Source organism: Saimiri boliviensis, chromosome 1, assembly GCF_048565385.1.
Source record: "Saimiri boliviensis isolate mSaiBol1 chromosome 1, mSaiBol1.pri, whole genome shotgun sequence".
Taxonomy (NCBI): Eukaryota; Metazoa; Chordata; class Mammalia; order Primates; family Cebidae; genus Saimiri; species Saimiri boliviensis.
This window is the reverse complement of record NC_133449.1, coordinates 105,720,234-106,008,591: the sequence shown is the minus strand read 5'-3', so window position 1 is coordinate 106,008,591 and position 288,358 is coordinate 105,720,234. Positions and strand designations below refer to the sequence as shown.

Below are 288,358 nucleotides of genomic sequence, written 5' to 3'. Positions count from 1 at the left end.
TAGGTAAGATCCCAAGGCCCCAGAGTTAGGAGTGGCAAAAGATGCTGGAAAACAAAGATAAAACTTCAGGAAGGAAATTAAACTGTATACTTAGGGCTGATGCCTGCTCTCCAGCCCGGGAGCCTTGTTTTAGAATCAGAAAGTACTGGAGAATATCATTTAAGACCCTTTGATAAGGAAGGTAGAAAAATTCACTTACACCTAGATGGCAGCTGACCCATGAGAAACTCCTCCTTAATACCACTTTCAACATGTTTTCCTTGAAAATGTTGTTTATTTCTAGCAGAAGTCCTGGGGAGGAGAGCTCTTTTAACTCTTGAATTTTAATTAAAGTTCTTGTTTAAAGAACTTTTCAATACTTTACAATCATTTTCCCTCAACACATTTGTATCAAAACTCTTTGTTTTTGTCAAACAACAAAAACAAACACTGGCTAGCTTTTTTTTTTCTTAAGAAAAAGAATTTATTGCAAGGACACGGGGTCACTCACAGATTCAAAGGTGAAATCAAAAATGTATTATGCTTTCAGAAGGACCGGAACTCCCGGGACTGTCAACACACAGCTTATCCTTCTAGAATGTTGAGAGACAGATGGATGTGGCTTCACCCACCTCCCACAACAGGCAACTTTGGGTAGAATGATTGACAGGACATCCCAACCACATCAAAGGAAAAGGAGGAAATTCAGTTCCTCTAAAGGGGATAATCACACTTCTGTTTTGGCAATTTATCATTTATGTGTCCTTTCTATGTAAGAAAAGTACTCAAACATACCTTTTAGTCAAACTCCCAGACTGCTTGGGAAAGTTGGGCATTCTATTGAAATAACAGCAGAGAGAACTGGGAAGGAGGGATTTTTTTTTAAATCATATTCCATCTTAATACAGCCTCTGGATTAGATGCTGATTAATTTGGCACTAAAGGCTGCTGTTAATCAGTTGCATGTCAGCCATCATTTCTAGTGACATTTAAATTATAAAGCATGATGGGATTAACTGTACTTTTGCAAATAACCTCTTTATAAAAGTACAAGTAATCCTGACGCGCACTGCAGAGGTATCAGCACCCCCTGTTTCACTCATCGTGATTCTCGGGATTATGACAAGGCTTGGCTTGAGCTGATGGATTCAGACCGATTGTGTTTCACAAGGTGTTTTGAGTTTGGAAGTCATTCTCAGAGACTTGGGACTTCCTAAGCCAGTTTCCAGAATGACAGCCAAGCACTTCCTTAGATTCACACCTGGCAGGATCATGGCTCAACCTGAGGAAGGTGCTTGTTTCTTTGCCTCAAAAGAGTGATCAGGTGATCTGCACCCATAGCGGCTCCCTGGCCCCAGGACCCCTAGAGGGCAAGAGACCATCTTAGAGCACTGACTTCCTCCCACTGTCTAGAATGTCCCACATGATCTGCTCATCCAGTGGAGGTAACCAGACAGGGAGAAAACAGGCGGAGAGGGAACGAATCACTGGGTTCCTAAGGCATTCCAACAACTGCTTTCGGATTTTCTGGGGGCTCCTGCCTTGTTATAGAGACATCTTTTTAAAACTTGTAAAATACTGGGAAAAAAATTAAGTAGAAAGCCAAAAATACCCCCAATCCTACAACCCAGGAATAACCGTTCACATTTTCAAAGACTTGTTTAGGCATATGGGGTGAACATGCAGGGGTGTTCCTCCATGTTGTCTTCAATACTTTTTCTGAGACAAATAGAGAATAAACATCTAAATGTATATGCATAATTAGGGTCATGCTGTATGCATAATTTTGCATCCTGCATTTTCTTTTTTTTTTTTTTTTTGAGACAGTTTTGCTCTGTCGCCCAGGCTGTAGTGTAGTGACCCTACCTCACTCACTGCAACCTCCGCCTCCCAGGTTCAAGCAATCCTTCCCTTTCGGCCTCCCAAGTAGCTGGGATTACAAGCATGTGCCACCATACCTAGCTAATTTGTATTTGGCTAATTTATCTAGCTAATTTGTATTTTTGGTAGAGATGGGGTTTCACCATATTGGCCAGGCTGGTCTCCAACACCTGACCTCAAGTGATCCGTCCTCCTCAGCCTCCCAAAGTGCTGGGATTAATTAAAATGGCCCAGTTTTATGTTACATTTAAAAGGCTGCCATTGTTCCCACCCCCAGTGCACTTAGTGAGTACTCAAATTCTCATTAAGTAAGGCAGGTGGTTTCAGTTTTGCTAGGATGCTCCAGTAACAGGAAACTCACTACCCGTTGAGTCAGGTAGTTCCACGTTTGGGTATCACAAACATTTGACGGTTCTTCCTTATATCAAAACAGAATTTGCTGCTATAGAATGGCTACATACTTGGGACATGCATAACTAGCTAATTCCTTTTCCATGGATTCTTTAAACCAGTTCAGATATTTCTCTACTCCCTCTCCTCCTTCCTCCCTCCAGGCTAGTGAACTCCAGTCATTTGAGTTTCCTTCCAAGGCCTGGATGTCAGGGCTCCTCCTCATCAGAGATCCTTTCCTCTGGTACTCCCCCGCTCCCCAACTAGCTGCCTGCATCTCTTTTCAAGAGAGGCCCAGCCTTTGCAGGGTGGCTCCCTCACTCTTGCTGCAGCTCACAAGTATTTGGGAAAATGAGTCCTAATTCTTCAATAACTAACATGGTATAGACAAGCCACAGCCACTCCCCAAGGACAGTAGTCACACCAGGATGGCTCACCCAGCTCTGCAGGCAGCTGTCCTGTTTCTTGACCCTGATCCAACCCTCATTGGCTGTGTGACTTTGAGCACGTGTCTGAACCTTTCTGGGCCACCAAGGATGCAGGAAAGATGAAGTGAGATGACAATGCCCATGCAGCTTCTTTAAGGCGTAGGGGCAGGGTTTACATTTGATGCTGTGCAGCCTACCCTACCTGGCAATGAATTTATCACCTGGGCAACTTCAAGGGAATGTGTAGAAAACAGAACACACATGGCCCCTTGAGATCCCACAGTGGCAAACTTTCTGGTCCCAGGGAGTATGCGAGGCCAGATTTCTGAGTGAAGTATCCCCATGGCTTCCAATGTGCCGATAGTTTGCTGTACAGTGGGGAAGAGTGTGATGGAGAGATGACCAGGCAGGACTGGGATGCTCAGACCTGCATATCCACAGCATCCCTACTGAGGACATGGGCAGAAAGTCAGATCTGCCCAATAAGTGTGCAAGCTTCAGGCCTGGCTGGTTCCAGGTTACCCACTCGGCTCTGCTACTGATGAGCGGAGAGTCTGTGCAGAGTCCCACCCATACACCCTTTTCAAAAGGGAGCTCCTAGGCCTGGGATCTCAACACCTGGGATTAGCTCTGGAATAGGGACAAATGAGAGTTTCGAAACAAGAACAAAGCAGAAAAGAGAAAACAGGCTCTGGTTTAGCACTCCAAAGTAAATGGCATTTCTACATACTGCTGCAGTTTGGCCAGATATTAACAGATTTGTAAATTTTGATTAAAACGTAATTTGGGAGGAGGAATGAATGAGTAGGTGGAAGCCCTCTGGGACCTCTGATCATAGATTTTACTGTTCCCACCAATTCCAGTTCCAATCCAGCATCGGATGATAACAGCCATAAAAGAGGCAGCTCTGAGGGAGAGCTAGAGGACTGCCCTCTGGACAGTCATCAGGACCACAGCTCAGGTGACATCAGGGACAAACATGTCAGGAAAGAGGACAGCTGTGTAAACTTCATTAACTCAGAGGCTCTGGATGGAGCTCATGAGATGTCAGTAAGCAAAGGTGTTGAAATGTCTTTTGAACACTATTTCAAGCATTGATTTTCATTTTCTCCCCCTGCTGCTTTTGTAGCTGTTATTGCTTCTGAGATGCCTGTTTCACGATTGTCTGTGCTCCACCGGGGAAACCAAAGTCCAAGAGATATGTGTTGCATGTCTCAACACATCCAGCTCTACAGGTACCCACAGGCCACTCTGTCCCGGCACAGGGCCTCTCCCCACCCTGCCCATTGGACAAACTCCTATTCATCCTTTGAGACCCATTTCATGGGAGTTGAAATCACCAAGAAACGGGAGTCATTCGGCCCTGGTAGTTCTCCCTCCCACAGCCCCGGTCCCATTGCTTTTCTCTCTTAAATCCTTCCCCTCTCCCTCCATCCCAGGGTCCTTCTGATAGTCCTGCCTGTGTCATCTCTCCCCAGAATATAGTCAACTCTGTGTGACAAATACTGGACCAAGGATGTCATAGGACAGCTGCATTTCATGCTCCCAGAAGCCCTATGCACCTCACTTTAGAGATGAGTAAACTGAAGCTGATGTGCAGGGGTGCTGATCTATGACTAGCTTGCCCCCGAACCTGCGACAGTTTGCTCCGCCCTGTGGGCCTCTGTTGTCTCATGTACAAAATGGGGAGTCTGGATAAAATTGCCTTTAAGATTCCATGTAGTTCAAACATTTTATGCCTTGTGGTTTCTTGCTTAAAAAAAAAAAAATGCCACTAGTGGGATTGTGTTTTTAGTTTTATATTTGAAACTAGGAAGGTTTTTCAGAGAAATATTGATCAGATGGACTACAGCATGAGATCGTGAAGGGCCCAGCGGGAAATTTGTGAAGGGAGTGGTGTTATCTAACTGACAGAGGAGAGAACACAAGAGTGGAGAGGAATGGTCAGCTTCCCTCCAAGGAAGAGCCACGCAGAAGCAGTGTGCCCCTCCTCTCTCTCCAGAACAAAAACGGAGCCAATCTCACGAAGTTTTCAAGAGGCAGCTGTCAACTGAATTTACAAAACAACTTTCTACATCTGTATTCCCGAGGGAAAAAAAGCCACAGGCCTTAGAAATGAAAAGACCCAGGATGCAAATGGCTCTGTGACTTGCTGAGACCATCTATTTGAATGTCCTAAGCTAAGCCTCAATTTTTTCATCTGTTAAGTGGGGATAAAACCTACCTCAGAGGATTGTGGTGAGGGTTAAAATAAATAATATTTGCAGTGTTTAGCACAGTGCTGGACTTAGAACTAGTTGCAGTTATTATTATCATCATGATTAGAGTTAACATTGTTACCATCAGGTTTTTTTGTCATCTTCTCACTGAGGCAGGCATTCCTTCTTCCAGGGGGAGGTTGGAAGTTACCCCTTCCCAGGCAAAGCCTCTTTGGTGACATCAAACATGACCTCTGAACAGACCACAGAACACTATTGAACAGCATGGGCAGACCTCCTTAGCAAAAGCTGGATCCACTCTAAGCCTTGATTCATGCCATGAATCACCCAAACAATTCACCAGTTTCTTGAAATTCATGACTTGAAGGAATGCCAGCATCTCACTCCTGATCCTGGAGGCGGCCTTATGGCTTCCCCTCCTAGAAGTGTCAATAAGTAGACAACACAACCTTCTCTGAAAGGCATGGAAAGGTCTATTGACATGGTGCCCAAATGTGTCCTGAGTTCTTGGGGACAGAGAAGCCAGGAGAGCAGACGCAGGGGAGGAAGGATGTTTATTCACTTGCACAGCATGCAACTTCTACAGAGGGCTGGGGCAGCAGCGCATGGAGACAGAAGCCTGGATGAGCTCGGAAAAGCAACTGCCCCATAAAACAGAACAAAGGAGCCAGGTGAACCTACACATCCCAAATCATCCTCAGGACTGATTTCCTTAATTCTGAAGTATCAAAAATCAAAGCTTCTTTTCTGGTTGATCTAAGAGCCCTCAGATAGTGGTTCTTTTCTTGAAGGGGAGAAATGAAGCTGAAAACTTGTTTTGTTCTCTCCTGCTAAAGCCCATACTTTCTAGTGTTCAGGAGCCCCAAAGTTCATTTTCTTTTAAAAATCTTTAGAAAGTAAAATTTGTTGTACGGGCAGGTGATGACACACACTTGACAGATGGGTAAAAGCTTCTTTTGCCCTGGGCGCTCCTATTAATGTGCCAGGATATCTAAATTCCTGAAAAAACAACTCTCCTTCTGCCTTTAAAAAAAAAAAAATACTTGAGCAGTGTGATTCAGACTTTATATTGTTTGAAACCAGTCTGTTTCCTGAACAAAGATCTAGGTTTGGGAATCCATGGACACCATGACTAGAGAAGTGCTTGGATTTTTCCTTTTGAAAGTCTCAGTCAAGAGCTGAGCTTTGCCACGAGGCCAGTTAGTTCTCAGTCCCAGCTGCACATCAGTATCACTCAGGCAGCTCTAAAAATACAAATCCGGCCGGGCACGGCGGCTCACGCCTGTAATCCCAGCATTTTGGGAGGCCGAGGCGAGCAGATTGCCTGAGGTTGAGAGTTTGAGACCAGATTGACTAACATGGAGAAACCCCATCTCTACTAAAAATACAAAATTAGCCAGGCATGGTGGTACATGCCTGTAATCCTAGCTACTCGGGAGGCTGAGGCAGGAAAATCACTTGAACCCTGGAGGCAGAAGTTACAGTGAGCCAAGATCGTGCCGTTGCACTCCAGCCTGGGCAACAAGAAGGAAACTTTGTCTCAAAAAAAAACAACAACAACAAAAAAAAAACAGTTCCAGACTCTACCCTAAGCAATTAAACTGTAGACTCTGGGCAAGCAATGCAGTGCAGGTAAATTAACCAGACCCTCACTTCCCTGGTCCAAGCTGTCTGGTAGGAATAGATACTCATCCTCCCTGGACCTCACCTTCCCCATCCGTCTAATGGGAGAGGCAATATGCCACTCTCCTAGGGCTGCTGCAAAGATTATAGGGGTTAGTTCATGTGAAATTCTCACCTAGTACATGCTTGGCCCTTCCTAAGACTAAATGGGTGCTGGGTGCAGGGTGCTGGGTGCTGGCATTTGGCTGTGGGCAACTTCCTGATATCCTTGCATAGGCAGGAAGCTGTCTCGCCATGGGCAGTATGAATCAGAAATCCCTGTTCCCAGTCTAGTGTCCTCATCTGTGAAATACAATAATAATAATAGCATCTACCCCAGAAAGTCATTGTGAAGAGTCAATGATGTAAGTCATGTAATGTTTAGCACAATGCACAATATACACACAATATATATTAGCTCTCACTAGTGAAAAAAGTGACACATAACTTGGAGGAGCTATCCTATAAAATACAGATTCATGCCCCCATTATGGAGATAATAGGTTAAGTGACTTGCTAAAGGTCACCAACTGAAAAGCAGAATACCCAAGATTTGAACTTCAGATTGTCTTTCTCCAAAGTCTATATTTCTCTCTCTTCATCAATTGCCATTATGATAGTACCTTGATAGTATTATGACGGTACCTTCTTCAGTGAGAGCTGAAGTCCTTACCCTGGCATTTAAGGCCCTTAAAGTTGCCCTTCCATCAGGCATTTCCAATCTTATCTCCACTTGCAACCACTGTTCCTTCCATGTCCACTGCGCATTCTCACCTTTGGACCTCAAGTCATACACCTACTTGGTCCTAAATCTTTCCTCTCTTCCATGGCCCAGTTCAGATGCCTCTTCCTCGTCCCCACAATCTGCCTGCTGGCAGTGCTCCCTGCCCTGCTGAGGCCCAGGAGCACTTGGTCAATTTTCTTAGTACATCTGATATTGTCGAATCTTGATGGCAAGGCATCTCGGTCCTGCCAGACTGTGGGCTCTTAGGAGCTAGAATTTGTCCTTATCATCTCTGTCCTGGCTGCAACTCTTACTAACTCAATCCCATGCCTTCCATTTTTAAATAGGGTAGGGTTGGGGAGACAGGTTTGTCATAAATCAATCCATCTGACTAATACGGGATGTCATAGACTCCCTTCACATTATTAATTGTCAACAAGGGTTGGCTGTGAAGTGTTTGGCAAACTGCCCATGATGAGTTTTTGACAGTCAGTCATGTTGGAAATTTGGGGTGGCAGATGGGTGTGGTTAGCAGCATATGGCTTGAAGTGTAGTTTTGGTGTTTATGTATTTTTATAAACTATGACTTTATATTTATGCATCGAGAAGGGAAAGAATTCAAAATTACATTGTGCATTTCAGGGAGTTGCATTAATGTTCTTCAAGAACAAGCAACTTTCAGGTTGTAGAGAGAACCCTGGAGAGGGAGCTGGGATCACTGGATATTAGTCCCACCTCTGGTACCACCTGTGACGACCACCAGCCAGTGAATTCCTCTCTCACGGGATGTATTTGATGTGTGGTCTATGTCCAATGTTCTAGGATCACTGAATGCCAAGTGAGTGGCATTTGTAGGCTCTGGTATTTATTCTTCAGGACCATGAGAGAGTGAAAAAGTTTTGAATGTTCTTGCCCCTGGAACGGCTTTGGGCAGTGGCCAGGGGCCTGGACCTGAGGGATTGCGTCTCTGTTTTCTGGATTCATCTGACAGATGCACAGATTCTAAACTGTCTTTGCAATAAGGAAAGCACTCCTCTCATGAGATCTAGGTTTTAGGGAAATAGATTGGGTTCTATTTGCTTTGTAGAAACACATCCTGGCCCTCACCATCTTTTAAACTCCCAGGGCAATTCCTAAATCTGGGTTCTTAGAGATTGGTCCATCCAACTCTCTCCTTTCATAGATGGGGAGAGTGAGGCCCAGAAGGAGGACATGACTTGCCCAAGACTGTAAAGGACAATAGGGTAGAGCTGGGACCAGAAGCCTGTTCTCCTGGATCATGGATTACCTTACCACACACAGCATGCTGTGCAACATAACTGCGGAAGCATGGCTGCGGCTGGGGAGAGATCCTGCCCCCTTCTGGAAGGGGATGGCTGGATACTTGGACCACCTGCACTTTTGCAAGCCCCTTAAAGTCAGAGATCAGAGCTGGAGGGACATTGAAGAATGTGTCATCCTGCCTTCCCCATCCTGGGAGGAGTACATGGTGAGCCAGGGGCAGGAAAAGATGATGGGAGCAAGGCACATTTTTTCCAAAGGTCAATGGATTCAACACAGGTAAGTTACAGTTGACTTTTCTATTTTAAGCAAACATGTATCAGGGAAAACTGCAGAATCTACTTGAATGATGAATGAAGTTGTCTACTGCCTCCTTCTCCTGGTGCTCTGAGAAACCAGTGCTACTCTCCTCTGTCCTGAGAGGACACTAATTGTTAGGGGCTGAGTGTTTGTGTCTCCCCTAAATCCATATGTTGAAATCTTAACCCTCAATATGAGAGTATTTGGAGGCGGAGTCTTTGGGAGGTGAGTAGAGTTAGGTGAGGTCATGAGGGTAGAGGAGGTGACATGGGATATTTTTCTCTGCTTTCCTCCACATGAGGACACAAAAAGAAAGCAGCCATCTGCAGACTAGGAGGCAGGCCCCTACCAGACACCAGCTCTGCTGGCACCTTGATCTTGAACTTCCCAGCCTCCAGAACTATAAGAAATTAATGTTGATAGTGTAAACTACCCAATTCGGTATTTTTGTTACAGCAGCCTGAGCTCTGATATTAATCTTGCACAACCTCTTCATTTTACAGACAAGTAGACTGAAATCCAGAGAGGGTAAATGACCTTTTCAAGGCTCACAAGAACCAAGACTTTCTACTGAATCATGATCAGCTCCTCTGACTTCCTGTCCCACACCTGTTGTAAAGGCTCGGGAAATTCTCCACCCTCATGCAGCTAGAAGCCTAGAGCCACTCCACACATCTTCCAAGGCACTGGAATGCTCACAGTCAGGAGGACTTGAAAGATTTCCTGTTTTTAAAAAGCTGAAATGGAAAAGTGCTGTCATTTTCTTTAAATACATTCTTTTGAATAAAACATCTATTCTTGATGCCAGCAGCAAGCTTCGAAACATGTTCAAGATGACATGATTGATAACAAGAAGGCTTTTTCAAGATGTTTCTAATTTCATCTTCCTGGTTAAAGAATGCGAACTTTCTAACATGATGTATGGCCTAATAAGAGGTGTGCATGAACTGAAGTTATTTATTTATGCTTCCATTTTTGACAGATGAATATTAACTACTGAGAAAATTGTAAAGCCAATTAGTAAAAGCTGAATAATGTCCATATGAGAATGTATGACTAGAAACACACATTGCTTCTCATCCAAACAACTGAGCAGTAGATGTGCTCTGCTGTCCTCTGGGAAGCTGTGGCCTGGCTAGGACATGGTGGCTTCTCTCCCTCCCAGGTGCCCCCAGGTTGGCCTTGATGAAGTCTAATTCCAGAGCAGATTATGGAATCCCCAAGGGAGAGTGGTTCTTGCCACTCTGCATGTGGGACCTGCAGAAAAAGTGCATTTTTGCCAATCCTGTTGCTTTCTCTAACTACCCAGCTGGCAGACCTCCAGGACTGAGGGAAGATAAAGAAGAAATGGGAGATGCAGAACTCTGAAGACTGCCTGCACTGGCTCCATTCTCTTCTGTGTCTTAGAGGGAATCTGTTGCAAGGGAACCAGGGTTAACCAACCTCCCAATCCCTCACTCCCTCATCTCCTAGATATCATCTTGCTCTTAATGCTGATATTGCTCCCAGGAGCTGGGTAAAGCCACAGACAAAAGCCAATTTGGAAGCAAGTCACATATTCAAAAATATTTATCGAACATCTACTATGTGCCAGGCACCAGAAATGGAAAACAGACACACTCCCTGCTCTCATGGGGCTTCCATGCCAGAGGGCAATGTGTCAAGGCCCCTGTGGGGACCCAGGAGAAAGCTCACACCCTGAGACAGTGCCGGATACCCCTCTACCGTTTGGTCTCATTGCTGAAGCTGAGAAAGGGAAGTGAAGGGGCTGACAGCAGCTTCCAAAATTAACAAGAAGTTAATTTACCCAACACATGCTGCAAATGTTGTGTTATGCTTCTAGAAATGAAGAACAAACAACCTGAGATTTCACTTGGAGGCTGTAAATTATTCTTTCCCCCAGCACCCTGGGCACCAATCTGTCACCTTGCATTTTTTAGCCCATTGCTAATTTTTAATAATTTCTTGACAACTACTTGCTTCATATTACAACCACGCTACCACTGTGCAATTTAAGAAAGTAATAAATGCCCTTTAAAGTTAGAAGTCACTCTCCCCAATACCCTACACTCACTCCTCACCCTGCATATTTAGCCAATGATCAGATCTGCCTAAAAAACAACCTATAAGTTTCTCCAATTACAAATAACTTAATTTTAAAAGAAAAGGTCCTTTTCCAACTGAAACTCCCAATTACAATAAAAAGCTAGCAGGGCTCCCATTTTCTTCTGTCCCTTGACTCCACTTTCCTTGTCTGTGAGCCTTGCTAAACTGAGTGATTGGATTTTTCCTTAAGGGCCCCCCTCCCACTTTCTGAAGATTCCAAGAAGCAGCAGAAATCACATCTAGGGTTGTAGAATCCTAACATATCTGAGTTAGGAGGAACCTTGGGGATATTCACATTCTAACCCTTCACTTTTCCGCTTTTCCAAAGGAGGGAACTGCCTAAGTCCACGCAGCCATTATGTCCGCGCTGGGAAGCCCATTCTTCTGGCTGCTAGATCGCTTCCACCTGACCACTGCCACTTCACATCTGGGTTTTCCCACCTCCTGCCCCCGCTCCCCTTATCATCCTGGGATTTCACATCCTAAATAAACTGTACACATCTCCAAGAGCTCTTTGGGAATCCAGGTGCTTGTGTGCAATGAATAACCTCATCAATTACAGAGGAGACGGTCATGTGTGCGATTGTGTATGGAATGCTCTTCCCACTTCTAGAATAAAATTTTTGATGTCATTGGTACTCTATTCTTCCAAAATAAAGTACATAAAGTTTCTATTTCTCCCAAAGCATAAGTACCAAGTTTGAAAAGTTATAAACTCTTTTTCATGACCAAATTGATTACCTTCCCTATTCCTAACAAAACGCAAGAGGTCCAAGTGTTTCATTTCAGCCCAAGAAATCCATCATTAAGTTTAATGCAAACATTGTTCTTCATTACTCAGCTGGATCTTCTTTGAAATGGATTTCATTGTAATACACTTTGGACAGACCTGCAGAATCATATTAAAACCATAAACTATGTAGAAATACACGTGCTGGCAGGCATGGGAAATAAGTTGGGCACTTGGAAAAGTTATTATCATGCTCCAAATTTAGTGTCCCAGTGTCTAACTGCAACTCATGTTAACTATCAGGCTGTCGAGGCATCTTTATTTCTGGTCAGGAAAATGAAGCTGTCTCCTGTCACGTTGGACAGTCTGGGTATATAACTTATATCACAGACAACAAAAAATGTAATTTTATATGTTCCTGTACCCACCATTTTAGTACAAAAGGACTTCAAACTCGAATTAATATACTTGTTCAGCACGCCACTTTTGAAAACAGCAGAGCAGCAAATGAAGAACATTGCATGATACAAGCAACTTGTCTTGCTATGTTTTTTTTAGTTAAGACAGAAGGAGAGAAAAAGAGCGGATATTTATCACTCTAATCCATTTCCTGAAGTCTGAAGAATTCTCCCTTTCATCATTATAATGTGGTAATTAGATCCATAAACATGCAATTAGCTGGCAAGGGGATGTTTTTATTTGTCCTGGAATTTGCAAAGAAATTTGCCACCCCAACTCAAATTCTTGGTACGTGGGGGATCTTCTTGGTTTGGGTTTTCACGATGCAGTAACTAAGGCAATAGGGCTATAATGGCAATGCCCCTCCTACCCTGATTCTTCACTCCTTCATCTTGATGTCAACTTTACACCCCTAAAAATATCTGCCGTCAGCTGGTCCCACCTTTCCCTTCTTTTCTCTCTTGACCACAAACTCCACGAGTGTTTGTGCCACGCTCACCTCCATCCCACCCCATTCTCCATTGACTTCTCTGTCTTTGAGGCTTCACAGCTTCCTCTCCTGCCTCCTCCAAAACTCCCTCACCCTCAATTGCACATGCTCCTGAGTCCCCCATCTTAAAGTGAGCACAGTCTCTTGACCCCATGCTCTCCTCCTCTCCCTGCTCCTGTCTTCTCATCACTGTGGAGTCACTCTCACTCCAGTTCCCATCCTTCTCTTTCCCATTCTAACATCCTGCTCCACAGTTGCTAATGTGCTTCTGCACCACCTGCACCACCACCAAAACTGCTCCTTCTAATGCTACCCTGGAGCCTCCTCCTCCGCTCAGATTTAGACATTGGCATGCCCCTGTCCAAGGATTCAGCCCTCAGACCTGCTAGCCGTTAACATACTCCCTCAGTCCTCACCACTCTCGAGCCTGCAGACCCTACAGATTCCACTATAGCACATGCAACTCTGCTCAAGGTCCTTTTCTGGTCACTGGAACCATGCTCAGCTCACATGGGCAGACCAGAAGTGCCAGGAAGTTGGTACCTCCCAGAAGCAGCTCTCAATCAATAATGGACAGTATTTGGTGGATAAATACCCCAGTTCCCTCATCCCCTCTTGGAGATAATCTTGAAGCCTGTTCTAGAGTGTCTACCAGAGTTTTCATGCTGGTTTGAACCCCACTGTGGTTATTTAATGCTCTCATGGTCAGGGATATTATGGTTGAAAGAAACAGACCAATTTCAGCTGGTTCAAGGGATAAGATCCAGGCTGGAGACGTGAACCTGGGAGGTCTTGGCATACTGACACATGAGGGAAGAAGCAGCAATATACAAGTAACACACTTCGCGTCTCACAGGGTGGCTGTGAGGGGTGAAACCAACACCTCACCCCACCATGCTCGGCACTGTGCTAGGCCACAAACTGAAAACTTGGTAAATAGGAATGTTCTCACTTGCATAAGTGAATGCAAGAATGCATTTGTAGAATCATAGGATTTTGGATAGATCTGCCAGCTCAAAAGCCTTAATTTGCAGGTGGAAAAACTAAGACTAAGACAAAGGAATTGACTTGCCCAGCATTGCCCCCCCCACACACCATCCTGTTAAAGATTGTTTCCTTAAGATTTACAGACCCAGCAATAAAGGAGAAAGGTGAAGTTTAACTGCCCCTTGATATTCAATTAGACTGTTAGGAGTTACCAATAAACCTTCTAAAGGCCAAAGCCAATGAGCTGGCTTTCATTTGATTTTGTAACTGCCTTCTATATCTAGTACTGCCAGCCACACCCCTGACTGAAACTCTCCTAATTCAGCTGATTTTCTAGCAAGAAAGAAAAGGAGGAATTAAAAAGAAAAGGGGCAGAAGGGAAAGTGACCTAGGACGGATTCCCTGGAAGCAGAGCCTGGGGCAGGATTTAGGTACACTGAGGCAGTGAGGAAAGGCTCTTGGGAAGGAGCAGTGAGAGAAGGACAGGGCAGGGAAGGGAGGGAGCTGAGCAAGGGTGCAACCTCAAGCAGAAGCTAGCGGACCCCACGGGAAGCTCTGGAGCAGGGGCAAGGGGACCCTCCATGTGTGCCCCTGTTGGTTAGCAGGTGGTTCAGGCAGCCAGAGCCAGGAGAAGCAGAGTCATCAGGGTTGGAATGAATTCTTATCATTTTATGTTGCTATAGCATTATAAAGCCTTAACTTTCTCAGACCAGAAGCAGGGTTCAGTCACCCAGGACACATTCTAATTCTCCGCCTCCTCCCAGTTCCTCAAGGGGATGGATCCAGATATTTGCCCTATACAACCACCTCGTGGTGACCACCTCCCTAGAAGATAGCTAAACACTACCTCCATGCCTTGCCCCACTGACCCTCACACCCTGTGTGAACTTCACACACGGCCCTGGTATGGCATAGTGGTGACCCCATGGAACTCATGCTTGCTTGCCCTAAACCCACCAGTTAGAATACCTTACAGGGTCCAGCAAGGTGGCTCATGTCTTCAATCCCAATACCTTGGGAAGCCTAGGCAGGAGGATCTCTTGAGGCCAGAAGTTTGAGACCAACCTGGGCCACATAGCAAGACCCCATCAGTACAAAATATTTAAAAATTCAATCCCATTACTGGGTATATATCCAAAGGATTATAAATCATTCTACTACAAGGACACATGCACACGAATGTTCATTGCAGCACTGTTTACAATAGCAAAGACCTGGAACCAACCCAAATGCCCAACGATGATAGACTGGATAGGGAAAATGTGGTACATATACACCATGGAATATTATGCAGCCATCAAAAACGATGAGTTCACGTCCTTTGTAGGGACATGGATGAACCTGGAAACCATTATTCTCAGCAAACTGACACAAGAGCAGAAAATCAAACACCGTATATTCTCGCTCATAGGCGGGTGTTGAACAATGAGAACACATGGACACAGGGAGGGGAGCACTACACACTGGGATCCGTTGGGGGGAAATGGGGGAGGGGCGGAGGGGTGGGGAGGTGGGAAGAGATAGCATGGGGAGAAATGACAGATACAGGTGAGGGGACGGAAGGAAGCAAAGCACACTGCCATGTGTGTACCTATGCAACAATCTTGCATGTTCATCACATGTACCCCAAAACCTAAAATGCAATAAAAAAAAAAAAAAGAAAAAAAAAAAAGAAAGGAAGGAAGAAAAAGAAAAAAAAAAATTAGCTGGGTGTGACGGTGTGTATCTGTAGCCCCAGTTACTCAGGAAGCTGAGATAAGCAGGAGGATTGCTTGAGCCCAGGAGTTTGAGGTTTCAGTGAACTACGATCACTCCAGCTTGGGCAACAGAGTGACACCATGTCTCTAAAACATAAAAATATTTTTTAATTTTTTAAAAGCACACCCTGCAAGAAATCTGCTTGGGTATCACCCTAGACACCAGTAAAAGCTTTGGCCCACAGATCCCTTTAACCTTCTCTTACTCTGCCGGGAGGTGAGGAGCAGCTAGAATTCACCCCCGTCCTTGCAGGTTTCCTGAGCATTCCCGCAGCACAACCTTCCCCTCGGCCAGAATCAGGGCAGAAGGACTGGAGGTCAGAAAAAAACAGTCTGTTTGACTGGCTTTGAGTTTCTGGATATTTGCAAGTCAGGTAGCCTGGGTATTCATAAGTGATGCGGTTGCGGACCTACAGAAAGATGTGCAGACCTGAAGGGTGAGTCCAGCGGGAGGAACAATACCTGAACCCCCAGGGCTCTGCATGGTGCCAGCGGAGGGGAGTGTCACCCACTCTGCTTCCCATTTGCCCTGTGACTTTAGACAAATCCCCACCCCCATCCTGGTCCCTGTGCCATCATCTTCCCATCTACAACAGGAGGGGTGTGAGCTGGGTGATCCTCAAGGAGTAGCCCTTCTGTAATGTTGGGTGGCTCTAGATTCCCGATCAGGCCTGTAGCCAGCAAGGCTGACCCTGGGAGACATTCAGGGCTTAGACAACCAGAGCCAACAGCTCAGAGAGAGCAAATCCCAGCGCCCCCCAAGCACAGGCAAGAGAGGCAAGACAGGAATGCACTATCCAAATATTTGAAGTGTCTAAAAATAGGCCAAAGCAGTCTTCAAAATACATATTTCGCGTGCATCCCAAACCCACAAAATGCATAGCTCAGAATCCTGAACCACCAGAAACTGAATGAAAGTGCAACCCTTATATGAATACAATGACAGAAACAGGAGCAAGACTCTCAAGCAGCCTGTTTCCATCAGAAAACACATAAACAGGTTCCTAGGGGAGTAAGAGGATTGAAAAGGGTCAGGGGCTCTGGAATCTTCTCAATGACAGCACTGCCCAAGAATCTCCCAAAACTCCCTCTCAACTGCCTGGGAAGAGAGAGCCCCTTTAACCAGAGTAGAGTGATTTCTATGTGTTATTTGCATTATGGGCATTCACAGTAACCCCCTGTGGCAGGCTGAGGAAGCTGGACTCTAAGAAAGTCACTTGTTCAAGGCCAGGAAGCTACAATGTGGCTGAGATAGGATTCAAAATCAGGACTGTGGAACACCAAACCCCAAGCTCTTTGCCCCTAGGCAAACTATGACAATGAATTTGGATGATGTTGCCTACAGTAGGCCAACCTAGGTCATTGATAGAAAGTTCCAGAGGTTCTGGGCACATGCCTAATTATTACGATGGTCACTGTAAAAGGAAATTATAGTGCTGATCCAAAAACACAAATGCTCAGAGTTCCATCAAGTCTAAAACAGGAATGGAAAGGCCAAGTATGGCATAGGTTTATCTTTCAGGCATTTCCAAGGCCAAGGATAGACACTGGCTTGCTCTCAGGAAGAACTCTGTGTTGGCCAGAGATGAAGGTAGAATGCGCCGTCCCAGAGGTCGTGAGCCTCCCCTCTCAAGACGTGTTTAAGCAGTAGGTCTTTCCGAAACACAGACTTGACAGCATCAGCTTCCTCCTTTGTGTTTCGGGCCTTCCCAGTCTGGCCTCTACCTGCTCCCCAGCCTCACACACACCCCTTTACCACTGGCCTCTTCTGTACACACCAGAACTTCTCACCAAGTGCAGGCCTCTCTTCATCCACTCTGCCCTTCTGATGAAATGTCCATGTGCCCTTTCCACACCTACAGCCTCCAACCCGTTTGTAAGGATCTACTCCAATGCCTCTCCTCCAGCCAATACCAAGCAGGCTTGGGGACATTTCTTCAGCGCTCCCATGTCGTCAACCATGTATTTGCCTCTTTCCCCATCATTCTTTGGTCATCAGCTACTAGCTATGACTTTGTTCTTCCCAGGAACAAGCACCATGCTTGCTTGCTCCTGGTAGACCTCCATTAATACGTTTTCCATGAAAGTAACTGGCTCATGTGGTTTCACCTTTTTTTTTTTTTTTTTTTTTGAGACAGAATCTCACACTCTTGCTCATGCTGGAGTGCAGTGGCGCTATCTTGGCTCATTGCAACCTCTGCCTCCCAGTTTCAAACAATTCTCCTGCTTCAGCCTCTTTAGTAGCTAGGATTACAGGCATATGCCGCCACTCCTGGCTAATTTTTCTTTATTTTTAGTAGAGACAGGGTTTCACCACATTGGCCAGACTTGTCTTGAACTGCTAATCTCAGGTAATCCATCTGCCTCAGCCTCCCACAGTGTTGGGATTACAGGTGTGAGCCACTGCACCCAGCCAGATTGCACTCTTAAGCCAAGCTTGATGCCTTCCCATCTTCCCAGAGAGGAAAGTCACATACAGGTATGTTCATATATATGTATGTATGCACATGGATGTACAGCACAGTGAGCACCCTGCTCCAGCCACCCTGAAAGCTCCAGGCTAGAAGGGGGAAAGCTCCCCACTCTGCCAGGAAGCTTATGGTTGATAGCTAATCAGGTCATCTTTGAAGTTAAGACCATAATGATTTAAAAAAAAAAAAACTCAAGGAAGAAATAATCAGGAAGCTCAACAGAGGCATCTGGGCTCAGAAATCGCAAAAGTCAGTGATATTTTTAAAATAAGAATACTTTCCAGATCCTCAAGGGACACACCAAGGACCTCTGGTATCTAACCATTTGCACCGCCTCCCTCGTCAAGATTAAAATGCTTCCTCCTCAGCCTCTCTGAATCTCTGCTGTTCGCACACTGAAGATAATCCTCTGGCATGCGGCTGTGTGGGCCAGATGGTTAGCAATTCTTCAGACAGGATACAGTTCCGAAGAATGGGAATGTGGAGGGCTGGCTGTAGGTGGAGAATCCATTAACGGACAATAGCAACAGGCCCCTCTCTTCCAAGAAATTGTGCTGGAGAGCTGCCCAGTCCCCCCAAGACAAACCAAGTTTGGTCAAACATCTCCCATCAAGTCATCCCATGGAAACCCCAGTGAGCTTTGACAGGGACAGGGGACACCATCAAGGATGACCTTCAGTGGACACCAACGGTTCAATAATAATTAAAGCTCTATTGGTTGCAGATGGCCTTCACACATGCCCTTCCACCCCTGCCCTTTCATTTAGTCCTCCAGTATGCGGTGAAGGAGATGATACTGGTTTCTCCCTATTACATACGGATCTGAGTCCCAAGGAGGGGGAACGACCTTCCCAGACTGCATGCCCTGTATTTTCTAACCCAGAGCTCTCCATGCAGTCTCTGAAGAGTTCCACCAATGGCACCCTTTTCTTCCCTACCTACAATACCCAGTTCAGAGCCGCTGCAGAGTAAGAATTCAGTAAATGTTTAACCAGGCTCTATTCAACACAGCTCCTGGTATTGATGCCAATGAGTTTTAGGGGTCACAGGAGAAGGCATTCAGATGGGGAGAGACAGCCCCATTTCTCGTCCTGCACAAGTATTTGAATATCTCATGAACAGAGCCAACTGCATTCTCTTGGCCTCAGAATGATCCACCCTGAAGATCACACAGCTGCCAAGCGGTAGCAGCAGGTTTTGAATCCAGGCAGTCTGACTTCATAGCACCCACATCACCTCCCCAAGGTAGTCTGACTTCATGCCCGTCCCACCCCTCCCTGCACCAATGTTCTTCACTGTCCCTTTTTACCCCTTTCAGTTCTCTCTCTCTCAGCTTTTAGGCATTTTCATCTTGCTGTTCATCTCCACTAAAGCAGTGGGTTTTTCAGTGTAGGGTTGAGTAACTTTACATCTGTCACTTATACCTTAATATAAGTGAGTGTGAGTCAAAACATTAGCTCATTTTGACTAATCAGGGGTACCTGGGTTTCCAGTCGTCTTTCTCCCTAGTAAAGGGATCCAGAGGTTACCAAGCAGGTGGTTATTCAGTGCATGGTCCCTTCTCTATGATTTCACCCAGGTGGCCCCGCACAGGAAGGTTCCTGGTGAATCTGGCTGAGAGCAAGTGGAAGGGAGTTTTCACCAGGGCTGCCTCCAGGAAGGGCAGTTTTCAAATCCTTCTGTGCAGAGATCATTGGAAGTTGCCTGGAAGTTCACACAGCAAGAAGCACAGACAGCCAACTCTTTGCAGAGAAATAGATGGGGGAAGTTCAGGCCTAGGACAAGCTGATCCCAAAGAGGAATTGCACAGCTGCAATCTGGTCCCCGATCTGTGCAACCAGCCACCCACATCCCAACTCTTCCATTCTGCGGGAGGAGGGTTCCTGCAAGCTTCAATCACGCTGTTCAACCAAAAGTTCTTTCATGAAGGACTGCATAAGCTCCTCTGTTTCTTTTCTTCTCCCTCTTCACATTACAAAGCAGAGGGCCATTTATCACCCATTGTCTCGCTATGTCAGGGTCACGCACATGTATCTGTCAGGATAGGCCAGGTGGCGCTGCTGTAACAGCTGACCCCTGCTCTCAGTGGCTCACTCCAACCAAAAGATTTATCTATCACTTGTTCCATGTGCTCCAGGCTGGAATTCTACCACCACAGTCACTGTGGCAGGAAAAGGGAAGGTAACAAATCACACGCTAGGCCCTAAAGCTTCTAGGCAGAGAGACACACATCCTCCTTTCGTTTCATTGACCCCAAGCAAGTCAGAGGCCAAAACTAACTTCAACAGGGCAGACAGGTGCAATCCTTCCATTTACCCAGAAGCAAACATGAAATGGTGAATAGGACAAATGACCACCATACCAAAATAGTAAAAACAGTAACAGTGATCAAATATTAAAAGAAGCTAACAGTTAACTGGCATTTACCATACACCAGGCATTGGGCTAAGTGCCTTATAGCCATTATTTTGATTAATGCTCATGACTAGATAGAAGTTGCTATTTGCCCAGTTTTACAGATGAGGAAAGAGAGGCCCTGAATTCAAGGGACTTGCCCAAGGTCTTATCACTGGTACATGATGGATCTGGGACTCATACTCAGCACTCTTAAGGCTTCAAGGACCGTGATTTTAATCACCTATAACCTGTTTCTTTCAATAGTCAGACACATTGTTTTCTTTGTCCTATCCCCAAGTCATATAGTTCCATTGGATTCAGCAGGTAGCCTCCAGGTGAAACAGATTTAAATTTGTCTATCCTCTAACCAGCCAGCCCACGGCAGCCAGTAGTGTAACTGTTATCTCACGTAATTCTCAAAATGCACCTGACAGGTAGGTCTCACTCTCTCCATTTTGCAGATGAGTACTTGAGAGACACAGCTAAACAGAGCAGCATTTTCCTTCCAGGTCTGGCTGACTGTGAGGTTTCTGATGACCAAGGAAGACGTCCTCATGGGGAAGTCAGCCAAGTGTGTGTTCAACTGGAAAGGGATGGCCAGGGACGGGGATTTCCTGAGCCCAGATAAATATGAACACACTTCTTGACACTGGCTCCTTCCTTTCCTTTCCCAGAGCAAGATGGAGTGGGCCTTATACCTAGCGGCCTCTGACAGATTAACAAAAGCTTCCACTAAAGACTATTCCCCATGGGGAGACCTCTAGGAGTCCCCTTGGGGAGACAAATTGTTAACTCATGAAATTGAAAGCACATGGCTTTGGGGCTCAGTGCAGATATCATCATCTCCAGCACTTGAAAGCTGTGTGACTTCGAGTGAGTCACTTAACCCCTCTGAGCTCTGATTTCCACAAAATGAGAGTTGGGCTGGATTTTCCTGAGGGTTTCATCCCTGGTCACATTTCAGAAATGAATGATTCTCTGCTGAACTCAAGCAAAAGCCTTGAGACAAAAAAAAAAAAAAAAAAGGTGAGTGGAAGAGTGATGAGCGAATGAGACCCCACAGGAAAGTGGATGGCACTTAAAAGTGATGAGTGATCGCTATGTGCTGGGAGCAGTGCTGAGCGCTTACTGCATACGATTCCCCCTCCCACCCTCTGAGAAGAGCTCTTGTCACCACTATTCATGAGGGGGGAAGCAATAGAGGCAGGACTGGTTTGAAGCCTGCAAAGACCCAAATGTGTGTGTTGGGACATTCACAGCAGATACCCCAGCATGGTTATACAGGAACAACAGTGAAAGGCTCTTTTTCCTACCTCTGTTTGATTTTTATTACAATTACAAAAATAGCACAAATTCATACCAAATCCAAACAATACAGAAAAGAACAAAATATAAGTGAACTTCCCATCCCCTCCCTGCCAATTCTCCTCCAAACAGTGGTAAACTCTATTTACGTTTTCATGCACTTCCTTCCAAATTTTTTCTGTTTCCACATAGAATTTTACAAGGTAGGAATTATTCATCAAACATTTATTTATGGCCAGGAGTGGTAGTTCATGCCTGTAATCCCAGCACTTTGGAAGGCCAAGGTGGGAGGATCACTTGGACTCAGAAGTTTAAGACCAGCCTGGGTAACACAGTGAGACCCTGTCACTACAAAAAAGAAAAACTTTAGCTGGGCATAGTGGCATGCACCTGTGATTCCAGCTACTGGGGGGCTGAGTTGGGAGGATTATTTGATTACCCAGGAAGTGGAGGCTGTAATGAGTTGTGATCGCACTATTGCACTCCAGCCTGAGAAACAGGGGAAGACCCTAACAAAATAATAATAATAATAACCACAGGCCGGGCACGCTGGCAGGAGGTCAGGAGTTTGAGATCAGCCTAGCCAATATGGTGAAACCTCGTCTGTACTGAAAAAAGTTAATAAATACAAAAATTAGCCAGGAGTGATGGTGCGGGCTTGTAGTCTCAGCTACTTGGGAGGCTGAGGCAGGAAAATTGCTTGAACCCAGGAGGCGGAAGTTGCAGTGAGCCGAGATCACATCAGTGCACTCCAGCCTGGGTGACCGGGTGAAATTCCATCCCCCAAACAACAACAAACACCATTAATTTATGATCTGCTGACGATAGTTAATAATAAGAGCCACAATTATAGAGCACCTCCTGGGGTCAGGCAGCTTCTGTACGAAGTACAGAGGATACTGCTGTGGACAGAACATGTGGCCCCTGCTCTGGGGATACCAAGAATGCCCTGCAATTTACTTTCTCCCTGCATAGCAATGCACCACGGATCATCTTCCCAAACACCACCTACAGACATATCAGACTTTTTAATGAAAATACGTGGCATTTTATAAGTATACTGTTCTTGATTCAACCAACGTTTTATTGATAAATATTTTGTACCAGCAAAAATTTTTTGCTGGTACAAAAAAACCCATTCATATCTGTATCTTTAATGCACTCACACTAGCATTCATATGAACTTTACAGATTCCTCATAAGCAAAAAATTTTTCTGGGCAATGCCAAAGTACTATCCAAAAAGAAAATAGGGCCAATTTACTCTTCCACTGATAGCCTACAAAATTGTCATTTTTCAACAGCCTTGACAGCACTGGGTGTTATTGATCTTTTGGATTTTGCCAATCAATTGGGAAAAATCCAGTTTTGTTTTAATGTTAATAGTTGTTTAATACCAGGCTCAGTCTTCTCATGGCGAGAAGCGAGGAGGTGAGGTTTCAAAGTGGAGATGACAGATTTCAAGCAGGATCTGTGGGCACACCCTACCCCCTTGGTACTAGGCAGAAAAACTGGGCGTAGGTTCTTTCTTTCCTTCTCTACAGAGCTGAACTCTCAATAGAAATGGCACATCCTGACCTTGAAAATTCCTCTTGAGTCATCTGTTTTGATTTCCCATTAATGGGCACATTATCTGCTAATCAGGATAAATGGCTCCACCCAGAGTAGAAAGGAAAACACAACTGGAAGGAGAATCAGGTCCAGACAGAGGTGCTCATCGCGACCAAGGGCTGGTGCTGCTGACCTGTGGCTTCCATCTCCTAATGCCTATGAACCCCAAAACCAGTTCCCTGGGTCCCCAAAGGACCCACACATCAAAGGTGCAGCTGGCACTTCTGTTTCCCCAATACACCGGCAGCTATGCCAACACTGCCTTGTTGGTGCTTGATCAATAGCTACTAGAATGGCCTGATTACTCACAAGTGTTAATAACACCGGGAATTCACAAATGGTGGCTTGGCCTCTGAAAAGAACCATCCTCTCCAAGGGATAGCCTGAGGTCCTGCTCAGAAGAGAAGGCAAATCAGTGTTGACAGGAATACTTTTAACAACTAAAGCAATAGGGGCCAGGGTGAGGAGGGAGTCTGGAGCAAGTGAAACTGGAAGTGGGACGAGGAAATGGGGAAGATTTAGACAAAAGGAGCAGGCATGCTAGGCAGGGGAAGACCATGGCAAAGAAAAAATTCTTACAATAGTGCCAGGCCCTGGCCAGTATGACATTGTGGTATGCCAGAGCCATCTCCCACCACTCAAGGAGAACCATTTTCAAATATCCAAAATGTTACCAGCCCAAACTGCAGACACCTTGAAATCAAAGCAATCACGAAACTCTATAAATCAGAACTTTTGTTTTTCAGCCAGTTTACATGACTGTAGATAAAGCACTCATTATAGGAAGCCACGAAAGGGTTTCAGCAGAAGCATGTGATCAGATTTGCCCTTGCAAAGGGGTCACCCTGGGCCAGTGTGGGGAATGGACAGCTGGGGACAGGAGGAACACAGGAACACAGCAAGGAGACCCCTACTGTTGCCCGGGTGAGGGGTGATGGGGGCCAGGACTGAGGAGCAATGTGAAAAGGAATGAAGGGATCAGATTCTACTGAAGATTAGAACTGAGGACCTGGTGGCTGCTGGGATGTGGGACATGGGAGATGGAAGCAACTGAAGCCAGTTGAGCTGAAAATAAGGAAAAGCCTTTCTCAACCTGGGCCGATGCCCAGCCTTCTCCACCTGCGCCCCCACTGCTCCAAAGAGAAAGATCTTCGGAGTTGTTTCTAGAAGAATCCTAGGGGCTGGTCTGGTGCAGGCTGGCCAGAAAAGGGAGAGATCCTTACCCCTAGCCTCAAGGGAAGCACTTGCCCCTGGTCCCCCTCCTCTACCATCTCTTCTTCCTTCTTCTCCCTTCCTGCTTTCCTCCTTCTCACTCTGCTAACAAAACCCTTATGAATTTGAGGCGTAAATATTCACATGGCCCCAGCCAGCAGCAAATAGCTGCCTCTCACGACTGGTCCAGCCCAGCATCTGCATCTCTGCTGGGAACCCTGAGCCCCACTGACACAAATGCTCAAGGTTTATGATCAGCACCTGCCTTTAAATCTTCGCCAGATATATCCCTGAAATACTCCTCTCCCTGTGCTGTCTGCCTTAGGGCATAAAATATGGGAAAGTTTAGAGAAAAGGAGTAGGCTGGCTGGAGAGAGAGAGCACTGGACTCTAGTCAGACTGGCCTGGAGAAGAAGCTTGGCTCTGTCCCTGCAGCCCCTCAGAGCTTCAGCGTCCGTATCTGGAAGGCAGGGCTGCATGCCCCAGCTCAGATGGTCTTTGTGGGAATAGAATGAGGAGTGGAGGGACGGGTCTGCACTTAGACTCCCCGGCAACAGTGGGTTCTCACTCTGTGTAGCTGGGGAAAAGAAAGTGGATTCTGGAGACACACGGGCCTGGAGTCTGGTGAGTTCTCTCCTGCTGGCTCTGTGCTGCCATAATCACACCAGACCAGTCAGATTCAACTTTTGTATAACAAAGTTGTGAGTTGTTTTTCAGTTGCCATGGACTCCCAAGTTGAAGGTCACGTAACCTTCAACTTCTGAGCATGCCCAGGAACCAAGTGTGCAGCCACAGGTAGAACCTAAGTGCTCAGACCAAGGAGCGGGGACTAAACTGAGAAGTGGACACCACATGGCAGGATCTGGAATCCAATCAGATCAAGCCCTGGTGCCAATCAGATCAACCCCGTGGCAGGATCCAGTCAGACCATGTCTCCTGGCATCACCTCATTGCAAGATCCGATCAGATTACCCCTTATTGCCCTGTGCCTGTAAAACTGCCACAGCCCCCAGCTTGAGGAGATAAAATTTGAGCTTTTCCTCCTGTCTCCTTGCCAGTCCAGTCTACTTACAATAAAGCTTTTGTTTTCTCAAAAGCTGGTACCATAATGTTGGCTTCTTTGCACACTGGGCATAGATTACTAGATAATACTGTGTGCCTCTGGGCCATTTACCTAACCTCTCTGGACTTCAATCTCCACTTTTACGTTATTATCTTGGATTGGCCAACTAGCCTCTATGCCTCAATGGCCTTATTGGTAAAATGAGGCAATGCTGTCTGCTCACTGCAGAGTTTAGGTGAGACGCAGACTCACATAAAACTGCTTTGAAAAGACCTCACACTGCATAAATGCAAAGTATGAAGAAAAGTATTTTAAATATTTTGGCTGAAGGAGGAAGAGTCTATGAGACATAGACAATGTTCCTTGCTGCTGTTTCCAACCCCAGACAGCTAACACTTGCAAAGCTCATCACATCGGATCCTGAACACATATCAGTTGAATCACAACTGGGTGCCAGGCATTTTGCCAGCCAAGAGCTACCTAAGACATGAATGCAGGGTCCCCGGAGCTAAGAGGGCCCCACGTCTTCATGGGCCGCACAGACAAGTCAACAGGTTATGCCAAGCATCCCCAAACTACGGCCCACGGGCCTCATGTGGCCCCGTGAGGCCATTTATCCCCCCCCTCCCACGGTACTTCAGGAAGGGGCACCTCTTTCATTGGTGGTCAGTGAGAGGAGCACAGTATGTGGCGGCCCTCCAATGGTCTGAGGGACAGTGGACTGGCCCCCTGTATAAAAAGTCTGGGACGCCTGGGTTATGCCAACCAGCAAGTTGGCCAGAAGACAGACCTGGCTGCCTTAGGAGCACAGAGAAGGACAACTATCCAGGAATGACTGAGCTAGTGATTTGCACACTGGGAGAAGCTGGCATTCCAGGCAGAAGGAACAGATATGTGCCCTGGTTTGGGACTCCCAGGCAGGAAGTTGGGCGTGAGTGAATATTTGGGAAGCGATTTCAAGAAACTGCCAAGAGACTGGAAACAAGGAAGAAGGAAAGGATGAATGAGTGGGTCACTATAGGGGGTCCTGGATTGTGTGCTGGACACAATCCCCATTGGGACTCTAAAATCTGCATAGGGCATACATCAGAATTCTCACATCGAGGCTCTCAGAAGCCAGATATTTATTCTCCAATTTATCTTCCTCATTGGTTGAGGGTGGATCCTGAGGCATCTCCCACCTCCACCCCGGCACAGAATCCTCCTGAGACCAGAGAAAGACCTCAGGCAGAGAGGTGCTGGTTCTTTGAGGCCTGAAACCATATGAGATACAGGAATTGTCTATCAAAGATGTAGGTGCCTTGGGGTAGACCATGAGAATCAGGTGGGTGTTGACAGTGGCTATTGTGACAATAGGCGATAGGCAGAGCAGTGAGTGATCCCTTCGGGGAATTCCAAGCTAGACCCAAGGATGGAGGGGATGAGAGAAGAGAAAGCATGTTAGAGATTGCAGAAGGTTTTGCTTAACGCATTAAGGAGTCTGGACTCTCTCCTAGAAGTATTTGGGAGCCATAGGAGAAATTAGAGGGAGAGAGTGGCAGGGTCAGATTGGTTATTTATACAGACCACTCTGCTGCCTTCTGGGAAACAGATTGCAACCGGAAAGACTGTAAGCACCAGACCAGTGTGGGAGGGAGAAGGAGAATGTTTGAATAATTAAATCCAGGAGGATGAAACATTTTCCCCATCATCCATTCCCTGTACCTGAATGAAGATCTCTCTAGCCCCTTGCTCCTGGTTCCCATGCCCCAAACTCAGCCCCACCCTTTTGTGGTCAGAGCCCACATCAGGGTCCCTAAGCTGACTCTGGGTCAACCAAGCAGCAGCCTTCCCTGTGCCAGCTCACTCGTGATGCCATTCTTACACCTAGGGTCCTGCCTCAGTTTCCCTGACCAGACTCCAGCTCCTAAGTAGTACAAGAGCTCATCACTGACCCCTACCTCCAAGCCTGGTCCTAATGCCTGGTCAACCTCTTACCACACTCTGTCCAAGGAGCTGTGTTCTTCTAGAAATAGGAATGAGGTCCTTCCTCATTCGCATCCGTGCCCCAGGACTTGGTGTGCCCCTCGCCTGCAGCTGAGGGGACATTTTGAAGTCTGCATTTCAGGCTAAGGTCCAGGCCCTTGGCTTGTGTTATCTCCCCTCAAAGCTCTTCAAAAGGGACTTGGGGAAGGGGGGGATTACCCAAAGGAAGGCTCAAGGTGCCAAGAGGAGAGGTGAGCTGGTCACAGGTGTAGGTGAGGTTCCTGCTCTGTTCTAGGTACTTCTACTGCCCCAAACCAGAAGCGTAGTAAGCCCCCACTCCCGAGAATGCTTCTAGGCAAGGAGCTCTGCTGCAAAGAGCTTGGACTATTTCTTGGGGTCACCAGCATTAGCAATCTCAGCCCCTCTCAAATGCCAGGTGCTGTGACACCTTAAAAAGCTGAGGCTCCCACTTTTGTCCCTTTTCACATGCAGTCACAAAGTGCTGTGTGCTTTGTGTGTGGCCAGCCAGAGTTGCAACAAGAAGAACCAGCCTGGCAAAGGCGGATTTAGGGGGCTGACCTGACCAATGATGTCACACTAGCTGGGAGCCCCTCTCCGGCCTCCATCCAACCCCGGCCTTGACAGTCAGATCAGGGTCCCCGCACCTGCCCAGAGCCCCACACCCTCCTCCCCTCCCTGACAGCTCTTGCAGACAGACATGATCCCAGAGCCTTCCTGTGTGTCCCGAGAACCCCCCTCTCAGCTGGGGAAAGCAGCCTTGTCATGCCTTTTCTTTCTTACCATAAAAGTCTTGCCTTTATTTTTATTCTTTAATAAGGTTACAGCAGGACTGGGGGAGGAGGATTTTGGCCTCAGGCTACATCTGCCCTTCATTTAAAACACCTCGACTCCCACAAGGATGGAAAACAAGTCTCTGAGCTTCTCTTTTATAGTCTTCATTAGATCCAAATCCAGAGTTATTTTTGCCAACAGATTGTATCAGCCTGGAGCCCAGTCGCCTCCAGAAACAGACCCTCTTGCTTAAAAAGCAAAACTTACCCACTGCACCCAAACCACCCCATCTCCTGCCCATCCCAGCCACCCCCCCACCCCCTGCCAGGAGCAGCCCCAACTTACACACACCATTTGAGAAACCTTGCTCTCATCTGGAAGTTTCAGGACTCCTGCTCTGCTCCAAAACTCCACATTGTGCACACTTTCTTAATTCTCACGGAGGCATGCAGTTTCAGATTAGAAAATATTTTATTTTCCACTACAACTACATGGAAAGGAAGTTTACAGGTTTTTATTACACTGGGTCATTTGACATAGAGCTTTGGACAAAGGCAATGCATGTTTGGGGAAAACCCTGTCATAGCAGAACGAGAGAGAACGTAAGACGACCTCGACTCAGCCACGCAGAGGGAGCGCTTCCTCCCCTCTCCTGACGCCCCTGCACCTTGACAGTCTTCTGCTGGATTAATTTACTGGGCTGGGCCCAGACTCCAGGGCCAGACCTGCCTGCCTGAGAGGCAAAGCTAAAAACAGCTCCGGCCTCCGAGAGGGAACAGCTGATGTCTAATTGCTCAGCTCGCTCCTGTCCTTCCTGCAAGGAAATCAAAGGCTCACTTTGATTTGGAGAGGAGGATGAAAGAAGGCTGTTTGCAGGTGTTGAGACAAAGTCATCCAGGCAACTGTGGGGAAAATGGCTCTCCACACATCACTAACACAGGTGCACCTCCCTTTTCCAGGGGGTCCACACAGCCAGCAGAGAAGGAGCTTGTGGGCACAGTCAGGGGTATTGCTTGTTTTTGCAGCCCAGAAGCCAAGTGGGGTGTTATTAATCCAGCCCCATGTCCGGGTCACACAGGAGCCCTGGTCATAGCTGTGAGGTTTCTTTTTTTTTTTTTTTTTTTGAGACGGAGTTTCGCTCTTGTTACCCAGGCTGGAGTGCAATGGCACGATCTCGGCTCACCGCAACTTCCGCCTCCTGGGTTCAGGCAATTCTCCTGCCTCAGCCTCCTGAGTAGCTGGGATTACAGGCACGTGCCACCATGCCCAGCTAATTTTTTGTATCTTTAGTAGAGACGGGGTTTCACCATGTTGACCAGGATGGTCTCGATCTCTTGACCTCATGATCCACCCGCCTCAGCCTCCCAAAGTGCTGGGATTACAGGCTTGAGCCACAGTGCCCGGCTTGTGAGGTTTCTTGTTGTGAAAGAAAGTTAGGATGGCTAATGGAGTTCCTTAAACGCTTTGTATATTTTATTTGGGCCAGGATGGGAGGAGTAAGCATTCATCGTGTACATGTCTCCAGATATTCATTCATCTCTGCGTTCCCTCAGCCTACATTTATTATTAATAATAATAGCTACCACTTAGTGGGCTTCCATTGCCTGCCAGGTGCTGTGCTAAGCACTTTACAGTATCTGATTCAAGCCTCACAGCTTCCCAGTAAGACAGGCATTATCATCCCCATTTTACTGATAATGAAACAGGCTCAGGAGGGTACAGTGACCTGCCCCAAAGTCCATGGCCTTTAAGAGCAGGGATTCAAAGCCAGACCTGTCTTGACTCCAATGTCTAAGGTGTTAACCTCGAGGGTCTCCTGCCTCCCTGTGGGGGTCTCTATGCCTGCCCTGGGGCTGGGTGCTAGCATTCATGTTTGATGAATGAATTGTTTCTGGAATTACATATTATAGGTCCTGCTAGGTCTCTGGATGTAATCGGTTTCATCCCAAAACATGCACAGTTAAGAACAGCCTACAGACTGGCCTGCAACCCAGCCAGTGATTCTCTGCCCAGTCACTCACTGGGTCATCATGTCTGCACAGGCTGGATGACGGAACATTATTGCTGCCTTCCTGGATCCCAAGGTCCAGCAGTTGAACAGATAAAAACCCTTCGTGATTGTGAAATGGGAGAGTTCACTGGCTCACCCTCACAGGATATGCAACATGGGTGTGGCTCTCTGTTCGACCACTGCGAGCTCAAACCCCTTACTGGAGGGGTGGCATGCAGATCGGCAGGTGCAAGAGCCAGAATGAGCACTTTGTGCTCGGGGTGGGTGTCTGCAACTCCCAAAGCCTAAGTGGGCATATTACATTGCCTCTTTTAGCTTTGCCATCCACAAATGACTTAAGTGTTAACCCACTCAGTGCCCCCTTGGTCCCCAGGTCCTTGTCCAGCATCCAGGAAGAATCAGGTTATGCACGAACTTGAAGAATGAATACAGGGGTTTTACTGAGTGGTAGAGGTAGCTCTCAGTGGATGGATGGGGAGCTGGAAGGGGGATGGACTGGGAAAATGATCTTTCCCTGGAGTTTGCCCATCCAGCGGCCAATCTCCTCTCTGATAGTTCCCAACCAAACTTTTCTTGGTGTTTAGACTCTCATTTTCTTCTCTCCTCTGCCACACCATTCTGCCATTTGTCTGCTCATCTCCTCTGGAGTCTGGGGTTTGGGGTTTATATGAGTATAGGATGGGGGGCGTGGCAGGCCAAAAGGCAACTTTCTGAGCACAAAAACAGAAATGCCTATTCTCATTTAGGCCCATGGGTTTCCAGGCTTAAGGGTGGGATCTTTGCCTGGGAACCACCCTCTTCTATTTAGTATTTTCCTGTCTCCTGTCCCTATCAATAGGGTTGATGAAGGTGAGCCAAGAAGAGGGGAAAGGTTTCACGTGGAGACATCTGAGCTGGAGTACGTGGGTCCCTGAAATCACATAGCAGACCACATGGGGGAAGGGCACCTCTGGCAGAAGGAGGAGCTTGTGCACAGGATGGCACAGGGTACTCCAAAAGGCATGTTCCTACAGCAGAGGGTGTGAGAGCTCATGGGGAGGAAGCAGGAGGTGACAACGGGAAGGAAGTCTGGTGCAAGCCTCAGCCTAGATAGGGTGTCCTATCATACGGGCAGTCAGGGATAGCAGCCAGGCCCCAGGCCTGGTTCAGCCCCACTCCGGGGCTCTACATCCAGAGAGGATGTGGATTCAGAAAAAGGCAATTGCACTAAGTGGCATGGCCCACACCTCAGGAGTCAGGTCCTGATTCAAACCTGGCCCCAGGAAAGACATTTCAGAAACATTAGGAGCAGCAACATTACAACTTCCCCAGTCTCTTCCCACGAAGTCCAGCTCCCTCCCAACCCAGCCCTGTGACTGCCCTCTTCCTGGAGAGAAGGCTGAGAGGAGGAGAGGGAAATTGTCGTAAACCTTATCAAGGGAGACAAACTTGCCCTTGATTCTGCCAGTTCTTATCGCATCCTCTGACGTTCCAAATAGGCCATGGCCAGACTCATTGGTGCCTGCAACCAATGTCAAGAATCCTGAATTCTGGACACAACCCACATGTAAAGTCCAACAGGCTTCCCTTGCCTGTTAGCCCTGGCCTTAGCCTTAACCTCACCTAAATCTCTGCTCCTGGGCTCACAGCTCCAAGGCCTGAGACCAGGTGGGGCCAAAACAGGACCAGGACTACAAAATATTGCAATGGGTAGAGGGTTTCCTTGAAGAAACTTTATTGAGACATCCACAATAGATCTCTCACACTAAGGCAAACATCCTCAGGCCAACCTTTCTCCTAACATTATACAATGTCCCCCACAAACCTCTTTCTTCTGTATCTAACTCAAGGGCTCCAGAAGGACACTGTCTACCTATAAAAGGCTCAGACACAAGTGCAAGATCCACAAGTGGTCAGAACAAGAAAATAAGGCAAACACCAAAATTCCAGAAGACCTCATAAATCTGACTGCAAAGTTTCTAAGACAAATTGGGATTCGGGCAATGACTGCAGGAGATGATGGCTTCTCCATAACAAGGAAGCAGGTCAGCACCTACCCCAGGAACAAAGGGAGGGGCAGTAGGGCACTGGGTCCAGAGATGGCCCTGGTGTCAGAACACCACCCTTGAGCAGAGGCTGGGAGGGGCTCTCCATGTTTCTGTCTGGGTGACGTTAGCAGGCCAGTGCTCCTTCAGTATCTGAGGTCCACTCAGGGATTTGGGTCCAGGTCTCCTCTTTCATCAGAAACAGGGCTAAAAATCACTTCTTCAACAGCTTCTGGGATACTGAAGTCACACAGCTCAGGATTCAGGACCTTGGGGTGGACCCCTAGGGAAAGCGGGCTGGCTTCATTCTCTTAGGTCAATGGTTTTCAAACTGTGCTCCAGAGATTCCCTAAAGTACCCACCCCCGCACCCCACCAGACAAGCTGAAGGAAAGCAGAGCTGACAACTCTCATCTCAGCCTTGGACCCCTTCCCTTCACTTTTCTGCATTGTACACATTGAGTGTGTCTGCAGGGGATTTTTGTTTCAAAACTGGATTCTATTACCTTAAAACTAGTTGGAAATCATTTCAGATTTTCAAAGTAAAACAATGAGCTGTTTCTGGCTCTTGGGCATTAGGGCTTCATAAGTGAATTTCCACTTTTACTTTTTTTTTTTAAGTGTTGAAGGCTGGGCCATCAGGCCAGCTCTACAGACTGTTGCAAACCCAGTACTGGGCTCTGCAGGCTGTTTTATGCTCTGCAGGCTGTTTTACGGTCATGTGGTTATTTGCGTGCAGAACACTAGGGCTTGGCAATAATGGCTCAGCTCTCCCGAGGTACAGAGGACTTGTGAACCGGGAGACATTTCTAATACTATGTGTGTGTGCATGTATATGCAGGCATGCAAACAAATATGTAGAGTGATGTCTGTATGAAGTTAGTACTTTAGGAGTACTTTTTTTGAATTCCCCCTATCCCTGCATGTTTCTAGTCTGTTCCCTTAGTTCCAGCTCTCTACATTCCAGGAACTTGCTTTCACAAGTCACAGAGCCAATAATTCTGGTTTGGGAAAAAACGGGAAGTTTCCCTGATCCATTGTCCTTGAAGGCTCCCAAGGCAGAACTAGGGCCACCTAGAAAGTTAAGGAGAGATCAAACACACCTCAGTGGAAGAAAGACCCTCATGACAATAAGAGCTGTTAGGGAAACAAGGGCAAGCACAGTTCATCTGCAGAGGTGAAACCTGACTACTCCTGGCTCCTGATCCAGTGCCCCACTCCATCTTCCATGCCTGCTGAAAAGCCATAACAGACTTCAGGCCATGCTGCTACCAGAGTTTGGTGAAGAGAAGCAACAACGGGTTTAAGGAGCCCCAAGTCTTTTAGGTGAGGTCTGCCTCTCTAGCTCAGACAGCGAGGGTCAAGAGGGCAGGGGCCAGACTCCCCCAGAAGGCAGAGGAACTGAAAGGGGAAGCCTACCAGCCATGAGATGCCAGAGTAAGATGGGTCCCCCTATTTCGCTATCTTGATACCTGATGTCGAAGAAACATATTAGCAAAGAGAACCATGCCCTGGCTCCTCACTGGGCCCTCAGCACAATCCAGAGGCAGCCACTGGCTCTCCAAGAGCATCAGCCTTCAAGGAAAAATCCGATGAAGGAGAGAAGGTATGAATTTTGGCAGCACTGCTGTTGTATGTGTATGTGTCTGTGTTTTCCAAAACACATGGGGTAAACAAGCCAGAATAAAAATAGACAGCAGCAAAGAAACGGGAGTGGAGCTGCCTCGCTGCAGGTGTGAGTGACTGTACTGCTGATTGCTTCTTGGAAAGCAGTTCCCAGGAGGGACCGATCAGACAGAGGAGTGGGGCTGAGGCAAAGGCAAAAGGTGTCCCCCAACCTGGGGCATAACATCAGACAGCACAGCTTGGATTTCACAGTTCCCCAGTGCAGACTGTAGTCTCCTTTTCCTCATGGGCTAGTGGGGTAGATCCCACAGGCCTTTTTGATTTCTGGTCTAGAGGCCCTTTGTTAAATCAGATACTACAGAACAAGCAGTGGAATGAGACATCTTTCCCAAACAGAGGTCCTGAGGGGCTATTGCCTGGATCAAGGTCAATGTCACCTCAATCCTGGGAGAAATCATTAGGCAAGATGGATTCCAAGCAAGCATGATCTCCTTCATTCACCAAGCCAGAAAACCCTCGTGGAAAGGAAGTAAACGGAGCCATTCACCCATCCATTAAATGTTTGCCAAGGGTTTGCCATGCTATGCATCTGTGCTAGAGCTGGGAGATATACTGAGACCAAGACACCCAGCCCTTGCCCTTATGGAGGAGAGGGAGGATACCAGATCATTGGGTGTTGGCTCCATTATCTAGATTGAGGTTCTAAAGAAGAAACACCCTTGGGAGGGGAAAAGGCTGGGCTTTGTCATGGACACCCTGAGCCTGAAGGCCAGACTGGTCAATGAGCCTTTGGGTTTTGGAGTCTGGAGCAGAGCAAAGCATTGAAGCAGAAAGGACTATGAGAGCCAGAAGTGTAGGTGGTAAGGATGCCATGGAGCAGATGAGCGCCCCCTGTGGGCAGTGCGGAGAATGAACCAGAGAAACACCAACATTAGTAGGATAAAAACATGAAAAAAATAAAGAGTCAGAGAAGGAGTATCCAAAGAGCCAGAGGAAACCAGAGGGAGTTCTGAGCAGGAGGGAAGACTCATCTGAGTCCACTGGTGCCAGGAGGTCAAGTGAGATAAAGACTCACTGGAGATCTTAATGAGGAAAATGCCCGTGTCTCCTTAAGGATAATAGCCAACTTCTAGTGGACTAAGGGGTGAGCAGGTGAGGCCAGTGCAATATGCAAAGGCAGCCAGAGGCAACAGGCCGTAGGTAGAAGAAGAGGAAGCGGGGTCGAGAAAAGCTATGTTTGGTTTTGAGAGTGGCAGGAGGCAGCCAAATGCCTAGGCAGATAGGGGTGGGTCCCCAGTAAAACCCCACCTCCAAGCCGAAGACAGTTTAAAGCCTGAAAGCCAAGCTCCTCAGACCGGATTGAGAACTTGTCTTCCTGTTTGCATACTCTCCTCAGATTGGTCTCCACCCTTCACCTGTTTTACATATACCTACCCTTTCCTAATTGTGATTTCTACGTGTCATGCCCACCTTTGGGTGGTGTCTTCTCTTTCACCTTTTTTGCATACTCACAAACCAATCAGCATGTGTTCCCCATTCTGAGTCCATAAAAGGCCCTGGACCCAGCCACATGGTGAACTTTCTCACCTTTGGGTAGGGGAACCAGCCCTGTATATCCTCTCCTCTGAAAGCTGTTTTCATCACTTTATAAAATTTTTCTCCGCCCTCCTCATCCTTCAACGTCCAGTGTATCCTCATTCTTCTTGGTTGCAGGGCAAGAGTTTGGGAAATGCCAAATGTAGGTACAAGATATAATACAGATGAGCCATGCCAGCATGGCCAAGTGAGGCCTGGGTGGGTCATCACCAGCCAGGAATCCCAGCTTACAAAGTGATTAAGAAGAAAAATCCTGTATCAATTTTACTGGAATGGAAAGACTGGGCACAGCTCAAGGCTGTTGGGAGTGAGGGGATAAGCTAAGAAGAAAGAAGGGCCCAGAAGGGAATAGGCTGCTAAACCCAGGCAGGCAGGAATGTGGCAGTGAGCCCAAGTAGACTTGTCCACAGTGGGCCATTCATCCTACGTTGGAAAGGGTGAAAGAGGATATTGCTGGGGAAGCCTTATGGGTCTGTAGGGTGTTCTCATTTGATATCAGGAGGCGATTCTCACAGAGACCTAGAACAGATGAGGAAATAGACTTTAAGAGGCTAGATGATCTGCCCGCCTTCACAGAGCCAGTGAGTGACCATGCCAAAATTCAAACCCAGATCTACCTGACTCCAAAATCCACGCTCTCAATACCACGTACCTAGCAAGAGGAATAAAAGTAGCATATTTCCCCTCTGGATCCTTCTCTTGAAGTTTCCTTTTCAAAGGTAGCTCTTGTTGGGGGAGAAGAGGGAGGCCAGCTGTATCACTCTGCTCTGGCTCCGAGGAGGGTATCAACCTGGGGAATTAGCACAGCTTTTACCACTTCCTACGACAGGCCTGCCATTTGCGGGGCCTTCCTCTTCAAAGGATAAAACAATTCAAAAACAGGAGACTTGCGGGGGAGAGCAATGAATCTCCAGGGCCCTGCTAATTAAAAAGCCCGTATTACATTACTTCCTCAAGGACTCATCTTCTAATTTTTAGGATTATGGTACATTGATTAATTTATACAAGTTTTTAATCCCTCTGTGCTTAATGAAGTCCAGGAACATGGGAACCGGAGCATAATTGAGCTTCATATTATTTTATTAGAGAGAATTATGGCTCAACCTGTGGTGAAGAAGTTTGTGAGGGTGGGGAGGCGGCACCCAAGCTATTAACCCATTGCTTTCCAAATGCCAGCAGGAACATTCCTTTGGGGCAGACACAGAGGGAACTAATCTTTCTAAGCCACTCTTCTGCAGTTGCTGGTTGCCGGAAGGAAAGTGCCATCTTTGTCATGGGATGCAGTGCCCTTCCCCACCCTGGCATAGCCACCCTCCTGTACCTGCTGCCCCAGCTACCACACTCCCAGTACCCATTCCCATCAGGCTGCCCCCACACCCATCCATGTGTTCTCTGTGCCCCCTAATGCCCTGCACTGATTCAGGTTCATCCCTTGATTCCGGTTCAAGCACAATCTCCTCTGGGCGCTTCCCTGGACCACTTCTTTGCCGAGCAAAATTCATCTCTCCTTCATTTGTAGCAAAAGGCCCTAAATCATCCAGGATCCCAGATTTTTCAAAATCAGGGGAAATTGGGCTAAAAGACCATCTGACATCTATGTCTCAATCTTGGTAGCTCCCACTCCAAGGTAACTTAACTACTTACCTTGATATGACACAAAGGCCAAAACACTTCATGATAAAGTGATGAAGGAGGGGGTGAACAGACTGGGGGAGACCTCCTCCCCAGTGCCCATCACCCAGGCTGTGCAAAAGGCCTAAACAAGGGCCCAGGCGACTGGGGCTCCATCCCAGGCTCTGCCTCTAGGTCTCTGTGCAGCCCTGGATGACTTCTCTTCTCTAGATCTCAATTTCCTCAGCTGAGAACTCAGGCAGAGGACCTCACTCTTGCCCCTAGGAATTCTCACATTAGAGAATTCCGGGACTTCCCACAAATCATCAGGCCCTGGCCCACCCAGGGCTCCAGGATTTAGGTGCCGCACACTCTGGAGGCCACAACTGGAGTTGCAGGAGAAGGCTGCCAGTTTTCCTGAGTCTGGAAGATTCCAGAATAAATCCTTCACCCCAGAGGGCTGGCCCAGCTCTGGCTCCTAAGGAAGTAGGTCTCAGAAGCTGAGTTCTATTTTGATTCTTGCCTCCTCCATCAACTCATCCTTGCTAAAAAAAAAAAAAAAAAAAAAAAAAAAAAAAAAAAAATTCAAAGTTCTCTGTCTCTCCGTCTTCATCTGCTTGGGCCATCATAACCAACAAGTACAGACAGGATGGCTTAAACAACAGAAACTTATTTTCCCACAGTTTTGGAAGCTTGAAGTCCAAGATCAGGGTGCCAGTATGTCTGCTTTCTAGTGGGGGCCCTCTTCCTGGGGTATAGACCACCTTCGCACTGAGTCCTCACATGAGGAAAAAGAACAAACTCTCTTGTACCTCTTCTTAGAAAGACAATAATCCTATCACGAAGACCCCACCCTCGTGGCCTCATCTAAACCTAATTACCTCCAAAAGGCCCTGTCTCCAAATACCATCACACTAGGGGTGAGGGCTTCAACATATGAGCTGAATTGCTAAGAACACAGTTCAGTTCACAGGCACTCTCTCCTCTCTATGGAATAAAAGGAATACCCATGTTAGAAAAAAAGAAAAATCCAGCTTCAAAACAAGTAAAGGGAATGTTCTTGAGCTCTCGGCGCCACTACAGTCACAACCCAAGAGTAGCTCACTATTCATAAGGGAGAATGAGACTGAGGATGGTGCTCTGGGCTCTCTCTCAACCCTTCTCCAAGCAAGGGCTGTGGCTCCCATAAAAATGCTTCCTTCAGAGAAGTCTTTTCCAAGGGAACAGATTGGTGCCTAAAATTGTTCTGCCATGGGATAGTAAGACAAGGGATTTTTGTGCTTAAGAAAGAATCTAAATCCTAGCCTATGCTTCAGCATCATATAATTCAGTGCTTCTGTTTTGCAGATGAAGAAACTGAGGCCCAAAGAAAGAGAAGAGAAGCTGTGCAGAAGGAATCAACAGGGGCTCCTAACACCCAAGCCCCAGGCCCAACTCCAAATTCCTGACGCCTTCCCTTCAGAAAATGCTCTAAATAGGGACCATGAAAGAAATCTGGCCTCCAACCATGGCATCCGGTATGAAGCACTGAGTCCTAAGTGAAGCAGGAAGTGCCCAGCAAAGGGCTGGAGGGAGCATTTGCCCAGATGACCAGCTTTCCACTGGGGGTTCAAAACCCCATCCCCCAGGGCTCACAAACACATCCTAGCATTTTTATTCATTATGGTGATAAAACTGTCTGCTTCAATTTTATTCTTTAAAAAACAATAAACACAAATATCAGTGGAAATGCTTTCCCTTTAAATAGGAATGGTTCAAGAGCCTTCCAGGGCTGGCCAAGGGCATCTATGAAGAGGTCAGCAGAGGTCAGCTGGGAGTGGGTCTGAAACATCAGATTTTTCCCTATAGGATGTGGGTATACGTGAGGAACACAAAAGTTTGCTAATTCACCAGCAGACCATCTCCACCAGAAGTAGAAATTGCATCCATCTGAACAAAATGCTAAAGGAACTCATCAAGATGTCTTCACAACTCCAAAAGTCATTTTCTAAAGACAAAATAGAGTAACTGTCTGTCCAACTGACATTGTATTTATTAAAAATAAAGACCAGCTGCCGCCTGTGGTATGTTATTAGTGAAGATAGGCTTGCAAATAGTAGCCTGAAACCCTCTCTCATGTCATTTGGAAACAAAAAGCTAAATTTACTGTAAAAAACAGTTTTAATTTTAAGCAAAATTTTAGGCATCTCAAACATCAGGGCATAAAAACCATGTATATCTATTTCTGCAGCTGTAATATATAGTCAAATTTTGGGTCATATTATGTATATATTTCATCCCAAACCCAAACATGATGGCAAATGTCAATTTTTAATCTATTTGCCAGCAAATCCTCCTTTTTCGTACTTCTTGAAGTATCACTTGTCATTACTTAACTGGCAAAAGGTCAAAATTTGCCTGTTTCTATATCATGAATGTTATTTATAATTTTATTTTAAAGGTTTTTAAAATTTCAGGTTTTAATAGTATGTGATTTAATACCATTTCTTACCTAAAAGTCACATTTTAGCCTTTACCATATAAAAACATCATTTTTAAAAGTCACTTGAAAATTCTTAAGTGGGGGGGTTGTGACAATTTTTTACTACGAATAAAAATCTTCAAGCCAACAAATGTTGGGAAGTGTAGGTCTAGATGAATTTACTTCCAATCATCTCCTAGTGAAATGACAAAGTCAGTGCTCAAACTGCCTCAAAGTTCTCCAGGACCCAGGATGCACAGGCATGGATTGCAAATAGCAGATGACAGTGAAGTCAACTGTTGTCCATTGTGTGAGTTCTGCCCAGCGAACTCAGAAGACCTCAATGAGAGAAAAAGGCAACACCTAGGGAGTCTGGGCCCCAGAACTCTGGCCGGAGATGTCAACCTTTGAGTACCTTTGTCTATGACTTCACTACATCTCCAGAACACTCACCTGCCTGGCTGGTGAAAGCCCAGACTGGTGGTGTCTTAAAAGCACCAAAAACTCAGACTTGACTACTACACATCTGTGAATCTTTCCTAGGGAAATTATCAAATGCAGACAAAGCCTTAACTGCAAATATAGATCTTGCAGGGATTTCATAATAAAAAATATTGAATACCTACACATCCAAAACCAAGGGATTAAAACCAGCCCAACTTACCCATAGAACTAATGTTTACTGTTTTGGGATAAACATAAAGATTGACCATCCTGATCTTAAAGCTTCAAACTTGCCTTCGTCTCATCTGAGTTCCTTTCTGAGGAAACTGACCCTCAGGCATCCCAGATAGTATCAAGAAACCGAAACTTACCAAATCATCTCAACTGAACAAAGAAGGACCAGACCCCTCATTCAGTATGATTGCCTCCTAACCCTTCCCTAATTCCTGTTTTCCCTCATGTAGTTACGTTTCTTCACTGCTATATAAACCCCTAATTTTAGTCAGTTGGAGAAACAGATTTGAGACTTAATCTCCCATTCTCCTGGTTGGCATCACCCAAATAAAAAGCATTCTTTCCTAGTAATTACTTGTCTCAGTGACTGGCTTTCTGTGCAGTAAGCAACAGAACCTAGACCAAACCCTGGCATTTCAGTAACAGGATCATTTAAGTACATTGTTGGTGCAGATAGTCAATGGAATAGAAAGAAGTTCACAAAGTATAAGCCATGTGCATGCCATTCACACAGTCAGTTACAGAACCCAACAGCCTGTTAACGTCTTGTTCATAAATGTTTGTTTTATAAGGTAAAACGCATAGGGCATGACATTTTGAAAGGGTGGCTTCAAAGTTCCATATTAATTTTGACATGGTAATTCAGAGCACACACTGCCACTTATCGTTGTGACCTTGGCAAGTTACTTAAACTTTCAGCATTCAAGTCCCCTCATCTGTAAAATGAAGATAATATAAGCAGCGTTGTTATAAGAATTAAATGAGATTAAAATACATAAAATGGATAGGAAAAGGCTTAGTTTCTGCTGCTATGAATGCTTCCTTATGGCATTATCAGCATTATTATCCTGCCTTGACCTCATTTGTAAAGATAACTAGATTTTTTGCAGCCTATACTGTGAACAGGAGTTATCTCTGGTTGTGAGACTTAGGACAATTTTCAGTTTCTAACCTATGCTTTTCAGGAATTTTCTATTTTTTAAAAACAATGAATACATTTACTTTAAAGAAAAAAAATAATTTTAAATAAGAAAAAAAGTAAGTTCCCCCCAGAGAAAGCTCCTAGTCCCATCTGATCTGAGGGAAACCTAGTACCTAACTTAGCACTTTGGTTTCTCAATTCAAAGGACACTTAATCAGGTGTCTTCCATGTTCTGGGAACTGGGGGTACCTTCACGCAAAAGAAATACAGCACTCAGCCATTATAATAAACAAATTTCCCTAGCACTTCCACATGCAAAATACCTATGTTTTTTCTTTTTAAACTAGGTAAGGAAGAGAGAAAAATATTGGTGAGCGGGGTGTGTGTGTGTGTGTGTGTGTGTGTGTGTGTGTGTGTGTGTGTGTAACATAAGCCAGACATTACTCCTTGCAGCAGCAATTAAGAATTAAGAATATCCTAAGGCCTTGTCAATGGACTGGGTGTGTTATTTTTAAGCTCCAAAGACATTGAGCTCCTAATTAGTACCCTCATCAAAGCCTGCACCCCACAGTTGGAGGCAGTCCAGGCTCTTAAGCATGCCTGTAATCAGTTTCCATACATGAAGTGGAAACATGACAATCCCAACCATCTCTGCAAAAGAATACTTAAAAGAAACCCAGTAATCGTGGGGGGCTGTAGCTCCGTGCTATAGCTTTTAATTACCAGCATTTCATTATGGAACCACAACCAGCTATTTTGATATTCATTCTTCCTGGGAAAACAACTGTCCTTATTAGGGTGGGGCTAAGTGGTGTCCATAAGCCAGAAATCTGGAGGCCTGGGTTTCAGTACAGCTCTGCCACTTGCTCTGTGGACAAATAACTCATTTATGATAATCACAATAACTAAGTTGTATTGACCCATATTATGCATAAGGTACTGTACTCAACACTTGCCCAAATTTTCATTTAACCCTCATAACAATCTTATGAGGAACATACAATTAAGAGAATGACACATTTTGCAAACAAGAAAACTGAGGCACAGAAAAGTGACAAACTTTGCCCAAGGTTGCCCAGCCAATTGAACTGGAGTTGAACTCCTGGCTCTCCAGGTCTGTAAAACAAATTCAAAATTTTGCTTTTTCTACAAGTAGTGAGGTCCCCAACCCCAGAAGCAATAAGAGACCAAGGCTCGGCTCTCAGAACAGCTACGGGAAACATTCTTTCCATGTGCAGTGGCCTCTAAAGTTTGCTCTGACACTGTGACTCTAATTCTAGATATACCAACCAATCATGAGGGCAATGACTTCTGACAAAAGTGTAAACATTTAGAAGAGAGAAGAAAAGATCTCATTTACTGTGAAGGGAAAAAAAGAAAGAACTGTGATGGCAGCAGAAATGAGCAAACCCTCTCCAATGCAGAAAGCTCTGAAAGAAATATGATTAAATTTTGTGCTTCCTGCCACACCCCCCCTTTCCTTCAATGGCCTTTTACAAGTACCAGTTTCTGGAAAAAATAGCAAAGGAATTCAAAGAGGGCAAATATTAAATGTAATTCAGTGGCATATTGCAGTAACCTAAAAGGGAAGAAAGAACTAATCTTCTCTGCGCTTTGTTATTGGAGTGTGTGCTTTTGAAGGAAATGTAAGCTGTGCCCTCCTCTCTTCAGACATTTGGGGTTAGGAAAGGTTGCTGGGTTCTTTACGGGCAAGGTTTTCATGTTCACAAAGAGCAACATGAAGCAGAAATGACTCCTGATTTTCAAATAAGGACATGGCCTTAGGACCAAAAATTTACCTGAAGTCCAAGGACTTGGATGCCAAGCCATCGCACTGTCCACTCCACGGTGGTGCTGAGATTGGCTGAGGAGTCAGGGGACAGCCTCCAGGGGTGCAGCTCCTTCATCTGGGAGAGGCCAGCATCCACTCCATCCTGGTCATCCTCAAATGCATCTTGGCTTCCTTAATCGCTATACCCAGCTGACAACTTGTGTGAACAAATGGGAGAACATGGTCCCAGGAAGTTATAACAGGAAACAGTCACAGAAAGTTCCATCTGCTTCTTGCCTCCTGATCTTCTGGGAGTAAAGGAGACAAAAAAAGGAAGGATCATGTGATGAGGAGACTCTCATCCCTGGGAGCCCTGAGCTGTGTTTCATGAGTTTGGACAGGGAAGGGATTTAAATGGACACATGGAGTTTGGACAGTGGACATGGAGTTTGGATATTTCATTCCATAAAATGACATGAAAACCATCTCCTCTATGGGGATCTCTTTTGCATTATTTTAAAATATATTATGCAATATTTAAGATACAAAAAAAATATACGGAAATACTACAACTATCACTCATGTACCTACTATACTATTTAAGAAATCAAACCTGGCCAGACATGGTGGCACACATCTGCAGTCACAGCTATTCAGGAGGTTGAGACAGGAAGATTGCCTGAGCCCAGGAGTTCAAGGCTGCAGTGAGCTGTTATCATGCCACTGCTTTCCAGCCTGAGTGACAGAGCAAGAGCCTGCTCAAAGAGGAAAGAAAGAAAGAAAGAAAGAAAGAAAGAAAGAAAGAAAGAAAGAAAGAAAGAAAGAAAGAAAGAAAGAAAGAAAGAAAGAAAGAAAGAAAGAAAGAAAGAAAGAAAGAAAGGAAGGAAAAGAAAAGAAAGAAAGAAAAAGGAAAAATGAAAAGAGAGAGGAAGGAAGGGAAGAGGAAAAAGAAAAGAATGAGGAGGGAGGGAGGAAGGGAGGGAGGAAAGGCAGGCAGGCAGGCAGGCAGGCAGACAGGCAGACAGACAGGCTTACAAATAGAGTTAAAGTCCCCAGGTCCCCCTCCCCAGTTGTATGTCCAACCTTGCCTTCACCTCCAAGATGTAACTTCTACCCTAAATTGGCTCTTTATCATTCTCATGCATTTCTTTATATTTTACTTTATTTATACATTTATGCCTCAAGCAATATTTGGTAAATTTTTTTTTGCATGTTTTAAAAACTTTATGTAAATGGTATTGTCATAGACTCAGTGGCTTATAAACAACAGAAATTTATTTCTCACAGTTCTGGAGGCTAGAAGTCCAAAATCAGAATGCCAATATTGTCAGGTTCTGGTGAGGTCCCTGTTCAGCTTGCATACTGCTGATTGCTACATGTATCCTCACATGGTAGGAAAAGAGCAAAAAAGCATGCTCTCATGACTCTTATAAGGACACTAACCCCATTCATAAAGGCTCCACCCTCATGATCTCATCTAATCCTGATTACTTCCCAAAGGCCCCACCTCCTAATACCATCCCATTGCAGAATGGTGGTGTTTCAACATGTAAACTTGGGAGAAATGAAAACATTCAGTCCACAACAAATGTCATACATATAATTTCTTCTGCAACCTATTTTTTCACTCAACTTCCTATTGGTGGGATCCGTCCATGTTGATATAAGTCACTCTAGTGGATTCATTCTCATTTCTGTAGAGTGGAAGTTGGCCCCTGGGCCAAATCCAGCTGGCTACCTGTTTTTGTAAATAACATTATTGAAACACATCCATGTACATTCATTTAAGTATTTATGGCTGTTTTCATGCTACAATGGTAGCAGTTGAGTGTCTGTGGCAGAGACTGTATGGCCTGCAAAGCCTAAAATATTCATAATTATATTTATGGAAAAGGTTTGGCAGCCCCTGCTGTAGAGTATTCCATTATGACTATTACCTAGCTAATTTATTCCTTCTCCCATTGATGGGCACATAGGCTGTTTCCATTTGAGGCTATTACAAACCGTGGTTGTGAAACCGTGCACATGCATGTGAATTCATGTAAGAGTTCCTCTAGGGTTTATATCTAAAGGTGTTTATGTATGCTCAATTCTTCTGGAAATTTGAAAACATTTCTTTTTATTAATTTACCATTTTATTGATTTACCATTACAACAGCAATGTAGGATAGTTCTGTAGTATCAAATTCTCGATTATATTTAGTACTGTTGCTTTTTTTCTTTTGCTAGTTCTGTGAGCATGAAATCCACTCTTCTTATAGTTTTTATTTTCATTTTTCCTGATTACTCATGGGTTTGAGCAGTATTTGTTTCTTAGCCATTTGTATTGCTGCCCATTCATGTCTTCTGCCTGCTTTTCCATGATATTTGTCTTTTTCTACTTGGTTTATTGCTGATTTTTCCGTATTTTGGCCTGGATCCTTTGTTGGCAACATTATTCCAAGTTTCTCCTCCTAGTCTTATTGGTGCTTCACTTTTAATGATATCTTTTGATAACAGGTTGAAAATAAATGTTCATTAATAAAATTATTGATCATGACACCAATAAGGCAAGTGTCAGAGATACTGTTGACCCAGATCCACTTTAGTACTAGTATTTTTATACTTTTAATTTTTGACAATTGAATGAATGAAAACAGTATCTCATTGAGCCTTAATTTGCATTTCCCAGATCTCTGATTACAGTAAACTCCGTGTATTTATTGACTTTCTATATAATCTTATGCTCAAAATGTTGATCCATGCCTTTTACCTATTTTAATTTAGTTGTTTGTAATTTTCTTTTTGATTCATAAAAATTAATTTATATTTTTGACAAAAATCCTCTTTAGGCTGTGCATATTGCAGATACATGCCTCCAGTTTATAACTCATCTTTTCACTTTCTTTAAGAACAAAAGTTCTTAATTTTAATAAAGTCAAACTTACCAATAATCAGTGCTTTTTTTTCTTTCTCATTAACAAATATTTTCCTACCCTTAAGAATACTGAAGACAAAACTCTTACATGTATGCAACAGAAGACCATACAAAATTCTCACAACAGTATAGTTTATAAAAGTAAATATCCTGTAAACAACCAAGTGCCCATCCCTGGGAAGGCAGACAAGCAAACTGTGCTATATTCACACATGGACTATTCACACATGGACTATTATACAAGAGCCAAACAAATCTACTACAGTGAGACACAATAATATGGAAAGAAAACTCAGCAGTATAATACAAAGTGAATAAAGTAATTCCCAGAAGATTAACAATAGTTTGATACCCAGCTGGGCACAGTGGCTCACACCTGTAATCCCAGCACTTTGGGAGGCTGAGGTGGGCAGATCATGAGGTCAAGAGATGAAGATCATCCTAGCCAACATTGTGAAACCCTGTCTCTACTAAAAATACAAAAATTAGCTGGGCATTGTGATACGCACCTGTAGTCCCAGTTATTTGAGAGGCTGAGGCAAGAGAATCACTTGAACCAGGAAGCAGTGACTGCAGTGAGCCGAGATCATGCCACTGCACTCCAGCCTGGTGACAGAGCAAGTCTGCCTCAAAAAACAAAAAAAGTTTGATATCCATTTTATAAAGTTAAAAACAACTAAATTAAAAACATACACTTTAAACAAAACTTATTTGGAATAAAACCATGTGAAAAGAAAATGATTCAGAGTAACAGTTTCCTTGTGGTGTGGAAGCAAAGAGACAGGGGTCAGGGAGGCCATACTTTTAGAAGCAGGTTACTGTCTCGAGGCCCTGGTTTTGTTTTAGGTGATGGGTTCGTAGGTACTTATTGCATTATTAGCAATAGCTAAGTATAACAAATACAAGCCAGGAAAAATGGTGAAAGTATGCCCAAACCAAGAATTATAATTAATCCAATTAAGTCCACCCAAGATAATATTTTTTTTCCTATGCTGAGGTCATAGGATACCTCATAAATTTTTATCTAAAGGTTTTAAAGCTTTGCTTTTTTTGTTATTAGAAGTCTAATTTACCTGAAATTTATTTTTGTGTGTGAATTAGCAATCTGATTATTTCCATATGTATAATTAATTGTTCCCTGGCCATTTGTTGATCTGCTGTCATCGCTGTCACTAGGTTTGTGTAGGTGTGTGCTTGGCTTCTTTTTTCTGTTTTATTCATCTATTTGTCTAGTTCCACAAAAATACAATTTCTTAATTAGCATAGCTTTATAACAAGTCTTGGTGCCTGACAGAGTGAACCCCCACCTTATACTGCTTCAAAAGTGCCCTTGATATTCTTAGCCCTTGGTTATTCTAGATCCAATTTAGAATAAGTCTATAAAGTTCCACACATACTTTGTTAAAATTTGTATTGGAATTGTATTGAACTTGTAACCTAACTTGGAAAGGACCAACATCTTTGCAATATTGAATCTACATATCCTAGAACATGGTATATCTGTTTATTTAGATTTTCTTTAAGTGTTATAATTTTCTTTCATAAAAGTCATACACAGCTTTCATTATACTTATCTGTAAGCGTGTTAGATTTATGCTGCCATTGTCGTGTTTTTAACATCTTCTTGTGTACAGAATATAACTTATTTTGTATATTGATATTATATCCGACAAACAATAAACTCTATTATTAATTCTAATTATCTTTAGAGTCTCTCAGGTTTTCCACATGGGCAATCATAACTGTCCAGGAAAATGGCAATTTTTCTTCTTCTTTCCAATCCTTATACCTCCTATTTCATGTTTTCTCACTGAATGAGACCATGGCTAAGACCTCCAATATCATATTGAAAAGAAAAGGTCAGAATAGACAGCCTTCTTAATTTTAAGAAAGATGTGTTTTACCCATTACACATGAGATGTTGATAAGGTTTTGACATGTTTACTTTGTCAGGTTGAAGAAGTTCCCCATCCCTAGGAGTACAGAAGGTAGCATGCTCATATGTCCCAGTTTGCCAAGTTTACACATCCTGGCATAATTAATAATGCTCCCTCATCCTCACAAAGATTCTTATTTGGACAATTAATTATATGTTCCCTCCAATAGACAGGTGATGTTAGACAGCAATGCTAGGGAGATAATTTGACCATTTGACTACAAGATGAATAAGGGGAACTTGGAGGTTTCTGTCAGTGAAGAGATTCGAGAATCTTCTCTGCTAAACTGGGAAATTTCCAACCTCAAGTAACAAAGCAATAACTACCTACTCTTTCCCTCTGCAAATGCATGAGGAAAAATGCCCCAGAGACAGTCCCAATATTGCACAATTTGCCGTAAGAGAAATAAGAAACACGCACAAAATGAAGTAATTATCTTATCAAAAAGCAGCACGATTGGTAATCTGAGAATGATGCCAACAACAACTTGGCCTGTCACATGCTCTGTTTTGTCACTTACATCCCCAATATAAATGCAAAAATGCGAAAACCAGGGGCAAGATTGAATGACAATGGATCCATTCTGAAGCTGGGCATGAGCCACTTATTGAAGACATAAATTATAGGGCTGTCACCATCACCCTTCCTATTTGTAAATAAATGTTGTCATCTAATTGTACAAGACTTTGAGATTGCTTAACAAATTTCTCTGAAGAAGGCCTCAGCAGCAGCTTGGATTCCCTGGATGCTCAGATTCTATCTGTCCACTTTGGTCATCTCTCTGCATGTGGCTCTTTTGGTTTTGCATGACAGATACTGTTACACCATTTTCAGCCTTTCTTGGCGATAGGGCAACAATAGTTTGGTGTGTTTCTTGGCTGATTCCATTAAAGAATCATTAAGAATGAGTGATGAAGAGAAGCAGGCTCTGAAAAAAAACAGGAGGGAAGGGAGGGTCCTCCTTGATGCAAGTATGGATCACTAAGCAGAATGTCCAAGGATGAGGGCTTTACAGCAGAAAAACCCTTCTTTTCCTCTTGATCATGCTGGAAAAAAGAAGTAACACAAAAAAAAGAGCGACGGTTGGGGACAAAGTTGGGGGTTCCTGGGATGCCTAGTGGGTGTCTTTCTGAGTCTGTGGATGCCATATTTGCCATGGTGTGTATCAGAAACTTCTGGAATGAAGTGACAAGTAAGAAGGACAAAGCTGCAAACACTGGGGAGTCCCATCTCATGCATTTTTTTCATTCATTCATTTAACTATCAGCTATGAAGTATGGACTTAGCTTGGATTCCCCCAGAAGCAGATCCTCAGATAAGAATTCAAATGCCAGCAGTTTATTTGGAAGGCAAAGAAAACACCTTAAGAGGAGAAGAAAAGCCAAGAAAGAGAAGGCAGACAAGGAGTGTGTTATCACATTCATCTGTGGTCTGAGAGGCAGCATAGAGCCAGGGCTTTAGACTCATGCCTTCAGAGCTGGGAGGGAGCTGGAGCATTGACAAACTCAGTCAATGGTAGAATACTGCTTTCCCAAGGGTGTAATTCTGCTCCTTCTGGTCCTCCACTCAGGGGGCAAAGTATTTAATAGATTTCAGCTACCTGAGAAATTCCTCAAGCAAAGAAAGGTAGAAACTAGCTATTGGAAAGCAGAGCAAGTGGCCTTAAAATGGTGAGTGTTGGAGGATATGAGCAGGATACCAGCTCTTGCTGTGTCCCCCAAATAGTGCTCTATGCCCTCACTAGAACCATAAACAAGTCAGAAATGGTCCCTGGCCATGTGAAGTTTGCTGGAGGCCACACATCCCCACGCCTCTTCCCTTTCTTCCCAGGACAGACGGGCCTTGAGACCCCATAAGCCCATGCTTTGGTGTTCATCCATGGTCATCTCTGCCTTCTCTGTGTCCTTGCTGCCCTTTGCTTTGCCTTCATCGCCATTATTCCCTCTCTCAGTTCCTCTGACCCAGGTTCTGAAATGTCTCCTTTTACCCCATCCACATTATCTGATAATAACAACAAGGATGATCAATGCCCTTTATTGAGCACATACTGTATGCTAGCCACTAGGTTAAGTGACGTGTGGATATTACCTCATTTAAATCTCCAAAATAATCACGGCCTCATGTTTACACTCCAAACCCTGTTCCTGCTTTATTCTACCTGTCAGGTGGAGCCTTCTTGAGAAGCACTACAACTTAAAATTAAATGCAAGTTGTCTACAAACCTCTGGCCACCACGTTTGGTCAACTTCTCACTCCTATACCTAGGTTAGTCCTGCACTGCTTGCTCGGGCTTCATAGCCATGACTTGCCCAGGCCTGCCCACCACTGTCCCCATGATCTCCTGCAGGTGAAGTTTTAACATGTCCCAGCAGCCCCATTCTGCTCCATTCCAGTAACAAACCCCATTTCTCAAGGGTAAACCATGATCAGCATCCACCCAAGTTAAGAGTCAGAGAATAGAAAAGAAAGCTTCTGCAGTCATTCTTAGTTGCTTTAGACAAATGTCAAATTTTGCCCTCGTCTCCTCTATCCTCCTATCTTTGCAGCCTCCTCCTAAAAACAGGAAATTAGATTAAATAAGTAGTTTTCAAACTCTACTCCAATGGGCCATGATTCCACTTTTCGTGGATTATTAATACATTACCCTGTCTCTGATGACAATGTTTTCATGGCGCTCTCCAGACACAGTGTCCTGACAATAAAGGAGTGATTTGCATGGTTGGGATCTAGGCACAGTAGCAAGGTTGTGGGAGAATATTGCAGGGGAGGGATGGCACATTTGGCTGCCCCTTTGTGTCTTGGTGCATCAGAAGAACTCGGATTCAAAGCCTGAGAAATTCAGGCCACAAAGAGTCAGTGACAACAAAAAGAAAGATAATCACTCTTTGTTGGGAATAAAAGGAAAGCAGCAAAGGCAGACGACCTGCTTATCTTGCATTCTGGCAGAACTGCAGACCACCAACTCAGATACTTCAAAAGACCCCTGGCTCAGCTCCCCAACCCCTCCCCTGGGGCCTCTGCAGAGAGAACATCATAATACATCGCCTCATTTTCTCCTGCACTTTTGATGTCAAAGTGTGGTCTGGTTAATTAGATGTTAGTGGGGGCCGGGGGCACTGGAATCCAAACTCAATAAATTTCATTTCTGAAAGACAAAGAGGTCAAGTGCATATTAAACTTGAGTGCTCAGGGAGTTCTGCTGGGGCATTTATTCAGTCGGGCTCATTGCAGTTTAGGCAGAGAGAACTCCAGGCAGCTCTTGGAGCCTGGCTGGGTGCGGAGGCAAGCGTGGAAGTGTGCCCATCTTATATTGTGGAGGAAGAGAGGGGGGAAAAGTCATTCAAATGTTTTCAACATAAATAGCTCAGTCCTGCAGTCAGAATTTGAAATTTCTGCCAATATCCAACTCCTTTCATGAGACTAGCTCAGTAAACAGCCTGGCCCTTAGTTTCACCTCCTGCTGAAATCAAACCCACCAAGTTGGCTGTCTTGTGGGGGAGGTTGGCACTGGAAAGAGCCCATTCCAGCCTCTTGGAGCCCACTGGACTGGAGGCTGCCTCTCACCTCTGTTCTTTCTAGCATTATCTCAGAGCCACGGCTTCTTTCAACCGTGCTTCACCTCCTGGTTGCCTTGGCCTGAACAGCAAAAGGAGCATGCACACACCACTCCGCAGCTCTGGCTGCTGGCTCCATGGCTGCAAGAAAATCAATATCCACCAACCATTCCTATGGCAAGGCCTGGAATAGTGCAGGCCTGAAGCCAGACAGCCCAAGGTCAAATCCTTGTTCCTCCCCATCTCAAGTTGATTCTTCAGGCATTTTACTTAGACTTTCTCATCTCAGTTCATGAGTGAGCACAGCCTGCTGCCTTTGCAAGGTTAGCATTTGGCCAACCTTGTAAAATGAAACGGGTGGCTTTCTCAGGAATATTTGACTTAGGTATAAGTTTGTAATAAAGCATGCAGAGTTCAAGGCTGAACTCTTAGGGGTGCATTTCGAAATATCCCTCTCGTTTTGTTTTTGTTTTCTTCTTAGTGTGTTTTGATTAGAGAACAAAGGTGTTAGTCAGGTATGAGGTGTTCACATATAGGAAATTACTTACTTGGAAACTTAATTACATTTGGAGGCCATTTAATAGGACGGATTCCCTTTATTTGGACAGCCTGAATCTTCTTAGTCATGACTTGAGAATGTGATCACCTAAGTGTTGCTTTATCCTGAAAACTTAACCAAACCACCACAGCCATCTCTCCAAACAAACGAAACGTCATGTTGAGACACTACAGTTTGAAGATCCCTAAAACCCCCTGTTTAAGATTCCTTGTCTGGCAAAATTCACTGTTGTCTGCTGCAGGGCTGGGTGGGTGGTAACACAGTCTAATTGTGGTTCTTCTTTTCTATTTCTGCAGCACAAAGTCACTCTGCTGCAATTGTTTCTTATCATTGCACCCCAGGTTTCCACAAACAGCCTCTGTTTTGATAGAGGCCTATTTTTTCTAACCCTGCCATGAAGCAGTCTATTGTGTTGGAAAGAGTTCAGCTGAACTTACAAGCCCAGATTTAAGGACTGCATGTACCATTTTTAAAAAATCAGAGACCCAGCATGGAAAATCTCTAAAAGCTATTTCTAGTGTGTGACTGCCCAATATTCTAAACTAAGAACTTGAGGAAGCCAATGATCAAATTGGTGGCTCCCATCTGCCTACTTTTTGCTTCCTAAAAATAATTTCCCAGGAGCCTCAGAGCTGTGGTTGAGAAGGAGGCAAGATAATCAGTCATTAGGGAGATTCCTGGTCAAAGAAATTCTTTCTTCACCAAGCTGGGGGTGCCAGCCCCCTGCAGAAGCAGGGCCAACCGGCATCCTAGGACTCAGAAATATGGGTGGCATGAAGATGGTGCAAGCTCAAAGAACCCCTTTCCCATGCAAATTGGCACCCCATCGGGATATTACTTTATACCTATTACAGCTATTAACAAAAAGGCAAAATATAGTAAGTGTTAGAGGGAGGTAGAGAAAAAGGAATCACCTTACATCGTTGGTGGGAATGTGGAATGCCACAGCCATTATGGAGAATACTATTAAGTTTTCTCAAAAATTTTAAAATAGCACTACCCAGCAATCTTTCTTCTGGGTATACATCTAAAGCATATGAAATTACTATGTGGAAGGGATATCTGCACTGTTATGTTCAATACAACATTATTCACAATAACCAAGACATAGAATCAACCTGTGTTCATCAATGGATGAATGGATAAAGAAATTGTGGTATGTGTATATATATATATATATATATATATATATATATATATATATACATACATATATAATGGAATACTACACAGCCTTTAAAAAGGAGGAAATCCAGTCATTTGTGATAACATGCATGAACCTGGAGGATATTATGTTAAGTAAATAAGCCAGTCATGGAAAAACAAATACCCCATGATTTCACTTGTATGTGAAGTCAACCTCAAAGAAACAGAGTAAAACAGTGGTTACCAGGGACTGTGAGATGGTGAAACTGGGGAGATGGTGGTCAAAAGACACACAATTTTACTTAGACAGGAGAAATAAGTTCAAGAGAATTGATGTCCTTACATTTTGGTGACTAGAATAACAATATATTTTATATTTAAAAATTACTGAGAGTAAATTTTAAGTGTTCTCAAGACAATAACTGATCAATATGTGAGATAATACATATGTTAAGCAGCTTGATTGGGCCATTCATCATGTATACATATCTACATACATCAAGACATCATGTAATACACCATAAAAATACTCAATTTTTACTTGTCAATTAAAAATAAATACATAAATAAAAGATTCCCCTTTCCAATACAATCTCAGGATTTTCATTGACAGCCCAGTGGATAGCACCTAGAAAGAGCCACAGGTGAGCTCCACATTGCCCTACCTCTAGAAAGAAAATCAATTTCTTTAGGAAGCTATTCAAGCAGAAAGAAAATGACACCAGATGAAATCTCAGATCTGCATGAAAGAATTATGATCATTATGTGGCTAAATATAAAAGACCTTTTTCATATTACTTAATTTCTCTAAAAGGTAATTTATTCCCTAAAAAAAACTAACACTCTGTTGCAGAGAATGTAACATATGTAAAGCAAAATGTATTTTTAAAAGTAGAATAAAGAATGAGAAAGTTAGGCAGAAGTATACTACTGGAAGTTTCTTAAATCATTCAACAGGTGATAATTTTGTAAGTGATAGAATACTAACAAAAAAGCTTACATACAGGAAAGGAGGAGAAAAGTGAACAAACAACAAAGGTGACAAATGGAAAACAAATAGAAAGATGGTGGGTTTAAACCCAGTCATACAAATAACCATGTTAAATGTAAAGGCAGAGATTGTCAGATTCGATTTTTTTAAGTAAAATCCACTTATATGATGTTTACAAGAGATTCGCTTTAAATATAAAGAAAAAATGACAAAAGCATGAGAAAATGTATACCATGCAACAACATAAATTTAACAATACCAGGAATGAAAGAGAAGACATTACCACATACATGACAAGAATTAAAAGGCAAGAAGTATTCTAAACAAATGTATGCTACTAAATTTAATAACTTAATGAAATTGACAAATTTCTTGAAAAAATACAAATTACCAAAACTTATCCAAGAAGAAATAGATAATGTAAACAGCCATATATCTAAATTAAAAATTAAATTTATTATCAAATACTTTTCCCATACACACACACACACACACACACACACACACACACACACACAAAACCTCTTAGTCCAGATAGCTTCACTGTTGAATTAGTTAAAACACATAAGAACAACATAATGCCAAGTACTCGTAAACTCTTTTGGAAAACAGAAAACACTTCCAAACACATTTTATGGGGCAAGGCTGCTATGATACCAAAATTACACCAAAAGCATTAGAAGAAAAGAAAATCCCAATCCACATTCCCCATGAACACAGACACAAAAATACTTAATAAAATGTTAGCAAATTGAACACTTTAAGATGTACATATAATTTTTAAAAGACTATATATCATAATAAATAGAGTTTATTCCAGGATTATAAATATCAATCAATGTAATTCAGAATAGTAACAGATTAAAGAGAAACAGCTTATAAGTGTCTCAACAGATACACAAAAAGTGTTTGACAAAATCTAATACTTACGATAAAGATTCTCAGCAAATTTAGTGTAGCAATGAACTTTTTTCAACCGAATACAGGTTAGCAATAGAAAACTTACAATTAACATTATACTTAATGGTGAATGACTGAATACGTTCTCCTGCGCTCAAGAACACAGCCAGGATGCCTATTCTCACCACTTCAGCACTTTACTGGATGCCCTAACTAGTACATCCAAGCAAGGAAAAGAAATAAGAGATATGCAGGTTGGGGGGAGAAAAGAAGCAAATTATATGTATTTTCAGGTAATGTAAACATATCTAGATAATCCTAAAGAAGCTACAAAAAAGATAGAACTCAAAAGTAAAAAGCTGAAACCTAGCACAGGTGCAAGGCTCAATACACAACAATAAATCATATTCCCATACACCAGCCACGAAAAAAATTAGAAATTATAATTATACTATCAAAAAACATGAAATAAGGATAAATTTAACAAAATATGTACAAGAATTGTAAATGAAACTTCAATGAAAAAAGTTAAAGGCACAAATAAGTAGAGAAATACCTCACGTTCATGGACAGAAAAACTCACTGTGGTAAACACGGCACCTTTTCCCAAAGTGCTCCACCCACTTGTGCCCAGTAGCTGCGTAAGTCAAAAACTGGAACCGACCCAAATGTCCATTCATAGGAGGATGGAAACTCAAGCTGTGATATATACATACAAGGGAATACTACTCAGTAATAAAAAGGAACAAACTACTGACAAATCAGCAATGTGGATGAATATCAAAAACATTGTATTGTGCAGAAGCAGCTACACGCAGAGGAGTACACACTGTATGGTTCCATTTTTAGGAATTTCTAGAACAGGAAAAGCTAACGTATGGTGAAAGAAATGAGAATAGTGGTTGTTTCTGGGAGAGCGGGTGGCTGGGATTGCCTGGAAGGAGCACTAATCCTAGCTTTCCAGGATGATGGACATGTCCTATATCTTGGTAGGGGTGTGGACCACATGGGGATAAGCATTTGTCAAGACTGATCGAACCATACAGGTACGGTATGACTATGCATGCCCATCCTGAAATGAGCATTCACTATGTAAATTACACTTTTTTTTTTTTTAGTTTTTTAAATGTATTTCACCACTACCATTTAAATGTGTTTTAAATGTTTCACCACTACCTTTAAAGCAACACGGAAAATTAACAGTGGCCCCAATGTCATTCTTCCCCTTGTATTGCCCTCACCTCCCAGATAATGAAGGTTAACAGCCTGATGTATGTCTTTCCACACTCCTCTACTAGCTAAGACTCAGAGAGTCATAAATCATATCCACAGGTATGGCACATGTTTGTTTGGTTTTTGCTTTTTTTGTTTTTTTGAAACAGAGTCTTGCTCATGGAGTGCAATGGCACAGTCTCAGCTCACTGCAGCCTCTGCCTCCCAGGTTCAAGCAATTCTCCTGCCTCAGCCTCCTAGGTAGCGGGATTACAGGCACCCACCAACACGCCCAGCTAATTTTTTGTATTTTAGTAGAGATGGGGTTTCACCATGTTGGCCGGGCTGATCTTGAACTCTTGACCTCAGGTTATCTGCATACCTTGGCCTCCCTAAATGCTGGGATTACACACGTGAGCCACCGCACCCAGCCTGTTTGTTTTTAATGAGAGTTTCCTATCCTTGTGTTTCTGCTACTTGCTCCTGTCACCTAACCACATTCCAGGTCAGAAAACATAAGTCATAGCTGCATAATATTCCATTGTATGGACTAACCACAATTTGTCAATCTGTTTGTCTACAACACACACACACACACACACACACACACACACACACATTGGTGATGAGCTGTCAGACTCTCCCCACTTTTTGTCATTATAAACAATGCTTCAAGAACTTCCTTAATCATATAACTAATCTTCCTAGTGCTTGTGTTTCTGTAGGAGAATGTCCCAAAGAGAGATTGCTGAACAACAAAGACAAGTGTGTTATTTGTTTTAATAGATATTGCAGATTACATTCCAAAGAGGTTGTAGAAATCTCATTTAGTGCTCAATCTGATATATTTTAAGTTTCTGCAGACTGGCTTCAGAAATGGAAATAAATTATGAACACAGCATAATAATCATTTAGGCAATTCATCTAGGCTTTGAAGGAAAAAAATCCAGCAACATATCTAAGCCCACAAATAATCAAGTTATCCTATCAAAATATATCCTGAGAAGCAGGAGAGTATGATCTTGAGATAGCTCACCCTAAGGGACTGTCCAAGCCTGCCATACATCATCACTGTGACCTTGAACAAGTTACCTAACCTGTTTATACCTGAGTTTCCTCATAAATAAAGTCACAAATATTAATAGTGGCTATATTATGAAAGGCTAAATAAAGATAATGTGAAGAATCCACTACACGGAATGTGGAAAGTTTCTGATACTGAGGAAGTGCTCTTCATAAATTACTATTTGGGCAAGTTGCTTAACCTCTCTGGGTGTCCTTTTCCTTATCTGTAAAATGGGGAAAATAACACCATCTGTCTCACAGGGCACATACAGTGATTATTGGAATAACGCTCCTCTCATATTAAGTGTTCAGCAAAATCAGCTAACATCACTGTTAAAATACAATACTAACATAAAGGAACTAGGTTTATGGGGCTGCAGAGACCTAAACTTGGTGTCATGTGGTATAGATGGCAGAAACAACCTTCCAAAATTCAAGGGAAAGCTAAGTTTCTGCCAGGCCTATTGATGACATTGAATTCTTGGAAGGCCACGCAAATCTTCCAGAATGGAGAAAGAAATCAATAGGTACCCTCAGGAAGATTTGTTTCCCTCCATGGCAAATTATGCACATTTATCTCTTCCTGGTGTTGAGTGGCTCTAAGCATTTGAAGCATCTCTAGCAACTGCATTGGCTGCTCACCCAAGCAGTGGACTTCCTCCTTCCAGGGTGCTCCCGCAGCTGTGCCCTTCTTGAGGGACATGTGCTCAGGTAAAAACATTGGCAACCAAGGCTACCAGATGGCTCAGTGTGCAGGTGACCTGGAGTGTTGAGAAAGTCAGTCAATGGAGTCACCTTCACTGACTAAGCACTCACTGTGCCCAAGAACCGAGGCTCTGGGCTGAAAGTGGGGATATTCAGAATTACTACAGAGTCCCTCCCCTGGGTGATGCAGCCTAGGGACCCCCAGTGGCCCACGTGCATCAGGGACTACCAATCAGTAGATGGCACCTGCATTGTCAGTTTGAAAGTTTTCAACTCTCAGTTTGTGAAATTAACTCAATTGCGGATTTCACCTACTTAAAAAAAGAAAGAAAAAAAAGCCCTAAATCCAGTTGATCATACATATCATTAGTACACTGACTGGTTTGTCAAAATTCCCAATTCATTTGTCCTCTTCCATTTTTTCTTCCAAAATATTATAGCTAAAAATTAAATAAAAACATTGTGAAAAAAAAAAAGCCCTAAATCAAGTCAACAACTGTATTTAGGAAAAGCGAGCATACGCAAGCCCATTTTTAATCTCTTCACCAGAATCAAACACATAAGTTTGGTTTTGATTTACTAAAGGCTCCTCATGGTGCTCTTATCTGAAGGGTAAATGCCATCTCTTACCTTAGGAACAAAAGTCTCAGCCCAGGAAGTCAACTAAACTGATGGCCGTTGACAATAACCTAGCACCTGGTAGATGAGAGGTATAGAGACATCTGCCAGCTACTGAGTTCAGGGAAAGAACCTGCAGCTGTGCAGGGCTGCAGACACTCGCGTTTGTCTATGTACCCCAAGGTGACCAGATCCCATTAGGGTCTTCACACAGGCCCAACTCCTGCAACACTAACTCCGCTAGGAAATAGATTGTACCCACCACCAGGACACCCATGGCTCCTCCCAGAGCACCTTGGTCTCACTATCAAGGGACCAAGGAAATCCAATTTGTGGCTGGAAAGTAATGTGTGGAATTTGAACAAAAGATGATGGCGACTCTTGGAAGATATTAGATCTAGCTATGAATAGGCTCATGAATGCTTCCAGGTCCACACATCTTGTGTGCAAATCTCCCCAGACTGACAAGGAGAGGGCCAGGTCCACTGATGGGAATCCGCATGTTTCATCCTTAGAGACAGATTTATGCCCATGTCTGGGCCCCCCTCACAGGACCAATCTGCTCTCCATACAAGGGATAGTCTCTAACAGGGGATGGCCTACTTAAAACATACTCACCCACACTGGGAGGACCCAGAAGACATAACTTTCCCTAATACTTTGTTAAACCAACTTGTAAAGGGAGCCCAGCATTCTTGAAGAGCTCCATGACTGCTGCTCCCTCTAAGCTGGGCCTTTCAGTGAGAACCACAGCCATTCAATTAGAAAACTTAAATGCAATAGGAATACAGATGGTTCCCAACTTACAATAGTTCAGCTTAGGATTTTTGGACTTTACAATGGAAGAAAAGTGATATGGGTCATGGCCTAGATTATCTGACTAAAGGCTCATGGAACACAGTGGATTGCTTATTGATTAGAGGCTTAATGATTAAAAGAGATGTTTAATCCCCATCTCTGCCCTCCACCACCCCCATCTTCTCATCCCCCACACTCACTGTCAGATGATCTTTTGGAAATGTAATGACTCACCTGCTTAAACAACTTCCCTAGTTTAACAAGATTATAGGGTAAAATCCAAATGTCTTAACATAGAATTCAAGACATTGCTGAGTCAACCTCATCTCCCAAGAATCCCTACCTCATAACCTCTGCCCGGTCTCCTGGAGGATGCCTCTGTATCTCCAAAAACCAAATTCCCCCACCTGGTATCACCTTCTCCATCTTTTCTACAGTTAAAGTTCTATTCAGTCTTCAAACCCAAACATCACCTCATCTATAAATTTTTCTACAACATTTTTCAGAGTTCCTGCTGGGCACAGTTGATCATGCCTATAATCCCAGCACTTTGGGAGGCTGAGGCAGGTGGATCACCTGAGGTCAGGCGTTTGAGACCAGCCTGCCAACATGTTGAAACCACATCTCTACTAAAAGTTAGCAGGGCATGGTGGCACACACCTGTAATCCCAGCTACTCAGGAGGCTGAGGCAGGAGAATTGCTTGAACCCAGGAGACGAAGATTGTAATGAGCTGAGATCATGCCATTGCACTCCAGCATGGGTGACAAGAGGAAAACTTTGTCTAAAAAAAACCACGTTTTTCAGAGTTGCATTTTGTATTTCTTATATATTATATTGCAATTTCTTGTTCTTCTAACTGTTTTCTATTTATCTCTTATTCCATCTTCCTGAACAATGCCTGGCATACAGTAATTGTTGGTAAACATTGGAGAGTGGGAAGAGGAGATGTTAGTTGAATGAATGACTAGAAAACAGAAAAGGTCAGATATTGAATAAGAAGATAAAAATGATTGACAGACAAGATAGATGATAGATAGATAGATAGATTGATTGATTGATTGATTGATAGAGTGATAGAGCAAATCTCTAGGACTTTGGTACTCTTTCTCTCCCCTCCAAATGACTCATACATTCTACTTTCTAGAAAGGAAAAAAAATGTTATTTTTGTCTCAGGTAAAAATCGGTAGGATTTTGGGCAAAAGAAATAGGGTACAGATGATAGATAACCCAATTTATTTTCCCTGAGTGCAACCTACTTTGGTAAATCTTAATTTGCAAGGAAACTTCTGAAGACCAAAGACCTTAGAGAAAGCTAAAACCAGTCTTCTAAACACAGGGGAGGATTTCACAACTGCAGCCAGCATTTTCCTACAAAAGCTCCTCATACCCTGCACACTGCATTTCAGGGACAAATTGACCAGGAGCCTTCAAATATTTATTGAGGTTTATGCCAAGCCACACTTAATGCCTACCAGCTCTGGCCAAGCCCTGTGATGTCAAGGCTGCAAATTGAATTAGGCTCATATATTTGTGTGCCATTTCTTGCCTGCTACTTCTGAGACATGCCCTAGAAATTAACCTTTTAGTGCCCAGAGACTATGCAGATATCCTCAATGACATGTTTCCATTCCTACAGAAGACCAATTAAATTGCTAGTATTTATCACAGCAATTTTGGTGTCTGTTTGCCAGACACCCTGTTGAGTGTGTTACATGTATTATCATTTTTGGGCCTCACAACAGCTTCACAGGGAAAGTGCCAGTGTTGATATTTCCCATTTGGATGATGGCACCAAAACACACAGCGGTTAGGTAATGGAGGCAAGGCACACAGCTGCTTAGCAGTGAAGCTGAGCTTCCAATCCAGGCAGCACTGCACTATACTCAGGAACCAAAATGATTGCAAGCATTTTTTTCTCATAGGACTAAATTAAATTACTTTCATTTTCTACCATATAAAAAGGTAACCCATAAATCTGTTTATTTTTCCTAACATGCCCCTAATGACAGATCTTCAATGATCTAGGCAATCAAAGAAAGAAAAAGTGGATTTTGGAGGTCCTCTGTTGGATACACAACATTCCCTCCCCCAGCCCACCACACACCTCCAACCCCAACCTTAACCTGACTTCATGGAAAAGAGAGATCCTTGCCCGTCATGTTTAAGAAAGACTCATGGTCCAAAAGTTAAACACAGATTTACCATATGGTCCAGCAATTCCACTCCTGCATACATATCCAGTGGAGATGAAAACATATATCTGCCCACAAAAAAAAAGGGATACACAAATGTTCATAGCAGCATTATTCATAATAGCCAAAATATGGAACAACCCAAATGTCCATTAACTTATGCATAGGTCAACAAAAGGTGGTATATTAATGCAATTGAATCACAACCACATAAATGAACGTACCGATTTATTCATTTATATGAATGAGTGAAATTTTACAAGGATGAACCTTGAAATCATTGTGCTAAGTGAAAGAAAGCAACACAAAAGATCACATTGTATGATTCCATTCATACAAAATGTCCAGAATAGACAAATCCACAGAGATGGAAAGGGGAATTACAGTTGCTAGGGACGGGGCCAGGGAACAGGAAGTGACTACTAACGCATACAGGGTTTCCTTTTGGGGTGATGAAAACGTTCTGGAATTAGATTGTGGTAATGGCTTCAAAACTTTGTGAATTACACACTTTAAAAGGATGAATTTTATGGTATGTGAATTATATCGTAACTTTTAAAAATTTCTTAAAAGATTAGCAACTGCATAAGCAATTTCACATGCCCTGAAACTGTGAGAGATTCTGTGTGAAAGAAATTTGACAGATGCTTTTCTAAATTTGAAAACATTCCTAAAAATGTGTGCATAACCAATAAAGAGTAGCAAAGCTAAAAGAAACCATTCTAAAAAATCCATCATAAATATACTTCAATCAATCATGCTAGAGGAAGCACTGAATTATCCTTTTCTAGATGGAAAATCATTATAAATTTGTTGTCATATGAAGAGGCAATGACAGTATACAACCAAAGATTCTAAGAGAAAAATCTGAGAGATGTGTCAAGAAAATAATTAAATTATCTTGTTTTTCTGAATTTGTATGTTCATTGTATTTATCAGTTTTTTTAAATGAGTGATTTGTTAGACTCTTCTTACTCTTAATTTGAAACTCACTTTCATAACTAAAAAATTGTTAGAGGGCAAGGAGAGTGTTTGGAAGTGACATCATACCCATGTGAACATGGTCTCTCCTGTATGGCTTCCTGTCTCTTTTCCTCATTCCCCTTTCTCCATCAGGGTAGCAGACTCAGGTGCCACCGCAGACAGAGAGCTGGGCTAGGCAGCCTGGGACAGCCCCCTCCAGAAATGAGGCTCTCTCTCCTGTCCTGAGGCTCTCAAACCTTCTCTGCCAGGGATCCTGGGTGCAGTCTCATTTTCAACAAGTTGGCCCTGCTGAGGCCTGGGTCTTCTCTTAAGGCACACAAATAGAGCAGAGTAATCTGAGGTCCCTGGCATCTACTTAAATTATCCAGAGTCCTTCACAGTGTCTAGCCTGGTGCACCAGAAATCTGCTTTAGTTTTGTTGTTGTTGTTATTGTTGTTTTTGAGATGGAGTCTCGCTCTGTTGCCCAGGCTGGAGTGCAATGGTGCAATCTCGGCTCACTGCCACCTCCAGCTTCTGGATTCAAGCAATTCTCCTGCCTCAGCCTCTTGAGTAGCTGGGATTACAGGCAGCCACCATCATGCCCGACTAATTTATGTATTTTTGTAGAGATGGGGTTTCACCACATTGGCCAGGCTGGTCTTGACTTCTGACCTTAGGTGATCCACCCACCTTGGCCTCCCAAAGTGCTGGGATTACAGGCCTGAGCCACCACACCTGGCGTGCTTTAGTTCTCAGAGTTCAATCTCCTATTAACAACATAACTACTTTGCTCCTTATTTTTTATTGACTTGGGCAAAGACTTCTCCCCTGGACATCATATAAAAGAGGATTGTTAGTGATCAGGGTTCAGGGCTTCCTGGGTCCTCTGACTGTGACAAAATCTCAGACTTGGCACAACTCGTTACTCTCTGAAGAAACGAAGTATGATCCAGGATGTGGAGACGGGACCTGGGTAGATGGGTCACTGGAAGGATGAAGACTTAACCTCAGTGCAGCAGATGAGTGAGTCTAGAGGAGAGAATGATGTGGCTGTAAAGATGGGAAGTGAAGCGTGGGAGTTGCTGAGCAGATCCTGTAAGTCCTCGAATGCCAGGAATGCCACCTCCCAAGAATTAGGGGCTTCATATTTTAACAACATCCTGAGCACCCCGAACGAATGGCCCCAGCCAGCAATGCTAAAACCATCAGTGGAATCTAATTTCAGTTCTTCTCCCTGTCCCCCTCCTTATGACCTCATCCCAAAGACTGCAAGACAGACAACTGTGGAGAGATGGATGTCGGGGAATAAATGTCATTGACCCCATTAATTCCCCAGGTCACTTTGCAGATTTCCTGTGTTCTGACATAAATGGTTTGTGCTGTGCTCATAGTAATGACCATCAAACCTTAGCATTTGCTTAACATTTTACAATTTTTATGAACTAATTGGCTCCTTAGAGCTCCATGAAGTAAGTACAACGGTGTAATTGTAACAATTCTACAGATAAGACAACTGAGACCTGGAGAAGGTCTAGTAAATTGTCTGTTTCTCTAATGTGAATGAAAATCCTCCAAGACTGGGAGTCAGAGTAATCTGGCCTGCAGTTTTTTGTGGAGGCTCTTTATACACAGAAGGTATGTGAACCCTGAAGAAAGGCCACCACCATCCCCACCTGTCCTTCGGACAATGGCAGATGAATATTTTACATAGCATTGATCTTCAGGACTTCTAAATCATAGAGCTCCCTCCTTTAAGAACTGTGAACTTTATAAAAACCTGTCACTGTTCAGCCCCCCTCTCAGGCAATAGAGAAAATTCATCTCGCTTTCCGGCCTCAGTCACAGCTCACCTTGAAAGGATAGAGAGCAACAACACAGAATCCGAGTGCATTGGCTCAAGTCTGTGGTCCCAGCACTTTGGGAGGCTGGGGCAGGAAGATCACTTGAGCCCAGGAGTTTGAGATCAGCCTGGGCAACATAATGAGATCCTATTTCTACAAAAAATAAAAAATTAACCAGGTCTGGTAGCACGCACCTGTAGTCCCAGCTACTCCAGAGGCTGAGGTGGAAGGATTGCTTGAGTCTGGGAGGCAGAGGCTGCAGTGAGCACTCCAGCCTGGGCGACAGAGTGAGACCAAAAAAAAAAAAAAAAAAACATAAAATAAAGAAGACTGCTGCACAGAAAACTCAGTTGAAAGCTTCTGCACACTAAGTGACAACAGAGCGACACATTCCCAACATCCAGCCAGTGGCCAGAACCGGGCCTCTGACTAGGAGGAGCCCATGTTCTTTCTCCAGCCCTGTGTGAGCTGGGGATGTTCCACTGGGCTCCCCGATCCTCTGCTGCAGCCATGTCCAAGCACCTGCCAGCCGGGAGGCCCTGCAGAGACCCATCCTGGTTGAATCAGAAAAAGAGTCATATCCGAGTAAGAGGACAGGGTAGGGAGAGGGGTCCACAGACGTGTGAGTCATCCAGAACCAGAGCAGAGACACATGCAGGGCAGCAAGCTCTGAACCCCTGACAGAGGCAGGACAAAAGGATGCTGTCCCCCAAAGTAGGCCTCAAAAATAGTTCCTCCACAGGCCTGTCCCTCAAGACCATCTCCTTTGGAATTTATCAATTCAATTAACTGAATACATCAGGTTGGGGAAGGTTATGGACTATCAATTGTTCATAACTTAGTAGAAGTTGTTTCATTGCATTGCCTCCCTCTCTCTCTCATTCCTCCCTAATCTCTGTCTATCTAATTCAGGGGTGTCCAACTTTTTGGCTTCCCTGGACCACATCGGAGAAAGAAGAATTGTCTTGGGCCACACATCAAACACACCAACATTAATGATAGCTGATGAGCTAAAAAAAGAATCGCAAACCAATCTCACAATGTTTTCAGAAAGTTTATGAATTTGTGTTGGCCCACATTCAAAGCTGTCTTGGGCCACATACAGTTTATAGTCTGTGGGTAAGACAAGCTTAATCTAATGTATTTATCTATCTATGTGATTCATGCTGGCTGTGAGCAGCCCAGTACCCACAGGTGTAGCATTAAAAGGTAACACAAGCCTGTAGGTAAATTTCAGCCACAACTGAAGCAGGGTAGAGATGCTTTAATAATCTATTATTCACCCACCTCTCCCTGCCTCTTTCTATCCATTTGTCCACTCACTTGTGCATCAGTTATTAATAATTCCAACTTTGTGCCAGGGCCTTTGGATTAGTTTGGTCCCCTTTCCCAGGAATCTCATGATCTGCAGGGAAAGACAGATACATGAACAATACAGGTTGACAAGCACCTCAGTAGGGACACAGAGTGTCACAGAGGGCTTCTGAGAGGACGATTTGGGTGAACAGGGCCCTAAGAGATAAGTAGAAGTTGACCAGGAGGACAATGTCATAAAGGACATTCCAGGTGGATGGAACCACAGATGAAAAGCCAGAAGGTCTGGGAAGATCAGGGCCAAGTCCAAAGTTCACCCTGGGAGGAATTCTCTTTTATTGCTGATTTGAGATAATAACTAAACAAGTTTCCCACATTTTCCAGTCATAGGTTCTGTTTAGGGTTGACTTATTTAAAGTTAGAATGGTGCGCCGGGCGCGGTGGCTCAAGCCTGTAATCCCAGCACTTTGGGAGGCCGAGGCGGGTGGATCACGAGGTCGAGAGATCGAGACCATCCTGGTCAACATGGTGAAACCCCGTCTCTACCAAAAATACAAAAAATTAGCTGGGCATGGTGGTGCGTGCCTGTAATCCCAGCTACTCAGGAGGCTGAGGCAGGAGAATTGCCTGAACCCAGGAGGCGGAGGTTGCGGTGAGCCGAGATCGCGCCATTGCACTCCAGCCTGGGTAACAAGGGCGAAACTCCGTCTCAAAAAAAAATAAATAAATAAATAAAGTTAGAATGGTAATGGTAAGAGAAAGAAAAAGCAGATGGAACAAAGTCCCAGGAGTGGTAATAAGTCAGTCAAGTTCTGGTAATATCGAGTTAGCAAGCCAAGCTGATGTGGTTAATTCAAGCAGTCCTCCTACCCTGTAAAGAAGATGAAAAACGATGCCAAGCCTGTGGCTCAGCAGGGGAGAGGCCTTCCAAAAATGAAGTATTACATTGCTGACATATTAGATTTTTTTTCCAGGGCCCATTTAGTAGGGAGGGGCACTGTCCCCCAAATCCAGACCACAGAAATATTTCCCACATTCACTCCATCATATAGAACTTTCTCAAAGTTAAGAAACTCTATTTTTAAAAAATGATAAAAACTCCGGAAAATATTACGAGCTACCATTTGTTTGTATCTTTGAATACGTTTTTTAAATCAGACTGCTTTTCTAGCTTAGGCACCGCTTTTAGATTAACCATAACAAAAAACTGTGAGTTTGAATGGGACGAGGGAGATAGGAATAATGAGAAAGAGATCCCTGGCAGAGTCCAGAGTACAGAGATGCAAATCAAAAAGTGATCGCAGCAGCCCTCAACTGATTCAAGGTTTATTTATCCAAGGATGAAGCCTGGGAAAAAAAACCACACACACATATCGCGGGAGCATCTGTGACCTCTGCTTTTTCCAAAGGGGGTTTGGGAAGCTTCAGTCTTTAAAGGGGTAAGATAAGCAGGAAGCGGGGAAAGAGAGGGAGGACAGTCAGTGAGGAGATGGCTACATTCTTCTGAGGCTCTGCTAAGCCTGCCCCACTCCCACCCCACCCCGCCCGTAAATCTACATTTTACATGTGGAAAGGAGTACAGGAAAAGAAAAAGTCAATTCTGCATTGTCTCCTGCTTAGTAAATCTGTGTTTTATATAAGATAAACATTTAAAAAGAGGGAGTAGAGGCAATGAGGCTGACATGGGATTATGAAATGACAACTCTGTGTTTAAGAGCAAAAGGAAGACGATATTGGGGTCTGTCCCCAAGCTTAACCTCCCCTTTAGTATATAGTAAATTTCGGATCCCGAGTTTGGTTTTAGTTGTTGTTTTCACAGAAATTAGGAAAAGCTTGGAGTCAGCAACTAGCACCCAGTCTCTTGGTCCAGGCAAGAGGAAGATGGGAGAGTGCCAAGGGCAATTTGCACACTCTGCACCCCCTAGGGTTTCAGTTCTGGGAGTTGAAATCGGTGCCACAACTTAGGATCCTCAAGCCGTGAAATGCCTAGGTCTGAAAGAAACAGCTGCTGGATAGGATCATCATCATCAACAACATCGATCACAGAGTTTTAGCACTTCCTGTAGCTGAACAATGCTAATTACTTCACATGCATAGTCTCAATCTCCACACCAACCTGGGAGGGAGATGTTATAATCTTCATTTTACATATACAAACTCTGAGACTTGGGGAAGTCTCGAGCCCTGGACCACACAGCTTTGAGAAGCAGAGCTGAGCTCTAGTCTGGTCTGCTTTTCTTGTGTAACTGAAGTACAGATTCTGTGGCTTGCCACTTGCAGGTACAATTAGCAAGAGCAAGGTGTGGTATAAAGTAAGTGATTTTTTTATTCCAAGGCCAACTTAGGGGAAGAAGTACAGGTTACACTATGAAGCATCTGCTTTTACTCACCTTTGAGCTATTTCCTTTTTGCGGGACTCAGACAGAGTGGGCACATATGCAGACTGGCATAATCAGCATACAGTAAATATATGAATGATTGGCAAGGGCACTGGAAGGATAATGGCCTCAACCCTATCTGTATCAAAAACATAATGATTTGTATTATTGGAGAGGTTGTACTAATTGCCCAGGGCTGCTGTAACGAAGTGGTTTAAGGCAACAGAAATGCATGGTTTCACCGTTCTGGAGGCTGGAAGTCCAAAATCAAGGTGTTGGCAGGGCCCTGCTCTTTCTAACAAGTCTAAGAAGAATCTGGTGTTTGCCAGCAATACCTCGCAATCCCTGGCTTGTAGATGCATCACTCACATGACCTGAGCACACGTCTGTCTCTGTGTTCAAATTATTCCTTTTATAGGAACACCAGTCATATTGGATTAGGGACCACCCCAATTACCTCATTTTGACTTGAGTACCCTGTAAAGAGCCCAGTTCCAAATAAGGTCACTATCTGAAATATGAGGGTTAGAACTTCTGGATGTTTTTAGGGGGACGTAATTCAACCTATAACACACCTCAACTGCTAATGTTCCGAGTTCAACCTTGATTCATCCATCGCCTGCTATTGGCTCCCACCTAACCCTGCTCTGAGAATACTGCTGTCCTAATGCCTCCCCAGGGCTGGAGATTGTCTGGATCTGTGGTTGGAACAGCCCGTCCCTAACCCTGAACCTCAACCCATCCAAGCTCATTTCTATTGTGCTCTCCGTAGATTTCAATGAGGTGGGAAGAGACCTCTCTACAGGCAACTCGCCAATGTCACTTTTGTTCCCACTTGTTAACAGCATCTGGCAGCTCGGCACTAAAAGCCCAGTGCCTCTCTGTCATAATCAATGTTTTGTCCGCTGCTTCCGGTTGGGCAATTTACATGCAGCTGCGGACAGTCAGCCATTTCCCCAAAAGTTATTGTGTGCCTAAGAAGAAAAACTTGAGTCTTTTTAATTAACCACCATCTCTCAACATGGAAGCCAAAAGCAAGCATATTCACTTTGCCTCACTTCACCCACAGATGTTCCCCTGAGGTAGGGGGGCTGGGGGAATCATAATGATATGGTAGAATTTGTATTACATTTCTAAGTACTTTTCCATCCACAGTGTTTTGGAAATAAGCAGCAGGGGGCAGGGAATCCCCACTGGGCTGATGGGGAAACTGAGGCCAACCTTTGTGATGAACTAATTGGTATGTGGTCTCTTGGGCCAGGTATCATTCTATCTTGTCTCCTCTCTCCCATTCACAAGGTCAAGAGAAACATTATTTAAACAAATGCTGAGCAAGGATGACGTCTAACAACCAGAATGGTCCCTGTTCTTCCAACCACATTGAGCTTTCATTTGGAGGAAAGCACTAAGTTTCCTTGCGCCCCCAAACTTTATGCTGGCTGTTCCTGCTACCTAGAAGGTAGCTCCCTTCGGTATTCTTCCTTCAAGTTTTGGCTCATGAGTCAGAACCCCCAGGGGGCATTTCTGAATGCTCCCATCACACACTCTCATAGAACCTTACACTTCAAACATGTAGCACAACTGAAATTAGTTGATTTGTTGTGTGATTATATTTAACAACATCTTTCCTGGGAGACCAAGAGCAGGAACCAAGATGTCTTGTTCATTCATATTTCTCAATGTCCTTATCCTCCTAGAACTGAGCTTGGGAAGTGGCTCAATGAATATCTGTCAAATGCATAAATGAACGAACATCATCTCCTCCATCCACCCCCTGCCCCCAACTGAACTACCCCTTCCTCTGCACCATGCCCCTATCCCCTAGCACTTTGTTGATAACTAGTATAACGAAGGTGACAACACCTTGAAGCAAAAAGTTGCAACATTCACGTGATACATAATCCATGTACTGAAAAAAATGCTTGAAAGTGGAGCCAGCAGAAAGTTCATGACACAGATGTGTTGCAATTTGTCACATGTTAATTTGGGGTGTAATTATTTTTATTTGTCTCCTCTTCCAGATCCTCCTTGAGGATGGTGACCCTGTCTTACTCCTTCAGGACATAGCACAGACAAATGTTTGTGAAATGAATGAACTAATGAATGAATAAACACACCCAGTAGTTACAGCAGAAAATATTTCACAATGCTAGCAAACATTGCCCAATAAATTCCCTTGGTAAAATAGAGGCGCTTCTGTTTTAATATCAGAATTTTTTTAATAAGAGACCGCCTGCAAACCTGTTAGAATAATTTTCTACTCCATTTTCCATGAAGACTTTCTCACAGCCTTACAAATGTGGGACTCTCTTGTGCTGTATTTTCATTCTGATCAATCTCAAAGCATAATCAGCATACGAAACCCAGAACTCACACTGGAAGTAGAAATATGCACCCTCTGAGGACTTAAACATTATTCCTGGCCAAAACTGCTTCACATATTTAGGAACAGACACAGTAGCCAAAAGTAGAGCTAACACTGGGTCATGGAAAGAAGAGAAACTTTGAAGTCAGATTGACCTGGCTCTTCCAGGGGCCAATGCTTCTCCAACTTTATTAAATATAGAATCATAGTGGGGGTCAGAAGGGTGAGGCATCTTGTTAGTATGCAGATTCTGACTGTCTAGGACTAAAGGGCCTGGTATTCTGCATTTCCAGTAAGCTCCCATGTGATGCTATGCTGCTGGCCATGGACCGTGGGCCACCCTTTAGAGCGTATAGCTCAATTTACCCAAACATAAGGTGAGGCTGGCAACCCAACTCCTTTAAGAGGCTGTACTGACAGGCTGTAGTGACATTGAATTGTAAACACCTCAGCCTGATTGCCTCTCCCTCCCACCTTTGGTGGGGTAAAAGTTCAAGTTAACAAATACTGGAAAGAACCTTTGAGGTACATTATAGCCTCACCTCTTTTCCAGAGTGGTAGATGTAATGGAAAGGTCTTCTGGTGCAGGTAACTAGCCTTCCTCCTGGAAACCTCCAAGCTCCAGAAGCAGCAAGGAGTCTCTTTAGGGTAAGTGACATAATTCTGTTCCATTCCCACTGGTCATTGCAGCTCTCTTAACCATTATATGTTCAATAGGAGATATTGCCTACACTAAAATATGACAAACGAGTGAACAGATACACAAGCCGAAAAATGCAAAAACAAAAACAGGCAATCAAGCTTAATTCAAGTCTTATTATTTTATGTGTATAGCATCCTTGAGCTTGAGACTTTGCATTGTGTTTTATAGTGTGCGGACAATCAATGCTGGCATTTCTAAAGGGAGAAAGCAGAGAAAAAGAAAAACCAGGACTTGACTGTGAATGAGGTTTTGGGATAACAACAGGTTCCTTGGCTGGCCATTCATGACCATCCATGATGTGATCTCCACCTGATTCTCTGGCCTTCCCCTCACCACAGCCTCATCCCACCATGCTCAGTTCATGCCACGCTGCTTCCTGGTCCTAAACAATCTGTCTCCCTGCCCTACCTCAAGGCGTTTGCACACGCTATTCCTGCCACTTTCAATGTACTACCTTACTTGTCTGGGATATAAACACTGGTCCATCTTTCAAGACCTCACAGGTCAAGTCCTTCCTGACCCCTCCCCAACCTGAAATGACCTCTCTCTGCTCTGGCCTGCCCCCTCAGATTGCCACCACTTGTACTTATTTATAATCTGTTTCTGTGTCTGTTTCTGGCTCCTATACTGAGTTCACCCAAGTAGTGACCATGCCCTGTTTATCTGTATGTGCAGAGATCATACCTCTATCTTAGCAGATCTTAGTCTTTCATTTTTTCTTTCTGAGACAGGGTCTCACTCTGTCTCCCAGGCCGGAATGCAGTGGCATGATCATGGCTCACTGCACCCTTGACCTCCTGGGCTCAAGTGATCCTCCCACCTCAGCCTCCCAAGTAGCTGAGATCAGAGACATGTGCCACCACACCTGATTAATTTTTTTTACGTTCTGGGATATATGTGCAGAACTTACAGGTTTGTTGCATAGGTGTATATGTGTGCCATGGTGGTTTGCCACACCTATCAACCCTTCATCTAGGTTTTAAGCCCCACATGCTAGGTTATTTGTCGTAATGCTCTCCTCTCCCTTGCCACCAACCCTCTGACAGGCCCTGGTATGTGATTTTTCTTTTTTTTTTTTTTTTTTTTGTAAGGACAGGATTTCACCACGTTGACCAGGATGGTCTTGAGCTCCTGGGCTCAAGCAGTTTTTCCGCCTCAACTCCCAAAGTTCTGGGATTATAGGCATTAGCCACTGTACCCAGCTTTAGTCTTTTTTGAATGAATGAATCTATCCTTGTGGCAACACTATATCCATGCCTAACTCTATCCCCTGATCACATGAAATTGCTTTTTCTTTATGCTGATATGTCTATTTCCCCATTAAACCATGAGTTCCTTGAGTAAATAGAGAATTTACTGATTATACTATGTTGTTAATTCCCTTGAGGACAGGTCCTGGACCCTACATCGTCAGTACCTGTTGACCCCCAAATATTTGTTTAATGAATATGAGTTGCTTTGGATCAAAGGCCAATAAGCCACTATCACAATACAAAGAATAAATGCATGGTGATAAAGATTTTTTGAGGCTGTCAAGTGCATGTGTTGATTTATGGAACAAATTAACACAACAGCATCAACACTTCCAGCCCTGCCGAATGAGTTTCAGCAATTACGTGTACCCAAGGCAGGGCACAGCTGCTTGCGAGACACGACATGAGAGAGGTCTCCCTTGGTTTGCTCAAAGGTCTTCAAGATATTTTTAGTCGACAAACAACCATGTGTCACTCATCAGGCATCCCATTAAACCAAATTGTACAACTTGTTAGACAGTCTCTCATATTAATTGTGAAGGCTTTGTATGTGACTTCAATCCTCCTGGGTGCTAAGCCTACCCCAAAGCCAGAGGCAGGATGTAAATAGGCTTGAAAAAGCCTGACCTCATGGCTTCTCTTACCACCCACAGTCTTAGCCCACCCATGTCAGTGCAATTTTGCACCAACTTCCACAGGGAATTAACAACATGATATAATCAGTAAATTATCTATTTAAAAACTCCTGAAAATATCTAATGGTATAGGAGATAGCTAAGCTCTCCTACCACCAAGTATATTTAGAAGTTTTATCAAAAGAGACTATATAGTACACATTAAATGTTGTATGTGTGTGACGCATACAGACACTGATTGTTCTGAGCCTCCAGCAATCCCGCAAATATGCCATCTCTGAGCCAGTGGGAAGAGGCTTTGGAAAGGGAGCTATGGCATTTTAAAGCAAATCTAACAGGTGCCTGGGGATTCTGGAAGGTCCCTGCATGAGCTGGCAGGCTGACTTCCTGGTACCCAAGGCTGAAGCATGGTGAAAACGTATCTTGCAATGAGGCTTGCCTTGTCACAGAGTCAGCCCTCAGATGTGAGAGAGGGGCAGAAAGTCGCTCGTGACCTTTCCAACGCAGTGGCTCCCTCACCTCAACTGCCCCGTCTCCCAAGCTCTCCACAGGAATGGACTCTCCCTTCTGCCTTCTGGAAGTAAATACTTTTAAATAGATCACTTAATTTTATATATGCAAAAACTAGTAAAATATGTGGGGAAAAATATACAGTGGAAAGCAGAAGCACATTCAAAATATCCACAGCAATTATAACGCATCTAAAAATACATTTCACAAGACAAATACAAGCGCTTTCTATGAAACTGTACTAAAAGGCATTTTCAAAAGACCTAAAATGAGAGATTATATTCTTGGATGTGAAGACACACACTGTGTATTTCTTTACTCTTCCCCAGATTAATTCATAAGTATGACGCTACTTCAATCTGAATCCCAATGGTTATTATTTTCACTGAACAAACTGATCATTAAGGTCACTTGGAAAACAAATGTGCAAGAATAGTGAAGATGCATAAATACAATACAGAAGGGAACTTGAGAGCGAGTTTCAGATACTGAAATTTATATTAATCTGAGATAATTAAAAAGATTTAGTAAGGATGGGGTTAGGGTACAGCAACATCTTTCTGGCTATTTCATAGCCCATAGAGGAATAAGACATGGAGACCAAAGGGACCAGGAGGCCAAGCAGGAAGTCAGAAGGAGCAGCCGGATGGGGACCTGGGATTTACAGTGCAGCTGCTGCTAGGTCTGCTTTGCTGAGTGCTATCAAATGCCTCTCAGCCCATTAACATATGTGACAGGAAAAAAATATACATATGTATATACACACACACACACACACACACACACACATATATATATATATATATAAAAGTATCCACAAATACTTCTTGCCCCTCATCTTTAATGAAAACAAAAAGTATGGTACCAGCAAAGAAACAGACATAAATCAGTATAACAGAAGGGAGTACCAAAAAAAAAAAACTGTTACATATGAAAACTCAGTGAGTGGAACGTGGCTTTTCACATCAATAGGGAATAAATAGACTATTTAATAAAGAGCATTGAAAAATTCAGCACCAACTTCCGTAGGGTATTAACAACACAGTATAATCAGTAAATTATCTATTTAAGAACCCCCGAAGGCCTGGACTTTCAAGATGGCCGCCTAAGAACAGCTCAGGACTTCAGCTCCCAGTGAAAGTGCAGAGGGTGAGTGGACGCCGCATTTCCAGACGAACTCTTATTGCCCACAGACCAGGAGATACCCAGGCAGAGGGGTCGCCAGCGTCGCAGTCCCAGCCGGTGCGGCTGTTTTGGCCCCCGCGGGGCTGATTCCGCCCGCGCGGCTGCTGTGACCACTCCCTGTTGCTGCGGTTCTCCGTACAAAAGCCACTGGTCTGGGAGCCCTCTTAGCTGGCGAGCAGAGCCTTGAGACGGCAGAATAGCCCATTCATCTGAAATAGCGAGTCAGGCCAGGAGATTCCTAGGCAAAAAATCCGCCAGGAGCCGGCGCCGCGGTTCGAGCCGACTCCGTGAGTCGCAGCACGGGAGATCCCGGCGCCTTTTCAACAAGCGACCGGAACGCGGGGTCCTTCAACTTAAAAGAAAAGACTCTGAGTCAGGGAGCCAGGTGATCAGGTTCGGTTGGTCCCACCCCTCCACCCCCAACAACAAGGAAAACAAAAACAGTAATTGGAAACCCTCTGGGTTGAGCCCTTCAAACCAAGCACAGCTGAACCGGGACGGTCCGGCTCCGTGGGGGAGGGGCTTCCGCCATTACTGAGACTCTCCACCGCTATGGAGGCCGGCTGCCGTTGCCGAGGCAACCCGCCGTTGCCGAGGCAACCTGCCACAACAGAGAGAGTCCGCCATAACAGAGGCGGGGCCACCATTGCCCAGACAGTTCTAACTACGCCCATATAAAAAGGACTACAGGGAAGAGCTCAGGGCAGCTGGGCGGAGCCCACAGCAGCTCAGCAAAGCCCCTGCGGGCAGGCAGAGGCTAGGCGTGCTGCTAGCTGGGCGGGTCCGACCTGAAAAAAAAAAATCAAAAAAAGGCAGTAGTGCAACGGAAACTCATAAAGCTCCAACTCCCTGGGACAGAGACAGACAACAGGTGGATAAACCCACAAAAATGGGTAGAAACCAGCGTAAAAAGGATGAAAACTCCCGAAACCAGAACACCTCTCCTCCTAAAAGTGATCACAACTCCTCACCAGCAAGGGAACCAGACCGGATGGAGAAGGAGGGTGATGAAATGACAGAATCAGACTTCAGAAGATGGGTAGTAAGAAACTACAATGAGCTAAAAGAACATGTTCTAACCCATCGCAAAGAAAATAGGAACCTTGAAAAAAGATTGGACGAACTGCTGACGAGAATGGACAGCATAGAGAGGAGAATAAGTGAATTGATGGAGCTGAAAAACGCAACACGAGAACTTCGTGAAGCATGCACAAGCTTCAACAGCCGAATTGACCAAGCAGAAGAAAGGATATCAGAGGTCGAAGACCAACTCAATGAAATAAAAAGAGAAGGCAAGAACAGAGAAAAAAGCGCAAAAAGGAATGAACAAAATCTTCAAGAAATGTGGGACTATGTGAAAAGACCTAATCTACGTCTGATAGGTGTACCTGAATGTGATGAAGAGAATGAATCCAAGCTGGAAAATACTCTTCAGGATATTATCCAGGAAAACTTCCCCAACCTAGCAAGGCAGACCAATATTCAAATCCAGGAAATACAGAGAACACCACAGAGATATTCCTCAAGAAGAGCAACCCCAAGGCACATAATCGTCAGATTCACCAGGGTTGAAATGAAAGAGAAAATGCTAAGGGCAGCCAGAGAGAAAGGTCGGGTTACCCACAAAGGGAAGCCCATTAGACTCACAGCAGATCTCTCAGCAGAAACCCTACAAGCCAGAAGAGACTGGGGGCCAATATTCAACATCCTTAAAGAAAAGAACTTTCAACCCAGAATTTCACATCAAGCCAAACTCAGCTTCATAAGTGAAGGAAAAATAAAATCCTTTGTGAACAAGCAAGCACTCAGAGATTTCATCACCACCAAACCTGCTCTACAAGAACTCCTGAAAGAGGCTCTACACATATAAAGGAACAACCAGTACCAGCCACTCCAAAAACACACCAAATGGTAAAAAAGCAGCAACACAATCAAGAATCTGCATCAACTAACCAACAAAACAGCCAGGTAGCATCAAAATGACAGCATCAAATTCACACATAACAATACTATCCCTAAATGTCAATGGACTAAATGCCCCAATCAAAAGACACAGACTGGCAAATTGGATAAAAAGCCAAAACCCATCAGTGTGCTGTATCCAGGAAACCCATCTTACATGCAAGGATACACAAAGGCTCAAAATAAAGGGATGGAGGAAGATCTACCAAGCAAATGGAGAGCAAAAAAAGGCAGGAGTTGCAATTCTCATCTCTGATAAAATAGACTTTAAAGCAACAAAGATCAAAAGAGACAAAGAAGGACATTACATAATGGTAAAAGGATCACTGCAACAAGAAGAGCTAACGATCCTAAATATATATGCACCCAATACAGGAGCACCCAGATACATAAGGCAAGTTCTTAATGACTTACAAAGAGACTTAGACTCCCACACAATAATAGTGGGAGACTTTAACACCCCATTGTCAATATTAGACAGATCAACCAGACAGAAAATCAACAAGGATATCCAGGACCTGAACACAGACCTGGAACGAGCAAACCTAATAGACATTTACAGAACTCTCCACCCCAAATCCACAGAATATACATTCTTCTCAGCACCACATCACACCTACTCTAAAATTGACCACATAATTGGCAATAAATCACTCCTCAGCAAATGCAAAAGAACAGAAATCATAACAAACAGTCTCTCAGACCACAGTGCAATCGAGTTAGAACTCAGAATGCAGAAACTAAGTCAGAACCGCACAGCTTCATGGAAACTGAACAACTTGCTCTTGAATGTTGACTGGATAAACAACGAAATGAAGGCAGAAATAAAGATGTTCTTCGAAACCAATGAGAATGAAGACACAACATACCAGAATCTCTGGGACACATTTAAAGCAGTCTCTAGAGGAAAATATATAGCAATGAGTGCCCACTTGAGAAGAAAGGAGAGATCTAAAATTGACACCCTATCATCAAAATTGAAAGAGCTAGAGGAGCAAGATCAAAAAAACTCAAAACCTAGCAGAAGACAGGAAATAACTAAGATCAGAGCAGAACTGAAGGAAATAGAGACACAAAAAACTCTTCAAAAAATCAATAAATCCAGGAGCTGGTTTTTTGAAAAGATCAACAAAATAGACAGACCACTAGCCAGATTAATAAAAAAGAAAAGAGAGAATAACCAAATTGATGCAATAAAAAACGATAAAGGGGATATCACCACAGATTCCACAGAAATCCAAACCATCATCAGAGATTATTACAAACAACTCTATGCACATAAACTAGTAAACCTGGAAGAAATGGATAAATTCCTGGACACCTGCAACCTCCCAAGCCTAAACCTGGAAGAAGCCGAAACCCTGAATAGACCAATAACATGGTCTGAAGTCGAGGCAGCAATAAAGAGCCTACCACCCAAAAAAAGCCCAGGTCCAGATGGGTTCACAGCTGAATTCTACCAGACATACAAGGAGGAGCTGATACCATTCCTTCTGAAACTATTCCAGACAATCCAAAAAGAGGGAATCCTTCCCAAATCATTTTACGAGACAAACATCATCCTGATACCAAAACCCGGCAGAGACTCAACAAGAAAAGAAAATTTCAGGCCAATATCCATGATGAACATAGATGCAAAAATCTTCAATAAAATACTGGCAAACCGATTGCAACAGCATATCAAAAAGCTCATCCACCATGATCAAGTAGGATTCATCCCGGGGATGCAAGGCTGGTTCAACATACGCAAGTCCATAAACGTAATTCACCACATAAACAGAACCAAAGACAAAAACCACATGATTATCTCGATTGATGCAGAGAAGGCTTTTGACAAAATTCAACAACCCTTTATGCTAAAAACCCTCAATAAACTAGGTATTGACGGAACGTATCTCAAAACAATAAAAGCTATTTACGACAAACCAACAGCCAATATCATACTGAATGGGCAAAAACTGGAAGCATTCCCGTTGAAATCTGGCACTAGACAAGGATGCCCTCTCTCACCACTCCTATTCAATATAGTACTGGAAGTTCTAGCCAGAGCAATCAGGCAAGAAAAAGAAATAAAGGGTATCCAAATTGGAAAGGAGGAAATCAAATTGTCTCTATTTGCAGATGACATGATTGTATATCTGGAAGACCCCATCATCTCAGCCCAAAATCTCCTGAAACTGATAAACAACTTCAGCAAAGTCTCAGGATATAAAATCAACGTGCAAAAATCACAAGCATTCCTATACACCAGTAATAGACTTCAAGAGAGCCAAATCAAGAACGAACTGCCATTCACAATTGCTACAAAGAGAATAAAGTACCTAGGAATACAACTAACAAGGAACGTAAAGGACCTCTTCAAGGAGAACTACAAGCCATTGCTCAACGAAATAAGAGAGGATACAAACAGATGGAGAAACATTCCATGTTCATGGTTAGGAAGAATCAACATCGTGAAAATGGCCATACTGCCCAAAGTAATTTACAGATTCAATGCTATTCCCATCAAGCTACCAATGACCTTCTTCACAGAACTGGAAAAAAACACCTTAAACTTCATATGGAACCAAAAGAGAGCCCGCATAGCCAAGTCAATTCTAAGCAAAAAGAACAAAGCGGGAGGCATCACACTACCGGACTTCAAACTATACTACAAGGCTACAGTAATCAAAACAGCATGGTACTGGTACCAAAACAGAGATATAGACCAATGGAACAGAACAGAGGCCTCACAGGAAATACAACATACCCACAACCATCTGATCTTCGACAAACCTGACAAAAACAAGCAATGGGGAAAGGACTCCCTGTTTAATAAATGGTGTTGGGAAAACGGGCTAGCCATGTGCAGAAAGCAGAAACAGGACCCCTTCCTGACACCTTACACCAAAATTAACTCCAGATGGATTAAAGACTTAAACATCAGACCTAATACCATAAAAACCTTAGAAGAAAATCTAGGCAAAACCATTCAGGACATAGGTGTAGGCAAGGACTTCATGACCAAAACGCCAAAAGCGATGGCAACAAAAGCCAAAATAGACAAATGGGACCTAATCAAACTCCACAGCTTCTGCACGGCAAAAGAAACAGTCAGTAGAGTGAATCGGCAACCAACAGAATGGGAAAAAATTTTTGCAGTCTACCCATCTGACAAGGGGCTGATATCCAGAATTTACAAAGAACTAAAACAGATCTACAAGAAAAAAACAAACAAGCCCATTCAAAAATGGGCAAAGGATATGAACAGATACTTTACAAAAGAAGACATACAGGAGGCCAACAAACATATGAAAAAATGCTCATCATCACTGGTCATCAGAGAAATGCAAATCAAAACCACATTGAGATACCATCTCACACCAGTTAGAATGGCGATCATTAAAAAATCGGGAAACAACAGATGCTGGAGAGGATGTGGAGAAATAGGAACACTTTTACACTGTTGGTGGGAATGTAAATTAATTCAACCATTGTGGAAGACAGTGTGGCGATTCCTCAAGGACCTAAAAATAGAAATCCCATTTGACCCAGCAATCCCATTACTGGGTATATATCCAAAGGATTATAAATCATTCTACTACAAGGACACGTGCACACGAATGTTCATTGCAGCACTGTTTACAATAGCAAAGACCTGGAACCAACCCAAATGCCCAACGATGATAGACTGGATAGGGAAAATGTGGTACATATACACCATGGAATATTATGCAGCCATCAAAAACGATGAGTTCACGTCCTTTATAGGGACATGGATGAACCTGGAAACCATCATTCTCAGCAAACTGACACAAGAGCAGAAAATCAAACACCGTATATTCTCGCTCATAGGCGGGTGTTGAACAATGAGAACACATGGACACAGGGAGGGGAGCACTACACACTGGGGTCTGTTGGGGGGAAATGGGGGAGGGGCGGGGGGTGGGGAGGTGGGAAGAGATAGCATGGGGAGAAATGACAGATACAGGTGAGGGGACGGAAGGCAGCAAAGCACACTGCCATGTGTGTACCTATGCAACAATCTTGCATGTTCATCACATGTACCCCAAAACCTAAAATGCAATTAAAAAAAAAAAAAAGAACCCCCGAAAATATCTAATGGTACAGGAAATATCTAAGCTCTCCTGCCACAAAGTATATTAAGAAGTTTTATCAAAAGGGACTATATAGTACACGTTAAAAGTTAATGTAGAACTTTTGGAAAGAGATAATTAATAGATACAAACATACATATCACAGATTACTATCTCACTCCACACATAAAAACAAAATTTCAGTGGCTTAAAAATACAGCTGTAAAATCACTAGAAAGAAATGTAGAATTATTATTAAGACTTGAGGTGAAGAAGGCCTTTTTTACCTTTAAGTTTTTTTTTTTAATGTCACAGAAAACCCAGAAGTCATTAAAAAGGGGACAGGAATTGACACATTTGGCTACGTAAAAACTTAAACCTTCTACCAGCCGGGGAAACACAGCAAAACCCTGTCTCTACTAAAAATACAAAAATTAGCCAGGCGTAGTTACACATGCCTGTAGTTCCAGCTACTCAGGAGGCTGGGATGGGAAGATTGCTTGATCCCAGGAGGCAGAGGGTGCAGTGAGCCGAGATTGTGCCACTGCACTCCAGTCACCCTGTCTGAAAAATAAAAAAAAACCTTAAACCTTTCCATGTGAAAGTAGTGCCAGATAAAGGCAATATATTTGCAACCAGAAAAGGATAAATATAGCTATAATATTGAAAATGCCTACAAATAAACAATGAAAAGAAAAGCACTCAACTTTAAATGATCAAATTTCAAGTAGGCAATTCACAAAAGAAAAAGAAGTAGCCTATAAATTTGTTAAAAGATTCTCAATCTCTTTAGTAATTAAAAATATATATACCAAAGCAGTATTTTCCCTACAGGACTGAAAACTTGGTGAAGGTGTGGAAACATAGTCCTCTTGTCCATTAATAGTGGAAGCTGAAATTGATGCAACACTTTTGAAATACAATCATCTAATATTTACTGAAGAACTTAGTCCTCAACCCTGCATTTTATTTCTAAGACTTTCTCATTTGAAAATGTTCCCTCCTATCCTCAGAAATACAGTGCTACATGATTTGCAAATAGTGTAAATGAGGAGCATTTTTTTCTTGAATCAATTGTGTAACATTATATCATATTCTTCAGCCCGTAGAAAGAATTAAATCTAAGTAAAATGATATGAACAGATGTCCATAATATGAATACATACTGCCTGACACTTCCCATTTAAATTCAAGACTGTGGGCCTGCTGCATAACCGCTTGTATATTGCATCCATATCTTCTTTCTTCCACACGAAAAATAATGGTTCTCAAGACACAAGAGATGATAGAATTTTAATATCTCATAATTATTCATTTGATTCATCCCACATTACATACATAACAATTTCAGAGTAACAACATTAATGCAACCATCACCAATGTGATTTCTGAAAGTCAAAAAGAAGTTGTTTCTGCATTTGATCTTATTCTTCTCCCATTTTTATGTATTTACACCATCAGAGCATTTAGCAACCACAGACTATTCTCTGACCCTTAAAAAAATAATGACCAGGTGCGGTGGCTCACCCCTGTAATCCCAATACTTTGGGAGGCTGAGGTGGGCAGATCACCTGAGGTCGGGAGTCCAAAACCAGCCTGACCAACATGGAGAAGCCCCATCTCTACTAAAAATACAAAATTAGCCGGATGTGGTGGCACATGCCTATAGTCCCAGCTACTCAGGAGGCTGAGGCAGGAGAATCGCTTGAACCCAGGAGGTAGAGGTTTCAGTAAGCCGAGATCGTGCCACTGCACTCCAGCTTAGGCAAGAAGAGCAAAACTTCATCTCAAAGGAAAAACATTGTTAGTTCTGCAAATAACTATATTTAATGCTTACTAGTAATTCTCATGTTCCTGTCTTTCTAGTTGTTTGGGTGATCTGAAGTTCATTTGCCAATGGATTTCTCTTTAAAGACTCAAAAGCACTATATTTCTTGAGTTCTTGCATGCAATTAGTCGGTTCCCTTTTATACTTGAATGTCAGTGTTCATGGACATAAAATCCTTGGCTTACACATTTTTTCCTCAAGTATATTTAATAGGTTACTCCTGTTTCTTATGTAATGAAGCATCACTTCCTAAAACTGTCATGGCAATCTCATTTTGTTTCCCTTTAAAATTACTGGTTCCTTGGACCTAGATGCCCACAGGAATTTTTTTTCTTTATGGTTCAGTAATTTTACCAGAATATGTCTTGGAATTGGTTTACTTCCATATCTTAAGACTAGAGTATGCTCTTTCAATATGGAGTTTTAAAATCATATTTCATTTCAGGAAAGTTTTTTCGTTTTATAGTTTTGGTATTTATCCTATTCTTTGGCTTTGGTTTTCTTCTTCAGGGACTCCTATCTACATGTTGGGTTTTCTTTGCTTATCTTTAATATCTGCCTCTTTCTCTTGAGTTCTTTTTTCTATTTGCATTTATCTTTCATTTTTAATTTTTTTTTCCTTTTCACCTCTATTTCAATTAAGACATTTACCATGTTTATATTCTTTTCAGTTCCTTCCAGTTTAGTCTTTATTTTTTATGTGTAATTCTTTCTTGAGTTCTATCACTTGGATTCTGAGCTTTTCTCATTCTGATTTTTGGCATTCTTTCAAACATTGTATTATAATGTGTCATACATTTGAAATAGAAGGTCACACTTTTGTTCTGTTTTGTGGCTTTTTTTGTCTGCAGAAATGCTATTCTGCTCCTTATTCTCTTGCTCTCTTACAACAACTTTTGATTGGCTTTGGTCTTGATTCTTTCCTATGGCTCATTTTCATGTAAAACTCATTTTCCTGAACTTCTAGGAGGCATTGTTTGGATGTCAGGAACACTGACTTCACAGGCCTCCTCCTTCTGTTGTTTTTGTCTGGTCAAAAATATGTGGCTTGCTCTGGGAGATTTCCTGGCCCTGTTTACTCCTCCCACTCTTATCTGGACTTTATCTTTGTCTCTACCATCCCTGTCTGGCTCAGTTTTGATTCCACAATCAACAGTTTCTCATGCGGTTGGGAGCCGCGCCTGGAAGGGGTTCTTGGGTTGTCAGTTTTAAGAGCCCACCAGGGGCTTCCCTTGCATGCTCCCTCTATGGGCTTCAGCAAAATCTCTCACAGGATTGGCTAGATTCTCTAATTTCCCTGCTGTCTGCAGTCAATATTGGCTAATTTGGGGTTCCTTTGACAAACTCAGGTTTGTCAAAGACTCCATTTCTTCCTGCTGCTTCTACTCACACAGATGCAGATCATGCGGCTGTCAGTGATTCCTCTTCTCCACCGTTTTGGGATTTGTGAAGATACCTTAGTAGTGAGCGAACTTTGTTACAAATGTTGCCCAAGTACCTTTGGTTTTGTTCTCTAATTGCTTCGTCTGGTTTTTGAGGCATAAGGAGATTCAAAAACTATGCTGCTGACATTGATGGTTTTTTCATTTGGGTTTGTTTTTGTTTTTCCCTGTAGCCTTTCTACACTCATGTTTAAAAAAAAAAAACAAACAAACAAATTGGCCAGGCACAGTGGCTCACGCCTGTGATCCCAGCACTTTGGGAGGTCAAGACAGGTGGATCACTTGAGCTAGGGAGTTCAAGACCAGCCTGGCCAACATGGTAAAACTCTGTCTCTGCTAACAACACAAAAATTAGCCAGGTGTGGTGGCACATGCCTGCGATTCCAGCAACTCAGGAGAAGGAAACACAAGAATTGCTTGAACCCAGGAGGCAGACGTTGCAATGAGCCAAGATCATACCTCTGCATTCCAGCCTGGATGAGAGTAGGACTCCATCTCAAAGAAAAAAAAAATTTTAACTTCGTTTATTTATTTTAGAGACAGTCTCACTCTGTCACCCAGGTTGGAGTACAGTGGTGCAATTATAGCTCACTGAAACCTCAAATGCCTTGTGGACTCAAGTAATCCTCCCACCTCAGCCTTCCAAGTAGCCAGAACCAAAGGTGTAAGCTACCATGGCCATTGATTTTTTTTTCTTTTTTTGGAGATGGGGTCTTACTATGTTGCCCAGGCTAGTCCCAAACTCCTGACCTCAAGCCATCCTCACAGGCATGAGCCACTGCACACAGTCAACACTGACTTTTCACTGTGTGAGCTTTTGTAGTCTGAGTTCTTCACCACAATGAAGCATTACTTTTTAAAATTTATGTCTCGGTTGATACATCACTTCTTCAGGAACACTATCCCTGATCTCCCCTACTCTAATACCAGATATCAATATTGTAACCCTCGGTGTCATGGTCATAGCTCTTTGCAGCCTGTCTTCACTTCGCTGCTCTCAGTTTATCATTATAAAAGTGTGTGATTATTTTACAGCTGAGGAGACTGAGAGCTTGAGAAGCAGAGGTAATTTTCCCGAAGAAATGAAGCTGCTGGAAGTTAGAAAATTTGTCCAGATCTTTTCAACACCAGGGCCTTGCCTTCCTATGGGTGGCATTGTCCTACAAGAGCCAGAGGTGATTCTCCAAAGACTGCAGCGGGCAGATACCAATGTGAGGGCAATATGCACAGTACAGCCAGAGGCTGCAGAAAAAAATGTTTCCTTAGCTGAAAACCAGGATACGTGTGCTTGGAATGGAGGTCCGTGGGGTTCAGCATGGAAGCAAATCTATCTTATACAGGAGGCAGTAATATACAATGGGTAAGTACACAGCCTGTGGAGCAGGGACACCTGGGTTCAAACTCTGGCTCTGCAACTTACTAGAGCTTGAGAAAATTATCCATCTGCTCTGTCTGTGCCTCAGCTTTCTCATCTACAGAATGCAGAGAATGAGTGTTATTTCATAGTTACTTTGCAGATCCATTAAGTTAATTTACATAAATCACTTAGAACATTGCCTGGCATGTAAGTGCCCAACAATTTCAGCTACCATTATTACAAAAGGATGGGGGTGGGGTGGGGAGAGGCTCAGAGTCTTCTGAGACTGGGGCTCTGTTTGGTTTTATTTTTCCCTTTAACTGCATCCTCTATGCAAATGGCTCCTGTTACTGAGCCCCCATCTGGTCATATGATCAGAGAGCCCCCCAGTCTGGTCATATGATCCAGGCCAATCAGGGATGAGAGGTTGGCTAAGGAATCAGCATTCAGAAAAACTAGTTCCTTTTAGCCTTTGATAGACTCTCATTGGGTTTTTCTGGATTTCCCCCAGCCTAAGTCCACACCTTGAAGCTTCTGATAAAATTTTAAAATTCCTCCTCATCTCACCTCAGATAGGAAAAGGTTTGTCTTTTCAGGGGACAATCAAGTTTGTCCACTTCAGAGTATCTTGATGGCCAACATCAAAGGCAGCATCAGCCCAGCCAGCAATGATGGGAAATTTTCAGTATTGAGGCTATGAGAACAGGTGAGAGGTCCTCACTCACTCAGGAAAATGTCAGAACAATCCAGCATCTTACTCACTCTATAGCCCATGACTTAGCGGCATCTCTCATGAGGGTATGGAGAGTTCATAGAACCTCGTTTCCAAGTGCTGCATTTTAACAGAAAACACCTTACCTTTAACCAAAGAAATGACTTTCTAATGGTGAGATCTCAGGCACTATGGCAGATAGATGAAGCGATGGTTGTCAGTAACCTCCAGATGCTCTTCAACTAGAGCTCAGGTCACCAAGACAGAGTGAGGATGGGGTGTGTTCTTGGCAGTAATCTCAGCAGAGAGAGAGTGGAGGTCGCATATGAGAGTGCTGGGGCTGGATAACTTGTGCGGGAGTGAAGACCCAGGAGCCTCAAGTGCTGAGACTAGCAGACATCACTGACCATTCCAGAAAAAGCAAAAAATGCCCAGAAGATGGGAAAAATCGGTAAATGACGTAAAGAAAAAACCAAGATCTGGTGGGAGCTACCTGCTACCTTCTGTAGTTGCAAACACCAAAGAGGCAGGAGACTGATGGACAAGGATAAGGTGGAGCATTCGCTTCTGGGTGTCAATAACCCACAGGGAAACATCAGGCAGCCATAATTATCTTCCTAGGGGGCAGGAGAGTGGGGTGAGAAACTTAGGAATGGACAGACCCTGGAGGGAAGGGGCTCTGTAGTAGACAGCATAATGTCTCAGTGAGATACTGAGCACTGATGCCTGAAAGAGTGTCAACAGCTGTGTGCCCCAGCCTACCAAGAATGTTATTATCCAACGTTGAAGATGAATCAACTCAGACGCAAAGAGGCCAAGCAACATGGCAAGGATCCCACAATGACACATCAGTGGGCAGCAAATTCAAATGCACATCCTGTTGCTCCAAAGCCTTTGTTCCTCGCAACTGGACCAGGATCTAACTCCTGACTCTGTCACCACCTTGCTGTGTGACCTTGTTCTGATGGCTTAGCCTCTCTGAATCCAAAACTCCTCATCTCAGAAACAGAGGTGATTCCTTCAAGGCATATGGGTTTTATTTCTAGTGTGTTGCCTGGTGCCTAGAAAGCTTTGGTCTGTCTGTGCCAACTTCCCACCATCCATCATCCACTGCCATCTGCACATAATCTTTCAAGCAACTATTAATCTGCTGCCATCCTCCATCTTACCTGCCTCATTCTCTTCATTAAATCTATAGAAACTGTCTCCTAGAAAGAGTTATATAGCATTCGTGGGAAGTACATGGGGAAAGATTACAGTTTCATCAATGAATTCCAATAACTTTGACTTCCCTCCATGACATTTCAGAGCAGCCAAAAAAATATGCTTTTCCTAGAGAGTCAACTGACATTTGGAGAATTATGTTTTCTGTCTTATGGCAAGGAAATAATCCATCTAACCCTTAAACATCTGTCAATAAACCCAGCAGGAGATCAACTGAGAGGTCAACCCTCCAATGGTCTCCAAGGCCTTGTCTGGAAGAACTCAGGGAGACCTGGCTGTGTGGGAGGAGGTGAAGGAGAGAACGGGTCTCAGGGGTGCTATCACCTGTGCTTTCTCATCCTGGCTTCAAGAGTCAGATTTTCTGAGATGTTCTGACTCTATCTTTGCATTTCACAGATGGGGAAACTGAGGCCCAGAGAAGTGAAGCGACTTGTCCAAGTAACTGCTAAGCCTGAAACTTGTACTCCTAGTCCAGGACACCCCTGTCCTTAGGGAACTGGGGATTACCCAATGATCCAAAAGAACTCCAGGCTCCATCAATTGCTAGCAGGATGCTGGGTCCTCAGCAAGTCTATTTAGCCTTAGTTTCCTGATGTGGTAAAATGGAAATGACAAAGTCAGCCTCATGGGATTAAAAGAAGTGAGGATGTGAACAGCCTGGCACAAATTTTTGCCAATAGTTGGCACTCAAATAGGGTTCTATTCCTTTTTTGGGGGGGGCGGGGGGGAAGAGACAGGGTGTCGCTATGTTGCCCAGGCTGGTCTTGAACTCCCGGCTTCAAGCAATCCTCCTGCCTCAGCCTCCTGAGAAGCTAGGATTACAGGCACATGCCACAGCACCCAGAAAATATGTTTTACTTCTTGTAGGATGGGATCTCTCTTTGTTTCCCAGGCTGGTCTTGAACTCCTGGCTTCAGGCAATTCTCCCTCCTTGGCCTCTGAAAGTGCTGGGATTACAGGCATGAGCCACTGTGCCTGGCCCTTTCCTCTTCTTGTCTAGAAGCAGACCTTAGCACAAGGATTTAAATGCAAGTTATTTATTTGAGAAATGATCCCAAGAAGCCCCAGTTGGGGAGTGGGGAAGTTGACAGGAAGGAGAGAAAGCCCATGCAGAGAACATTAATAACTAGGGCACACTCTGGGCTCCTCAACCCAATCCCTCTGGCGATCTCTGTAAGACAGTGTGGAGCCCTCCTTTACCCCTTGCTGAGGACGAGGAAGCTAATTTAGCTGTTTCCTAACTCTCATCCTTTGCTGGCTGAGTTGAGGGCTACTCCTAGGACCTCACTCAACTCCCCAGCACTTGCTGTCTGCCCTGAGCACCAGCTGAGCAAGCCCGAGAAAGCCCGAGAAAGCCCGAGAAAGCCCGAGAAAGCCCGAGAAAGCCCGAGAAAGCCCGAGAAAGCCCGAGAAAGCCCTGAGAAGGGAAGTCACAGGTGCTTGCCACTGGTAGCCATCTACCTGCATGAGAACAATGAGCGCCCATGGAAAACCAGCACTACCCTGGGAGCAGCCACCACGGTCCAGCCCTTGCACCACTCAGATCCAATGGTGCTCCAAATTAAGCTCACACTCTTCCGTCACTGGATTTTCAATGTGACAGCAGGTTACAGTTTCTTGTATACATAAATAAGCAAACAACTTTAGAACAAAGGGAATCATCCCACCTCAGCCTGCACCTGCCACTGTGCCCGGCTAATTATTATTATTATTATTATTTTTGTAATCTGGGTCTCACTATGTTGCCCAGGCTGGTCTTGAGCTCCTGAGCTCAAGTAATCCTCCTATCTCAGCCTCCCCAACTGTTAGGATTATATATGTGAGCTACCATACCTGGTCCAGTGTTGTTCTTTATGCAAAGAAAGGTGAGGCACCCAGGCTGGATTCCTTGATTATTCAAACAAATTTAGAACAGTTCCTGCTGAGACAGTTGGTCCTTAGGTTATCATTAATATTAATCACTGGCCAGGCATGGTGGCTCATGCCTGTAAACCCAGCACTCTGGGAGGCCAAGGCAAGAGGATCACTTGAGGTCAGGAGTTCGAGACCAGCTTGGCCAACATGGTGAAACCCTGTCTCTATTAAAAACACAAAAATTAGCCAGGCATGTTGGCGGGCACATGTAATCCCAGATACATAGGAAGCTGAGGCAGGAGAATCGCTTGAACCCAGAAGGCAGAGGTTGCAGTGAGCTGAGATCGTGCCATTACATTTCAGCCTGGGTGACAGAGTGACTCCTTCTCAAAAAAATTTAAAAATAAAACATATATATCTAGGCTAAATTGAATCCTCCTTAAAATTCATATGTTGAAGTCTTAACCCCCAGTACCTCAGAATGTGACTTATTTGGAGACAGAGCAATGAAAGAAATGATCAAAGTAAAATGAGCTCAGTTAGGGTGAATCCTAATCCAATACGACTGATATATTTATAAAAAGAGTCCTTTTGGACACATACAGGCATAGAGAAAAGACCTTGTGAAGACACAGAGACAAGATGGCCATCGACAAGCCTTTAGAAGAAGCCAACCATGCCAACACCTTGATCTTGGACTTATACCTTCCAGAACTGTAGACAATGTGTCTATTGTTTAAGCCCCTAGTCTATAGTAATTTGTTATGGCAGCCCTGGAAAGCTAATACAATCCTCTACTACCCTTTCTAGATTCCCCCGGGCAGTTCTATTAGTTTAGGCTCTTGCCACTCCATTCCTCAGAGTCTGAGTTCCAGGTGCCATGCCCTAATACCATGCCTGTCACTGCTCATTCATGACTAACTCCAGGATTGCTGGCACCAAGAGAGGCCCCAGGGCATCCCCTGAATTCTAGACATGCTCTTTCCTGGCCCAGCTGTGTAGCAACCCTACCTCCTTGGGATATCCATTGTGATAACTAATCATTACCCCCACCAGTATTTTAACTTCTTTCTCTGACTGCAGGTGCACCAGCACAGAGGAGCACAATGTGACCAGGAAAAGGCTGTGATTTTTAGAGGAACCCTTGCTGTATTCCCTGGGAACCAGGGCTTCAGTGCAGTAGAGCCTAAAGTAACAAGGACAGAAAACGCAAATCCCCGAGTCCCAGGGAGTGATGATGACAGGACCCCCTCCCGCATCCAGTTCTTGTTCGCACTCCAGGTTGCCATATCACCCCATAATTGGATCCAACCACCTTCTATTAAGTGGGTCTCACAGGTCTTGTGCCAGTGACTGAGGGCAGTCCTAAGAGCCATCAACCTCCCCTTTTTCTCCTAGCATCTCATGGATGGAGTTCAAGGAGCAAGTCAACAGCCTGAGCTATCATCTGAACCAGACCGGTATTTGGCACACAAAGTAAAGTATGTGCTAAAAACACAAATGTAGGGGTGGTAGGTGCCTGATGACAGACTAATGTGCTTTAACAGAGAACGGCCCCCACCCTTCATCCCCTGGGAAGCTCTGACTCATCCATCAAGACCTGCCCCTGCCATCGGCTCCTCCCTGCAGCTTCTCCTGACCTGGAACACTGAAGAGGGACAGCCACACACCTACCGCAAGGGCAACAAATGATTATGCAGGACCGACTGTTCTGTCCAAAGTGCTATGTGCACGTGATCCCCCTCAGTCTGTGTGAGCCCACCTTAGGTGAGGAAACTGACTTGGGGAGGTTAAGGAACTTGCCCGAGGTAACTTAGCCCATAGTGGCAGCTCCGAGGTTGGAACAAACTCTCCTTCCTTCCAGAGCCCCTGCTCCTCACCTGAGAAGTGACCAAGAGGTAAGCCTCAAATAGAGGGCTGGAGAAGAAGGGAACCAACCCACACTTTTTTTTTAAGAGACAGGGTCTTGCTCTGTCGCCCAGGCTGGAGGGCAGTGGCACAACCATGGTCACTGCAGCCTTAACCTCCTGGGGTCAAACAATCCTCCCACCTCAGCCTCTCAAGTAGCTGAGACCACAGGCACACGCCAGTGCACCGAGGTAAATTTTAATTTCTTTTTAAGAAATAGGGTCTCACTATGTTGCCCAGGCTTATCTCAAAATCCTGGGCTCAAGCAATTCTTCTGCCTCACCTTCCAAAATATTAGCATGACAGGTGTGAACTACCATGCCCAGTCTAGTGTGGTGTTTTTTTTTTTTTTTTCTTTGTTTTGTTATAAGATGGAGTCTCACTCTGTTGCCCAGGTTGGAGTACAGTGGCATGATCTTGGCTCACTGCAACCTCTGCCTCCCGGGTTCAAGCAATTCTCCTGCCTTAGCCTCCCAAGTAGCTGGGACTACAGGTGCAGAACACCACATCCAGATAATTTTTATATTTTTAGTAGAAACAGGGTTTCACCATGTTAGCCAGGATGGTCTCAAACTCCTGACCTTGTGATCTGCCCACCTCAGCTTCCCAAAGTGCTGGGATTATAGGGGTGAGCCACCAAACCTCGTCCAGTGTGGTTCTTTTTTATTTATTTATTTATTTGGAGACAGTCTCGCTCTGTCACCAGGCACCATGCTGTAGTGCAGTGGCACAATCTTGGCTCATACAACCTCCACCTCCTGGGTTCAAGCAATTCTCCTGTCTCAGCCTCCCAAGTAGCTGGGACTACAGGCACGCTCCACCACCCCCAGCTAATTTTTGTATTTTTAGTAGAGACAGGGTTTCACCATGTTGGCCAGGATGGTCTTGATCTCTTAACCTCATGATCCACCCACCTCGGCCTCCCAAAGTGCTGGGATTACAGGCTTGAGCCATCCATCGCATCCAGCCCAGTGTAGTTCTTTATACAAAGAAAGGCAAGGTGCCCAGGCTGGAATCCACGGTCATGTGCCTTCTCCCTTCCCACCCTTGTGCTGGTGCCCCGTCCCCACTCGCTGCACCCATTGTACTTGCTATTCCCACCAAAACACATATTCAGTTTGTCTGAACAATTGAGTTAATATTGTTAGGGGTGGAGGAAGAAGCAGGCGAGAACAGGCCTGCACACCCCTTGACCCAAAGCCCACCCCATCCCTGCCCAAGGAGCCCTGCTTGAGAAACCAGCTTTAAGAAATCTGGTTCTGAAGTCTGGCTGAGACGTGTAGCCAAAATATCCCACGAATGTCCTACTTTTCAGTGTGTAAAGTTAAAAGAAGATTTTAGGAAACAGGTGTGTTTACTCTGAACCCAAAACAGCATTTGGTTTCCTTTTTTATCTCTATCTTTAAGACAGTCACAGCCAGGAAGGCTACTGGGTGGCATTTACAATTATGAGCAGGTTGATGCAGTATCATCTGCCAAGGTGCCGCATTGAGGAACAAAAAGGAGCTGTTTGGGGGTGACAGGATGTCATGGGCCCCATGCCATTCCCCAGTCGTTGTGGGGCAGGGCTGCAGGAGCCCTTTGAGAACACAGAACATTCTTTCTGCACAGCGTGTGGCCTCTGCTCTGTCTCCCCTTGGATAAAAGGATAGAAATGCTTTCCATTGATGCTGACATTCAGCCTTGTTTCATGGTTTCTATAGAACCCATTGCTTAACTGTCTTGTGACCAAAATTAAAGAGAGACAAGGCTTAAGGGGCACCTAGATGTGTATCCCCCATGTCTAGGATAATGGAGCTGGCATTGCAGTGAGATCATTGTGCTTTGTACTGAGTAAAGACAGGGCTCTGGGCCTGGAAGCTTTGACTGAGAAGGGGTAGGTGGGGTGGTCTACATCTGCCCCCAGTTGGTTTCCAGAGGTGTAGGGCTGAAAAGGAGAGAGCGCAATGCGACAGAGCTCTAGACGCAGCCAAGGGGAATGAGCATCAGTGGAGGGTGCCTGTTTGCAAGCCCTTTGAACAAGGGTGTAATGGGTGGAGACTGGGTTTGTGATTCCCGCAGACCTGGTGGAAGCCCCTGTCTGCCACTTAATGGTTGCACAACCTTACATACGGGACTTCCCTTCTCTGAACTTCTGTTTTCTCATCTGTAAACTGGGGATGACAATACCCATCTCACAGGATCAGTATGTGTCTTAGGTCGGCTTCCCCAGAAGCAGACCCTGAGATGAGAATTTAGATCAAACTGATGTTGTAGGAAGTTTCCCAAGAAAACCAGCAAGGTAGAGGGAAAAGGGAATCGGAATCAGGCAAAGATGCTGTATCAAGGTTTTTGTGTGGCCTGTGGACCTGCAGTGACCACCACAACAGTAGGAGTTTGTTGGAAACCCAGAATTTGGGGGTCTATCCTAGACCTACTAAATCAGAATCTGCCAAGAATCAGAATCTAACAAGATCCCCAGGGGTTTGGAAAACACTGGTGCAGGACAAGCCTCAGAGACGCATGCTGGTGGGTGGCGGCATTAATTCCCAGACAGCTCAGGGTCCCCACCCTGGCTGCCTGAGGGCAGCCCTTTGCTGGGGGACCCAAGTGCTGGCTGTTGGAAACAAAAGCACAGAAGCAGGTGCTCAGAAAATGGTGACTCTCAGTTGAGGGCCCAGGCCAGGGAACTGACAACATGTGCTACCATCCACCACTGAAGGGAGCTGATCAAAGCCCTCGCCTCCCTTTGGACTTCAGTTCCCATTGGTTTCCTGCTCTTTCTTCCTCCTAACCTAGCTGCCTTCCTTCCCTCCCTTCATTCCTTCAAAGTCAGACAGAGCCCAGCTGAGAGCCTCTTGCTCCTCCTGCTGCAGATGACCGGGTCACCTTTCATGGTCTTGCCAAGAAGAGCCCTGCCCAAAACCTTATTTCCTCGTCTGAGTCTCACATCTGTTGACTTGTCCCTTCTCTCTCAGTGCCCCTAGGCTGTCTGTTCTGCCTACCTACCCGCCAGCCTGGGGAGGGAAGCCCAGCATAGAGGTTCCAGGAAGAAAGCTGCTGGGGTTTGGCAGGCGGGAAGTTGTGGGTGGATCCTCGTTAGTGTATCATTTAGTTTGGGGCCCTGGCACCCTCCCGGCCACCTATGCTGATGTCACCCAGCCTGGTCCCAGATGTGACCTGAGCCCAGAGTGAGGTGCATGGAGCACAGATGTCCCTTCAGTGCCACCCAGCAGGGGCACCGATGCCAGCCCCACAACTGTGGGTCACATCACCACCTGCTCCTCCCTCTCTCCTAGCAAGCCCAGGCCTCTCGCCCCTCATTCCTACCTCAGTTTCCCTACCTTTCACGCTATTTCCCCCAGAGACTGAAGGCCTGCTGAGGCTCAGCCTGCTGGCCCTGGGCCTGAGATCTTCACCCTGCCCACTCTAGCCTGGATCGTATTCCTCCCACAGAACTCATCCCCTGGACGTGGTCTGAAACATCCTGCTGCACGGCCCCCAACCCCACTGCACAGATGCCAGTGATACACTCTTCCTTTTGCATGACCCTGGCTGGGGTTCCACCCCAGAGGGAACTAAACTAACTGCTCAGTGGTTTCTCCTGCCTTGGTGCCATCTGGACATGGCTTCCTCTGCCTTACAGGTCATGGAAGCCTATGAAACTCCAAAGTAACTGGCAAGGCCAGCTTTATGGGCATGGGACTGACCTGCACTTGGTTTAATATTCCACTATCACCACCTTATCATTCTTAATCATTTTTAAACATGAGTTTCCTCCCTCCAGGCCCTTCCAATTTTCCTTCTTCCCGCTACCTCTTTCAACCCTCCCCGCCCCTTCATGCCCTGCGCTAACTAAAGGCCCAATAGATAGTGACCTATTTTTAGCTAGGAGACTGAAGGTGTCATGAATCAAGAACGGCCCAGGTTGGGGCTGGGCACAGTGCTCACACCTGTAAACCTAGCACTTTGGAAGGCCAAGGCAGGTGGATCACATGAGGTCAGGAGTTCGAGACCTCCCTGGTCAACATGGTGAAACCCCATCACTACTAAAAATGCAAAAATTAGCCAGGCTTGATAGTGGGCACCTGTAATCCCAGCTACTCAGGAGGCTGAGGTGGTAGAAGTGCTTGAAACCAAGAGGCAGAGGCTGGGGTGAGCCAGGATCGCACCTCTGCACTCCAGCCTGGCGACAGAGCAAGACTTCCGTCTCAAAAAAAAGAATGACCCAAGTTGGGCAGAGGAATCCACTCTGATGCCTTTAAGCTCCATCTAGAATCCTGTTTGTCAGAACAAATTATGGGATTGTGAGTCTATATTTTCACCCCATAATTTTCCTTTTTAATACCCCCATTCAGACAGTGAGCCCAGGTTTCTAATTCTAACATCAAAGAGTAGGGTCTGAGAGAGTTAAAAAGAGGTCCTCAGAGCCAGGCATGGTGGCAGCACCTGTAATCCCAGCTGCTCAGAGGCTGAGGCAGGAGAATCACTTGAACCTGGGAGGTGAAGCTTGCGGTGAGCCGAGATTGCACCACTCATTCCAGCTGGGCATCACAGCGAGACTCCAAAGGATTTGGGAGTGGAGGCAGGGAGCCCTACATTCTGCCCCCAGGCTGGCCAGGCCCCTGTGCCTGGGATTTATGTACTCTATACCGATGCCTGATATATTAATTTGTTTTCATACTGCTATAAAGAACTCCCTGAAATGGTAATTTATAAAGAAAAGAGGTTTGACTCACAGTTTAGCATGGCTGGGGAGGCCTCAGGAAACTCACAATCATGGTGGAAGGTGAAGGGGAAGCAAGACACCCGCCTCAGTAGGAGGCAGGAAAGAGCAGTGCCAAGTGAAGGGGGAAGAACCCCTTATAAACCCATCAGATCTCGTGAGAACTCATTCACTATCGTGAGAATAGCATAAGGGAAACTGCTGCCATGATTCAATTACCTCCACCTGGTCTCTCCCTTGACACATGAGAATTATGAGGATTACAATTCAAGATGAGATGTGGGTGGGGATGCAAAGCCTCACCCACCTGGGCAATCAGGTTAAGATGCAGGGACTCTGTCACCATCAAGAAAGGAAGTCGTGAGCAACCTGAGGTTCTCAGCCGTGTTCACAGCTGCACTATTGCAGCCAGAGACAGAGTTCCCAGCCCTGGCTATAGAGAATCACCTGGGAGCTTTCAATTATCCTGATTCCTTTTGTGTATGAGGAGGTCCAGGCATGGAGACGTCTTAAAAGCTCCCTGAATGGCTCCAAATTTGAGCAACACTGATCCAGGTGTAGTGTTGGAGGCAGAATCAGCATCCTGGCGCTCGGCTCTCCACCAGCACAACTGGGCCCACCTAGCCAGGCAATGAAGCTGGGTCTTGCCCACTATGAACCAAGAGGCAAGCTCGCCCAAGGTCAGCAGCCCAGGGCACAGCCAGGGCCCTGGGTGTTCTCCAGCCAGCTCCTCTGTTCTGCTCTCTGGCTCTGTTGGGATCCTGAGTCTTAGCCTGCCTTGCCCCTAGCTCTGGTCTCTCAATCCCCTGCTCTATCCACTTCCTTCTAGAATAGCTACAGTGAGCAGAAGGAAACTGTTCATTATATTGACACACGGCAGGATGATCTCGTATAAAAATCAACTCAAACGGGAGTGTGCAAAGGCCTGATCCCACCACCCCAACCTCATTCCAACTGTTATCCCCACCTGGAAGTTAGTTCACAGGGTCTTTGAGGGTTTCAGATCTCTACATAATCATGGATTGTGAATGGAAGAGCCCAGAGGGTAGAGCAGAAGTTCTGAATTCAAGTCCTGGCTCTGTCACTTCCCAGCTGGCCCTGTCAGTCACTTCCCAGCTGTCCGCATAGACCCAGATCACAAGTAAGAAGATGCTGTGAAGATGCTGCTGCTTTTGTCTGTGCACCATTCATTCCTCGCTGCACTCCCCCACCCCACATGTGGCTTTGACGGGGCTACAGGTCAAGGACTCCGCTCTCCCAGACAGGAGGTAGACACCTGGCCCAAATGAGGCCATTCAAACTCACAATCCCAGGAATTTCTGTCTTGAACAGTACAACCCAATAATTTCAAACAAACAAACAAACCATTTAGCCCCTTTATCCCAATGGAGACAGCCTGAGGTCTGCTGGCTAAGTTCTCAGAGGTCCTATGACTTTGCCCTTTCAGGGAAATTGCTTTCTTTTTTTTCTTTTTTTCTTTTTTTTTTTTTTTTATGAGTTCTCTCACCTATCTCCTCCCAACAAATTCTTTTTTAGTTTAAGTTAACTAGAGTCAGAATCTGCTGCTTACAGCTAAGGAATCCTAACTAACATAACATGTCTTAGCAGCCTCACTTCACAGATGAAAGAACTGAGGCCCAGAAGAGGTCAGGCTAGATGTAAGGTTCTATATCCACTTAGTGCTAGAGTCAGAGCTTTAATGAGATTGCCTAACCCACACCTGTGCATCAGACTTGTCTCAACAACAGACATTGGCAAGAAAGTGTTGGAGAAATCATTTCTCTGCAAAGAAATAAATGCAAGAAGGCACCCAAACTGAAAGCACCAATACCATTCTCTTGGGTTCAACACAGAGCCCCAACCACCCTAACCAAGCAGTACAAAGACACCAACAGAATGAAGAGAAAAAAAAAAAACCCTTAAACCTCTGTGCTTAGGACTGAACTTTCAGACAATCTGACACATAACCCATAAAGAGGGAACCACAAAAGTGGAGATGTTCCCTTTTTTTAATTTTTAAGGAATATTTGTGACAATTGTATATAGTTTCCAAGGTTAATGGCATCTCCATTCACAATAATGAAAGTTTCATTTATCTACATATTAGTGTCCTGAAGCTAGCTTAATTTACATAATCATAAGTTGCATTTCAACTGTCCTCAGCAGCTAGTTCCTCATTTGATGAAAACGTAAATGGTAATTTTATTTAGGTTCAATTGCATAAATACTGCATTTATGCAGCATCAGGAAATAGCATTTTAATCTAACCAGCAAGTTGGGCTCATTACAACAAAATTAGAATATTGGTTAAAACATCAAGTTGGTTCCCTGAATGTCTTTGAAGGCCCTGATCATTGTTGTGTTATTACTCAGTTGGTTTTAATTGTATTTGCTCAAAACTGGAAAAGGCTAAGTCCTCAGGATGAAAATGTTCATTAGACTCCGGGTGGCCTGGAAGGTGCAGGTAGCCAGTGGGCCCCAAGATTCCAAGAGAGCACCAGGAAGAGGAGGTCCCAAGTGGACTGAGACCTGGGAAGGAAACTATTCATTATTTTTGTTTTGGTAGGTATTTCTTTTTTTGAGACAGGGTCTGGCTCTGTTACCCAGGCTGGAGCACAGTGGTGCGATTTCAGCTCACTGCAACCTCCACCTCTGGGGCTCAAGCCATTCTCCCACCTCAGCTTCCCAAGTAGCTGGGACTACAGGTACATACCACCACACCCGACTAATTTTTGTATTAACACTTTTGGTAGAGGTGGGGTTCTGCCACGTTACCCAGACTGATCTCAAACTCCTAGGCTCAAGTGATCTTCCCACCTCAGCCTCCCAAAGTGCTGGGATTACAGACATGTGCAACTCGCCCAGCCAATTTTGACACAAGTTAATTCACTGGAAGTTAATTCACTGGGTCTTTGTGAGTTTGAGATCTCCTGTGGATCACCAGTTTCTTCCACAATGCCAGGATCTTAGCAAGGTACAGGGAAGCACCCCAGATATAAATAAAATGTTTCCCTGTGTTCACAGGCAGGAAATAAGATGCACAAACTGCTTTGAGACAAGGAAGAGGGAGCAGAAAGACCCTTCCTCTACAAAGGCTCTGGGAGGTGAGCCAGCCTGGCCTGGCAGAGGGGGACACTGAGGCTCAGAAGGGTGAAGCCACGTGCTCAAGTTCACTGGCTTATGCAGAGGTCAAGATGCAAGTCAGCAGAGACCAGAAGAGATTCTTAAATGTTCACTGGGAATGTTGCACTCAGGTTCGCAGGGAGGCAAAGGGGAAGGCAGAGTGCAAAGCGGCAGTGGATTCCCTGCGACATCACCCTCGGCCACAGCTGCTGCAGGAAGCACCAGCCCACACACCAGTACCTGCAGCTCCCACCACAGCTGAGGGCTTCTGCACTGTTCTCCAAAAGACACGTGAAAGGTAAAGTGAGAACGGCACATCTCACCGGCAATACCTGCAGAGCCAGCTTCATTCACACCATCTCTGGGCTTCACGGACACACGACACATTTCTTGCTAATCAAAGCTCTGTCTGATGCCCACATTCTGCACACTGGAGGTCACAGCTGTCTGACCTGTAGCTGGGAGCAGACAGAGACTGTGTTATAAAGAAAATGGGCAGATTGGGTTGTTAAGTGCAAGGAATTAGGTGTTTTCGGCTATTCCCAGCATTTGTTCACACAAAGTAGAAGCAGTGGCTAAGACAAGAGATTTGTCCCAGCAGAGAGCAGGCCAGGGTGGGAAGAGGTGATGCGTTTATTTCCAGTGACTCCTGGCAGGGAGTCAAGCTCTTTAAAAGAGAATTCTCAGACACTGCAGTTCTCTGTAGACAAGAGAGGGGACAGAGGGCCAGTGAACGCAACACGACCAATTTATAGGATGGAGTGATCCTACAATGGCCCGCAAAGCTCCCCAGCTCCTCCACACACGTGTCACATGGGTGCGATTCTTTTCATCTTTCACAGTGCTTTTGTGACATGTAGCACGCCCAGGACAAATGTGCCTTGTTATGACAGTGCTCTGAAAGGCAGCCTTTGTTAAACCTGAATCTCTCGGGGACCTTGTTAAAACTGCAGAGGTCAAACCCCACCCAAGCCCCTCTGAGTCTCCTCTTGGTTAACAAGCACCCCAGGCAGCTCTGGGGGACCCTGATGAGAACACAGCTCTTTATCTCTTATGACCTTCCCAGGAGCCAAGACTCTGGACCCCAACCAAATTCCTAGTCAGCTTCATGGAGGAATGCATCTGTAATCCCTCCCAAGGGCAGTTTAAACTCTCGACTTTAAGATAACAGCACAAACATTTGACCGAGGCCACGTTCTATGAGAACACTTTGCTATAATTTACTCTCTAGAACTTACAGGCAAATATTTGTTGAAGGAGTGATCCAGGGAACTCAGTGATTTCTGATCCCCAGCTTTTCCATTCTGAGGACTGGCCATGACCTTACCCAGGATAGCTGAGGAGATTGCCCTCGAAGATGCCCTGCCTGCATATCCCTTTGTGTGCTGCATTGTTCTGGAGACAAACCCTGCACTGGGATGTCTGTTTCTTGTTCCTGGTCTCCTGGATCCTGAGAATTTGCACATCAATTGCTTAAGCCAGGCTTCAGGGACCTCCTAGTCACTGTCAGGTGGCTTTGGGTCAAGCCACTTTCCTCTGCATGTGAATATATGTTCCCCCTGGTACAGCCAATGGCCTCCTGGGTACCATGGCCCAGGGCTGTGCTATCTTAACTCTGGAGCCCAAACTGAAGCACATGGAGGCTGTGATACCTCCTGTGTGACACCATTCAACATGCTCCGCTAGAAATAATTCAGGGCTGATGTTAAGGTAGTGAGCTTCCTGTCACTGGAGAGATCCAAGCAGAAGTTGATCTACCATAGATCAGGAGTGGCAGCAGTCTGTCACTAACAGCCATCAACTGAGGCACTGGACCTCTGGACCACTGAGGTCCTTCCAACTCCAGCTGTGTTTGATGCTGTGAATTTATTTTCTTTCTTTTTTTTTTTTAAGACAGAATCTCCCTCTGTTGCCCAGGTTGGAGTGCAGTGGCACGATCTCAACTCACTCCACCTCCCAGAGAATCAGGTGGGAGTCCGCTCCTAAGTTGCTGGACATTTATTCTGAGTGATCCTCCCACCTTGGCCTCCTGAGTAGCTGGCATTACAGGCGTTTGCTGCCACACCCAGATAAAGTTGTGTATTTTTTGTAGAGATGGGGTTTCATCATGTTGGCCAGGCTGGTCCTGAACTCCTGACCTCAGGTGATCTGCCTGCCTCAGCCTCCCAAAGTGCTGGGATTATAGGCATAAGCCACCATGCCCAGCCCAATTCTGTGAATTTCAAATATGGCTTCCACCACTGTGTCATTAAAAACATCCAAATTCTGCCCACACAGCTCTCTAACAATCAGACAGGTTTTGCACAAAGTTGTAAAATACAATTTAAGTATCTCCTAAGTGTCAGAATCATGAGAAAGAAAAACAAATTAATCAACAAAGAATCCTGCTTGAACAGTTTTCCAGCCAGCTTGTGTCTGTCACCAAACCACAGGTGAAATGCTAATAAAATCCAGCTTACATCAACAGCATAATAATTTAAAGATGGCCTATTTTTCCAAAGAAACACATATATATTTCCAGACATGGCCTTTTTAATGAGTATAAACTTTTTAAAAAGAAAATTATTAGAAGATAGCAAAAGTCTGCTGGAGAATAAAACGTGGCAGAGTCACTGCTGAATGGCAGAGAAAATTATCCAGGAGGCCCATCAGCGGGGGCAAAAGCTGTCTTCTTCAGGTAATCTAGCAAGACGAATGCAGCAGGAGGGATCCTCAGAGAAGAGGCAACTAGCAAGACAACAGTAATGAAGTCATTTCACCTTTCTAGCCTAATTTGAAGAGACGAGGCAGTAGGACCCTGCACCAGCTTTGCATACTGAGTGTGAATTGCAGCAGGAGAATCAACGTGTGGGCTGAGCCCATCATAATCAGAATACACGACCGGCAGCCTAGGAGCTGACTCCCACCTGCCCGTGAGCCTCAGCATTGCACTGGACCATGTGACTTGCCTTTCTCAAGCCCAAAGCCTCTTTCTGCACTTCCGTGCTTTTGCACATCTTCTCTCTGCTCCTTCTCTCCTTATCCACCTCAACCTTGTTCCAAACCCAGATTCAAAAACCACCTCCTCCAGGCTGTCTTCCCTGATCTGCTCTGTAATGTTAAATACTCCTTCCTGTGGGCCCACGAGCCTTCAAACCCTGTATTCTGCCCATCATTACCCATCGTATTGGCACATTTCTCACTCTACAGTGTATTTCCTGCTTCCTAGACAGACTCTCCCACTAGACTGGAAGCTCTTTGAGGGCAGGGGCCGTGTTGTAGACATCGTTGTCACCCTGGTGTAGAGCACAGAATTCAACAGCCACTAGATGCCAATAAAGGCTTATGGAAGAAAGGTAGAGCCGAGGTGGAAGGCATCACCTTAGAAAGCCATTGACCCAAATGTTTAGGCCACAAAATCTCCTTGAAAAGTCTTTACTAAGATGGAGATGTAAAAGGATATAACCAAACCAGTGATTGTCTGAAAATTCCAGAGATTTGGATATTGTGCTCATGACCTGAAAGGCATGGCCCCTCCGATGGTATCTGGGGTTAAGCTTTGAAGTCAGGAAAGATCAGACTCGGCCCAGCTAGCCACCTTGCTGGGTAGTCTTAGGCAAGTTACATAATGTCTCTGAGCCTATTTCCTCAACAAACATGCAGAGATAACTGCCCTGTAGGGTTGTTGAAAGGTTGTAATGAAATAAAGTCAAGTGGAAGTGTCAGACACCACGATTCTCAATAAGTGTCATGCTCTTCCTCCGCTACGGTCTGAATGCTTTTGTGTCCCCAAAACTTCATATGTTGAAAACTAGTCATCAGTGTGATGGTAGTGGGAGGTGGGGTTGTTTGGAGTTGATTAGGTCAAAGGCCAACTCCTCATGAATGGGATTGGTGCCCATATAAGAGAAGCCCCAGGCCAGGCATGGTGGCTCAAGTCTGTAATCCCAGCACTTTGGGAGGTCAAGGCGGATGAATCACCTAAGGTCAGGAATTCAAGATCAGCCTGGCCAACATAGTGAAACCCCATCTCTACTACAAATACAAAAATTAGCTAGGCATGATGGCAGCTGCCTGTAATTCCAGCTACTCAGGAGGCAAAGGCAGGAGAATCGCTTGAACCTGGGAAGTGGAGGTTGCAGTGAGCTGAGATCTCACCACTGTACTCCAGCCTGGGCAACAGAGTCTCAGAAAAAAAAAAAAAAAGCCCCTTTCACCATGTGAGGAGGACCCAGCAAGCAGACACTATCTATGAGCCAGTAATAAATTTCTAGCTACCTAGCTTATGGTACGTTGTTATAACAGAACAGACTAAGACACCCTTCTTGTAGAAGACCTGCTGGGAGATTTTAGACCACATGACACCTTGATCTTTCCACCTGTGAAATAGGCAGGCATGCTCTCAACCTAGGAATAAGCTTATATAGAAAGACAATTAATATTTATAACAAACTCCATTTATTCAAACTCTTGTATAAGTATGAAATAGTCATCCCATTCTTCCTAAACAATGTAGGAATTACCTCATTTCTAAGAGGATTAAGGGATTGTCATCCATTAAAGACATGCTATTAGCAGAGCGAATGGTTGCCCGTGAAAGAGGCATGTCTCCCCAGTGAGGGGGGATGAGTCTGTACTCTGCTCCCTACGGCTCAGCGGTCCTCCTAGCTTTGTGCATTCCTCCCAAGATGTGCTGGAAGACATATAATCCCTACTGCAACATTTTGAGGCTGGTAGTATAATCCATATTTTGCTGATGAGAAAACCGAGGCTCAGAAAGGCTTTCTGAGTTCAAATCGAGTGCCCTCTGCCCATCCTTGCCCAAGATGCTGCAGGAGAAATGGTTGGTTGCATTGCAGAGAAGATGGCACCAGGTGACTGCTAAGGTGTCTTCCAGGTGTGATGTTCTCCAGGGCTAGAAGAAGAATAGCAGGGGCTGAGAATTACTGGAGCAGACATCCCTCTTCACTTCTCAAGAGGGGAAAGAGGAGGTACCTGAAGTAGAAATTGTGGCTGTTGGAAACATAATAGCACTCAAAATCAGATTCATGACATACCCTCTATAGATATCTGCCACGATGTAAAAGTGTCAGTGTTTTTGTCCACAAAGGGAAAAAAAACTCAACTATGATCATGTCCTTGGGAGACAATTCTCAAGGGTCTTTCAGGGTTAGAGCTGGGTAGCCACGCATCCCAAACTGCCTAGGACAGTACAAGTTATGCAAACTGCCCCAAAATAATGGTTAATCATTCCACAACACTTCAAAAGTATCCCGATGTATGTGGTCATCCCATAATCAAAATATGGGGACACATTAGAATCACCTGGGAGTTTTGTAAGCATCTTGATTAAATCAGAACTCATGGGGGTAAGATCCAGGCATTTGTGGCAGGGATTTTTTTTTAAGCATGGGTTTTAATGAGCAGCCAAGGTTGAAGGCTGCTGTCCTCAATAGAATACATGAGCCTCCTTGATGAGCAAAAGGGCATCAGGTCCCTGGATAGCAGTTTGCTTGGCTGGGAGGGTGGGGACCCCATCTAGTCCTGCAGGGGACTTGGGGCAGCAGAGGAAGAAGCAAGAGGTTGGTCTGGCAGATGCCTTCCGTGGCCCCACCATGCTCACTGGTTCTTCTCCTGCTTGTGTTCACTTACCTCCATGCTTCAGGAAGGGGCTGGAGGCTCCTGACAGCTCATGCCAGGTGCCAGCTTGGCAGTGAGCAGGTAATTAGTGCTCATCGTGCTCCCAGAGAAAAGCAGTGAAGGAAGTCGCCTGTTTCACCTTGAAGCAAAGAAGGAGAACCCAGAGAAACAGATTTTTCCACCCATTTTGGAGAGGTTCTGCCAGAGAATTCCATTGAGGTGTGTAGAGTCAGGCCACCGGCACAGATCAGCCCCAGAGCCCAGGACAAAATCATGTCCTGTGCAGGGTTTCTTGAACAGATTGTCTCCAAATGTTGCATCTCTCCTAATTAATGCTTCGAGGTAAGTCTCTGGCCTATCGTTGCACACCAGGGAGTTTCTTGGGAAGAGAAGGGCCTGCCATCTCCTTGTCCCAGCTACAAAGAGAACAGCCTATCCCCAGGGAGCTCCCTTGGGTCTTGAATCACTTTTGCAGCTCTGGCATTTATGCTTCTGACCAAAAAGCATTTGCAAGAGGAGAAAATGAAGGTGGAGGTTTGAGAAAGGTTTTTCTTCCTAAGAGGGGCAGCAAACATCACTATAGCTAGACCTGAGTGGTGTTGGTAGCTCCCAGATATATTCTAAGTACTTCCTATATTATACCTGTCAGTATTTTTCAAGCTATGCTCCTGAAAACCTCTTCCATGATGTATTAGGAAAACTTATTCTATAAAATGCTATTTAAGAAATGTCAATATACATGGAAAAACATTGTCATTTGTGGACTTAACAATCACAGTTTCACAGTTTTGACTTATGAGTAAGAAAGATATTGGCAGGATATTGGCAAAGATATTGGCAAGATATGGCTAAATACCCCCAAGAGAGTCATAACAATTTACACTACCACCAATGTCATACTCATAAACACCTCTCACTATCTTGGCATTTTATAACTTTTTAATATTTGCCACCCAGAAAAAATAAAAAAGATTATTTCCATGTTCTGCAGGGGGTTTCTGGTTTTTTTTTTTCTGTTGTTGTTGTTTTGAGAGGGGGTCTGGTACAATCTCGGCTTACTGCAACCTCCACCTTCTGGATTCAAGCAATTCTCCTATCTCAGCCTCCAGAGTAGTTGGGATTACAGGCACCTGCCACCATGCCTGGTTAATTTTTGTATTTTTAGTAAAGACAGGGTTTCACCATGTTGGCCAGGCTGGTCTCAAGCTCCTGACCTCAAGTGATCCACCTGCCTTGGCCTCCTCAAGTGCTGGGATTATAGGTCTGAGCCACTGCACCCAGCCTATCTCCTTGTTTTTTTAAATTTATGTTTCTTACTAATGAGACTGAGTAAATTTTCATATGCTTAAGAAGCAGTTTTACTTCCTTTTCTGTGGACTTTTTGTATTCTTTGTCTACTTTTCTTATTGGTTTGTAGGAACTCTATATATTAGAGAAACCATCCTTCCTCTGTGACATAACCTGCAAACATCTTTCCAATTTGATGTTTGTTTTTTTTATTTCATTCATGATGCATTTAGCTAACTCCATTTTAATGTTATTGAATTTATTAATATTTTCTTTTGTGATTTCTGACTTTTAAATCATACTTTAGAAAGCCTTGTAAGGAAAAGATCTTTCTTTCTTTCTTTCTTTCTTTCTTTCTTTCTTTCTTTCTTTCTTTCTTTTTTTTTTCTGAGACAGAGTCTTGCTCTGTCACCCAGGCCGGAGTGCAGTGGTGAGATCTTGGCTCACTGCAACCTCCACCTCCCGGGTTCAAGCGATTCTCTTGCCTCAGCTTCCCGAGTAGCTGGGACTACAGGCACATGCCACCATGCCCAGCTAATTTTTGTATTTTTAGTAGAGATGGAGTTTCATCATGTTGACCAGGATGGTCTCTATCTGTTGACCTCATGATCCATCTGCCTCAGCCTCCCAAAGTGCTGGAATTACAGGTGTGAGCCACTGTACCCAACCCATTATTTCTTTAGGATGATATTTTAAGGGGACTGAGCCAGGCCAGAAACCATTCAGTAGGAAAATATTCAATGACAACCACCACTTCACTGTCTTTCTGCATGTGAAGATCATGGTATGCTAAGAGAAAGATGAGAAAACAGGTCATCTATTTTCAAGGAGGGTACACAATAGAGCTTCCCACCTGAGGAACTTTTTTCCATAAGATGTCTGTATTAGTCCATTCTTACACTGCTATTAAGAAATACCTGAGACTGGGTAATTCATAAAGACAAGAGGTTTTAATTAGCTCACGGTTCCACAGGCTATATAGGAAACATGACTGGGGAGTCCTCAGGAAACTTACAGTCATGGTGGAAGGTGAAGGGGAAACAGGCACATCTTCACATGGCTAGAGCAGGAGGAAGATAGAACGTGGGGAAATGCTACACACTTTTAAACAACCTGACATCATGATAATTCACTCACTATCACGAGAACAGCACCAAAGGGAAAATTCACCCCATGATCCAATCACCTCCCATCACGTTCCACCTCCAACACTGGGGATTACAATTTGACATGTGATTTGGGTGGGGACACAGACCCAAACCATATAAATGTCATAATCTAGAAGCCCAGCTCCTGTGTAATCAAATCCCTCTGCTTCTTGAGGTTCTGTTTATTTCTGAGCCATTCCAATAATTCTTCTAAGATTATGGGGATCTCTTCCCATTAATCCAGCAACTTCCATGTCAGTTGGAATCTCCCAGCAAACTTCAATCTGGCAATAATTGCATGAAACAAATGAGTCTGGCTGGGTCAAAATATAGCAGGTCAAGTTTCTCTAGGGAATTCGATGGGATTTCTTTCGTGGACATTTAGATTTTTTCAGTTCTAGGGATTTCATTGCTCTCCTGTGCCCACCAAATCCTGCCTCACTAATTCCTGCCATGTTGGCCCTGTCCCTACAACAGGGCTTTCACCTCTGTTTTCAATTTGGTCTCCATATGTAGCTCTAGACATGGATGCCTGCTCTGAACCCCAGCATGGCAGTACAAAGCACGTTCACAGTACACTGGTTACCACTTCAGCTCACTGCATCTTGGGCTGCATTTTCACTACTATCCTGAGTCAGATGAGACAGAATGCTCATACACACAAATTATATGATGCAGGTCTATTAATTACAAATACACAAAAAGCCAAAGATTCATGACAAGCCAGTTCCCCAAGGCTCAGGGGAGCTTCCCAGGGCAGATGGAGTCTCATCTGGGCACGCCCCACTTGTACTGTAGCTGAGGGACCCCAGAAAGAAGCCCTCCCTGGTGTGACCCACCACTGGGAGATCTATGAGTCACTGGGCTAAAGCACTGAAGGACATCTGAGGGGCTGAAGGCTGTTCCAGCCAACTCCTCCTTATCAGAAGACACTGCATCTACCTTATTCTTGACAGCTGCAAGTGAGAATGGCAGAAGAACCTGGTCAGTCCACGGCCACCCAGAAACTGTCCTGCAAGCATCTGGTAACCTGATATCATTCCTGCTCCTGTCCACACTTCCCTAAAAACCCTACCTTGTGCCCTGAGCCAGTTCAGACTCTAGGTCAGAGAAAAGCGATCCTGGAGATGCATTAAAAGAAAGCCATATTCAGGAACAAGTATCTGCCCAATGGACTTGGTCTACAAGGGAAGGGACTCAGAATTTGTCAAAAGCAAATGGGTATGGATTGGGGTGAGACAGAGTTAAGTACAGGTCTTCCCTTGACCAGTTGTGTGGTCTTGGGCAAGCTATTTGGCCTCTCTGGCCTCAGTTTCTGTAACTGTAAAATAGGGTTGAGAGTAGCACTGACTTCCTAGTATTGTGATAAAGATGGAAAGGCATGCAAGTGCAAGCACTGGGTCCTGTGCTCAACACAGAGTAAATGCCAGAGTCCACACGTGTGGGGCTGGAGCATGGGGCTATATGGTCTTATCACACACCCCTGTGTGGGCACACGTGCAGATGCTGCAGAATCAGAAGGAACAGGATAGGCATGAGTCTGGTAGTGACAACTGAACCCAGCACCTCCTCTGAGCATCCAACCAGAGACTCACAGGAATAGAAGCCTGACTTTGCCCACATCACCAGCCTTCTAGGTCCCCAAAGCCTTGGGCTCCACCCTGGAACCCCAGCACAGTGACTGGGCATCCCGAAGCTTTCGTACGTCCTGCAAACAGAGCTAGTCCCATTTTTCAGTCTTCCTCACCTGGTCTCCAGGGCACTTCCTTGATTTTCTGTCCCCGCCCCTCAAAACACCCTAGCCATTCCTGAAGTTTGCATAGAGGAAAGAAACACCTCCCCAAGTCAGTCCTGAGTTTAAGATCACATCATTCCTAAATCAGAATACTTATAGCCTGAGAAATCATTTATTTGTGCAGGAGGAAGTCAGAGCTCAGAGTAGGAATGACTTGCCCAATGTCAACCACAAGTTGGCTGTCAAGACAAAACCAGAGCATTCACATGCCGACCTCCTGCCCAGTACTCTCCGCCAAACGGCTGTGGATCCCAGACCAACTGTCTCCCACTTTTGGGGGAGAGTCTCCTGGTAAGAACTCTGCTTTTTCACTCTATCTGGGATGAAAATAGAACAGACTGACTTTGTAATGTCATCAAATATTAAGCTTGATTTTCCCAGCTACTGACATCCAAATTGCCAGCAAGCTTGAAAGCCCCAGTGGAACCCGTTGGCTGTGCTAAAAGAATCAGGGGCTTGCCGCTGGGGAAGGGAAGCAGCCCCTTCTCAATGGCAGGAGGAGATGGGCTGGAGGAAGTGGGGCCTGCAAAGCTCAGTGACCACTAGGGAGCCAGGGACAGGGCAACAGTGGATAAAGACAGATGGGGGTAAGGGTCTTCCATTAAAATTTTAAACCACAGGCACTCCATGACCAGGCATACTTGAAATGCCATCCCTGGGAGATGGAAGCCAAGAGGCTGTTAAGGTTATTGTGTGAAGTTGCCAAAAATAAAAGACATAATGCATCACTTGTCCTTTGGACGTTTTTTGAAAGGAAAGTTATCCATGACAGGGAACACATTGTGCAAATGGGGGCAGGGAAATCAAGCAGAATTTTCTCAGCAGTTTTCCTGAGAGTAACACCAAAGCCTCATCATATTTGAGAGGTAGAGTTAGAAAAATCATTAGAGTTAGAGACATGGGTGCCAGAGTTAGAAAATTCTGGATTTGGTCTCTGGCTTCATAACTTTTTTCACTGAGTAGGTCCATTAACCTCTCTGAACCTTGGTGGCCCCACTTGTAAAATGAGGCTAATAACACCACCCTCAAAGGGCTGTTTTGAGGATTAAATGAGTTGCATGACCAGGCACTCCATTTTGATTATTGGCTCATGCCTATAATCCCAGCACTTTGGGAGGCCAAGGCAGGAGGATCAGTTGAGGCCAGGAGTTCAAGACCACCCTGGGTAACATAGGGAGATACCATCTCTAAAGAAAAAAAAATAGCTGGGCATGGTGGTACATGCCCATAGCCCCAGCTATTCAGGAGGCTGAGGTGAGAGGGTCGCTTGAGCCCAGGAGTTCAAGGCTGCAGTGAGCTAAGATGGTGCCACTGCACTCCAGTCTGGGCAACAAGGTCAAGGGCAAAATCCTGTCTCAAATAAATACATGGGGTACATTGTAAAGAACCTTGAGGGAAACTTATCCCAAGTAGAGTCTTAGAAAAATAGAGAGATGGTCTATTTTCGAGTTTAAAATTAACTTTATGGTTTAAATAATGACTTAATTTTTCATATGGGAAAACTGAGTCCCACATGAAAAAGTGACTTCCCCATGGCCACCGACAGCAGAATTGAATTCAAGTCTTTTGATTCTCTGGAAATGGGCTTTCTCATATCAAGGAACACCTCCTCCCCAACATCTCCTCCCTTCTTATCCCCAAAGCTCAGCATCTCTTAGATATTCAGTATGAGGTATGGGAGTGCAGGAGAGAAGACAGACTGTGTGTTACTGTTTATGACGCTCAGCCTTTCAAGGCAAGGCTCATATCTAACCCTGCAAAGTAGATGATCCCTGTGCAACTTTCCTAAGAAATCTGAGTCCTATGAGAGTTAGCATAGCAGGGAGAGAGAAAGAAGGACAGAAAGACTCTTAGAACCAATCGCAGCAATGGCCAGGTACAGTGGCTCCCACCTATAATCCCAGCACTTTGGGAGGCCGAGGTGGGCAGATCACTTGAGGTCACAAGTTCGAGACCAGCCTAGCCAAATGATAAAACCCTATCTACTAAAAATACAAAAAAATAACCAGATGTGGTGGCACATGCCTGTAATCCCAGCTACTTGGGAGGCTGAGACAGGAGAATTGCTTGAACCCAGGAGGCAGAGGTTGCAGTGAGCCAAGATCGTGTCACTACACTCCAGGCTGGGTGACAGAACAAGACATCATCCAAAAAAAAAAAAAGAAGCAAGACTCCATCTCAAAAAAATGAACCAATCACAGCAAGATAAAGGAGCTTTTCTCTGATGCAGTTTTCAAACAATTGCAGAAGGAGAGAAGTCATGAACAGCTATGGCTGAATGTGTGGAACCAATGAGGGAGAAGATGAATGCTGTGATGCAAAGTTGTAGAAGAGTCCATGTGAACACACACCACGCATGTGCAAAAGGGAACAGGGACCCTAGCAGGACTACAGACCACAGGATGATGGAGGCGTCATCTTGAGTTAAATTAAAGTGCTCAGGCTTTTGTTTCTTCCTATCATCTATCTTGTTGGGAGTTTTCTGATCTTTGCATTGTCAAGTGCAAGTATAATTTAAGTAGCTGTTTTCATGCCCTTTTGTGTAGATCTGGGATGTTTCAAACCATTAAAATATTTTCTCCTCTAAGAAGTTGGAGGATGGAGTGAAACCATGTGCCCCTCACATCCACCTGCAGGTAATGCTGATTTTACTACAACCACAGGCTCTGATCCCACATGTGTGAGGCACTTACCAGCGAGCATTCAGGGAAGATGCTTGGCCTCAGGCACATGCATTCTAGCTGGAAGGCAAAGGTGAGATTGTGCACAAGTAAGAAATAAAGAGATGGTACTTAGAAAATCATGGAATGAGGGGAAAGGGAAAGAATCTGGACATAGATAAATTCAGTTCTCCAGCCTGTCAAATGGAGACACTGAGTGGACCAGAGAAGAGAAATGACTTGGCCAAGGTCACACAGCCAGTTCAGGGTGCAGTGAAGACTAAAACCTGTCCTTTTGACAAGCACCCTGTCTGCTTATGCTACTCTCTTCTTCTTCTTGTTGGTGACAGGAAGGAACTGAGAATGTTTCATCCATCTTCTTGTGCAGACAAGACCCTCCTCCTGAGCCCAGATAGACCCCTCAATCAGAAAAAAACCAAATCACGCCTGTAATCACAACACTTTGGTAGGCCAAGACAGGCAGCTCGCTTGAGACCAGGAGTTTGAGACCAGCCTGGGCAACATGGTAAAACACCATCCCTACTAAAAATACAAAAATTCACTGGGCATGGTGGCCCCCTCCGGTAGTCACAGCTGCTCTGGAGGCTGAGGTGAGAGGATGGCCTGAGCCTGGGGAGGAGGTGAGCCACGATCATGCCACTCCACTCCAGCCTGGGTGACAGAGAGACCTTGTCTCAAAGAAAAAAAAAAGAAGAACCAGAAGCTGCAACTGGGTTGCTCTTTGGTCTTGCCTTTCACTGTGTGCAAAACCCTGTGCTATTCATTCTACCTCTCCTGGTCTCTGTTACTTCAACTGAACACCTAGGAGTTCACTGCTTGGCCACAGTATGGACAGAATAATAAGAGTTGCCATCTGTAGAGTGTGGGTCACCAGGCTGTCCAGTCCAAAGCACGCTATCCATGCTGGACTCGCCTTTACTGTGTGTTAGAAGTTGAACTCAATGCTTGTATTAAGTATGAACAAGGCTTTCCATCCTTACTACACTATAAAGATGGCGCTACTCTTACCCTCATTCTAAAGTTATAGAAACTGAGGCCCATAGAGTCCAAATAGACTCCCTAAGACCTGCAACTGGTAAAGGGCAGACCCATACTTAATCCTGCCTCACCCTACCCTACCATACCCACTGCTGTTAACAAATTTATCATCCTCTCCCCAATGCCATCCTATTCATTCATCATCATGACTCACATGTTAACCCCATTTCCCAGTTAAGGATACAAAGCTCAGAGATTAAGTAACTCACTCAAGAATGGAAAGCTAATGCCAGACACAAATGGGCTCATGCAAACATTGGTGTGACTCAGAGTCTTTGTTTTGAAGATACCTGCCAATGTCACTATGTTTAAATGCCGTGGTTGACTTCTAGTTGGAAGTGGAGGGGGCGCATGCATCAGTGAAGGTCTGAGCCTGGAGATGAGCATGGGATCCTAGAGCATGAGCTGGAAGGTGAAAATCAGGATTTGAGGACTATGGTGCACAACTCAGTAATGTTTGGAACAGGCATAGTGTTAAGTGATACAAGTTTGGTGGCACACATGACAAGATTAAAAGATTCCAAATGATGCTCAGTAAGTCACTGCCACCCTGTCCCAGAAACATTGTGACCTGGTTGCATCGTGTCTATTAAATTGCCGAATTAAGGATACTGCCCCAGGGGGTTGCCTTTCAGCCCTATAAGGCTGATGCTGTCCAACTCACCTTATATATCCATGAGTTGAGGCTCTTCAATGTCCCAATAAACACAGATGTTCTTGTAACATGGCTTCGTGGCTCTTACCTTTTACCTTCAAACAGCTGATCACCCCACACCTGGTCTGCTGGACATTTGCCATGATAATATCTATTGACAGATACCAAAAAAAATAAATTTTGATAGACTGGAAAAAGAAAATATGGCATATATACACCATGAAAAACTAAGCGGCCATAAAAAAGGATGAGTTCATGCCCTTTGCAGGGACATGAATGAAGCTGGAAACCATCATTCTCAGCAAACTGACACAAGAACAGAACACCAAACACCATATGTTCTCACTCATAAGTGGGTGTTGAACAATGAGAACACAGACACAGGGAGGGGAACATCACACACTGGGGTCTGTTGGGTGATAGCCAACAGGGGAGGGATAGCAAGGGGTGGGGGGATTGGGGAGGGATTACTTTAGGAGAAATACCTAATGTAGGTGTTGGGAGGATGGAGACAGCAAACCACCATGGCATGTGTATACCTATGTAACAATCTTGCACGATCTGTACATGTACCCCAGAACTTAAAGTATAATTTAAAAAAAAGAAAAAAGAATCGACAAACTTCTTGATTAGACTGATTAATAAATAAAGGAGATACAAATTACCAACATTAAGATTCAAAGAGAAACATCATGCGACATACAAAAAATTAGAAGGACAAAAAAAGCGTATTATGAACAACTTTATGCCTGCACCTTTGATAGTACATGTGGAAATGGACAAATCTCTTAAAAGATACAAACTAATAAAACTTACTCCAGAATAAATAATGTAAATAAATAGTTCATTAATTATTAAAGCAATTGAACTAGAAGCTAAAAGTGTACACCCCCCAAAAAAAAATAAACTAGCACATTGAATCAAAATGGTATGGTGAAGCTGAAGGCATTTCTGGTACACTGCGTCCAAGCACACAAAGAACCCCTCTCATCCACAAGGCCGTGTGGGACGGTGTTTTCAGCAGCTGTCATTAGCACATGAGCTAACGGGGCGCTGGTGGCTACCTCCCCTGGTGGGGGATTTCAGCAGCCTCCACTGGACTCCCACAAAGGGCAGAAATCATGCTGGTGTGACCATGGCAAGCTAAAATCCTCCAGAAAAGCCTGTCTGCCAGGGGACTCTGATGATTTGTAATCAAATTGTGTTTCATTAAAGAGAAAGTGTCCAGAGATTTTCTGTTGGCTGCATTCTTGCAAATTAAAGATAATGGAGTTAACAGAGAACAATTGTAAGTCAGATACCAACAGGTGAAATAAGCCCAAGGAAACTTCATCTCTTTTGTTGCATGTATGTGGCTTGTGGGTCCTGCTTGGGCTGGCAGAAGGTGAGCTGGATTCTCTCCTTGCCCAGAAAGCATGGTTCACATTAAAAACAGCTCAGTGGGTCCTAAACCATGTGACTTGGGGCTGGATAGTCCCTGGCCCTGACTGTAGTCTTTTGTAGGGTGACCACCAACGTGACCATTTTGCCAAGAAATGGGAAGTTTCCCAGGGCATGGTACTTACAGTGCTATTAATTATTAGTAATTATTAATATTAATAAAATCAGGAAAATTCTGGACAAACTGTCATGAATTGGTCACCTGGCTGAGCTTCCCAAGATCCCTGACTGTGCTGATATTCTGTGAATATTCCAACTAACTCTAATTTTCTTGGAAATTGTTGAGTCACAAGAACCCATGAGTAACAAATGTGTTGTGAGCCTAACAGGGTTTCAGCTACACAGAAGGGACTCCACAAGCGCCTCACCTTCCCTGTGGTCCTGGCCAAGCACTGTCCCCTCTGCCTGTTCTGAGATCTCACAGTTCTGAAGCCTCCAGAAATATTATCACCTGCCACCTTCACCACATATATGCCTCCTTCGTTATGTAGAGAACGCAGTTTCTAAAGCAACAACCTGCAAAGGTTGGCAGATGTCTTTCTTCCAACTGAAACTATGAAGCCCCAAAGCACTTTTGTGATTTTTCTTGAGGCCACATGGAGCTAGGGCTCCACTACATGTCTGTGGACTCCAAGCCCAGTGACTCACTGACCACGCCAGGCTGCTGCTGCATCTCCCCCGACATACATCCAGGTACCCTATGGTTTCAGACACGTGAGCACAGGCCTCCAAAGCACTGTGTTGCCAACCATGAAACACCTGCTCACTACCTGCGCCTTTTGTCCAGAGCTCCTCACTTTCTGGGTACCCACTCACCACTGGGCACCTCACTTATGGTCACACCAGCATGATTTCTGCCCTTTGTGGGAGCCTGGTGGAGGCTGCTAAAGTCCCCCACCAAGGCCTGGTCAGCCCATGTGTTAATGCCCCGTGGAGGAAGGGGTGATCACCTGAGGTCAGGAGTTCAAGACCAGCAATGCCTTAGCACCATCTTTGTATCCCAGTTAAGGATACAAAGCTCCGAGATTAAGTAACTCACTCGAGAACGGAAAGCTTATACCAGATACAAATGGGCTCACACACCATTAGCATGACTCTGAGTCTTTGTTTTGAAGATATACCTGCCAATGTTACTGTGTTTAAATGCTGTGGTTGACTTCTAGTTGGGAGGCGGAGAGGGTGCATGCATCGGTGAAGGTGTGATCCTGGAGATGAGCATAGACTCTGAAAGCATGAGATTAAGGAGCACCAGATTAGAGGCCTGTGCTCAGATAAGGGCTTGCGTTCTAGCAAGCCCTTATCCAGGGGTCAACCACACTCCACATCATACATCACAGGACCTCCCTGCATCATCGGGTCTCAGTCCTTGCTCCCTCCTCAACCCCAACAACTGCCCAGGAGTAAGGGAAAGACCTGAAAGGAAGACAGGTGGAAGAGGGGCAGCCTGCCCCACTCCACCATAGCCAGAGGTTCCTAGAAGCAGAAACCCTTGAAGCCTGGTATCCTCCGAGACCCAAACTGGGCCAGAGAAACCCAAAACCCCAGTCAAGAGGGACAGAAATCCAGGAGGAAACGGGGCCTGAGAGGAAGCAGCAGCGTGTGATTTTTAATTTACTTTTTCTTGCCCTGAGACAAAAATTAATTTGACTTGGAAAAAAAAAAAAGTAACTTCTTACTTGACTTTTAAAAGTAAAATTTCTGCAACTCTTTTTCCACTTAACAGAACATTTCCTCGACTTCTAAGGCATAATGTTAATATGCGCCAAAGATGGGGAATTCCCTGGGCTCAGCGCACATATCATTAAACTGATTTTTTCCTAATTTCCTAGTAATACTGGCTGGGTTATGCTAACAGGAGAGTTAACAGCTAATTTTGCTATAGGGAAGATAATAACAGGAAATGATCTTTAATAATGAATTAAACAGACTCCTTGGATCCTGATTCTTTTTATTAGATAAGGTCAATGGCATCCTAAATGAGCAAATCTGTCCTAGGCCGGCAACAAGATATGGGGGAAATTGGCAAGCCGACTCCCAGGATAAGGCATGAGTGCTGAACAGCAGACTGCAGATGGCAAGGGGTCAGGCACAGTGGAAAGTTCATGAGCTTTGGACTCAAAACTGGATGCTAACCCACCCTCGCTGTGGGACCTTGAGCAAGACCCCACCTCTCCAAAGACGCCTTCTGAGCTGTTCACAGGATAATAATTCCTACTTTGTGGAGCTTTGGAATCCATCCTATTTGCTCCTTTCAGTACATAGAGAATGCAGTTTATAGAACATCTGCACATGCATATGTCAATCAGCTCTCAGAATAACCTTAAAACAGAACATCCAGATGAGAATAACCCCATTTCAGGACAAGGAAGGTCAAACATTGCCTAGAAAGAACACCTTGCAAGAGGAATAATTAGGACCCCAAGGCTGGTCTTCTCACTCCAGTTTATTTCATCTACATTACCTTTGTGGCCAGGTGTGGTGGCTCATGCCTGTAATCCCAGCACTTTGGAAGCTAAGGCAGGTGGATCACCTGAGATCAGGAATCAAGACCAGCCTGGCCAAAATGGTGAAACCCCGGCTCTCCTAAAAATACAAAAATTAGCCAGGCATGGTGATAGGTGCCTGTAATCTCAGCTACTCGGAGGCTGAGGCAGGAGAATTGCTTAAACCTGGGAGATGGAGGTTGCAGTGAGTTGAGATCGCACGCCACTGTACTCCAATTTGGGCAAGAAGAACGAAACTCCATCTCAAAAACAAAAATGTATATATGTACATATATATATATAGTCATTGTTCTGTAAACTAGTTGTCTTTTTTAACCATGCAGTTTTTTTTTTGTTTGTTTGTTTGTTTGTTTGTTTTGTTCTGTAAACTAGTTGTCTCTTTTTTTTAACCATGCAGTTTTTTGGGGGGTTTTTTTGTTTGTTTTTTTGTCTTTTGTTTTTTTTTTGTGAGACAGGGTCTTGCTCTGTCACCCAGGCTGGATTGCAGTGGGTGACAGAACAAGACCCTCTTGCAATCAGCTCATTGTAATCTCCACCTTCCAGGTTCTAGCGGTTCTCCTGCCTCAGCTGTCCAAATTGTTGGGATTACAAGTGTGCACCACCACACTCAGCTAATTTTTTGTATTTTTAGTAGAGACCAGGCTGGTCTTGAACTCCTGACCTTAAATGGTCTACCCACCTCTGCCTCCCAAAGTGCTGGGATTATAGGCACACCCAGACTTAATAACACAGACTTTTTTTTAATAAAAAGTGTTTCAGGAGACATCACAAACCTATGTATTTATTAGTCATATGCATGTTCTACTCTATTCCTAGCATAGATTTGTATACATCAAATACGCATAAAAATAGAGGAAGTCAACATAAACTACGTATCAACTGAAGTTCTAATGTTTTCTTGCAGGAAGAGGGAGATACGGATAAATTGGAGGGTTGGGAGAGCCAGTTGTTGGCCGTGGAAATCATGATTGCCTTGTGGCTGGGAGCAGCTAGACCTGCCTCCTTCCATCAAAGAGGAAACGGAGGCATGGAGAGGTTAAAGGTTGTCTCGGGATCATGCAGAACTCACCTCACCCTGCCCAGGTCCCTTTGCACTGAATAAAGTGGAATTGGTGTTGATGCCACAGCCTTAGGGAACCACAGAGGGAGTCTGAGTGAGCGCAGGGTGAGACACAGCCTGCTTCTGAATGCTTAGCCCAGTAATTTACACAGGCATGGAGTTTTGCCCTAGCCAAAGTGCTGGCTCGCGTCCTCCTAGCTGAAGCCCATGTGTGGAGGTTCCGGTTCCCCGAAGTTTCCAAAGCGGGGGATGTAATTACAATGTTTTAAAGCAAACAAACACACACCCGAGTGGGAGGACTGCATATTTATTTGACTAATTAGAGGAAATTCACTGAGAGGATGTACAATAACATCAGCCTCTCTCTCTCTTTTTTTTTTTTTTTTTTTTTTTTGGTAATACTAGTTGACATTTTCTTTTGACATTTTATTAGTAGCTCATCTTTATTTTTATTGTGCTCTCAATAAAGTACCAAGGCAAAGCATCGTACTCTCTGGCAATAAATGAGTGTGAATCATGCATCACGTAAATAACAGTGTCTCGGGAAGCCGGAGGGGCAGAGCGCCAGTTATCATCCTGATGCTGGGAGGGGAGTGGAAACCTACGGGCATTTATTAGGCACAGTCTAAGGCTTTCCAATTTGTTGCCTGGCTGCTGAGAGCACTGACTGTGCTCAACCCAGTTCCCAAAGAGGCTGCTGTCAGCACTCCTGGGTCCAAGCTGATATTGCATCCTGATGACCAAGAAAGACACACAAGTCAGTAGACATCCCAGCCCCTTCTGCTGCCTCCATGTGCCTGCTGTTCATCCCAAGAAAGAGGCAAGAAAGTGCTGTCTCAGTCAGGACAGTTAATACATGTTTTCTGAGAACCCAAACGTGTCCAAGCTCAGCACAACGTCGCTAAAAGAGCAACTTAGAGCACAGTGGATCTGGATTCAACTTCAGCTCTCTGAGTCTCCATTTTCCATCCATAAAATGGAAAGTAAATACCTACCTCATGGAGTTGTACTGATAATTAGAAAATTACATAAAGCAGCCAGGCATGGTGGCTCATGCCTGTAACCCCAGCACTTTGGGAGGCTGAGGTGGGCAGATCACTTGAGGTCAGAAGTTCAAGACTAGCCTGGCCAACATGGTGCAAATTCATCTCTACTAAAAATAATAATAATAATACAAAAATTAGCCCAGCATGGTGGCGCACACCCATAATCCCAGCTACTCAGAAGACTGAAGCAGGAGAATCACTTGAACCCAGGGGGCAGAGATTGCAGTGAGCTGAGATCACGCCACTACACTCCAGCCTGGGCGACAGAGAGAGACTCCATCTCAACAAGAAAGAAAATTACATAAAGCATCTAACACAACGCCTTATGCAGTCATGTGTCCCACTAAGATTTCTTGGGGAAAATACAATTAACTCAGCTCAAGTAACTTAAAACTAGGACGTAGTAGTAAAGGAGTGTGGAGAAATTCACCCCAAAATATGGCTCCCTGGGATATGGAGGAAGCCCTATTGTATCAAAGGCCCTTAGAAGGCCTTCAGATCTAGAAGACACTTTTGCTAGAAGAGACAGATGCTAGAAGGGACTTTTCCTGATCTGCATAGAGACACGACAAACCCACGAAAGACAGCAATCGTTTTTCCTCCTCAACCTTCTGTCTCTAAATCCTCTACCTCTCCCAAAGCACAGGCTGCAGCTCCCTTGTCTGCCCAAAGAAGAAAACAATTACCTCTGATCCCTTCCCTGAAATGTCGCTAACTGAACCCATATGGCAGGAAGGAAGACCTACGTCTGTCAACACACCTGGAGAGGTTTTTGTCACAAACTGTTGTTTGCTCTGCAGGCCCAGCTGATTTTGCCCCAGACGGTTGTATGTTCTTCAAGCCTATTAAATCCTCCTAAAAATCATTTACTATCCCCCTAAAATCACCCACACTTCCCCATCTCCCTTTCCCCTAAGAAACCAGGATATATAAGCATCGGTATCCCACTGAGCAATCACTGGGATTCTCTCACGGTGCACAGTAGTCATAAATTTGTATGTCTTTTCTCTTATTAATCTGCCTTTTTGTGAGGTGATTTTTCAGCGAAACTTCTGAGGGCAAAGCCAGGAAGCCTTCCCTTTGCACCTCCAGTATATACATAATAAATGCTCCTAACAGACACCGTAATAAAAACTCTTTATTTATTTTTTTTCTTCCTTAAAGATACCCACCTTTCTTAGTGGTGGAGACAGAGGAAGTCAGAAACACAAATCACTGCAGTATATGACTGACTCCAACTGGTTGGGCAAATGGGGAGCCACAGAAGGTCTTTGAGCAGCAGAGGGGGATGGCAAGAGCTGTACCACAGGCAGAGAAGCAATATCACCTGTAGCACTGGACAACTGAAATGTGGCCAGTCCACACTGAAGCATGCTGTAGGTGTAAAGTGCACACTGGATTTCCAAGACCGAGTGCCATATAAAGAATAGAAAATAATCATTAATGTTTTTACAGGCCGGCACAGTGGTTCATGCCTGTAATCCCAGCACTTTGAAAGGCCAAGGCAGGAGGATTACTTGAGGCCAGGAGTTTGAGACTGGCCTGGGCAACGTATAGAGACCTTGTCCCTTCAAACAATAAAAAATTAGCCAGGTGGGGTGGCTTGAGCTTGTGGTCCCAGCTATTCAGGAGGCTGAGGCGGGAGGATCACTTGAGCCCAGGAGTTGGAGGCTGCAGTGAGCCAAGATCATGCTACTGCACTCCAGCCTGGGTAACAGAGCAAGACCCATCTCAAAAAAAAAAAAAATAGTTTTTATACTGATCACATGCTGAAATGATAGGATTTTGAATATATTAAGTGCAGGGAAATATATTTTTAATGCATTTTACCTATTTCCTTTTCTTTTTTAATGTGGCTACTAAAAATATTCTAAATGACATATGTGACTCAAATTTATGTTTCCACTGGACAACACTGGCCCGGGAATGTTTGCCGGAAGTATCAGAGCATGGCTGGGGGCAGCGACAACATCTGGGCCACTTCATTCCAGCCAAACTGCTGATGTCCTCTCAGCCTGGCCCTGCCTCTCCCGCTGCCAGTTCACCGAGTAATTCACATGCCTTAGAGCACAAAGCCGCGGCTCCTGAATGTGCTTGACGATGCTCAGAGAGTTTTGCAAAGTTGTGTCAACAGGAAACATCCAGACAGCGTTCTCAAACACCCCATGGTATCCAGAGGAGGGATCCAGCGCCAAAGTGCCTGGCTCAGCCCCATGATCTGGTGGCCATAGCTCCCTCCCAGCAGCAGCTATTTCACAAGGTAAATTAAAAAGCATCCAGCGTTTTCCTCTCCAACTGGCACCAAATGGATTGTTTTTCTGTAACTATTTCCCTGGTGGAGAGCTCTCTAGAGTCTGCAGGATCTATCCCAATGGACCCATGCCTGATGCTTCCAGGGATGGAGAATGGACAAAGCGGATATTGTTTCCCCGCACTTGGCTTTGGTCTGCGTGCCCCAGGCTCAGGCTTGAAATTCAAACCAACCATGCCGCTGACCTTCTGAGTGGGGACCTTAAAACTATGCCTCTCCTTTTCTCCATCAGCAAAATGGTTATGCTGGGTTGCACGGTCTGGAACATTGTGGGAGAAGGCATGCTACCAGGGCGGTTAAGCCAATGTGTTCTGCAGTCAGAAGGTACAGGTTTCAAGTCCCAGTTCTGCCACCAACAGGCCAGGCAGCCTGGGGCAAATTAATTTGCCTGTGTGAGCCCGTTTTCTCATTTGTAAAATGGGAATGCAGAGAGGGGTGACCTCACAGGTTGCTGGGTGGTTAGATTAGATAATGGGGGAAAGATATGCAGTGAGATATTTGGCACCTAGGAAGCGCCAAATAAAGTCATCCAATAAATAAAGATTTCACAGTTTGTTTTGGAAGCATTTGTCCAAGCCTCAGAAGGCCTTGGTCCTTGCTGGGGTCTGACATCTCTTCCAGCTGCTGCTAAGCAACTCAGGATGCTCAGATTCCGATGCTGCTTCCAGATCCAGAGGCTATGCACCCAGCAGAGGCAGGAACAGGGAAGGGCGAGGGAGAGGGCTCTCTTTGGGGATGCTTTCAAACTAGAAGGAAGCACAGCTGGGACTGGGGGTCCCAAAATCTAGGCAAGAACAATGCTATCATTTTGTTTTAGAAATTCCTTAATCTTACCATTTTTTATTTACATTTCCGTAGTCACATTTTGAATATTCAAAGTCTCAGGGCATAAACAAAAATTTCTCAGAACTATCAGCGACTGGGTGGCCCCACGGCCTCTTAGCTAAATTTGTGTTTGGTTTTTGTGGTTGTCTTTTTTAGGTTTTTTGTTTGGTTGGTTGTTTTGAGACAAAGTTTCACTCTGTCGTCCAGGCTGGAGTGCAGTGGCTCAATCCTGTCTCACTGCAACTTCCACCTCCCGAGTTCAAGCAGTTCTCCTGCCTCAGCCTCCCGACTAGCTGGGACTACTGGTGCCCGTCACCACATCTGGCTAATTTTTATATTTTTAGCAGAGATGGGGTTTCACCATGCTGGCCAGGCTAGTCTCAAACTCCTGACCTCAAGTGATCCACCCACCTCAGCCTCCCAAAGTGCTGGGATTGCAGGCATAAGCCACCATGTCCAGCCAAATTTGTGATAATAAATAAATGCTCTCTCTCTACTGAAGTCAGGTGAAAAGCAAGATATTTGAGGGTAGCTTCATCTTTCTCTAGGATTTTCTTTTTTTCTTATCCTCTATATTCTTATATTATATCTGGATCAGTTTCATCATAAATGTCATACATAACTTCAGAATTTTTCTTCCTATTTTGAGGTAGCAAAGGTGACATTCTATTTCTAATTCATTCTCTCAGTATATATATATAAAAAATCCCTAATATTTTCTTGAAATCCTCATGACCTAGATAGAATTCCTAGATAGAATTATGTAACTAAAAATTAAAAGCAGTTATTAAGGTTTATTTTGTTGAATATTATGAATGCAGGTTCTGCAAATATTGTAATTGCGATATAATCTAATTTCTATTATTCTGCTCTGTATTATTATTTAAATTTTATAAACATTGCTTGGCTCAGAAAGGAAATAATATTCTTCCTGAAGCTATCTAGCTAATACTCTCAATATTTATATTAACTATCACTCTGTCTCCCCATTTATTTGTCAATTGAAAAAATTTAAGATGATTTAGTAAATTGAATTAACTCTCATAATCAAAATTAATTATTGCAACACTTGACTCTCACAACAATTTATACTTTCAACAATTGATAAAATTAAAAAAAAAAAATTGGCTTGGCAAGGTGGCTCACACCTGAAATCCTAGCATTTTTGGAGGCTGAAGTGGGAGGATCACTGAGGCCAGGAGTTCAGGACCAGTTTGGGCAACATGGCAAGAACCTGTTTCTACCTCCCGCCCCCCAAAAAAATCACTCTATAATACTTTCAGAATACTTACCCCATATTTGAAAGTGGATATTTCCTATTTGGATAGACTATGTTAGAGGGGAAAAAAAGGAAAGAAAAAGAAAAAAATTTTTAAAGAAAGTAGATATTTCTCCACATCCTCTCCAGCATCTGTTGTTTCCCGATTTTCTAATGATCGCCATTCTTACTGGTGTGAGATGGTATCTCAATGTGGTTTTGATTTGCATTTCTCTGATGACCAGTGATGATGAGCATTTTTTCATATGTTTGTTGGCCTCCTGTATGTCTTCTTTTGTAAAGTATCTGTTCATATCCTTCGCCCATTTTTGAATGGGCTTGTTTGTTTTTTTCTTGTAGATCTGCTTCAGTTCTTTGTAAATTCTGGATATCAGCCCCTTGTCAGATGTGGAGAAATAGGAACACTTTTACACTGTTGGTGGGAATGTAAATTAATTCAACCATTGTGGAAGACAGTGTGGCGATTCCTCAAGGACCTAAAAATAGAAATCCCATTTGACCCAGCAATCCCATTACTGGGTATATATCCAAAGGATTATAAATCATTCTACTACAAGGACACGTGCACACGAATGTTCATTGCAGCACTGTTTACAATAGCAAAGACCTGGAACCAACCCAAATGCCCAACGATGATAGACTAGATAGGGAAAATGTGGTACATATACACCATGGAATATTATGCAGCCATCAAAAACGATGAGTTCACGTCCTTTGTAGGGACATGGATGAACCTGGAAACCATCATTCTCAGCAAACTGACACAAGAGCAGAAAATCAAACACCGTATATTCTCACTCATAGGCGGGTGTTGAACAATGAGAACACATGGACACGGGGAGGGGAGCACTACACACTGGGGTCCGTTGGGGGGAAATGGGGGAGGGGTGGGGGGTGGGGAGGTGGGAAGAGATAGCATGGGGAGAAATGACAGATACAGGTGAGGGGACAGAGGGCAGCAAACCACACTGCCATGTGTGTACATATGCAACAATCTTGCATGTTCATCACATGTACCCCAAAACCTAAAATGCAATAAAAAAAAAAAGAAAGTAGATATTTAAGGCCAGGTACAGTGACTCATGCCTGTAATCCCAGCACTTTAGGAGGCCAAGGGGGACAGATCACAAGGTAAGGAGCTCAAGACTAGCCTGGCCAGCATGATGAAGCCCCCTCTCTCCTAAAAGTACAAAAAATTAGCTGGGCTTGGTGGTGTGTGTCTGTAATCTCAGCTACTTGGGAGACTGAGGCAGGAGAATTGCTTGGACCTGGGAGGCGGAGGTTGCAGTGAGCTGAGATCACGCCACTGCAATCCAGCCTGGGCAACAGAGTAAGATTCCATCTCAAAAAAGTAGATATTTAGATAGTACAATAAATCCAAAAATATACCGTCTCATATCATTACTTATTGTTAAATAAATGATCGCTCAATCATGGACGACTCACAATCTTACAGATCCCAGAAATGGCATTGAACTAGGCATTTGGCTGTTCAGCCATTCAAAGCTGAATATCATGATCAAAACCAAACCGTTTCCATCTCTGCATCAGTCAAGGCCCAACCAGAGAAACAGAAATCACTTAAATTGAATTAATGCAGAAAACTGGTTATACAAGTATAATGGCTAATTTTGTGCCAATTTAACTGAGCCACAGGGCACCCAGACATTTGGTTAAATGTTATTCTGGGTGTGTCTGTGAGGGTTTTTCTGGGTGAGTTTAGCACTTGAATCCATAGACTGGGTAAAGCAAATTGCCCTCCCAATGTGGATAGTTCCCATCCAATCCATTGAAGGCCTGACAAGAACAAAAAGGTGGCATGAGGGGGAATGTGCTGTCTCTGCCTAATTATCTTTCAGCTGGAACACCAGCCTCCTGCCTCTGGACTTGGGCTGAGGCTGTAACTGACACCATCAGTAATCCTGGTTCTCAGGCTTGGGACTCAATCAGGGAATACACCACCAACTCTCTTGGGTCTCCAGATTGCCACCATAGATCCTGGGTCTTCTCAGCATCCATAATTGTGTGAGCCAACTCTATATATGCATGTGTGTGTGTGCAGATGTGTGTGTTTGTGTGTGTGTGTGTGTGTGTATCTCCTACTAGTTCTGTTCCTTTGGAGAACCCAGACTAACTGAACAAGTAATGAAGAGTACCAGGGGACAGTGATGTAATCCAAAGGTCAGAAATAGCAGGAAAGTCTCACCTCTAGGCTGGAGGAAGAGAAGGAAGAAGTGGAGTTACTGGAGCCCAGAGCTGGGATCGCCCAGTGGAGGCTAGAACCTAAGAGGACTTCTGTGGCAGGGGCTGAAACCACAAAACCACAGAGGAGATACAACCACTGCCTGAGAACCCATTGGAGACAGAGTGAGGAGGAGGAGAACACTGGCTTCTTCTTTCCTCCTACCTGGCAGTCTCCTAACAGTGCATCCCACTGGCTGAGCCCAGCTGGAAGCCAGCTGGCATAGGAGCCTCTGGGGATCATCCCAAATCCCTGTCCTACAGACCAAAGTCAGGTAAAAGCAAGAAATAGACCTACCCACAAACATGCTCAGGACCATCCCTACAGAGTTTCTTATCCTCATAGGAACCCTAAAAAGTAAGTGGTGATTCCTAATTACCAGCTGAGTAAGTGTAGTTCAAAGACGTAAAGTAACTCTCCTAAGATCACACAGCTAGTAGACAGTGAAATTCAACATCTCAGCAACTCTAAGAGCCCCCCCCCACTTTCTCTATTTTTATTATTAAAGTACACAGCAATTGTTGTAAAAATTTTTTTAAATCCAAAAATAAAAGAGAACTGCCCTAATCCTACGTCTCAGAGCTACCACCATTGCAGATGTTTCCCACTCTAGTCTTTTTCCTAAGCATAATAAACACCTTTCCCAGCAAAATTGGAGTAAGCCGGACATGCAGTTTCATGTCTCTGATTTTTCTATCTCTGCGATCACACTGAGAGGCAGAGTGGTACACAGTGAGGAAACACTCAATGCCATGTGGGCGATAAGTCCTGGCTCATTGCCTTACTGGGCTGCCGTTTCTCCATCTGTAACACGGGGATTATTCTGATATTGCACCTGCACCACAAGGTTGCTGGGAGGAATAACTGAGTTATTCCTCTTGAAGTCTTAGAGCAGTGTCTGGCACATTATAAACACTATTACCATGACTATTATGTTTCCATGGCAGCAAAAATGCACTCGAGCACCATTTTAAACGGCCGCATACCATTCCATTGAAAGAACGGATGGACAGAAGTTATTTAACCACTTCCCAATCGTTGGACACTAGGAGTCTTTCCAACGTTTTGCTGCTATATCCAATGATAACAGCCTCAACATAAATCTTTTCCCATCTGTGATTTAACTGACTTTGATCCTAGAAAAGCAATTGCTAGATCTAACGATAAGAGCTTGTTTAAAGCTCAATGCATGGTGCTAAATTGCTCTTTGGAGCAATCTGCACCATTTCTGTATCACTTATGGGGACATACCTGGCAGCCTGGGCATTATCAAGTAGTTCTTTCAATGTTGTTATTATTTTTGCATACATGCCGAGCAAATGAGCAATAGTCATAGCTGTCATTTTAGTCAACGTGTCTTCTCTTTAGCTACCTCAGTGAAACTCATCCACCCCATCTCTCAGCACTGCCCACCAACACCCGTGTCTTTTCTGCCCACACCTCCTGACATAGACAAACCATCCATTTCCCAGCCATCAGCTGAGATGCAGGGGAATAACTGCTCCCAGGGGACTGAGGTCACTGAGGATACCAAAACATGGCCATCCCAATTGCTCATGGGACTTGTCAGTAGCAGCAATGACAATAGCAAAAGGCAAAAGAAAGAAAGAGAGAGAGAGATCAGCTCTGCAGTGTTTGGAAGAAAGGCTTCTGGGACCAAACCTCAAGATACACCAGAACCAGTGGCACGTTCTAGGGGCCAGAGGTGCACGTTTTCACCCAAGGGGTAGGGCAGGCAACACTTGGGAGGTCCCAGTTGCCCAAAAGCCCTGCAGAGTCAAAGGCTCCAAGGCCCCAGGTGAACGGGGATCAACCTGTGACTTCCAATTAGGAGGACAGATTTCCCGCTGCCACTGCCTGGCTCCTTTGAGGTCACCCACAGAACACATGGAGTATTTTATCCAAATACCATTGAAAACAATAGCTTTTCAAAACTGCAGCTGTAATTCATCTATCCAGGGTAGAACCAAGACACTAACCCTGCAGCGTGTTCCAGGTGCACGGGGACTCTCCACAAATGTTTACAGAATAAATAAATCAACGTAGTAGGGAAAATTGGTTTGGGATTTGTCAAAAGTTCTGACTGAACTGAACTCTCTTGTCAAGACTTAAGAGATCATTAACAGAAGAAAAAAATCAATATGTTTTAACTGACTGATGGGCAAGGCATTTTGCCAGATGCATGGAGACATTAGAGAGAAAAAAAGGATGGTTCCTGCTCTCAAGCTGTTTTGGTTAAGAGTGTGCCCTTGGATGCAAAGAGATCTGTGTTTGAGTCTCAAAAACCCAATTCAATAGCTGAATGTGTGTAGGCAGTCATCATGGTTTAGTCTTTAAGACTCAGTTTTCTCATCTGTGAAATGGAACACTAACAATAACCACCTCCCAGAGCTGTGTGAGAATAAATGAGATGATGCTTGCAACATGCCAGGCACTGAATGGACAAAAAATGGCAGCTGCTCCTGTTTATTTTATTTTTATCAACAAAGATGGGAAGAGGCTGTTCTGATCACTTCAGCAGCCCCAGATGAACTGCTTCTCTGCTCTATAGCAGAAAGATCAGGCTCTATCAGTGATTGGATTTAGGTGGTCATCCTATCGCCTTATATCTTAATTACAGCAGCAAATACCTTGGTTTTTGTTGTTGTTTCTTTTTTTGAGAGACAGAATCTCACTCTGTCACCCAGGCTGGAGAGCGGTGGCATGATCTCGGCTCACTGCCGCCTCAAAGTCCTGGGCTCAAGTGAGTTTCGAACCTCAGCCTCCTGATCACCTGGGACTAGAGGCATGAGCCACTGCACCTGGCTAAAGACCCTATTTCTAATAGGATCACATCCACAGACCCAGGAGTTAGAACTTCAGCATCTCTTTATGGGGGGCACAATTCAATCCACACTGGCCATACCCTTCCAGTTGGCTGGCTCCTTCCTTTGCTTAATGCCAGGCCCTGCCCAAACCTCACTTTCCCAGGAGGCTTCCAGACCCGCCCTGTCCCAAGCAGCCTCACACCTGTCTGCCCTCCCCTTGCTTTGACTTTTCTCCAAAGAACTTGTCAGCACCTGCTATGTCTTGTATCCCCTGTTTGTTATCTGCCTCCCTGACCACTGCATAAACTCCCTGAGGGCGGGGGCCAGTCTGGCATGCAGCTGGCACTCAATAGATGTTTGTGAAATGACTGAGACACTGGGTGATAACTGTAGGGTCGCTCTGCTGGGACGCTACCTTTCTCCTCCCTGCCAGTTACAAAGCTTCTTCTCATTTGGGGGACACTGTGGTAGTGGGGAGTAGTGGCTTCCTAAAGACATCTTCATCCTGGGAACCAGTCAATGTGACTAATGTAGTTTGCATATTTGTCTCTTCCCAAATCTCACATTGAACTGTAATCCCCAGTGTTGGAGGTGGGACCTGGTGGGAAGTGGACCCCTCATGGCTTGATGCTATCTTTGCTATAGTGAGTGAGTTCTCTTCGGTTCTGGTCACTTAAAAGTATTTGGCACCAGCTGGCCCCAGTGGCTCACACCTGTAATCACAGCACTTTGGGAGGCCGAGGTGGGTAGATCACCTGAGGTCAGGAGTTCAAGACCAGTCTGACCAACATGGCAAAACCCTGTCCCTACTAAAAAGACAAAAATTAGCCAGTTGTGGTGGCGCATGCCTGTAGTCCCAGCTACTCGGGAGGCTAAGGCAGGAGAATTGCTTGAACCTGGGAAGTGGAGGTTGTAGTGAGCTGAGATCACACCACTGCACTCCAGCCTGGGTGACAGAGTAAGATTCCACCTCAAAAAAAAAAAAAAAAAAAGGATGTGGCACCTCCCTGCCACCACCACCACCGCCCCACTTGCTTCTGCCCCCACTTCTTCAACTTTTGCCATGATTGTAAGCTTTCCGAAGCCTCCCCTGAAGCAGAAGTCAGCACCATGCTTCCTGTACAGCCTGTAGAACAATGAGCCAGTTAAACTTCTTTTCTTATAAATTACTCAGTCTCAGGTATTTCTTTATAGCAATGCGAGAACAGCCCAACATGATGACCTTACATGATAAAAAGGAATTCTGCAATGTGATTAATTTACAGATCTCAGCCTGGCGCGGTGGCTCATGCCTGTAAACCTAGCACTTTCGGACGCTGAGGTAGGTGCATCACCTGAGGTCAGGAGTTTAAGACCACCCCGACCAACATGGCAAAACTCCATCTGTAATAAAAATACAAAAATTAGCCAGGTGTGGTGGTGGGTGCCTGTAATCCTAGCCACTCATGAGGCTGAGGCAGAAGAATCACTTGAACTTGGGAGGCGTAGTTTGCAGTAAGCTGAGATTGAGCCACTGCACTCCAGCCTTGGAGACAGAGTAAGACTCCATCTTAAAAAAAAAAAAAAGATAAGAATCTCTAGATGAGAGATTATCTGGGATCGTCCATGTGGGTCTCATGGGATCACAAGCGCCTTTAGAAGAAGGCAGGAAGGCCAGCGTCAGAAAAGGAGCTATGATGGAGGAACCAGAGGTAGGAGTAGTGCACTTTGAAAAGCGAAGAGATCCAAAGCCAAGGAGTCTGGATTGCCTGCAGCAGGTGGAAAAACCACAAAACCAGTGCTCCCCGGAGCTTCCAGACAGGAACGCAGCCGACTGACACAATTTTAGGCTGGGGAGGCCCATGTCAGACTTCTGAACCTCCAGATCTGTGAGATAAGAAGTTGGCGCTGTTTTAAGCCACAGGAGCCCTAGGAGATGAATACAGAGTCCTTGTAACTCTCTCTGAAGAGCCAGACAGGTCTGCAAGGCAGTGAGTATTCTCAGGTGAGGAACCCAGGCCCAGAAAGGTCAAGCAGCTTGCCCTAGGTCACACAGCTAGGAAGTGGCCAAGCCAAGAGCTGAACCTGGTTTCCTGGCTCCAAAGTCCTTGCCTTGGCCCCTGCCCGAGTAGAGGGTCACTAAGCAGCTTTGCATGGCCTGTGAGACACTCTCAGCCCTGACAGAGCTCTCAACAGCCACCCATCCCCAGGACCCACATCAAGATGGGTGTTTGAAGAAGGTTCTGTTTCTAACAGCCTGTCCTGGTAGAAGAGCACTTTGAGTGATATTCATGGACACATTGGGTCCCATGGGGTCCAGGCCATAGCCTCTTTGAGTAGAATAGTGGATGTGCTCCCCAGATGTCTTCACACCGACATTCTACAGGGCCCAACCTCCACGGGCAGCCCCAGAGCCCAGAAGCAGCCGCCCCACCCCAGCTAGAGCAGAGAAGGAGGGATGGAAGCTCCCAGTGCTGGAGTCCCAGAGCATTCTCCTACCCAGGTCTCCTCTGGGTCTCCCAAAAACCTATGGTGGGGAGGGGTTCTCATTTCCTCATTTCACAGGCAGCAAACAGAAGTTTGGGGAGGATGCTAATTTGCCCAAGGCCCCACAGGGAGAAGGAAGAGCTGGAATTTGCATCCAGGCCCTGAGGAACTCAAAGGTTGTCCATCCACACTGGCCCCAAGAGCCCCACACTATGACTGTGCCAGCAGAGGTGAGAGAGTGGGGTGTTCACAAGGTGAACTACACAGCCATCCACTCATGGTCAGGGCCATCGGCCCGGGGGTTCATCAACGCCATTCTATGGCTCCTCTGGAGACCCCATGTGTCTCTAAGGACTATAGCATGTTTTCTAACAGTTGTTGTTGATGTTGTGTTGTTTTTTTTTTTTTTTTTTGAGACAGAGTCTTGCTCTGTCACCCAGGCTGGAGTGCAGTGGTGTCATTTCAGCTCATTGCAACCTCCACCTCCCAGGTTTAAGTGATTCTCCTGCTCAGCTTCCCAAATAGCTGGGATTACAGTCATGCACCACCACGCCTGGCTGATTTTTATATTTTTAGTAGCGATGGAGTTTCACCATGTTGGCCGGGCTGGTCTCAAATTCCTGACCTCAAGCAATCTGCCCACCTCAGCCTCCCAAAGTGCCATCTAGGATTACAGGCATGAGCTGCTGTGCCCAGCCTTTAACAGTCTTTTTTGTTACTTTTTTTTATTTTTAATTCCTGTGGGTACATAGTAGGTGTATATATTTATAAGTTACATGAGATATTTTGATACAGGCATACAACCCATAATAATCACATCAGGGTAAATGGGGTATTCACCACCTCAAGCATTTAAGACTCTTGAAAAGAACCTGGATCCAAGCTTCATTCTCTCTCTCTCTCTCTCTTTCCTGCACATACACACAAACACACACATTTATATACACACATATATATGCCCTTTCTCATGCATATTTACACGCACACACAAATAAACACACTTACACAGGTATGCTCATAGACTCACTGAGATACACAGGTGCACACACACATGCACATCCATAAATATGCACATGTGCATCCACACACCCAAAGCCACTCACCATGCACACATACGCACATGCATGGGCACACGCGCACACAACATAAGCATAAGTGTTCACAGTTTGCACATACCTCTACACAGACACACAGACATACATGCACACACACCTACATGTGAGCACACACCTTCCCCAACACAAGCGCACACACACACACACTCACAGTTGGGCCGTGGCTACTGTTCTGCAACCCACCTGCTTGTTTATTCAGGAAGATGAAATAACCCCGGCCTCTTGTTGACTCTCATAGAAGAAAAACAGACTATGAAATCCTCAGTTTAACATCATCTAATCCTGGCTCCCTGCACATCGATTCCTTTCTGATGCTGCCGTCGAGCACGTCTCTTTCCATGGAATGTGCATCTGATCTTGGAGAAATCGCAGGATTAGTCACTTGACCTTACACGTGTCCTGCTCTCCCCGACTGGGTCTCCAGGCTCCCCGGCCCTGGCCTGATGCTGTGTCTCTGAGCATTTCCCTAACATGACAGAGTCTCACCTCCTACAGGAGGAAGAAGGCATGCAGGAGCCGTGAGCACCGAGACCGGGAAGAGCTGCACCACCCTCATCTGCCACCACAGGCAAGGATGCCCCAGGATGACCCCGAAGTCCTTGGTTTCCTCCTGCAGCGTGAGGATAAAGGTCCTTGCCCTGCCCTCTACACAGAGCAGAGGGATAACATGGAGATGTACTCAAGTCCAGAGAGTAGGACAGGGGATGGCAAAAAGCAGGATAGAAGATTCTAGAAAAGATGTGGACATAGGGGAGGAGGGAAAGGAGAACACATGGGGAATGGATTTCATGCTGCGTCTGGCTGGCTTTTAAAGGGCTGGGCATTTGCCATCCAGTTCTGAGACTTGCTTATGAAAGACCTGGTTCAGCGTCCCGGTTTCAGCAACCCTGGGATTAACTGTCGGTCTCTTTGAGACACTTGCTCTCAGGACTCACCCATGGGAATTCTGCGTGTGCACAGGAGCTAAGATTTCAGGTCAAACCTTGCAAGACCTCTCTACCAACAAGGCAGAACTCTGCAGCTATGTGTTCTCATGTGATGTAGTTGCTTGATTAAGCTTAAAATAAATGTTCAGTGACCAGTCCTTGGAGCACTAAGACGACAGCCTCGACCTCTGAAAGGGGCCAGCAGGCAGCAGCAGAAGGGTCTGAGCCCAGATCCCAGCTCTGGCACCTACTCACTAGTCGGGTGGCCATGAACAAGTTTCTTAAGCTCTGGGAGTGCCTGTTTTCTCATCTTTTGAATGGGAACAATGCCAGTTCCACCTCACAGGATTTTAAGAGGGTTTAATGACTGGCTGTTCACCAAGGGCCTAGCTCAACGCTCACATACCGTAGGTGCTCATAAAGGTAAGACCTACTCCTCCCCTCTGAACACTTCCAGATGTCCAAAATCTAGGTTCAGGGCAGGACCCTGATCTCCTGGAAGTCCCCAAGTGGAGAACCCCTCTTCACCTCTTCCAGCTTCTGGCGGCTCCAGGCATTCCGTGGCTCATGGTTGCATCCCTCCAGTCTCTGCCTCCGTCTTCACGTGGTAGCCTCCCCTGTGTCTGCGTCTTCTCCTCATCCGTCTCTTATACGGACACTCATCATGTAACTTAGTACCCACCTAGATAATCCAGGATGATCTCATCTTCAGATCTCTAAACTTAATCACAACTGCAAAGATTCTTTGTCCAAATAAGGTCACATTCACAGGTTCTGGGGCTTAGAATGTGGACATATCTTCTGGAGGCCACTGTTCAACCCACTGAAGAGTGTTGACAGAAGGCTTAAGGCAAACCCACAAGGGAGGGGGAGCGCCAACAGCCAAAAGCAGTTTTGACCCCTCGGCCTCCAGAGACAGGGGGATAGGACCTTGGAGGGAGCTGGAGCTGTCTCAGGAGCCACTTTAACCCGCAGTACAGCATGAAGGGGCAGGGAAGAAACCTCCTGCTGCCACCTCCCACCAGTGAAACTGACCCAGAGGCCAGAGGAAGAGAGAGCCCGGTGCTGCAAAGGCCTGTAGCTCCCAGCACACAGCAGCATGGAGAATGATCTGGAAGGGCAAACCTAAATATCCTGCACACGCCTAGTTTCTCGCTTCAATGCCTTTCGTGCAAACATTTGCCTGGTGAATAAGCATCTCATTAAAGGAGAAATAGATAAAAACTGGGTGTCTGTTGAGCTGGGATTTCCTTCAAGGGGCTCCAGACTTCTTTCGCCTCTAGTATGGAACACTTAAGCCCCAGGCCCCTTTCCCACGCCTGCCTAAGTCCACAACGTCCCCAGATTCCTGGTATGACACTTTGCGGAACGAGGCCAGACCGCCCGGCTTCCCGCCATGCTGGGGGGGAAGAGACTTGGCGGTAGTGGTATCAGGGAGTGGGACACGAGTCTGCAGTCCTAGGACAGTGGTGGGACTACCCCGCCTCTACGCTTCCCATTGTAAACAGAGTAAGGAACCTGGAGCCAGAATGCAGCCCAGTCCTAGTTCACTGCCAATGCCACATGCCCAGCCGAGCCCTGCCCAGCACTCTGGAGCTGGGCATCAAGGGGTGCCAGCGGAGAAGCCGGTGGCCTGGGATCTGCTGGCAGAGGGGTCCCACCCCCACCAGCACCCCCCCCCCAGCATTCCACACACAAGCGTCACCTTCTTGCCACAACCAAAACCCAGAATCCCACTCTACCCTGCCACGCAGAAAGCAAACCTGCAAATCTCTCCAGTTCCTGTTCCATCAAGTGCCACTGAACAAAACACACTGCAGAAATCACCCGGCGGCTCCGGGGAGGGGCTGAGCTCCCTCCAATTACTGTCACATAACCTTCTCCAACTAGACTCCCCTTATCTTATCTATAATAGATAAATGTCCAGCCCAGGGAGGGGAAGGATTTTGAAAAACCTAGCATAATAAACCAGAAAACTGCCAGCTGTCACCAGCAGGAAGCAGTCCCCATTCATGGACACAGAGCAATCCTCACAGCTCCCACAAAGCCTCCTGTCCAGGGAAGTGTTCCTGAAGTTCCCCACTCAGTCAATGACATTTATGAAGCGTTCACTCTGAGCCAGCCTGGAGGACAGCATGGTGCCTGCCGGCCTCCAGCTACTCCCAGTATGGGGGAGCAAGCAGCCAGCCCAGAGACGATGTCCTTGTCGTCCAGAATGTCATGGACACTGGCCATGGGTTCTCTCTCCTCGACCTCCTGTCAGCCACTTGGAAGGCCCTGGGCAGGACAGCCAGCGGGAGGCTTGGTTAAATCCGCCCTCTCTGCAGAAGCTGCACATTCTAATTTTGCCTTGGCAGAGACACGAGTAGCTGGCAGTCCAGGCCATGGTAGGGGATGGCAGAACACGGGATAAGACTGCCCGTGGGTCTCGCGGCTTCCTGATTAGGCGCAAAAGCACCCACACTGCAAGGCTGCAGAACTCTGATGGCTCCAGAAAGCATGAGGGGCCAGGCCAGCTGAAGAGGCCGTGGGACTCCAGGGGAGAAGGAAGGCCTGCTGGAAGAAGCACAAAAATAAGGGGATTTCTACCTAGGGTCATCTGCACCCCATCACTATCAGGCTCCGATGCTGGAACAGGGAGCACGGGCCTTTCCATCTTGTCATTCAAGGTCTCCATGAGCCTTCACCTCAAGCCTGTGGGGCAGAGGGCCCAGCAGTCAGTGAGGAGGGTGGAAGCCTGGGTTCAACCACAGCCTCCCTATCTTAGACAAGCCATTTAACCTGCCTGAGCCTCAGTTGCTTCATCTACAGAGTCAAGCCAATAACCGTACCCACCTGAAAGTGTTGTGAGGTCAGCTGGGATGAAACGGGAGAAGTGGACAATAGTAAGTGCTCATTAAATGACAAATGTTCATATCATTACTGCTACTGTTATTATTTCCAAATGGGGAACTGGGGGCCAGGTGAGTTATCCCCAACAACACACAGCAGGAAAGGGACTTGGGAGACCGGGTCCTGGAGTGCTGAGCCAGACCTGCTCTCCACCAGCCCCACAAGGTACCTCCCATGGTAATGCCTCCACGTTGCTCAGGGATGTGGCCCCATCACAAAGCAGACATGTTTCTGATGTGGAAGTAAGTTGCAGAGGATGTAACCTACTGGACACAGTTAAGCCCAGAGCCCTCTGCACTGGGTCACTTCGGGGTGAATCTTGGCTGAGTATCTGCAGGCAGGTCACCAGTCCTATCTGGACTAATTTTCTCCAGCTATAAAGTGAAGCAGGGCTGGGTGCAGTGACTCACACCTTTAATCCCAGCACTTAGGAACGCTAAGGCGTGTGGATCTCTTGAGGTCAGGAATTTGAGACTATCCTGGCCAACATGATGAAACACCGTCTCTACTAAAAATACAAAAATTAACCAGGTGTGGTGGCAGGTGCCTGTAACCCCAGCTACTCAGGAGGCTGAGGCAGGAGAATCCCTTGAACCTGGGAGGCAGAGGTTGCAGTGAGCCGAGATCCCACCACTGCACTCTAGCCTGGGCAACAGAGAATGACTCTGTCTTTAAAAACAAAAAGAGAGAGAGAGAGAGAGAGACAGAGAGACAGAGAAAAGAAGGGGTGGAATTGGATGGCTTTGCCATCCTCTGTGACCAGAGAGCAATCCATTTCATCCTTAAGACCCCCTGGTCTCTTCCCTGCTGAACCCTCCACCCCTCAGTGAATTTGAACACTCTGACACTGTCAGATAAAGCCTGTTGCTGCTTGAGGTCAGAGCAAGGGATGTCAAAAATTGCCGGAAATTTTTCAGTCGTGAAAACAAAACCCAAAAAAATTTTTTAAAGCAGGGGAGAGGCTGAAACACAAGCAGTTTTTGGTATGTATTTTTAGGACACTGTACAAGCCTGAAGTTCCTTTGATGAGTTTAGAAACAAAAACATGTGTGTGTGGTATGTTTGCTTGATTTAGACATGGGTGTGACTAGAGTTAAAACAGCTTCCCCATTTGGATTTTGTGATTTGTTGGGAAAAGCCGGAAGGTTTTTCAGAACAAAAAGACATTCCTGGCTCCCCATCACCACCACCCCATCCATCTTCCTTTCTTTCCTTTCTCCTTGGTCTTCCTTCCCTGCTCTGAGTAGGCGGCTCAGTCTCTAAGCAATCAGACTGCCCCCCAACCCCGTGAGGTCTCCCTAGTGTAGCATCCAGCCCTGACCGCAGCCTACGCCTCTCCCCGGCAGCTGCAGGCAATTGCATCCAGATGTGCTTGCAGTGGGCTGGCCAGGAACTGCCCTGGCGGCCACCACCAGAGAGTCCAGCGGTGACGGCTCAGACCCGGGAACAGCAGACTCCCAGGACCCTCACCCACCTCCCAGCAGACATTCCTTATAAACCTCATCAGGAAACACTCCAGAAAGATCAGGGTATTTGTTCCGGGCTCTGCGGGACTGACCCTGAGCATTCACACCCATCCCACATGCTGTCCAGGCCGGCTCTCTGGCTCTGATCCCCACAGGAAGAATTTGCCCAACTTGAGGACTGGGTTTTCCTGGATGGTGGGGGAGCGTGAGTGTCCACATCGCAGCTGGGCATGGACCGTGGGTTGGAGCAGGCAGAGGCCTCTGGGACCACAGCGCCCAGGTTTGCTCCCTACATCCAGATCCTTGTAAGGTCACAAGCCACATACCCTCCTACACACCCTCTCTCCTAGGACCCCTGTAAGGGTCCTGTTCAGCAGATGTTACCAGCCCACTGCTGGATACACCCAACAAGCTTAGAAATATTCAAGAAGGAACTGAACCAGTGAGAAACGCAGGTCTGCGTGATTCCAGCCTGAGGGCTGAGACTGAGCCCAGTTTCCTCAGGGCCAGGACCCGGCTGGTCAGCCCCATCTGGGGTGGTCGGGGTGGGGCACTGGTGCTGAAAGTTGCTGAGGCAGGTCAGGACTTCGGGACCTGATACACGCGCACACACACACACACACACACACACACACAACCACACACACGACCATGCAGGTGAACACCCATGGAGGAACCGGGCATAGTCACAGACACAAAACTCGCACAGAAGCTGACATAGATGCAGATTCACCCACAAACACACAAACCCTGCCCTGCTGGGCTGGGCTGGCAGGGCCCGGGGTAGGGAAGCCCTCTGAGGGGAAGGGTGGTGGCTCTTGCATGTCTGTCTGTGACCCCTAGAAGGCAACCAGGTATCAGCCCTTGAGTCTGGACTCTGGCCAAGGGGCGGGGGATAGAGGGAATGAGAGTTAGAAGGGCAGCAACACAGCAGAAGAGGAGAGGGAGAAAAGAAGAAGAGAAAAAGGAAGGAGGAGGGGGAAGAGATGAGGAAGAGGAGGGAAGGAAGGGTGCAGGGGGAAGGGGAATCTGGGAAAGGAGGACAGGGAACGGGATGGGGGAAGGAGACGGTGCAGGAGTAGGCCCTCCTGTAAGCCCCAGTGAGTGCACAAGACATCATCTCCAGATCTGGAATACGACACACGATACATTGGACTTTTATGAGCATGTGTGACCTTATGCCAGTTACTTAACATCTCGGAACCTCAGTTTCTTTTTCTCTAAAATGGAGATAACACAGTAGCTCCGTCATGGAGAAGCATGGAACGCTGAACAGTCCCAGGTACGTGGGAGAGCTTGATAAAGTCGGAGGAAAGTTGGAACAGGTTACCGGAGGCCCGAGCGAGCTCATATTCATCCCATGCCCGGCCCGTGGTGAGTGCCTGCAGGATTTCACTGCTGTTATTTCTAATACTGCCGTCATCTTCCTCACATGCCAGGCACTGCTCCAAGTGTCTTTGTATCTATTACCTCATCTGACCCGCTAACAACCTTACAAGTGATTAGACTCATGATCCCTATTTTATAGATGGGTTAGGCAGAGGCCCAGAGAGGTTGAAAAATGACTTGTTCAAAGACACACAGCTGGCAAGTGGTGAAGCCAGGATATAGGATGGTCTCCGGAGCTCATGTTTGAAACTATCACTACAGGGCACCGTATTTCCGGTTTAAATTGTGATTTTTAAAATTTAAAGTAAACGGCCAGGCAACGGCTGGGTGTGGCAGCTCACACCTGTAATCCCAGCACTTTGAGAGGCTGAGGCAGGCGGATCACCTGAGGTCAGGAGTTTGAGACCAGCCTGGCCAATATGGTGAAACCCTGTCTCTACTAAAAATACAAAAATTAGCCGGGCATGGTAGCAGGTGTCTGTAATCCCAGCTATTTGGGAGGTTGAGGCAGGAGAATCACTTGAGTTGGGGAGGTGAAAGTTACAGTGAGACAAGATCGCACCGCTGCACTCCAGCCTGGGCAACAAGAGCCAGACTCCATCTAAAAAAAAAAAAAAAAAAAAAAAATTAAAGTAAACGAGGTGGGATCCTAATAACCAACTTTTACTGAGCATGTGCTGTGTGCCAGGCCCTGTGCAGAATGTTTACGTCCTTGAATCCTCACAATGACCTCAAAAAAATACATAGTAGTATTTTTAATGAGGAAACCGAAGCACAGGTTGGTTAGGTAATTTGCTCAGGGTCGCCAGCCAGTAAGAGAGGGACCCCAGTTCAAGCTCAGGCAGGGTTCCCAGAGACATCATCTTTACCACTCAGCTAGAGATAGATCAAACTCATGTTGTGATACTGAACCATCTCGAAGATATATTTTTAAACTATGCTTTAAGTCAAAAGCAAGGTATAGAGCAGCCTGTCTATGGTGCTATATTTTCTGAAGGAGACATATGGACCAACACGTTTTTCTCTGCGCAGAGTATCTGGAAAGCTATGTAGGAAGCTCGTACCAATTGCTGCCTCCTGGAAGAGGAACTGGAAGGCTGGGGTCAGGGACGGGGAGAGATGTAACACTTTTAGACCCTTTCCATGTTTTATCATTGCTTTTAAAAGGATGAATGAATGTGTAGCGTCCCTTTCAGAAAGAAATGATTTTCACCCTGGTCAGTTTCATGGAGACATGGTGTTACCTCTCCACCTCCCCAGCTCGGGACTCGGGTTACAGAGAGGCCCCGTATTTTGTGCGATCTGCCACCCTTCATTTGGAAATGATCCTCTCATTCTTGACAGCACTTTAGAACAAGCTTGCTCAACCCGCGGCCTGCAGGCGGCATGCCGCCCAGGATGGCTTTGAATTCCGCCCAAGGTGAGTTCAAGGTTCCAGCAATCAAGTCAAATGTGCCTGGAGGGAGAAGAGAGGGGGCTGGGGGCAGCAGGAAGGATGCTGCAGAGCACAGGAAAGCAGGTCCCCTCTGCTGAGGAGAGGCGAGGCGGGGAATCAAACCAGGAGTCCCCCGAGGAACCAGCAGCTAGAAAGAGGGAGGGAGAGAGGGGAGAGAAGGAGGGAGGGAAGAGAGGGAGGGAGGGAAGGAGGGAAGAGAGGGACGGAGGGAGGGAGGGAGGGAGGGAGGGAGGGAGGGAGGAAGGAAGGAAGGACGGAGGGACGGAGGAACAGGAGGGAGGTAGGAGAAGTAGAGGAGAGGGGAGGGAAAGGAGAGGGTGGAAGGAAAGGAAAAATGGAGGAAGGGGAGGAAATGAAGGAGGGAGGGAGGAAAGCAGCCTCCTCTCGGGCTGAGATCAGAAGATCTCAGCTGGGATCTGGCTGAGGTGGGCACCGAGTTCGGGGCCCAGTGCCCGTGAGAAGCTAAACCTGAAGGCCTGGGGCTGAGCAGCGGCCACGCGGACCGCAGGCGGTGACACTTTGCAGAAATGCAAACGGAGGCCAGAGGGGCGTCGGATCTCAGCTGGGGCCCCACGATCTGCAGGAGACCGGTTGCTCCCCGCAGGGCCTCCGAGTGGGCCGCCAGGGCTGGACTGGGCTGCGGGTGGCGGCGCCGAACCGGGAGCCCCGAGCCGGGTCGGGTTCTCCGGGAGGCCGGCGGCGGCCGCGTGGCCACAGCGCCCCCTGGCGGCTGCAGGAGCCCTGCGCGCCGCGGCCGCGTCTCTGCGCCTTCCCGGAGCCGAAGGTTGCCCGTCCCCTGCGTGGCCCCGGGGTCCCCAGACACCCCTCCCAGCCACTAGCATCCTGAAATGGCTGCCAGCTGGCGTGAGGCCCTGGGCGAGCGAGGTACACCGTCTGTAGATATTTAAAAAGGGACAGCAGGATGCCCGCTGCTGTCACCCCACGGCCGAAAGAGGATAGACACTTATCCTCCCCTCAATGTATAATCCTGAATTCCAGGGCCTCTCTCCTCATCAGACTTGAGTTCTAACTCAGGCAGTGGGGGGCATGTCCCTATTTCTGTGCAGAACTTATGATTCCAAAAGGACAGCACCCGCCGACGGCACTGCCCACCCTCATAACAGCTCACACCTCCCCATCCTGGTTGCCCGGGATCTAAGCACTTCCCAGGCGTTAGTCCTCATAGCAGACCTATTATTATCCCCTGGTGGGCGAGGTAACTAAGACACAGAGGGATTAAGGTACTTGCCCAAACTACACAGGTAGAGGAGAAGCTAGGATTTTTTTTTTTTTTTTCTGGAGATGGAGTCTGACTTGTTGCCTAGGATGGAACGCAGTGGTGATCTGGGCTCACTGCAACTTCTGCCTCCCAGGTTCAAGCATTCTCCTGCTTCAGCCTCCCTAGTAGCTGGGACTACAGACACCCATCATCATGCCCAACTAGTTTTTGCATTTTTAGTAGAGACAGGGTTTCACCACGTTGGCCAGGCTAGTCTCCTGACCTTAGGTGATCCACCCACCTTGGCCTCCCAAAGTGCTCAGATTATAGGCATGAGCCACTGAGCCACCATGCCCAGTCAGGAAGCTAGGATTTTAACCCAGGCAGTCTTTATAGCAAAAGAGGAAAGGAATGAAAGGGGCCCGAAAGAGAAAATTTACGTCTGAGACAAGGCAGTGCTAGGGCGCATCTGCCTCCTTTCCATGTGAGGGGTCTAGGAAGCCTTGTTAGAAGTCCCTCAGCTCCTTTCCAGAGCCTGGCATCAGGGTGAGGCAGTGAGGAGGGGAACCCCAGACTGGGCTCACCCACAGGGAGCTGCCCAGGCCAAGGTTTGGGCAGCTCAATGGAGAGAGAGGAGCTCTGCCCGCCCCACCCCATCCTACCCACCCAGGCCTCTATCTCCACTCTGCTGGGGATGGGTCCTTCAGGATGGAGAGGTAAGCAGGTTTTGGAGAAGAATGCAGCATGGAGCTTACGCCTATCTAGAGCTCCGGAAGATGGGAAGATGCCCGTGGCACAGTGGCTCACTGTGGCTTCAGATTCAGCTCTGACCCTTCCTTCTCTCAAGCCCCACCCTTGAAGAGATGTCAGGACAGAAACTTCACTGACCTCCTGATTTTTGTGCCCAGCCTCAAACACAAGAGGGCTGGGATCTGTGCATTCCAGAGCCTTCCTCTTAGCTGAGATCTGAAATCCCCAAATTTTCCAGTCGACCTGTTGTAAACCCATCCAGATCTTTGCCCACCTCCTCCCCGTGGCCTGCAGGCTGCAGAGCTGAACCCAGATGCATAGTTCAGTGGGCAGGCCACAGGGGAGGGAGGGGAACCAGGGCCAGAAGGAGAGGGGCCTCTCTGAGGCTGTGCTCCCACGCTTGCCTGGAATCATCTTTGAGGTGGAAAGATTCCGTTTCCCCTTTGTGAATGAGCAGTATTGGAAACCAGACAGATTCCTCTGTGCCAGTCAGGCCCCACAACCCCAGGACCAAGAGAGGGATGAATCTTGATAAAACCTTGGAAGGGAGAAGGGCAGGAGGGCTGCCATTCACACACACCCCATCAGTCTCATTGTTCCCTGTCATTACCACTACCCTGGAGAAGGAGGCCAAATAGCTGCATATTGAAACACGTTACCTGAGGCAGGGTGCAGTGGCTGACACCTGCAATCCATGGCAGGTGGATTGCTTGAGGCCAGGAGTTCAAGACCAGCCTGGCCAACATGGCAAAACCTCATCTCTACTGACAATACAAAAATTAGCTGGACGTGGTGGTGCATGCCTGTAGTCCCAGCTTTTCGGGAGGCTGAGGCAAGAGAGTGGCTTGAACCTGGAAAGTGGAAGTTGCAGTGAGCCAACATGGTGCTACTGCACTCCAGCTTGGTTGATAGAGCAAGTCTCTGTCTCAAAAATGAAAATAAACACATTACCTGAGCCCCTGAATCTGTCAACACTCAGATGGACTGTGTCTTTCTTTGTAAATGACTGGACCTTGGTACAAGGTATGCTGGGAACTTGGATCTGTAGGGACAGGGGTCTGGGGAGCCCCTGATGCCTTCCTAGAACAGGCTATGCTCCTCAGCCCCTTTGCATGTGTGGCTCACTCTGCCTGGACTGCCTTCCCCGCCTTTCCCCACCCCTTCACCCATGACACAATGAGTCTTTCTTCAGCAGCAAGAAAAGTGGCATCTTCTCTAGGAAGCTTCCCTCGAGCCTGGTATAAAGCTCTAAAGCAGCAGGGTCAGGAGGCTTAGGCAGGATTCCCAGAAGGCACAGCCTGAGATAAGACTGGGGTGCAGGTAGTTTCTTTGGGAGGGGTTCCCAGACAGCAGGAGTGAAGGATTGAGGGATAATGGCATAGGGAGGAACAAGATCATTAAAAGTTTTGTTGTGGTCATCAATGCTGAGGGGAACAGAGGCTCAGTACAGCTGGGACCTCCTGAGAAGCACCGTGAAGGCCCCAGAATCAGTCCCCGAAAGGCCGAGAGCCTGGAACTTTCATTCACCAGCTCCTAGCCCTCATTGACTGAAGGCTGCCCTGGGCAAGATCCATGCCCTATACTGACTATATTTTCTTATTTTCTGTATTATTGATGTTCTGGCATTTAGGGCCTTGATCCTAGAGACTGTCCATCCCACAGCTAGCTAATTCCTAGAAATAGCAAAGGACTCCCCTGTGGCTGCACCTTTGATGTACAAAGGAATCATGCCAGAGCCCATCCCCCCAACCATCTTAGTGCCAAGTCAATACTCACCCTGCCCTAAATCACTACAGGGCCAGGAACTAGATAACTAGGAATGACCTTGAAAGCCCAGAGCCCTCCACAGTTATTCACACTACCCATCCTAAGCTCACTCAGCCTATCTACCCTGCCTTGCCCACACCTTCCCAAGAAATCCTCAACAAAGGCTCTGAGCCTTGCCCTCCCCTCTCCCTCTTCAGCCTCCTAGCCAACCCTGGTGCTTCCCAAGTGGCCTAGGCAGCAGTGTGCAGTGCGTTTGATTTCTAGAGCACTTAGTATAAACTTCTAGAGTACTTAGCATAATATGAACGTTTATGACAATCATTTGCCTGCCTGCGTGTCTGACCATACTGATTAAAACAAATCCTGGGTACATTTTAACTCGTGCCTTCACACCGCTAGACTTACATGGGCCAAGAGGGTTCCCACAACGCTGGAGAAGGCCCTGAGGCAGAAAACCAACAGGCATCTGGCCCATACATGAAGTAGCTGCTGTAAGAGTGAGGCAAGCTTTCTGAGCTGTCAGGGAACCGGCCACCGGCCGCTGTAGCTGGCACTGAAATCAGAGCTGGCCGGGAATGTCATGAGCAGGATGCCAGAGGTGTCTGCTGCAGCCCGTGTGCTTGTGTGCTTGGTTTTCTCACCATTGATCCCCCAGTGCCTAGCACAGTACTGGTGTGGGGACTTAGTACCTGCTGAAACCATGAATTAGTGAGTGACTGAGTGAGTGAACGTGGTCATGCTAAGCTCCAAAGGAGAATGACTAACAGTTCAATAGAAGACATTTGAAGGTTCCCCACCAGTGAGGTCCAGTGGTCAAGTTCATCCCAGCAATAACCCAGTGAATTATACCATCCAGTCACCAAGGTCCCAGGGCTGATCAAAGCTAGGTCAGGTGGCAGAGCTGTAAGCCCAGCAAGGAAACTGAGGCAGCAAACTAAAGGAGTTAATGGGATATTAAGCCCTCACTCCTGCAATACAAGACTCCCTCCCGGGGCAAGATCAGGTATGGGTGGGCGTAGCGAACGCGAAGAAGCCCAGAGATTTACAACGAGCAAGACTAGGGTAACAAATCCAAACAGAAGAAAGAATCATAAACCTATTCTCCTAGGCTTCAGAAGGTTCCAGACTCATCTCCCTGAATTGCCACACCTAGGGTGCAAAGCACTGCCTATTATCCATAATCATAAATGTCAATATTGTCATAAACTTCCAGAAGATGGCAGTAAAGAGACTCATGCAAACAAAATCAGTACATTACAATAATTTTCCCATATATGGAAGTAAGTGTCTTGAGAAAGGAAGAGTTTTGGCCTAATGCGTTTAAATGTGCTGTGTGACCTAGTAAGCAGATTCTTTTCCCCTTCCTCAATGAGTTTTGCCCAAGCTCAGAAACCCCCCAGGCTCTGGGAGCATAAACCAAGAGAAAGCAAAAGCCAAGAGACACCCAGGCAAGGAAGCTGGGGCAGGTCGTGGGACAAGGCTGGTCTCCTCTATGTCTCCTTAGCTGCATCTCCAGCCTCAGTCATGCAATAAACACTTGCTGAACTCTGCTGGGCACACTGGGGGTGGGTGAGGGGTGCATATGACCAAGATGGAGTCCTTTTGCCCAGTGTCATGGAAAAAAAGACTGATAGGTTAGGAGCTGTGTCTCTGCCCAATGCTTGTGTCAAATTGTAATCCCCAGTGTTGGAGGTGGGGTCTGGTGGAAGGTGGCTGCATCATGGTGGTGGGTTTCTCATGAATGCTGTAGCACCACCACCTCGGTGCTATTCTCATGATAGTAAGTGAGTTTCACAAGAGATCTGGTTGTCTAAAAGTGTGTGGCACCTCCCCCCTCACTGACTGACTCTCTCTCTCTCTCTCTCTCTCTCTCTCTCTCTCTCTCTCTCTCTCTCCCGCCCCTGCTATGTAGGACATGTGCTCCCCCTTTGCCTTCTGCCATGATTGTAAGCTTCCTGAGGCCTCCCCAAAGCAGAAGCCAATACGTTTCCTATAGAGCCTGCAGAACCATGAGCCAACTAAACCTCTTTTCTTTATAAATTACCCAGTCTCAGGTATTTCACCAACTTAGCTGTTCAGGTCATAGCAAGTCACATACCCTCCCCAGCCTTCAGACACCTTATCTGTAAAAGGGGATAATACCACCTGCTTTACAAGATGTCAAAAAGGCTGTGTGAGTAAAGTGCCTGGTGCAGAGACTGAAACAGAAAGACCTGGAGTTGAAAACTCATTGCTATTTCCTTCTTCCTTCCTTGATATCATTGGAACCTCCTTCTTTTTAGGTTCTAAAATAATCCAGCTGCTGAAGCAGCATATATTTGGTTGACTTTTGACTAAAGAAAAATATTGCCATTATTTTACGCGTCACAAAGTGGTACAGGATTTAGTAAGAGATTCCTGAGCCCAGTGCCATGTGGCACAACCATGAGGAAACCTTCCATACCACAACTACTCCCTTGGGTTGAAAACCAAACATTGACTTGTGCATCCAATGTTCTGGCTTGTCTGGGGGCTGCCTGAGAGACTGGTCTCTGTCTTGCCTGACTCAGAGCTCAGACAGGAATGGCAGCACAGAAGCCGCTGAAAACAGGCAAGCTCCAAGAAATCTCAGAGCTGCAGAGATGACGCAGTTCCACAGGCAGACAGCAGGAGGAGCAAGAGATTGTGTCTCTTGAGAAGAAATAGACTAGCTGCTTAGGAGAAACTGAGACGGTTAAAAGGGCATGCACAAGGCCAAAGACACATCCCCAGAAAAGATTTGAGAGGTCCCAGAACCTTTTGCCTGGCTGATTGGTAAAAGTCTCCCCCTGCACGAAGCCAATCCATAAAGACTGGGAGAGGTGGTTGTTTTTTCAAATGCCAAAATCTCAACAAAAGATCATAAGGCATACAAATAAACAGGTAAACATAGCCCAATCAAATGAACAAAATAAAACTCCAGCAACCAACCCTAAAGAAATGCAGATTGCTGAACTTCCTGACAAAGAATTCAAAACAATTGTGTAAAACATGATCAATGAACTAAAAGAGAACGCAGATAGACAACTAAGTGAAATCAGGAAAATGGTGGATGAGTGAAATGAGAAGTCAACAGAAAGATACTAAAGGAAAGAAACAAAGAAAAATTCTAGAGCTAAAAAAAATACAATAACGAAATTGAAAAATTCACTACAGTCATTCAAAGCAGACTTAATCAGGCAGAAGAAAGAACTAGCAAATTTGAAGATAGTTCATTTGAATCAAGTCAGAGGAGCACAAAGAAAAAATAATTAAGAAAACTGAAAAGAACCCAAGGGATATGGGACATCATTAAGCAGACCCATTTATACACTATGGAAATCCTAGAAGTAGGAGAGAAAGGACCAAAGACCTTATTTGAGGAAATAATGGCCAAAAACTTCCCAAATCTGAGGAAAGAAATGAAAATACAAGTCCAAGTTCAATGGATTCCAACTGGGATAAAATCAAAGAGGCCCAAACTGTTACACATTGTAATCAAACTGTCAAAAGACAAAGAGAAAATCTTGAAAGCAGTAAAATTGCTTCATCATAGATAAAGGGGCTCCTATAAGATTATCAGCAGGTTTCTCAGCAAAAACCCTTTTGCTATAAAGCAGTGGAACGATGTACTCAGAGTGCTGAAAGAGAAAGCTATCAATCAAGAATACTAAAACTGGAAAAACTGTCCTTCAAAAATGATAGACAGTCTGGTTTTGTTTTGCCTTTTCAAGATGGTGGACTAGAGGCTTTTCGTGTGCTTCAAAAACTGGAAATAGCAAAATAGTACATAAAGATCAACTCTGTAAACTTTAATTCAAGAAGAAAACTGGGAATCCACTGGAATCATGAAGGACGCCCTAGATCCTGGGGAAGAGAAGGTGGGTAAACAGCTTCTGTGATGGTGTCTCAATGATCAAAGCGAGTAAAGCCCCAGGGCCTGGGTGGGGCAGAGAGCCTCCTTTTTGAGATTCACTTTTCCACTGGAGAACGCAGCAATCCAAGCCAAGGGAAAGCACTTTGTTTCTCCCAAGCCCTGGAGCTAACTCGGGGAGAGGACTGGAGATGCTGAGAGAGAAAGACACCAGGAAAAGCTGCAGGCATTTTCCCAGACCTGGAACTTCCCATTTTTCATCTGAGCGTATACAAAGTCAGTTACTCTTTGGCAGCCTGGCAGTGTGGCTGCACAGGCATTTTAGTCTCAGGCCAGAGAGTGGAGCCCTTGCTCTGGAGCAGGGTACAGGCCTCCGTGGCCATAATCGTGGAAAGCACCCCAAGAGTAAGCACTGCAATTGTGCTCTTCCCCACTGCAGACCTGGGGAGGAAGGAGAGCTGCTTCAGTATGGTTTCTTCTGGGCAATGAGAATTGCAGCCAAGGCCAGATTGGCAACCTGGAATCAGTCTGCATATGTCACTTCTGAGTGTCCCAGCCTGCTCCCTGAAATCATGGCGTCGTGGGGCTCCTCTGCTCTACCTCCTGGAATAGCTCCAGGCATTAAGAGAACCCGCTTGCCTGTACCAGCAGCCTGACCTGCCCCACCCTTCTTGGGAATAGATTGTAGTTCACTGGGACCCTCTCTTCTCCACACCCAGGCAGATCTCTAGCCATTTAGAGCATCTGCTCCCACAGACTAGCAGCCTGAGTCACCCTGTCCTTCCTGTGCAGAGATCCTGGTGCAGGAGGCCCTCTGTGCTTCACAGCCAGGCAGATCTCCAGGCATTCAGAGCACTCATTCACCCGCATCAGCAGCCTGAGTTGCCCCACCCTTCCTATGCAGAGACTGTGGTGCAGCTTGACCCTTTATGCTTCAAACCCAGTCAGATCTGCAGGCATTGGGAGCACTTGTTTATCTGCATTGGCAACCTGAGCTGCTGGACTCTTCCTGCACAAGGCCCTCTCCACTCCACCCCCAGGCAGAACCCCAGGCATCCAGAGCACTCAATCACAAGGACCAGCAGCCTGAGCTGCCCCACCCTTCCTGTGCAGAGACTGTGGTAGAGCAGGGCCCTCTCCGCTCCATGCCAAGGCATCTGGGCACCCGCTCTCCCGGATTAGAAGTATATGCTGCTCTCCTTCCCATACAGAGAATTGGGGCTGGGGAAGTTTCCCAGACACATGCCTAGGCATACCTCTGGATGCTTGGCTGGCACTCGCTGGATTCTCCCTTGGCACTTGTGCTTATGCTTGCCACTGGGGAACCTGTAGATGGACCTGCCTGGTCTGGCTCTGCCCATCTTGACCCCAACCTCCAGGCCTGAGCAGGGAGCTCAGGCCATTGTGCCCTCCACGTATCAGCCCATTGCCTGAGGCAACAGAGAGCTTCCAGTAAACAAGTATCAAGTATATCCCTAGCTGCACTGGCTGCAACCAGCTCTCACCCATAAGCTCCCTGTACTGATTTGTAAGTTGAAACACACAGCCCAATATAAAACCTGGTAACAAAAGTGCTTATGGTCATAAAAGCAAAGCCAAAAGACCCTACTCAACATTCTCTCCAGTCACATCCCCTAGGGAGTTGGAAAAGGGAAAATAAAAATAAATGTAGGGAAAGAAAGAAAAAAAAATCTATCCACATGAAAACAATTACAAAAATTAGAAGTACCAATGCCTCCAGCTGAGAAAGAGCCAGTAGCAGAATTCTGGCACCATAAAAAATCTGAATGTAGTGACACCATCATCACACTAGATCTCCAGCTATGGTTCCTAACCAAAATGGAAACTCAGAAATGACAGATAAAGAATTCAAAGCATGGATTGCAAAAAAGCTCAATGAGATCTAAGACAAGGTTGAAAACCAATACAAATAAACTTCTAGAACAATCCAGGGAATGAAGGAAGACATAAACACTTTAAAAAGAAATCAGAGGTTCTAGAATTGAAAAACTCGTATAAAGAATTTGAAAATAAAATTAAAAGTTTTATCAATAAAATAGACCAAGCAGAAAAAAGAATTTCAGAGCTTGAAGACCAGTCTTTTGAACTAACCCAGCCAGACAAAGATAAGAAAAAAAGAATTTCAAAAGTAAGATTATATAAAGTAAGATTATATAAAGATTATATAAAGATAAAAGTAAGATTATATAATCTTATCAATATAAGATTATATAAAGCCACGAAATATATGAATTACTGACATTCCTGAGAAATAAGAAAAAGTAAACAACCTGAAAATAATTATTTGAGGGAATAACTAAAGAAAATGTCCCTACTCTTGCTAGAGAGGTGGATATCCAGATACAAGAAATCCAAAGAACTTATGTGAGATATTATACAAAACAAAAATCACCAAGGCATGTAGTCACCAGACTGTCCAAGGTCAAGCCTAAATAAAAAATCTTAAAGGCTGCTAAAGAAAAAGGTCAGATCACATACAAAGGGAACCCCATCAGGCTAATAGCAGACTTCTCAGCAGAAACCTTACAAGCTAGGAGAGATCGGGGTCCTGTTTTCAATATTCTTAAACAAAAGAAATTCCATCCAAGAATTTCATATCCTGTCAAGCTTAGCTTCACCAATGAAGGAGAAATAAAATCCTTTTCAGACAAGCAAGTGTTATGGTAATTCGTTACCATTAGACCAGCCTTACAAGAGATCCGTAAGGGAGTTCTAAACATCAAAATGAAATGTTTTTGTGCTACCACAATAACACACTTAAGTATATAGCCTACAGACTCTACAAAGCAACCACACAATAGAACTACAAAGCAACCAGCTTTGTACATCACATTAGGATCAAAATAGGATCAAAACTTCACATATCAATCTTAACCTTGAATGTAAATAGTCTAAATGCCCCCACTTAACGGGTACAGAGTGAAAAGTTGGATAAAAAATAAGGCCCATCTGTCTGCTGTCTTTAAGAGAAACACCTCACACATAATGACACCTATAGGCTCAGAGTAAAGGATCAGGAAAAGATCTATCATGCAAATGGGAAAAAAAAAAGCAGGGGTTGCTATTCTTCTATCAGATAAAATAGACTTTAAGCCAATAATAGTTAAAACGAAAAAAGGACAAAGCAGGGGCAATGCATATCGATAAAGGGCTCAGTTCAACAAGAAGACTTAACTCTCCTAAATACATACACACCCAATATTGCAGCATTCAGATTCATAAAAAGTACTGCTAGACCTACAAAAAGATTTAAATAGCCACACAATAATAGTGAGAAATTTCAACAGCCTATTGATCATGTTAGACCACTGAGGCAGAAAACTAACAAAGAAATTCTGGACTTAAATTTGACACTTGACCAATTGGACTTATTAGACATCTACAGAATGCTCCGCCCATCAACCACATAATGGACGTTCTTCCCATCTGCACATGGAAAATACTGTAAGATCAACCACTGTAAGAAAATACTGTAAAATCTCCCAAAATTGAATCAGGAAGAAATTGAAACCCTGAACAGACCAATATCAAGGTCCAAAATTCAACGCGTGATAATTTTTTTAAACTTACCAACTGAAAAAAGTCCTGAACCAGATGTATTCACAGTCAAATTCTGCCGGACATAAAAAGACTTGGTATCAACTTTACTGAAACTATTCCCAAAAATCAAGGAGGGACTCCTCCCTGACTTGTTCTATAAAGCCAATATCACTCTGATACCAAAACCTGGCAAAGACACAATGAAGAAAGAAAACTACTGCCTGGTTATCCCCATCATGTGGCTTCTCCCTGAGGGAGTCTGGCATGTCCCTGCCCCCAAGCAAGTGATATAAGAAGAAAAAGCAGAAACTGCAATGCCCTTTCTGGCCTAGCGTCAGATTTCTCTGTGAGCGCACATGTGGCCCCAGCCTGACTCCTAAGACAGCAATACAGGTTACATTTCCAGGCTATCTGCACATCTAGGAGGTGAGGACAGAAGAGTGGTGTGAGAAAGCAAAAGAAATTTCTCCCTCAGCCTCAGCACCAGGTCCTTAAGAGGGGTGACAATGGCCAGCCATTACATGGCTCACACCTGTAATCCCAGCACTTTGGGAGGCCAAGGCAGGCAGATCACCTGAGGTCAGAAGTCCGAGACCACTCTGACCAATATGGTGAAACACCGTCTCTACTAAAAATATAAAAATTCGCTGGGTGTGGTGGGAGGTGCCTATAGTCCCAGCTACTAGGGAGGCTGAGACAGGAGAATCGCTTGAAGCTGGGAGATAGAGGTTGCAGTGAGCCCAAATCATGATACTGCACTCCAGCCTGGGTGACAGAGCAAGACTCTGTCTCAAAAAGAAAAGAAAAAAAAAAAAAGAGGAATGACAAGGAGTGAACTTCAGAACCAAAGGCATGTTCACTGTACTCAGTCCCCTGGCGCTCATGTGGGTTCAGTAGTTACTAATTAATCTTTCCATCCTCTTCATCAGAACCTGAGTTCCAAGGGCCCTTCAGACATTGTGATGATGGTGTAGGATGGGGGATATTTGAAGGTGTTACACAGGACTTGAGGACTTCCGCAGAGGAAGGAAGTCTTTCTCAGGTAGCAAGCAGTTTCAAGGGCCCCTTGGACATTCTGATGATGGCAGTTGAAGTCATTACTCAGTACACCGTATCGAATTCCTGCCCCAAAACTTCGTGGCTTCAAACAACAGTAAACATTGATTGTCTCTCACAGTTTGTGGGTCAGGAACACAGAAATGACTTAGCTAAGAGTCCTGGCTTACAGTCTCTCATGAGGCTGCCCTCAGGATGAAATCCAGATCTGCAGTCATCTAGAGGCTTCACTGGGGCTGGAGGGTTCACTTCCAGGGTGGCTCATTCCCATGCTTGCCAGGTCAGTGCTGGCCATTGGGGGGAGGTCTCATATCCCTGCCTCACAGGCCTCTCCACAGGACTGCCTGGGTATCCCCATCATGTGACGTTCCCCTGGGGAAGTCTGGCATGCCCCCACCCCCCAAGCAAGCAATATAGGAGGAGGAAGCAGATGCTGCAGTGCCTTTCTGGCCTAATGTCAGATTTCAGGCATCACTCCTGCCACCACCCTGTTGCTCATGCAGACCAGCCCTAGTTCAATGCAGAGGAGACCACGCAGGATGCAGGTACAAGGAAGAACAGATGCCAGGAGGTACTGGGGCCATCATGGTGTGACATGGTAAAAGCCCCATAAAACTGCATACCTCAGCCATACCTTGGCTTTCTATTGAAACTGCTCTCTGTCACCCAAATGTGACAGGCAAGCAGTCCGAACCCACGCCATCTTGGCCCCTGTGACTTGTAATAAGCAATTAAGGACTGTAATTTCCACCCTACCCAGACAATGTATAAACAAATGCTAATCTTGACTTTTGTGAACCACTTAAGTAACAATCAGAATGTCCAAAGTCCCCTGGCCCTCAGGATGTCCAAAGCCCCTCACCCTCATCTTCGCCCATGAATCCACTGGAATGTCCCAAGCCCCTCACCCTCATCTCTGCCCAGGAGGTGATTTACAGAATTCACTAGCCCTCAGAACGTCTGAAGCCCCTCACCCCCACCCCTGCCCCTCACCCTCACTCCCGAGGTGGTTTTATGGGTATAAAAGGTCTTGACACCCTCCTTTTGGAGCCACGGGTTGGAAAGATGTGAGTCCTCCGTGGCTGCCGGCAATAAAGACCCTGCAATTTGGCATACTTTTGTCTTGGTGTTGACTTTATATGCTCAGGCCAGTACAACAATGGAGACCGGCTGCCTCAGCAACAGGCACAGAGCAGAAAAACAGCCCCTTCCCAGGCTGCTTGTCTGACTTGGGTTGCCAGTGTGGGTCCCCAGCAGGAAGTATTCCCAGGGCCCATCCTGTTGCTGAGGCTTATGTCTTCTCTGGGAAGGTGCCCGGTGCCTGTGGGCTGGTGGGAGAAACAAAGAAGAGACCACGGGCCAGTGGCCCTCAAGGCAAGAAGAAGAGAGACTGAGCTCCTGAGCCAACTCATTTCTCATTCTGCAATTGAACAGAAACACAGCTCACAGCTTGCAGCCTGTTCTCTGGACTTCTATTGACCTCTCACAGGACACAGCCCGAGGACCACCCAGGGAGCAGACACCACACCCTGAAGTCTCTTTATTCCTCTGACCCAGTGGTTCGCAACCAGGAGCAGTTTTACTCCCCAGGGGATATTTAGCAATGTCTGGAGACATTTTTGTTTGTCACAACTGGGGGTGGGGGAGGTGTCTGTTGGCATTTAGTGAGTAGGGGCCAGGGTGCTGTGAAACATCCTGCAATGCACAAGACAATCTCCACAGCAAAGAACAGCTGAGGTTGAGAAATGCTGTGCTAACCATTTCTAAAATAAGGCGGCAGCCAGGGGTGGGAGAGAGGCTGCAGGGAGGTAAGAAGGTATGTCCCATGGGTTGCCTAAATGCCACCAAAGCTACCATAAGGCTCAGCTACCCAACTCATGGGGCGGGAGGTTTCGGCAGGCAGAGCCACCAAACAGAGCTTTCTTGGAGTGAACAGGATGTCAGAAATGAGAATGACCCTGTGCTGTCTTCAAGCAGAGAATTTCCTGCCCTGGCCTGATGAAGCCAGAGAGAGGCCACCCACATTCTGCCAGGAGGTGAAGCCAGCTCTAGGGAGGAGTTATTAGAGTGGCTAACCCTGACCAAATGCCCCCCAAATCCACCATGCAGGGCCTATCTCCCCTCAGGACTCCAAAATGTGAGGCTCTAAGAAGCCAAAATACTCAAACCCATGAATCTTTGACCTGGGTAAACCAAGGAGAGCCTGCCTCCCTGTCCATCCAACCTGCAGGACGCATGCACACAGGTGCACACACAGATCCACACACTGCCTGCCGACCAGCCAGCCACTCCCTGCACTGCTTTTACTATGGGAACAGACACTCAACATTCTGAGCCACGAAGTTTGTCAGATGGGAAAATGGATCCCGGAAGCAAGTTTCAGTGGGCCAATCCCATTTCCCCAAGATGAGGGCTCTGTCTGGGAAAAGCACCATCTTCTGGCCAAGACAGGCAGAGGGCAGCAAAGGAAATGTCCAGGGCTCTTATTCATTCATTTGTTCTTTCATTCAAGAAATACCAAAATAGAACTACTGTAAGATCCAGCAATTCTACTACTGGGTAGACATCCAAAACAAAGGAAATCAATATACTGAAGCAATAACTGCATTCCCGTGTTAATTGCAGTGCATTCACAATAGACAAAATATGGAATCAACCTAAGTATCCATCAATGGATGGATGGATGGATGAATGGATGGAGGGAGAGAGGGGTGGGTGGATGGATGGATGGATGGATGGATGGATAGAGGGATGGAGGGATGGAGGGATGGAGGGAGAGAGGGATGAAGGGAGGGATGGATGGACGGAGGGATGGAGGGAGAGAGGGATGGAGGGAGGGATGGGTGGATGGAGGAATGGAGGGAGAGAGGGATGGAGGGATGGATGGATGGATGAATGGATGGATGGAGGGATGGAGGGATGGAGGGAGAGAGGGATGGAGGGATGAGAAAGTGTGATATATATATATATATATATATATATATATATATATATATATACTATAGGATGTTATTTAGCCATAAAAAGTGAAATCCTCTCATTTGCTGTTATGTCTATGAAACTGGAGGTCATTATGGTAAGTGAAATAGGCCAAGCATAGAAAGACGAGTACTGCATATTCTCACTCACATGTGGGAGCTATAGAGTGGATCTCATAAACGTAGAGAGAGAAAAAGAAAAATGAGAACTAGATTCTAACTAGAAGAGAATGGTGACTAACTAGATGAGTGTGTGACTGATTGTGAAGATCTGTCCCCATCACAAGGCATCAGCTCCCAAGGGCAGGGACTGTATCTGCCTTATCCACTGCCCTGTGCTCCACATGAGGCAGGGGCTCAGTTCATAATTTTTTTATACTCTAAGTTCTGGGGTACATGTGCAGATCATGCAGGATTGTGACATAGGTACACACGTGCCATGGTGGTTTGCTGCATCCATCCCCCCATCATCTACATTAGATATTTCTCCTAATGTTATCCCTCCCCAATCATCCCACCCCTGCTATCCCTCCCCTAGCTCCCCCACCCCCTACTATCCCACCCCTAGCAGCCCCACCCCGACAACAGGCCCCAGTGTGTGATGTTCCCCTCCCTGTGTCCATGTGTTCTCATTGTTCAATACCCACTTATGAGTGAGAAGATCTTCACAATCAATCACACACTCATTCTCTACTAGTTAGGAAATGTATTTCTCTCTGTTTTTTTGTTTTGTTTTGTTTTGTTTTGTTTTTTTGTTTTGTTTTGTTTTTGTTTGTTTGTTTGTTTTTTGGTGAGACAGATTTTAGCTCTGTCACCCAAGCTGGAGTGCAATGGTGTGATCCTGGCTCACTGTAACCTCCGCCTCCCAGATTCCAGCGATTCTCCTGCTTCAGCTACCCAAGTGGCTGAAACTATAGGCATGCGCCACCCTGCCAGGCTAATCTTGTTCCTTTAATAGAGACAGGGTTTCACCATGTCAGCCAGACTGGTCTTGAATTCTTGCACACCTCGGCCTCCCAAAGTGCTGGGATTACAGGCGGGAGCAATTACGCCAGGCTGTGGTTCTAATTTTTCTGGTCATAGCTGCCACCTGATATTGGACAGCTACCTGTACCAGGAACTTTGTCAAGTGAATTACTTGCTGTCTCTTGTTTAATCATTTTCTTCTTCTTTTTTTTTTTTTTTTTTTTTTTGAGATGGAATCTCACTGTTACCCAGGCTGGAGTGCTGTGGCGTGATCTCAGCTCACTGCAGCCTCCACCTCCTGGGTTTGAATGATTCTCCTTTCTCAGCCTTCTGAGTAGCTGGGACTACAGCATGCACCACCACACCTGGCTAATTTTTGTCTTTTTAGTAGAGATGGGGTTTTACCAAGCTGGTCCCCAACTCCTGGCCTCAAGTGATTCGCCCACCTTGGCCTCCCAAAGTGCTGGGATTATAGGGGTGAGCTGTCACGCCCGGCCTCATTCAATCTTCTTGGTAATCCATCTAGACCCAGGTGGCATCCCTAGCTTCTCCCTCTCCATCTCCTGCTCCGCCTCTCAACCATCCTGCCCCTTTGGCTCCCTGTCTCTCCCACGGCCCTCCTCACCTCCCTTCCCCAGGGTCATAAATGAGGATTCCTCATCCTAGCAGAATGTTGCCTCAGTCTCCTCCCAGTCCTCCCATCTCCAGCCCCATCACTCTAATCCAACATCCATGCTGCAGCCAGAGGAGCCTGGAACCTGAAGACTCACATCATCACTGTCCCACCTGACCCGTGAGTGGCTCCCCACTGCCTTCCCGCCGGAGCTCAGCCAGATCAAAAGGCCCTTCGGGTCCCACACGTGTGGGTTTCTTCCAGCCTCCGATTGCACTTAGCTCACAGCTCACCCTCTCCCACAGCCACGCTGAACTCCCGCAGCTCCCCGCTCGAGCTGTGCAGCTGTCTTCCTGGCAGCGCAGTGAGGGCTGCACAGACAGCCTGCCCTTGGGCTGTGCTGCCTGCAAAGAGCTTCAGTCTAGCGAACAAAACTGGTTTTGAAGCAATTCAAATCTTTACCTGCACCTCTCACAGACTCTTAAGAGGTTCGTAATCGTTAACTGCCTCTGCTCTGATGTTTCCTAAAAATGCCCTTTCTGCTCTCCTCCCACTTCATCCAGCCCTGCAGCTGCTCAGGACTTTATAATCCCCGACCCTCAGCCTTCTCCCTGGTTCCCTGAAACCTCCAATCATGCCAAATCCTGTCATTACCTCCCTAAGCGCACATTTCTTTTCCTCTCTCCCTCCACTTCTGCCTCTTTTTCCATCTTGTTCCTCATAATTAAAGCTGAGAAGTCACCTGGGAAGGCCCAGCTCTCCTTAGAGCATGCCAGAGAGACAGACACCACAGGGTAAAAGCTGTCTCCTTAGCAGGGATGAGAGCAGTTCACACAGATACACCTTGCTGTGTTTCACCACCTTCTTCACCTCGAAAGTCTGCAAAGCTCCTTCCCACTCAAGCTGTCCCTCCTCTGAACTACCCTCAGAGACAAGGTCAGTGCCCCTCCTCTAGGTCCCCTCAGATATCCCTGAATCACAGGACTTGTCACCTCACTGGCACTGCCTACCAGTTGCCCCTGGAGATGGGAGAGAGCTGGGGGCTGGAGGCCGGGGCAGCACCCGGTTCTTGCCCTATCACCACCCCGACCGCAGTGGATTGGATTGAGAGTGGCTTGGACTGAACTGAGCAAAGCTGCCACCCAGATCCATGAAAGCGGAGGAAGACGGGGGAGGGAGGAAGTTGTCCATGGATGTGGACCAAACGTGGATGCAGCAGTGGCCTGCCATGAAACCACTGCTTTGTCAACTCCTGCTCCAGGGGCTGCCTTCCCAGGATGGAGGCGAGGAAAAGTAATATTACGACTGATGTAGAAGGAGTTTTCTAATAGATACTTGGCACCAACAAGTGAAAAACAATCAAACTGATCCATTTCTCCCACTTTATCTGATCTGATAGGGAAATAACTTCCTGCCTCTTCTGGGCTTGAATTAGGACACTTGGGAAATAGTTTAAAAGAAAAAGAAAAAGAATGGAAGTCCTTCTCTGATGAAATGGAGCAGTCTTTCCTTCCCTCCTCCATACTAGCTTCCCTCCTGGGATATGGACCTTCTCAAGGCTGCAGTGACAGGAGGAAGCATTTGTTTAAGGAAGCAAAGGGGACAGATACCCTTTCAGCATCACCAACATAAGACAAGGCTAGTGTTGGTCGAATTTAAAATGCCAACCAACCCAGAGTCCCTGTGCCTCACTTGCTGTCCTACAGAGAGGAGCCAGAGAGGAACGCATGCTTCAGACCCACACCAGGCTGACCTGAAGATACAGACCCACAGGGCCAGGCCACCAAGGAGCCTTAGGGCAGGCGAGACAAGAAACAGAATTCAAAATTTATTTCCAAGTGACCGCGAGAGCCACAGTCACACGGGAGCGTTGCCCCAAGAGCCAAGATCAAAAGACTCCTGCTAGAAGACATTGGTTGGACATGAAGGGCAGGATTATTCCCTATTCCTCTCGGCTCCATGTGAAAGCCTGACCTGCTGGCAGAAAGGGCAGTTAGTATTGGAGTGTTCCACCCTCCCTATCGCCGATAGAACTACATTACCAGGGCTGCATTTGTACTGCCAAAGTGCAGCCCATTTACAGAGCCTATTTATGGGCAGTGGATTGATTCATTCTCGCAACATGGGTCTTAACAGAGTGGCAGATTGCGTTTCCCAACAACCACAACTGTATTCCCGTCTCTCAAATTCTCTTCTACAATGTGGCCTTGACCTCCTTCCATCAAGGGCTGGCAAGGCCTACATCACCTTGCCTTGGATCTAAGTTGGCATGTGACTGCTTCAACAACAGAATATAACTGAAGTGATACCATGCGACTTCCAAGACTGGATCGTTAAAGGCTTGCAACTTCCTTTCACCTTATTCTCTAGAATATCCAGCTTGTTGGAGCTCAGAGCTGCCCTGTAAAAGGTTCAACTACTCCAGAGACTGCTTGGCTGGGAGTAAACCAAGCCACATGGAGTAAACCAAGCAACGGGCACATGGTCCTGTTGGCACCTGAAGTCTTCCAGCATCCCAGCTCAGATATCAGACATATGAATGAATGAATGAATGGGCCTCCAGGTGATTTTATACCTCAGTGTCAAGTATTCCCCACATTTGGAGTCTTCTTAGCTGAAACCACAGACATCACAGAGCAGAAACCAGTGGTCCCTGCTGTGCTTCTGAAGAACTACTGACCACAGAATTTAGGAGCCAAATTAAATCATTGTTTGAAGCTGCTATGTGTGGCTGCAATTTGTCATACTGCAATACTGACTGGAGCAGATAGAGGGGAGGTAGGTGCTATGTAAATCAAAAGGCTGGAAAAACACCTTATTATTATTAAAACAAACAGACCTAAGCTCAAGTTCAAGTTCACTCGGGCTAGTTGCTAAACCTCTCTGAGCCTCGGTTTTCTTGTCTGTAAAGTGGGAATAGCACCTCCCTTTTCTTGAGGACATCAGTAACTATTAAAATCATCATCGTGAACTCTGAAGACGCTGCGGCTGGGGCTGGGGTTGATGTGATGACAGTTTGACTATGACACCTGACATTAACTTGCAGGTGATGAGAACTGTTCTGACATTTACAGCATGTTGACCCAGTTCCGTGAGTCATCAAGATTCCATGTCTTTCCAGACTGAATGAGGAATCTGAGGCATTGCCCCGATGACAGAAATCAGTGAAATATAATTTCTCTTCTATATGTTTTTGCTTGGGTTGGTAATTTCTTTAAATGCACAGAGAAATTCACTGCCAAAATACAGAAAAATCGTTCATAGATAAGCTGAGGAGGCAAACATGATATAAAGTTTCTAATATGATTTTTCTGAAATGGAAATTGAACTTGTGCCTCAGTTCAGCACAGGCTGCTGCCACTGGAGTGTGGAAACTTTGAAGACGACACCATGAGTGTGTTTCAAACTGGAAGGCAAGGGGGTCCCAAGGACATCCCAAGGGAGGACCAGGGAACAAGGCGGAGCTGCAGCCTTGCGGAGGAGAGGGGAGGAATGTGTGCCATCCCACACAGCTGACATGGCCTGGCTGAGACCAGGTCACGTTTGCACTGGGCATAAGGGATCAGACAGCACATATCCAGTAAGATGGGAGGCTGCAATGGAGGTAGACAGTACAGGCTCAGAAACAGACTCACCACCAAACCCTGAACTATTTATGGAGCATCAGAGGTTGCAATGGAGAAGCAGGCAGGTCCTAGAATGGGAGCTAGCTCAGATGCAGGGGCCTCCGGTGAATTTCTGCTTCCTTGCTCCCTCACTGTCTTGAGGCCCACTCATTCATTTATATGTCCTCTGTCCATGGCTGCTCTTCTGGCCTCAGGCCATCTCACCTCCTGCCTGAGAGGAAGAGTCAGGAGAGCCTGGACAGACTGGCCAGTCAGGTCCCTGGGAATCCAGTCCATGCTGGCTTCGGGTCTCTACATCCCACCTTCTCCCCAAGGCACAACCTCTTGGCCTCCACCTGCAGGCTCAGCACAGGTCTTCTGCTCTTGGGACCCTCTGGCCTGAGAAACCTCCAGCCTCATCTTGAGGGTACTCAGCTTCCAGCCTCCTGGACCAATGAAGTTGTTTTCCAGTTAAGAGAGGGGAAGGGAAGGGGAAAGGGAAGCCAACACTTATTAAGCCCTGAATTAACCAGGCAGCGTGTCTGGAGCCTGCCTTCCTTCCTGCTGAAGGAATTCCCCAGTGGGAACCCTAGGCTCGGGTGGTGCAAGTGAGCCTGGACCAGAGCCCAGGTGACAAATCCTAACACCAAACAGGAACAAGGCATTCTGATTTCTGCATATTACACGGCATAGTTAGGATGCATGTAAGACTCTGAGACTGGGATTTTTATGGTGAGCACCTGGGTAAACACTTGGTGAGAGTTCCAAGTGCAGACACCACATTCCTGGGTGACCGCCAAGGATGTTACAACTCATGGACACCAACCAGGGGAGTAGGAGCAGGAGAAGGTAGAGGATGCCATGAGAGGGCAAAGAGGGTCTCCTCTGGGGTGCTCTGGGGACTTCAGAAACCCCCAGGTGAGGCCTGAAGGTCTTAAAATAGCAGGTGAAGCCAAAAAGCCGGAGAAATCAGGGGATGGCTGCAAGCATGCAAATAGATAGACCTGGGAGGCTGGGATGGCGGGAGAAAGTAGAAGATTTTACCAAAGGGGGATATTCGTATCTACTAGAGAAGGCTGCTGGGGGATTGAATGAGATCATTCTTTCATCTACTTACCGAGCACCTGCAAAATTCCAGGGCCAGAGAACAGCATGCCCGGGGCCTCTCCCTCAGAGAGTGGAAGGGTCTAAATTTCAGAAAAACTCCACACTCCTCAGTTTCTTCCCTCTTCCTCCTTTGCCCTCCTAGACAGTACCCTCGTCTCCTGCAACTCAGTCATTCTTTGGGATATCTGCCCCTGAAGCCAAGGAACAGGTAGAAAACCTGTTTCCTTCTATAAATAAGATAAAGTCTCCTCTGGTTCACCCTTGGCTCCAGGCTGATTCTGGTTATACAAAGTCAAGCAGGTTTTGCTGCATGTGTATGTTTTAATAAACAAGATCCATTTCCCCAGTCTCATGTTAAACAGAAATCTCTTCTTCAAGATGACTCTACGGTGTGTTTGGAAAACAAAAATCTACAAGTTAAAATGGTCTCTGACGCCACCCAAAGGATGGAAAAACTTCCTCCCGATGCCAGGCTTGTAGAATGGGTGGGATAAAGTCCCTCTTACCCGACCCCATTCCCTGGAGCTCCTAAGACCCTGCTGGGTGATCCCAGACTCACTCCGATGGCTAATGTCCAGAGATGCTTCCCTCAGCCACATCATAGCCCCATTCAAAACTGATCACCATGAGTCCAGTTCCTTTCTACGTTCTCATGTTCCAGGACCCCTAATTGAATTGCATCTTATCCTGTTTAATGACTTTTAGAGGCTTCCTATTGTTTTCAGAATGAAAATCAAACTCAATATGGCTGATAAGGACCTACCTAAGTTGTCCTCTAACTGACTACTCATCTAACCCCATTGATCATTGCTTCGCCCAGCCCCTAATCCTCTGCCACCATGTACATTTCTGGTATGTAAACTATGCACTATTCTCTCAACATGCCAAACTCTCTCATACCTCCATGCATTGCATTTACTGTTCCCTCTGCCCAGAACTCCTTCTTCCTTGTTTTCTGCCTGCAGAACCCATGCTCCTTAAGAGCTTACCCAGCTCTTGAGCAAAGGAACATGTCACCACCGTTGTGCATGCAGCCAAACTCCCCTAGCCCCAACCCTGGGATTAAACCTGGGGCTAGACCAGAGCCACCAGGGAGGAAGGGAGAGGAAGCATGTAGAGCCTGAGGCTTCCTGTTGCAGGAGCGATGAGGCTGGTTGTTATGCAGCACTGCCCTTCACCCTAGCCTGCTCTCATCCGATCCTGGCCCCAAACTCACTGCAGAGGAAGACAGGGTCAAATGGAATATCCCAAAACTCTCCTCTCAAAATAGGAAGCTCTTCTACCTGAAAGTTTCCCCTTGTCTTAGTCCATTCTCTGTTGCTACTGATACCTGTGACTTGGTCGGTTATATAGAAAAGGAATTTGTTTCTTACAGTTCTAGAGGCTGGAAAGTCCAAGATTGATGGAGTACTTTTGTTGAGAGCCTTCTTGCTGGTGGGGATTCTGCAGAGTCCTGAGGCTGTGCAGGAGATCGCATTGCAAGGGGGCTGAGCATGTCAGCTCAGGTCACTATTCTTATACAGCCACCAGTCCCATGTTAATCCATGAGTAGCATTAATATATTCCTGAGGGCAGATGCCTCATGACCCAATCACCTCTTAGAGACCCTATCTCTCAATGCTGCCACATTGGGGATTAAGTTTCAACATGAGTTTTGAAGGGGGCAAACGTTCAAACCATAGCACCCCTGAAACAGTCACCAGGGGCAACACATGCCAATTCTTGAGAGGTGTCTGGAACCCTTGATTTTACTGAGGCCTCCAGCACTAGACACTGTAGCCTGCTCTCAGGCCCCTCGATGGCTGCTCTAGGCCCAGGAGTCCCCAACAAGGGTGGAAGATGGAGGGTATCAGTCCGATCAGGAAGTCCTCATTTAAAGGCTCCTCCTTCATGTTGATGAGCCACACCCATCTACCATCAAGTACACCTGTCTAGTTTTTCTGAAGCCCCACACAAACCATCCCCATTGCCTCTGCTCCAACCACAGCCAACAGGGTACACCTAAAGGCTCACCACCTCTTCACCCACCTTTACTTATTATTGCCCTTGCTCCCAGCCTGCAGAGCTCATCTGCCCTGCTTTAGAACCAGTGGCCATTCCAACCAAGCCCCTCCAGTGTCATGGCACTACCTTCCCAGCTCAAAATTTGTGGTGCCATGGCATCAAATGTAAGCCTGACCCTGTCCCCAGGCCTTCATCCTGGCCTTCCCCACCCCTGCCCCTCACCTGCCCTCACCATCTCCTGTGTCCCAACCTACCACATCTCACCCTGACACCTATCCCTCACCTGGTGCCCACCCAGCCAGCCAGTCCCCTTCCCATAAGCAGATGAGGGGAGGCTTGGGTGACAGAACACTGCATGTAAAATAGGTGCTTTGTTTGCTGTCTTCTGGATTAAGAGGGGAAAAGTGGTGAGCCTTCCAGTGACTTACCTGGTTTAAAAACTGGCCATGGCATGTGTTCAGGCTGGCAAAAGTGAAAAAGTCAGGCACTATCAAGTGCTGGTAATGATACAGGGAAAACATGATTCTCACAGACTGCTAGTCGGGGAGTAATTGGCACAGGCATATTGAATAGTGGCTTCCGCTGAAGCTGAAAATAATATTGCCTGGCCATGATCTGGTGCTTTTCCTGGAAGGGGTCTCTCCTACAGACCCCTGCACATGTGTGCATAATGGCCTATGCCTAAGGATCACATTGCAACATTGTTTTCTGCAGCAGAAAGAAACTGGAAGTAACCTACGTGTCCATGAATAGGACAGATTTTTTTTTTTAATATGAAACAAAGCAGTTAAAAGAAATGAACCAGAATGGCCAGTTTGGAGACAAGCCTAAAAATCACATTGTTCAGTAAAATAAAGCAAGTTGCAGAATGATATAAATAGAATAATACCACTTATGAAAGTAAAAATACACATAGGGATACTAGTATTCCTGTGGATATGCAAAAGAGTTTTATATTTTGAAGAACAGAATACACTCAACTCATTATAGAGCATACCACTAGGAAGAAAGGAAGGGGATTATGATTTAGAGAGAGATGGAGACCTGAAATGTATCTGTTGTATCCTAAATTTTTTCATGGGCAATAGAGCACTGTAGTCACATAATATCTGAGCAGTTCAGGGCAAATATGATGAATTTTAACATACATATTTTTCCGTGGATATATGGGGGTTGCTATTTTTTACTTGATGCCCTTACATATACTCTAGATTTTATTTTTAAATGGCCAGAAGGAATTTTCTAATTAGCTATTGAGTGTCCACTGGCTGCCTGGCCATAGCAAGGGCTATGATCATGAAAAAGTCTTTTGAAGACAGAAAAGGAGAGGTCCTGATGGAAAGGTTCAGAATGGTGTGCTCCAAGTTCAGTGATGACTAAAGCTGTGTTCATTGGCAACCAGCCTGTGATTGAGGAAAATCCCCACCCAATGGGAAGCATATTTTCCATTTTCATAGTGATGGAGACTGATCAAAACCAGCTTCAATTCTGAAAGATCCAATAAGTAACTTTGATTCAAGCAATTACATAAAATAGAAATTTGCTAAGTGAGGAGAATGAGTCATTCATTCATGCAGTAACACCTGTTGCCTGGCAAAGGCGGAGAGTCCTGGGGATAGGAAGAGGCATGGGAGTGGAGATCAGCTGTTGCCTCCACCTTGTTGCATCCATCTGCAAGATGGAGAGCCTGCTTCAAGCCCACGGGACACCAGCAGAGGCCATGTCCAGAGTCTTGCTCTGTCACCCGTGCTGGAGTGCAGTGGGGCAATCATAGCTCACTGTAACCTCAGACTCCTTAGTTCAAGTGAGCCTCTCAAGTAGCTGTGACTACAACCGCTCACCACCACACCGGCTAAATTTTTATTTTTTGTAGAAATGGAGGTCTTGCTATGCTGCCCAGGCTGGTCTCCAACTTCTGGCCTTAAATGATTCTCCCCAGCCTCCCAAAGCACTAAGAATACAGGCATGGCCACCACATCTGCCTCTTACTGCGTCACCCAACTTATCTCCCCTGCATCACATCACCAAAACTCGTCACTTTCAGTCTTGAGTCTCTGCAGCCCAGGTTGACTTTACCTTTGCACTATGTCTTTAATTTTAAAGGTTTGCTGAACACATTGGTTTCAGTTTCCCCCAGAAGAAGACCCTGAGACAGTGATGTAAGTACAAAGAGTTCACTTGGGCGATTCAGGAACTACCAGCAGGGAACTGAGCAAGGGACACTCTGAAAGGAGAGAAAGCCACAAAGGTGAGCTGTTAAACCACGTGGATGATGCAGTAGGCAGAGCAAGGCCCCCAGAGATAGCTGCATCCTAATCCCCAGGACCTGTGAATATATTACATTACACAGCAAAAGGGAATTAAGACTGAAGATGAAATGAAGATTGCTAATCAGCTGATCTTGAGATGGGAAAATTATCCTGGATTATCCAGATAGGACAAAGGTAATCACAAGGGTCCCTCCATGTGGAAGAAGAGTTCAAGTGCTGTGATATGAGAAAGACTCAATGGCCATTGCTGGCCTTGAAGATGGAAGCAGAGGCCACAAGCCAAGGAATGAAGGCAGGGCAGCCTCAAAAGCTATAGAAGGCAAGGAAATGGATTCTGCCCTGGAGCTTCCCAGAAGACCTATTTCAGGGCCAGGTGCAGTGGCTTATACCAGTAATCCCAGCACACTGGGAGACTGATGAGGGCAGATCACTTGAGGCCAGGAGTTGGAGACCAGTTGGCCAATATGACGAAACACTGTCTCTACTAAAAATACAAAAGTTAGCAGGATGTTGTGGTGGGCGCCTGTAATCCCAGCCTCTTGGGAGACTGAGATAGAAGAATTGCTTGAAGCAGGAAGCGGAGGTTGCAGCGAGCTGAGATCACACCACTGCACTCCAGTCTGGGTGACAGAGTGGGACTCTGTCTCAAAAAAAAAAATTCTATTTTAGACTTCTGACATCAATTAACTTCAAAGTAGTAAATCTGTGTTGTTTTATGTCACCACATTTGTCATAGTATGTTACAGCAGCAATAGAAAACTAATACAGATGATTTCAGGAAACTCTGGAAATGGTGCAAAACCTATCTCAGAATTACTGCATTATTGAAGAGAGGGAACTAAGGAATTTATACACCACAGTCACTGGTTGGGGATGCTCCCCCATGAGGCTGGGAAAAGTGATGGGGGGCCTTCCGTGGTTCCAGAAAAGCCATCAAGCTCAGGGACGCAGTTGCCGTGGGAGGTCAGCAAGAGCTCACTACACAGCAGGGTCTGTGGGTGTGGTCTAGGCACCGACAGCATCTCCCTGTCCTGGAGGCAGAAAATCCATTGTTGAAAATCTGCTCTGTCTGAGGCACCATGCTGAGTCCTCCATGCACTGTTTCACATGAGCCTCACAGTGACTTCTGCGCCCAAGTAGGAGTAATCCGTTTTCACCAGATGATGAAAGTAAGGCCCAGAGAGATGCAGTGACTTCCTAAAGTCACACAGCTTGCAAGGGGCAGAGCTAGGGTTGGAGCCAGGACAACCTGATCCTGAAGGCTGTCCCCTTTCCACTCTACCATGACAAGGATGCTCACTTGGGGGTGTCTTGCTGTCTGCTATCTCTCAGGTCAGACACATAATGTGGTTCAAAAGTCTCCAGAAGATGCCACACCAAGCCATGCTGCAAAGAAACAGACAGAAATGCTGCTAACTCTTTCCCTCACAGAGGCTCCCAGCGGAGATCAGGAGTCCCCAGTTACTGGCTCCGGAAACAAACCCACGCAGCCGGTGGTGGCTCTAAGTCCCCTGCTTCCCACTTCGTTTCAGCCTCTGGCACCACTCCCAGATTCCCGTGGGAAAAGGATGGGAAACAACCCAGCCCTGAGCAGGAGCTGACTACATGGAAATGCTGATCAATAATGGATGAATCATCCTATCCAGAAAGCTCTAACTTCATCTCTCTGGATCTCGCCAGAAATCTTGGCATGTGGTTCTGCCTTTCCTCACTGGCTGTGGGGTCCCCAGGGGATGGGAGGCCGGGGCTCCAAGCTCCATGGGTACCTCAGGCCAGGATGGGAGAGAGCTACAGGAGGGGAGAATTTACTCATTCCTAAAATGAAGTTGGTCATAACACACACCTCACAGCAGATCACAGTGAAGATGAAAGAGGAGCAACACACCAAACACAGCATGGAGCACATTTTAGACCCTCAGTAAATGTCTGCGATGCTCATTATGCCAACGGAGGCTGAGAGACCCTTTCCTGAGGTTCAGGTCCTGACTCCCTATTTGGCAACGGTTGAATTTTGATTTGCTGAGTTGTGTGAGGGGAAGAGCAGAGCTGCAAGCTAGGGAGTCTGGGTTTTAACCCTGGCTCTGCCCTGTGCCCACTGTGATACTGAATGTGTAATTCAAACCCTCTGCCCCTCATTTCTTCATCTATAAATCAGGCGTGACCAGCACCTCCCACAACACTGTGGAGAAGGTGCAGGGACTTTATGTGCAAAGCCTGGTGCGATGCCAGCAGGCAGACAGGGCTGGCACATGTCCATCACCCTCCCTTCTACCAGGTGCCACAAACTTGTTGGGCCTCTGCCCTGGCTTGGTGCGGGAAGGATGGCCCCAGTGGAGGGACTCCAAGTTGGGTAACAGGTGGCCCTTCCTCTGCCCCCACTGCTGGTCAGCCAGATGCCTGGGGCAGGTATGGCAATATAGAGAGGAGACACCTTCAGCTGCAGAATCAAGGGCATTTGTTGGGAGAAGCCCCACTCCCCATGTTTCTGCTGTTCACTCACCTCCATGCCCTCACAGTCCCTCCCCCAGGGAAGGAGGGCATGGCCATCTGAGCGATCAACCCTGAGATGCTCCCAGCATCAGGGTCACTCTGTGATATGGTTTGGCTCCGTATTCCCATCCAAATCTCATGTAAAATTGCAATTCCAGGCCATCAAAAGACTTTGGGAGGCTGAGGTGGGTGGATCACATGAAGTCAGGAGTTCAAGATCAGCCCAGCCAACATGGTGAAACCCCGTCTCTACTAAAAATACAAAAATTAACCAGGCATGGTTGCACACACCTGTAATCCCAGCCACTCGGTAGGCTGAGGCACAAGAATCGCTTGAACTCAGGAGGCAGAGGTTGCAGTGAGATCGAGCCACTGGACTCCGGCCTGAGTGACAGAGCAAGACTCACATCTTAAAAAAAAAAAAAAAAAAAAAAAAAAAAAATTGTAATTCCCAGTGTTGGAGTACAGGCCTGATAGGAGGTGACTGGATCACAGGGGTAGATTTTGCCTTGCTGTTCTTGTGATAGTGAGTGAGTTCTCATGGGGTCTGGTAGTTTAAAAGTGTGTAGCACTTCCCCCTTCTCTCTCTCCCACTCCACCATGTGAAGAAGGTGCTTGCGTTCCAGTCACTCTTCTGCCATGACTGTAAGTTTCCTGAGGCCTCCCTAGTCATGCTTCCTGTACAGCCTGCAGAACTGTGAGCCAATTAAACCTCTTTCCTTATAAATTATCCAGTCTCAGGTAGTTCTTCATAGCCACATGAGAGTGGATGAATACACTCTGTGTCATACAAGGCTCACTCTCCAGTGCTCCCTGTGCCCAGACAGGAATGGGAAGAGGCAGGTTGGCCACACTCATTCATGTGGCTCTTGGGGCCTGTTCTGCAGCTGTGGCCCTGCTGGATTCATCAATGGGATGTAGGAAGCCTCCTTTAGGCCTGGTGGCCATGCTCCCTCCAAATCCAGCCTGTACCAGATGCTCATCCCGTGCCTGCCCAAGCCTGTCTCACTTCCCTTTGGCTACTGTTTCTTGTGCATGTTCCTTTCTCAGGCAAGATCTCAGGACTCTGGGGACTCCTACTGTGGTGGTCTTGAAGAAGGGCTCAGCCTGTGCCCCAGGCTCCAATGGATGTACACCCCAGTCCCTGCAGGAACTAGGACAGAGATGGAGAGCCTCGTGTGGAATGTTCATTGCCACTGCTTGGTCCCAAGAGATGTACCCTGAAGGGGAGGGAGGCCGGTGGGGCTGGGCAAAGCTGACTGCAATGTGGTGGTGTTGAAGGCATCAGCGGATCCCGGGGGAGCTCTGTAGCCAAGCTGATCCCTCAGAGTTGTCTGAAATTGAGGCCAGGGGCCAAGCCTTCATAGCTGCCCTACTCTACCAGCCAGTCATCAGCTATGGGAAAGGACTTCGCCTTGGGTGAGGCAGTTTCCTTTGGCCAAGGGCAATTTCCAGTGAAGGATGAAGACATTCCCAGCACCTTGGGGAATGGGTGCTAAGACCTTGAAGATGGCATCTGTGCAGAAACCACAGCATTCACTCCCCAGGGGAGACCTCACTGGCCAAGGCAGGCAGGGGAGGGAACCTGTGTGCAGGGACGTCACCTTGTCACGTCCAGTCCCAGCTGATGGGCCCACTGCCCTCCACACCTTTTGAGAATCCCACAGAGCATTCCCTCCCCATCCCCAGGCCCCAGGCGACCTGAGTGAGCCAGACTGTCCCCCTGCAGAGAAACTAACAGAGACATCAAAGCCACAGCCTCTCGCTTGCAAGCAGCTTTGAAACACGTTTCTGAAACAGCAGAGCCCAGGAAGATTAAAAGTCTTCCTTTTGATGAATCTGAGGGTCTCGAGCATCAGAAACAGAGTGGGTGGGCTCAGAAATACAGAAAACTGGAGTGCTTTTGTGCACAGGGTGGCGGAATAGAAAGGCCAGAAGCAGGGACACAGAGAGTAAAAATATGTGACGAAGCCAAGCAGTAAAATCTTAGTTCCAGGGTCTCTAAAGTAGCAACGGGTGTGTGCAGGTCCCCCAGCAGGGGTCCGGGAAGTGAATGGATTGCCGGGAGGAAGTAAAAGGCCTTCATTGATTCACTCAATCATTGATTCATTCAGAAGTGATAAATGAGCACCTACTAAGTGCCAGACACTGCCAGGGTCCAGAGTACAGAGGGAAAAGCGAAGACTTGCCCCTGTCCCTGAGTTGCAGACAGCCTAGTCGGGGACCCAGATTGTCCAGTGTGAAATGTGCTAAGATGGGAAAGCACAGGGACCATGGGACTCAGAGGGAGTCAGGGAGGACTTCCTGGAGGAAGCAAAGCCTGAACAGAGCCCCAAAGGATGAGCAGAAGTGAATCAAGTAAAGAGGAGTGGGGAGAGGAGAGCATGAGTGAGGTAAGGGGGAAGAGAGATTGGAAGGGGAGTGAAGAGAGGTGAGGCCTAGGGGTGGAGTATGATCAGATCACACAAGGCTTTGAAGACCAGGCAAAAAGTGTGAACTATATCAGGGTGGCAGTATGGGGCCATGGAAGGGTCTGGGGTGTGGGGCATGACAGGAGCCCATCTGTAGCTTAGGACAATAAGCAGCCCCACCAGCCATTCAAGACTCACATTTGAAACGCCTCTGGGTCTCCTAACTCAGAGCCCTGACCTAAGATTGGAGAGGGCTGGACTGGTAGGGACAGGAAAGAGCTTGAAGAGAGTCAAGGCCCAAGCCCCTTGGTTTGGCCCGAGGCTCCTACATGACTTTGCTCTGATCTGCAAATGTCTGATTCAGAACATGTCCTGCTCCAGAACCACTGAGATCCTTGCATTCCCCACCATACCATGCAGTCTCACTCCTCCCAGCTTTTGCTCAGGCCCTTTCAGGTCCCTGGGATGCCCACTCCCCTGCCGGCTTCGGCTGGCTGACTCCTGCCTGTCTTTAACCACCACTGCCACCCTCCACCCGCAGGCTGTTCCAGTGCATCCTCTCAGGCATGGTGACGCACGCTTGTAATCCCAGCACTTGGGTCTCACAGATGCAACACTGTGACAATATTTCCTGGAAGTGAGGACAGCACGTTGAAGCAGCAGATGGTTCTGCAGCATCTGCAGGAACCCAGGGTGGATCAGCACCCCCGTGACCCTGCAGTCCAGGAAGTCGGGCACCCTTGACTCTCACAGCATCTGCCACTGCTCCATCCAGGAGAGCTGAGACATTGCCCCTTTTATAACATTCTCATCATGCCTGGAAAGCACTGGTTATGACAAGAGGGCAGAATAAGGAGGCTGATCAAGAAGAGGAGATGAGAGGATCAGAGCAGGCTGGCAGTGACCTGTGCCTTTCAAATTAGCGACTTTGATTGGTAAGCGAAACTTCTGATCATACATGCACAAGGCAGCCCGAGAGAAGACTCACATCTTCACATTTAAACCTGAGGTCGCAAAGAACTGTGTGTTTTTACTTAAAACATGTGACGGGCAAGACCTTTCTGAACGTGAAGATCGGAGAAGAGGGGACAGCCTGGTCCACGAAGGGCCATCAGATGCAAGAAACGAGTGTCGTGATGTGAACAGCATCTTCCCTTGTGGTTCTCATTTCTATTTTATTATGACTTTATTGAATGTTTTCTTGTAGGTTGCCTCAAATTCTTTAGGGAGTAAAGCAATGCAAAATAAATAAATGCTGTGAACTGAAAGCACCGGAGCAACAGCATTCCAGGGACAGAAGTGAGTGTTCAGGAAATCAGAGGGGGCTTTGCACAGAGACCCCACCAACATCATGCAGCCGCGGCAGCTCCTGTTTCGGCATGGCTAATCTTGCTTAACGCCCACCGGGCACCTCTCTGCACTCCATCCATCACCTGAGCAGGCCTGGGCTACCCAGGACCATCTCCTTCTTCAGCTCCCCTATGGGAAGTAGAAAAGTTCCTCTTTTTTTTTTTTTTTTTTTTTTTTGAGATGGAGTCTTGCTCTGTCACTAGGCTGGAGGGCTCACTGCAAGCTCCGCCTCCCCTGTTCAAGTGATTCCCCTGCCTCACCCTCCCGAGTAGCTGGGACTACAGGTGCGCCACCACACCTGGCTAAGTTTTTGTATTTTAGTAGAGATGGGGCTTCACCATGTAGGCCACGATGGTCTCGATCTCCTGACCTTGTGATCCGCCCACCTCAGCCTCCCAAAGTGCTGGGATTACAGGCATGAGCCACCACACCTGGCAAAAAGTTCCTTTTTAAAGTTTCCTTTCTTGTTAGAGAGTAAGTGTGCTAGTAACTTTGTTAAGCCCTATCCCATGTAGCTATTAGACATGCCATGCTCATAGGCACATAGTACATTCTATGTCCTTGTACTTTAACCAAGATATCTCTACTAGACATGCTCACAGGCAAGTCCCAGCTCTTCATTGCTTTTACCTGTTTAGAAAACTTTTAAGTTGTTAGCCAATCGGGTTTTAGATTGTAAGGTCTAGCTCTAGCCAACAGAGATCAGACACAGCAGTAAGGACGACCCCAAACATGTAAGGAATAAATTTGTGTGTTTTCCTTTATTCGTTGTACTCTCGTGGCAAGATGGCTAGCAAGAGTACCCTTTCTGCAGTCTAGGAAGTAAAAATTGTGTTGCTGAAAAATCCTTCGTCTCAGTGCTTATTTTTCTTTGCGGCACCAAGCATCTATTTCCAACATCTACTTCCAGCATCCCTCGCAAGCCTTACCCCATGCTATAGGGAAGGGCCAGGGGAAGCAGGGAGGAGTGTTTCAGGGCTCTAGACTCAGACCACCCATATTCAAATCCTTAATCTATTTCTTCCTGCTGTGTGACCATGAGCATGCCTGGTAATTTCTTGTGCCTGTGATGGGGTCAATGCAGCATCTGCCTCCACAGGGTAGTTTTGAGCTCAAGGATGGGAACCACTGAGTTTCATGCATAAGAAGAGCTTCACAAATATCTGTTCTAAGCCCAGGGCCTGGTCCCCGGGAGTCTGCCCTGACACTGTGAGGGAACTCAGATGGCACAGGGCCGCTGGGGGTGTGGTGTGGTCTGGACTGTGAGTTCTGCAGGCTCTCAGAGCGGGAAGGGTTGGAAGGTCTCAGGAAGTCTTCCCAGGGGCAGAAGGACATGGAGTGTCTCAGAGGGTAAACAGGAGAAAAGATGGCACTCCAGGAAGAGGGAGCAGCCTGCACAGAGGCCCGGAGAGGAGAATCGGTGGCGAGTGGAAGGAACGGTAAGGAATCTGCTGGTTGCGGTGAATGGGCTGTTGGTGGCTGCCCATGGGAAGGAGAGAAGGCTGGCTCCGCAGGGGTACTCCAGCTCCTGGCAGGGTCACAGGGCGCAGCAAATGTGCCCAAACTTTTCCTGTGCCCTGGGTGTCTGGTTTCTCCCGCCTGAATATGGAAAAACTAAGCAAACAGCCAACAAGATTAATCTGTACAGATGCCTCAAAGCAGTGTGTGTGTGTGTGTGTGTGTGTGTCCTGAATGATATGGAAATACTTGAAACAAGTGAACAAGAGAATCCTTTGATTGTTCCAGGGTCCTGGAGTTTCTGCCTTTTGCTTGTATTTGAGGAACTGAAATTCGGCCTATGCCAGAGAAGAAGAAACTCCTGGTTTTAGCAAAGGTCACAATACTAGTACCCAGAATGCCTTCAATAAATGCAGGCAGGCAGACAGGCAGGGAGAGGGAGAAAGGGAAGAAGGGATGGGGAGGGGAGGGGAGGGGAGGAGAGGGGAGGGGAGGAGAGGGGAGGGGAGGGGGTCAAGTCCAGAAAAGGAAGAAGAGGGAGGGAGGGAGGGAGGGAGGGAGGGAGGGAGGGAGGGAGGGAGGGATGAAGGAAAGAAAGAAGGAAGGAAGGAAGGAGAAAGCTTTTCAATATTGTTCAAGCATATCCCTCTTGCCTGCGAGTTGGAGAATAGCTGTCATTCTCATCTGCTGAAGCTATTCTTACTGGTATGTTAATATTGAACTTCAGTAGAAAATGTGGCCTTCCAGGCTAGGAACCTCCAAAGCTAACATTGCCAGGACCTTATTAGAAACACTTGAAATACTGAATTAAATCTTGAAAGAAGGGGAATTGGAGTGACAGAGCACAGTCGGAAAGCTCTCCAACCCAAAGGAGAAACCCCGCACAGACCCCCTGGCTTCCTGCCCAGGCCCAGCGGGTGGGATGGACTCTCCTCTCCTGTCCTACAGGTAGCGCCTGGGTACCATTCCTCAGGGATCCTGCTCCCTTCCACCCTCCATCCCCAGGAGCCATGCTCCCCTCTCTGCAGGGTGGAGTAAAGACTGCACCTCTCACTCTACAGGCCCATCTACCCTGCTGCAAAATAACACTTCTGACAATGTGCAAGTCTCAAAGCACCTACTGTGTGTCTGCCCCTGTGTTAAGAACTTTGCATTCATTACCTCCTCTGCTCTACATGACAGCCCTCCTGAGAAGGTATAATTAGCCCTGTGTACAGATGGGGAAACTGAGGTGCAGAGAGGCCCAAGGTCATATCTCTGGAAGAGTCAGAGCAGGACCTCCCAGGCCTGAGCTCTCAACCTCCTTGTACAAGCATCAGGGTTTTTGCTATATTCATGGCAGACCTGTGGTCTTGTTTACTTAATGTTTTTCTTTAAACAAACTCCCTTTATTTTTCAACTTAAATACATTTATTTAAATGAGACAGTGTATCACTATGGAATGTGTAAAAATAGTATCATTTGTCAAAAGTAGCCAGGAAAGAAAACAGGGAGCACAAATTGCCAGTGAACACTCTTGCCAGCCAAAGGCAACTACCCGGGTCCTGCTCCCTCTGCTCTGCATTCAAAGGGAGTAAGAGCCAGAGGGCTCCCTGGCACCAAACCCCTCCTTCACAGGCTGCCTGGGCACAGTGGCTCACACCTGTAATCCCAGCACTGTGGGAGGCTGAGGCAGGCAGATCAGCTGAGGCCAGGAGTTCAAGACCAGCCTGCCAACATGGTGAAACCCCATCTCTACTAAAAACACAAAAATTAGCTGGGCATGGTGGCATATGCCCGCCATCCCAGCTACTTAGGAGGTTGAGGCAGGAGAATTGCTTGAAACCAGGAGGCCGAGGCTGCAGTGAGGAAAGATCGCGCTATTGCACTCCAGCCTGGACAACAAGGGCAAAACTCTGTCTGGAAAAAAAAAAGGTGGGGGGAGGACAGGATCGAGGATTGATAGAGAGCCCAGAAGGGACTCTTTGTCGCCTGCGACCCAGCACTGTAAACACTGTGCCTGGATTACTAATGGCATCCCCCCAGGACCCATTCACCCAGAGTGACATTTGGCCACCAGTGGAAAACGTTTCTCCAACCTGTCATGGAACTTCCAGGGTTCAACGCCATGTGTCTACTTCCCAGGCACCATGGCCAAGTGCTGGGTGGTCAGGCCCTCCATCAAAATGACCCCAAGGCCCAAGACCACAGCCAATGGGCCAGCAGCAAAGGGGCCCACATCAGAAAGAAGGAAGTTGTTTCTACCTCTCCCTTCACCCCATCTTCTGGTGTTCCCTGAAAAGCGCCAGGCTGTGAGCCAGTTTGGCCTGAATCAGGTACCTCCACCATCCCTGCTCTGATGGAGTTCTCAGTTCAATGACAAATAATGCCAGTGCACCCCAGATGGCTCTAACTGGGCTACGACAAGGTTTTGGAAGACAGATAAGGAAATGATTGTTTAACTTGCAGGGAAAGGAATTGGAGAGGTTCATAAAGGAAGTGACATTTACCTAGAGGATAAGAAAGCCTTCCTCCCGAGGCAGGAGGATCACTTGAGGTCAGGACTTCAAGGCCAGTCTGGGCAAAATGATGAGACCCCATCTCTACAAAAAAATTTAAAAATAAGCTAGGCATGGTGGCTTGTGCCTGGAGCCCCAGCCAGGTATGGTGGCAAAAACCTGTAATCCTAGCTACTTGGGAGGCTCAGTCACGATAATCAATTGAACCCAGCAGTCAGAGGTTGCAGTGAGCCAAGATCGCACCACTCAGGAGGCTGAGATGGGAGGATCGCTTGAGCCAAGGAGTTCCAGGCTGCAGTGAACCATGATTGTACCACTGTACTCCAGCCTGGGTGACAGAGAAAGATCCTGTCTCTGAATAAAAAAGAAAAGAAAAGCCTCTCTCCTCCATGCCCTTGAGACTCTGGATGCGGGGCTGTGGATCACTTAGGGATGCCTGGCCCCATTTTACAAATGAGGAAATAGAGAGCCAGCAGGTTTCAGTAACACAATGTCACACTGCCCCTCCAGGTAGAGCTGGGCTGAAAGTCAGTCGCCAAATCTGTTTTCTTTCCCAGTATTCCACTGTTTCTCAAATGGGCACTTGGCAAATGTTCAATGACTTGAATCAAATGCCTACATCTCCACACTGAGTGGAAAGCACTTGAATACAGCAGTCATTTCTTGTACTTTTTTTTTTAGATAGAGTCTTGCTCTGTTGCCAGGCTGGAGTACAGTGGCCTGATCTCAGCTCACTGCAGCCTCCACCTCCAATACCTCACAGGTTCAAGCAATTCTCCTGCCTCAGCCTCCCGAGTAGCTGAAATTACAGGTACACATCACCATGCCTGGCTAATTTTTATATTTTTAGTAGAGAGAGGGTTTCACCATGTTGGCCAGGATGGTCTCGATCTCTTGACCTCATGATCTGCCCGCCTTGGCCTCCCAAAGTGCTGGGATTACAGGCGTGAGCCACCGCGCCCAGCCTCTTGCAGTTCTTTCTACCCCACCATCCTCCAGTTCCCCCAATGCCTGCCCACAGCACCGAGCATACAGTTCCCTGCACATCAGAGCTGCTAAACAAAATGAATGTGTGGGAAGTGTTCAGAGCAGAATAAAGAAGAGGAAGAAGAAGAGGATGCAGACCTTGGCTGCCTTCTTGCTTGAGAGACAATCCCCAACACCTGGGGCAGGGCTCACAGGTGGGTGTGGGTACTCCTCTAGAAGGTGTCCTGAGAATGGTCATTTTAAAGTCAGTTGTGAGCCTGATGCAGTGGCTCGCAACTATAATCCCCGCACTTTGGGATGCCAAGTCCGGTGGATCACATGAAGCTAAGAGTTTAGAACCAGCCTGGCCAATGTGGCAAAACCCCATCTCTACCAAAAATACAAGAAGTAGCTGGGTGTGGTGGTGCATGCCTGAAATCCCAGCTACTTGGGAGGCTGAGGTACGAGAATCATTGAATCACTTGAACTCAGGAGGCAGAGGTTGCAGTTAGCTGAGATCCCACCACTGCACTCCAGCCTGGGTGATAGAGTGAGACTCTGTCTCAATTTTTAAAAATAATAATAATACTAAAGTTAGTTGTGTACCAACCAACTGTGGCCAGGTGCAGTGGTTCACGCCTGTAATTCCACTGCTTTAGGAGGTTGAGGCTGGAGGACTGCTTGAACCTACAAGTTTGAGACCAGCCTGGGCAACATGATGAGACTCTCATCTCCACGAAAATATTTAAAAATTATGCAGGCATGGTGGTGTGTGCCTATAGTCCCAGCTACTCAGGAGGCTGAGGTGGGTGAATCGCTTGAGCCCAGGAGTTCAAAGCTGCAACAAGCTGATTGCACCACTGCCCTCCAGCCAAGGTGAAAAGTGAGATCCCTGGCAAAAAAATAAAAAAAAATTAAATTAAATAAAAAAATTAAAAAAATAAAAATTAACTGTGCTTCAAGACTAGATTGGGGGGTTTGGGGTTTCTTCAATACTATTCGCCTCTACCAAGCCAGTCGCCAGCCACTGGGTTCCCGTCCTGGCACATCTTTCAGAATCTGAGAGGGGAAATCCACTGATGCAGAACAAAATCCCCTTGGGTTTCACGCTGTGGGAGAGAAGCCCTTTGCCAAGAACCTTGGTTCCCCCTAGTGGTCATCAGGAGCAGTAGCACCCGGCCAGGACGGGGAGTCCTTTGTTGAAAGCAGGAAAAGCCTCTGGCCAGGGAAGAGGAAAGAAAGTTAAGTCCAGCCAACCAGGACCTCCCGGGCACCGCTCCTGGGCTTGTCCCCAGCCTGAGATAGCCCACAGCAGGCAGTGCTGGAGGGAGGGTCTGTACAGTGCCCTGGAAGCCCATGGAAAATTCATTAACTCAGAATCTGAATGTTTGTAAATGACCTTTTCCCCTAGAGAACTTTCATAACCAATGCTTTCAATATGATCTGGAAGCTAGAAACTAACAACACTGCTACTGACATGAGGTGGGCTTTAAAAATGCTCCTAATAAGTTGTCTCTCCATTTTCCTGTATCTAAACAGTGGATCGTTTTTAACAGCCATCATTGAACCAATAGCAGCCACTTAATTAAGGCATTTAACAGTGTTTGCCATCTCCTTTTGCCTTGGAGTTAAGAGGTAAAGTTGTCTGGTTTTTAGAAAGTGTTTTTTGGGGCAATTTTGGTGCCACTATTCAAAGGCCTGAGCCTCCCTTGATTTGCCCCCAAGTCCCTGCAGGCAGGGAGGGAAATACAGTCAGGACCCAGCCCCATCCTCACAGTCGGAGCCAGGCCAACTTCATCCTTCCTGGTCAAGGAGCTGCCTGGGCAGCCCAGTGAGCCCCAGGCTCAGTGAATTGTGCAAGACTGGGACAAGGAACGTCTCCATGACAGTGGTGCAGAGTGAATGACCCATAAAACAGCTCCTTGGAGAGAAACTGCCTTTGGAGTTTCAGCTCCTTAACTGCCTGTGCACAGCCCAGAAAATCTGCTGGAGGATGGTCTTCACTGAACTAGAGCAGTGTCAGGAAGGCCTGCACTGAAGAGACACAAATAACCCCCACCAAGGCCGTTCTTGGGACCCTGCTGCTGCCACAGCTTGAGGGAGGAGGCACCTAGGCACTGGTGATGGGTTTTCCTGGGAACTGATCCCACATCTGTGCCTTGCACTCACTGGGGGCCCAACAACTGGGCTGCTTCCAGGGACAGGGCCGGACCAGCAATAGTAACAAGGAGCTTTAGAGGTAATTCAGTCAGTGGTCCATGATCTTGCATTCATGGGGCGTGACTGCACGCCAAGTGCTTTCCTTACATGCATTGTGGCATTTAAGCCCCCAAACAACTCCAATGACAGAGGCTTTTAGGAACCCTGTGTGAGAGATGAGGAGACTGTGGCTTGGAGACATTAAGGAATTTATTCAAAGAGCAAAGTTGCAGAGGAGGAAGCAAACCCACATCTGTCTGACCACACATGACTCCCAGGTGCCAGCCTCACCAGCCTCACCCCAGCTCATCCCAAAGCCGCTCACCATGGCCAATGCACAACCACATCTGTTCCCATCAGACACGGGTCCCACGTGTTGCCATCTGAAGGGCACAACTTCTCTCTCTATGAAGCTTACAGTTTGTCCTGTGCAGATAGTGATCGTGATCATGACTGTGACTGTGTCCTTCTTACTCATGGCCAGTGATCTCTCAGCAGCAACCCAGGGCAAGGGAGGAGATGCAGACAGCCTTTCATCACCATACCCTCTGCCAGCCTTGGGGTCAGTCCTGGACCAGCTCCTGGCAGAGTGCCCCCTTCTAAAGAAGGCCCCATTCTAAAGAAGCCCACCCCCATCCACTCTCTTAACAACTGCCACAGATGGGTTCTGAGCACTTAATCCCATGCCCTCCCATCCCAAGTACTCCAAAAGCTCCTGTTCCTTTCAGGATAAAACCCAAGCTTCTGACCTGACACACCCCAGTTTCTGATCTCACCTTGCCAGCCTCTCCAAGCTCGCCTCTGCCCTGCACCCCTCCACCCACTAGTCATGCCCGTCAATATGCCCTTTTCTAAGACATTGTCCACTGTCACCACTTCAGACATGGACATGTAGACCTTCCTCTCTTTACAATGCACTTCCTTTCCATGAAGCTGTCTGCTGGGAAAAAGCTACTTAGCTTGCAAACTCTGGCTCAGATGTTATTCTTCTGAGAAGGCTTCCGTGAGGTCCCCTCCTCACTGACCTCCAGGCACAGAAGGGGGTTCTCGTCTCCCGGCTGCTCTCCTCGACACCTAGTGCATCCATCTCTGTACATCGCTGTCACCCCTGTATTCTCACCATTGGAGTGCACGTGTTTCCCCTGGTCTGTGAGCCCCTGGAGAGCAGGGCAATGCTTGCACAAGTGTTGTATTCTGGGAGCCTAATCTGGCCTGGGCAGTGATTGACACTGAAAGACCTGTGTTGAGTGAGTGAGCAGGAAGAGGGCATTGCAGCGGCCCAAGAGGGGAAAATGTCGGGAGGGTCTGGATGAAATCAGTGGCACTGGAGGTGGCAACAGAAAGCTGCCCATTTGAATTGTGTCCATGAGTTGGGCATTCTAAGGAGTATGGTGCCAGAGGCCCATGTTAAGCTGGATGCTCAAGGATGAGTGACATGGGGGTGGGTGGGAGACGGAGAGGAGAGGACATCCACTCCAATTAGAGACAATGAAATGGGGAGGAGCGGGAAGGGCAAAGCACATGAGCCCCTTCTGAGGTCAGGCTCTATTCTTGGCACTGTGCAGGCAGATTACGGTCTCTCATCTTGTATCCCCAGGAATAATCCATAGCCAAAAGTCAGGGCCTGTAGTCAACTTCTGCTTAGCACTGACGCCTTTAAGAAAAATCCGTCAACAATCTGCAGACTGGGGGTGGGGGGACAGGGAAATTTTCATGCCTGGAATATTTAAAGAACTCCTACAAATCGATAATAAAAAGACAACCAACCCAATATTTTAAGTGGGCAAAAGATTGGAACAGACACATCACAAAAGAAAATATATGAATGACCTAGAAACATGTGAAAAATAAGCTCAAAATCATTCATCATCACAGAAACGCACAATAAAAGCAAAATGAGGCACTACTACTCATAGACTAGAGTGGCTAAAATAAAAAAGACTGACATCAAAGCTTGGCAAGGATGTGGAGCAATTAGAACTCTCTAGATTGCTAATGAGAGTGTAAAATGGTGCGCCACTTCTGAAAACATTTGGCAATTATAAAGTTAAACATACAGCCACCTGTAACCCAACAATCCCACCCCAATTATCAACCCAAGAGAAATGGAGACATTTGCCCAAAGTCTTGCACGTGAGTGTTTAGAGAAGCTTATTCATCAGAGTCCAACACTGCAAACAACCCAAGAGTCCATCAGTAAATGATGGGGAAACAAACCGTGTGGCTAATCTAAGCAATGGAAAACTACTCAGCAATGAAAGTAATGAACGATTGATATGTGCAACAATGTGGATGAACCTCAAAAATGTTCAGAGTGAAAGAAACAGTATTTATTGTTATATACACAATTCCAGTATATAATACCATTTATACCAAATTGAAGAACAGAGCTTACAGGCTGGACACAGTGAGAATCACATCTGTAATCTCAGCACTTTGGGAGGCTGAGGCGGGAGGATCACTTGAGCTCAGGAGTTCGAGACCAGGCTGGGCAACATGGCGAGACCTTGTCTCTGCAAAAAATACAAAAAGTAGCTGGGCATGGTGGCACATGCCTGTGGTCCAAACTACAAGGGAGGCTGAGCACGGGGGATCACTTGAACCCAGGAGGTTAAGGTGCAATGAGCTGCATTCATGCCACTGTACTCCGGCCTGAGCAACAGAGGAAGACACTGTCTCAAAAAAAAAAAAAAAAAAAAAAAAAAGTTTACGTATTGGTGATGGAAATCCGAACAAGTACCTCCACATGTGCAGTAGGAAGTGACTGAGAAGAGCCATGAAGAATTATGGAAGTGCTCTATATCTTGCCCAGAGAGCTGATTACGTGGTAGGGGATATATTTGTCAATAGTCACTGAACTGGACACCTAAGATCTGTGATCTTGCTATATTTTAATTATCCCTCAATAAAATTTTTTTAAAGATCATATAGTCAGACCCTCTGGGTTCAAATTCTAGCTATCTCTTACCAGTCTTGTGGCCCAGATCATCTCTGAGACTCCATTTCCTTGTCTACAAAATGGGAATAATAATAGTTCTTACCTGGTTGCACCGCAGCTATTAAGTGAGATGGTTAATGTGTGTTAAGAGCGGCTCAGCACCCTGAGACTCAGAAAAGAATGCAATAAATGTGGATTGAGTAATACTAGCTTGCCCATGGTCCTGCGATGGAGCAAATCGAGTCAGGTATAGGGGAGGATGGCCCCAAGGGCATGGCACACACAGGAGCAGGCAGGAGGGCAGGGCTGAGCCAGGAAGCTGTGCCACCAGCCCACTCACTGCCCCAAGGATGAAGCGAGGCCAGAATCCTTGGGAAAAACTGGTGCTGGGAGCCCTGTGTGCCTCCATGACTCTGGACATAAATAGGGGTTGACATTGTCATTTATCAACAAGTGATGATGTCTGGGCTGCTGGAGGCTGCAAGAAGGAGATGGACAGGTGCTGCCCAGTGGTTTGCTGTGGGAGTGCTTGGCAGGTAGAGCAGGCAGCACAGCTCCAACTAAGGCAGGGGACAGACAGACTTGAAAAGTAGATGGAGGGCTATGTGGGGAAACTGAGTCATGGGCACAGGCTACACATCAGCATGAAGGTGAGGAAGCTCTCGATCCACAGCCTCCCTGAAACAAAGCCCAAGGGGTGTGACCAAGCCCCACCCCGCCTGCCATACCCGCAGGGGCACCCCCGTGACTCTGAGTTTCTTACAGACCCTACAGGCACCTCCTTCCGCCATTGTTAGCAGGGATCACTCCTCTGCAGAGCCACAAGGACCACAGTCAGACACCCATGGGCCTGGTTGGTCCCCGCCAAGCCTGTTGTGGGGCCCCTTCTCCACAAATGACAATAATTAATTTGTGATCTCCAGCAGGGGTTCCACTGCACCTGCCTCTGGCAACCTAATCACAAAACAGCTCTTCCAGGCTGACTCACAGCCTTGGTGATCCCAGCACAGGCACTCAACAGCTGGAGGGAACTACAATGACTACAAAAAAAAAAAAAAAAAAAAACGCTGCTAATGATGATAGTGATTATCATACTAGCCATGATTTATCAAGCTCCCAACGAGGTGCCAGGTACTTTACAGATATTATCCCCAATATTCCCAAAGACTCTTAAGATACCATTCTCATAATTTCCCAACCCAGGAAACTAAGATTCAAAGAGGTTAAGGAATTTGTCTGAAGTCACACAGCCAGTTAATAGCAGACCTAAGATATGAACGGAAGGATGGCTTAGCCCATGTTCTTACATTGCGGTACACCTCCTAAGGAGTTTCTTGCACGCTTTAGCAGGACTTCTTTCTCCCCACAGCTAAATGATGTTGCATCTAATCCCTCAGCCCCAGTTTCCAGGGACACAGCCTGGTTTATTGTCCAGATCAGTGCCTAGCTGGGCTCCAGTGGTGACCCAGCAAGATCCCACTTCTTAGGGACAGAAGCTTGGGTTGGGCACCATTTAAAAGAGAATCCACAGGCAGGGCGCAGTGGCTTGTGCTTATAATCCCAGCACTTTGGGAGGCTGAGGCCGGCAGATCATGAGGTCAGGAGATCAAGACATAAAAAAAAAAAAAAAAAAAAAAAAGACCATCCTGGCTAACTAGGTGAAACCCTGTCTCTACCAAAAACATAAAAAATTAGCTGGGCATAGTAGCACGCACCTGTAGTCCTAGCTATTCAGGAGTCTGAGGCAGGAGAATCCCTTAAACCTGGAAGGCAGAGGTTGCAGTGAGCCAAGATGGCACCACTGCACTCCAGCCTGGGCGACAGAGCAAGACTCAACCTCAAAGAGAGAGAGAGAGAGAGAGAGAGAGAGAGAGAGAGAGAGAGAGAGAGGCCATGTATTTTTTTTAATTAATTAATGTATTTATTTATTTATTTTGCACCCCCAGCTAACTTTTGTATTTTTATTAGAGACAGGGTTTCACCATATTGGCCAGGATGGTCTTGAACTCCTGACTTCATGATCCCCCGACCTCAGCCTCCCAAAGTGCTGGGATTACAGACGTGAGCCACCGCACCTGGCTATATTTTTTATTTTACTACCTGAGGCCATGAGGCTGCTGTCCTGCAAGCAAATGCCAGGCTCCCCCTAAGGTCTCAAAAGGTATGTATGTTCTCCGTCACAGCCTCTGCAGCTGAGAGCAGAACACCTTCTGTGCACAGGTCACCTATGTGCCAGGCACCATGCTAGACACAGGGAGGTAAATAGCTAGGAAAAAATGGATATGGAAATGGGCAAGGGCAAAAGAGAGAAGGCTGTGAAGGGTGCTCAGGATTCAAGACAACCTACAGTGGGAGCACACAAGGAGAAGGGGTTGCTTCCAGCTTGGGAGGAGGCTGGGTGCAGGAGGAAGCATTTCAGCTGGGGAAGCAGGCGCATTGTGCACATGAAGGCGGAGGTGCTCAGGGCAGAGGAAACCGCAAGAGCAAAGGGGCCGGGAAAATGGCTCCAGCCAAGGCAAGTGGGGGTGATTCACTCACGCACTCAACAAATTCTACATCGAGCACCTGGAGAACGAAGGACTTGTGAAGGGAGAGTGGATGCAGAGTTCCTGAAGGTCAGGTTGTATGGCATCTGGTCCCGGGGCAACGGGGAGCTATGGGAGGGTATAGAGCAGGTGATGGCGAAGGTATGGATGGATGTCATGTACAAGAATGAGTGGTTAGAGAAGCTGATGGTGGAGAGGACTGATTTGGTTAGGATGACAATGAGCATCAGAAAAAGCCCTGCATCCCATTCACCCTGAGCAGCTGCTTCTCTGCAACCAGACTAGACCAGACTAGAGTGAGTAGCCCTACCCACAGGCAGTGGGAGGGGCTGCGTGAGCACTGCCCCTGAGACTGTACCAGATTTGAAATTTCCATTTATTTATTTATTTATTTGCCTTTTTTTTTTTTTAAGAGACAGGTCTCACTCTGTTGCCCAGGCTGGAGTGCAATAGCATGACCAAAGCTCACTGCAGCCTCAACCTCCCAGGCTAAAGCAATCCTCCTGCCTCAGCCTCCCAAGTAGCTGGGATTACAGGTGTAAGCCACTGCACCTGACTGAAATCTTCCCTTCTTCATTTCTGCAAATGTATCACTTCCTTTCCCCTCTATTCATTTACTTGGTGTTGGCTCTTCATTCTTCATTTTTTCACTTCTGTAAATTTATCACTTCCTTTCCCCTCTATTCATTTACTTGGTGTTTGCTCATCAGAGAGTAAAATAATCTGCAAACAGAATGGCACAGCAGTGTGTCATATTTGAGCATTTGGAGAATGAAGTGGACTCAAAAAGAAAAGCTAATTTCAAGCAAATGTGGCTTTGGCACACACAAATATCCTTTGCAGAGCCTGGTCCTCCCCTGAGTAAACTGGCCCCAGCCTGGGAAGGGGACACCCACGGGAGAGCCATAGGTGGCTCGGAGAGCAGGAAGGGTATTTGCCAAGTGCTCCCAGGGGAACAGAGCCCATCTTGTGACCCATGGGGCAGGGAATGATAGAGAGGGGATGGGGTGGTAGTAGTAGTTGGGGAGGCTGGGAGTCTCCACATGTACTCAGGGCAGCCCTGGCTCCTGCGTCTCCCTAACCCTCATGACACTCAACCCTGGGTGAGCATTCTACTCTCTAGGCAGCTTGCTGACAATGCGATTCCCAGGCCCCAAACTAGCCATATCCAAATTTAGGTGGTGCCTAGGAATCTGTATTTTCAACGAGATACCCCCCCAGGTCACTCTTACTGCCCATCTGGGTTTGGGAAGTGTGCCCCATCCTGCCCTTTCAGCACAGGGACTCGCCTTCTCTCTCCCTCTGGGCCCACTTCCAGTACCCCTGCAGGGCTTCCTGACTGCAGCCCCCATGGCGTCTTTCTAGAAGTCCAGCATTGGGGATGAGACCCGGAGTGCCCAGCCCACTTCCAGCTCAATCACCCCCAGACAGGAGCCCCAGGCCACTTTGCTGGGTGCCACCATGGCTCAGCAGCCACAGTTTGTGGTTAACTCTGTTCTGTCTTGTAGGAGTTATGGGTATGAACTTCACACCACCTCATTGCCATGCCAGAAATGCCATGTTACTTTTTAAATAGCCAGTTAATCCATCTCTAGGCCCTACCCCTCAAGGTGATGAGAAATTCCATCCCGACTTCTCGGGGGCAGTGGGGCGCACACTTGGGTGCAGTCTGGGTGGTAACACCTCCGGGTCTCAGGTTGCTCGGTTTATCTTGAGTTTGTTGCCTGCTATTCAAGCTGCTTATGCCCAGTGGGGCTGGCTGAGGGATCCCCTTTGCCCAGGATCATCAGCTTCCTAAGAAGCCCCACAAAGCCAGCACCTCTTAGGTCCTGTTCCCCTTCCCCAAAACCCAAGGAGCAGGACACCCAAAACCCTGTGCCCTTTCTAGTCCGGGGAATTTCCTCCCATGGACTACATCCACCCTCCCACCTCCACCCTTCCAGAACATTGTTCCCTCCCTCCCCTCCTCCTCTTTCCTGGACATGGTGTGGGGGAGGAGATGCCAAAATTGACCTGCTTTTCCTTACTAGCATGCCCCCTATGAGGGCAGGTTCATTTATTTATTTAAGGATGTTTTTAAATTAATGAAGTTCTTAGTCCACTGGTTTCAAATGAGTGGCTTAGAATCTAATAATTTTACTAATACTTTTAACACAATAAACAATAAGGAAACAAGAGCTCTCATTGAATTCTGCCACCATGAGCCAGACCCTGTCATAGAAGCCTCCACATGGGAGTACTTCTCATTCCCAGCTGCACAATGGACTCATCTCGAGCTTTTCTTTCTTTCTTTCCTTCTTTTTTTTTTTTTTTTTTTTTTTTTTTGGAGAGGAAGTTTCACTGTTGTTGCCCAGGCTGGAGTGCAACAGCGCCATCTCAGCTCACTGCAACCTCTACCTCCCGGGTTCAAGCAATTCTCATTCCTCAGCCTCCTGAGTAGCTGGAATTACAGGCACCTGCCATTATGCCTGGCTAATTTGTTTTGTTTTGCTTTGTTTTGTTTTGTTTTTGGTAGAGATGGGGTTTCTCCATTTTGGCCAGGCTGGTCTCAAACTCTCAACCTCAGATGATATGCCCGACGTGGCCTCCCAAATTGCTGGGATTACAGGTGTGAGCCACTGCGCCCGACCACCTTTTTTTTAAGTGCTGATGTCCAGATCTCTCATCCCACATTTCTGATGAAATTGATCCAGGAGGGACTTGGGATGGACCCAAGTTCAGTATCTTCCTTAATCACCCTGGTGATTCTCAATGTGCACCCAGGCTTGAGAACCTCATCAGGACCCTTTGAGGTGAGTGTTGTTAGTGTCTCCATGCTGTAAATGGGGGAATTGAGGCCTAGAAGCCTTTAGGAAGAGGTGGAGGTAGGAGCAGGGGAGGCAGAGCCAGGGGCTGTCCAGACTGGGTAATTCACCTGGCTGCTGGGGCCAGGGAACTCTGCCTTCACCCTGCTGCTGTCTAAGCAGATCCTGGCTAGGGCTGAGGATGCGGGGTACAGCCTACTAGTGACTCACCTGGGGCATTCAGTGAGTCACCAGTAGGTGGCGATGATGGAGAAAACAGGCTCCAGTCACAGCCACAGCCAAGGAGGAGGGAGAGAGGCAGGTGGCCCTGCCTTTATGCCAGTCAACCCCTCCTTGGCACTGGCTGGTAGCCCCCCAGGCAAGGACCGTGGTGGGCTCCCCTCATTTTCCCAGGGCCAGTCTGGCAGATTTGGCAACTGGCTTGGTGGGGCTGGCCCAGGCTTATGCAGGAAGAACACATTTCAGATAGGACCAAATTCTGCAATTAAAAAAAAAAAAAGCAGCCCCACAAATAAAACAACATATGGGGAGAGAAGGGGGTAGTTCTCCTGGTTCAGAATCATCTGGCTTCAATTCCCACAACTGGCAGCGGTGTAATAGCGGGATATATAATTAGCAGCAGTTATGACATTAACATGCCTGATACATGCTGATTAGATGCCATTCACATGGAAAGAACTTGGGTGACTTGTGCCCCACCTCGGCTGTGAGAGAGCTTCAGACCGGGAAGGCGGGGGGAAATGGTGGGGTTCAGGGGCTAAGGATCCCTGGCTAAGCCTGTGGACCTCTCAGAGTGGACAAAACACATCCTAGATGTGCCCCACCCTATGTCCCCATTTACATCATGGAGACACTAACAGTGCTCACCTCAAAGGGTCCTGGCGAGGATCGCAGCCCACAGCTCCTTTCCCCACCCCACCACTTCAGTGGGACTGATTTTCCTCCCCTGTTGATGAAGCAAGCCCTTTGGCTGGCTGGATCCAGCATCTACTTCCCCCTACAGCACGAGTCCAGGGCCAGCGGTGATATTCACATTCCCTGTCACACCCTCGGAAGACGTTCTGTGTATTAATCAATTCAGGACACTTTGGGAATTTGAGCAGCTGGTTATTTCAAAGCAGCATTTCACATGGTCTGGCAGGCAAGCCCTGCCCAGGACTGAAGCCAGACAGGTCCTTAGGGCCAGAGCTGCTTTCCCAGATCTGCTGCAGCTGGGGGAATTGCTCCCCAAGTCTACCGCCCCACGAGTTGATTGATCAAGTCTTGGGGGCTGGGGGAGGGATACTGGATCTCTGCAGGGATGTCTAAGACAAGATCCTCAAAGTGTGTTTCATGTGCCACCCATGCTACCCTTTGTGCCTGTGAAAATGCAGATTCCAGGGTTCTGCCCCAGCCCTGCTGAATCACTAGGAGTAGAGGCAGGCCTGGGAATCTGTATTTTAACAAGCCCCCCGAGACCATTTTCATTCACATAGAAGTTTGGGAAGCCCTGATCTGAGGACAGCAAGAGGCCACATGGTCACCAGTGTGAACATCAGACTGCAGGGTGTGGGGATTGCTAAGGGGCCCTGGGGCCCAGCTCCATCACGTGTCAGCTCCTTTGCACACACAGTCTCACGTCTGCATTACAACAGGAGGGGGATCGGGGTCCCCTCACCATTTTACAGATTAGGAAACTGAGGGTCACAGAGGCCCAGGCCTCAGCTCAGAAGTGTCCCCTCCTCTCAGGGACATGACCACAGGAATTATTGGAGCCCCCTGTCCCTCCCTGTCACAGCACCTGAAACTGAAATCATTTCGTTTTTACCGTATTGCTACACATCACCACCTTGACCGTTTCACCTGTCAGCACAGCTCCAGCGCCAGCACAAAGCCAGGCAAAGCGTAAACGTGCATCGAAGGGTGAAAAGAATGAGGTCGGGGCTCACACTTGTGTCTGGGGACTCCAGGGCAGGCCACGGACAGGAGGGAGCAGGGTGCACAGCCGGGTCCCAACTGTGATCCAGGCTAGAATGAGCAGACATACGTCACCTCTGCCAGTCAGAGGAGCCAGGTTAGTAGAGCCGGGAGGATCATAGCTCCCGTTTTGCAGGTGAGGAGGCTGAGATGAGGATGAAGTGATGGATCCAGGGCCCCACACACACCGCCCTCCTCTGCCCAGGAATGGAATTCTTTCCCACCAGCATCCTGCAGGCTGGATCCCAAGTTGGGCCCCTGCTGGCCCACACTCAGCTCTCCAGGGTTCTGGAGGAGTCTGCTGAGCCAGGCAGACCAGGACAGAATGTGGCAAACAGCCTGGTCACGTCCATCGGCCAAAGACAATTGCAGCCAGCCTCTTTCTGGGAGAGACTAATATTTACGCTGCATGCTAAGCAGCTGCCGCAGCTGCTCCCCAACTAAGCCTTCAAACCCACCCTGCCGGCACCAGCTCAGGCCCAGAAAATGGACTTTTGCCAGGCAGCAAATGAACACGTCAAGCCCAATCATTCCACAGCCTGTGGGGGGTGGGGGGACAGCGAGGGACAGTGACCTCGTGCACGCTGTCCCTGGTAGCGCCAGGCTCCTCCTGTGTGTGTAATCTGCTCAGCCCGGGAAACTTCACATCCAATCTCCACACGTGTCGGGCCTGGGCAGAGGCCACAAGGAGCCGAGGAGGCAGCTGTCAAGAGAGTGAGGTGGGGTGACACAGATGGGGACGGAGTGGGCCGGTCAGCCCTGTACCTGCTGGACTACTCTGCAGGAAGGGAGAGGAGCGGGGCCTGACTGGGGAGCGTCAATCGGCAACTCTGTAGCCTCCAAGCTGGGGAGGGGAGTTGCCCTTCTCCCCCATCTCCACTCCAGGTAAATAGCAGGCACCTTTGTTCTCTGCCCAGAAAAGCTTTGAGGAAAATGTCCCTGCTTCAGTCATGTACAAGTGAAGCAATGAGAACAGACCCCGTGGCTCAGGCTCGTTGGCCAAGTGGAATGTGATGAAACACTGCTCCCTGATGGTCAGAATTGTTGCCACTTCAAATCCTGCACGATCCAAAGATTCCTGCCCACTGCCTGCTCAGTCACCATCCAGTGTGGGCCACAGAAGGTGGAGCCTCCAGGCAGCCCAGCCAGAGCCGGAGCATGCACCATCCAAGCTGCCACAACAGCGGAATTGCTCCGTCAGCTTCACCTGACTTCATCTTGGTCTGAATCATACTCTCACTTTTACTATTGTTTGCATAAAGATTGGATGAGCTTGACAAGTACTCTGGACCAAAAAGAAGGAATCTGGCCCCAGCTGTGATCTCTGGGCACTGACGTGCCATGTCATCTTGCCTCTTTAAGAGTTTCCAGTTCCATTCATCCACAAAGTCAGGCTCTCCCTATAGCTAAATTGGCAACATTAACCCACAGTGTGAGTAGAGAAGGGCCTGGGTTGTAATCTCCAGGCTTGCAGCTGCCTCTCTGTCTGGGATTACCGGCACCCACCACCACACCCGGCTGTCAGATTCTCCAACTGGCGGTTTTGCCTGACCCCTAAATTCTTTATAACTCCCTGTTCTCTGAGACGTTGCCATGGCTTATACCTAAAGGAGCTGCCAGGCAAGAGGCCCGGGGATTCTAGAGCCTAGTTCTCCCATTTCCCAGACTGACAAATAAAATCAATTTCACCTCTAAAAAAAAAAAAAAAAAAAAAAAAAAAAAAAAAAAAAAAACAGCAGAGGTCTCAGTTCCCCAGCCTGAGGCAGGATCTAAGCCAGGATCCTCAGAGCGTGTTTTATGTGCCACCCCTGCCACCCTCTAAGAGGGGGCCCCCCTTAGACAGCCCCCTCTGCAGGCTCAGCTTTAGTCACTTGTGGATGTCTGGGACCCACCCCTGACTCCAGCCTCACCCCCGCCTCTGACATGTCAGAGGACCTCTGACATCCCCCAGACCCCCAGGAGTACCGCCTCTCTCTAGCCCTGACCATACTGGCCTTAGCACAGAGCTGGATTCCTGTTGACGCCATGAGCTTCCAGAGGACGGGAGGGAGGGTTTCCTCATGTGGCCCAGGCCTAGCTGAGTCTTTGTTGAATGAAGGCAGAGAGGGCACCCATTGGGTGGCAGGGATTGGGCTGGGGGCTTTATGTTCACTGAGATCCCTAGAGGCCACAGTGATCCTGAGGGGTGGTGTCAGCTTCACCACTTTACCAGGAAAACTGAGGTCAGTGGGATTGACACTTGCTTAAGTCACACAGCACTTGGGGCATACCCAGGATGAGAAGCCTGGGTCCCTTCTGGTGTCGCAGCTCGGGGCTTTTCCCAGCACACAGCACAACTGATATCTTAACCAGCACTCATTTAGGCATTTTTTGTTTAAGATTTTGACAGAGAACGGTTTTCATCTCATTTATACACAGACATAGTCCTTTTTTAAACTAACCACCAGAAATTCGCCCCATTTATGCCGGCTCAGATTCCGCAGTGAATAACCACTGCTCTCACGCAGCCACACAGGAGCCACCCCTCTTGCTGAAACCTTGTCTGTATCCACAGACCTCACTGGAGGCCGTCCCACTACCCAAGGCAGCCACCGGCAGGACATATGTGGCCCTCATCCAGATCTCCTGCCAGATGGCCACCCACTGCTCATTCCAAGACCTCATCAGGAGCAACAGCCTCTCTGCCTCTGCCTGCCAAAAGGCTGTGCCCTGCCCTTTAGCTCTCTTCTGAAGGAGAGAGGAGACCCCATGGCAGGACCAGAGTGAGGGATAAAGCCAGCTCTGGAAGCAGAACGGGTCCTCTGGGGGTACCTGAAACCTCCAGTCACAGACTGGCAAGGCCTGCAGGTTGTGTCTATTTCTGGGGGAATCAGCTTCAAATCAGGGTTTTAAATGGAAGTTCATCTTGTCTAGAAACAGAGGCTTCAGCAGGTGCCATAGGCAGGTCAAGGAGGAGGGGTTGATAAAGACCCCTGAAGTAGGCCAGGCTCAGTGGCTCAAGCCTGTAATCCCAACACTTTGGGAGGCTAAGGCTAGCAAATCACCTGAGGTCAGGAGTTTGAGACCAGCCTGGCCAACAAGGTAAAACCCCATCTCTACTAAAAAGACAAAAATTAGCCAGGCATGATGGCACATGCCTGTAATCCCAGCTATTTAAGAAGCTGAGGCAGGAGAATGGCTTGAACCCGGGAGGCAGAGGTTGCAGTGAGCCGAGATCACACCACTGCACTCCAGCCTGGGTGACAGAGTGAGACTCCATCTCAAAAAAAAAAAAAAATCTCTACTAAAAATACAAAAATTACCCGAGTGTGGTGGCTGTAATCCCAGCTACTCAGAAGGTTGAGGCAGGAGAATCACATGAACCTGAGAGGCAGAGGTTGCAGTGAGCCAAAATCATACCAGTGTATTCCAGCCTGGGCAACAGGGTGAGACTCTGTCTCAAAAAAAAAAAAAAAAAAAAAAAAAGCAGTTCAAATAGGACTTGAACATATCTTCTGGGGAAGACACAATTCAGCCCACAAAAATATGTCCCAAATATCACATGGAACATAGTTGTAACTTAAGAAGTATCTGTTATTTATTTGGAATTCAGAGGCAATGGGGTGCCATGTATTTAATCTGGGAATACTATGCACAACTCATATGGAATTTCCCAAGGTCCCACAGCCTGGCCCCTGGGTCTGCCCTCTAGAAAGTAAACTATTTTATGTTATGTTATATAATGTCATTTTACTTTATTTTATCTTTTTTTTTTTTTTTTTTTTTTTTTTGAGACAGAGTCTTTCTCTGTCACCCAGGCTGGAGTGCAGTGGCATGATCTCCGCTCACTGCAACCTCTCCCCACTGCAACCTCTGCCTCCCATGTTCAAACAATTCTCCTGCCTCAGCCTCCCCAGTAGCCAGGATTACAGGCACACACCACCACGCCCTGCTAATTTTTGTATTTTTAGTAGAGACAAGATTTCACCATGTTGATCAGTCTGGTCTCGAACTCCTGACTTCAGGTGATCCACCCACCTCGGCCTCCCAAAGTGCTGGGATTATAGGTGTGAGCCACCACGCCTGGCCAAAAGTAAACTATTTTAAAAGAGGGAGAAATCATGGGTAAGGGGGAGCCAACTGTTTATGAACAAGGGTTAGTGTCCATAAGGCACTTGAAAATTACAAAAGATGAGGGTAGGATGGAAGCAGGGGTTGGGGGACAGATGTTCAGTCCCAATTTATGCCCAGATTTGAGCTGGGCACTGCAGGAAAGACAAAGATGAAGGGGTCTGATGATAGGGGCAGGTAAGTACCAGCTCTCAAAGGACAGGAGCAGTTGGGTGCCAGCTCAAAGGACAGGAGGATATGCAGAATAAGAAGGGTGCTGCACCTGCCTGGGGCCAGGCAGTCACAGGTCCGGGGAATCTGAGAACATAGTTGGGAAAGCACTTCCGTGGGATCACTAACACCCCAGACCCCTCATCTCTGCCCTTGATGGAACATCCCTGGGTCTCATGCCTTTCTCACTCCACTCCATCTCCTGGAAAATGCACCCAAACCCCTCAGTCTCACTTGGTCCTCAAATCTACTGATAAAAGTCACTGAGCCAAACCCTACCTTGTCATCTGCCTAGGTCTTCCCTTTGGGTCCCTTTCGGGAAAGGAACTGACAGGAAGCAAAGGAGACAGGCTGATTCCCTAGCCTAGAGGGCTAATACTTCTAAGCCACCCCTGAGGATGGCTGGGGTCTAGTGGTGAGACACTGCAATTTACCAAAGCCTGTCTAGGCCTCCCTGCCATGGACTGTGATATGGTTTGGCTGTGTCCCCACCCAAATCTCATCTTGAATTGTAGCTCCCAAAATCCTCCACATGTGATGGAGGAACCTGGTGGGAGATAATTGAAAATCATGGGAGTGGGTTTTTCCCATGCTGTTCTCATGATAGTGAATAAGTCACAAGATCTGATGGTTTTATAAAAGGCAGTTCCCCTGCACACGCTCTCTTGCCTGCCACCATGTAAGATGTGCCTTTGCTCTACCTTCGCCTTCCACCATGATTGTGAGGCTTCCCTAGCTATGTGGAACTGTGAGTCCATTAAACCTCTTTTCCTTTGCAAATTACCCAGTCTCCGGTATGTCTTTATTAGTGGCATGAGAATGGACTCATACAGACTGAATGCTTGCATCTCCCCAAAATTCATAAGTTGAATCATAACCCTCAATGTGATGGTATTTGAGGTGGGAACTTTGGGAGGTGATCAGGTCATGGGAGTAGAGGCTGCATAAATGGGATTCATGCCCATATAAAAGAGACCTTGGAGAGCTGCCTCGCCCCTTCTGCCATGTGAGAACACAGAGCAAAGACAGCTGTCTAGGAACCAGGAAGTGGGCCCTCACCCAGTGCCAAATCTGCCTGCACTTTGATCTTGAGCTTCCAGCCTCCCAAACTGTGAGAAATAAGTTTCTGTTGTGTCTGAGCCACCACTCTGTGATATTCTGTTGTAACAGCCTAAACGGACTAAGACATATCTCCTCCTGGGTGGAAGCAGAGACTGACCTAGCTGGTAGGTTGCTGTGGAGTTGGGGACTGGAGTTTCTCATCTGGCAAGAGAGTAACACTGAAGCCAGGGTGAGAGCAGAACCAGGAGTCCAAAATGAACATCTGAACACCAGAAAGGAAAGCAGGGTCCCCTCACCCATCCCCATCACCCCATCAGCAGCATCAGCAACCTTTCCAGAGTACTTATTACAAGCAAAACACCAGGGGAAGTTTATCACATGCATTCCCTCTCTAAACCAAAGGGCCAGAGAGAGAGGGGGCCCAATAGGAGTGCCCAGTATATTACTGTGCTAAATTAAACTTACAGCCAGTTATCAGAGTGACCCAGTGGTGATACAGTTAAGGGCCATTCTTGGGCCGTGTCTAGAATAGGCTCGGGTGCCAGGTAGATGTGGTCTGGGCCTCTGGAGCTGACCAGTGTGCCTGGGCTGAGTGCTCTTGACCTCTTAGAATGGAGTATGCCAAGTGGAGGGGCCTTTGCAGCCAGGCTGCTGGCAGAGGCAGACCATCTGTGCTGCTAAGCTTTCAGCAGAAACAGTGTGCCTGAGCCCAGGCTAGCAGGACAGGCACTCACCAACGGAGCTGAAGACATGGCACATCTGCCCTAAACACAGACCTAGCATCCAGCTGACTTGGGCAGTGTCTGGTGAAAGAAGCTGGATGTTCATCCCTCAGGCTGCCTCCTCCAGGGTCTCACATCCAAATTAGGCTTGCTCTGGCTCCTTCTCTTGTGTGCTGCAAACCCAGCACCCTCACACACATGCACACACTCACAAACACTCATGCACACTCATGTACACAGTCATACCTACTCTATATGCAAGGCATGCACATTCTCACACACACAAACCCACACCTGGGCACACACAGATACCTTTCCATAAACAGATCAATACCGGCACAATCCATAACCGCATGATGAAAGCTATGGACTGGAATTTATTTACAGGGTTCCACACATGCAAAGAGCACTCCCTCATAATGCCGAACTTTGAAATTGCACCCACAGCTTGCATTTAAAGCACTTCCCCGGCTCACCAGTGGAACATAAATTTCTTTTCTCACTTTCCAGATTTGCTATCATCAACCTGATGCCAATTTCCACTTAAAAAATAATACCCAGGAAAGACCAAGAACCTAGAAAGGAACATGAATCTCAGCTCCGACAGATAGACAGGGGCTGGAGCGTCCCTACCGTGAGGCTGACGCTGTAACCACCCATCTTTGTAACTGGGATACAAAGTGATGGGCAGAGGGGAATATTTGGACAAGCATGTGGGGCCGGTGCTGAGGCCAATGGTCAGTGGAGATGAGAGGGATGAGGGGTGAGGAGTTCATGGCCTATAACAGGCAGACACCGGGGTGGCAAGCAGGGAGGTGACAGGAGCAGAAGCGAGCCACGAGGGTGGCAGCAGCTTAAGCACATGAACAAGCACAGGGGCATTGACTTTGATCAGCCCAGAGCTGGTACCACCTCTGAACTGTGAGAGAGAAGGGTGGGAAGGGAGAGTTCAATGGTGTTCCAGAAAGTTATTGCAGCAACTTGGACCCTCATCAGGAAGTTGCTTCTGCCTCTCTGTGGCAGGGGGAAAAACGAAGTGGCTTGGCAAACCCAGAGCATTAAAATGGAGGAATCAGGGCCAGGCACAGTGGCTCGCATCTGTAATCCCAGCACTTTGGGAGGCTGAGGCGGGTGGATCACTTGATGTCAGGAGTTCGAGACCAGCCTGGCCAACATGGCGAAACCCCATCTCTGCTAAAAATACAAAAATTAGCCAGGCATAGTGGAGAGCCTGTAGTCCCACCTACTCCAAAGTTTGAGGCCAGGGAATCCCTTGAACCTGGGAGGCCAAGGTTGCAGTAAGCGGAGATCATACCATGAGGGAATCAGGAAAGCCTCCTGTATATGCCAGGGCTGTCATGCCAAAGTGCCACACACTGGGCAGCTTAATCAACAGGCATTTATTGTTTCTTGATTCTGGAGGCCGGAAGTCTGCAACCAAGGTGTTGACAAAGTTGGTTCCTTCTCGGGGCTGGGAGGGAAAGAACTGTTCTAGGCCTCTCTCCTTGGCTTATAGATGGACATCTCCCTGTGTCTCTTCACATCATCTCCCACTGCACCTGTCTGTTTCTGTGTCCAAATTGCCCCCGCCCCTTTTTTAAAATGGAGTCTGACTCCGTCACCCGGGCTGGAGTGAAGTGACGCAATCTCGGCTCACTGCAACCTTTGCCTCCTGGATTCAAGCAATTCTCCTGCCTCAGCCTCCCAAGTAGCTGAGATTATAGGTGCCCGCCACCACGCCCAGATAATTTTTGTATTGTTAGTAGAGACAGGGTTTCATCATGTTGGCCAGGTTAGTCTGGAACTCCTGGTCTCAAGTGAACCACCCGCCTTGGCCTCCCAAAGTGCTGGGATTACAGGCATGAGTCACCACGCCTGGCCCAAATTGCCCCTTTTTATAAGGACACCAGTTAGATTGGATTAGGGCCCACCCTAATGACCTCATTTTAAATTGATTACCTCTGCAAAAACTCAATCTCCAAATAAAATCATATTCTGAGGTGCTGTGGGTTAGGACTCCAACCTATCTTTTTAGAGGTGCTGGGAGTAACTGCACAATTCGATTCAAAACACCTCCAGACCAAATCACCTTAATCACAGAACAGACAGAGACCCTGGGTTTGTGCTTCACGACAAAGCAGGAGTCAGAAAGACAGATCCCAATTACAGAGGGTCGACCTACCACCATCCTGACCACCTCTAACAGGTTTTCACCAAAAAATCCAGACTCTGTATAGTGTTTCAAGGTTTTCTGTTTATCTGAGTCACTTGTTTATTTTTCTGGCAAAATAATCATTCTATAGGGATAAATGCCTTTATTTGTGATTCTCACTGAGAATGAGCACAGTCTTTTGTGTTGGCTGAACTCATCAGGAACGCGTCCCTGAGGTCTACCATGGGCTCATTTTCACAGTCACTAAGTAAAGTCAACCTCTTATGAAAATCATAGTTTACAACTTTGAGTAAATAAACACGGCTTTCTATAAACATTCTAACAAATTTCATGTCCTCTAACAAATATTCACAGTCTCAAATGTAAAACTCTACAGTCCTTGGAACTATTAAAAATAAACCTTTCAATATTTCAGGAAAGCTCCCTGTCCCCTTAGGAAATACACTAGGACAGAAACTCTACGATGACAAGACACAGCATAAATACAGATTTAACTTGGATTTCACGGTAACGGGTATGTAAATATTTGCTGCACTTCTCTCATCTTTCTAAATAAAAGCTAATGGCTAATCCAAGGTTTTGCATTCTCAAAAGTGCTTGTGCCCTCTCAAGGCACCTGCTACCAAAGCTGAAAGCCTCTGGTCTCCACTTAATTTTAATCAAGTCTGATTTAAAAGTGTTTAGGGTTTATAATTTTTAATTCTACATAGCTACTAGAAAACGGTCCCAGGGCCCCTTTTCTAGAAGTCATGACCTGTGGGGTGGGGGGCGGGGTTCTTAGGGCAGCTCAAGTAAGATAAAGTTGGGTTGGCAGCAGAAACTTTGAGGCTAGTATGCCCGGGTTGGAATTCAAGCTCTGCCACATGCTAGCAGCATGAACTTGAGCAAAGTAGGTTACCTTCTGTGAGCCTCAGTTTTCTCATTTGTAAAATGGGGATGATAATAATTCCAATTTTATTAGGTTGTTCTGAGAATAGAATGAGATCATAGGCAGGTGGTGGATGCTGTGGTGTGACTTCCACTTCAGAAAGCAACGCCTTCTTCTCCCAGATGCTGGGTGTGCTGCCAAAGACAGCTTTCAGCTGTCAGCTCTTTGGGGGCTGTCTCAGCTACAGACTGTCCTGCCCAGGGTTACACCTGCCGCTAGGGCAGCTTGCATCAATGACTGATCAAAGTAGGGATGTTGACCATCCTACATTGGGGATGACCTTACCCCCTTGTCCCAAATCGGGACAGCCCAGCTCCAGAGCTTCCCATGGGGCTGACTGAGCTCTTTGTTGGGACTGCATCACAGCTCAACTTCTGCTTCTGCCGCATCCTGCTTCCTACTCCTTTTTCTCCAAGTGTTGATCCCTAGACACCTCCCCTCCTTCATAAACATCCTCTACTCTAATCTTTGACTCAGAGTCAGCTTCCACAGCAAGAACAGTAAGTGACAACCTGTAAAGTATTCAGAAAAGTACATAGTACACATTATTTAAGTGTTTGTTAAATAGAAAGTTAGAAGGTAAAATCGAAGTTAGTAGAAACCACAGGATGTCCTCTATGCCTTGGAAGCAATCGTGTCTGGATCTAGACTTGTCTCAGAGGTAGAAACTTTGAGAATCCTGTAGAATGGGATGGAGGGAACATCACTGGACTGCATGCCTACAAGTCCCTGGAAAGCAGAGAAGTAAGGAAAAATTTGGGGGCATCTCTTCACCTCCCTGCCTTGAAGCTCTCTAGTAGAGACTGGTGGAAAAGTGGAAAATGTGGAACTTTCTTCCAGAATTTTTCAAATTTTTTTAAATATGGGGTCTCAGGATGATCTCTACTGTGAGGAGCTCAACATTGTTCCAGAGCAAGAACACCTGGGACAAACGGGAGAATGGAATTTAGACCAGAGTGGAACAGATATTAGGGACTGTTAGCCAAAGCTGTTAGGCAAAGCTGCCTGGAGCAGGGTGTAAGTTTCTCATTTAAAACTTCAAATGCCCAGCTTTTTAAAGGAAGTGTCTCTCTCCATTGTGTTATATGGGCCCACTCCCAGTCAAGGAGTAAAGGACTGACCATGTACCCCTGACTCTTATCACTGGTCAGCTTGGACATATGCCCCTCATCCCCCATGGAAAAGCAGACAGCAAAGGCATGAGACTAGTGCCATGCTACAAAGGAGCTTTGGATGCAGTGGAAGGCCAAAGCGGGTGGAGATTGATTCTGTCTGGGGCAGTGAAGATAGGCTTTCTGGAAGAGGTGACATTCAAAGAGAGTCTTGACAGACAGGTAGAAGTTCTCCAATCAAACAAAGAGCAGAGGGATTTCTAGGCAGAGGAAACAGCACATCTATTGACACCTAGACACAAACAAGGAGAAAATGTTCGAGAAAAAGGTAGGGGGTTTGGTGTGGCTGGAGCTTGGAGGGCTTGAGAAGAACTGGCTTGAGTGGAAGCTGGAGAATCACAAAGGGACCTGACCATGGCCAGCCCCAGATCCCAGACCAAAGAACTTGAATTTGATTTGGAAGATAATGGGGCACCCACAGGAGCCCTCAAGCAGAGGACTGACTGAGCCAGCCAGTGTTATGGTAACATCATCCGGGTGATGGGTATGGAGGAGAAAGTAAAGGGCTTATCTGGCTATAAGGCAGGACTTTCTGATGTGAGCTGGTCAAATAGAGGAAAGCAACCTGAGTTTTGCACTTCCAGATGAAAGCTGGAAGACAAACACCCGTTTGGAAAAGACAGAAGGCCCCAATTGGAGGAAACCAGGGAGCTGGAGCCGTTTCCTCCAAAGCAGCTGTGGTGTACACGTGTTTGGATTTGGTTTGATTATTTAAATGGAATGTACTTCTTACTGCCTCTCCTTGTTTTCTATCAACATCTGAGGTGGCCGCAACAGTATCCAAATTATCCAGGGACTTACTCAGCAAACAGCAGACGCTCAGCCACAAATCACAGCTGGAGAGCCCATTTTTCTATGGAATTTTCAGCCATAAAAAGGCCCAGATGTTCTAAGATAATTTTCTTGGTGCTGAAAAGATGCCAGATCTTAGCGAAGAACTGCAAAGAAGATGGGTAGCTTTGAGTGGGCTCCTTGGAAAGTGGCCCTGGGAGGGATCGTTGCATGAAGAAGGTTTATCAGGGAGTTTTCCTGACAGACACACCTGTAAGGAAGTAAGGGAGGCAGAGCTGGTTGAAGGGAGGAGCTGACCCACGATGCAGCAGCAACTGAGGTCTCAGCCATTTCTACAGGAGCTAGGAAGATGCCAAATGGAAGCAAGGAGGCTGGCCTTCATATCACATGCATCAACCATTCCTTAGCACAGGCTGTCATCTGGGAGGAGCAAGCAAGTTCCCACCAGCTGAGTGCGATGTCCAGTAAGCAGTGCCATTGTGAACTGACATCCTCAGCAGCTGAGGGATGGGGACATGAGCCCTGAAGAGGGGAACTGGGCAGAGCTCCCCAATGTTTCACCACAGCTGGTGTGTTAGGCTGTCCTTGCATTATTATAAAGAAACACTTGAGACTGGGTAATTTACAGAGAGAAGAGGTTTAAGTGGCTCATGATTCTGCAGGCTGTACAGGAAGCATGGTGCTGGCATCTACTCAGCATCTGGGAATGCCTCAGACAGCTTTTACTCACGGCAGAAGGCTAAGTGGGAGCAGGCACATCACATGCCAGAGCAGGAGCAAGGGGGCCGGGGGGAGGTGCCACACACTTTAAACAACTGGATCTCACGAGAACTCTCCCACTACCGTGAGGACAGTGCCAGGCCATGAGGCATCTACCCCGTGACCCAAACACCTCCTGCCTGCCCCACCTCCAACACTAGGGATTACATCTCAACATGAGATTTGGAGGGGACATCCAAACTGTATCAGCCAGGATCCAAATCTGCCTCCTGATCCATAAACCCCCAAAGGATACAGACTATGCGGCCAGAGCAGGATTCCTAGACATGCCACATTCAGAAGAGGGGACCCATTCCATCCACCTACAGTGGCTGCTGTAGTCCTTTGGGTCAGCAAAGTCACATCCAAGCCCAAGGGCCACCTTGCTGGACAATGATGCAAACAGCCTAAGAGTAGCCGGAAAGCCTTGCTGGAGACTCAAGATTACTCCAGAGAGCTGAGTCGGCTCTGCACAGTCTGCATGGGGTGCCCAACTAGACACGCGGTTTTTGTGAGGGTGCCATGGAACTCAACAGACTCGACTGTGAGACTTTTTAAAATACACATACTCCCCTAGTTTCTGCTTCAGAAAGCCTGAGATGGCCCTGGGTAACTGCATGTTTCTAAAGCTGAACAGGTGATTCTAACATGCAAGCCTCCTTGAGATCCTGCTCCCAGGCCAGCCTGGATCAACCAGTGCACAGGCTTGTGCAGGTCAGCGCAGACCTGGTATCACAGACTCTAATGCCAAGGAGGCTCAGGTAGGTGTCACTACTATAGAGTGAGTTGGGTGGGGACAGATGTTTCCCCAGCTGTCCCCTTCAAATCTTATGTTGAGGTGTAAGCCCCAGTGTGGAGGTGGGGCCTGGAGGGAGGTGTTTGGGTCACAGGGGTGGACCCCTCATGGCTTGGCGCTGTCCCCACAGTACTGAGTTCTCGTGAGATGTGCTCTCTCCACGCTGTGTTCACCTGGGAATCAGAACACAATTCTGGTAGTTACTAAATGGGAATAGGGTCTCAATGAGGCCAGAGCTTTCCAGATAAACTTGAAATCCAGAATTGTATGTGACATCTGATTTTATACTATGCAACCATAAAAAAGGATGAGTTCACGTCCTTTGCAGGGACATGAATGAAGCTGGAACCATCATTCTCAGCAAACTGACACAAGAACAGAAAACGAAACACCGCATGTTCTCTGTCATAAGTGGGTGTTGAACAATGAGAACATGTGGACACAGAGAGGGGAACATCACACACCGGGGCCTGTCAGGGGGTGGGGGACTAGGGGAGGGATAGCAGGGGAGTGGGGGTATTGGGGAGGGATAACATTAGGAGAAATACCTAATGTAGACGACGGGGAAATGGATGCAGCAAACTACCATGGCACACGTATACCTATGTAACAAACCTGCATGATTTGTACATGTACCCCAGAACTTAAAGTATAATTTTAAAAAAAAAAATTTTAATGCAGACAATTAACTCAAATACTCTTAACATTGTGCAAGCCACACAAAACCAATCTGTAGATCTGGCTCTGTTCTTGGGGGCAACAGTTCATGAATTCTGGTGTAGATCATCACAGATCAGGCAGTGTGAGGAGTCCTTTATAGAACAGTGCAGGCAGTGGGCTGACCAAAATGGACACACCCAAACTAGACAGGCTGAACTATCCTGGATTTAACAGCATGAGTAGTCTTAGGATGCAGACTTTAGCTCATACTGAATGAGCCAACCTGGAGAGTTCTAAATCAAACAGCTTATGTTCCCTCCCCTCAGGGACAATTTGTCAATATATGGAGCCTTTTTTTTTTTTTTTTTTTTTTTGAGACGGAGTCTTACTCTGTCACCCAGGCTGGAGTGCAGTGGTACAATCTCAGTTCATTGCAACCTCTGCCTCCTGGGTTCAAGCGATTCTCCTGCCTCAGCCTCCTGAGTAGCTAGGATTACAGGTGCCCAGCACCACACCTGGCTAATTTTGGTATTTATAGTAGAGACAGGGTTTCACCATGTTGGCGAGGCTAGTCTCAAACTCCTGACCTCAGGTGATCCGCCTGCCTCGGCCTCCCTCAGTGCTGGGATTACAGGCATGAGCCACCGCATCCGGCCTATGGGGTCCTTTTTATTGCCACAGCTGGGTGGGTGCGCTGGCCTCTAGTGGGTAAAAGCCGAGGATGTCACTACATATCCTGCAATACACAGGACAGCCACCCCCACCTCTATAAAGAATTATCCATCCAAAAAGTCAATAGCACCACTGTTGAAAACCCTGCTGTAGACCATGCTGGGTCAAGATAATAGTCACCAGCCACATATGACAATTAAGCACTTGCTAAGTGGCTAGCGAAACTAAGGGACTAAATGTTTTGTTCTAATTTTAATTCGATACATACTTTATGAAATCTAAATGCTAATCAGGTATTTCCAGCAAAATATTAACATCTGGATTGAGACGTCCTGTAAGTATAAAATACATACCAAATTTCAATGTCACAGGGTAAAAAGCCTCACTGATAATTTTTATATTAATTACATGTTGATTTGATATGATATAGATAGATATAGATAGATAGATAGATAGATAAAATTTTTGGAGATGGATCTCGCTCTGTCACCCAGGCTGGAGTACAGAGGTGTGATCTCAGCTCACTGCGACCTCATCCGGTCCAAGTGATTCTGCCTCAGTCTTCTGAGTAGATGGGACTACAGGCATGCACCATCATCCTGACTAATTTTCATATTTTTAGTAGAGACAGGGTTTCACCATGCTGGCCAGACTGGTCTGGAACTCCTGGGCTCAAGCAGTCCTCCCAACTGTGCCTCCCAAAGTTCTGGAATTATAGGCGTGAACCACCGCTCCTGGCCTGATTTGATATTTTTGACAGATTGAGTTGAATAAATAGTATCAACGTTGATTTCACCTGTTTCTTTTCACCTACTAGAAAATGTGAAACATGTGGCATGCATTATATTTTTATGGAAAAGAGCTTGTGTAGAAATCTTAGATTCTCCAGCATGGATAGTCCTGGGTTGAACAGAGTAGACCATTCTGGATAGAGAAGCTAGAGGTAGAAGGGAAGGTGGGATGGAGACAGGAGAGGAAGGTAGGTCACAGACTCTGGTGAGGCATTTTTAGCTCCCCTGACCACTGGGAAGGGACTGGAGGGTTTTAAGCAAGAGAATGATGTAATTAGATTTGTGTTCTCCAAAGATCCCTCTGGCAAAAGTGGGAAATGGATTGGAAAAAGACAACTCTGACTTTTCCACAGACGACGTCTGAGCAGAGATTATGACTGTATTAGGCTCCTCCTCGCATCCGCGCTGCCACCTGCCAGACACATGAGTGACACTCAATAAGTACTTGAATGAATCAATCAATCCCAATCAGTCAGTGGCAGGTGCTAGAGAAACCTCTGGCACTCTGTTCCCTGGTCCAAGGTCATACCTGAGTGTGGCCCAGGAGATAGCAGAGACTGTGTCTCATCTTTTCTGAGTACAGCTTAATTCCCACTCTCACTCTCCTACATTAAAAAAAAAAATAAGAAAAAGAGGAGAGTGAAGGCAAATACCATTTCTTAGAAAGAAACGCTTCTCAGTGGCTGTTTTTCTTCTTCAAATTATCAAGCGAGAACATTTGTTCAGAGGGAGAAATTGAAGGCATAAAGGCCAGCATCCACGTTCTCCAAACGATTTTGTTTCTTTTCTACGCAAAGAGAAGAGAGGTGAATAGAAACTCCATCCGCCGGGGAATGGGTGCTTCGGAGACTTAGGGAGAGTCTATTAGTCCATTTTTACACTGCTGTAAAGATACTACCCGAGACTGGCTAATTTATAAACAGCAGAGGTTTAACTGACTCACAGTTCCATGTGGCTGGGAAGGCCTCCGAAACTTACCATCATGGCAGAAGGGAGGCAGGTACCTTTTTCACAAGGCAGCAGAGAGGGAGTGAGAGCGAAGGAGGAAGAGCCACTTATAAAACCATCAGATCTCCTGAGAACTCACTCACGATCACAAGAACAGCACTGGGAAAACTGCCCCCATGATCCAGTCACCTCCCACCAGGTCTGTTCGACACTTGGGGATTACAATTCAAGATGAGGCTTGGGTGGGGACACAGAGCTAAACCATATCAGAGAGCAGGGGACTAGCTCACAGATGCCACCTGGGAGTGGGACAAGGATGGGGCAGAGCAAGTCCCAGGACCCCAGCACCAAGCCGCAGCTGATGACTTTCAGGCAGAGTGACCCTCGGCAAGTCTGCACAACCTCTCTGGACTCGCCCGGGTCCCCAAGGGTGGTTCCTTTAGCACAGGGGGCAGCAGCAAAGGGTACTGGGCAGAAGACCCCACACAGACACAGGAATGGGTGGGACAGGGGTGGGAACACAAGGAAAGCAGGCGGAACAACGCAGCCGTGCAGCTGCCAGCAGGGGGCTAGGGGCAGGGTGGTCCTTGACCCTCTGGGCTGCAATTTCCCTACAAAAAAGGAAGAAATGAGGTTGTCCCTAAGCTCCCAGTGACGCTGAGTGTGCGAACTCTCCTCTGCGGAGCATGTGTCAGGCAAGGCAGACACCGAGAAGCCTAAGTGAGCACCAATATCTAAAGCCGAGGAGAGGGTGGTGGGCTGCAGCTGCCTTTCCCAGGGGTACATAGGCTCCTTTGAGGCCTGGAGGGGCCCCCACCTCCCATAGCAGTTGGTCAAGGTCTTCTCCGCATCCTGCAGTATGTCCTCTACAAATTCCCATCTGGTGGAAGGAGTCTCCCTCCCATTCCCCTTTCTGCAGCCTAGCATTGCTGACTCTCATCCCCACCCCAAAGGTTAACATCACAGAGAGGGACATTTTTTACTCAAACTCAAGGGGAAGGGAGGCACAATGAGACCTGTGTCCCACGTTGTCAGGAAATTCACCTCTGTGGCATGAGGGTTATGTGGATGGATTTTCAGCTATTGTGTCTAGAAGCTCCTTTCCCCTCTCCTCCTCCGATTCAAAGTTTCCCACCACCTTTCAGAAGAACAATGGAAAACCCTTGGCAGGGGCTCAAGGCAGGAAGAAGTGGGAGCCCAGGAATGGTGGGTGAGGCAGTAAAAAGACTGAGTGATAGGAAAGAGGGCCAGAAACCTCTGCCACCCTCAGATGTGGACACGGTCCCACACCCCAGAACAAAGCTCAGGAGATGCTGACGGGACCAGAGGGTACCCCAGTGTATGAATCATTGATGGTTCCCCTAAAACTGGAGCAGAAAAAAATTATGTTCACAACCTGTGATTTGTGGGCTGGGCTCTCCCCTCCCACAATAAGGGGCTAGAGCCTCAGAGCACACAGAAGCAAAATACACACTGAGCACTTCCAACACCCTCCTGGCATCTGCCAGGACAGTCTTCTCTGCCAGAGACCGTGAATTCCCCTGACCTCGAGTCTTTTCTCACCCCGTCTCCCAAACCAAGTTCCCCTCCCTTCCTCTCTGGCCTTCCCAGGCTGTGGGACCACTTTCTCCAGGCCCCATAAGCGCCGACCCCATAAGCCTCCTTTATCTGAATACGTATTGCTTTTTTAATATTGATCAATGGCCCACTGTGCAAGATACTTCCACAATCAAAATCCTGTTTCATCTTCATAGCAAGCCTTGGAAGCAGACAGTGGAATTGTGCCCATCTTCCAGATTTGGACCTTGAGGCCTTCAGATTGATGTCCCTGGACAGTGCCGGCCAGCAGTTATTTGTAACTGGAAGAAACTCAGGTCATGTACTCCTGCTCCCCTCATCCACGGTCATCATCCCCTCCATCCCCACAGTCTGAGAGAGACGGCATCCATGCCAGCTGGCTTGATAAGAAGCAGACTTTGGAGTTAGATAGACATGGGTTTGAATCCAGACTCTGCTACTCACCAGCTTTTTGATCCATGTAAATCTTCTCATCACCTCATCTGGCAGGGACTAAGTAGCCTTAACTACAAATTGGAGGTATTGTCATCTGGACCCCATCATAGCCAAAAGGAGACGGTGAGGCAGCATGGATCCAGCTCTTCCTGCCACTTCAGTAGAGATGGCATCATTGTCGTCGTCGTCATCAGAGCGATGGCGAGTCACAGGTGAGGAAGCTGAGGCCAACAGGCCAAGCAACTTGCCTGAGATCCCATGGCAGGCAGGCAGCCAAGATGGGCTTCAGATTCAGGTCTCTTGACTCTAACTTGAAGGCTATCTTTTGTCCTTCTTCTATTTCTACTGAACTTGGTTTCAGCAGGAAGCAGGCTGAGCAGCCCAGAGCCCAAAGGCAAGTGACAAGCTGACCTGGCTTTGCTTGAAGAGTTTCCATTCCCCTACCTTCCTCTAGCTCTGTCAGAGGACAGAGCTCAGCACAGACAGTTTCCCAGCCATTCCCTCCGCCTCGCTAGGCATCAGCCAAGCAAAACATTGCCAGGGAATTTAAGAAACACTGTGCATTGGGCATTAAGGGACGGACCATTGCTGCCTTCTAGTGTCCCTGTAAAAAACATCATTCACTCCCAGGCTTGAAGTTCATGGACCAAAAGAAAAGAATACATTTGGGGGAACAAGAAAAAGTTGGCCACACTTTATTTTATACTAAATTAGATCGTGCCACTTTCATTGCTTGACATTCTCTAGTGCTGCCATCTAGTGGTGGATCCAATATAGTAGCCATTAGTCATTATGTAGCTATTTACATTTAAAGTAATTAAAATTAAATCAACCTGAAATTTCAGTTCTTCAGTCACACTGGCACACTCCAAATGCTCAATAGCCACATGCAGGTAGTGGCTACCATACTGACCATTACAGATACAGATCACAGAAGTGTCTGTGGTAGGGGTCCCCAACCCTTGGGCTGTGGACTGGTATGGATCCGTGGCTTGCTAGGAACCCTGCCACATAGCAGGAGGTGAGCAGCAGGTGGGCGAGCATTACCGCCTGAGCGCCACCTCCCGTCAGCTCAGTGGCGGCATTAGATTCTCATAGGAGCACGAACCCTATTGTGAACTGCAAATTTGATGGATCTAGGTTGTGCGCTCCTTATGAAAATCGAATGCCTGAGGATCTGAGGTAGAACCGTTTCATCCTGAAGACACCCCTCCACCGTTCATAGAGAAATTGTCTTCCATGAAACTGGTTCCTGGTGCCAAAAAAGTTGGGGACCACGGTTGTATGGGACAGCCCCACTGCTGCAGCTTCCCATTATCGTATTTAGGATGAAGTATTAGACTCCCAGCCATTACCCAGATGATCCATCCCAAGGCTCCAAGACTGATTTTCCTAAAATCAACACAGCTAATACATGCTGAAACAGATGTGAGCCCATGTCTGGCCCGTAAGCATTCACCATCAATTTTGAGTTCTTCATCACTCCACAGCATAAAGAAAGGCCCCTTGTTCCATTCCTCCCAAGCATAACTCGACCCCTCTTCAGGCCCCTGCCCCAGTGGCTTGTCATATGGCAGGTGCTGAGGTGCCCTTCTGCCCATGACCGTACCAAGGTCAAAGGCAGAGTAAGGATCCAGGGTATGGCCTGGGCTCTCCTTTTCCATCCACAGGAGGAGCATTTCCACAGGCCACCAGCTCTTGTTAGTTAAGAGCCCAGAGCGGACAGAGAAGGGAACAGGAGAGATCCTTTTAAAACAAACAAAAACAAACAAAACAACATAGCTGGAAGAAATTTCTTGATGTAACATACATATAAACACATGTTGACACACGGGGCACACATCTGGCTGGCACACACTCACATATACACAGACAAACACACTCAAGGACACACGGGGGCCGGGTGTGGTGGCTTACACCTATTATCCCAGCACTTGGCAGAAGCCAAGGCAGGAGGTTCACTTGAGGCCAAGGGTCTGAGACCAGCCTGGCCAACATGGTGAGACTCTGTCTCTAAAAAGAAAAGAAAAATTTTGTAAAAAGCAAGGACACACAGGTTTGTTAATAAAGAGGGACATTGTCCACATCCAAAGCTTTTCAGGAAGACAGCCAGCAGCCAGGAGCGTCCCCCAACTTAATTAATAGAAAGAGGTTTCTCTGAAGGCCTAGCCTTCCAGTTTTAGCTCGAATAAATCTCCAGTCTCCAAAGACAAGCACCCATGAAGGCTGTTGAGAGGCACAAAAGCAGCCTCACAGATTGGCTGAAAGCCAGTGAACACAAGTGCCAGCGGAATGATGAGGCAACAAGAGCCAGGTGCTAAAAGGTGGCCCACAGGAGACAGCCTGGGTGAAGGACAGCAATGACGGAAGCCCAGGAAACAAACACATCCCTCTGCCCAAAGCCCTGGCCAGACAAAGCAGATGCCAGAGCCACCTTCTGGCCTCCCCAGGTGAAACACAAGTCCTCCACAGCACCACCCAGACTCCATTCAAACCTCCTAGACAACAGCAGTTAAAAAGATGCTCCATGTCCCCCACCCCTCCAGAGACCCCAGCTGGGGCTGTGCTATGTGGCTTGAGTAGAACCCCACAGTGAGGAAAGGCAGGCAGGGCAGGCTCCCTCTGATCCTTCCTGGCCACTCCTCACATGGGGGAAGAAAGCCAAAAATACCTGGGTTCTCTGAAAGAATATGCAGTCCCGTGGTTAGACCCTGAGAATACCCTGGACACTCTCCGCATCCAAAAAACACACTCTGTAGGTAAGGATATTCTGCGCAGTCCCCACATCTCAGACTGTCAGAGCTGAAGGGCGGGCATCACGAAGCTCAGTTGCTCCATTTTGCAGATATGAAGGCTGAGCCCAGAATGGGCAGTGATTTTCCTCCCAGAATTGCACAGCCTGTCAGCGTGAAAGCCAGAACTGGAACCCAGTCTCTTGATGCCCAACCCAGTGCTCCCTCCGAGCTCTGCTCCTGACTCGGGACAGTCACACTCACCTCTGAGCCTCCGCTGACCCATTTGTAAAATCAGTCTGCTGGCTTTGGCATCCCCTCAAGTTCCTTTCTGCTACATCATCATGCCCTTCTCTGATACATGAAGTGGGAGAGGGACACAGAGTTCCAGAATTTACTCTGTTTTTTTCTGGGGGGTGGATGCAAATGGAGGCTGCAGGGAAGTTCCATTGACATCTGCACACTCATTCATCCAACAAGCACTAATTCACCATCTGCCAGGTACTGAGCTCACAAGGAGGTGGGTACTCATTTGTTCGAAAGGCAGTGAAGGAAGCCTTCCACTCATGAAAGGGTATTGGAAGGGATGTGCCCAGGCTGGGTGTAGTGGCTCATGCCTGTAATCCCAGCACTTTGCAAGGCCAAGGCGGGCGGGTCACCTGAGGTCAGGAGTTCAAGATCATCCTGGCCAACATGGTGAAACCCCATCTCTACTAAGAATACAAATATTAGCCAGGCACGGTGGTACACACCTGTAGGCCCAGCTACTTGGGAAGCCAAAGCAGGAGAATCGCTAGAACCTGAGAGGTAGAGGTTGCAGTGAGCAGAAATTGCACCATTGCACTCTAGCCTGGGTGACAGAGGAAGACTCCATTTAACAAAAATAAAAAGAAGTGATGTGCCCAGATTTGCACAGGGGACAGATCCCCATTACAACAAGGCTGGAGTCTGGACTGGAGGTGGGGAGTTGGAGGGCAGCTAAGCTTGGCCCCTGCACTGGCTCATTCCATAGAGAGAGGCTCTAGCTACGAGATCGTAGGCAGGGAATGAAGAGGGAAGCATGGGTTCAAGAGACATTTAGAATCAAAACTTCTCAGGAACTATTGCTGAATGAATAAGGACAAAAGAGAAAGTGGGGAGCATGAGCTGATGCATGGGAAAGACCTCAGAAGGATGTCCAATACATGGGGCCTCAAAGGAGATGGTGTGTATTTTTGTTTGTTTGTTTTGGGGGGGGTTGAGACCAAATCTCGCTCTGTCACCAGGCTGTAATGCAGTGGCACGATCTCAGCTCACTGCAACCTCCACCTCCCGGGTTCAAGTGATTCTCCTGCCTCAGCCTCCCGAGCAGCTGAGACTAGAGGCATCGACACCACACCCAGCTAATTATTGTATAAATTTTTAGTAGAAACGGGATTTCACCAGGTTGGCCAGGCTGATCTTGATCTCTTGACCTTGTGATCCACCTGCCTTGACCTCTCAAAGTGCTAGGATTACAGGTATGAGTCACTTCACCCAGCCCAAAGGAGATGTTAATCTCCCACCCACCTTCTTGTCACTCTAACTCTTCTACTGAGCTGACCAGGAGACCAGTTGTCCCCCACTCCCCATTTCCCCTCACTTGCTCTGGGCTGGGGTGTCCTGCCCCAGAGGGCTGTGCTGCTTTCAGTAGCTGTGTCCAGTGAAGGAACAAGGGCTCCTGTGTAGCCCAGATCAAGTCTCCCCTAGTGGGGCTGGCCCAAGCATCTCATCAACTGGCACAGACCACACTCATTGACTCATTCATTCATTCATTCATTCATTCATTTGCTCATGTATTCAACCCACCGTGGGCCTGAGACAAGGCTGGACACTAGACAACAAAGATAGTAAAGAAGACACCGGGCTCCTGACCTTGGGGGCCCACAACCAAGATGGGAGACAGGCAGTAAACACAGAGACAGACACAAACAGAACTGCAAATGGTGGTAATCTCTCCAAAGGCCAAACCAGGGGCTAAGAAAGGGGCTGAGCGGGGCAGGGTAAGGTCTGGTTGAGCAGGCAGAGGAGGAAAACACATTCGAGCAGAAACCCAAAGAGCGAGAAGGAGCTGGCCCACGAAGTGGGGAATCTGAACAGACACTTCTCAAAAGAACATGTATAAATGCCAACAGGTTCTTGAAAAGTGCTCAGCGTCACTAATCTTTAGGGAAATGCTAATTAAAACCACAACGAGATGCCACCTCTCACCTGTTAGAATGGCCATAAACATGAAAATAAAAGACAAGTGTTGGTGAGGACGTGGAGAAAGGGGAAGCCTTGTGCTCTGTTGGTGGAAATGTAAATTGGCACAGCCATCATGGTAAACAGTATGAGCGTCTCTCAAAAAACTAAAAATAGAATTACCATGTGATCCAACAACATTGCTTCTCCATATATATCCAGAGGAACTGAAGTCAATGTGTCAAAGGGATACCTGCAGTTCCGTGTTCGTTACAGCATTATTACAATAGCCAGTATACAGAATCAACCTAAGTGCCCATCAGCGGATGAATAGATAAAGAAACTGTGACATATATGCACAAAAGAAACACTATTCAGCCTTTACAAAGCAGAAAATCCTGCCTGTCATTTCCAGCAATGTGGATGAACCTGGAGGACATTATGCTAAGTGAAATAAGCCAAGCTCTGAAAGACAAATTCCATATGATCTCTTACATGTGAAATCTTAAAAAAGCTGAATCACCAAAGTACAAAACAGAATGGTGGTTACCAGGGGCCAGCAGGGAGAGTTGGAGGAGGGAATGTGGAGTTCTTGATTAAAAGTTACAAGTGTTGGCCAGGTGCAGTGGCTCATGCCTATAATCCCCAGCACTTTGGGAGGCAAAAGCGGGTACAACACCCGAGGTCAGGAGTTCAAGACCAGTCTGGCCAACATGGTGAAATCCCCATCTCTACTTAAAATACAAAAACTAGCCAGCGTGGTAGCACATGCCTGAAATCCCAGCTTCTTGGGAGGCTGAAGGGGGAGAATCACTTGAACCCAGAAGGCAGAGGTTGCCGTGAGCCGAGATCGCATCATTGTACTCCAGCCTGAGCAACAAGGGGAATCTCTGCCTAAAAAAAAATAAAATTACAAAGTGTCAAATAGAGAGGAGGAATAAGTTTTGAGATCTACTGCACAACAGGGTGGCTCTTGCCAATCACGTGTCATATACAGTCACGTGAATAACAACATTTTGGTCATCGATGGACCACATATATGATGGGGGTCCCAAAAGATTGTAATGGAGCTGCCGTATATAGGTGTACTTTTATCTTTTATACCATATTTTTACTGTACCTTTCCTATGTTTAGGCATGTTTAGACATACAAATACTTACCATTCACTACAGAAGAATGTTGTATAGGTTTGTAGTCTAGGAGCAATAGGCTCTACCATTCAGCCTAAGTGTGTAGCAGGCTGTATCATCTAGGTTTGTGCGAGTTCACTCCATGATGTTCACACAGCAATGAAATCACCTAACAATGCATTTTTCAGAATGTCACCCTGTCGCTAGGTGACTTGTGACTGTATTTCAATGACTAAGATAGTAAATTTCAAACGTCTCACCACAAAAAATGGGAAGTGAAGTGAGGGGTATGTTCATTCACTTGATTTAATCATTCCACATTGTATACATGTATCAGAACATCACACGGTACTCCATAGATGTATATAATTGTGATTTGTCAGTCAAAAATCATTTTTAAAAGAGTGGAGAGAAGAGCATTGCAGGCAGCGGGAAAAACATGTGCAAGATTCCGGAGGTGGGAAATTTACCACCAAGACAAATTGCTTTGTTATACAAGGGAATCCGGTACAGAGAAGCAAGGATGGACTCAAAGTCACCAACATCGATGCCAGGGTCAGGAAGAGAAACAGAGCCTCTTGTCCCCTGCCTCGAGGCCTCACTCCTGCAGAGTGTCCACACACCCTAGTTCAGCTTCAGCAACCCCAGGACTCTGCGCTCCACCTGCCTCAACCTCCATGGTTCAGCGTTTCCATGCTGCCTCCCTGAGCCTCAGTCTTCCCATCTCTAAAATGGGGTTGTTGTCAACTGGAAAAACGGCCATGATGACACAAGGTAGCCCTGCCCAGCCCCACACCTGGCACCTAGAACATACCAAGTTCCCATGTTCATGCCCTCTATTTGCCCCCTCCCCTTGTTGTAAGTAAGCTTGAGCCTTGAGCCGTAGGATCTCCTAGACTGAGGATGAAACTCACCTGGAGCCCTGGTAACTATATGGCAGCCTCCTAGGCCCTCCCAGGAGGTTCAGATTCATCGGGGCTGGCTGGGGCTGCAGCACTGAGTTTTTTACAAGTTGCCAGGTGACTGTCACCATCAGGAGACTAGGGAGCCCTGCTGAGCAGGATGGAGTCACACAGAATCTGGTGGGATAGTGGATCAGTATCTGCCTTACTGGGCGGCTTTGAAAAATCGAAGATGCCAGTATTCCAGAGGGAGCACTGAATTAGCTTTCAGACTCCCACCCTGTAGTCCAAGCACAGAATAGGTGGTTGGCTGATTGTGTTATTGTGGGAGACTGAGCAATGAATGCAGGCATGGGGGACCAGGAAGAAGGCCACAGAAAGCCAGTGTTGGCCCCCTACCAAGCCTTTGGGCAGTGAGGTCCTGCCAGGAGATGGTCCCAGCAGTGGGGTGCAAAGCTTCAGGACAAGGCAGTCCCCCAGTGAGGAGCCTTAGTACTTTGGAAGGGAAACTGACCATACCACAAAACAGCAGCTGCCACCGTTTCCTCTGGTGTGCGATCCGCTCATCCTAGCAGGTGCCTTGACAACACCCTCTCATTTAAGCCCATTGCGGGCTGCCAGGCAAGATGCAACAAGGCTGCATGGACCATGAGCCCTCAGCACTTTCGCCTTCATGGGCCCCTTCTTCCATAAAACAAAGATTATACTTTATCTGCTGAGCACAGTAGCTCACACCAGTAATCCTAGCATTTTGGAGGCTGAAGCAGGCAGATCACTTGAGGTCAGGAGTTCAAGACCAGCCTGGCCAACATGGTGAAACCCTGTCTCTACTAAAAAGACAAAAATTAGCTCGGCATGATGGCACGTGCCTATAATCCCAGCTACTCTGAAGGCTGAGGCAGGAGACTCACTTGAACCTGAGAGGCATAGGTTGCAGCGGGCTGAGACCATACCACTGCACTCCAGCCTGGGAGACAGAGACTCCGTATCAAAAATAATAATAATAATTAAATTTAAAAATAAAGGTTATAGTTTATGACTATTGGTATAAACAAATATATAACCCAGCCTGGCTTATATTTATTTTTTTTCTTCTGATTTTAAAAGAAATTAGAATATTTTTGCATGTCCTTATATTCACTCTTTTTTTGGGGAGGGGGGAGGAGTTTCGCTCTTGTTACCAAGGCTAGAGTGCAATGGCACAATCTCGGCTCACCGCAACCTCCACCTCCTGGGTTCAGGCAATTCTCCTGCCTCAGCCTCCTGAGTAGCTGGGATTACAGGCACATGCCACCATGCCCAGCTAATTTTTTGTATTTTCAGTAGAGAGGGAGTTTCACCATGTTGACCAGGATGGTCTCGATCTCTTGGCCTCGTGATCCACCCACCTCGGCTTCCCAAAGTGCTGGGATTACAGGCGTGAGCCACCGCACCCAGCCTTTTTTTTAGTTTTTATTTATATTTTTGTTTCTTAGAGACAGGGTCTCACAAGTGATCCTCCTGCCTAAGCCTATCTAGTAGCTGGGACTCCAGGCACACGCTATCCTGTTGGGCTGTTTAAAGCTTTTTTAGAAACAAGGTCTCACTATGTTGTCCATGCTGGACCTGGCCTCAAGTGATCCTCCTGCCTCAGCTTCCCAAAGTCCTGCTGTTTGCCACTGCACCTGGCCTGTATTAGTTTCCTCCTGCTGCTAGGACAAGCTACCATAAATTTAGTGGCTTAAAACCATGCAGATGTATGACTTTAGAATTCTGGAGGTGGGACATCTGCAATTGGTCTCCCTTGGCTAAAACCAAGGTGTTGGCAGGGCTGTGAGCCTTTCAGGATGCTCTACAGGAGAATCCATTTCCTTGCCTTTTCCTGCCACATTCCTTGGCTTGTGGTCCCTTCCTCCCTCTTCTTATACCCATTACTTTGATGCTCAGTCTCCATCTCTCTCTTCCACATTCAGGGACCCTTTCGATCACATTGGGCACCCCAAGAAAATCTCTGTATTTAAGCTCATCTGATCAGCAAACTTAATTCTACCTACAGCCTTAATTCCCATTTGCCATGAGGCCTAACATCATCAGTTTCCAGAGTCTAAGATGGAGACCTCTTCAGGGGCCATTATTCTGCCAACCACATCCCTTAAAAGTATCTTTGGCCCTGGGCACTGTGTCTCCTGCACCTAAAATGGATACAGTGGCCCTGGACATTACTATTCCCCTTTATAGCTGAGAAAACTGAGGCTCAGAGAGTGGAAATAATTCACCCAATGTCACACAGCCAGGAAACATGGAGCTCAAATGCCAGCTTCACCTTGCCTAGTTCTGAAACCAAGGGTGAGGTGGGTGGCTGTGGTCAGGGTCCTGGGGAAGGGCACACTAGGGGACCAAAGTCCTCTGCACCAATGGGTACAGCACCTGGAAGGGCCTGAGTTTACTGGAGAGGGGAAGTGCTGGATGGCAGAGCGTGTCCCATTCCCTTTCTGCCAAGGCTCCCAGTACTCAAGCAGGAAGGCAGCCCCTGCAGGCACCGCACAACAAACAGGAGAGCCAGGGAGCGTTCCCAGTCCCCATGATTCACAGCCCAGCAGATGCTTCCCTGAATCGATATGCTGATTCCTCACAAAACAGATTCACTTATCTGACATTTATGACCGGAGACAGAAATCACGTTGGGGGAAACGTATCACTTTTCAAATTCACATTTGTTTCTTCTTCATCACCTACCAGCAAGCAGATGCGGCAGAGTTATTTATTTGAGGTTCCTGTTAACTAAGTTGCTAACACACTATGAAAATCAAAGGCAATTGTGCAAGAAGGAGGAAAGCCAGTTAGCTGGAGACCCCAGCGTGCCCACAGAGCCTGGGGGGCCCAACAGGGGCTGGGGGGCGCTGGGAAGGAAGTATGTTCAGTAGAAGTCAACTGAACTCTGAACCTGGGAATTGGGAAAGCAACAATAGATGTTTCCAGGGCCACAGCAGGACACAAGCGCGGTGAGGAAGGGGAAGGGCCCAAGACTTGAGGGTGGGGCCCCCAAAAGCTGATTAGTCCACTTTGAGGAATCATAACACTGGCTGCTTAAACAGTGGGTCTACTAAGTGCTGGACACCTGGCAAACAGCTTCTTCTTTAACCTCCACTGTGGCTGATATGTATTAGCAAGCTGGCTATGGATGACATTGTCCCTGCATCTCACCCAGTGACTGCCGAAAGTGTTCCCAGTTTCCAGGTGAGAAAACCAAGGCACAGAGAGGTTAATTCATATACCCATGATCACACAGCTCAGGGGCTAGGATTCACTGGTGGGCACCAAAGGCCAGAGAGAGGCAGGTCTCCTTGCTCTGCCAGCCAGGTCTGAGCAACCAAGAGTCCCACTGAGGGAGGCCCCCAGACCCAGTCTACCACCTGCCAAGTAGCCCTGCTGGAATCTCTGCTGCTGCTGCTCACTCCACAATTGATAAGGGTCTCAGGATGGGAGCAGAAAAGGAAGCAGGAGGTAGCTTTGGCGGGGGGGCGGGGGCGCAGAATTCACCACCACCACCACCCCCAGCTACCCACCCCAATCTCCTAACAGATAATTCTCCCTAATGTTTATTGCCGTTTCATTATTTATTAGCCAGGCTATGTCAAAATGTATGCTGAATCAATGTTGTAGCACAGCTCAGCTTCGAGGATTGACTTCTTTTATTTAAGGTGAAACAAGTTTAGTTTAGGGCCCAGAGCAAAATTCTAACATGCTGATAAGATGCTGCCTGGCAAGATTCCTGGGAAGGATTCCTGGGAAGCCTCCCAAAGGCTGGAGCCCCTCTGGGAGAGCAGGCTTCAAGATTCATGGTTCCCAAGGTACCACCAGCAAATCCAGGGAGGACAAGAGAGAGGGAAGATTCAGGGTTGAGTCCCTCCCATGTGCCAAGTAAGAGCAAAGCAATGCTGGGGAGGCATGTGTATCCTCACTCTCACTCCCTAGTTCAGATGACTAAATATGGAAACTGAGGCACAGAAATGTTGAGAAACTCACCCAAGCCACAAAGCTAACTCAGAGTTGTCTGCCTCTAAATCTATGAGACTTCCCCAAATCACGTAGCTGTAGAATTTTTTCTTCTAGAGTAAATTTGCTGAGCTTCTGAATCCACATCATAAAATGAATTACCATAAAGCAAGACACATTTTCCCACAGAAACAATTTTAAGATATTCAGCTGGGCTTCCTGACCAATGACTAGGCGTCCAGTACATCATAAATATGACCAACCCAATGTCATCAATATAAATGTGCAACAACTATAAATGTCTTAATAATCAGCTGAAAATGTAAACCCTAAATGGTCATGTAAAATTTGTCACAAGTCCTAGAACTCAGAAATATAGTGAGCATATTTGTCATAGCAGAAACCCCAAAGTATTATAAATAATGCATGCATTCCACGTGTAAAAGATATAAGTCCTCCCATATCATAAACTTGACTTTAAAGAAATAAGTTGCTATAGCAGAATCATAGAATTGCAAAGGAAAGAGGGGCCATAAATATCATTTTTTTCTAGACCCCGTCTGCTGCTAAGATCCTCACACAATAGTGCTGCCAGGATTTTCCAGCCTTCACTTGAACAACCCCCTGAGGATAGGGAACTCACTACCTCTGTGGCTTTTTATGCTACTTTTTTCTCTCTTTTTTTTCTGTTTTTGTTTTTTGTTTTGTTTTGTTTTTTGAGACAGAGTCTTGCTCAGAGTCACCCAGGCTGGAGTGCAGTGGTGCCATCTTGACTCACTGCAAACTCCACCTCCCGGGTTCAAGCAATTCTCCTACCTCAGCCTCCCGAGTAGCTGGGATTACAGGCGCCCACCTCCACACCTGGCTAATTTTTGTACTTTTAGTAGAGATGGGGTTTCACCTTATTGGCCAGGCTGGTCTCGAACTCCTGACCTCTCAAAGAAACTGAGGACCACTTGGTCAATGGTTGGGATAATAAGAGTATTAATAAAATAATGATAGCCGACATGGATTGCCTTATTCGGCCTACACAACAATGCATGAGATGGGAAAATTGAGGCTCATGGGAGTTAAATAACTCAGGTGATCTGCCCATCTCAGCCTCCCAAAGTGCTGGGGTTACAGGCGTGAGCCACCACACCTGGCACTATTCTACTTTAGGTTAATCTTTCCCGTAGTCATTTCCTGTGCATTCTCTGTTTGCCCTGAAAGGAATGAACATGGTATACCAGCAGGCCCTGGGGGAGGTCCTGAGCTGTTTAACCTCTGTGAGCCTCCATTTTCCCATTTCTCAAATGGGGATCAATAATAGTACATATCACATGCATGGTTATGAAGACCAGATAAGGTGATCCATGTCAGCTATCATTGTTTTATTAATACTATTATTATCCCACCCATTGACCAAGTGGTCCTCAGTTTCTCTCATATTTCTTTCCCATCTTTGGGCAGCTGCTTTGGACTTTTTTTCTTTTTAATCCCAAATACAGAGGCCTCACTTCATTCTTGTAATGTTTCCTATTGATATTTTGAAGAATTTCCTCACCCCACCCTGACAAGACCTTTGGATGTCGACCCTGTTGTCCAGCCCATCCTCCATCCCATCAGTGTTTAAAGAGCCCATTGATCGGATCAGGAGACAATCATCTTCCTCTAAGTTTATGATAAATAATGCTGGTCCAGACCATGGCACAATGGCTTACACTTGTAATCCCAAAACTGGGAAACTGGGGTGGGAGAATCACCTGAGGTCAGGAGTTTGAGACCAGCCTGGGCAATGTAGAGGGACCCTTTCTCAACAAACAATTTAAAAGTTAGTTGGGCATGGTGGTACACACCACTGGTACCAGCTACTCGGGAGGCTGAAGTGGGACAATAGCTTGAGCCTGAGAGGTCAAGGCTGCCATGAGCCCAGGAGGTTGAGGTTGCAGTGAGCCATGATCACACCACTGCATTCCAGCCTGGGTGACATTGCAAGACTCTCAATAATTTATTCATTCATTAATTTTTAGAAAGAATGCTCGTCAGCCAGGTGCAGTGGCTCACGCATGTAATCCAGCACTTTGGGAGGCTGAGACAGGCAGATCACCTGAGGTCGGGAGTTCAAGATCAGCCTCACCAACATGGAGAAACCCCATTTCTACTAAAAATACAAAATTAACTGGGCATGGTGGTGCATGCCTGTAATCCCAACTACTCAGGAAGCTGAAGCAGGAGAATCACTTGAACCTGGGAGGTGAAGATTACAGTGAGCCAAGATTGCACCACTGCACTCCAGCCTGGGCAACAAGAGGAAAACTCCATCTCAAAAAAAAGAAAGCTGGTGTCGACGGGCCTGGAATAGCATCTTGTGGCATCCCACTGGAGACCTCCCTTGGGGTCAACGTGTCCCAGACTGTATTCCTTGGAAATGTTTGTCTCCCAAGAGATGTAAATACGTGCTTGGAAATAAAAGAGGCTGGAATCAGATGAGATTGATACACAACAGATGCTAAAACAGTGTTTACATGGAGAAGCAAAGACATGCCATCTAACGGTAAGCTTCCAGGCTGGAGGCTTTACCTTCCAATAGTACAAGCCCTTAAATCTCTTTTGTCCACTAAGATTTATTTTTACAAAAGAATTCCATCCTGTGGGTACCCTGAGCACAGTCAGTCACTCCCTCCTTTCTCAGACAGCTTTATTTCTCTCCCTGCCCTACCCTGGTGAGAAGCCCAAGCACACCAGCCCTGAGGCATCACCTAGCGCCTCTTGTCTGGCCCCACAAGAGCCATCAGGGTGGGGAGTGACCATTGGTTTTGAGTCATACCTGTGGGCTCCTATTCAGATCCTGAGTACAGGTTCCAAGAAGCTGTCCCTCTCTCCAACAGCCACCTCTGGTCTCCCAATTGGAAGCATGACCCTCTTCTCACCTCACCATCCTCCATAGGAGCTTTTGCCCAGGGCCCCAAAGAGACCAGCTTGGATCATGGGGGACTGAGCACCTGGAATATTCTATGCTTCTCCCCCTATGTCTGAAGGCCAGCGCAGCCTCAAGCCTGGCCCACAGTGACTGATGGTGGAATGAATCAATGGCCAAGCAAAGGTCTGCCAGCCCCTGCAGAAGAGCCAAGCTCTCCTGCTCAGGTGAATCCCCTCATCCCAGATCCCTCTCTGCTTCCCCATGCCTGGAAACCACACCTCTCATGCCTTGCCTGGGATTCATGAGTGAACTCCCAACACCTCTTGAACATGAAACCTGTCTTTATTCTACTGTCCTTCTGAAAGGACACCTTTTGGAAAAATGAACCCAAGTGTCCCAAAAGCTTCTGCCTGAGCAGCTATGAATGATGATCTTTCCTCTTCCCATGTGTGTCCTCCGGGAGCCCCATTTTGCCAAGTCCAGAAGAGGCTCATCTGCTCTCATCGCTAGCCACTAGATGGCAACATCGGGAATTGTTTAATTTTCTAAAAGAAAGTTGCTTGGGGAATCACATAGTTCTAAATAAAGCAAAAAGCAATGAATAGGAGGAAGGAGGGGAAGTGGAAAGGCAGGGATTTAGAATTCCCCATCCCTTTAAGTGGCTGTATAACCTGGGCACATCCTTTAATCTCCCAGAACGTCTGCACCTGCAAAATGGGGCTAAGAGCAGTAGCTACCTCTTAAGATAATGCTGAAAGACCAGACCCGGGAGCATATCAACCTCCTGGGGAGCTTTAAAAAGTAGTGAAGTCGGCCGGGCACGGTGGCTCATGCCTGTAATCCCAGCACTTTGGGAAGCCAAGGCAGGTGGATCACTTGAAATCAGGAGTTCGAGACCAGCCTGGCCAATACAGTGAGACCCAGTCTCTAGTAAAAATACAAACTATTATCCAGGTGTGGTGGCATGCACCTGTAAGCCCAGCTACTCAGGAGGTTGAGGCAGGAGAATCACTTGAACCCGGGAGGCAGAGGTAGCAGTGAGCCGAGATCACACCACTGCACTCCAGCCTGGGTGACAGAGCAAGACTCCATCTCCAAAAAAAAAGAAAAAACTAGTGAAGTCCAGCCCCCACCAGGCCAATTAAATCAGAATCTCTACATGTGCCTTCCCCCAGACAGTAATTGGATACGGGGAGGGGAGCTGGCTGGGCCATTCCAGGGCACAACCTGAAGTGAGAATCTCTGCTCCAGGGCAGCGGTTCACAAGCTTGGGAATGCATCAGTCACTGGAAGCTCTTGGTAACACAGATTGCTGGGTCTCACCCCCAGAGCTTCTGATTCAGCAGGTCTGAGGTGGGACCCCAGGATTTGCTGATGCTGCTGGTTGAGGCCACACTTTGAGAACCACCACCTTGCAAAGAAAGAGAGAGTGTGGATAAGCTGGTGCATATAGAACATTAGGTGGCTTGAGTCCAGGAGTTCAAGACCAGCCTGGATAACACAGTGAGACTCTGTCTTTACACGCACAAAACAATTTTAATTATCCAGACTTAATGGTATGTGCTTATAGTCCCAGTTACTCAGGAGGCTGAGGCCAGAGGATCATTTGAGCCCTGGTGATTGAGGCTGCAGTGAGCCATTATTGTGCCACTGCACTCCAGCCTGGGCAACAGAGTGAGACCCTATCACCACCCCCACAACTGCCCAGCCAAAAAAAACCCTAAGCTCCGTGACTGGCCCACAGGAGGCATCATGGGTTTTTTCCTAACAACCACCAGTTGTCCAGTTCTCCAACACCACTTGGGTTTCCAACAATTCAAGCCATTTCCGACCATAACTACCCAGAGTTATTGCAGACTTCATGGGTTAGTAAAGGCTTAGACACTAGCCACAGTGGGGTCACCAGGTGAGCCATGCTCTGCCTGCCCAACTACAAGTTTGGAGGTGCCCACAGCCCTCCTCCAGGTTCGATAATTTGCTAGAATAACCCACAGAACCCAGAAAAGGCTTTGCTTTTGATTACTCACTTATTACAAAGGATACACCTCAGGAACAGCCAGTGGAAGTGCCACATATGACGAGACACGGGGGTGGAATGCAGAGTTTCTGTGCCCTCTCTGGGAATGCCAGAGAAAGAGGCGTCATTCATCAGTTTACAAAGCACTTGGAGAATTGTTACTCATGTGACCCACTCCGGCTGCCTGTGAGTTCAGCAGAACATGGCAAGGTACAACCTTTTCATGAAGGAGAAAACTGAGATGAAAAGCACTGATGAGCAGTCAGCCTTACACGCCTTCATGCCAAGAGACCAGTCAGCAGCAGAGCCTGGGGTCAGAAAACAGGGGCTTCTGCTTCCCAGCCCACTGTTCTTACCCCTGTGCCCCTCTGCCCTGGAAAATCAGACTTGTTAGGACTGTTTGTAAACCAAGAGTTAACAAGCTCAGAGACATGCCTATGTGTACAGAGCTTTAGCACAGAGGCTGGGAGGATTCTTTCTTCTGGCTGGTCAGAGCCTCTCTTTTTTCACTCTTGGTTCTCAGTGGCAAGGCAGGAGGGCAGGTAAAGCTGGGGAATCTTCGAGGCCTCCATCAGCCTGTGCAGTCAGTCCCAGCCAGTCGGACTTGAGTTTTTCCTAGCAGCTTCCTTCCCCAGGAACAGCTCAAACACCTCCTTCCCAAGCTGGATTTTGCCCAGGGGACTCGTCTCAGGCCACAGAGGGCAGTGCGACCAAGGAATGTGCAGGTGGCCTGGAGAAGAGACCCAGACAGGCAGGAGGCAGATGGCCCAGGCTTGCCTGGTTCTGGGCCTGCTGCCACAGTGCCCAGCTGAGGGTTGGTGTGGAGCTGTGTCTGTTTGCCCCATCAAGAGGTGGGAGGGATTGACCCGCCTTCCTGCCCCACAGATGGTGCAGCCTCCGACCTATTGTTTTCCAGGATGCTTTCACAGAGGGCACAAGGAATGTAGGGTCTAGAAACAGGAAGTCCTGGCTTCCGCTGGACGAGGCTGCCTCCAGACTCAGGCCTGCCTTCCAGACAGCCAGGCAGGGACCTTGGTCTCACCCTGCCCTGCCTGGCTCACTAGACCACACCAAGGAAGGTCTTGCCCTCTCCGGGCTTCTGCAGGTGATAGATACACAAGAGGCTTGGGCAGTGGGGTAACCGACGACTCCAGACAATGGAGGAGGAAGATGCTGCCCAAGGCCTCAACCTGGCTGCACCGTGAACACAGCACATGCAGTCACATCGTGTGGATGCATTGCACATGCATGCATGTTCTCACATGCTCACGTGGAGCCACACGGCTGCCAGACACCGTGCACATGCCATGCCCATGCCAACACGCTCCCAAGTATACACGGTCGTCCTCACACACACACAGGGGCCCCCACCATTCACCTCTCTGCAGCTTCATTGTCATGACAAACATGTATTGAGCGCTTACTGTATACCAGAGACTATTCTACGCACTTTACATGCAGATTCTCAATTAGTCCTTCCAGCAACCCTGGGAGGAAGGCAAGCCATCTCCCCCATCTTACAGAAGGGAAAACTGAGGCACCAAAGGCCTTGTGGCTTGTCCAGGTTCAGCCAGACCGTAAGTGGCAGATGTGCCCCAGCACGTAGCCACAGGGTGACACTTTCCCTCTGCCCCTGGGAGCACCACTTCCCTATCAGCCCTCCCAGGACGTTGTGAAAGAAAAGTGAGAAACATCTGGGAAAGCGCTCCCTCCCTCCCAGGGCCTCAGCAAGGCATTGTTCTCCCTGTCGGGAATGCAAACCCTGTTCACTTGGCCTTTCCTGGCCAAAGAGAGGCTGCACTTAGCCCCCTTCCTCACCCAGCTCCAGCAACTGCATCCTGGGCCACAATCACTTGCAGTTCCTCAGTCGGTGGCCTCTCCCTGGCCTGACCACAGCCCACAGGAGCCGGCCCGGCCAGCCCACAACTAAATGTGGACATGGTAGACTGGACAAGGGGGCACCTCTCCTAAAATCCAGGGGTCCTTGGGTCCCTGGCCAGTATGAGTCTCCTCGATGTGGTGTGACAGGCTCTCTGCCACCCGGACTCCTCCCCAGCCAGTCCCTCTTCCCCTCCCAGCACCTCAATGCTCCCCGACCCCTTGGAATGTCTTCTCCTTCCCTAAGAGGCCTCCTTGCCTGTGACCTGCCATTCTGCTGTCTGCGGAGCCCTTCCCCCACTCTGCCTTCAGTGAGCTCCTGCCCATTCTTTCAGATCAGCTTGGGAACCCAGTCCTCCGGCAGCTCCCAGGCCACCTCATCCGGGCACCCCCAACTCAAGGTGCGCACCCCTGTCACTCAGTGTGGCCCATGCCTGTCTTGGTGTCTGTCCCTCCCACCAGAGTGGGGCACATCAGAGACAAGGACCCAGCCTGAGTCACCTCCACGTCTCCATGCCTAACGCAGGGCTGGGCAAAGCCTGGGCACCAAGTGCATTTTCTCAATAACAAATGAACACGAAACATTGGTGAACAAGGCCAAGTGATTAGAAGAAGGATGGTGCTATTGAGTGAGCATTAAACTGGGAAGAGAAACACAAGGGTTGAAATCCTGGTTCTGCTACTCAGAAGCTGTGTGACCTTGAGCAAGTTGCTCAGCCTCTCTGAGCCTCAGCTCTGTCATCAGGGAAATGGGACTACAAATAGCACTTCCATCTTTCAGGGCTATTTCGAAGTATCATTACATGAGAAAATGGAGGTAGAGTGCATAGACATAGAAGCTTCTCAGGGATGCTTTCAGAATAGGAGGCTGGAAGGCTGCATGGGGGGTGTGGCGAGTTTGATCTGAACACTGAGGGGCTAGGAGCTTTGGGTTGTAGAGGGAGGAAGGACAGCGCATCCTCGGTGAGAGGACAGCGTGGGAAGGGGCTGGGAAGAGAGAAGCCTCAGATTGGATCTAGAGTATTCGGCAAGGTTCAGCAGACACACACAAGCCTGGTGTGAACTGGACAATACCACACTGGACTTGTTACTTAATTCTGTAAAATGGGCAGACCCTCAACTCTCTCTCAAGGGCCCCATGAAGTATGAGAAATAAGATATCGAGCCTGAGAGGGATGACATGTAGGAGGTGCTCAGGTCGTGCTGATGATTCTAACTCCTGCCCAGCCTTGGAGCTTGTCCGGGGACTGCCTCTTTTAATTCCCTGGATCCCCATCCCCAGCCTGGTGCAGAGCTGGGCACCCACCAGGACTGAGAGACTGGTTGATTGATCAATTGACTGATTTGGTGACTCCTTGGAGCCTTCAGGAAAAGAATCCACTGTCCACCAGAACATACCACATAACACAGGCACACACCCAGCCCTGCACCTCATGTCTGCCTCAACATACCAGTGTTTCATCCCCCCCCCCATTCATTCGTTCATTCATTCAAAAAGTGGGCTCTTCATTCCTGCCTGGTGCCCGCCTTGAGCTCATGTCCAAGAGCCCCAAAGTGAGCTCACCCCAGTTTCTGCTCAGAGGATTCTCAGCTGTGTCTGCAGCTCCCATCACAAGCGTTCTGTTTCTTGTAGAATCACAGCTGAAGGTAAGACCCCTCCCTCCTCCTCCTTCCTGCTCTTCCTCCTTCTGAGCCCCAGCAGACTACCTCAGATGGGCTGTATTCTCTGTTCCCTAGAGGTTTGTCTGTCCCTCAGCACAGCACAGCTGACTGGGCAAAAGGGTTTTTCCTTTGCCCATAACTGAGCAGACAGGCTCACCAAGCTCTCGGCCATCAGACCATCACCTGCCTGGGAACACATAACACTGGACTCTCCCCACTGGTCCCTCCTGGGTTCTAACAAGTGCCCAGCTTCAAGTTCATATTTGGGGAGCACTCACCTACTACCTGGTGCTAGGGATAAGCACCCAAATAGGACACAGTCCCGGTAGGAAAAGAGAGGAGAGTTGTGAATGAGGTTTGTATAAAGTGCCCAGGAGCTCAGAAGAGGGAGTGGAGCGCAGAGAGAGTGAGATAGGGGTGGCTCTGACGGGACTCTGCGAGCAGGTGAGGAAGGAGAGAGAAGGAAACACACAAGGTGGAATAGCGGGCAAAGTCCCGAGGCGTGAGGCTGCAGGGCTGCACCACGACCACGCCTGCTGAAGCTGATGGCATCATTTTCCTGCCCCATTCTTGGGTGTCTCATGCTGCGGGAAGGAAGGAAAGGGGAGTCCCATTTGGAGGATCCCTGCTGTGTCCTGACACAGTGCTACTCACTCAGTTGCAGCAGGGCAGGAAAGCTTTTGGGTAAGGAGCTGGGCTCTGGAAACAGAAGCGTGGCTTGGAATTTCCGTCCCACCACTGGTAAACTCTGATCTTAGAAAGGCTTTCACTCCCAGCCTCTGTTTTCCCATCTGCATAATAGGCCAACAGTAGTACTGCCCCCCGGGGTTGTCCTGAAGTTTGAATGAGGAGTCCCAAGGAGAGCTTAGTGCCTTGGCAGCACCCACAAAGGCTATGGTCCCCAAATGTGACAACACAAACATGTTGCCTGGGGAGGCACAAGTACACAGGTCTTGGGATTCCATCACCAGCCACTCTGCCCCATCGGCCTGGGGTGGGGCCCCGGGAATCTGCATATTCAATCCCCTTCTCCCAGGACCAGTGGCTTGAAGACCACACTTTGAGAAACAGCCACACCATAAGGCTTGCTTCTGTCATTTTCATTGCCTCATTTGAGCTTCCAGAAGTCGGCAAAGTCTGAACAGATAACCCAACCCACAGGTGAGGAAAGAGGCTCAGAGAGGCTAGTCGGCTGCCCAGCTCACATAGGCAGCCACAGGCCATGCTAGGATCCAAACGGGGTCTGCCACCCCACACCAGCACCTCTTCCAGCAGCAGTTCCTGCCAGGTTAGCCTTCATCCTGGCAGAGGCTGGGTGGGCATCCCAGGCCTTGTCGTCCCACCCCCAGTGCCTCCACTGTTGCTTCCTCCTCTGCTGCTAATCTGATCTCACAGACCATCCCATTTCCTGCCGGCCCACCGGCCGCCTTCCTTGTTCCCAGTGGCACTTCCTGGCCTTGTGCCCTCCTCTTACCTCCTTTGCCTCCAGAGAGGCTGGAGCAGAGGCTGGGCAATGCCAGGGACCAGGCTTGACATCCTCACGGGGACCAAGGAGGCACCAGCCTCTCTCCTGTAGTCTCAACTACCTCTGCTATGGCAGCCCCATCCCCATCCCTGGGGCCCACAGCCCATGCCCAGCTAACCATTCCTTTGTTTACGGACCACAGGAAAAGCAGTTTTCAGGGCAGAGTCAACTTCCTCATGGACTAGGAGTACAAAGGGAATTGGCAGATGGTGCCAGGACAGGCCCTGTCCCCATCTGCCACCAGCCCCGAGTCTGAGACCCAGCAGGAAGCAATGCCCAGGCCAGTGTGTCCCCATGGGCATGTAGACCATGAGGACAGGTGGTCAACACAGGCGAGGGTAAGAGGGGTGTGGACTGGAACACAGGAGACAGAGCGCTGTCCCGCTCCCCTGTGGCCAGCCCACCCTCTGGACAGGAGAAAGCAGAGTTAATCCCGTTGGAGAAGGAAACGCTGAGCTGTTGTTTGTTCGTTCCACAATCGGCGGTTGAATTGCTGGAATCCACTCCGAATCCCGCCCCAAGGACTGTTCTTCTTCCAGCAGGTCACTCCTCACACTCCCAGCATCGTCTGTCTTCCCATCTGCTGGACGCTCCCTGGGGACATGAGCGTGCTGCCATAGTTTAAAAAAACTCTCCTGCTTCTCTGCTCCCATTCACTGTAAGACGGCGAAGGAGCCACAGTCACACGTGACTCCGCGTCCCCATCCCCCTTTCTCTAGCCCCTCCAATCCGTCTTGTCTGCCTTTTCCTGTTTAACCTGCTCTGGTCACAGTCATTGATGACCTCATCTTTCAAATCTAAAGTCAGGTCTCAGGCTTCACACTCCCCAGGCTGACCCACTGACCACTTCCTGCCCTCCTCCTCTGCCCTCTCCTGGCATTCCTCCTTCATCGTTGGACCCTCTTCTAAAGGATCCCCAAATGTCAGAGGACCCGAGTTCTCCCTTCCTGCAAGCTCATCCATGCCCATGGCCTCAGGTGCCAGGCAAAGCTCATGGGTTCCAAACCTCAGCTCCAGCTGGACTCACCCCTGCCTCCCCCACCAGCCTGACATCTCCACCTGGGTGTCTAACAAACATCTCAAACTCAACCTGCCTGAGACAGAGAAATCACTGTCCACTCCTCCTCCAAAAATATCCTTCCATCTCACTCCCCATCTCCTGCTCTGATTTGCTAAGCGCCCCTGGGCCCTCTCTTTCTCAGGGTCTCTGCTTGCCCAGCTGTATAATAAAACAAGTTTGGGACTTCCCAGCCATTCGCCCTGGAAAAACAGAAGCAACTCTTCAAAGGACAGATTCCCAGGGTCTGCCCTGGGAGATTCCAAATCATTTGATCTGCGGTGAGCCCAGGCCTCTGTAGTTGTTAGAAGCTCCCCCTGTGTCTCTCCTGGTTAGCAGAATCTTGGCCGCTGCCTTTCCCCAGCCTACTGGTTCTGCTGGGCTCTGGTCCAGCCTCAGTATCACTGTCTTTCACATTCCTCTTTGATTCTCGTTTATCTCAAGAGCTTTATGAGGCTGAGGCTGTGATTATCCCCATTTTACAGATGAGAAAACTGCGGCTCCAGGGTGACAGGACTGGCCCGAGATCACAGAAGCAGAGCTGGGTCACTTGACTCCACCCAATTCCTAAAGGCAAATGGCTCCTACAGACCGAGGTTGGCACCTTCGAGCTGGAGTCCACGCCCACCCCGACCAGGAGAGGCCAACCTGGCCCTGCAGAGCCAAGAGTTGCCATCTGTTTCCCATCTCCTGAAGCCTCCTCATCACCTTTAAAGTCCGTCCCCACAAAGATGTCATGGGGTCACCAAGGAAAATCAAGCTCTGGGGCTAGGCTGACCCCAACGCGATTTTTGGCTCTGTTATATCCCAGCTGGGTGGCCAGGCACCTTAAATCCACCGAGCCTCAGCTTCCTAGGCTATAAAGTGGGGGTGATAAGGCCGGGCACGGTGGCTCATGCCTGTAATCCCAGCACTTTGGGAGGCCAAGGCAGGTGGATCACGAGGTCAGGAGTTTAAGACCAGCCTGGCCCACATAGTGAAACCCCATCTCTACTAAAAATACAATAAATAGCTGGGCATGGTGGCGTGCGCCTGTAGTCCCAGCTGCTTGGGAGGCTGAGGCAGAGAATTGCTTAAACCCAAGAGGCAGAAGTTGCAGTGAGCTGAGGTCACACCACTGCACTCCAGCCTGGGTGACAGAGCAAGACTCTGTCTCAAAAAAAAATAAAAAAAATAAAAATGGGGTGATGACACCTGCCTGCAGCGTTCCAAGGAGGGTTAAATGCGTTGCTGCATCCACGGGTCCCCACAGCCAGGATCTTGGCAGGTGCTCGGCTCAGGGTCCAGAGCCGAGGTCAGGAGTTGGGGTTCAAGTGGGGTGTCCCAGGCAGGGACCAGGGCCAGGCCTCTGTGGAAACAGCCATCCGGGGCCGAGGCAGCCGCCCACCGAGGGGCCTGCCTATCTGCAGCCAGCCCAGCCCTCACAAAGGAACAATAACAGGAAACCATCCCGGGGGGAAGTGGGCCAGGGCCAGCTGGAAAACCTGAAGGGGAGGCAGCCAGGCCTCCCTCGCCGGCGGGGTGTGGCTCCCCTCCAGAGACGGTCGGCCAGCAGGCTCCACAGAGCTCCACTCACACTCAGCCCTGGACGGACAGACAGCCCGACGGAACAGAGACATCCCTCAGCCCACAGGCACGGTGAGTGGTGCTCCCACTCCACTCCACCCCAGACCTACCACCCTGCCCCCAAAGCGGGAGGGTCTGTAGAATGGGTGTCCTCATGCTCCCAGGACAGAGTAGCTCCTGGAGGGCATGCTGGGCCTCCTCGTGGCTCAGAGCAGGGTCGGGGAAGATGCACCCAGAGGTAGTGCCAAGGGCACAAATGGGCATCTCGGGACTGAGGGGGCAGGATGAGGGCGTGGCTCTCCCACAAGTGGCCTCTCCAACTCAAAAAGGCCCACTGGCCTTCATTGGTGCCAGGCTCAGAGAGGGCAGGATTCTACCCGTCACCCAGCGTGCCAGGGCAGAGGACTGGCACCCAGGCTTTGGCCTCCCCTCCATGCACTTACCCTTACCAGAGAGGATTTACCAAGGCCTGACACCCCCTCCTCAGCCCCCTTCCCATGCGCCACCAAAGCTCTATGCTGGGATCTCGGGAGGGGCCCAAAAAGGGGAGGTCTAAGCCTCAGGCCCTCTCTATCAGCAGTGCCAACATTTCAGGATAGGCAAACTGAAGCATGGCTCTGGGCACTCGAGGCCCTGCCCATGAAATCCCCTCCTTTCCCTGCCCCAAAACCATAGGGGCTCCTGTGTGTGGAGGGAGCTGTAGTCGGGACAGCACCACCCCCCTTTCTCCTCTCAGCACCCTTTAAAAGGTTGGGGTGCCAGAGCCTCGAGGCCCTCACAGCCCAGGAAGTCCCCCAGAAGCAGGAGGTCAGGAGGTCAGGAGGTCTGGGCCAAGAGCCTGTCCTGGAAACAGCTGCCCGGGGTACAGATCCCAGATCTCCCATTTGCTCTGGGGTGACCTTGGGAAAGTTACCCAGAGTTTCAAAACCACAGTGGGGAACAAGAGATGACATGGGGCTCATTATTCTACCATTAACAACGCCAGAGGGTAGACCCGTTCTTTCTTTGTATCTCAGTGAAGGCAACTGAGCTTTAGAAACATATGAGCTGGTGTGGGGATTTGAACCAGGATCTCATACTCCAAAGCCCCGGCTCTTTCCCCAGGTCTCAAGTGTCTCGTCTGTGAAATGGGGAAACAATGTTTCCTCAGTCAATTAAGTGAGGTGATCTACATCTCTGGTGTTGGGAATGGCACGTAACATGAGAACTTTAAGGAACAGTGGTTAGATGTACCAGCTAGCCCAGAGCCCATCCTGGCTGTGAATGTCATAAAGGTTTTGACCCTCGAGGTACAGTCAAGCCCTATCAGTGAGGGGTCCTCAGGTGCCCAGCAGGTACGAGGAAGGGGGTGCAAATGAGAGGACATTGCGAGCACCTCTGAGCACCTGCTCCATGCCAGGCTCCCTCCCTGGCATGGACATTTCTCCTGTGTGATGGGCAGATAGGATTCTGACCAGAGAGGAAGGGCATTCCTAGGAAGGCAGCTCTGAGGAGCCGAGGGTGTATTTGGAGGGCTCTTTTGCCACAGGCGACTGGAGTCAGGGCCAGGAGCCCTGGTCCATCCTCAGGTGGTGGGAGCCTGGAATTCTCCTCTGCCCTGCCCTGGAGGGTAGCAAGTATCCTCCGAGCAGCCCAAGAGCTGCTTAGCCCCTGGGCAGCCCTGCCAATTTCAGCTTACTGTGGTGAGCGGTAGGGGAGGTGTCTCATGGCCTAGAAGGGGTTAAGCTGCCCGCCTGGCAGCCCCAGCCTGAGCTATTGTGTTGCTAAACAAGAGCCGGACATGAGGGCAGGAAGCCAGATAGGGCCACACATCTTCTGAGAAGTTGGATGATTCGCTGCTGACTCAGGGACATGCAAGGGACAGAGCAGACACCGTCCCAGGAAGAATTTTCAGCCCTTTGGCCCACCTGGACCCATGCCTGGTCCCTGTATCTTCTCTCTGCACCCCCTCAGTGCAGAGAGAAGTGACTACGAGAATTCCCATTTGACAGATGGGACCATCAAGGTTGAGGGAGGCTGTGAGGCCAGTCCAAGTTTACACAACCAGCACAAGGTAGAAGCAGGGTGTGAGTGTGGTCCCTTCTGACCCACACTCCACAGTGAAGCTCAGAGGGGAAAAGCGGGGCAGTGCAGGCCACAGAGGCAGGCACAAGGACAAGCCAGGAGCCCCGTCATCCCAGGGGGAGAAAAGTTCTAGAAGGCAGATCCTGCCCTCCGGAGTTTCACTTCTGGCTGAGGAGATACTGAAAAGTCTGTCCTGATCCAGGTTCAAGCTGGGGTTAGGTGGGTAAATCACAGAGGGCTTGCTGAAGGAAGAGTGGGAATCCCAGATGCCAGGAGGCCTCGGGCAGCCCCTCCGCAGCCTGGGCCTCAATCTTCCCATCTCTCTAGGGTATGGGGTGGTCCTTAAACTCATTCAGGGACTTTCAGCTTGTCTGCGTTAAACCACAGCCAAACAGTCAGATCCTGGCAGGTCCAGATACTGGAAGGAGAAGGAAGTGGGACCCAGGGGCCAGCCAGGCGGGTGGTGAATGAGATTTCCTTCTGCAGAGGAACAGAAAGAGTACGAGGTGGGCCTAGAGTAGCACCAGGAAATGAGGTAAAGTGTATGTCAGCCAGTCGAAGCCACACCCCCCAAGCTGGAGGGAGCAGGTAGATAGGAGTCAAGAGACCCACACACTTACTGAGCACCTACTGTGTGCCAGGCTTTGCACCCATGATCTCGTTTAATCCTTCTGCCCAGGAAGGCAGCCACTGCTGCCTTCATTACAGATGAGGAAGCTGAGGCTCAGCAAGCAAGGGATGAGCTCAAGGTCACACAGCTCCTGAGCAGCTGGGCAGGTTCAAACAGTCAGGTGCACGGGCTCATTCTGTTGCCTCTGCTGCCCTCACAGTCTGGGACAAAGTCAGGAAGCCCAAAGAAGGCTGGAAGGCTCCTTAGCATGAGCATTCTCTCCTTGAAGTCTGGAGCCGTCCCATTAGGAGGCAGGGGGATGAACTAGAGGACTCAGAGTGCAGAGAATCCAGCACAAATTTGTTTCATATCACAAAATAGGGCTGGCCAATTGGTACCCTCTACCTCAAAGACTGTACTGAGGATTCAGAGGCTGAGTTTAAATTCAGTGGGAATGAACTTGAACTCCACCCCTGGATCCTCAACACAGTCTGTGAGTGAGTGATTGGTGATATCTGCCATTGGTGTGGAAACGGGCACGTGGCAAGCTGAGTTCTGTTTTTCCAGCCCTGTCTTATGAGGTGCCCTGCCTTAAGAGGTGCCCTACTCAGGGGTATTTTCGTACTCATTGAGTACTCTTTTTTTTTTTTTTTTTTTTTTTTTTAGACAGAGTTTTGCTCTTGTTGCCCAGGCTAGAGTGCAATGGTGCAATCCCCGCTCACTGCAACCTCTGGCTCCCAGATTAAAGTGATTATCCTGCCTCAGCCTCCCAAGTAGCTAGGATTACAGGCCTGTGCCATCAGGCCCGCTGATTTTGTAGTAGAGATGGGGCTTCACCATGCTGGCCAGGCTGGTTTCGAACTCCTGACCTCAGGTGACCTGCCTGCCTTGGCCTTTCAAAGTGTTGGAATTACAGGTGTGAGCCATTGCGCCAGGCCAGGGACTCTTAAGAAGAATAATTTTGTTGTGCCTAAAGGATCAAAATCCTATCGGTGATCTTTTAAGCAGTCCAATCACAGCCCGTCCCATGGGCCATCAGAGGAGCTATTTGGGAACAAGGAGGAGCTTCTCCGAGTTATACCGACAGTTGCACCCACTCTGACCACCCTACGTGTTGTCTGAAAATACACAGATTTGTTTCTAAATCCCGTGAGTGGGGAGGAAGTGGGTGGCAAGACAAGAACTGGAGCTGGTGCCAGGCTGACAGGCAGCACCTCCAGGTCTGGGACCTTGACTTCATGCACCCAGGTATGGCATGAAGTGGACCCTTAGGCCCAGAACCTGCGTGGGCAGAGGTAGGCCGGGAGGCAGAGGCTGTGCTGGTGGCAGGTGGCAATCAGAAGACCTCATGGAGGAGGCAGTCTGGGGCTTGAGAAGAAGTAAAGCGTTAACCCAGGAAACACAGCAAAGCAGGGCATTCCAGGCAGAAGGAACAGCCTGTGCAAAAAGCCTGCTGCTAAGAGAAGAGCATTGTACATGTCAGAACCCTCTAGTTCTCCTCCCAGCTGAAGAAGGATAGAAGGGGCAGGGAGGTGGAAGAGAAGATGGGCAGGGGACACATGCTAGGCCTTAAGGGCTGCCTCAGGAGCTAGACTTCCTCCTGCAGGGAGTTGGGGAGGCTGTTGGCAGAACTCGAAGGGAGGAGAGCCGGTCTGGGACCCACAGGAGCCTATCCCAGGGCCAAAGTGAGCCACAAACCAGGAGGAAGCACAAGGGGCCAGGTCATAGCTGCCTGGCCAAACCCCATTCCCGAGCCTCCCAGAGCCTCACTCTTGATCCTCCCAATGTCTGTGGCTGCCAAGACCCAGCTTTCAATGCCTGAGCTCAAGCAGACAATTTGAGTCCCCAGAGGTGTTTGGGGGTCACTGGGTCCCAGCACTGTCCTGGACTGAGATTTGAGCTGTGGAAAGGGAAGGTGGTGGGGGAGCTGCCCAGGCCCACACACAGAGCTGGGGCTCCAGTGCCCCCACACCAGCAGACACACCTCCTGCATGTTCCAGACCGGCTCCTCCCAGAGCCCTGCCCCTCATCCCTGACCCGAGGCCTCTGGGCTGGAGTCCAGAGCCTGTGGGAGGCTGGGCTGGGATCCTAGCTGAAGGCGGGTGTGCTGGGGGTCAGGGAGGAGAACAGCCAGGCCTGCACGGAGGAGCCCTGCAGGAGTTGGCCTGGGCAGGTGCCTGTGGTCACGGGTGTGCACTCGTGAAGGCATATTTGAGGGTGTCACAGGTCCATGTGGCCTGCAGATGTCATGTGTGGGTCCTGGACCTGGAGCCTTCCTCTGCCCCACCCCTGAGGCCCTCCAGCCTATTGAAAACCCCCCACATTACAAAGCCCAGACTTGGCCCCTAGAATCTAAGACTTGAATGGGGCCTGGTCAGGTCGAGGGGCAGTGATCTTCCTGGTGGTCAGGGGCAGGACCAGCTCTGGGGCATTTCCTGGGTGCCCCACTGAGGGGTTCCCAGCTGGGTCCAGACTTCCTATGTCCTATTTAGCTACAAAGCCAGAGGTCCCAGGGAGTCCCAAGCTCTAGCCCCTCCCCTCCCTTCCCTTCCTCTCTCGTGTCCCTAGCCTCTTTTTGACACCGTAACTCAGTGCAGAGCTGAGCTGATCTCACAGCCCCTTGGAGGCAGAACCCCAAATAGATGGACACCCACAAAGGAAAAGGGGCATTTCCTGAGCTGCCCCACTGAGGGGCTCCCAAATGGGTCCAGACACACACGCCTTCAGCTAGGCTCTCTGAGCCTCAGTTTTCTCATCTGTGAAATGGAAGTAAGTCCTACATCCTGGGGAGAGTGTGAAAATTAAATGTGCTGGTATGGCTGAAGACCAAGGACTGAGAATAGTTTATTATTATTACATGTGAATGTCATCACCAAAGGGAGCTTTGTGTGCTGTCCCACAGTGGGTCAGTGAGAGGCAGGACTCACTCCTGTGACTGGACCTCAGACCCATCAGGGCCCTCTCCATCTATGTGCTCCCACCGTACCCTCTGTTTGTCCATCAAAGCGCATGTCTCAATTTCAAACTGCATTTTTCACCACGTGATTGGCGTCCCTCTCTCCCACGGAATTGAAGTCTGTGAAGCCCGTGTTTATTCCCACATGGAATTAAGTACGTGGCACATAGTAGATACTCAATAAATGTTTGCTGCATGACCATATAACCCCAGGACTCTAGAAAGGGCTTCAGAGAAGTGGTGAACTGTGTCCTGAATCCAGGCAGAGGAGAGGGGACAGCAAGCGCACAGGCAGGGAGGATGTGACCAAGCCTGGTGAGGTGAGGAGCTTCCCAGAGAGTGAATGTCCTGTGGGCCGGAGCTATGCCTGGAGGCTCACCAGGCACCTGAAGACCCAGACAGGCAGCTGGAGAGGAGCAGAAAGAGCCGCAGAAGCCCCGTTCTTTTCTCAGGCTGCCCAGGTGGCTCAGCCTTCAGAGAACCCCTGAGTCCCCAGGCCTGGCCTAGGTGTCTGGGTTCTGATCCCAGTTGCCCTACCCATGGTAGAAAAAGATAGACCTGGACCCCAGAGGCCTCTGAGGTCCCAACTTCCCATGGGGGCATGGTTGAGCATGATCATCCCCTCTATTCTCCAAGGCTCCCCTGCTGCTTATCCTGGGCTCCATGCCCACTCACCAGCGGATTCAGGCCACTGACTCTGTCCTCTAATTTTGGGTCCTATAGAACTCCCCAGACTCACGAAGGGTTCAGAGGGCCCACCCTCCTCCATTTGGAACTGTCACCAAACCCTCTCATGTGGCTCCGGGGACAGCAGCATCGACAGGCATCCTGGATGCCTGGGACACAGGCAGGCACCTGGCCTCGGCATGCCCAGCACCTACATCTGAGTTGCCAAGCGCAGCCCCTCCCTGTTCACCACCATAATCAGCCTGTTGCTGGGCTGCTCAGCTGGGAATTTCTGAGCATGGAAATCACTTCCAGAATCCTCAGATCCTCTGAATGTCTGGGGTGCCCCAAATCTACCTGGCAACAGTTTGAGTCTCTCTGGAAACTGCTGAGAACGACCAAGAGACATGACTCTTACCTACTGAAAGGAAATGGGCTAAAATGAAAAAAGGGCCAGGACCACATGTCCGGAGGAGGCAGCCAAGAGAAATTCAGTTTTCAGCTGTGGCTGCAGCAGATCTGACTGACCCAGCTTCCTCTGCATCAGAATGAGGAGGAACAATTGTCCAACAAAACCCTTCCCTGCAGCACCCATTTTAGTTGGCTAAATTTTTTTTTTGAGATGGCATCTTGCTCTGTCATCTGTCACCCAGGCTGGAGTGCAGTGGCACAATTTCAGCTCACTGCAACCCCCATCTCCAGGGTTCAAGTGATTCTTGTGCCTCAGCCTCCAAAGTAGCTGAGACTACAGGCATGCAGCACTATGACCAGCTAATTTTTGTATTTTTTAGTAGAGACAGGGTTTCACCATGTTGCCCAGGCTGGTCTCAAACTCCTGACCTCAAGTGATCCGCCCGCCTTGGCCTCCCGAAGTTAGTTGGCCAAATTTCTAACGCAAAGGGCAAAAGACACAAATGAATGTGGATTTTCAGTTGGGAAGCTCCCACAGGTATCTCTGAGATTGAGTAGAGAAGGAGCCTAGGATGTTAAAAAAAAAAAAAATCAATCTGGTGAGGGTTCCAGATCCACTATTCATGAGTTGTTTGTCTCAGTTTTCTCATCTGCGAAGTGGAAATGGTAAGTCCTACATCCTGAAACTAGTGTGAAAATTAAAAGGGCTAGTATGGATGAAAACCAAGCACTGAGGATAGTTTATTATTATTACACGTGAATGTCACCACAGAGATAGAGAGAGGGTGGCATGATGCAAAAAGCACTATTGTGGGGGGAAAGACAGTCTAAGTTCAAATCCTGGCTCCACTTCCCGAGGCTGTGTGACCTCAGATGATTCACTCTACCTCTCTGACCCCTAATTCTTTACCTGCAAAATGGCAATGCAGACAACTACCTCGAAGGTTGTTGAAAGCTTTAAATAAAATAACATGTACCTCAGGGTAGTGCTCAGGGAAGTCAGCCTCCCTCCACTGTCCCAGGTGAGAAAGAGCTGTCTTGGGACGGAGCTCGCAGCTCTGGTATGGGAACGGAAATGGGATTCTGTGATCCCCAGCTCCCAAAGGCCCCATCCCCAAGTCCAGCCCCTCATCAACAGCTGATTGAGGAGAGCTAAGCACACAGACCTCCCTCTGCCCCAGCAAATGACACACAGGTGAGGCGGGGTGACTCTGTGAGAGCCAGTCCAGCCCTGTCGGAGGGCAGAAGCTTGCTGGTGGCCCCCATGTGCACCAAGGGACTTCTCTCCAGGGCTAGTAACAGGGCCCCTGCTGGACACAGAACAGAATCCAAGGGGCTTTTCTGCACCTGTAGAGAACACTCTGTTATGTGGGGCCAGGCAAAGCCCACTGAGGGGGGTTAATGCCCCTCAGGAGCCACATAGTTCCAGGTTATGATTGGTGGACTCTGCTTTGCTGAAGTCTGATGTGGGAAAAGCCATTCATCTAATGACTGGGATACGTTCTGAGAAGCGAGTTCAGGTGATTTTGTTGTTGTGCAAACATCATAGAGCGTGCTTATGAAACAAATCTGATCGCATAGCCTGCTGCACACCTAGGCTAGATCGTACACTCTATTGCTGTTAGGCTAAATACCTAACATGTGCAGTACTGAATGTCATAGCCAGTTTTAACACGACAGCAAGTATTCGTGTATCTAAACATATCTACGGAAAAGGTACAGTAAAAATCCCATATAAAATATGAAAAAGAAAGGAGCCTGTAATCCAGCACTTTGGAAGACCAACACAGGAGGATCACTTGAGGCAGGAGTTCAAGACCAGCCTGGACCACATAGTCAGACTCCACCCCAACCGTCTCTATAAAAAAAAATTAACAATTAGCCAGATGTGGTGACACATGCCTGTGGTCCTACCTCCTTGCGGGGCTGAGGTGGGAGGATTGCTTGAGCCCAGGAGTTTGAGGCTGCAGTGAGCCATATTCACACCATACTCCAGCCTGGATGGCAGAGGGAGACCCAATCTCAAAACAACAAAAAAATACAAATAAAAAATGGTACACCTCTCTAGGGTTCTAACCACGAATGGAGCTTGCAGGACTAGAAATTGGTCTGGGTGAGCCAGGAAGTGAGTGGTGAGTGGCCTGAACATTACTGTAGACTCAATAAACACTGTACACTTAGCTATGCTAAATTTACTTTAAAATATTTTTCTTTCATCAATAAGAAATCAACCTTAGTTTACTATTAGGCTAGTGCAAAAGTAATTGCTGTTTTTGCCATTAAAAAAAAAAAAGCCACCAGGGGCATTGGCTCACGCCTGTAGTCCCAGCACTTTGGGAGGCTGAGGCAGGTGGATCACCTGAGGTCAGGAGTTTGAGACCAGCCTGGCCAACATGGTGAAACCCCATCTCTACTAAAAATATAAAAAAAAAAAAAAAAAAGTTAGCCGGGCGTGGTGGCAGGCCCCTGTAATCACAGCTACTTAGGAGGCTGAGGCGGGACAATCACTTGAACCCCGGAGGCAGAGGTTGCAGTGAGCCAGGATTGCACCACTGCACTCCAGCCTGGTGACAAGAATGAAACTCTATCTCAAAGAAAATAATGATAATAAAGTCATAAATAAAGCACACAATTACTTTTGCACTACCTAATGTAACATTTTTTATAAAGTTGGTTTGTCTACACCAGCATCACCCCAAACACATGAGTAATGACTCGTGCTACAACGTCACAGTGGCTGCAGTGTCACTAGGCCAGAGGAATTTTTAGCTTTATTAGAATCTTAGGGGAACACTGTACACTAGTGTAGACTTAAACACTGTACACTTAGCTACCCTAAATTTACTTGAAAGTATTTTTCTTTCATCAGTAAGAAATTAACCTTAGTTTACTATTAGGATAGTGCAGAAGTAATTGCGTTTTTGCTATTAAAAAAAAAAAAAAAAAAAAAAAAAGCTACCGGGTGCATTGGCTCATATCTGTAATCCCAGCACTTTGGGAGGCTGAGGCAGGTGGATCAGTCCATTGTTGACCAGAAAGTTATTTTGCAGCACACAACTGTATTTCCATTTGACTAATGGCTGCGGTCAGCCCTAGGGATCACTAACCCCACCCAGCAGGCCCCAGGAAAGAGAAAACCACATTCCTGTTCACTGTATTAGAGATAGGGTCCCCAGCCGGAAACAGAGCTGCCCCCGGGGGCCAATTGAAGAGATTTTATGAAGAGACTGCTACAGAGAGGTGGGCTTCCTTAAAGAAACCAACCGCTGCTTACAGAGGTGGGTTCAGATGTGGAGGTACCCAGGGGCCAGCAACAGTGCTTCTGCCTGGAATTCCCCGCCCTCCCCTGGCAGTCCTGTGGCTCACACTCAGATGTGGGTTGAAACGTCAGTTTTCAACCAATCTGCCCACATCAGCCTCCCAAAGTGCTGGGATTAAAGGCGTGGGCCATCACACCTAGTGGCTTTTTTTTTTTTTTTTTTTTTTTTTTGTAACTGGCACTCAGATGTGGGTTGAAATGTCAGCACTCCCAGAGGCCTTCCTGGCCTCACAGGCTCCGCCAGCTGCCCCTACTCTCTCATTGTAATTCCCTGAACATCTCTGATCACCAGCTAACATGCTTCCTCAGTGACTTTTTAATTTTCTGTTGTTCCCATTACCGTGCACTCCCCAAGGACAGGCCCCATCTGTCTCGCTCACTGTGGCACCCCCATTGTCTAGCATGGAGCCCATCCTGCACTAGGCACCCAGAACCTATCAGCTCAGAGTGTGGGCACTCACCCTGTCCTGCCCAGAGGCCTGAGAACACTCCCTCTCCCTGTTTCTTGTTTTCGCTTCTATCTGTTTTACTTTGTCATCTTTGAGTCACTTCTCACTTGAGGGAGGAAGACAGAATCAAAGTTTGCACTTCCTTTCTGGATAAAGAAGGAAATGACCCACAGGGTCTGGGCCCAGTGAGGCTGGGGCAGGGGTCATGCCTGCCACCTCCCCTGAATCAGGGACCAGCTTCCTGGCCAGGACTCCCAATCTGCCTCCTTTTTTCTGCAAGCCTTTGCTCACTGCCTTCCTCCTGCCTAGAGCATCCTTGAAGGGCCTCAAGTCTCTTCCATTCAGGACTGGGGAAACTGAGGCCAGTTCAGGGCCTCCCCCAGGCACATGGCACCTGCATTCTGGGGCCTATCCCCACCCTGGGAGTCTACGTCCTCCGGGGCCAGAGGCAGGAACTGGAAGGCAGAGGCCCTCGATACTAAAGTCAGTGGGCCCAGAAGTCAGCTGGCCCAGCACAGACACCCTCAGCCCTCACTGAGGTCAGCTTGGCGCCGGGAAATGTTACTAGAGGAGTTACTAGAGTTTACGAACGTCATGTGATGTACAGAGTCCAGCCTCTCCCTCTGGCCAGCCAGGGGACAGTCAAGGGAGGAGGCCATCTCATCCAGCACCTTGTAGATCCTTGTCTATCTCCAGATGTGAGCCCTGGTTCCCTCTCCCACACACCTGTTCTTCCTCTACATCATCCCAGGAGCTGCAGGTAAGTGACACAGGGACCCAGGATGGGTGGACAGACCGAGTCAGGGCTGAGAGAACATGCTAATGGCCAAGGTCACAGCCTGAACTCCCCACGGGGCAGTGGAGAAAACCCCTGTTCCTGGAATTCAGAATGAAGCCAGGCCTTGATCTCTGGGAGACCCATGACCCTACGCCACAGACCTGCCTTCAAGAGTGTACAGCCTGTGCAATCGTACAGGGCTTGCACTTCAGAGGGCCTCATGCTTGGTTTAATGTTCTGTCTCCTTCTTAAAATTCTTTTGCACTGGGCCCCACAAATGATGAAGCCATTCCTATGAACCCAGACCCTCAACTCACCACCCCACCTACCCACGCTTTTGTGACAGCAAAGCTGACCACTCACTGTAAGATCTGGAGTGAAGGGCCAGCCCGCAGTGTTAAGACAGTTGGATTTTCCTGAGAGCCATCTGAAGACAGAATCAATGCAAAGCTGAAAAAGGGGCTTTCAGGCAGGAGCAAGGTTGTCAAGAAGAGGCTTTAAATCCTACCCCATAGCAGCTGCTGGGACAAGGGAAGACAAGAGGAAAGGACTTGAACTTCTGGGCCAGACAGCCTTGGTTCAAATCCCAGATGTGCTCCTTAGAGTTTAGATTATTTCAGGAATGTGCCAAAACCTCTCTGTTCCTCAACTGCTAAATGAGGGTTATAATTACACCAGCCTGGAGGGTAATGGGGAAGATTAAATGAGATAACATATGTAAAGTGCTTCAGACAGTGCCAGGCAAAAAATAAGTGATTGATACAAAGATTTGCTATCAGACACTCAGGTTCCCTTCTCAGTCCCACCACTTACTCCAATCCGAACAATGAGGATGCCCTGAGCACCCAATGCCTGGGGATTCTGGAGCTGCCATCAGCGTCAGCCTTTCACCCGCTTCCTGGAGACCTTCCCACAGGCCTCCTCTGGGCTCCCATATCCCCTGCACTTGCTTCCGTTCTAATACACGTGACTCACAAATAGAAATGGTTTCCATCTGTTTTCACCCTCCCTGATTCAGAGTTTATCAAGGCATGAAGGGGATCTGGTTCTGCAGGTGTCTGCAGACAGTGAAGGACGGAGGAGTAAACAGACAAAGGAAGTTCAGTTCCCTATGGGAGCTGCTCACACTCATATGTGGGAGATAGGTCAGAGCGGTGGGAGAAATTACAGGGAAAGGATACAAACCTTCTTGAAAGGTAATAAGGTTTTGCCTACCTTCCAGGAAGAATAAACTGAAGGCAGCTGTTCTACCCTGAGGCAGAGGGTGAGGAGTAGGTACAAGGAAACAGAGGGAAATTTATTTATTTATTTATTTATTTATTTATTTATTTATTTTGAGACGAAGTTTCACTCTCATTACCCAGGCTGGAGTGCAATGGCGCAATCTCGGCTCACCGCAACCTCCGCCTCCTGAGTTCAGGCAATTCTCCTGCCTCAGCCTCCTGAGTAGCTGGGATTACAGGCATGCACCACCATGCCCAGTTAACTTTTTGTATTTTTAGTAGAGACGGGGTTTCACCATGTTGACCAGGATGGTATTGATCTCTTGACCGTGTGATCCACCCGCCTCGGCCTCCCAAAGTGCTGGGATTACAGGCTTGAGCCACCGAGCCCAGCCTGGGAAATTTATCTTAAATGGGTTTGTTTACTCATGCTGTCCTAAAACCTTTGCACATCCTCCAGCATGACTGCTCCCTGAAAGGGGGAACAATAATGTTAATTACCCGCAGATTGTGTTTGCCCCAGGCTTTCAGCATCATATCTAGCTGCTCTCATGCAAAATACCTGAGTCTAAGTATTCCTTTCATTCTTGCTTGGCCAGACACGGAAACCATAACCTGAAGGTGTCTCTCTTCTTTCCCCAGATCTGTTCCTCCTGGGAAGATGCAGAGGCTCATGATGCTAGTTGCCACGTCAGGTGCCTGCCTGGGCCTACTGGCAGCAGCAGCAGCAACAGCGGCAACAGGTGCTAACCCTGCCCAATGGGACACCCCCGGCCTGCTGCCCATCCACAGGCGCCAAAAGAGAGACTGGATTTGGAACCAGATGCACATTGATGAAGAGAAAAACAACTCGCTGCCCCATTATGTAGGCAAGGTAAGGCTCGGGCCCCAGGACAGGAGAAGCCATCAACAGCTGGCCCATAGTGACAGTGGTGGTGGTGATGGTGATGGTGGCAAAGATGGTGATAGATATTGTGGTGGTAGTAGAAGTGGAGATGATTAGGGTGAAGGTGTTAGCAACAGTGGTAGAAGTGGTGGTGGTAGAAGCAGTGATGGTAATGGTAGCAGTAGGTGATAGTGATAATGATGCTGGTGAGGATGGGAAAGGGCAAGGTGGTGGTGAGAGTGATGGGGGTGGTGGTGATGATAAAGGGGTAGGTGGTGGTTGTAATGGTGGTGATGATGGTGATGGTGGTGATAACAAAGGGGTAGGTGGTGGTTGTGATGGTGATGATGAAGGGCTAGTTGGTGGCTGTGGTCGTGGTGATGGTGATAGTGGAGATGATGAAGGGGTAGGTGGTGGTTGTGATGGTAGTAATGATATAGGGGTAGGTGGTGGCTGTGGTGGTGGTGATGGTGATAGTGGAGATGATGAAGGGGTAGGTGGTGATTGTGATGATGGAGATGGTAGTGATGACAAAGGGGTAGGTGGTGGTTGTGATGGTGGTGATGATAAAGGGGTAGGTGGTGGTTGTGAAGGTGGTGATGATAAAGTGGTAGGTGGTGGTTGTGATGGTGGTGATACTGGTGATGGTGGTGATGATAAAGGGGTAGGTGGTGGCTGTGATGGTGGTGATGATAAAGGGGTAGGTGGTGGTTGTGATGGTGGTGATGCTGGTGATGATAAAGGGGTAGGTGGTGGCTGTGGTGGTGGTGATGGTGATGGTGGAGATGATGAAGGGGTAGGTGGTGACTGTGATGATGGAGATGGTGGTAATGGAGATAGTGGTTGTGATGGTGATGATGCTGGAGACAGTGATGATAAAAGGGTAGGTGGTGGCTGTGATGGTAGTGATGATAAAGGGATAGGTGATGGTTGTGATGGTGGTGATACTGGTGATGATAAAGGGGTAGCTTGTGCTTGTGATGGTGGTAATAATGGTGATGGTGGTAATGATAAAGAGGTAGGTAGTGGTACTGATGGTGGTGATCACGGTGATGGTGATGATGATAAACAGGTAGGTGATGGTGTAATGGTGATGGTGGTGATGAAGGATAAATGTTGATATTGACACTAATAGTGATGGGGATGGTGGTGAGGATGGGGAAGGACAAGGTGGTGGTGGTGGTAGTGATGGTAAAGGGGCAGGTGGTGGTTATGATGGTGGTGATGATGGTCCCTAGTAGTGGAATTTCACTTTGGAAATGTGATGGACAGTGCACTTTGAGAGTTTTCAAGTTTATTTTCAGTGCATTAAAATCTCACTTTGTCAGCTTCTTGGAATGTAAATGCTAGGTGCAAAAAGGAATATGTCAATGTACTGGAGAAAGGAAGGACAATTCCAAGCACTGGACTCAGTGCCGGAAAGATAACAACAGTGGGCTAAGACAGACATGGTCCCCACCTTCATGGGATGGAGATCTAGAGCAGCGATCAGCAAACTACCACCTGCGGGCCCAATCTGGCCCACTGCCTGGACTTGCAGATAGTTTTATTGGAACACAGCCACATCCATTCATTTACAGATTGTCCACAGCTGCTTTCATGCTACAATGGCAAAGTTGAGTGGTGGTAACACAGACCATATGACCCGTAAGTCTGGAAATATTTGCTACCTGCCCTTTACAGAAACAGTTTACCCATCCTAGTCTAGAGGGGCAGCATATGTCAGACAAAGAACCCCACAAATGGTGTGGGGGTGCCCTTTGGCTATAGAGAAACAGGCTGGAGAGGAACTTTTGATGGGGAGGCCCAATCTACCCATGGCACCAGAAATGCTCCAGCAGACCTTGGTCTGTGGACCGGGTATAGGGTCATCCCACACTCAGGCTGAGAAGGCCAGCATGGCCTCAGGGTCCAGGGTTTAGAGCAGGGCCAACCATGGCTGCCATGAAATTTTCCCATTTGGGAGATTTGGAAAGATCTGTGCAGCATTTGACAAAATTGGATGGGAATGGGGCCAGCTGGGGAATCTCCACTCGGAGCCCTGCCCACAGCCAGCTGGCAGTGCCCATGGCTCCCAACAGTAACTGGGATCTTGAAGTCCTCCAGCATGGCCACTCATAGGGGAAGACACTTGCCCAGGGTCACACAAGGAGACTAGGACAAAGCCCCAAGAGAACGCAGCCCTATGAAAACCCAGCATTCCTGACTCTGAACACAAATGTGAGCTCTGCGTCATACAGGAAAATGTCGTCAACCCACCTGCATCCTTCCCAGTGGGATAATTGTGCCTTGAATCAGCCTCCAAAGAGAATGTCTGACCTCAAGGAAAATCTATGGAGTGAGTCAGGGAGAGCTCGTGGAAAGTGAAAGCAACCTTTAAAGGGCTCACCCAAGGGTCTTGAGCAGCAGGAAGAACATTTGCCATCATTTGCCAGCAGTGTTCACTTGGCCCCTGGCATGGGGCTGGGAGACCAAGGAACCATGGGGGTCCTCACCTGGGAAAGAAACAAGGATGCCTGGAAAGGGCAAGGACAGGGCTCCAAGGATCACCTCCTGGCTCCTGAGTATGTAATCTAAAGGAAGGAAGTCCCTGTTTATCAAGGTCAGAGCCTGGAGCCTTTGTTTACAGACCGGATGGACAATGGGAGTGAGTCCTCAGCTGCCTTCTGAACCCACATGGGTTTTGAGCACTAAGATGTTATGTTTAAATACAGTGATCTTAGAAAACAGGTCTGGGGGAGTGGAGGCTCCCAGAAACCCATAACCCTTGTCTAATCATCAGAAAAACATCAGACAAATTCCAACAGAGGGGCATCCTGCAAAATACCCAACTCATACTCCCCAAAACTGTCAAGGTCATCAGAAACCAATGAAAGTCTAAGAAAATGTCACAGCCATAAGGAGCTTAAAGAAACATGACAACACAATGGAATGTGGAATCCTGTGTGGGATCCTGGAACAGAAAAGGGACATTAGATTAAAAACAAACAAACAAAAAAAAAAAAAAAAACTAAGGAACTCTGCATAAATAGGGCCTCTGGCGAATCATAATGCATCCATAATGATTCATTAATTATAACAAATGTACCACGCTCATGTAAGGTGTTCATACTCTGGAAAAAAGAGGAGCAGGCATCTGGGAACTCTCTGCCCTAGTTTCTCAGTTTTTCTGTAAATCTGGAACTGTTCTGAAAAATGAAGTCTAGGGAGGAAAAATTGAAGGAAAGGAAAACAGAAACTGGATATTCACATGAAATTGTCTGCGGAACTCCAATCACACAGATCCAAGTTGCCTTCCTCCCTCCACTCTCCCTGCCCTGGTGGGTCCTAACACACTCACCCAGAGTCCGGTTGGAAGGCCACCATCTTATCCTCACCCTGAGCAACTCACACAGGGCCCCAGACTGCCCCCTTCTCTTTGAGTCTCCACTGTCCTCACAAGCCACAGGTTCTAGAGCTGGGGCATGGATTCTTCCCTCCAGTTCAGCTGTTCATCATGCATCCTGACCGTGGGGCTCAGGACCTCCTCATGAACCCACCGGCCCTCTGCATGCCACAGCCCTGCTCCAAGATGCTTGTTGCTGCCCATCTCTCTCCCACCCTGCCCAACCAAGGGGGTGATCCTCACTCCCCATCTCCACTTCCTCCCCTTCTAGACTCTTTCCTAGGCTGTGTCATCTAACTTCGCACCCTACCAACTCCTGTCACAGCTCTCACTGAGGGCTCCAATGACTGCACTGCTGCTAAACCCTTAGGACACTTTCCAGACCTCATGGGATGTGGGATGTGGCCATACCCTTCTGGACTCTGCCTCTTCTTTTTTGAGACCCCAGCCTCTCTCAGTTCTCTCCAGGAGTCCAGCCTTTTTTGGGGGGGGAGGGGGGCGGGGGGTGCAGAGACAGAGTCTCGCTCTGTTGCCAGGCTGGAGTGCAGTGGCACAATCTTGGCTCACTGCAACCTGTGCCTCCCAGATTCAAGCAATCCTCTTGCCTCAGCCTCCCAAGTAGCTGGGACTACAGGCACATCCCACCAAGCCCAGCTAATTTTTTTTTTTTTTTTAATAAGGATGGGATTTCTCCATGCTGGCCAGTCTGGTCTCAAACTCCTGACCTCAAGTGATCTGCCCACCCCAGACTCCCAAAGTGCTAGGATTACAGGCATGAGCCATCACACCCAGTCGAGTCCAGCCCTTCTAAAGAGTCCTCACCAGATGCCTTCATGCAAAAGCCCTTGCTCTATCTGACCTAAGTGCTGTGAGGCAGGCTCACTGGCTCACACCTGTAATCCCAGCATTCTGAGAGGCAGAGGTGGGAGAATTGCTTGAGCCCAGGAGTTTGAGAACAGCCTAGGCAACACAGTGAGACCCCAACTCTACAGAAAAAGAAGTACAAAAATTAGCCAAGCTTGGTGGCACGTGCCTATGGTTCCAACTGCTCTGGGGCAGAGGAAAAAGGATCGCTTGAGCTGAGGAGGCAGAGGTTGCAGTGAGCAGAAACTGTGCCACTACACTCCAACCTGGGTAACAGAGTGAGACCCTGTCTCAAAAAAAAAAAAAAAAAAAAAATGGAGGCTGGGCATGGTGGCTTACACCTGTAATCCCAGCACTTTGGGAGGCCTAGGTGAGCAGATCACATGAGGTCAGGAGTTTGAGACCAGCCTGGGCAACATGGTGAAACCTCCTCTCTAATAAAAATATAAAAATTAGCCAGGCATGGTGGCACATGCCTGTAATCCCAGTTACTCATGAGGCTGAAGCAGAATAATCGCTTGAACGTGGGAGGCGGAGGTTGCAGTAAGCCAAGACTGCACCACTGCACTCCAGCCTGGGAAACAAAGTGAGACTGTCTCAAAAACAAAACAAACAAAAAAAAATGTCGCATTTCCTCAGCATGCCAGCCTCTGAGGCTGCAAACCTAGGTCCTAAGAGCCTCAATGGGATCTATGCTGTCTGTACTCCTACTGGGGGTCTGGCACCTCCCAGGCACCAAGTTATATTTTTTAATTGAATAGAATTCTAATTTTGGGACATACTAACCTTCTATGAGAGTGTGATTGTATATGCATAAAATACTATTATCTTATATTCCTAATATTTTCTGTTTCTATGATTCTTTAATTGGAATATTTAGCAATTTTAGCTTAAGATCCTCTAAACTGTGGCTCTATTATTAATAATTATTAACTATCATTTATTGAGAGCCCTTTTTGTTGTAAGAAGCTTTACATATGTTATTTTCCAAATCTAATTCCTTGGGACACAAACAGTACATGTCACACAGAAAAATGTTTCTGTGGTCTAAGTATGGAAAATCCTGAGTTACACAAAGTTCATTGGAGTTCACTTCTGTAGGGCTATACATTGTAAATCTCCAAGAAGAGAACATTTTATGTACCATTTTTTGTACCCGGCCCAGGGGTGTGCTGATAAATGTTTGACAACTGGCTGTCTGGGGGAAAAGGTTCTAATTTGTAGCACTTGCCAATTTCCATGGTGTAAATACTCTGACCATGTCTAGTTTCAAGCTATCAGTGTGATGTCACTGAAGGCCAAGACAAGATGGGAGAAGATATGCATGAGCACATCATTATTTAGCATTTCCATCATACAGATACCATAAATACAGATAACCTCAAAACATAATCAAAGGTAGAAAAATAATTAGGAGGTGATTAATTCTGAGCATTTGTTGTTTTTTACATGATTTATTTCATTGTAAGTTTACATAATTTAATTTGTAATAATGGCTGTATTTAACAATCAGCTCACAAATATTCCTGAAAATTTAAGCTGGTTCTCAAAAGCCAAGCTGATACAAGCCAGCACTGGCACACCACTGGCTGGAACCCCATCTTTGTGTGGAACAGCGAAAGAGTCCAGTGTTTCCCGGAACTCATTTTCAAAAGTGCTGTTCTACTCCTCAGAGCAAAGCAACATCAGAAGCAATATTATTTCCATTTTACAAATGAGGTAACTACAACTCAGAGAGGTCACAGGACTTCTATGGGGCAAAAATATCCTTGGCCTTCCAATGGCACCAAGTATATTTTTCCACCCAAAAAATGTTTTCTAAGCACCTACTGTGTACAGGCATCATTCTAGTGCCTCCTGGGCCTCTGCCAGCAAGTCACACCATGAGAACAACTCACTGGTGACTAGTCAAAGGTTCTTTCTTTTTTTTTTTTTTTTGCTTTTAAAAAATTTTATTTTCAGGGGTATACATGTACATGTCTATTACTTGTATATTGCATACTGGTGGGAATTGGGCTTCTTGTGTACCCATTACCCAAATAGTGAATGTCATGCCCAATAGGTCATTTGTCAACCCTCACTCTCATCCCAACCTCCCCTCTTTCGGAGTCCCCAGTGCCTATTATTTCCATCTTTATGGCCACATGTACCAATTGTTTAGCTCCCACTTATAAGTGAGACTATGCAGTACTGGATTTGTCGTTTCTGGGTTAGTTCACTTAGGATTATGGACTGCAACTCTATCCATTCGCTGCAAAGGACATGATTTCATTCTTTTTTGTGGCTGCCAGAGGTTCTTGATAAAAACCTCACTGTCACATTTAGGGCCCCTGGCCAGCACCACACACACCACATACACACATGCTCACACATGCAGATGCACACTTACGTGCACACACTCTCACTCACACAGTCACGTACAGCTGCCACCACCCATTCCCAGCTCACATCACCTCTTCTCTTCTAGATCAAGTCGAGCGTGAATCGCAAGAATGCCAAGTACCTGCTCAGAGGAGAGTTTGCGGGCAAGGTCTTCCGGGTCAACGCAGAGACAGGAGATGTGTTCGCCATTGAGAGGCTAGACCGGGAGAACATCTCAGAGTACCACCTCACTGCTGTCATCATGGACAAGGACACTGGCGAAAACCTGGAGACTCCTTCCAGCTTCACCATCAAAGTTCACGATGTGAACGACAACTGGCCTGTGTTCTCGCATCGATTGTTCAATGCGTCTGTGCCTGAGTCGTCGGCTGTGGGTACGTTGCATGTGCACTCTATCCTCCTCCCCCTCCCTCCTCCCTCCCTCATCCCCAACCAGGGGTACCTCTCACATCAGCCACTTCACTGCCTCGGGTAGGAATTCGGTGAGTTCAGGGCAGTGATTGTAATGCCTGTGTTGCCACTTTGTATTATTTGAAAGAAACTCTAGTTCCTAACAAGCTCTGATCTGGCCACAGGCTGAGCTCTGACCCTAGTCATAGATCAAGCTCTGATCATAATCATGGATTGACCCCTGACTATAGTCATAAACTTGGCCCTGATCTCGATCCTGGACTGAATCCTAATCCTGATCATGGACTGAACTTTAAGCCTAGTCATAGACCAAGTCCTGATCCTGATCATGGACTGAGCCCTGCCTGTAGTCATAAACTTAGCCCTGATCCTGATCATGGACTGAACGCTGATCCTGATCATAGACAGAGCCCTGACCCTAGTCATAAACTTAGCCCTAATCCTGATCATTGAATGAGCCCTGATCCTAGTCATAGGCTGAGGTCTGATTCGGATCCTAGACTGAGTCCTGCCCCTAATCATAGACTGTGCTCTGATTTTGATTAAGAACTCACCCCTGGCCATCAGAGACACACACTATCTCACTACTCTTTGGAACAAACTCCATGCACTGCCTCTGACTCTCAGGACTAGCACACCAAGAGTGTAGCCTTTGCACATGAAGACTGCCATGGCCTGCCACCAAGGCAAAAGGAGTCATCTCTAGGGGCCATGCAGGAGTGGTGTGGGGGACAGAGCACTAGCCCCAAGGTGTGTCACCAGCCTGGGCTCCAGGCTTAGGAGGTTACTACTCTATCTCCTTAGTACCTCCAGACTCCAGAGGGTGCCAGAAAAGAGCTTCCCTCCTCAGCCCCTCAGTCCAGAGTCTCCAGCCAGGGTCCTGGGACCAGTCCTTCTGGTTAAGTGTGGTGTCCTGGAGTTCAAGGGGATGCAAGAAGTGACACCACCTCTTTGGTAGCACCTTTCCAGGAGAGCGAGAAGCAGCCCATTGCTCTCCTCAGTTTCTCTCCCTGACCCCAACCCTTCGCCCCCCTCCCTCATTTCCCCAGGAAGCACATAAATCACCTGATCTCCTTGACCCCTTCAAGTTTGACCTGGCTGGGTCCCCACTGCCACCAACACTTTGCCCCCATGCAGGCTCCAAAATCACCTGATCTCCTTGACCCCTTCAAGTTTGACCTGGCTGGGTCTCCACCGCCACCAACAGTTTGCCCCCATGCAGGCTCCTCAGAAAACAAAACAGCCTTTTCTTCCCAGGACCTGGGGGAGGTGAGGACAGAGCACAGCCTGAGCCCCATCTGCTCTTTCCTAGGAATGGGGTAAGGGGCCTTGCAGTCACAAGTCAGCAACCCCATAATTCTCTCTCTGCAGGAACCTCAGTCACCTCTGTGACAGCAGTGGATGCAGACGACCCCACTGTGGCAGACCACGCCTCTGTCATGTACCAAATCCTGAAGGGGAAAGAGTATTTTGCCATCAATAATAATGGTCTGTGTGACTAACACTCCTGGACACTCACTGACTTGGAGGGACGAGGGGAGGTTGATATTCCAGGTGCATGTGCGAGGGGAAGTCTGAGAGGTGTCACTGGCCACTGCACCACACTGTACCATGGAGGTAGTCAGTATCATGTGTAAAGACAAGGCAGCTGATCAAGAGAGAAGGAAGCAGGCAGGTGCCCAAGGCATGGACTCAAGTCCAGGGAACAAAATCAGGATCTTGTTACCCAAGAAGTGACCAAGGGGCAGCAGAGAATGCTGGCTAGCTGCTCTGGGTACAGGTTCAGATAGATCTGGTTTACAAAGCCAGCTCTGCTACTCACCCCCTCCAGAGATCTTGGACAAATAGACGAACTTCTGCAGGCCTTAGGTCCCTTATCTAGGAAGTAGGAATGCTTATATTTATGTTGTATGGTAGCTTTGAAGTTTGAGTTAGATCGTGTATAGAGACAGCGAGGCCCATAGTAATTGCTCATGCAGTGACTTAAAAAACTGTAAAGACTGACTCTTGGGAGCAATACAGAAGTCCAGTGGAACTGTCTTTCAGAGAGATGGAAAATACATAACACAGATGCCACTGCTGTGCTACCGTGCACCAAGGCAGACATCACTAATCTACCACAGAACGCTGTTGCTCTGAGCCTGAATATGGCCTCATGGTCTTTGTCAACACAACGTTTCGGGTGGTGAGGACCAACACTGAACCCAACCATTGGGCCAGCTTTGGCCTCACAGTATAGCCATGGAGGTAGTGGGTTGTAGACTCATGGTTCTCAGCCCTGGTTGCACAGTGGAATCACCTGGGAAGCTCTTAAGTCAGGTTATCTCTGGGTAGGTCCCAAGCATCAGTATTTTCTAGAAGCTGGTAACATGGCTCCTGCTGGGACTCTTTTTGCAGGCCTTATTTTCACAGCAACCAAAAACTTGGACCGAGAGAAGCAGGCCAGGTACGAGATCGTGGTGGAAGCGCGAGATGCCCAGGGCCTCCGGGGGGAATCAGGCACAGCCACCGTGCTGGTCACTCTGCAAGACATCAATGACAACTTCCCCTACTTCACCCAGGGTGAGTCCCTCCTCTAGGGCCCTGGGAAGGGGGGCTGGGATACCCCACACTCAGTGACTTAGGACTCTGTGGGAGGAGTTACGCATCCCTTTACCTTTCCCTCTATCCCAGGGTAGGCCTGATGTCCAAAGGAGTCTTTTGGGTGCAGGGAGGGGCCCTGCTTCCATCCCAGTACTGCATTCCCAAGGCCATCCTGCTGCCTCCTGCCACAGTCCCCTCACAGGCCAGAGGGAAATCCCACTCCCCACTGGGAGCCACCACTGTGCCCGGTGTCCCACCATGAGACATGAGCAGTTTCACCCAGATCCCACCGGCTTGGAAAAATCGAAGCACTGAGACTCAGGTCCCAGCTAGAAATTCCCACACATCAGTGAACCTGGGAACAGCAAAGTTCTATATCCAGAACCAGGGCTGATCTCTCACCCCACCTACAAAATGATCCTCCCCACAAAGAACATCTGATGAGAGCTTTTCCCATGCCCTGGGGCAGATGGCTCTGTCCACTTGCATCCCCAGTGCTGATGCTGTCATTTAGTCGTTCGGCCGCCCTAGAGACAGGCCAGTTTTCCTGAAGTGGCTTCCTTGTGCATGGCATAATCTCCCTGAAGGCAGGACTTGTCTCTTTGTCCATTGATAGGTCCCCTAGCAAAGTGCCTAGCATACAATAGGTACTCCATAGATGTTTATTGGATGGAGGGACGGGGGGATGGACATACAGTTAGCGAAGACCCTTTTTACCTTGAGAATCCAGGGGTATTAAAATTTATGATTATTGTATTATGCCCATTTCTTGTATCAAAATATGTTAGAATAGCATACAGAGACAATCGCCTTGTCTGTCTCATTAACCCGAGGCCCTTTGGGGTGCTCTGTTTGCATCAGCCAAGTATACATTTGCCGTGCCTGAAGACACTCGTGTGGGCACCTCCGTGGGCTCTCTGTTTGTTACGGACCCAGATGAGCCCCAGAACCGGATGACCAAGTACAGCATCTTGCGGGGCAACTACCACGACGCTTTCACCATTGAGACAAACCCCACCCACAATGAGGGCATCATCAAACCCATGAAGGTTTGTAGGCCAATGGCAACAATGTCAAACGTGGGGTTTGGGGCTTGTGGCACCCACAGGTCCTGCCTGGGGGTTGCTCCTGGGCCAGAGATCGTCAAAGGACTGTCAAAGCTCTGAACTGCTCATGTGCTCATGGAGACTATGATCCACTGTCTTAGGCTGAGTTACTCAGGAAACAGATCTTAAGGCAAAGATTGGGTATAAGTCGTTTATCTGGGAGGTCATCCCAGGAAGCCCCAGGAGCAATGACCCATTGGGGGATCCGTGTGGAACACATCTCAGAGTTGCTGCAGCTGAGGGTGAGGGAGCTGGGTATTTATACACCCACTCTCTGTGGTGCTGACGGGGGGCTGCTCCTGCAGGTATTACCTCTCTGGTACTTTCTGGCCTGCCCTGTTTCCTGGCTAACAGAAAGCCATCAGCATGAAGAAAACAGGGAGTAATTGTGGGGACATGGATGGCCACTGATACTGGGTGGTGCTGACAGTCAGCAAAGCCAGATCAACTGAATCTGGAAGAGGAGGAAGAGGTCCTGTCAGTCCTCTGGAATGACCATGCAGAGGACTGCGAATCCTGGGCCTGAGTCCTCCTCTGACCCAGCCCCATGCTGGGGCCTGGAAACACCAAGGAGAGGTAGACACAGCCTCCAGTGTCAGCAAAGCCCTCAGCAAATACGGAAGACACACACATGAACCAAAAAAGTACAGCCAGGTGTGAGTCATACACAGCAGCTCCAAATGGAGCAATTACCTCTGCTGGGAGGGGTTTCTGAGAGAGCATCTGATTACCTTCTGTTTGGCTTCCAGAGGGATGAATAAGAGTTTTCTAGGCAGGCAAGGGTAAGAGAAGCATCTTGAGCAAAGGCATAAAGAAAAAGCATGTCCAGCAAGGCCCAGTTGTTCACGCTTGTAATCCCAGCACTTTAGGAGGCTGAGGTAGGTGGATCACCTGAGGTCAGGAGTTTTAGACCAGCCTGGCCAACACGGTGAAACCCCGTCTTCACTAAAAATACAAAAATTAGCTGGGCATGGTGGTAGGTGCCTGTAATCCCAGCTGTTTGAGAAGCTGAGGCAGGAGAATCACTTGAACCAGGGAGGTGGAGGTTGCAGTGAGCCAAGATTGTGCCACTCCACTCCAGCCTGGGCAACCAGAGTGAGACTCTGTCTCAAAAATAAAGAAAAACCTGTCCTTAAGGACCTGTGGGTAGAACCACTAGTGATGCCCTTAAAAGCAGGACAATAGCTGATCCACTGCGTGTCCCTAACACTAGAAACACGGCCAGGCACAGAGCCAGGGTTCTCAGGAAGCTGCTGAGATGAAACAGGGAGCAGCTGAGGAGAGACGCCAGGCCCAGCCACTATCTTGATAACCTCAGAAATATCACCTGTCAAGGCCATGGGTTCCTCATCTATAAAATGGATGTCATTCTGGGACCTTGCAGAGCTGCTGTGCAGATCGTGTGCCACACATGTGGTTGGCCAAGAGCAGACATTCCCCATTCTTTTTTCTTACGCAGCCTCTGGATTATGAACACATCCAGCAATACAGCTTCAGCGTCGAGGCCACAGACCCCACCATTGACTTCCAACACCTAAGCATTCCTGCGAGAAACAAAGCCGAGGTCATCATCAACATCGTAGATGTGGACGAGCCTCCAGTCTTCCAGCAACATTTCTACCACTTCCAGCTAAAGGAAAACCAGAAGAAGCCTCTGATCGGCACAGTGCTGGCCAAGGACCCTGATGCGGCTAGGCACAACATTGGGTAAGGGGTGGGGGGTGCTTGTCATTGAGGATGATAAGAACAATCATGGCTGGATGTTCCTATGCCTGCTGGTCTGAGACCACAACCCAGAGAGGGGAACTGGCTTCTCCTGGCACTTGCATGGAAAGTGACAGAAGCAAGACCAGAAGCCCAAGCTCTTGCACCTGGCAGCCTGGCATCTTGGCCTTCCCAGGATCCCCTACCTAGCATGGTCCTGGGCATCCAGAGCTACCTGTCCTCTGTCCCACCTTGAAGGCTTGTTCTATGCACCACGGCTCTCACCAGTCCTATGCAGTAAGATCCAACAGTCAAGAGAGCAACCAATCAGATGACACACCAGAGGCCCCTTCACTAAAACTGTTTCCTTTTTTTGTTGAGATGGAGCCTCTCTCTGTCACCAGGCTGAACAGTGCAGTGGTGTGATCTTGGCTCACTGCAACCTCCCAGGTTCAAGCGAGTCTCCTGCCTCAGTCTCCTGAGTAGCTGGGACTACAGGCATGTGCCAACATACCCAGCTAATTCTTGTATTTTTAATAGAGACAGGATTTCACCATGTTGGCTAGGATGGTCTTGATCTCTTGACCTTGTGATCCACCTGCCTCGGCCTCCCAAAGTGCTGGAATTACAGGTGTAAGCCACCAAGCCAGGCCAAAACGGTTTTCTTAAATCTATCTCCGCAAAACCACAAAAATAAGAAGTGTTCGTTTCGTACAGTGAAACAACACGAAGATCTACCAAGAAAATACTGAGAAGCCCCACTCTCAGATAACTCATGTTCGTGGCCTGATCTGGTCCTATTGCTCCTTTCTTTTCATGACCACACAGACATGTGGATCTATTCATGGTGGGTTTGTTGTTGTCTTTTGGTGTTTGATTGTTTTTAATTTTTTTTTGGATCATGCCATGCTCATTTCATCAATATTTGCTTTTCTATTGTAACTAAATGTCTCTTTCTCAATCTTTGGAAAAAATGATATAGTTCTAACAAATACTTTTTAGAGCCACATCATATGCAATAGTAAGTATAAATTCAATTCAGCCTTATTTTATTGCAGATGGGTAGCCGATTTTGCCAGAATCATTTACTAAATATTATAAGTCAAAATTTTCCCACCTTTGTTATATATTAAGTTCTGTGTATACCTGAATCTACTTCTGAATGCTCTGTCCTTTCTATAGTTCTGTAGCAAAGCCATTCTGGTTTTTTTTGTTTGTTTGTTTGTTTTTTGTTTTTTGTTTTTTGTTTTTTTTGAGACAGAGTTTCGCTCTTGTTACCCAGGCTGGAGTGCAATGGCACGATCTCGGCTCACCGCAACCTCCGCCTCCTGGGTTCAAGCAATTCTCCTGCCTCAGCCTCCTGAGTAGCTGGGATTACAGGCACGTGCCACCATGCCCAGCTAATTTTTTTGTATCTTTAGTAGAGATGGGGTTTCACCATATTGACCAGGATGGTCTCGATCGCTTGACCTCGTGATCCACCCGCCTCAGCCTCCCAAAGTGCTGGGATTACAGGCTTGAGCCACCGCGCCCGGCTTGCCATTCTGTTTTATTATACTAGCTTGTATAAGTTCATTCTCCTATAAGGAAATAGTTGAGACTGGGTAATTCATAAAGAAAAGAGGTTTAATTGGCTCATGTGTCCACCGGCTATACAGGAAGTATAGTGGCTTCTGCTTCTTGGGAGGCCTCAGGAAACCTACAATCCTAGAGAGGCAGTCATGTCTTACATGGCCAGAACAGAAGTGGGAAGGGAGTTGTTGCTCACCATTCAGCAACCTGAGCTCATGATAACTCACTCTCTCATGATCAGGAGAACAGAACCTAGCGGGTGGTGCTGACCCATTCATGAGCACTCCACCCCCATGATCTATCCACCTCCCACCAGGCCCCACCTCCAACACTGGGGATTACATTTCGACATGACACAGATGCAAACCATATAGCTTTACACTAGACCTTAGATATACATAAAAGTCTTTCCCTCATTGCTTTTTTATTTGATACTAATATTTTGTCAACCCTCAAACTTTCAAATATTGTATCTAGGTTTTTTAAATATTAGAATTCTAATGTTTGTATATATTATACACATTCGTGTTTATATACTAATTTTGGTATAGCTAATGTTTCAAGGATAGTAAGCCCTATTAAGGACAAAATATGTTCTCCGTTTTGGCCTCATCTCGTAAGTTTTAGGACTGCTCTTTTCATTGCCCTTCTCTTCTAAATGGCCTGTAATTATAATTTTTGTTTCTCCTTTGATCCAAGGTTTTATTTAAGAGATTGACTTGATTTCTTTATTTTCGTTTATAAGTCATGGGGTTTTTTTGTTTTGTTTTGTTTTAGCTTGTTATTTGATGTGATACAATTGTATTTGTGTCCACTTTTTCCTAGAATATCTAAGTTTTGACTTTATGTATTTTAATGTTTCTATTCAGTTAACAAAGTTTTGCAACAATTTTACCTTCATTATGGCTTGTAACTTTCATCCCAATGAAATTAGCCAATTTGTTCTGCTTAAATATTTTGCCTTTAATTATGTTTCCTGATGTGACATTTGTTAGTTCTGTTTTCATGTTATTCATATTTGCCTAATGCAAATTTTCCAACTTTTACTTTTAACTTTTCCAGATCATTTGGCATTATGGCTCTTGAAAACCAGAACGCATTCGGCTTTGCTTTTTAATCTAAATGGAAATGCTTTGTGTTTAACCTATTTACATTTTTCATCATAATTGACATGTTTGATCATACTTCTTTTATCTTGTTTTACATTTCCCATTTATCAAATTTAATGGCTTTTTTCTTTTTCCCCCATCTTTGCTGTACAATCTTTTTCTAATATTTTTTTCTTTTCAATATTTGGATTTGTTTCTACCAGTGAGATTTACTGCTATCTGCAAAATTTAAAATGTTTTCTTGGACCTATATTTTCTAGTTAAAACTATTACACACACACACACACACACACACACACACACACACACACACACTGCTTTTGTATGATAAACAAATCAATAGTTTTGTTTTAATTTTTCCCATTGCCTTTTTTTTTTTTTTTTGACAGGTTCTTGCTCTGTCACTCAAGCTGGAGTGCAGTGGCACAATCATAGTTCACTTAGCCTTGAACCTCTAGGCTCAAGCAACCCTCTCACCTCAGCCTCTGAGTATCTGGGACTACAGGCACACATCACCACATCAGACTAATTTTTTTTTTTCCAAGACAGGGTCTTACTCTATCACCTGGGCTGGTCTTGAACTCCTGGCCTCAAGCAAACCTCCAGCTTCAGCCCCTCCCAAAGCACTCGAATTACAAGTGTGAGCCACCGTGCCCAACCTCGCCTTCTAATAACACCTAAATGTGCTCATATAATCCTCAAATTGTAAACACTTCCCTTCCAAAATACTATCAATGTATTCTAGCATTTAATTTTGTGGGGGCATCTTTGGCATATCTGATTTTTCTTTCTTCATAAGGAAATTCTTTCTGTCTGGACTCTTTTCAGTTTCTTCACATAGCCTTGAAATTCTAAGTGTCATCAGGACATGCTTATGCCTAAATATTCTTTTGTTGTTGTTTTTAAATGATGCCTGATGTCAATGATGTCTTTCTTCAGATCAGGAAAGTCTTCTTTTATTATTATTTTGTTGTTGTTACTTCTTCTGTTCTGTTCATTCTGGAATTATCCTCATTAATAACAACTATTATTCCTATATATATGAAACATGCACATGGCACGGTGGCTTATGCCTGTAACCTGAACACTTTGGGAGGCTGAGGCAGGTGGATCACCTGAGGTCAGGAGTTCAAGACCAGCCTGACCAACATGGAGAAACTCTGTCCCTACTGAAAATACAAAATTAGCCAGGCAAGACAGCACATGCCCGTAATCCCAGCTACTCAGGAGGCTGAGGCAGGATAATCACTTGAACCTGGGAGGCAGATGTTGCAGTGAGCTGAGATCATGCCATTGCACTCCAGCATGGATCATGCCATTGCACTCTAGCATGGACAACTACGTCTCAAAAAAAAAAAAAATATATATATATATATATATATATTTATCTTTCCATAGATTTTTCCTGATTTCTGAAACAACTTTTTAAATTTTTACTTCACAAAGTTAATTTCTTTGTAATTACTTCATATCTCTTCCAGCTCTTTTTGTATTTCTTCCTGGCTCTTACCCAATTATCTTTTCATTAATCACAAAAACAAGTCCCAGCTATGGTGTGATGTCATCTGCTCAGCTTTGAAAGTGCATCTGATGGTCTCAGGTACCAATTTCAGTCCAGTGATGGCAACATCACTAAGATCAAAGACATTATCTTGCTATCCTGAGTCCCTCTGTGTAGGTCCGCTCTTGTCTGGTGGCAGAGTACCATGAGCAGTGAGAGAGGGGCCTGGAGTGGGATGCAGAGGATAGATGGGGAAGGGCCTTGTCCATCATGCTGAGGAGCACAGACTCAGCAAAGAACAATGGAAAACCATGAAACTCTCTCCCCTGGGCAGATACTCCATCCGCAGGACCAGTGACAAAGGCCAATTCTTCCAAGTCACAAAAAAGGGGGACATTTACAATGAGAAAGAACTGGACAGAGAAGTCTACCCCTGGTATAACCTGACTGTGGAGGCCAAAGAACTGGATTCCACTGGTGAGTGGCCCCATCTGCCAGGGCACTTGGGTTCTTTTCCTTTTCCCTCTTTCTTCCAAAACCAGCATAATCAATCATTTGGGGTCTCTAGGTGTATTAGAAGTGCTTGCTGACGCACCCGTTGGTTGGGATGCTACAGAGCTTCCATGCCCAAGTGTGGTCCTTGAACCAGCAGTACCAACATCCCCTGAGACCTTGTTGGAAGTGCATCTCGGCCTCACCCCCACACTGAATCGGAATCTCATGCATGTCACAGATTGAGAAGCACTGTCACGGAACAGGCTGTGCAGATGTCTCTGTGATGAGACATCACCCAAGGCACCAACTAAGCATAAAACTCTACTCCACCCTGCAGGTTCTGGTCCAGCGAGCCAGACAGGTGCTCTTAACAAGGGTTCCATGATTCTTCGTATCATGGCTGTTTGGGAAATGTTCCTCAGATGCTGTTTATATACCAGTTCATAGGTAGAATTCAAAATGTGAAGCAGCTTCCAACTTTAAGATTGTGAGGTTCTCCAGAAATTGTCTAATTTTTGCCAGAGGAAGGGGCAAGAGTTGGAGTTTTGCATCCTTTATCTATATGAGAAAATCACAATCACCCTCCAGGAGAATTATGAATACTCCCGCTTTACGCAGGAGCCCAGTAGGGCCCAGGGAGGGAGTGACTTGGCCAAGGACCTCTGGTGCCTGCTGGGCCCACCCAGACTCTATTCTTCCAACACAGCAGCTGCCCGCAACTGTAATGGACTCCTGCATGTTTTGCCAGATCAGTCCCCTCCATGTAATCCCATTCATAGAATCTTTAAATTTAAATCGTTTAAAATATGGAAAATACAGAAAAGGAGAAGAAAATACTCTTCCCACCAACGCTACCATGCAGAGACAATTACTATTAGCACATTCATGTATTTTTATGGTTTTTTCTATACATGTTTTTTATGTGAGATTGTAATATTTGTATCTTATATTCCACATTTTTATTTCACCTTATTCCAGAAGCATCTTCTCATGGTAATAATTTTTTTTTTTAAGAGAGAGATGGTATCTTACACTGTTGCCCAGGGTGAAGTGCAGTGGCACGATCACAGCTCACTGTAGCCTCTAATTCCTGAGTTCAAATGATCCTTCCACCTCAGCCTCCTGAGTAATTGGGACTATAGGTGTGTGCCACCTTGCCCAGCTAATGCCTTAATTTTTTGTAGAGATGGGGTCTCACTATGTTGCCAAGGCTTGTCTCCAACTCTGAGCCTCAAGTAATCCTCCCTTCTGGGCCTTCCAAAGTGTGAGATCACAGGCACTGGGCCTTAAAAAATTTTTTGAATATTTTTTTAAGATGTAATTTACATGGGCATTGTCAATGGCCATACATTTCATCCTTTTCCAGTGGCCTAATTTACTGATCCAATCTCACTTAGGTTGTTTACCTTTTTGATTATTTTATGATTAATTTATTATATCTTATGCATTTAATCGAATAATTAAATTTTTAATTTTAGGAATCTAATTACAATATTTTTAATGCACTCAGATGGTTTACCTTTTTGACGCTCATAATCAAAGTAATACCTCAGTAAACCTTACAGATAAAGATTTAACACCCTCCCCCCAACCAAACTCCTTTTATCCAGAACACCATCCCCAGCCTCTGTTCCATAGCCTCCTCCTGCAAAAAATGGCCTCCACAGGGCAGCCCTCCTGGACTACCCATCCACACAGCTTCCAACCCCCAGGGCCAGCATCAGCTGAGCCCATCATGGTGACTGTCTTCTCCCCTGCAGGGACCCCCACGGGTAAAGAATCCATTGTGCAAGTCCATATTGAAGTTTTAGATGAGAATGACAATGCCCCGGAGTTTGCCGAGCCCTACCAGCCCAAAGTGTGTGAGAATGCTGCTCATGGCCAGGTGAGTCTGGTTCAGGTGGGAGGGGAAGGCAGTGCCACCCTGGGCAGGCTGAGGGGCAGAACTGCTCAACAGAGTCAGCGGAAGTTCCCCTGTACAACAGCCTTGAGGAAAATAACATTATGCCCATTTTATAGATGGAGAAAGTGAGGCTCAGAGAGGATGTCTGGGGAGTAGATTGGCAGGGCAGGGGAGTGGAAAGAGTGGCTTTATAAAGCACTAAGTAGGTGAGTGTTCCAGGTGGGAAACCACCATGGTCAGGTCTAAACCCAAAGGCTCCATCACTGAACCTCAGACTACCCACCACCATCACTGATATCCCGTCTTTCACACTCCAGCTGGTCCTGCAGATCTCCGCAATAGACAAGGACATAACACCACAAAACGTGAAGTTCAAATTCGCTCTGAAAACTGAGAACAACTTTACCCTCACGGATAATCACGGTAGGTATCAAAGTAATCAGTTCAGCCGAGTATGATGGTCCATGCCTATAGTCCCAACTACTCAGGAGGCTGAGGCAGAAGGCTCACTTGAGGCCAGAGTTTGAGGCTGCAGTGAGCTATGGTCACATGACTGCCCTCCAGCCTGGGCAACAGATCGAGACCCTGTCTCCAAAAAAAAGAACAAATGCCATCGGTTGGCTCTAACAGGGATGGGGTGAGGTTATTTGAGTCTTGAGGCACCAAGGTCAAAGGCCAGGCAAACAAATTGATGGCAGGCCCCCACTGGGGTTTTCAAGTCATCAGATGTTTTGTACAATTCCTGCCACATACATTGTACCAATGATCTGTGCAATGGTCAGAACCACTCCAACCAAACTCCCAAGTCCACATCGCCTGCAATTCACCCATAAGATGCTCAGGCCAGCGAGGAGTACAGAACAGATGTGGAGGTGCAGGCAGTCAGCTCAGTTCAAAACTAGGCAAGGAGTTCCCCCCCCGCCCCTCCCCCTCCACCACCACCACCACCACTGGAGTCTCTGTGCATCAGGAAAACTGCAAATTAACATGGAACTTTGAGGTCACTTTCAAAAAGTCAAAACTGGAAATGTGAAGTCCAAAATCTCAAAGATACAGTGAGCTTTGTTTTCATTCAGATGCAATGACTACTTACAATTAGCAGGGTGGCCCATGTGATGTCATTAGCAGCCAATCAGAGCTTCTGACGAGCAGGTGCTGACTTGAGTGATGATGCTGAGTTGACTTCATTCCAGCCACAAGTAGGCAAGCTTCCATGGCCTCTGCAATTTCCCCAGAAAAATAGACAAAATTCCCCTTGAGTTTAAATACAGTGATCCTTCACCCAGCCCAGGATGGAATTCCTGCCTGTCCCTAATGGGCAAAACTCTGGTGGATGCAGATGGCTGTATTGCTACCTTTGAGGAAGGTTGGGGAATGGGGTTCCTGAGAGTTTGGGGCAGACTGGAGGGATCAGCCTGTGGGGTGGAGAAGGTGGCCCAGATGTGTTGACAGTCTATGACAGACCATTCAACAGACAGTTGTCATTAGAAGTAAATAATGTGGGCTGGGCACGGTGGCTCATGCCTATAATCCCAGCACTTTGGGAGGCCGAGGTGGGCGGATCACAAGCTCAAGAGATCAAGACCATCCTGGCTAACGTGGTGAAACCCCGTCTCTCCTAAAAATACAAAAATTAGCTGGGCATGGTGTTGGTAGCCTGTAATCCCAGCTACTGGGGAGGTTGAGGCAGGAGAATCGCTTGATCCCAGGAGGCAGATGTTGCAGTGAGCCGAGATCATGCCACTGCATTCTAGCCTGGTGACAGCAAGACTCCGCCTCAAAAAAAAAAAAAAAAGAGAAGTAAATAGTGTGGCAAAACTGTCACCCAATCCCCAATGTCCACCTCAGTCCCATCTCAGAGTGGGGATCTGCAGTGCGGTAGAAAGATTCAGTGCCACCCCAAAGACACCCATATACAATAGGAAGCAAGCCTGTTTGTGTCAAATTCACTTATATCATGAACGTCCTGCATGTCAAAAGCTGTAATTTCTCCCATAAGTGTCAATGATATATAGTTTATTTTGAATTGTAATAGACTTAATGCTGTAATGTAATTGGCTTTCATTTGAAATCTAAACAATGGCTTCCTGGGCTTTCTGGCCAAGTGTGTGGAGCCTGTGTAGCTAAAGGAATCCTGGAGCAGGGGGTTCCTGGATCCTTCTCTGATGGTTGACATTACAATCTCCTGGGACCCTGCCAGAGGCAGATTATCTGGCCTCTGCCCAGAACCACTGAATAAAAAGTGTGTGAGGGTAGGGGTCTGAAAATCGGCATGTTTTAAAATCTCCCTAGGGGATTCTTAGGTACAGGAAACCACTGACTGGATCTGGGAAGGCGGGCTGGGCCAATTTTGGACAAAAGCATTTCCCACTTCCAAACTGCCCAGGAAACCCGTAATTCTATATGTAATCATTTTCTCTGTGCCCAAGGAACATGCCCATTGTTTTTATTGTGTTCAACAATGTAACAGTGGATTTTCAGAGATAGCAGAAGTTGCCGTAGAAGTTAGCTAAAATACTTTTTTTTTTTTTTTTTGAGACATAGTTTCGCTCTCGTTGCCCAGGCTGGAGTGCAATGGCACAATCTCAGCTCACCACAACCTCCACCTCCCAGTTTCAAATGATTCTCCTGCCTCAGCCTCCCGAGTATTTGGGATTACAGGCATGCACCACCACACCCAGCTAATGTTGTATTTTTAGTAGAGATGGGGTTTCTCCATGTTGGTCAGGCTGGTCTCGAACTCCCGACCTCAGGTGATCCACCCGCCTTGGCCTCCCAAAGTGTGGGATTACATGGGTGAGCCACCACACCCAGTGCCGAAAGACTTTTTAAAACTTTTCCCCATTGCTTGTCGAAGCTTGAAACCGTGCATTAATTGAGCTGAAAGAGAAAACCTCCTGTTACTGGATTGGGGTTAGGGAAGAGGAAAGGGACAGGCATCAGTTGCCCATATATACAGAAAGCAAAGGATTTTACCTTCTTTTGCCAAGGCGTTCTTGGAGACTGGTCAATGCAGCTGCCCCAAAATATCCCCTCTGTGGAGGAACAGGCCTGCGGACTGGTGCAGCCAGGGACGGCTTCCTGGAGGAGCTACGTTCCCCCATTTGTGCGGATGGCAAAACCTGACTCTTAGGCCTTGGTGTTTCCAGATAACACGGCCAACATCACAGTCAAGTATGGGCAGTTCGACCGGGAGCATACCAAGGTCCACTTCCTACCCGTGATCATCTCAGACAATGGGATGCCAAGCCGCACGGGCACCAACACGCTGACCGTGGCCGTGTGCAAGTGCAACCAGCAGGGAGAGTTCACCTTCTGCGAGGAAGTGGCCGCCCAGGCAGGTGTGAGCATCCAGGCAGTGGTAGCCATCTTACTCTGCATCCTCACCATCACAGGTCAGTGCTGGGCAGGGTGGGGAGGAGACACAGCGGGCAGAAGCGGGTGGAAGGTGCGGGGAACAGGGAAGCTTCACAGAAGTAGAGACCAGGCGTCCAGGCCCAACCCTTCCTCTAATCTGCAATGAAACCCTCAGCCAGTTCACGTGCAGGATGCAGGATGTGAGCTCCATCCACCTGGGTGCTCACAGGTGGGGATGATCCAGGGAGGAGGAGGGGGTGGGGCTCAGGACTTTTCCCCCACGCATCAGGCCAGTATCACTTTAAAATAACTTAAACATAACAGTCACTCCTTCCACTTAGATATTTTCAGCATTTACTGTGTGCCAGGCATTGTTCTGGGCATGTATTTACATAAAACCTATTTTTGAAAAAGGAAAAAGGATCCAGGTCTAAAATGGAAAGTTTAAAAACTTCTAGTTTAGATTGTCTCCATGTGCTTTCTTTCCTTTTATAGAATTCCTCCAGACTTGATACATATTTTTTTTTCCTTGTTTGGGCCTCGGAAATTTTAGGAGCATTGTAAGCCTTAGTTTGGATTCCCCAGGGAGCAACCTTGGGATAAGGATGGGGTACAAGTAGTTTATTTGGGAGGTGGTTTATTCCTCTGGATACCTCCTAAGGCAGAGCGGAAATGAAGCCAGGAAGGGAGGCGGCCGGTGAAGTGGAGCCATCAGGAATGTTCCCATCATGAGGAATTGGAGCCTTCTCCCACAGGGGTGCCAGGAGGCACCACGGGGCCACCCTCCAGCATCTTCTCACTAGGGGAGAGGAGGGATATGCTGTATCCTGCATTTCACTCACCATGAGATGCGGCAGGGGTTGATCCTCCAAAGGAAGCCCTCAGGTGATTAGAGATCTCCCTGGCACTCATGGCAAGGCCTGGATACAGCCACGGGGCACCTGCAATATAGGCTCCAGGCCTCTCTTGCCTGTGGCTACCCTGAGAGCCCCCTCAGTATGCCCCCTTTCTGGGGCTTCTCCAGCAGAGATTTCTCCTTTACTAGTAATTCATGATGATGATAGCATCCCCACCACAAAGAGAATTGCATTTAACCTCACAACGATCTTCCCAAATATAAACAGAGCAGGGAAGTCATCATTTCCATTTTATAGACAGGGAAACTGAGGCGGGGGGCATGGCTGTCTCCCAGAGCATCCTAGCTTTACTTATGTATATAGTAGTTTGTTCAGTAACTCAAAGCTACAAGGTCTGAGCCTCATTTTAGAAGCTCTCTGCACTGCACCGCGCGCCCCTCCTCAGGAATCCAAGACCCTCACGTAGCCACACCCCTCAGAGATTCCCATAGGCGGGACCTCTGCACCTGTCCATGGGACTCTGGGTCAGTCACTCTTGGCCTCTCTGAGCTCAGTATAACAGGGATAATAATAACTATATTTAGTGGGATATGAGAATGCGCCCAGTAGTGTGCCAAGTATGTATGCAGGAGGTGCTCAAGAGAGGGGCCACTGTAGGCCAGGTGTGGCAGCTCATGCCTATAATCCCAGCACTTTATGAGGCCAAGGTGGGTGGATTGCCTTGGTCAGAGGGGCCAGTGTAGGCCAGGTGCGGTGGCTCACGCCTGTAATCCAATCACTTTACCAGGCCAAGGTGAGTGGATTGCCCGAAGTCAGAAGTTCACCAGCCTGGCCAATATGGTGAAACCCCGGCTCTACTATAAATATAAACAATAGCTGTGGTGGTGTGGGCTTGTAATCCAGCTACTGGGGAGGCTGAGGCAGGAGAATCACTTGAACCCAGAGGTGGAGGTTGCAGGGAGCTCAGATCTCACCACTGCACTCCAGCCTGGATGACAGAGGGAAGCAGCCCCCCCCCCAAAAAAAAAAAACACACACACACACACACACAGAAAAAAGAAAGGACCACTGCTGCTGCAAAGAGCAGTGACATCTACCAGCACCGCGACATTCGTTACCGCCATCACAGCTGGCAACAAAGTAATGGCGGAGTTTTTGCACTCCCAGTTCCAACTCCATTCCCTTCCCCATTTCTACTTCGATCTCTGGTTTCCTGGCCTTTGGGAGATGATGTGGAAGGATTTCCCAGATTTGGCACCTGAGGGAGGAAATGAGGATACAGGAAAATGGGGTTGAGACCCTGGAGGAGAACGAACTTCAGAAAGCACCTGTGTTCCTCTCCCCACCCCCACCAGGGTGTATGACAGCCAGTCAGGACCCAGGATTGCTCTGTCCCCCCTAGTGGGTGGGGAGGGACCCACCAGGTGTCCGGACCAAAGCAAACCTTCTCAGTCGGCCTTGTCCTGGAGGTGTCCCTGGGAGACTGGACTGGCCCAGGAACTTCCAGGGAGGAGGGAAGGGAGGAGGGTGATGGGGAGAGGGATGCCAGGGGCAGCAGGGATGAGGGTGGGAAGTGAGGGGAGCTAGTGGGCATGAGGGGTTCAGGGGGCAGCAGGCATGGGGGTGTCCGGGACAGTGGGGATGGGAGTGGGGACCCAGTTGGGATAGGGGGTGGGGAGGTGGAAATGGAGTTTTGGGGGTGGCGGGAATAGGGGTGCAGGGGGTAGTGGGAATGGAGGGTGCAGGGGAAGGGAGCCATGGGGTGGGAAGAGGGGGAGTGGGGCAGCAGGGATAGGGTTGTGGGGGGCAGCTGGATAGAATGAGGGGATGGCAGGATGGGAAAGCAGGGGGTGAGGTGGATAGGGTGTCAGGGAGCAGCAGGAATGGGAGTGTAGGAGGTGGCAGGGATGGGACCTGGGGGCGGTGGGGATGGGGTGTTGGGGGGTGGGAATGGGGATGTGGGGGCGGTGAGGATGGGGTGGGGGCGGTGGGGATGGGGTGTTGGGGTGGGAATGGGGGTGCAGGGGCTATGAAAATGGGTGTCAGGGGAGGCAGAGATGGGGTACAGGGTCGGCGGGGATGGGGTGCAGGGGGCAGTGGGGATGGGGTGTTGGGGGATGGGAATGGGGGTGCAGGGACAGTGAAAATGGGATATTGGGGTGGCAGGGCTGGGGTGCTGGGGGCGGTGAGAATGGGGTGTTGGGGCGGCGGGGATGGGGTGCGGAGGGTGGTGAGAATGGGGTGTTGGGGCAGCGGGGATGGAGTGCGGGGACCACCCGGGCCCCCAGCCTCGTCTGACTCTGCCTCTCCGCCCCTGGCCGCAGTGATCACCCTGCTCATCTTCCTGCGGCGGCGGCTCCGGAAGCAGGCCCGCGCGCACGGCAAGAGCGTGGCGGAGATCCACGAGCAGCTGGTCGCCTACGACGAGGAAGGCGGCGGCGAGATGGACACCACCAGCTACGACGTGTCGGTGCTAAACTCGGTGCGCCACGGAGGGGCCAAGCCCCCGCGGACCGCGCTGGACGTCCGGCCGTCCCTCTACGCCCAGGTGCAGAAGCCGCCGCGGCACGTGCCCGGGGCACACGGGGGGCCTGGGGAAATGGCAGCAATGATCGAGGTGAAGAAGGACGAGGCGGACCACGACGGCGACGGCCCCCCCTACGACACGCTGCACATCTACGGCTACGAGGGCTCCGAGTCCATCGCCGAGTCCCTCAGCTCCCTGGGCACCGACTCCTCCGACTCCGATGTGGATTACGACTTCCTTAACGACTGGGGACCCAGGTTCAAGATGCTGGCCGAGCTGTACGGCTCGGATCCCCGGGAGGAGCTGCTGTATTAGGCGGCAGAGGCCACTCTGGGCCTGGAGGCCCAGAGCCAGGCACCACAACCTCCAAGAATGGCACTGACTCCTCAGCCTAGCCCCCCCTCCTCGTGAGTCCCAGAGACCTCATCAGCCTTGGGATAGCAAACTCTAGGTCCCTGAAAAATCTGGGAACATATGTCAGTGATGGCTATTCTCAAATGCCAGCAATTCCAGGCTGGTGTTCCGTCTGGGCTCAGCCATCCACATAACCCTGTCACCCACCGATCACTGTCTAACTCAAAGACTTCCTCTGGCAAATCGAAGCAGCCTGTGTTCAACTGCTGGGGCTCCCTGAACTCCCTAGTGAGGCTGGTGAGGTCCTGTTGCCTATTCGCCTGGAGGCAAAGGCCTGGACCGCTCCACTTGTGGGGCTGGATTCTCTGCAGCCCATTCCCAAGGTTGACTGTGACCGTCCATCAAGTCCTCTCTCAGGAGCCCCAGCCCTCCTCCAACTCCCTCATATTCCACACCAAGTGCCCCTCCACTCCCCAGCCCCTCTCCAGGCCTGTCAAGAGGGAGGAAGGGGCCCCATGGCAGCTCCTGACCTTGGGTCCTGAGGTGACCTCACTGGCCCGCCATGCCAGTAACTGTGCTGTACTGAACACTGAACCATTCAACCACATTCAGGGAAATGGCTTGTTGAACTTTGAAGCAACTGTGAATTCATCCTGGAGGGGTGGTGGAGATCTAGAGTGACAGATCACAGGGTGACGGCCACCCCCACACCCACCCCCTCTGGAGAGAGCCTGGAAGAGCTGAGACCCTGCTCTGAGACTCCTCAGCACCCCTCCAGTTTTGCCTGAGAGGGGACAGATGTTCTAGGAGCGGAAGACCTCTCCCCTTCTCTGCCTCACCTGGTCACCAATCCATGCTCTCTTTCTTTTCTGTCCACCCCTTGTCTCTTGACTTAGAGGCACCCAAGATGTGGCCTTCGGCAAGACTGACCAATGTCCAAACCCACTCATGACTGCATGACAAGAGCCGAGCCACGTGCCTTTACACCTTGCTGTTGTCACATCTCAGGGAACTGACCCTCAGGCACACCTTGCAGAAGGCAAGGCCCTGCCCTGCTCAACCTTTGTGGTCCTCCATGCATCCCCCACTGGAACAGTCACTGCAAACACGCCTTGGAGAAGTTTCATCAGTCAACAGAGAGGAGCAGGAAGGAGACGCCCAGCTCACCCTTGTCATGACCGAGGTTCCCACTCTAGGCAAGCCCCTCACACTGCGAGGGATTGTAGATAACACTGACTTTTTTGTTTTAACCAACAACTAGTTTCTTATAATGATTTTTTTACTAATGATACTTACAAGTTTCTAGCTTTCACAGACATATAGAATAAGGGTTTTTGCATAATAAGCAGATTGCTATTTAGGTTAACAATATTAATTCAGGTTTTTTAGTTGGAAAAACAATTCCTGTAACCTATTTTCTATAATTGTAGTAATTGCTCTACAGATGATGACTATATACTGGCCACACTGGTGTATGACAAGTACTGTATTTTTTTATACCTAAATAAAGAAAAATCTTTAGGCTGAGCAACATAGGGAGACCCTATCTCTACCAAAAAAAAAAAAAAAATTAATTAGCCAGGCATGGTGGCAGGCACCTGTGGTCCCAACTACTTGGGAGGCTGAGATAGGAGGATCCTTGAGTCTGGGAGGTCAAGGTTTCAGTGAGCTCTGAACACACTACTACACTCCAGCCTGGGCAACAGAGTGAGACCCTGTCTCAAAAAAAGAGAAAGAAAACCTTTGAGATTCTTCCATTTCTAGAGCTGAGAGAGCACATGTACACACATACAAACATGCATTCATGCATGCACATGCACACACAATTACACATACACACACACCACCACCACCACCATCATCAGAGGAACCTACAGAAGAGGGGATGTTTGTAGATTCCTAAGAATGCACCAAAGCTTTTCAAAGACTGCTATGGACAGCTCATTCCTCAACTTCTTTTAAAAATTTTGTCAGCTTCTTATTTGCCCCAGCCGTTATCACTGCCTCAGGCAGCTGCAATGCCACTGATGACTTTCATACCCCAGAGAAAAGGCTGTATGCATTGAGTGGGCACCAAGTCAAGTCAGATGAACACAGCCTTGCAAGTGGAGTCTCTTCCAGGGAACCAACTACCAGACAAGTTGAATAATGACCGTTATCTGGGAATTGGACTTTGCAGAAGCTCCAACCTTGTTCTGATCTTTCTGTTTGTCTCCAAGCTGCTGGTTTTCACCATGATTATGAAACCACTGGGTTTCAAGGCTACCACAAGTCTTGGGAGAAGGAGGACAATTAAAATGCCATCAAGCTCTGCCAGTGTGGTGGCTCATACCTGTAATCCCAACACTTTGTTGGGGGCAAGGAGGGAGGATTGTTTGAGTCTAGGAGTTTGAGACCAGCCTGGGCAACATAATGAGACCGTGTCTCTATTTTTAAAAATAATTTTTAAAAATCATCTCACTGTTCTTACCAATATTTCACTGTTTAAAAAAAAATTAGTACTCCCTGGATTATTGCAAGTTTTTTTGTTTTTTGGTTGGTGGGTTGGTTGGTTTTGGTTTTTGTTGTTTGCTGCTGCTGTTTTTGAGACAGAGTCTCTGTCACCCGTGCTGGAGTATAATCATGGCTCACTGCAACCTCCACCTCCAAGGTTCAAGCAATTCTCCTACCTCAGCCTCCTGAGTAGCTGAGACTATAGGCACGTGCCACCACACCCGGCTAATTTTTGTATTTTTAGTAGAGACAGGGTGTCACCATATTAGGCAGGCTGGTCTCGAACTCCTGACCTCATGATTTGCCCGCTTCAGCCTCCCAAAGTGCTGGGATTACAGACCTGAGCTGCCACACCCAGCTGCAAGTTTTTTATTAATTTCCAGAGTTCTGAAAAAGTTGGTTTTGACAATTTTGGCCAGTATTCTTACTGCTTTTCTCAGAGAGAAGTGCTCCTTATTCAGCTATTTCTGCCAATGCCACCCCTTCCAGCTGGTTTCTGAGGTGTTTTCCCATGTATCTAAAGTAGCTGCTCCCTGAACTCACAGTTGTCCAGTCCCTGGACCCCATGAGATCTGTCCACTACTTTCTTCTCCAAGAAACCTCCCTGTCCCCAAGGCACCTCCAGATAAGAAAATCTCTGTCCCTCCAACCTTCAAGGGGGCCTGGCTCTGAGCTCCTGGCCACCCTGGTCACCTCCTCTGCTTAGCACCTGTTTACCCTAAGGCAGGAAGAGTGATCCTCATAGCGGCAGAGAGCCTACCTCTGAATTTGTGCATTTTATTGTACCCCAATGTAGGGCACAAACCCCGTGCCTCCTGGAATCTTCTGATCACACTGCACATGCCTGCTCCAGCCAACCTGGGGTCCCAAGCCTAGTGAAAGTGGGCAAAGGGGGAAGAGGCTCAGAGCCCTTGCCCTCCCCCAAACGAAACCTGTGAAGCCAGCATGACTTTCCTCGTTTCACAGATGGCCAAGATGAGACCCAGCTGGGGTTCAGATGTGGCCAGAGCCACACAGGCAAGTTAGAGACAGAGTTAGGACTAGACGCCCTCCCAACCCCTAACGCACCCTCAACCATTGCCTCATGGGTCCCAGGAGAATGCAGATCTACAGACTTCCCAGACCTGGGGGGCTGAAGGTTTGAACCAAGAGCCTCGTCCGTGCCTGTTGGGATGGTCACAGGAAAATGACCACTAGAGGGCGCACTGTGTCAACAAATGCTCTGCCCGGGCCGGCGTCCGCGAGCTCCGCGCAGGGAATCCTGGCAATGACAGCAGGTTCTGGGGGTCCTGGATCTTGACGGAGAACCTGGTCCAGCCCCACAACCTGCCTGGGCTCTCGCTAAGCTCTCCCGTCGCGCCAGGGTTTGATGGGGTAGAGAGAGACGGGGACCTAAGTCTCCCACCTTCCCGAGGGAACGGGGTACCCGCTGTCTCCAGCAGCCCAGCCAGCACCAAGAATCTCAGCTCTCCGGGAGCGCCTGGTCTTGGCCGCCGGATCTTTGGATTTGTGTGGGTCACAGTGCACCCCACCATCCCTCCCTGCACCGGGTGGCCCTGCACCGGGTGGCCCTGCCGCAGTGTCCGCGCCCCGTCCTCCTGCTCGGCCCCGCCCTGCTTTCGCCAAGCCACTCCTGGAAGGTTGACTCTGAGCCAGGAACAGGGCTGCAGTCCCTGAGCGCCCCGATTCCAGGCGCCTCTCACGTTAAGAATCCTTAGGATAAATCTTACTGGCCTCAAGGTGACTAGTAGAGTATCTGATGTTCGCAATCAAAACCGCTGCCCACCCAGCAATCCCCTTCCTAGGGATTAACCTTAAGATGCACAGGGTGTATCTGCCACAGTAAATTCGGTGTTATTTACAAGCAAAAAATTAGGAACAATATAAACGTTCAACGATAAGAGATTGGTTAAGCAAATTATGGCAAATCCACATAACAATACTGAGCAACCATTAAAAGTCATGTTCGGACGTGGTGATGGTGCACTAAATTCAAGGTCAAGGCTAAAAGCAAAACCCAGTGAATTCTTTACAGTCAGGTCTCAATTGTTTTCTAGTACATATGCATCTTCAGGTTATAGAATTATGAAAACGTTTTCTTCTTTATACTGTTTTCCAAACTTTCTACAAGCAGTATATATTATTTTTGTAATCAGAAAAAGACGTTATCTTAATGTTGATTTCTAAGCACGTTCTTGTAATTGGAAAATAGTGAATTGCTAAGCAAAATTTATCCCCAAATACCATTTTCTAACACTAAAATTTCTGGGTTTTTTTTCTTTTTTTTTAAGTTTTGAATTTACTGCTCATGCAACAGAGACCTTTAAGAATTATCAGCCTGACCAACATGGCGAAATTCTGTCTCTACTAAATATAAAACAAAAATTAGCTGGGTGTGGTGGCAGCTGCCTGTAATCCCAGCTACTCAGGAGGCTGAGACAGGAGAATCGCTTGAACTTCAGAGGCAGAGGGTGCAGTCACACCACTGCACTCCAGCCTGGGTGACAGAGTGAGATTCTGTCTTGGAAAAAAAAAAAAAGTTAATTGCTTTTGAAGTCATCCCCCTTGATTCCAGAAGATCTGTTGTTAGAGGGTGATTAATTTTGTTTGTTTGCTTACTTCTGAAGCATTTCTTTGAACTTGATCTGTGGGAGTCTAATCCTGCTAACCTTTCGAGTTCTTTAACCACAAATTTCCAGCCTCTTTCTGGATCAGAGTAGTTACAGTCTATAAGATGAGGGAAACCCAGTTTTCCAGCTAAGTGACCTCCATAGGATTCTGCAATACATAGAAATATCCAACATTCCTCTTCCTCAAAGATAAGAGAAACTGCTGGGGCCCATTTCTCTCAGCCCATCCAGAGGTTATCTGGGATGTTTATCCAGGGCATAGAAAGCAGAGTTAACTGATAATATTCCTGTAAAATGGTTGCTGAGGGGATGTTTAATGCTGTTACACAGGAAACTGTGCTGAGTAGGGGCTTTTGTTTTCAGATGAGACTCTGGACAGGAAGTGAATCTTCAAGGAAGCAACAAAATTCTACCTTTGGCTTTTGCTGGCTGAGCAGGGAAAGGCCTGTAGTTACAGGGCATTTTGGGCAAGAGCTAGAACAGCACTCCCTGGAACACTACATAAAGCAGCCATATTTCGCAAAGCATAGGGAAGAGTGAAAGTCATCAGGGCACTTGCAGGCACAAAACAGCCCTGAAGTGAAACACCAGCATGTACTGGGCAGGACTTGTGAGATAAGACAGGACATCCGAAGCTAAACATGGTGAGTCCATTTCCTGGGCTTTCTGGAGCTATGCAGGGCAACAGACTCACCCTGGCTTGCCCAGGACTAGTTTTAGTACTAAAAGTCCTGTGTCCTGGGAAACCCCTCAGTCCCAGGCCAGGTGGTCTGGTGGCTCAGAGTCAGCAGTCCTGGATGAGTCAGCACTCTCCTAGAAGCAGTCATGTTTCTTAACCTCCCTGAGTCACAATTTTCTCATTTGTAAATAAAATAGGGTAATAAAATGCCTACTCTAAGTTTTTGCGAAATTCAAGGGAAATAAATCTTGGAAAGATAATAGAACCAAATTTGGCACATAGTAATTATTCAATGTTAATAGGAAGAAAAGAAGGAAGGGGAGGAGGAAGAAAATGTTAAAAGATTTTTTGTTGTTGTTATTTTCTTTTCTTTTCTTTTATCGAGATGGATTATCACTCCTCTGTCGCCAGGCTGGAGTGCAGTGGCATGATCTCAGCTCACTGCAACCTCCGCCTCCCGGGTTCAAGTGATTCTCCTGCCTCAGCCTCCTGAGTAGCTAGGACTACAGGTGCATACCACCATGCCCAGCTAATTTTTATATTTTTAGTAGAGACGAGGTTTCACCATGTTGGCCAGGATGGTCTCAATCTCTTGACCTCATAATCTGCCCATCGCAGCCTCCCAAAGTACTGGAATTACAGGCCACATCTAGCCAAAAGATCTTTTTTTAAGGTAAAAATCATAACTCTTTACTCATGTAAAATGAGTATGTATCAAAAGTTTTATTTAACTCATTCGTTTATGATAGAACCAGTCAGATGTTACAACCCACTGAAAGGAGTAGAGAATCCCACAGTAAAGTCAGTAAGGAATGCTGAGATCAACTTACATACAGAAATAAAACTGGTCTATCCACAGGGTAAAGATCAACTGCATTCCATTGGACACAATTATTTGTATTCCCATGGGCAAGAACAATTTGCATTATTCTGGGTTTTCTTCAACTTACAGAGTTGTAAAATAGCTCAAAGACAATAAAAGGCAATAACCTAGAAAACTGTACTGGACAAAAAACCCAGTAATTTTTTTTTTTTTTTTTTTTTTTTGCCTATTTGAAAGTCTTTCATAATCTTTCCTAACAGAAGGAAAGGACAGAGGAAGGAAGGGAAGGAAGGAGAGAAAGAAATATGGGTCTGATAGGATTTGGTTACAGTTTGCCTCTGTGTCCCCACCCAAATCTCATGTTGAATTGTAATTCCCAGTGTTGGGGAGGGACCTGGTGGGAGGTGATTGGATCGTGAGGTTGTTTAATCTGGTTGTTTAAATGTGTCTAGCACTTCCCCCTTCACTCTAGCTCTCCCACTCTGCCACGTGAAGAAGGTGCTTGCTTTCTCTTCAGCCTTTCGCCATGATTGTAAGCTTCCTGAGGCCTTCCCAGGCATGCTTCCTGCACAGCCTGTGCACAGCCTGTGGAACTGTGAGTCGATTAAACCTCTTTTCTTCCTAAATTACCCAGTATCAAGTAGTTTTTTATAGAAGTGTAGAGCAGTCTAATACAGGGTCTGCAGTGAGAAGTTTATACCAGAACTAAATGAATCGCATGTATGGTGGGTTTATGTAAGAGTGGCTAAATGCACCAGGGTGTTTTCTCTATCTATTGCTATGTAACAAATTATCACAAACTTAGCAGCTTAAAACAACATGTATTTATCACCTCATAGGTTCTATGAGCTGGGAGTCCAGGAATCATGTTGCTGGGTTCTCTGCTCAAGGATCCCCTCTGAAAGCTACAATCACATTGTCATCCACACAATCTTATCTCAAACCTTGACTAGAGAAGGACCTATTCCAAGATTACATCGTTGAATGAACTCAGTCCTTGCAGCCTGTTGAACTGAGGGCCTCCCCAGCTTACTCACCTGCTTCATTGAAGTCTGCAAGACAGAGAGAGAGAGTCCACTAGCAAGAGAACACTACAGTCTTATCTAATGTAATCACTGAAGTGGCATCCTGTCACCTTGGTCACCTTTTCTATCCCGTTCATTATAAATGAGTCCCAAGTCCTGCCACACTCAAGTGGAGGGGATTACACACGGCTGGAGTGTCAGGGGTGGGGATAATTGGGGGTAATCTTGGAGTTCTTCCATCACACAGGCATTCTCAGCTGACCAAATCTGGGATTCTGCATCTGGCTATTCCTGAAGCTGGAGGCCTGGCATATTTTTTAGTGTCTATTTGGATCAGCTAATAAACCCAGTGTTTGTCTGCTGGCTGGAGGAGTAAAACCTTTAAGGCTAATTAAAATGAATCTACTTAAAACAGTGACCTGATTAATAATTACTAGAAGGTAAGGGTTGATTGAGACTTTAAAATCAAACCAAAAATTATTTTAAGTTTACATATTTTATGTAAGAAAGTTTTTATTTTTACTGCAAACATTTTCTAACTATTAAAGAATGGAAAATTCAAGTGTTGATATTTTCCCAACATATATTATATACAGGAATATAATGTAGCTTCCTTGTATTTTATCTTTGATTTACACAGAGAATTTTTATACAAATATTCCAGGCTCATTAGTTTTCCCAAAGGCTTCTCGAAATCCTTTGATATTTAAATCATTCCCTCTTTAAAGTCATATTTTATCTTACTTGTCAATACTCTTTTTGTTAATTTGCCCACCTCATCTGGATCTTCCTTTGTCACTGACTTCGTAGATTTGACTACTTCAACAACGCTCCTAGAAACTTTGTGAAATCCTTTGTCTTTTGCAAGATTTAAAAATTTCCTTTATAATAAGCAATCTATAGTAAGTGAAGACTCACTAGCAAATATATATAAGTGATGGATCAAGAGAGACAAAGTGTTAAACATGGAGAGATGCAATTTGTAAAAGTGAAATTCTTAATTACACTCTAACAAAATGAGTCCAGGGCCTGTATGCTGGACACTACAAAACAGTAATGAAAGGAATCAAAGAGGGCATAAATAAATGGGGAGATCTACCATGTTCATGAATTGGAAGTCTCAGAATTATTAAAATATAAATTATTTCCAAATTGATCTATAGATTCAACCCAATCACAATCAAAATCCTAACTGGCTTTTTTGTATAAATTGACAAGCTGATTCCAACATTCACATACAAATCCAAAGAATGCAGAAGAGCCAAACAGCTTTGAGAAAGAACAAAGCTAAAGGATTCACATTATCTGATTCCAAAACTTCTTATAAAGCTACAGTCATCAAGTCAATATGGTACCGGCAAAAGAAGAGACACATTCTATGTATCTAACTATAGATCTATGTAGAATATAATACAGAGTTCAGAAATACATCCACAAATAAGATCAATTGAATTTTGCCAAACATGAAAAAACAATTCAGTGGAGAAAGGACAGAATTTTCAACAAATCATGCTGAAACAATTAGACATCCATATGCAGGAAAAAAATCTTTGACCTATATGTTCATTTTATACAAAAAATTAATTCAAAACAATCATAGACCTAAGTGTAAAATATAAAAACCTTTAAACTTTTAAAATAAAATATAGGTAAAATAAAATATAGGTAAAATTTTGAAATATAGGTAAAATCTTCATGACCTACGGTTAGGCAGAGTTTTTGGAGATGACACTGAGAACTTAATTCACAAAAAGAAACAATTGATAAGTTGGATTTCATTAAAACTAGAAACTTTTGCTCTAAAAAGAGCAAAATTAAAATTACAAGCATGAAAAAGAAAAGCCACGGACTGTCATATATCTGACAAAGGATATACAGACTATAGGAACTACTCTCAAACTTGACAGTAAGAAAATAAGCAACCCACATTAAAAATGGGCAAAATACGGCCGGGTGCAGTGGCTTACACCTGTAATCCCAGAAATTTGGGAGACTGAGACAGGCAGATCATAAGGTCAGGAGAGCAACACCATCCTGGCTAACACAGTGAAACCCTGTCTCTACTAAAAATACAAAAAATTAGCCAGACATGGTGGTGTGCACCTGTAGTCCCAGCTACTCGGGAGGCTGAGGCAGGAGAATCACTTGAACCTGGGAGGCGGAGGTTGCAGTGAGCCAAGATCATGCCACTGCAGTCCAGCCTGGGCAGCAGAATGAGATTCCATCTCAAAAAGAAAAAAAATAATGGGCACAATATTTGAAAAGACACTTCACAAAAGAAGATACATGGATGGCAAATAAGCACAGGATTCTCAGCATGATTACTCATTAGGGAAATGCACATTGAACCCACAGTGACATGCCAATACTCATTATAATGGGGAAAACACTGACAAAACCAAGTGTAGAGCCACTGATGCACTCATACATTGCTGATGGGAATGCAAAATGATACAACCACCTTACGAAAACAGTTTGGCAGTTTCTTATAAAGTTGGACATATGCTTACACATGACCCAGCAATCCCACTAAATACTCAGTTGATGTAACAACCACTATAACACACAAAACTGAATTCATATTTATAGTAGCTATACTCATTACACCAAAATCAGAAACAACAAAATGTCTCTCAACTGGTGAGCAGTGCTATGATCTGAATGTTTCTGTCCTCCCAAATGTATATGTTGAAACCTAATCCCCAATGTAAGGGTATTTAGAAGTGGGGACTTTGGGATGGGATGAAATTATGCAAGCAAACCCCTCATGAATGGGGTCAGTGCCTGATATGGTTTGAATATGTGTCCCTTCCAAATCTCATATTGAAATACAGTCTCCAGTGTTGGAGGTGGAGCCTGGTGGGAGGTGTTTGGATCACAGAGGTGGATCCCTCATCAATGGTGTGGCACATCCCCTTGGTGATAAGTGAGCTCTCACTCTGAGTTTATGTGAGATCTGGTTGTTTAAAAGTATGTGGCATCTCCCACAACACTTTTGCCATGTGATGTGCCTTCCCCTGCTTTATCTTCCACCATGAGTAAAAGCTTCCTGAGGCCTCCCCAGAAGTCCAGCAAATGCCAGCACCATGCTTCCTGTACAGCCTACAGAACTGTGAGCCAATAAAACCTCTCTTATTTATAGATTGCCCAATCTCAAGTATTTCTTTATAGCAATGCAACAATTAACTAAGGCTGAGTGTGGTGGCTCATGCCCCGTAATCCCAGCACTTTGGGAGACAGGTGGATCACTTGAGGCCAGGAGTTCAAGACCAGCCTGGCCAACATGGTGAGACACCATCTCGACTAAAAATATAAAAATCAGCCGGGCATGGTGACACACCTGTAATCGCAGCTACTCGGAAGGCTGAGGTATGAGAATCGCTGGAACCCGGGAGGCAGAGGTTGTAGTGAGCTGAGATCACACTGCTGCACTCCGCCTAGGTGGCAGAGTAAGACTCAGTTTCAAAAAAAAAAAGAATGGACTAACACAGTACCCTCACAAAAGAAGCTCCAGAAGATCCCCATCTACCATGTCAGAACACAGCTAGAAGGTGCTGTCTTTGAGCCTCAGACACCAAATCTACCAAATCTGCTGATGCCTTTATCTTGGACTTGCCAGCCCCTGGAACTGAGAGAAATAAATTCCTACTGTCTATAAACCATCCAGTTTATGGTATTTTGTTATATAGCCCAAATGGACTAAGACAAGTGGATAAACCAGCTCTGGCACAGCCATACAATGAAATATTATTAAGAAGTAAAAAGGAAAGAAACATTGATACATACAACGACTTGGGTGAATCTCAAATGCATTATGCTACTTGAAAGAAGTTAGACTCAAAAGACTACATACTGTGTGATCCCATTTATACCATATTCTGCAAAGGCAAAACTATAGCAACAGAGAATGTATCAGGGTTTCCAAGAGTTGGGGAGAAGGGAGGATTGGACTAACATAACAAAGAGAAGCTGCATTAGAGAGAATTTTAGGGTGATGGAACCGTTGAATATCTTCATCGTGGTAGTAGTTACACAAGTCTATGCATTTGTCAAAATCACAAATCTGTACTGCAAAAAAATGAATGTTACAATACATAAATTAAAAGTACACTTTTGAAAATCAATAAAATTTAAAAAGAATAAAAAATTTTCATCAAGTTCTGTCTCACTTTATAAGGGATCAATTTTTTGGTCATTTTATTGATATACAAGGTTCAAGTATATTTTATTGATATGCAAGGTTCAAGGTTCTCTCACTTATTCATTCATTTATTTATTTATTTATTTTGAGACAGAGTCTCACTCCATCACCCAGGCTGGAATGCAGTGACGTGATCTTGGCTCACTGCAGCCTCCATCTCCCAGGTTCAAGCGATTCTCATGCTCAGCCTTCTGAGTAGCTGGAATTACAGACATACACCTGTAATTTTTATCTTTTTAGTAGAGACGAGGTTTCGCCATGTTGCCCAGGCTGGTCTCCAACTCCTGGCCGCAAGTGATCCACACACCTTGGTCTACCAAACTGCTGGGATTACAGGCATGAGCCACCATTCCCAGTCTCATTCATTCTTTGTTTCTAAAATATCTGTTGAACAATGCGCCAATGAAATTCCCTTGATTCTGTTCCTAACAGCTCTAGAAGCCCTCTCCTCCTTTATTGTTCCAACCTTAGTTTGAGTATTCTTCATTCACTCTACTGTGGTATTCTCACGACTTTTCAGTTTGTTTTCTTATTTCTGGCCTCAATACCCCCACCCCTAGGCAGGCCTTTTCCTGAAGCTACTGAAATGATTTTTCTAAAACATATATAAGACCTTGCTCTCCTTTGCTTAAAACTCAACAGAACTCTTCATATCTTCAGTGGCTCTCCACTGACACTCAATGGAACCCAAACTCTTTAGCCTGGTACCCAAGGCCCCACATGATGTAGCTTCTCCTTAATCTTTTTATTGTTGTAGCCACCCTTATCCCATACATTCTAGGCAGACTGAGTTATTAGCCTTTACTCAGACATACAATAGAGTATGATGATTGGTCAAAATATTCATTGCCCTTCTCCGTGGGAGGATTATGTACCCCTGATGCACTGATGTCAAACTTGGTCATGTGACTCATCTTGTCAAATAAAATGTAGGTGGAAGAGACTCATGCCACCCCAGAGCAGAAACTTTAGAACCAATATATGGTTCTACTATCTCTCTTCTCTCTGCTACCAGCAATGAATAGATAACATGAGCTCAAAATAAACCTTCATTGTCATAAGCTACCAATATTTGGAGTTTGTCACCACAACATAACTTAGCCTAAGCTGACTGAAACATTCTCAGGGTGAAAGTGCCACAATCATTCACTTTGTAGTCTCTGTGGTATAGACAGAGTATAGACAGATAACTGGCATTCTCTACATAGTTGTTGAATAAATGAATACTCAAAGACTTCCTCTAAGAAGACTTCCCTGCCCATCTGTCATAGTCTTTTCGTGCTGCTATAACAAAACACACAGACTGAGTAACTTATAAACAGTAGAAATGTATTCCTCACAGTTCTGGAGACTGGGAAGTCCAAGATCAAGGCACAGCATTTAGTGTCTGGTGAGGGCCTTCCTGCTGCCTCCTCACATGACAGAAAACAAAAAGGCAAAAATAGCCTAAGCTGGTTCCTTCCAGTCCTTTAATAAGGCACTAATCCATTCATGAGGGAAGAGCTGTTTTGAGTTAATCACTTTCTAAAAGGCCTGCCTCTTAATATCACAACAATGGGGATTAAGTCTCAACAAATAAATATGGGGAGACGTTTAGACCATAGTACCATCCTCCCTCCTCTGCAAGGCATCTATGTTTATTTCTGCTCTTGTAATAATTGTCTGTCTCCCTCCTCTGACTTTGAGACCCTAAGGCAGAGCTAGGTTGGCCTCACCTTAGTGGCTCCTGTGCCCAGCACAGTGCCTGGCCCAAAGCAAGTGGACGGATGAATGTATGAAGGAGTGAGAGTCGGGAGTTTGCAGCTCCTCCAAGTAGCCACAGGCCCTCTCCATTCCAGGACTTTGCAAATGCTCTTCCCTCTTCCTGGAACACCAGTCCCCTCCCTGCTTGCCTGCCTAACCCTTCTAAATCCTTTAGCATGACTTGCACTGTCCATTGCCCATGCCTGTCACAACTAAGTCACTCGCCTCTCTCTGTTCCCACAAACTTAACATATCCCTCCAACAGAGCCCTTGTCACATGGCTGAGATCCTCTGGTCTGTCTCTCTCTGAGCACCCTGAGGGCTCGGCCCACATCTGATTCATCCTATGTCCCTATACCTAGCAACAACAAAATCATGATAGCAACAACAAAAACAATAATGATAATAACCAACCAGGACTTGTTGCAGTCAATGGATGAATTAATATTTGAATGAATTAATGAATTAATTTGAACTGGTTCTCGCCTCTTCTTCCATTTTTCCTCAGAAAGTCCCAGGCTCATCAGAGGACAACTTTCTGAATGTGACGGGACTGAGCTGTTGGACCTTTTGTTACCACAGCTGACTCCTCTCCCAGGCCCTTGCACTTGTCCCTAACCTCATGGGCCACATGACCCCATAAGTGCATGCATCAGGGCTGTAAGCCTCACACAGACCTCCTTCCCAAATCCACTTCCCACATCCCCCAAAAGGCCTGCCAGAGATCCCAGAGCACATGACTCCAAGGAAGTATGCCTACCAGGCCCAACCAGCTTGGGGCCTCCTCTAACCTGCAACCAAAGGAGACGACTGGTAGAGGGAGGAATGGAAAAAGGTATGCAGTGAAGGAGGAGCGAGAAGGAATCTGTGTCTATCCTGAGGTCGATGCGCATGGCTAATTGCAAAATCGACTGCAGATGGGAGCCAGAACTCTGACTATGACAGTGAGACGAATACCCAAGGTCAAGACTCATCATGCATTCCTCTCTAACTGACTCTTGCTCTGGAAAATCCCAAGGGAAGAAAGGAGAATGAGAGGAGGAAACAAAAAGAAGCACTCATTCCGAACCCGTCCTACAGGAAGACCTCCAGGAACTTCAGTCACCCGGAAGCCAACCAGGAACTAGAAACAGAAAGCTTCTGTAGAACTGATCATGACTCATCAAAGGCCATGAGAGCAAGGAGAGAATCAGGAACTGTCGCAAATTGGAAGAGTCTGAGGAAACACAACAGCTATGAGCAATGTGGGATCCTGAATCAGATCCTGAAACAGAAAAAGAACACTAGAGAAAAACTGGTGAAATTTACATAAGTACAATAATAGCATCATCATACCAGTGTTAATTTCCTGGTTTCGGCCATTGTGCCGTGGTTACATAACTTATGAACATTAGGGGAAGCTGGGTGAAGGGTATGCATGAACTTTCTACATTATTTTTGTATTTTTCTGTAAGTCTAAAAGTATCTTTAAAAGGGTGTTTTATTTTGTCTTTTAAAGGACTTCCAGGCAGCCAGCAACATCCTGGTAAGAATGAAGTCATTCCCACCAAACCTGGTTTTGCTGAATTGGCCATGAATGTGGCTTATTTATTTAGCAATCATGGATATTGTTCTCTCTAGAAACCTACAGTTCTTCTGTGAAGCTTGGATATCTCAAACGGAAGGAGGAGGAGAGCTGGGAGTAGCAGGAGAAAAAGGATGAGTGCAGGCAGTCAGAGCCATTTAGCACAAGGGCGGATAGGCCTACACACCTGAAGCGCCTTGGGAGGCAGCCTCTTGTTCCAGCACAATCACTGGTATCTTTATGATCCAACTCCATTTCTGCAGCAAATGTTTCTGGAGCCCTGAACCACATATCAAGCTAGGGACACAGTATTGAAGTCCACAGTCCTTTGGAAGGCAGGACTCAGTTTCTGCCCTCCAAAGGCTCAAAAACAGGGAAGCAAGTATGCACAAACACAAAAGAAAATCGTATGTGATGCATCATTTTGAAATGTGAAGTGTGCTATGAGACCTCAGATGAGGAAGCTATTCATTCAACCTGAGGGAGTCAAGATCAGAAAAGCCTCCAGAGAAGTGGGGATGGGTGTTAGAGGTGCTAAAGCCCAGGAGTTGAGGTGGAGAGTGGCTGGAATAGAATGCAGAGATTGGGCAGGAACTAGATCGGAAAGGACCTTGACTGTCTTGCGACAAAGCCATGTGGACTTGATTCTGTAGCAATGGAAAGCCCCCCAGAGGGTTCTAGCAAGGGTATGGCTTGATTTCAGGAAGGCTTAAATCAGAGGCTATAGCGTGGAAAGATGTCTTTTTTTTTTTTTCAGGAGTCTGAGTTGAGGAGAGGTTATAGTGAGGCCAGTCTGTGCTCTGCTTTCGGGGGCAGAAGGTACATTGTGTGACAATGAAAATGAACACGGCAATAATCCAAGCAGAGATGCTGAGAAAACAGCTTCTTCCCCACAGGACTTTATTCATGAGCCTCCACTGCCCTCAGGCTGCCCTGCCATTCCCTGTGTGCAAAAGCTCAACCGCTCCAGGCCAGGAAGGATGCTTGTTCACGTGCTACACCGTCCTAAGGTGACATGATTAACATTCTCCTTGGAACGACTTCCCCAGGGCGTTTCAGGTCCATCATAGATGGCTCTAAACAAATAGCAGAGAGACTCAGCCTCCTGGTGCCTGCCAAAGAGGAGTAGATGCAGGGGGAGGTGGAGCCCCCACTCCCTGCAGCCATCCCCTCCCCACAGCCTCATGGCATTGGGTTCAGGGATTCCGTGTTCTTCTGAGTGTGACTGTGTGCTGAACATGAAGACATTCTTGAGTTCCCAAGAGTCACCAGGAACTCTGGGAGAGACTGCCAGGACAGAAAGGAGAGGCATGAGCTGGGTGGGTGGCTCACGCCTGTAATCCCAGCACTTTGGGAGGCTGAGGTGGGTGGATCACTTGAGGCCAGGAGTTCGAGAGCAGCTTGGCCAACATGGTGAAACCCTGACTCTACTAAAAATACAAAAATTAGCCAGGTGTGGTGCTGTGCTTCTATAATCCCAGCTACCCAGGAGGCTGAGGCAGGAGAATTCCTTAACCCAGGAGGCAGAGTTGCAGTGAGCCCAGATCATGCCACTGCACTCCAGCACTCCAGCCTGGGTGACAGAGCTAGACTCTGTCTCAAAAATAAAACAGAGTGGAGGGGAGGGGAGGGGGAAGGGAGGAAGGGGAGGGGAAGGGGAAGGGAGGGGAGGAAGGGGAGGGGAAGGGGAAGGGAGGACAGGGAGGGGAAAGAAAGGAGAGGAGGGAAGGGGAAAGGGGAGGGAGAGGAATGGAAAGGAAGGGACAGCGGGAGGGAGGGAGGGAGGGAGGAAGGGAAGAAAAGAAGAGGCATGGTTAAAAGTCCCCAGTTAGACTGCACTGGCCACTTCAGCAGCAGGGACCACGGGCTGGAGATGCTACCAAGGAGACCCAGGTCCCAGGAAATGCATGAGGGTGACCTCATCTGCCGGAATGACATTCTGAAAGGACAAATGATTTGTTCCAGAACACAGAGCAGGTAAATGGCAGAAGGGGGATTTGAACTCAGGTCTTCAAATCCTCTAGACCCACAACCTGAGCCAGTCCAGAACATCTCTGTGCTTTCCAGAACTTAGAGAAGGAAGAGGCCTCACATGGCTCCCTGCGCTCCTTCTCTATCCCCCTGCTGGCTAATGCTTCCCAAGGGTATTAAGTACCTACCAGGGGCCAGGCCAGTCGACACCCCTCCTGAACCACGGCCTTTTCCCCTTTGTCCTCTGAAATAAACTGTGGAAACGTCTCTCACACACATACGTTTTCTACAAATGCTTTTTGCACCGTTTTGTTTATTTATACACCGTCTTCTTCCAAAAATGCATACATAGTATAATGTTTTCTTTAACAAGTGAGTAAATGGGGGCAAAGGAAACATACATTCATCTCAATTTTTTTTAAATCAGGGAGTGAATCAGTGAAACACACACATAAGTGTGTCTCCTTTGTCCTGATTCACTCCCTGATTTATAAAAATTAATGAGGCCGGGTGTGGTGGCTCACCCCTGTAATCCCAGCACTTTGGGAGGCCAAGGCAGGCAGATCACCTGAGGTCAGGAGTTCAGGACCAGCCTGGCCAACATGGTGAAACCCCATCTCTACTAAAAATACAAAATTAGATGGGCATGGTGGCACATGCCTATAATCCCAGCACTTTGGGAGGCTGAGGCAGTGGATCACCTGAGGTCAGGAGTTTGAGACAAGCC

General features: G+C 47.0%; 1 protein-coding gene and 1 long non-coding RNA gene across 2 annotated transcripts; one reads left to right on the top strand and one right to left on the bottom strand.

Moving 5' to 3' along the window:
• Positions 1 to 107,905: 107,905 nt before the first annotated feature.
• Positions 107,906 to 265,167, bottom strand: LOC141585049 (uncharacterized). Its single transcript, XR_012518318.1, has 3 exons — positions 264,501 to 265,167; positions 115,628 to 115,730; positions 107,906 to 113,217 (listed from the first exon to the last, which is right to left on the bottom strand). It is a non-coding gene; the product is annotated as an uncharacterized LOC141585049 (long non-coding RNA).
• CDH5 (cadherin 5) lies at positions 230,955 to 270,625 on the top strand. The gene is made up of 12 exons (XM_010346732.3): positions 230,955 to 231,102; positions 244,149 to 244,380; positions 251,109 to 251,397; positions 252,806 to 252,922; positions 253,832 to 253,996; positions 254,879 to 255,066; positions 256,583 to 256,830; positions 261,344 to 261,486; positions 263,265 to 263,389; positions 263,725 to 263,830; positions 266,557 to 266,802; positions 269,946 to 270,625. The coding sequence occupies exons 2-12, from the start codon at positions 244,168 to 244,170 to the stop codon at positions 270,461 to 270,463; spliced, it is 2,358 nt and encodes a 785-aa protein (XP_010345034.2). The 5' UTR covers positions 230,955 to 231,102; positions 244,149 to 244,167; the 3' UTR covers positions 270,464 to 270,625.
• The last annotated feature ends 17,733 nt before the right edge of the window (positions 270,626 to 288,358 follow it).

Coding starts and splice junctions, on each gene's coding strand:
- CDH5 (XM_010346732.3), top strand. CDS start 244,168: ATGCAGAGGCTCATGATGCTAGTTGCCACGTCAGGTGCCTGCCTGGGC. Junction 244,381..251,108: donor TGCCCCATTATGTAGGCAAG/GTAAGGCTCGGG, acceptor CTTCTCTTCTAG/ATCAAGTCGAGCGTGAATCG. Junction 256,831..261,343: donor GCGGCTAGGCACAACATTGG/GTAAGGGGTGGG, acceptor TCCCCTGGGCAG/ATACTCCATCCGCAGGACCA.